Source organism: Bubalus kerabau, chromosome 2 (assembly GCF_029407905.1).
Source record: "Bubalus kerabau isolate K-KA32 ecotype Philippines breed swamp buffalo chromosome 2, PCC_UOA_SB_1v2, whole genome shotgun sequence".
Taxonomy (NCBI): domain Eukaryota; kingdom Metazoa; phylum Chordata; class Mammalia; order Artiodactyla; family Bovidae; genus Bubalus; species Bubalus kerabau.
Window position 1 is genome coordinate 49,852,735 of NC_073625.1, and position 288,358 is coordinate 50,141,092.

Here is a 288,358-nt window from a genome sequence, read left to right on the forward strand (position 1 = left end):
TCCAGGAGTTGGTGATGGACGGGGAGGCCTGGCGTGCTGCAGTCCATGGGGTCACAAAGAGTCGGACATGACTGAGCGACTGAACTGAACTGATGGAAGGAGGTAGAAATGAAAGGGCAGTGTGATTTTTTTAAGAGAAATGTCTGATTACACCCCTTTCTTTGTCTTTTCCTTCTTGCTAGACAACTTTAGGGAATAGAAGCTCCTTCAATGGGGAGAGAGGAGGGGTGGGAGAGAAGGAGAAAAAGGAAATATGGGGAGAAAAGATGAGCAGGAGATATAGGAATCAGGAAGAACATCTCTTGCACCTCCTCAAACCTGAGTCCTTTGGCTACCAGGCATCATTTTTAAAAATACAAATGTTCCCAAGAGTCATCAGCCTTTCAGAGTACAGTGTGGATCCATCTTGGATTTTAATCCAAGATTAAAATCTTCATCTCATGCCGAGCTGATGAGTATTCAGGAATGGAGCCATGTGAGTGAAAGAGAGGGAAGAAAGTGTGAATTTTAAATAGACCCAGTAGGGAAAATTCAGGCTTAGAGGCGTGATCATTGTTAGGAGTGAGCCAAAGGGCAGTGTGGAAGACCTAAGCACGTTGGGAAGGAGGGAAAAGAGATAAGCTTTTTTTTTTAAAGCTCAGAAAAAGGAACCCACAGGCTTCACAGTGTGCCAAGTGTCCACCCAGCTGTAAGTGTCTCAGGCTCACTCTTCTTGGTTCCCCCAACCCCATGAGGGTCATTAGAGAATGGGCTTCATGTTCAGCACGCCCGTAGGTACCCACTTCTACAGATGACGAGGGTGATGCCCGACCAGCTCTGGCCCATAGAGCAATGTAACGTACAGGCTCAGCCCAGCCCCACCCTTGAGGGCCTGAGGGCGGATTATTGGAGGTGCTGGAGTCCCAGGCCTCGGTGGGTCTTGGTGGCTTCCCTGTGGCCACCTTAGCTTCCTGAGGACCTGCACCCTGCGCAGCCAGCCTACCCACTGCCGTCATGCCCTGGTCAGCCGGCCCAGGCCAGGCTGGCTGCACCTCCTGTGTCCTCATCCTCCGGCTGGATCTGCACGCACCTGCCTTACTGTGGATGGCTTGTTTGCCTTCCAGTCTTGGTTCAGCCCATCACTTCGGAGCTCCATTTGGTCCAGGGAGAAACTGCTGCTGCTGCTGCTCCTGGAGTATATAAGTTCTGCTGTGTGTGTCAAGCATCGTAGTAAGCACACACAGTGTTATCACGTGACCTCACACCCACCATACGTACCATTTATTAGCATTCTTATTTTACAGATGAGACACTGAGGCACAGAGAGGTTAAGAGACTTGGCCAAAGACACACAGCAGTCACGTGGTGATACCCACAGCCAGCCTCTTAACCATTATGTTCGGCTGAGTTGGCCAATGAGGAGGCTGGATCCAGCCACAAAAAAAACACCCCCAAGAGGGGAAGTGAGCACTTCCAGAAAGAACTGTTAGGGGCTCCCAAAGGTGGAGCTGGCGTGTTCCTTCCGCTCTGGCTACTGCTGCTCTGGCAGGAGCCCTGCCTCTCCACACCAGCCTGGGGCCCCAGCCCCCAGCGGGGAAGAAGGCAGGCAACAGGCTCAGCCCCGGGGCCGGCAGGCTGCATGCTGGGCTGTGAAAACTGCTGCCCAGGAGGGTTCTGCTGAGGTGAGGCCCCACCAAGACTACAGCCCGAAGGCCCCTGCAGAGGGCAGAGGGGGCCAGCCCAGCTACAGCCGCAAGCCGGGGATCTCGTCATTTCCTCCTCGTGCACCATCACCTCTTCTGCTTCCTTTATATTATCTGACCGTGCCTCTCACTAGAATGCTAGTTCCGTGGGTCCACAGGCCTCATGGTGAGGCTTTTCCATCGGCTGGATCCTGAGCACCTAGAACAGTGCTGCAGGCATCGTAGCGGCTCAGTAGACGTGTACTCAAGAAATGTGAACAAACGCAACACAGTACACACACACTTTCAAATAGGCTCAGATCTTCAGGTCACTCTCCAAGTCCACCTGGGCGCTTTTCTGGCCGGCTCTGTAGCGGGAGGCGGGCTCCCCGCCAACACCACCCAGGCCCCGGCAGGTGGCTGCTGTCACTGCAGCAGGAAAGCAAACCCCAGGAACGCAGAGGGTGGGGGCCAGTTGTTCTCCTCCCCGTGACCAGGCAACACACTTCCTGCCCTCCCTCCAGGCTCGGAGAGGGAACTGTGTCCTCTCTCATCAGCATCTGGGAACCACACCCCCCCCATCCTGCCCCACTCCCATCCTCGGTCCTTCCCTCATCCCTCCATGACTCAGGAAGCTGAACCTTCATGACAGTCTCTCCATCTACACCATTTGGGATGAAGTGTTGCTGGAATCCCGACTGATAAACCAGGCAACTCTCCTATTCAATGTGTTTGTTGCTGTTTAGTTGCTAAGTCGTGTCGGACTCCTTCGCGACCCCATGGACTGTAGCCTGCCAGGCTCCTCTGTCCATGATCTCCCAGGCAAGAATACTAGAGTGGGGTTGCCATTTCAATGTGTTGGACTGGCCAAAACGTTTGTTTGGATTTTCCATAACATCTTACAGAAAAGCACAAAGTTTTTGGCTAACTCATATACGCGTTAGGGTATCTTTTTTATATATGCAGTGTGAGCATGAATTTTCTTTCTCTTTCTCTTTAAACATTTTTTAAAATTTTGCGACTCTAGTTTTGAATCATGCTCTGTTAATGTCATACAAACTAAAAGTGCCTTGTTTCTACATTGTGGTTGCATGTGTGTGTGTTTGCCATCCAGGGAAAACTTTTATTATAATTGTGTAAAATTTAGAGCTATCTAAAAACCAATGTCTTCAACAAGACAGAAAAGCTTTAAAAAATGACAAAATAAGAAAAAAATTGTTGCAAAATGCTAACTCTTCAAAATTAACCTATGAATTTAGGACTAACCTAATAGAAATATGTTAAGCTTGAATTGAGTGTCATGTAGGGTTTTTTCCCCAATTGTTTTTAAAAAAATTAATCAAAATGTCTTCAGATAAATGTTACTTGTACAGACTTCTAATAATATTCATGGCATACAAAACCATCTTTATTGTTTTAAGCATATCTGTGTTAAACTTCAGTGATGATCAGAATAATAATGGGCCTTTTTATTTAAATCAAAATTCTATGGTAACAATAACCCTGTGTACGAGACAGCAAAAGAGACACTGATGTATAGAACAGTCTTATGGACTCTGTGGGAGAGGGAGAGGGTGGGAAGATTTGGGAGAATGGCATTGAAACATGTAAATATCATGTATGAAATGAGTTGCCAGTCCAGGTTCGATGCACGATACTGGATGCTTGGGGCTGGTGCACTGGGACGACCCAGAGGGATGGAATGGGGAGGGAGGAGGGAGGAGGGTTCAGGATGGGGAACACATGTAAACCTGTGGCGGATTCATTTTGATATTTGGCAAATCTAATACAGTTATGTAAAGTTTAAAAATAAAATAAAATTAAAAAAAAAAAAAAAAAAAAATTCTATGGCAATACGTATTCTAATGCGTGTGTCTGTGCTAAGTCACTTCAGTTGTGTCCGACTCTGTGTGACCCTATGGACTGCAGCTGGCCAGGCTCCTCTGTCCAGGGGATTCTCCAGGCAAGAAGACTGGAGTGGGTTGCCATGCCCTCCTCCAGGGGGTCTTCCTGACCCAGGGATCCAACCTGCATCTCCTGCACTGCAGGTGGCTTCTCTACCGCTGAGCCACCAGGGAAGCTCAATATAATCATAAGAATTATGTTAAGAATATATGAAGAAACGGAATAAATAAGAATTATATTACATAAATCTTTATTTTAAAATACTAGAATATCTCCTTGAATAAGAGCCATTGTGGCATCAGTTAAATATTAGTCACTAAACTAAAAAGAGAGACATCAAAATTAAAGAGAAAGCATATGCAGACGCTGAGCTGCGGTTATGAGGATTCAGCACCTGGCTTCTGGGGAAGCTGAACCAAACCTGCAGGTGACCTCAGACCCCGGAACCCTCACCGCGTGACCCTCCTGCTCCCTGGGGAGCCTGGTGACCTGGGGGAGGGTGCCCTGACCCTTTGGGGCCTCTGTGGGCTGCGGGTGGAGCAGCAGCAGGAGCACGCGGGCCCCTTGGGAAAGGCTGGAACTTGCAGTGGAGCTTGGCCAGCATCTGCCTCGCGTGGTTGCTTTCTCTCCTTAGCTCCCTGAGCCTCCTCTCGGTAGACACAGCTGCCATCCCCAGTGCTTGAGCCCGTTTCTCATGGACACAGATCTGCTTTTGATGGTAGCAGTTGGTTCTCTCCAGTTCTTTGCCCAGCTCCTCCGCCATCCTCTTATAGAGGTGACGATCCTCGCTCAAGGATTTCACAGTTTTACACACCCTGGCAAGCTTCTTCTCCCTGTCTACGCAGTGCAGTTCCCCCTCAAGATATTTTTTCTGAAGTTGTGCTACGTAATCTTCAAACGTTTGGAGCAGAACTTGAAGCTGCAGCCTTAGCTGCCGAATCTCTCTTTCCAGCTGTTAATTCTCATCCCACAGAGATGCTTCTTCGGCTTCAAGACTTGATATCTGTCCTGAAAGCTCTTCATTCCTTTGCCTTTCTTCCCACAGTGGTTGGGCTATTTCTTTAGGACTCCAAAGGGACCCACTGAAGTCAGCTCCACTGATAACACCTTTCAGATCAGCTTCTGATCGATGGCTGGGTGGAGGACCATATTCTGCTTCCTTCTTTCGTGGGACCTTGGGGTTCCCAACCTCCACGTGATGTCTGAGGGGGTCAAGCAAGGGACTAATCAGCACGTGCTCAGCCATTGGTGTCAGTAGGCTGAGCTTACCATTCAGGACCTGTTTCATCTGTGACTTGCACTGCTCCAACCTTTTATTCTTCTTCATTTTCTGGACTCTCATCTTCCATCTAGCAATGTCTTGGGTGAGCAGAACTGAACCTTCTGGAAAATGAGTGATCTTCTTCGAATCAACCATTTTCTTCTGAGATTCTTCTCCACCCTTCTTTGATGCTTTTGAGATGAGTTTTCTATCAGTCACTTGGGAAAACTGAGGAGGCTGACTCTCTTGTGCCTTTTTCAGAAAGTCAACATTGCCCCGAAATGAAGACTTGCTCTGCATTGCATTCATGCCCAACCAACACAGGGTTTGTAAGCTGGGAGGACTGGCCTCCACCCCAGGGGACCTGAGGACTTCATCAGCTTGTGCTGTTGGTCTAGCATTCTCATCCTCACTACATAGTCCACAGACTTCATTGTGGGCAGAACCCTCTTGGCCCAGCAATTTCGCACTTTTTAAAGTGTATCGCCTCTTCACTATCAAATCTATCATCACAGTACGTACCATGGTATTCCAGAGAAAGATAGGGTGATTCAGGACATTGGTCAAGTTTTTCGAAACCACCAGAAGAACACCCTGCAGATGCTCCAGGATCAGCTGGAAAGTGGATCCAGAGGCAGGCAGCAGGCTTTCCATGGCTTCACAGCTCCGCGTCTGAGAGCCAGTGGTCATGTGAGCCACAACTGACCGCTCAGAAGCCTGCGGAGTGTCCTGTCTCCAAGGTGAGCAATTGCTCTGTAACCAGGGTAGATGAGTTGGGTGGGGGAGGGGGAGGCACCAGCCAGGTTCTACGAAACAGTTCTCCCTAAGTGCTCTGAAACAGGAAGAGATCTCTTTAATGCAGGTCCTGGGGGAGGTGGCAGGGTCTGATCGGATCCTGGAGGTGGGCCACTCTAAGCCCCACCTGGACCTACAGCAAGCCCAGGGGGTCCAAGCAGGGCCAGGCTGTGTCTTTTTCCATATACAAGAGCACACTGGCGCAGGTGGGTGGAGCTCTGTCCCCAAGTAAAGTCTATTCTCCTCATTTAAAGTTTCTTATGCAGAGAAGCCTGGTCCTGCCCCCTAAAGGTCCCAGGGATCTCTCTTTTCTGTGGCTCCCTCTCTCTTTTGTCTGTGGTCACTGTGGATGGACAGGCAGGGCCACCAGATCAAAAGGTATTAATGAAAATTCCAATCCTAACAGCTCAGGAGGAATCAGTTGCAACTGGCAAGGTCTTTGTTTTTTGTTTTTGTTTTTTAATTAGAGGCTAATTACTTTACAATATTGTGGTGGTTTTTGCCATACATTGACATGAATCCGCCATGGGTGTACAAGTGTTCCCCATCCTGAGCCCCCTCCCACCTCCCTCCCCATTCCATCCCTCAGGGTCATCCCAGTGCACCAGCCCTGAGCACCCTGTCTCATGCATCATTTGCAACTGGCAGGGTCTTATGAGGTCAAAGATTTCCTTTGGCATCAGTTTTGTGCAATCCAAGTGTTCCTGGGAGGGGTGGATAGGGGGAAATGACTCAACTCCAGGAGTGAGACAGGGACTGGAAGTCTTCATTTTCTTCTTTAATCAAAGTGGCCCCAAGGAGTCTCCAATCCACTGAGTCCTCTTCAGAAGTGGGCCTCTGGGGAGGGAGGAGCCCTCCCTCTGGCTGAATTGCCCCCTTTTCTTTCATTAAACCACATCTCACTCACCTAACATCTCTCTGGAAGACCAGAGAGGGGCCTCAGATTCCCCTTGTGTATCCTTGGGACTCTGTCATGAGCCTCTTGTCCCCCGTCCCTCTGTCCAAGACGGACACAACGGAACTGTCAGCAGAGGCCAGTCTGGGGGTCCTGAGGGGTGTCATAGGGTGTTCAGTTCTCAGGGGCTCCATGGATGGAGAGAGGTGAGGCTCTGATCAGGCTTGGTGATAGGAGGAGGAGAGGGCCAAGTGCTCACAGTGAGTGCTGTTTCAGTTTTATTTATTTATTTATTTTCTGTAATTTATTTTTTTTAATTTTATTTTATTTTTAAACTTTACATAATTGTATTAGTTTTGCCAAATATCAAAATGAATCCGCCACAGGTATACATGTGTTCCCCATCCTGAACCCTCCTCCCTCCTCCCTCCCCATTCCATCCCTCTGGGTCGTCCCAGTGCACCAGCCCCAAGCATCCAGTATCGTGCATCGAACCTGGACTGGCAACTCGTTTCATACATGATATTTTACATGTTTCAATGCCATTCTCCCAAATCTTCCCACCCTCTCCCTCTCTCACAGAGTCCATAAGACTGTTCTATACATCAGTGTCTCTTTTGCTGTCTCGTACACAGGGTTATTGTTACCATCTTTCTAAATTCCATATATATGCATTAGTATACTGTATTGGTGTTTTTCTTTCTGGCTTACTTCACTCTGTATAATAGGCTCCAGTTTCATCCACCTCATTAGAACTGATTCAAATGTATTCTTTTTAATGGCTGAGTGATACTCCATTGTGTATATGTACCATAGCTTTCTTATCCATTCATCTGCTGATGGACATCTAGGTTGCTTCCATGTCCTGGCTATTATAAATAGTGCTGCGATGAACATTGGGGTACTCGTGTCTCTTTCCCTTCTGGTTTCCTCAGTGTGTATGCCCAGCAGTGGGATTGCTGGATCATAAGGCAGTTCTATTTCCAGTTTTTTAAGGAATCTCCACACTGTTCTCCATAGTGGCTGTACTAGTTTGCATTCCCACCAACAGTGTAAGAGGGTTCCCTTTTCTCCACACCCTCTCCAGCATTTATTACTTGTTGACTTTTGGATCACAGCCATTCTGACTGCTGTGAAATGGTACCTCATAGTGGTTTTGATTTGCATTTCTCTGATAATGAGTGATGTTGAGCATCTTTTCATGTGTTTGTTAGCCATCTGTATGTCTTCTTTGGAGAAATGTCTATTTAGTTCTTTGGCCCATTTTTTGATTGGGTCATTTATTTTTCTGGAGTTGAGCTGTAGGAGTTGCTTGTATATTCTGGAGATTAGTTGTTTGTCAGTTGCTTCATTTGCTATTATCTTCTCCCATTCTGAAGGCTGTCTTTTCACCTTGCTAATAGTTTCCTTTGATGTGCAGAAGCTTTTAAGGTTAATTAGGTCCCATTTGTTTATTTTTGCTTTTATTTCCAATATTCTGGGAGGTGGGTCATAGAGGATCCTGCTGTGATGTATTTCAGAGAGTGTTTTGCCTATGTTCTCCTCTAGGAGTTTTATAGTTTCTGGTCTTACGTTGAGATCTTTAATCCATTTTGAGTTTATTTTTGTGTATAGTGTTAGAGAGTGTTCTAGTTTCATTCTTTTACAAGTGGTTGACCAGATTTCCCAGCACCACTTGTTAAAGAGATTGTCTTTAATCCATTGTATATTCTTGCCTCCTTTGTCAAAGATAAGGTGTCCATATGTGCTTGGATTTATCTCTGGGCTTTCTATTTTGTTCCATTGATCTATATTTCTGTCTTTGTGCCAGTACCATACTGTCTTGATAACTGTGGCTTTGTAGTAGAGCCTGAAGTCAGGTAGGTTGATTCCTCCAGTTCCATTCTTCTTTCTCAAGATCGCTTTGGCTATTCGAGGTTTTTAGTATTTCCATACAAATTGTGAAATTATTTGTTCTAGCTCTGTGAAGAATGCTGTTGGTAGCTTGGTAGGGATTGCATTGAATCTATAGATTGCTTTGGGTAGTATACTCATTTTCACTATATTGATTCTTCCAATCCATGAACATGGTATATTTCTCCATCTGTTAGTGTCCTCTTTGATTTCTTTCACCAGTGTTTTATAGTTTTCTATATATAGGTCTTTAGTTTCTTTAGGTAGATATATTCCTAAGTATTTTATTCTTTCCGTTGCAATGGTGAATGGAATTGTTTCCTTAATTTCTCTTTCTGTTTTCTCATTATTAGTGTATAGGAATGCAAGGGATTTCTGTGTGTTGATTTTATATCCTGCAACTTTACTATAGTCATTGATTAGTTCGAGTAATTTTCTGGTGGAGTCTTCAGGGTTTTCTATGTAGAGGATCATGTCATCTGCAAACAGTGAGAGCTTTACTTCTTCTTTTCCAATTTGGATTCCTTTTATTTCTTTTTCTGCTCTGATTGCTGTGGCCAAAACTTCCAAAACTATGTTGAATAGTAATGGTGAAAGTGGGCACCCTTGTCTTGTTCCTGACTTTAGAGGAAATGCTTTCAATTTTTCACCATTGAGGATAATGTTTGCTGTGGGTTTGTCATATATAGCTTTTATTATGTTGAGGTATGTTCCTTCTATTCCTGCTTTCTGGAGAGTTTTGATCATAAATGGATGTTGAATTTTGTCAAAGGCTTTCTCTGCATCTATTGAGATAATCATATGGTTTTTATTTTTCAATTTGTTAATGTGGTGTATTACATTGATTGATTTGCGGATATTGAAGAATCCTTGCATCCCTGGGATAAAGCCCACTTGGTCATGGTGTATGATCTTTTTAATGTGTTGTTGGATTCTGATTGCTAGAATTTTGTTAAGGACTTTTGCATCTATGTTCATCAGTGATATTGGCCTGTAGTTTTCTTTTTCTGTGGGATCTTTGTCAGGTTTTGGTATTAGGGTGATGGTGGCCTCATAGAATGAGTTTGGAAGTTTACCATCCTCTGCAATTTTCTGGAAGAGTTTGAGCAGGATAGGTGTTAGCTCTTCTCTAAATTTTTGGTAGAATTCAGCTGTGAAGCCATCTGGACCTGGGCTTTTGTTTGCTGGAAGATTTTTGATTACAGTTTCAATTTCCGTGCTTGTGATGGGTCTGTTAAGATTTTCTATTTCTTCCTGGTCCAGTTTTGGAAAGTTGTACTTTTCTAAGAATTTGTCCATTTCTTCCACGTTGTCCATTTTATTGGTATATAATTGTTGATAGTACTCTTTTATGATCCTTTGTATTTCTGTGTTGTCTGTTGTGATCTCTCCATTTTCATTTCAGTTTTAAAATTTTAATTTTAAACTGTTTTTAAAGAGCAGATTGAAGATCAAAGAAAAATTGAGCAGAAAGTACATAGATTTTACATATATGCCTTTGTCTCCCTGCAAAATGCCCCCTACTGTTAATATCTTCTGTTGGTGTGGTACATTTGTGCAACTGTGAACCAAGCTGATTTATTATTATTGACTACAGCCCATTATTTACATCAGGGTTCACTCCTTGTCCTGTACAGTCCTGTAAGTGTTGGCAAACGGGTAATGCCTTGTATCCACCAATACAGCATCATCTACAGTAGCATCACAGCCCTAAAAGCCCACTGTCCCCACTTAGTCATCCCTCTCTCTCCTCTGGAGCTGGTAGAAACCACTGATTACTTCCTTGCTCTCAAGTTTGCTTTGTCTGATATTTTTATAGCTACTCTTGGCTTTCTTTTAATTAATGTGAACACGGTATATCTTCCTTCATACTTTTAGTCGTTGTGTAGTTGCTAAGTCATGTCCGACTCTACAGTCCCATGGACTGTAGCCCACCAGGCTCCACTATCCATGGAATTTCCCAGGCAAGAACACTGGAGTGGGTGGCCATTTCCTTTTCCCTTCTTCAGGGGATCTTCCTGACCTAGGGATCAAACCCACATCTCTTGCATTGGCAGGTGAATTCTTAACCACTGAGCCACCAGGAAACCCCTTTACTTTTCATCTAATGCCTTAAAAAAAAAAGATTTATTGATTTGGCTGTGCCAGGTCTTAGTTTCGGCTTGCAGAATATTTGGTTGCAGCACGTGCACTCTTAGTTGTGACCCATGGGATCTAGTTCTCTGACCTGGGATTGAACCCTCGCTCCCTGCATTGCGAGTGCAGAGTCTTAGCCACTGGGCCACCAGGGAAGTCCCTCTAGTTATGTCTTTAGAGTAGGTTTAATGTAGACCATGTATAGTTGGGTGTTGTTTTTTGATTCACACGGATGATGTCTGTCATTTAATTCATGTATTTGGACCTTAGATTTTAAAATGATTATTGTTATATTTAGACAAATGTATTTATTGCTATTTTCTGTTCATTGTCTTTTACTACATTCTTGGTCTTTCATTCTTTTTTGCTTTCTCTAAGGTTTTCACTGAGCATTTTACAGGATCCCGTTTTGTCTCCTCTCTTAGCCTATCAATTCTACTTCTTTTTAAAAGGTATTCAGCAGTTGCCCTTGAGTCGCAATATACATTTATAGCTAATCTAGGTCCAACTTCAAATAACATTACACCACTTTATGTGTAGTGCGAACACCCTAGTAACAGAGCATTCCCAATTCCTCTTTTCCACCTCCTATAAGACTGCTGTCACTCATATCACTTACCCATAAGTTATAATCATATGATACACTGTTGCTATTATCATTTTGAACAAACCCAGGTCTTCCTCATTTCAGGCAGATTCTTTACCAGCTGAGTCACAAGGGAAGCCCAAGAATACTGGAGTGGGTGGTAACCTATCCCTTCTCCAGCGGATCTTCCCAACCAAGGAATCAAATAGGGGTCTCCTGCATCACAGGCAGATTCTTTACCCATTGAACTATCAGGGAAGCCCATTAAATCGATCAAGAATTTAAAAATAAAGTATTTTATTTTACTTTCATTTATTCCTTCTTAACGCTCTTCCTCTCTTGTATGGATCTGGGTTTCTAACCTATATCATTTTCCTTCCCTCTGAAGAAATTCTTACAACAATTCTTACGAGGCAGGTAAGTGTGCAGTAAGTGGCAGCTGTCATTGAACACGCCAGGCCAAGTGTGGGCAAGACGGCCCGACACGCAGCCGACCAGACACCAAGTGTATCTTACAGTCTTCAAAGCAAGCGTCTGAGCACGACACGCATAGCTGGTGGCTTCTTTGTGTGGCCCGGTTGTGCATTTATTAATAAAGCAGGTGTAAACCCCTTTGGCCAGAGGATGAATCAACTCTTAGCAACCACAATAGACTGCTCACATTTCAAGGCAGAAGCAACTCAACTCTTTTTCAATGTCTGTTCTTGACACGAGGCACTGAACTCTACTGTGACTTTATCTGAAGGCAGCCCAAACTTGGCTTTCTCATAAAAAGCAAAGCCAAAAACATTAAATCAAGAGTTTCTGTGACCACAAAGAGCAGAATATATTCTGTGGGTGGTAATAAGAGGATAAAAGACGGTCAGGGGGACCCAGTCCTGGGATATGATGTGGCAGACTCTGCTGGCTGAATCATTGGTACTCTTTCCAGTTACTTGTTTGCTGGGGGAAAAAAAAATGTTTTCCAGGGTGAGTGGCTGGGAGCAGGGGCATGTAGGAACACTCCCCCTACAGGGTGAGTAACAACTGGCTCAGCCTGTCTGGCAATCACCTCCCCCTTGACCAGTGATTGGTCTAAGAGTGAGCATGTGACCAGCAGGGCCGGCCAATGAGACATAAGGAAGGATCTACTGAGGACTTGGGGAAAAGTTAGTTCAGTTCAGTTCAGTCTCACAGTTGTGTCCGACTCTTTGCGACCCGTGGACTGCAGCATACCAGGCTTCCCTGTCCATCACCAACTCCTGGAGCTTGCTCAAATTCATGTTCATCGAGTTGATGATGCCATCCAACCATTTCGTCCTCTGTTGGGAAAGTTATTTACTTCCTGATCAAAAGTGAGGCAGGGAGAGCTCCTCTTCTACCTTGAGGCATTCACCTTCTCTCTTCTGTCAGTCATTTGTGGGACATTTCCAGTCCCATGTGCCAAGCTTCAGGAGAACAGCGGTGATGTCTTAGTCATAGCTTTACCTCTCCAATTCCTGATTCAGTTGAGATGAATAAATCATGAGGTGTCACAGACCTGTGCAACACATTATCTGGGGTTTGAATAAAATTATTCTGAAGTTGAGGTCCTCGGTTGGGGCCGATTTTGCCCCACCCACACGCCCAGGAGATGTTTGGCAATGTCTGGAGATGTTTTTGGTCGCCATGACTGGTGGAGGGGACGGAACCTGCTGGCATCTGGTGAAGCGAGGCCAGGGATGCTGCCAAGTGCCCTGCAATGTACAAGACCAACCTCACAACAAAGAGTGATCCAACCAGAACATCAATAGTGCCCAGGCTGAGAAACTCTCCTCTGTAGACAAATCAACTAGCGAGGTTTCCTCTTGATTGTCAAGATGAGATAAATATTTGAAAGCAAATTTCTAAAGGGTGGAATCTTTTTTTTAATTGAAGCTCATAATATTGTGCTAGTGTCAAGTGTACAACAAAGTGATGTGTGTGTGTGTGTGTGTGTGTGTGTGTGTGTGTATGGAATCTAAAAAATGATACAAATGAACTTATTTATAAAACAGAACGAGTCACAGATGTAGAAGACAAGCTTGCTCTCTCTCTCTTTATATATATATCTGTGGCTTCCTGGGTGGCTCAGTGGGTAAAGAATCTGCCTGCAATGCAGCAGACACAGAAGATGCAGGTTTGATCCCTGGGTTGGAAAGATCCCCTGGGAGAGGGCATGACAACCCACTCCAGTATTCTTGCCTAGACAGAGGAGTCTGGCAGGCTACAGTCCATGGGTCACAAAGAGTCAGACCCAACTGAAGCAACTGAGCACACACACACATATAGTCTATAGCATATAGATTATATATATATATATATATATATATATATATATATATATATAGTATAATGTGTATCTGTTAATCCTATACTTTTGCTTTTTCCCTCCCCCCCCCCACCTCCCCCTTTGGTAACCATAAATTTGTTTCTATGTCTGTGAGTCTGTTTTGGTTTTGTAAGTTCATTTGTACTGTTTTTTGATTCCACATATAATTGATATCATACTATACTTGTCTTTGTCTGAGTTACTTCACTTAATACGATAAAAATCTCTAGGTTCATCCATGATGCTGCAAATGGCAATAAATCATTCTTTCTTATGGCTGAGTCATATTCCTGAAGGGAGGGATCTTAAGGTACTAGACCCCAGACCGTCGTCACTGATTAACGTACAAGCCCGCATCAAGAGTTCTTTGTCCGTAGGGAGACCCCGTTCTCTTCACAATTAGTCTATAGCTTCTCAACAGACTGGCAGCCTCAAACAGCCAGAGGGCTAAGGTTTTTCTTTTTTCTTTTTAATTCTTATTGGCGTATAACTGATTTACAGCATTGTGTTAGTTTCAGGTGTATGGTGAAGTGAGCCAGTTATACACATACATGTATCCTTTCTATTTTAGGTTCTTTTTCCACATAGGCCATTACAGAGTACTGAGTAGAGTGCAGTGTTCTATACAATAGGTCCTTATTAGTTATTTACTTTATATATATTCGGAGAAGGCAATGGCACCCCACTCCAGTACTCTTGCTTGGAAAATCCCATGGACGGAGGAGCCTGTTAGGCTGCAATCCATGGGGTCACTAAGAGTCGGACACGACTGAGCGACTTCACTTTCACTTTTCACTTTCATGCATTGGAGAGGGAAGTGGCAACCCACTCCAGTGTTCTTGCCTGGAGAATCCCAGGGACGGGGGAGCCTGGTGGGTTGCCATCTATGGGGTCGCAGAGTCAGACATGACTGAAGTGACTTAGCATTTATATATAGTGTTGTATATATGTCAACACCAATCTCCCAATTTATCTCTCCCTCTCTTCCCTTCTGGTAACTATAAGCTTGTTTTCTATATCTGTGGCTCTATTTCTGTTTTATAAATAGGTTCATTTGTACCATTTCTTTAGATTCCACATATGAATGATATCATATAATATTGTCTTTCTCTGTCTTACTTCATTCAATATGACAATCTCTATATGTGTGGAATATTACTCAGCCATAAAAAAGAATGAAATAATGCCATTTCCAAGCTTGTTCTTTGATCAAGGGGCCAGTGTGACTGGGATCTCTTCACCTTGAGGTCAAGTTCTGTAGCATCCAGGTGAGGTGAGTAGTGCTGGCCAAGTCTGTGGGGTGGAATAGCCACGGAGGTGGATGGTGGTAACTCAGATCCTTTTCTTCATTTCTCAGGGAAAAGATCTCCCAACTGGAAAAGTAGAGCCTGGAAGAAGCTCCCTTCATGTGGCTTTTAAGGCAAAGAGGGTCCAGAGAACAAGTTGGAGTGACTGTCCCAAGCTTGTGGGGCCTCCAGTCTGGTAGGACAGCAAGTTGGGGGCTGGTTGCAGTAGATCAGAAGGTGATGTGGCTGCTTCATGCTAAGCAGGACCCAAGGCCCAGCCTCAGGCAGCAGAGAGAATCCTTGAGGGGCCTGAGGATGCAGATCTTGTGAGGTCTTCCCACCATCCTTGCCTCTTCCATCCACATCCCACCTTGTATGGTGGCTTGTTTTTGCTTGTTTGTTTCATTTCCAGGAAAACTTTCCTTTGCTGTCTCTTTCCCCTGATTTCACAGTGTAGGCTGATTGTCGAGCCGCCACACTGGCCCTTCCAGAACTTGCAACTCCGGCCTGTGTGATACAAACAGAATTTCTCCTGGAAGCCCCTTTCTATCTGTGGCTTCTCTCCCTTCCCACTGGCCGGCCTGCAGTGGTTTCGCTCATAAGTGGGGTGCAGGGGGGCTATGTCTTCCAAGGTATGTAGCCCATATGTCCTTCTCCTCTAGGAGAAGAAGGGGCCTGGGAAGGAGAGGGTGCAGGAGTTCCCACTCTGCTCCACTCAGAGGTGGAAAAGCAAAGGGAATTCATATTCTTTCTAGAGAAGATCCCCAGGAGGAATTCACGCCTGGGCCCTCTGCAGAGTTCATGCTTTGTTTAGAATTCCAGGAACCACTGCTGGGGTTAGACGAAAGTCCAGAACACTGGAGAATCCCCAAGGACCCTTCATCCTTCCTGTCTCCTCCCCCAGACTGGCCCCTGGCTTGCCTGCTGCAAAACCGGCTCCTGGGAGACAGGTTCCTGATGAACTCATTCCTAGGGTGACATTCATGACATCATGCTACCTTCTTAGGGATTTACAAGGCTTCTAAGAGGAAAATTCTAGACTCAGCTGTCAGAGTGGAGATTCTGTGTTTTAGGTTCTGGGAAACATTCCTTAACTTTTCCTCTCACTGAGTTCTCAGTTCATCCAACCAGCAGCTGCCTCTTCATACAACTCGAGTTCCCCCACCACCAGATTGAGAACCCCAGTGATCATATAAGTTCCAATAAGTGAAGGCCTTGCTTTTACACTTTAGGAGAAAGGAAAGCAAGGCTTCGGCTGCACTTGGCACTGAGCTCTGGAAGGACCCCTTGGTAAGACATTTGTGGCTGTTATCCAGGGACTGTGGACCGAGGATACACACATGCACACACAGACGCACACACACACACACACACACACGCACACACACACCCCACAAAGCTGGAACTACAGGCCATAGAGCAGGGTGGGAAGAAACGAGTCATCTGAGTTAATGATTTGGAAGAATTTCATGGCATGTCTTAGCCTTCTCTCCTCCCAGGGACAGCTCTGGACAGGCCAGGCAAGGGATGCTCAGGGGAAAGTTCTCTGTAGCTACAAGAGGTTTGGTTTTGCAGCTATTTTGTCTACGAGGTGAAGGGACAGAGGGAAGGCACATGGAGGTCTGGGTTTGCAAACCCTTACCCAGGGCATGATCCTCTGGAATGTGCCTTGACAGATGGACCGGCCTGATGTTTCTCGTTTGCCTCTGCCCTTCCCCACTCTTCTCTTCCCACTGCAAGGCTGGCCTGCATGTACTATGTCACCAGTCTCCCCCCAGCTGGTGTCGGCCAGTGGGAGGCAGCACTGGAGTTAGGTGGAAGGATGGAGCATGGGCCTCGGATGTTTATTCTCCAGGGTCCCTTTCCACTGCGGGGCTCCAGTTTGGCTCTATTGGTCATCGCTGTTTCTCAGTCGTGTCTGACTCTTTGCGATCCCATGGACCATAGCCCACAAGGCTCCTCTGTTCATTGGATTCTCCAGGCAAGAATACTGGAGTGGGTTGCCATTTCCTCTTCCAGGGGACCTTCCTGACTCAGGATTGAACCCGTGTGTCTTGTGTCTCCTGCATTGGCAGGTGATTCTTTACTATTGTGTCACCTATGGCTCTGTCCATCTAGCAAATGTCACTGCCCCGTCGAGAGTTCCCGCCGCTCCACTGTCTCTTCACCTGGAGGTGACCACGCCCTGCCCCTCCCTATAGGCACTGAAGGCAACGGCTTCCCACTGATGCTGCCTCCCAGGGTTCCTTCTCTAAATCAGCCCACACCTTGTAGGCTGTCCTTTCAGTAAACATCCCTCAGTGACCCAGCTTGAGAATGCTTGTTTCCTACCAGGATCCTGATGCCGCAGATAGAGAGGAAATGAGCCACTGGCATTCAGACTGAGTCCATGGAGTCTGGTGTGAACCATCTCTGATTAAAATGATGCAGTGTTTTCACCCTTCTAGCTTATCACCTGATGCTGACTTGGACAGCAAAGCCCCCTGTCCATCGTAATTCTTTCTTCTCCTCCAAACTGACCATCCATACTCATTTAAGAAACAGGCAGGGTGTATACTCTCTGTCATGGGTGAAGATAGAATTCCAACTTCTCAAATCTCAAGCATGTCTGCTTTGAGAGGCAAAAGGTTGTAGAAAAAGGGAAAAGATTTTTACAGAGAGGAAAAAACAGTCCATAGAAAATTCTATTTCACTTCTGGGGAGGATATCTTCCCCACAGGTCTGTGCCTGCAGTCCTTATGGTCTCAGCTTGAAGCAGGATTTTGGTTCCTGGCCAGAGATTGAAGTCAGGCTGAAGAGATGAGTGCGCTGAATCCTAGCTGCTAGACCAGTGGCCAGTGACAAGGCTCTGGCCTGTCAGCTGCGCAGAAATGAATTTCTACATAGAGCCTGGAAGTAGTAAGACAAGTGAAGTGGAGGAAAAAGGGTATGTGTGGCTAGACACACAGGCAGGCTCAGAGAAAGAGAATTGCATACACCCTGGTGGTAGTTTAAATCACTTATATGGGGCATTTCTTCGGTTTCCTTTGGCTAATCATGTTCTGCCTGATTCTGAGTCTGTATTTGCCTATCTAAGGGTTCTTCCCTTATGCACATGTATCTCATAGCCAAGATGGATCCTAGCGAAGTAGCCTATGAGTAAGTTGACATCACCTATGATGGGGTGCTGCCCCCTCCCTTTTTGACCTTCGAGAAGCCTTTCTGAGCATGTATGGTCAGGAAGATCTCCTTGACCTTGAGAATGAGAAATATGTGGTCTCTTATCTGGGCCAGGCTCAGCTTCTTCTCCTCTTCATCTTGGAGTATCTGTCTATGGGGACAAACTCTCATTGTTCAGCCTATGTGCCAGTTGCTCAGTCTGCAAAAAAGAAAATTCATATGGGTGAAATTGAACTTGACATTTCACTTGAATGGCTGAACTTGACATTTCACTTGAATGATTTTGCTTCTCTTTAATTCATATCTGTGTTTGCTTGTGAGAGATAAAAGCACCTGAACTCAAATGAAGCCTAGGGAGTACTGATTTGGGACACGAAATGAGATATACCTAAAAATGAGCTGGTCCTGACTCAGAGAGGGCACGGAGACCCTGCCTTTCATGGGTGATGACTGAATGGAAGCTCCAAGGGGCTTGCTTTTCTGTTTGGACCAAATCATGAACTAATTCTTCACTAAATAACAGATAAAAGATGCTAATCTGAGTCTGCTTTTCTAATTCACCCTGTGACATAGGAAAGGCTTAACTGGATTCATGTATGCTGCTGCTGCTGCTGCTAAGTCACTTCAGTTGTGTCCGACTCTGTGCGACCCCACAGACGGCAGCCCACCAGGCTCCTCTGTCCCTGGGATTCTCCAGGCAAGAGTACTGGAGTGGGGTGCCATTGTCTTCTCTGGATTCATGTGTGAAATCCTTGGAACTCCATGAAGGTAAGTGCTCTTCGGTCATTTCTACTTCTTCATTGGTAACTGGAGATCTGGGCCCAGTGGGCACCAGTGCAGGGCCAGCAGGCGGAAGGGAAGGGGATGATGGAGGAGGTGAGATGCAGTTAGTCACAAGGGAAAAATTAAGCTTCCATCCTTTTTCCTCCTGCAATTGCTGGTCTTTGCTTGTGAAGCTGTGAAGGCTGGGAGCTGTGTACAGAGAGTCTTCACCTCTGCACCAAGAGCCAAGTTCAGAGGGCACAGTCCCCACCCTGAGGTTTGATAACTCATTAGGAGAACTCACAGAACACACTGAATTTTTATGCTCATGGTTACAGTTTATTACAGTGAAAGGATACAGATTAAAATCAGGCAAGGGAAGAGAAGCATAGGGTGGAGACCAAGAAAGATGCAAAGGCAGGGACTTCCCTGGTGGTACAGTGGATAAGAATCTGCCTGCCAACGTAAGGGATATGGGTTCAGTCCCTGGTTCAGGATGATTCCACATGACTCAGAGCAACAAAGCCCATGAGCCACAACTACTGAAGCTTCTTAAGAGCCTGTGCTCTGCAACAAGACAAGCCACTGCAACGAGAAGCCTGTGCACCTCACTGAAGAATAACCCTTGCTTGCCACAACTAGAGAAAGCCTGCGTCCAGCAACAAAGACCCAGCGCAGCCAAAAATAAATAAAATTTTAAAGAAAGGGGAAGAGCCAGATGCAAAGTTCCAGCTGTTATCTCCCAGCAGAGTCAGGCCAGCACCACTCTCCCAGCACAGATGTGTGACAATCCACAGTACTGCCCACCAAGAAAGCTCACCAAGCCTCGGAATCCATAGCCTTTACGGGGGCTCCATCATTTAAACCTGGTCGGCCCCCCACAGAATAGACTTGTCTCCAGCTCCTCCAGAGGTTAGCTGATAACCGTGCCATGCAAAGCCCCCGCCCTAAATCACATTGTTGGTGTGACTCAAAGCCTCCAGGCAAACCAAGGAAGCTCCCATCAAGCATGACATCCCAAGGGCTTAGAAGTCTCCCCCAAGAAGCTTAGGGAAATGGCCAGACTCGCTCTGGGCAAGGCTGAATTCTTTACGCGCATCCTGCCACTCATTCCAGCCGTCTCTCTTCACTGGGCCCCATCAGTCTGTGTGTATGTGTGTTCGTCTGGCAGTCGTGTCCAACTCTTTGTGACCCCATGGACTATAGCCCGCCAGGCTCCTCTGTCCATGGAATTCTCCAGGCTAGAATACTGGAATGGGTTGCCATTTCCTACTCCAGGGGATCTTCCTGACCCAAGGATCGAACCTGGGTCTCCTGCATTGCAGGCAGTTTCCTTACCGTTTGAGCCACCAGGGAAGCCCATCAATCTGGACAGACTCAATTCCTCAGCCCATTGGTCTTTTCCAGATCAGATGCCACTTCCAAACCCTAATCTAGATAAGCCCTGAGTCCTTGGAGTCCACAAGTGATGTTGGTTGGGGTTAGCAAAAATAGGGTTAGTGTACCTCTCTGAAATCTTCCACGTAGGTGATGTCTAGATGCCTTAAGTACAAGACAAATCTGATTCACTGTTTCTTTTCAGATAATCATGAGATTTTATCATCTAAAATGCAGGTCACGAGCAGATATAACATGAATCTGTCCTATTATTTGAGGATGTTCAAAGTGAGAGTGAGACCATAAAGAAAGCTGAGCGCCGAAGAATGGATGCTTTGAACTGTGGTGCTGGAGAAGATTCTTGAGAGTCCCTTGGGCTGCAGGGAGATCCAACCAGTCCATCCTAAAGGAAGTCAACTCTGAATACTCATTGAACACCCAGACCTGATGCTGAAGCAGAAGCTCCAATACTCTGGCCACCTGATGTGAAGAGCCGACTCATTTGAAAAGACTCTGATGCTGGGAAAGGTTGAGGGCAGGAGAAGAAGGGGATGACAGAGGATGAGATGGTTAGAGAGCATCACTGACTCAGTGGACATGAAGCAAATTCCAGGAGATAGTGGAGGAGAGAGGTGTGCTGCAGTCCGCGGGGTCACCAAAAGAGTTGGAGGTGACTCAGCAACTAAACAACTTCTCCTTATTATTCTCCAAAATTCTAAGATGGTTCCAAGAGAGAGTTAAGGAAAGAGACGTGGGCCAGATGCTCTGAGAAAAATAAAAATGACAAAAAAACATAAGATGTTCAACCTCAGTAGGAACTCCAGAAACAGAAATTAAAAACAACAATACAGTTTCCTAGGAGGGTTTTGAACAACTCAGGGAGGTGGTCTCCACTCATTTCAAGCGAGGAAATCTTTTCACTTGTAACTCCCAGGGTTTACCTCAAAATGGACATGATTCTGATTTTTTTTTAATGATAGCAAAATAATACCATTATACCAACAAAAGTGGCAGGTATTGGGGGATTTAATAAAAGTGTGGTACCCAGGGTTTATTGAAATCATAACTCATGGCAGTCTTAAGAAATGACAGTCACTTTTTCTTTGCCATTGGTCACATGGAGATTTCATTTGGAAAAATCAGAGCCAACAACCAGCACTGAGTTTTGCAAGAGGAAATTATTGCATCTCCATGTCACCCAGACCCTTACCTCTCTTCCTTCCTTGGGTTCCCCTCCCCTCTGCCCACAGCCAGATCTGCCTGTTCACATAACTACTGAAGTTGGGCAATAGAACTTAAAAGCTGTTGAAACCTGGGTACCTATTTATTAGCAGACCTTCCCACCTTCCCTGCCCAGAGAAAGCTCAGATTTGGAGGTTCAGTGAAGAACTTCATGGCTGGGTTGCCCTCTGAAACGAAGCTGAAACCCTAGCACCACCTATGAACACACGTAGACAAGATGGAATGTCCTAGCATCTTCACCTTTTATCTGTTGAAGGACAGGTTTTTATTCCATACACCAAAGGCCATTTCCTAACCTCCTTCCTTTCTCAGTGTCCTCCTATTCCCCCAGGAAAGAGGAAAGTTCAGAACTGAGCTTGAAACTTCCAGCATTGCAGAAACACCATAATGCATTTCGTTCCCTTGTGAATTGGTCTATCCAGAGCTTACCTCCCAAAGTCACAGCTCTGTAAAATGTCAGGGATGCAGGGTGAGCGAGGGCCACTGTCTGCCGGAAATCCAGACCCCTTGGAAGGTTCTGCAATCATTCTGAATGAGATGAAGAGGTGGAAATGCTTGCATTGGTATCCTTGAGACTTCTGGACCCATTTCCCAGAATTAATGCAAGATTTGATAACATTTCCTTGGCCAACACCGTTGTTGTTGTTCTGTCACTAAGTCGTGTCCAGCTCTTTGCAACCCCATAGACTGCAGAGCGCCAAACTTCCCTGTCCTTCACCATCTCCAGAGTTCATGAAAATTTATGTCCACTGAGTCAGTGATGTGATCCAACCATCTCATCCTCTGCCACCCCTTTCTCCATTTGCCTTCAATCTTTCCCAGCATCGGGGTCTTTTCCAATGTGTTATCTCTTTGCATCAGGTGGCCAAAGTATTGGAGCTTCAGCGTCAGTCCTTCCAATAAGTATTCAGGGTTGATTTCTTTTAGGATTGACTGGTTTGATCTCCTTACTGTCTAAAGGGACTTTCAAGAGTCTTCTCCAGCACCACAGTTTGAAAGCATCAATTCTTCGGTTCTCAGCCTTCCTTATGCTCCAACTCTCACATCTATATGTAACTACCGGAAAAACCATACCTTTGACTGTATGACCAACACTGTCTTGACCATCAGAGAAGTTCACCAAAACATTTTAATCAAACAGCAAGTTGATGTGAAACAGAAATGCTGGCAAAACCTCCTATGTGGAGCTTCTTTTATAAATGGGTCTAACTCACTACAATGGTATGTTTTGCCCCAAGCCTTTGAAACTAACAAGCTGGGTTGTGGCTGGCAGGGAGGACCACTGACACAGGCTTTGCCGTGAATTCCTGTCCGTGTCCTCCTGGGAGCTGTTTGACCCCACATGGATGGGGACAGGCTGGGCGCCACCGCCGTGTGCCTGTTCCAGGACAGATGAGGATGTCTGAGATGCTGCCTTTCATCCACAGTTTCCCTGCCCTTTGCCAACGTGAGGTCCTCTGGGGACCTCCACACCCATCACACTGAAAGGAGCAATGCCTGGGATCCTCCTGACATTCACACTCCTGGCTCAGACTCGCTGAGGCTGCTGTCAGCTGCCAAAGAGAGAGGTCAGGCTGGGGGAAATGCACAGGGAACCCTGGAAAATCTCACCCCCTCAGCCACAATGCCAGGTGCATTTGTGGCTGCCAAGGCAAGGGGCCCCCATCACCCATGCAAGCACAGAGGCAGGAGGAGGCTGCCTTCCAGGTTTGTGTGTCTTGCAAATGTATTTGGTGATCAGTCTTCATGGAGGATGTTATAGATGCCTCAAATCTATGCTGAAGCCCTAGTCCCAATGTGACTGTGTTTGGAGATGGGCCCCCAGAAGGTAATTAAGGTTAAATGAGGTCATAAGGGGGCTTCCCAGGTGGCTCAGTGGTAAAGAATCCGCCTGCCAAACAGTAGAAGCGTGTTCTATCCCTGGGTCAGGAAGATCCCTGGAGAAGGAAATGGCAAATCATTCCAGTATTCTTGCCTGGAGAATTCCATGAACAGAGGAGGCTGGTGGGCTAACAAGTCTATGGGGTCGAAAAGAGTCAGATATAACTTAGTGGTTAAACAACAAGAGCAAAGTGAGCTTTGGTTATGGACACCTTGTTTTCAGACTTCTGGCTTCCAGAACTGTAGGAGAGTAACTTTTTGCTGTTCTGAGCCACTCTGTTTGTGGTCTTTTGTTGTGGAAGCTACAGGAAGCTAAGCCAGGAGGAATGTGTAATTACGGGGCAGAGATGTAAGGGCCAAGCGGTTAGGGCTGTTTCATCCAGTGGGAACAACAAGGGCAAGGTCCTGAGGTCTAAGTGCCCTGTATTTAATGTATGGGCCAAACACAGTTGCTACGAGAGTAGCTCTTCCTCTGCAATCAGTCATTGCTGGCTTGACCCTCACTCAGACCAAAGCAAAGCTCCAGCTTCTGTCTTCCCTTTTGAGCCTCAAGACCACATGTTAGAGGCTTCCTATGGACCTGCTATTGCAATATTTCCAAGTCTGGTGGCTTATTGCACCAATAAGCTGAAAAAGAGCCATCACACACCAAGTCACATTTTCCCACTCAGCGGTCCCACTCCTGGTCATCAGGCTCAAGGAGTCACTGAGGACACAGGAGACCCGGTGACCTGCTGGCCTCACAGCCTGGCCAGTCCACTCATGGCAGGGAAACCACAGCCCCTCAAAGGAGTAGGAAACTGCCAAAGAAAATAGTATTTATGGAGAGGTTTTAGTGACAGGGCCAAATGCTTTTGTTATGTATCTGTATTTTGTTAAGTAAACAAAGCTGGTGGCCACAAAAGATTGCATATGCAATTAAAAAGAAAAATAAAATTTAAAAACTCATATATCTTGCTAATTGTGCTATGGTTATAGAAGATGTTATCAGTGGGTACAGCCATTAGGATGGCTATTATCAAAAAGACGGAATATAGAGAGTGCTGGCGAGGACGTGGAGAAATTAGAACCTTGTGTTCTGCTGCTGGGAGTATAAAATGGTGCAGCCAGTGTGGCAAACAGCATGGCAGGGTGTCAAAGAACTAAACACAGAATGACTGTGTGATCCAGCGATTCCACTTCTGGGTGTATACCCAAAAGAAGTGACAGCTGGATCTGAAGAGGTATTTATACACCCACGTTTATAACAGCATCATTCACAATAGCCAAGAGGTAAAGCAACTCAAGCGTCCGTCAACAAATGATTAAAGAAAATGTGGTGTAGCCATACAATGGCTACTACACATTCCGCCTCAGAAAGAAAGGGAATTCTGACACACATGAACCTTGAAGCCATTATGATACGTGAAATAAGCCAGTCTCAGAAGGATAAATACTGTATGCTTCCACTTATATGAGATCCTTAGCAGAGCTGATGCAGAGACAGAAAGTAGAATGACTATGAGCAAGGGCTTGGAGGAAGGAAGATGGGCGTTCTGATTTAATGAGTCTGGTGTTTTAGTTTTGCAAGATGAAAGAATTTCCAAAGATGGACAGCAGGGATGGTTGCACAACAGTGCGAATGTACGTAACAACACTGAGTGGGACACTTGAGATGATGCAAAATTTATATTGTATGTATTTTACATTACTTTTTAAAAATAAGGGAATTCTCTTGGCTAGGTAGTCCAGTGGTTAGGACTCGGCGCTTTCACTGCCTTGGCCAGGATTCAATCCCTGGTCAAGGAACTAAGATCCTGCAAGCTTTGCAGTGTGGCCAAAAAGTAAAAATAAATAAAAAGATATCGTCATGGGAAAACTGAGGGAAGGTACATGAGAACTCTCCATACTAGTTTGGCAACTTGCATGAGCCTAAAATTATTTCCAGAGAAAAAGTTTAAAAATAATAGTAAAATGAGCAAACCCTGTGAAGGGTAAAAATGTGTTTATAAGTGCATAGGAAAGAATTACAAATGTTTTTAGGCATGGGATCTGGGGAAAACATTTTTTCCTTTTTTTTTCTAATCTTCTAGACTTGCTTAAATGCAACTGTATTATTATAATTAGGGGGGGAAACCCTCAGTTTTAAAAAGCCTTCTGCTACTTTTCCAGTCAAATATAGAAATGTGAGTCTCTTTTGATATTTAAGGGCCAAAGCAGAGCCTTATTGTTAGATCTCTAGCAACTCACTTCTTAATAAACAAATATGTATAGATTTATGTCTATAAACACAAATAAATTTGTATTGAAGGAATTATTAACATAATCACCATCCCTCTAATCAGTGGTGAGATGAAAACCAGAGCAATGGCTGAAAAGAAAACAAAGGCATCAGTCCCAGCCCAGGCTAAGGACAGGATGGTCTATTCTGAACTGTTCTATCAATGTCACGGGCGGACTGATGGCCTTGTCATTGATAATCAGGAAGCTTTTCTATGAAGTTCAGTCACAACACGGGAGCTATGGTGCCTTTCATCAGACTCCTCTGTCCCTTTCTACCCATAGCAACCCACCCCACAAAATGTAGAGAACGTTCTTCTCCAGAAGAAATGTCATTTTGAGCAAAAATTCTCATTTCCAGGTGACTGGCTGTTGTAGGTTAAATTTGACCCCTCTCCCCCTAAAAGATAATGCGTCACCCCCAAGACTTCAGAATGTGACTTAATTTGGAGATTATGATAGAGTTCCTACAGAGATAATTAAGTTAAGATGGGGTTGTTAGGATGGGCCTTAATCCAAAACAATTGGTGTTCTTAAAAGAGGGAATTTGGGTACAAGGACAAATTCATGCACAGAGGGGAGGTGATGTGAAGATGGAGGGTGACAGCCGACTGCAAGCCAAGGAGAGCCTGAGGCCGCCAGAAGCTGGGAAAGAGGCCTGGGGGGCGGTTATCCGCCAGAGCCTCCAGAGAAAGCTAAACCTGCCCTGAGTTCAGACTTGTGGCCTCCGGAACTGTAAGACAGTACATGCCTGTTGTTTAAGCCTCCCAGCCCGGGGGATACACAAGAGTCCGTGAAAACTCACACGCTGGCCTTCGTTGCATTTTCCAAGCCAGCTGCTTTCCTGACAAGCCCACATCAGGCCCCCAAGGGTAGGCTCTCCATTTGGATCAGCCGTTGTGAAACTCTCCTTTCCAGACCCAAATCTAAAATGGCTGTTTACAAGTCTGTCATTTGTGTCCCTCTAGCCCTTTTGCCTTATTATTTTCCAGTCTGGTGAACTGCTCATGAAAAAACTGACTTATAACACTAATACCTACCCAGAAGGCCCCTCCCCAAATTCTATCTTGCTGCAGCCCAGAATAAGGACCACAGGGCCCGATGACCTTCAGGATCTGAGATGCCAGCCGCACTGTGAGGCTAAAGGCAGGACATGCGACCTCGTGGTAACCTTGATAAACCATAGTCATACAGCTTTGCATCTCTTAGGTCAGTGGGGTCACAGGCACGGCCCTGGATCAGGGCTCCAGGTTACCACTGTGGGAGAGCTGGATGGTGGCTTCAAACCCACAGCTGTGGCTTGGCCCAGAATCAGGGGAATTCACAGCCCATACACCACAATGGGGAGGGTGGTTGGTGGGTCCAAATCAGATCACAAGCTCCAACTCTGTGTGGTTTGGCAACATGCAAAACTGGCAATACTAATACCTCCAAACCTCATACCTCCCCTGTGTAGGGAGGAAGGACCTTCGGAGAGCTGAAGGGCTGCCTGGACACCCCCAACCTCTAGCTCTTTGAAAGTGGTGCCTGTTGCTTCTCTGGGCTTGGGGGGGATGGGTACAGGAGAGGGAAACAACTTGCTGAGCCCTTTCCTCTCTGAACTACTAAATTCTTGGGCAATCTCAATATATGTCAAGTCCAGCCAAAGGTCTGATCTTAAAATCAGGGTGAGATCTCCATTCATTTCATTATTCAACAAATGTTTGCTGAGCGCCTATTATGCTCCAGGCACAGTTGGTATGGGCAATACAAGGCGAGAAAGATAAGATTATGAAGCTCAAAGAACAGCTGGGGTGGGAAGGGCAAGATGCATGCAGAAGTAGACACCTACAAGCTACCATAAGTTAAGTGATGAGGATATGCATCAACAGCTACAGGAGAATCAGAGCAGGGCGTTATGGTTGAATATGGATGTGAGAGTTGGACTGTGAAGAAAGCTGAGCACCAAAGAATTGATGCTTTTGAACTGTGATGTTGGAGAAGACTCTTGAAAGTCCCTTGGACTGCAAGGAGATCCAACCAGTACATTCTAAAGGAGATCAGTCCTGGGTGTTCTTTGGAAGGAATGATGCTAAACCTGAAACTCCAGTACTTTGGCCACCTCATGCAAAGAGTTGATTCACTGGAAAAGACTCTGATGCTGGGAGGGATTGGGGGCAGAGGAAAAGGGGACGACAGAGGATGAGATGGCTGGATGGCATCACCGACTCGATGGACATGAGTCTGAGTGAACTCCGGGAGTTGGTGATGGACAGGGAGGCCTGGCGTGCTGCGATTCATGGTGTCTCAAAGAGTTGGACACGACTGAGCGACTGAACTGAACTGAATGCCCCTCCCAAAGATATCCACATCCTAACCCCCAGAACCTATCAATGTTACTCTGTAAGGCAAAAGAACTTTACAGATGTGTTTAAATTAAGTATGTAAGGATGTTATCAAGGGGAGAGTGTCCTGGATTATATAGATGGGCCCAGTCTAATCACAAAGGTTCTTCCAAATGGAATGGAAGCTTAGAGTGAGAAAAAGGTGGTGTGTGATGAAGGAAGCAGAGATGGGAGTCGTGTACTTTGAAGTGGCTGCAAGCCAAGGAATCCAGGCAACCACCAAAAGCTGAAAAGGCAGGCAAACAGCGCCTCCAGAATTTCATTCAGTCCCGACAACACCTTGATTTTAGGGGTTGCTCCTGGCCACAGGGCACATGGTCCTTCTAAGGAGAGTGTATGAGTCAGGTTTCTTCACAGAAGAGCATCAGTAGAATGTTTATACCTATGTGAGCTAAGTTGCTTCAGTCGTGTCTGACTATTTGCGACCCTATGGACTGTAGCCTGCCAGGCTCCTCTGTCCATGGGATTCTCCAGGCAAGAATACTGGAGTGGGTTGCCATTTCCTCCTCCAGGGAATCTTCCCAACTCAAAGATCAAACCCATGTCTCCTATGTCTCCTACTTTGGCAGGCAGGTTCTTTACCTCTAGAGCCACCTGGGAAGCCCCCATATACCTATGGGGTTGCAGACAGTCAGACACGACTAAGCAACTAACACACACACACACACACACACACACACACACACCCCTATATATAGAGAGAAATTGAGGGAGAGAGATTTATCATAAGGAATTGGGGACTGAGAAATTCCACAGTTTGCCCTCTGCAAGCTGGAAACCCAGGAAAGCTACTAATATAATTTAGTCTAAGTCCAAAGACAGGAGAACCAGGGACCATCTGGTATATAAACCCCAATTCAAAGGCCAGAGAAAATGAGATGGGATGTCCCAGCTCTGGCACAGAGGCAGAGATGAAAGGGGAGACTCTCACCTTCCTCTACCTGTTGTTCTATTTGGGATTGGATAATGCCCACCCATTTTGGGGAGGACCATCAGCTTCACTGAGTCCACTTCCATTTCAATGGGAATCTCATCTGGAACCACCCTCACAGACATACTCCAAATAAAAGTGAATCTGGGCATCCCATGGCCAGACAGGTTGACAGGTGAAATTAATCATCATAGACAAGACAGGCATTTTTAACTCTTTGCACTGTGAATATCTGTCCATCCACTGTGGTGGATTTCTTTGTGTCCAAAGGAGTGGCCCATGAGACTTGCGGAAGTCAGAAACTGATTTTTAAAGGGATTTGCCATAACCTGCCTGTGCCTGGCACCAGCAGGATTTCCCACACCATGCAGGCAGGTCTGTGCCAGGGGGCTGCAGAGGACGTGCATGTCTCTTCAAGCCTGAGTAAAAGTGAGGGCAGTTTTTAAAAGCAGAGTCTCCAACTTCCTATAAAATAGAACAATGGGCGAGTTAGACATCTGACATTAAAAAAAAAAAAGCGTTTGGAGAAAAAGCCAAGAACAGATGGCAAAGAAGAGAGTTCTTGATTGTCATGAAAGGCTTAAGAAAGGAAGGAGGTTGTTCAGCGATGGAGAATGGGGAGTTGCCTTGTCCTTCAAAAGAGCAATGGAAATGTTGAAAGATCTGCACGCCGGACAATTAATTGTGAGCATGATGGCTGAAGTGTTACAGTCAGATGGAAGTGGACTTGAATGCCAGGGAAATTTCTGTGAAAACTTGCCAAGAATTTTGATTGATGAACTTAAAGCTAAAAAGCTTTGGCATTTGCTCAGATTGTTCAAGGGGGGTTTGAAGAAATGAAAGAGCACACATGTTTTTGAGAAAAATAGTAACTGATCATGGAACATGGTGTTTCTATTATGATCCAGAAGCTAAGTGTCAATATTCATGGTGGCAAACTTCAACATCCCCAAGACTTAGGAAAAATGCCCCGCTTCAGAAGCAAAAGGGAAGTGTTCATTTCTTTCTTTCACGTATGTGACATTGTTCACGCTCCGTGCAGCCCACAAAAGGTGAGAGCTGATCATATTTTTTAATGCACAAACACAAAACTCATTGCTGCTGCTGCTAAGTCGCTTCAGTCGTGTCCGACTCTGTGCGACCCCATAGACGGAAGCCCACCAGGCTCCCCCGTCCCTGGGATTCTCCAGGCAAGAACACTGGAGTGGGTTGCCATTACCTTCTCCAATGCATGAAAGTGAAAAATGAAAGGGAAGTTGCTCAGTCATGTCCGACTCTTAGCAACCCCATGGACTGCAGCCTACCAGGCTCCGCCGTCCATGGGATTATCCAGGCAAGAGTACTGGAGTGGGGTGCCATTGCCTAGTCATTGGGAAATGTCAAATACTTTTTTAATAAGACTGACTGTGATTTGCTTCTCAACTATGCCATTGCTTTGGTTCAGCCCTTACTTTCTTCTGTCTCATAGTTTTGGATGAAAGAGGTTATTTAACTCACTTGATTACCAATCTGTGTCACCAGATAAAATACTGAGTGATGTTTGGTTATTAAAATACTTTTTCAGCATTTATTATTTTAGTTTTTGGCTGTGCTGGGTCTTTGTTGCTGCACATGGGCTTTCTCTTGTGGAGCACAGGCTCTAAGGGCTCAGGCTTCAGTAGTTGCTTCGTGGCATGTGGAATCTTCCTGGACCAGGGATTGAACCCCTGTCCCCTGCACTGGAAGGTGGATTCTTAATCACTGGACCACCAGGAAAGTCCTAAAGTATTTTTTAAACTGCTCACAAAGGAATTGGACTTGGCACTGTTGGTGACATTCAAAAGAATGTAATGAATCACGGTTCCTTGGAAACATGACTGATTCTAGGACTAAAGCAGGAAAAACATAAGATGAGTCTGGAGCATAGAATGCCAGAAAGTAAGGGAGTGCTCAAAAAACAAAAGGGAGGAAGCGTGTCAGTGGAACACAGAGCCAACATGAAAAGGTTCTCAATGGCCAAATCTGGAACGATTTGGGCAACAAAAATAAATCATGTATATTGACTTATAACCTAAAGTATAAACTTATAAGCCATAAGTCCATGCTGATATCAATAAGTGGTTGAATAAACAAACAAATGGGGGAAAAGAGATATATCTTCCCCAAAGGAGAAATACTCCCTCTTCTGGGAGAGGGAGCTTGGTTCCCCTCTTCTTACTTAGTCACTAGCTTCCAAAGACTAGAGTAGAAAAAGGGGAAAACAGTAACTCAACACCAAAGAAGCCTGACAACTCTACCTTAAGCAAATGATCGAGGTTCGTATCATCATGCTGCCGTGTGGCTCCCAGGTACACCCTGATACAATGTGATGAGAAAACCAATAGAAAAATCCTTATTAGGAGACGTTCTACAGGACACCTGGCCAGTACTCCTTGAGACCCTCAAACAAAAGATTGAGGAACTGCCACTGACCAGAGGAGACTGGGAAGACGTGATAATGAAATGCAATGTGCTATCCTAGACTAGATCCTGGGACAGAAAATGTCCAGTTAATGGGAAAACTGATGAGTTTTCCATAACATCTGGAGATGAGTTAATAGTAATACACCCATGTCAGTTTCTTAATGTGACAAAAATACTCTGATAATGTAAGATGTATAACAATGGGAGGAATGGGGTGAAGATTATACAGGTAAGGAGAATTGGCTGTAGTGTCTTTGTGATTTTTCTGTAAATCTAAAATTTTTCCAAAATAAAAGGTCAATTAAGGACTGGTGGCTCAGATGGTAAAGCATCTGTCTACATTGCAGGAGACCCAGGTTTGATCCCTGGGTCAGGAAAATTCCCCTGGAGAAGGAAATAGCACCCCACTCCAGTACTCTTGCCTGGAAAATCCCAGGGACGAAGGAGCCTGGTAGGCTATAGTCCATGGGGTCGCAAAGAGTCGGACACGACTGAGCGACTTCCCTTCACTTAAGGACTTCTGTGGTGGTCCAGTGGTTGGACTCTATCTGCCAACGCAGGGGACCTGAGCTCGCTCCCTGGACTGGGAAGATCCCACATGCCCCAGGCCACTGAGTCTGTGCACACAACCACCGAAGCCTGTGGTCTAGAGCCCATGCTCCACGACAAGAAAAGCCACGCAGCGAGAAGCCTGAGCACCCAGAGAGTAGCCCCCACTCGCCACAGCTAGGGAAAAGCCTGCACACAGCCGCAAAGACCCAGCGCAGCCAAAAGAACACCAAATAAAATTCTTTTTAAAAAGTCAATTAAAAAAAGAATATTATGAATTCTAAGAGAGACACCAAAATGGAACTCCCCCAAAGCATTTTGAAAAATGGCAGCTATGCTAGAACACAAGTGTAATTTCCCAAGGGGCTGCAATCAGTGGGTTTCGTTTTATTTCAGTGAGGAGTCTCTTCCTAAAGAGTAGGGCAGCTCTTCACTGCAGACTGAGAATGAGGACCCAGGCCCTTGATTCTGGTGCTTTGCACAACAGCTTAGCACGGCTGTCACACGAGAGCTGACACGTCTCTAGCATTTGCTTGGTATCAGACTTTTCTAAGGGTCTTTCATATAGTCACTGTTTCATCCTCATTTACTTCCTACCTCAAATTTCTATTTATAGAGATGATTCTGGATTTTCTGCATCTTCCTCTACACCCTGCTAAGCAGCATGAATGGAGAGTGGGTTTCAAACCTCCATGTGGAGCTTGTACTAGCCTTCACTAGCCCTTCATCTTTGGCAGAGGGGAGCTAACAAGATTTGTGAATGGACTAGACATGGGATGTGAGGGGGAGAGTGTGGTCCAGGATGCGAATTGGACAAGGAGACATTGGTGATGCCCTTCACTACAAGAAGGAGCCCAGGAGAAGCTGGTCTGAAGAATGAGATCACTTGTTTTGGGAGACACTGAGTAGAATACGGTCTTTTTCTGGGGCTTGATAAATGTGCCTGAAGTTCAGAGCATATTCTTATTGAAGACAGAGTTTTAGGATGAACAGTATGTTGATCCACGGATTTTGTGGAGAATCAAGATTTCATAAATCCCTGGAAATCAGTCCTGAATAGTCATTGGAAAAACTGATGCTGAAGCCGAAACGCCCAAGACTTTGGCCACCTGATGCAAAGAACTGACTCATTGGAAAAGACCCTGATGCTGGGAAAGACTGAAGGCAGGAGGAGAAGGAGATGGTTGGATGGCATCACTGACTCAATGGACATGAGTTTGAGTGGACTCCAGGAGTTGGTGATGGAGGCCTGGTGTGCTGCAGTTCATGGGGTTGCAAAGAGTCAGACATGATTGAGCAACTAAACTGAACTGAACTGAACTGGACACAGTATTCTCACAATTCAGTATCCACCCCAGGTTGTCTCTCTCTCTCTATGTCTATGTCAGGGACTTCCCTGGTGGTCCAGCAGTTAAGAACCCACCCACCAATGCAGGGGAAGATCCCACTTCCCACGGGGCAACCAAGCCTGCGCGCCACAGCTACTGAAGCCCATGCACCCTAGAGCCCCCGCTCTGCAACGAGAAGCCACCACAGTGAAAGGCCCCGCACTGCAACTAGAGAGCAGCCTCCACTTGCTGCAACTAGAGAAAGCCCTCATACAGCAGCAAAGACCCAGAGAGCACAGTTAAAAAAAAAAAAATTTATGTCAGAAGGTAAAAAAGCATCAACCTGACCCCAGGGTCTGCCTTCCTTGGGGTGAACCTGCCACTCACTCCAGATGTGGTTTCCTTTCTTCCCCTCCCCCGCTCCCAAGTGTCCCAAAGTTTTCAATCAAAACGTCACTTCCTAATATCCTCAGTTCTAAACATCTTGAGACTTCACAGAGTGGGCTCCCCTCTGGTGCCCAAGACCCCGTGTTGGGTCCAGACTTGCCAGGTTATTAGCCCTGGTGATGGCAGAAGAGAGCCCTTAATGAGCCTGCTGCTGCTGCTGCTAAGTCGCTTCAGTCGTGTCCGACCCTGTGCAACCCCATAGACGGCAGCCCACCAGGCTCCCCCGTCCCTGGGATTCTCCAGGCAAGAACACTGGAGTGGGTTGCCATTTCCTTCTCCAATGCAAGAAAGTGAAAAGTGAAAGTGAAGTCACTCAGTCGTGTCTGACCCTCAGCGACCCCACGGACTTCAGCCTACCAGGCTCCTCCGTCCATAGGATTTTCCAGGCAAGAGTACTGGAGTGGGGTGCCATTGCCTTCTCCAGTGCATCAGATATTGTCTCCCTTGAAATTCACATCCACCTGGACCCCTAGAAATGTGACCTGATTTGGAAATAGGCATCTTGCAGATATGATTAAAGATGAGATCTTGCTGAGTTAGACACCAATCCAACGGCGGGTGTCTTTCTAAGAAGTCCATGTAAAGACACACAGGGAAGAATGGCAAGTGAAGATGGAGGCTGACTTTGGAGTCATGAGTCTACAGTCCAAGGATGCCAAGGATTGCCAAGAATCGCAGGAAGCTGAAAGAGGCAAGGAAGTGTACTCCCCAAGACCCTTCACGGCCTGGCCGTGATTTCAAACTCTCTTCTCGAGCACTGTGAGAGAACACATTTCTGTTGTTTTTAAGCCACCAAGCTTGTGGTCATTTTTTACAGCAGTCCTAGGAAACTAGCACAGCCAGGTAAATGGGATGAGAAGACCTATGCAATGCAGGATAGACACATGGAAAAATGGGACTCTGATTTTCAACCTCTGCAGTAACCAGCCTGTGAAACCAAACCATTCCCTCTGCAACAGTCAGTCCAATAGGTCAGGACTTGGTCAGCAACCACCAGTTTCCCTACTTTTACCTCTGCTTCCAACTGCAAAGCAACTACAAACAGCCAGCCATGCTCCCCACCCAATCACATAGGACGCCCTGCCTCTAGTTAACCTGCCTCCAGCTTCTCCATGGCAACAGCCTCCTGTCGGGGCACACCTGATGCCTTCCCTTGATTCCACCATGAAGCTTTCCCACTCGGCGGTAGAGATGATTCTGACTCCCTGGCTACAGTGAGCTCTGAGAAATAGCCTCTGCCTGTCCTCATGCAGGGGGTGGGGGGGGGGTCTTCATTGCTTCCACACCTGGAATCTGTGGGGGTATTAGCTTGCAAGAACTCCTATAGCAACAGGGAAGCTAAAGCAGCAGAAATTTATTTGCTCAGAGCTCTGGAGGCTGGAAGCCCACGATCAAGGGGCTGGCAGGCTGGCTCCTCCCGAGGCCTCTCTCCGTGGCCTGCAGACGGCTGCCTTCTCCCTGCGTCCTCACGCAGTCCCTCCTCTGTGTTCTTGTATCCCTGGCGTTTCTCTGCGTGATCAAATTTCCTCTCCTTATAAGGACACTAGTCACATTGGATAAAGGCCCACCCTAATGGCAGCCTAATTTTAACTTTTATCTCTCTAAAGAGACCCTATTTCCAGATATATTCAGAGTCTGAGATGCTGGAAATTAGGACTTTAATATATGGATGGTGGAAAGACATGATTCAGCCCATAGCAGAGGGGAAGGGACCAGGTCAACTGGGGTGAGATGGAGTTGGAAGAATGCCAACTTGACTAGACATTATATCTCCCTTGTAAGAATGCATTATCTGTTTGTAGCTTTTAGATGATTTGTGTGCAACAGAGCTGAAAAACTGGGGTGGCGAGACATGAAAATTAGTAAGAAAAAGCACTTCAGAGTCAGCATGAGAGTACACCGAAGAGTCTGGGCCTCAGTAAACTGGCATGAGGGTGGCGATGGTGAGCCAGGTACTGTCCCAGCTAATCTCATCAGCATCTCACCCTCATGCCAAGTCTCTACCCAGTCTCCAAAGGAAAACAGTCAAGTGGACATACGTGCATGGGGGAAATGGGGACAATGGCTTCACCACGCACCCAAGGCCCATGGCTGCTTGCTGCCAGGGCAGCACATGGGCCAATACTAGGGTGAGTTGGCACTCTGGCCATCTTCTGTGGAGGGTGTTGGTACCCCATCTGTGAGCCCTATTTGTCTCCCAGACCCTCCACTTGAATGTTTATATACAGGGGCTTATACTCTGGATTGGGAGTATTTTCCTTTCCCTTAAGTGCCCTTCAGCCATCCACTAATCAAAGTCATCTAAGTCCTCTTGACAGTCACTCTTAACACAGTAAATCGCCTACATACGAACCCTCGCGTGGTGACCTTTCAAAGATGCAAACGTGCGTTCACGTGTCTGATCACATAAGTTAGTTCACGTGTCTGGTGTGCGTTGCTGTGTGTGTGCCTCCTCTGCAAGCTTTTGTGTCCTTTGCTCTTCAGTACTGCAGAGAGTCTGGTAGTTCAGGACCTTTCTTTCAAGCTCTGTGCCATCAACTTTTTCAGGCAGGACTGAAATGGCAGCTTGCCCTCCTTGTTGACAATCCTTCAGCTCTGCCATCTCCCACCTCCTCTCCGTCCCCCAGTCAGTAACTCTTCTTGCCTGTTTCCACTATGCCAGCCCCTGTATGCCAGCTGTTGTACTGTACCACTGTGCTTTTCAAGGTACTGCACTATAAGATTAAAACTATTTCATTTTTTTATTTGTTTTTTATGTATTGTTTGTGTGAAAAGTAGTATAAACCTATTACATTACAGTACTATAACCAATTGTGTTAGTTGGGTACCTAGGCTAGCTTTGTTGGACTTACAATCAAATTGGACTTACTAACATGCTCTGGGAACAGAACTTGTTCATATGTAGGAGACCTACTCTATTGTTCATGCATCAGCTCACCCACCCACCCATCCATCCATCCACCATCCACCCACCCATCCATCCATCCACCATCCACTCACATCCACCAACCAATCCATCATCCACCCACCCAACCATCCACCATCCACCCATCCATCCATCCATCCACCATCCACCCATCCATCCACTCACATCCACCAACCAATCCATCATCCACCCACCCATCCATCCACCATCCCCTTACCCATCCATCTATCACCCCCTCATCCACCCCCCCATCCATTCATCTACCATCCACCCAACCATCCATTCATCTACCACCCACCCACGCATTCATCCATCCACCATCTACTCACCCATCCATCCATGTGTTGGTTGTACTCATGGAGAACCAGGAGTATGCAGAGAAGGGCATGTCAAATCATACTTGGGAAGGTGGAAAGAGCAGTTGAACATACCTTCTTCTTTCAAACACTCCTCACAAATCAATTTCCTTCTTTCTATTATGGTTGTCACCAGGTCCACCCTCTCTGTGGCCCAAAATTTGCAAAGGGGAAAAAACGGACTCCAGACGTCATGACAGCCCTAAGAATCCCCAGGCCCCCATTAATTTTGGTCTCTTCACCCAGCGTGGTGAGAAGAGAACTGACCATGGAGGCAGATGTTGCCAATGACAAGTTTATGTTCTTCATGCCTCATTTCTCTGGTCTGGACTCAAATGCATCGTCTGTAAATGAGGAAAGTTGACTCTGACTCTGCCTCCTAAATTAACCCCTGAAATGTCCAGAGCAAAGAGGACATTCAGGGGTGGATTCACAATATTCACACTAATTTTGCATCTGAATACATGACACATGTTAGTTTTAAGTCAAAAGGAAAATTTATTTTTGATTATCAGTGGACTATAAAAACTCTGCTCCAAGAAGCTGCTTCATGTTTATCCTGAGAACCCCTGTTTATCAGTGCTCTTTTTGGACTGCCCCAAACTCCTGAGGGGACTAAGCCCAGGAACTAGGTGACCCCAAGATCCTTGTGATTTTGTGACTTGAGCTCCAATGCTCTGAAAGTGAGTATGGCTCACGTCATTGAAGTGGCCATGGGTGGGAAGGACTCTGAATGGGCTCTTCAGGGCTCTCTGACTCAGAGGGCACGATTCATCTTTCAGTGGAGGGGACGCTGGTCCAGCCAGCGGTGACACCACGTCATCCAGGTGTGAGTAATGGCCATGATTCGTCTACGAGCCATTACGCAGCTCCACGTGGGCTCCAGATTTAGACTTGTTCCCTTAAAAGTTGACTAAGCTCTCTCTTTTTATGAGCAAGCAAGAGCCCATTTTAGAGAGGCCATTCACAAAGAGAATGGAAAACGGCTTGAATGGAATGTGATTTGAGCACTAGGGCCATGCTCTGCTCTGTAGGACGAATCCAAGAGTGGGACTAAGTGGCAGCAACAGACTGGTGACCAAGATGTTCCCCCGAAACATTTTTATGCCCTATGGATAGCAACCAGAGCTGGAAATCTACCAAAAGCAATACAGGAAGAAGCTCTCGCTTTCTCTTTTTTTAGTATATATTTTTATTACTCAACTACTTTGTTAATCATGGTATTTTTTTTTTAATACCACACAATGTGCCTGGTATTAGTTCCCTGACCAGGGATCAAACCTATGCCCCTTGCTTTGGAAGCGGAGTCTTAACCACTGGACCACCAGGGAATTCCCAGGAGCTCTCAGGTGACGGGACACATCTGAACATCTATGTGCTGGTCATGTGAACAGGGCAAGCTACCTGTGGTGGTGTGCATGCTCAGTCTGATTCTTTTCAACCCCATGGACTGTGGCCCATGAGGCTCCTCTGTTCTTGGGATTTTCCCAGCGAGAATACTGGAGTGGGTTGCCATTTCCTTCTCCAAAGCTACCTACACATACCTCTAAAATTAAGACAACTTGACCATTCCACAGGGTCCGTGTGAGGCTTAAAGACAGAGGCCTGAGGATCAAAGTCTGTGTGGCCTATGTTTTCCCACCAGAAAAAAAGTGGTTTCTACATTTAAAAAAATGGTATTAATGTTTGGCTGTGCTGGGTGTTGGTTGCTGCGTGGGCTTTTCGCTAGTCGTAGCAAGCAAGGGTTACTCTCTAGTTGCGGGGTGCGGGCTTCTCATTGGGGTGGTTTCCCTTGTTGCAGAGCTCTAGGACACGGGCTTCAATAGTTGCAGCATGTGGGCTCAGAAGCTGCGGCTTGCAGACTCGAGCACAGGCTGAGTAGTTGTGGCTCAGGGGCTTAGTTGCTCTGAGGCGTGTGGGATCTTCCCAGATCAGGGATCCAGTCCATGTCTCCTGGACTGGCAGGTGGATTCTTTACCACTGAGCCACCAGCAGAGCCCCGGTTTCCACATTATTCAAGGGTTGTTAAAAAGGAAAACACAAAGAAGAATATGCAACGACTGCATGATCGTCTAAGTGTTTGCTACCTGACCCTTTACAGAAAAAGTGTGTGGGTCTCTGGATTGAAGGAAGAAATACCCTTGAAAGTAACTGGCCTAGGGCCTAGCACACAGGGGATGCTTGGAAAAGGTGGAATTTCACTACCAAAAAAGGGACAACTTTCTGGGAGTAATGTAGTTGCAAGAAAAGGGTAAATGAGATTCAACATATGGGACAAAATCTGTAGGATTTGTAGAATACATAAATATTTCTATTTGGCCTTCCCCTTGTGTTAGTCTGCTGGGGCTGCCGTAACCAAATACCACAGACTGTGCAGCTTAAACAACAGACATTAATTCTCTCACAGCTCCGGAGGCCGGAGGTCCAAGACCCAGGTGTCTGCAGGCTGGGTTTCTCCCGAGGCCACTTTCTGTGGCAGGCAGGTGGCTGCCTTCTCACTGGGTCTTCATATGCTCTTTCCCCTGTCTGGTGTCCCTCTGTGTGTGTCCAAATTTTCTCTTCTTATAAGGACACCAGTCAGACTGAATTAGGGCCCACCCCAATGGAGAAGGAAATGGCAACCCACTCCAGTACCCTTGTCTGGAGAATTCCATGAACGGAGGAGCCTGGTAGGCTACAGTCTATGGGGTCGCATAGAGTCAGACATGACTAAGTGAATTCACTTTCCAATGGTGGCCTTATTTAAACTCAACTCTTTATTTCTTTATGTTTATTTATGTATGTATTTTGTTGGCTGTGCCTCATGGCATGTGAGATCTTAATTCCCTGACCGTGCCCCCTGAAGTGGAAGCATGGAGTTTTAACCACTAGACCACCAGGGAAGTCCCTAACTCACCTCTTTAAAGGCCCTGTATCCAACCACAGCCACATTCTGAGGTATCTGGGGTTAGGTCTTCAGTATATGAATTTTGGAGGGTATGTGCAATTCAGCCTATAACTGTCCTCTTAAATTAAGGGAAGTATTAATAATTAACAATGCTCATCCCTTTATTTAGGACAAATAATCCTATCCTTGCTGGAGAAGACTCTTGAGAGTCCCTTGGATTTCAAGATCAGTCAACCCTAAAGGAAATCAATCCTGAATATCCACTGGAAGGACTGATGTTGAAGCTGAAGCTCCAATATTTCAGCCACCTGCTGTGAAGAGCCAACTCAATGGAAAAGACTCTGATACTGGGAAAGACTGAAGGCAAAAGGAGAATGGAAGGGCAGCAGAGGATGAGATGCATCACCAATGGACATGAATTTGAGCAAACTCTGGGAGCCAGTGGAGGACAGAGAAGCCTGTAGCACTGCAGTCCATGGGGTTGCAAAGAGCTGGGCGTGACAGAGCAACTGAACAATGAACAATCCTTGTACATGAGGAGGATCCATAACCGTGTAACAATGGGAAAGTCCAGCCCAATGTTAAGGGACTGTTAAGAGAGGCATCTGTACTTCCCCTGTGGCAGAAACATTAAGTGCACCCAGAATATGCATATTGCTGTGAAAGTGCTACACTCAATATGCCAGCAAATTTGGAAAACTCCGCAGGGGCCACAGGACTGGAAAAGGTCAGTTTTCATCCTAATCCCAAAGAACGGCAATGCTGAAGAAAAGTTCAAACTACCGCACAATTGCATTCATTTCACATGCTGGCAAAGTAATGCTCAAAATTACCATATACCCCCTCACATTTCTCAGCATCTTGCTCACAGGAAGGCCCAGAGGACTAGTTCTGGCCTTTATGGAGCTCTCAAGGGCCAGTGGAAGCTCTCCAGCTTGCCCTTCTTTGGCTATTTTGTTGTTCAGTCGCTCAGTCGTGTCTGACTCTTCATGACCCCATGGACTGCAGCATGCCTGATTTCCCTGTTTCGGGAAGCTTCTTGGCTATGGCAGCCAGAGAAGCTTCATTCTGAAGGGACAGAACTGCAGGCTGGAAGCAACCTGGATCCCTGAGTTACCACATGGAGGAGAGCTGCTCTGGCATCAGCCAAACTGTATAAACATTGTGTAAGAAATAAAGCTTTATTGTGCAAATCACAGCTATCTGGGGCTCAGTCTATCACACCAAAACCTGATCTCTCGGACACACTGGTTGTCATAAGAGAGCTGAATGCTGGGGAAGGGTCACAAAAGACATGTCCGTCTCAGACCTGCTGCGAATTCACTACCTAATCTTGCACGGGAAGCCTTATTCCTAACAAATGCTTGCACTCTGCCCTTGGTTAGCTGGCTATGGTAACAAAGCCTAGAAAGAATACGGTTTGTTATTCCTGAGGCTTTATATATACAATAACAGCCAAAGACTTTTCTTTCACGATGCCTATTAGGCCAGGACTTCCCTCGAGGTCCAGTGGTCAAGAATCTGCCATCCAATGCAGGGGACCTGGGCTTGATCTCTGGTTGGGGAACCAAGATCGCACACTGTTGTTCAGTCGCTCAGTTGTGTCCATTGCTTTTGTGACTCCATGGACAGTAGCCCGCCAGGCTCCTCCATCCAAGGATATTCCAGGTAACAATACCAGAGTGGGTGGCCATTTCCTTTCTCCAGGGCATCTTTCTGCATCTCCTACACTGCAGGCGGATTCCTTACCCCTGAGCCACCGGGGAAGTCCGCATGCCGTGGGACAGCTAAGCCCATGTGTCACAACTACTGAGCCCCTGTGCTACAATTAGAGAGCCCACAGCAAAGATCCCACATGCAACCACTAAGACCCGATGCAGCCAAAAATAAATATTAGGGGAAAAAATAGCTTTGGGCCATCTCCCGAGCAAGGAATATGTTGTGTAACTAGCTCAGGCCCTTAAATCAGAGCCATTTATTTATTTCATCTGTAAATAATGCATCTCCCTGGCATTGTCCACTCTGTGCTGTGGTCATTGGTTAGTGCCTGAGCTTCCAGTACATCAGTCTGTTCCACACACTCAGAGCTGCCGCCCCCAAAGGCCTCCTTATGTGCACTCCAGTTCAGTTCAGCTCAGTCCCTCAGTTGTGTCCGACTCTTTGCGACACCATGAATCACAGCATGCCAGGCCTCCCTGTCCATCACCAACTCCCAGAGTTCACTCAGACTCACGTCCATCGAGTCAGTGATGCCATCCAGCCATCTCATCCTCTGTTGTCCCCTTCTCCTCCTGCCCCCAGTCCCTCCCAGCATCAGAGTCTTTTCCAATGAGTCAACTCTTCGCATGAGGTGGCCAAAGTACTGGAGTTTCAGGTTTAGCATCATTCCTTCCAAAGAAATCCCAGGGCTGATCTCCTTCAGAATGGACTGGTTGGATCTCCTTGCAGTCCAAGGGACTCTCAAGAGTCTTCTCCAACACCACAGTTCAAAAGCATCAATTCTTTGGCGCTCAGCCTTCTTCACAGTCCAACTCTCACATCCATACGTGACCACAGGAAAAACCATAGCCTTGACTAGACGGACCTTAGTTGGCAAAGTAATCTCTTTGCTTTTGAATATGCTATCTAGGTTGGTCATAACTTTTCTTCCAAGCTCAAAGGCTGATATACATGTGGAAGGAAATCGCAAAGGCTACAATGTTCCCCACTCTTTACCGCCCTGAGACCTTGGTGCCACAGACATCAGCTCTGAGAGATAGTGTCCTGAAAAGAGGTCTGCAGAAAAGAAGTACAAATATAGACCCACATTTGTCTTTGGAACCAGATGTCTGAAGTGCTCCCTTGACAGAAAAAAAAAAAAAAAAACTGCCACAAATAATACACTCATTTACTACTCAGGAAATATGCTCCTTTCACTGAAAAGTGATGACATGAAATTGAACCAGCTCCCAGTCCTGCTCTGAATTATTCTAACTGTGCCTGTAGCACAGAGAGGGTCTTGTAGAGAAAACAAATGCAATAATCGAGAGGCTTCCAGACGCCCCCTCCCCCTTAAAAATATCAGTCTTGCATTCTTTCTGAATTGGTCTCATTTTATGACATGGTTATATGGCCAGTATTTTATTGACTTAATCTAGTAAAACCCAGCAGCCTTTTAACAGCTAATGTAGATAAGGAGGTGATCCAGGGTGGCTGCTTACTTGGGAGATCTGTTGAGAAAGAGAGTCTTTGTCCCGGTTTAAGAGTTGATGGTAGATGGCGGAAAGGCCGTGATGCTCAGAATCTCAACAAGCCATATGATTTTGAGAATGACTTAACACTTTGAAGACCTGGTCCACACAGGCACCTCAAAGATGTGTGCTATAAGGACAGCTGAGTCTGCAGTTGACTTTCCCCTCTGTCCGTGGTGGCCAAGCCCTCTGATGTCTCTGTGTTCGTGGAGGTAGGGGCCATGTCCCCCCAAACCCCTCTGGGACCAGCTCACTCAGGACCCTGGAGTCCCTACACCATTTGGGCCCCCAGTTTTCTCTTCTTCAAAAAAGCTGGGTTTGCACCCCATGGAACTCTGCTCAATGTTATGTGGCAGCCTGGATGGGAGGGGAGTTTGGGAGTATATGTATAGCTGAGTCCCTTTTCTGTTCACCTGAAACTATCACAGCACTGTCAGTCGGCTATATCCCAATACAAAAGAAAAAGCTCAAAAGCAAAAAGAATTAAAAAAAAAAAAAAAAAAAAAAAGCTGGCTTGCACCAGATAATCCCAAGTCCCTTTTTGTTCTAAAATGCTCTGATTCCTGAAACAAAGAAGTATTTATCACTCAGTCGTGTCCAGTGCTTTGCAACCCCATGGACTGGAGCCCTCCAAGCTCCTCTGTCCATGGGATTCTCCAGACAAGAATACTGGAGTGGGTTGCTATCATCATCAATACTAGCTACAGCTTCTGGTTCCCCCACCCCCACCCCATCAAACTTCAGAGAGCTTCATGAAGCGGAAACCACGGGCCTCTCGATTTCTACCATGCTATACTGCACAGGGCGGCCACAGAGCTCAGGGGACACAGGGCTTAAGCAAGTCCATAAATATGAAAAACGTTTTGTGAACAGTTATAAAGGAAGTCAGAACTGGGCCAATCCAAACAGCCCATCTGGACTCCCCCTTCATTCTACTCATCACTTCAATTCCCCCTCACCCTCACCAAGTCCTGAAACAAGGACCAGATCTAGAGGGGACGTTCACTGATGTCATTCTTCATGTGTCATTTTCAGAGCCTTAAGCTAGTCTGGGTCTAGCTTAAGCAGACACTGAAATGGGCTTAAGCATGTGAAGATTTTATTAGGGCAGATGCCTGTGAGAAAATGGGGAGGAAGGCCAGGGAAATTCAGGAATTCCAGGGCTTCTTTGGTGGCTCGGACAGTAAAGAATCTGCCTGCAATGCAGGAGACCCGGGTTCAATCCCTGATTCGGGACGATCCCCTGGAGAAGGAAATGGCAACCCTCTCCAGTATTCTTGCCTGGAGAATCCCATACACAGAGGGGCCTGGTGGGCTACAATCTATGGGGTCACAAAGAGTTGGACATGACTGAGTGACTAACACTTTTACACTCTCACAAGGAGGAACCTGAACATTTCCCCTGCAAAAAAAAAAAAAAAATGGTGATTCACCTTGAATGGCCATTTGCAGTACATCAGGCAGACAGAAGTCTGCAGGCACCCCTGTAGCAATGAGGCAAAGCCAAAAATGCCTGAATACCCGCACCTCGATCCCCTCTTGTATTCTGTCTGTTGCTGGGCCAAGAACCTTGCTTAGAAGCTGACACCACTCTTTTGCAACATACTCTTAGTTTTCAGACGTATCAGTCAATAAACGAAGCAGTCATAGTGAGGGAAAAGTGTATTTCACAGTCGTTATAAAAGTACATATATTTCATAAAGGTGACATAAATACAGTCCTTACTTATGACCAAATCGTACAACCAAAGCCAACTTGACTTCCCGATATCACACGATGATAGTCGTCACTTTCGGCAGTAACTACACACAGGCTGACTGAGCTCACGGGTGCAGACTAACAAGAGACAGCCATGGGTCCAAGAGACAAAACACGCTTTGTACTTACCAAAGGGATACTCAAGGTCTCCATATAAATATAATAAAATAATAAAGAATTCAACATTTCTCCTCTCACTCGACTCCATAGATTTGTTGGGCGCTCACACACACAAAATACAGGTTCTCCCCTTCCTCACTGCCCCCTCACCTCTCACTGGGCTTGGAATAAACCTGAGTTCACAGTTCAAGTTGCCAGTGGTGACGCAGACGGTCGGCTGTTCTGGAAGCGTGCCAGGATCGGGGAACACGTCCCAGCAGGTGAACACAGCGACACAGAAACGCTCATGGTCTCGAGGCAAGTAAAGCACGAGAGAGACAGAAAGAGCTTAGACCAAGTTCGCGGGCACGCAGCCTGCAAGCCTGCAGAGCCACACTGGCAGCTGGAAACCATCTTCAAAGAGGCTTCTTCACTGATCAAAAACCCAACACTCCATGTCAAATGGAGAGAGGGACGTCTCAGCTGCTTCTTTTCTTCTCTCTGCTAAAAAAAAAAAAAAAGCTCTATTTTTCAGTGGAAAGTTCCAGAACCTGGTCTGGAGCCATCCAAAGGAGTGCCACCCATGTCAGGGAGTCTGACCTCCTCCTAACAAGCCCCAGGGCTGGGACGATCCCCAACAAGGCGAGGGGGAGCAGCCGCCCAGGGTCTCGTCAAGATCAGCCAGGAATGGGCACAGCCAGGTGTCCACCCTCTCTTTGCTCAGTCAGGGACATCTGGGCCAGAAGGAGGTCACCAGTGTGGAATGAGAAGAAAGGAAGACCCACCCCCAGCACTCCCTGGCACAGGCTGGCTGCCAGTGGAAGCGAAGGCGGGCTTTGCAGGGCTCCAGGGTCATGGCCTTCTTTCACATCAGTGGGCTGGGAGGACTAGCCCTGGGGTGCCCCCAGCAGCAGTTTCTGGTCACACCCGCAGCAGCCAGCAGTTGAAGACTCCAAGCCACAGTGGAACCTGTCTCCGAGCTGACCTGCATCCAACCTGTGCCGATTCTACTTCTGCCAATTCTGTTCATGGCCGAGTGGTCCCCACCAAGGGCCAGGGCCCCAGCCCCAGTGGAGACAGCTCCCGGCAGGCTCCTAACTAGACACACACAACACTGGGATCCATAAAACACAACACAGGGACGGCATGGACACAGACCCAGAGGTGCATCTTTGGTTCCATCCTTGGCAAAAGGTGTGAAAACCGACCACGGATTCAAAGCCTTGTTTGAGGAACCCTGCTTTCCTCAAAGAAGATACAGTACTGTATTTTGAACGTGAGCCCCTGCACACGAGTCTCTCACTGCTCACGGCAAGCTGGCTGAGCTCTAAACCACACTTGTCGCCTTGGCAGCTTGAAAACTGCATTGCACAGAGCTAACGGTGCCTTCCGGGCGCGTCCATATTCAACCTTACCTGTCTTCTCTTTCTAAATAACCGACTGTAACTATGCTCTGCACCTTCCAGAAGGATCCGGGCTCTGGTGATCCAATGGGAAGGACAGGCAGCCGTTGAGGATCACGTCCCCCCCTGCAGGCCACCACGGGCCAGCGCCACTGAAAACGTCACCTGGGCAAGCCTTGATGCCCTCCATGCTCATCCTCTCGTGTGAACAGGAGTTTGGTGAAATCACTTCCCCTCTCACCACCCAGGTTTCTAAAAATCATGTTGACTCAATTTAATGACATCACATAAAGAACAATCACCTTTGGAGAAGATACTAATAATTCAACTGTTAGCAAGTTTCAACCAAGTGAAAAAAAAAATTCCATCAAGACCCTGCTTGGCAAATGAGTGTCCCACATTGGTCTTTTCCATTCACTGGGGACCCCGCTGTGGGGATCAGTCTTGGATCCAATCAGAGAGGGTGGTGCTGGTTTCTAAGCTTCCTGCCCATCTTCTCCAGGGGCTCCTGAAGCTGGGTTCTCTGGGTGACCAGCTCTTGCCACCCTGCAGGGAGTTCTCTCGATTAAAGGAGGGGAAACTGTGGCCTGGGTGAACCACGTTGTGCTTCCCCTGCCACGTGACTGCTGAAATGAGACCAACCCACTGAGAGGCGCACAGAGAGCACAGCGTGGAGAGACGGCTCAGAAGGGTGTATCGTCTGAGAAGGCCGAGGCCAGCGCGGGGTTCTCCCTGCCAGCCCGGCTGAGGGAGGTGGGTGGAGGGCCAGTGAGTAGGTGGGAGGAAGGAGGCCATGGCTGATGGAGTTGGCCACACAGACAGCCAACCTTCCTGGGAGTCTCAGCATCTCCAGTGGGGACCCTACATGAGAATGGGGAGTACAGGCTCTGGGTCTGTGGTTTCAGCTGTAGGGACAGCGACTGTCAGGAGGAGGTGAGGCTGTGAAGGGTACTCCAGGAGAGGTGTTAGAGTCTTTGCACCCTGACTGATACAGGGAGCTGCTCCACTGCTTTCCTTAGAAACGCCCAGATCCCCTTCTCTGCCCCAGGTTAGCACTGGCCTTTAACCCCATCAGCCAAGTCGAAGGAGAGGCTTGTGGGGGCCAGGGGCTGCAGCGGGGGCATGCTGGCCTCCAGGGGCCTGTCTGCAGAAGGCTGCAGGCTCTGATGCCGCTTCCTCAGCATCTGTCCGATGCCCATCATGGGGAACCTGCCTCGGCTCTTGACACAGTTGGGGCTTCCCAGGGGTTGCGCAGGGCCATTACCGGGCCCCGGGGCTGGGGAGGATGTGCCCTCCTCTTTGGGGGGGCTGTTCTTCTCTTCGTGAGCAAAGGAGACCAGAGTGGGGTGCAAAGGAGTTTGGAGAGGCAACGGGCTTCCAGGCAGCAGGACAGGCGAGAGTGTCCGCTCACAGCGAGCCAGACCCCCAGGGGAGTTCAGAATCCTATAGTGATGGGAAGGGGAGAGTAGTTCTGTCTGGTCGTCACGATCCACGGACTCGAAGGAGCGCACCATATCCAGCATCAGGGGGTCTTCCTTGACGGGGAGGCTGGTGCTCCCAGGCCCCTGCTGAGGGGGCTCCGGTTTCTTCACAATCCTGGGGGTTCTGGGGGGTGGCACCGGGATGAACTCCATGGAGGAGGAGGCCACACAATTGGAGTCCGAGGTTTTGCGAAAAATATTGCGGCAGCCGAAGGAATCTGCACATCAAGAAAGAAAAGGAAATGAGAAGACGCCACACAGTCAGTGCCCACGGCCCTGTTCCCACGTACTCGGACCTCCAGTTGCACTGAGACGGGGCGGGAGGTGCCCAGGGAGGTCAGACGGGACCAAGGAGCACGTGGCTTCCCACTCTCCCCACAGGGAATCAGACGGACTTCCTGGAGTGGAGCAGACAGAAGGCCGGGGACAGGAGGCCTCCTGGGTTCTGACTTGCCTCACGGCACCAGCTTAACTTCTGCTCTCCTTTCTGTTGCTTAAAATTCTGGACCCCGCCCAAGAGCCTCTGAATGAAAAGGTCTGTGGCTCAACAGAATGACCACAAAACTGCCGGAAGCATGTGGATCCCAACTCACTGAGGACTTGCAAGTTTAGTCCTCAGATAATCAAAACCGGAAGGAAAGTTTCTTCGTAACTTTAAAAAAAATATTATGGTAAAAATTACATAACATAAATTTTAAACTGCTTATTTATTTATTACTTAACCTCTTTTAAGTGTACAGGGCAGTTAAGTACATTCACATGCTTGTGAAACAGAACTCTTCACTTGCAGATCTGCTAGTGGTTGCCTGGGGCAACTGGTCTATATATCTGACTACTCTAGCTCCCTCATGTAGGTGGAATCTACAGCATTTGTCCTTTCGTAACTGGCTTGTTTCACTGAGTACAGTGTTCTCCAGGTTCCCCTGCGCTGGAGCATGTGTCAGAATTTCCTTCCTTTTTAAAATTTTTATTTATTCATTACTTTTGGCTGTGCCGAGCCTTCATTGCTGGGCTGGGGCTACTCCCTAGCTGTGGTGTGCAGGCTTCTCATTTTGGCAGCCTCCCTTGCTGCAGAGCATGGGCTCCAGTGTGTGTGGGCTTCAGCACTTGCAGCACATGGGCTTCAGCAGTTGCAGCTCAAGGGCTCTAGAGCACAGGTTCAACAGTTGTGGCACACGGACTAACTTGCTCCTCAGCATGTGGGATCGTCCCAGATCAGGGATCAAACCTGTGGCTCCCGCATTGGCAGGCGGATTCTCTACCACTGAGCCACCAGGGAAGCCCCAGAATTTCCTCCCTTTTAAAGACTCTCTCATGACTTCTGGTCTCCCTGGAGCCTCACCCAATCCTGAACAGGGGTGAAACACTCTTCATCTATATATCTCAGGCAACCAGCCAACTCCCGTGGCTTCCATCTCAAGCTGGCACAGGCTTTGGCAGAGAAGAAAGGGAAAACCCCCGGTGTTTGGCGCTGAGGGAAGTGAAGCCAGGTTCCCATGGATCAGGCCCTGTCTTGGTTGGTTCTCCCACCATTACACCTGACAGCCCTGTTGGAGCCTGGAGGCAGGAACGAGTTGTTGCCACCGGGAGCTACTTCGGCGACAGCCAAGGGCACTGGGAATCCTCTTTCCTTTACATAAATATACACACAGATCCCCAAATAAATCTCCTCCTGGGGCCAGCACAGATGCCTGAGATTCACGGGCAGAGAGACGGGAAATTTCCTTGATGGCTAACGTCTCCAGTGTTCCAGCTGGCACGCAAGCCCCCTGCCTCTCCCTCAGATGGCTGTGCGCCCCAATCTTGCAGCCCAGCTTCTCCCTCCACCCTTTTCTGCTTCCTCTGTTTGCCTAGAGGTGTAAATACTGGCAGGATACCTCCCACAGGCACCCTATTTATTCCCACCCCAGAGTCAGCCCCGGGGCAGAGACTCAGACCCTGCATGGTCCCCAGCAAGAAGGGCAGTCACCCTGCCAGAGCGATAGGCATGTCGGCTGGCTCTTCCTTACCCCATCCTTCCCGGGAGGGAGTCAGCTACCCTGGTCAGCAGAGAAAGCTCTAGAGCTAGGCTGCTGGGCTGGAAATCTGGATTCCATCACTTACCAGCTCCCTGACTTTGGAGAACTCTCTGTGCTATTTCCTCATCTCTAGAAATGGGAGTGAGAATGATCTCATGGGCTGAGGTAAGAGCTGAAGCAGTGCCCGCCACCCCATGAGTGGTCAGTGTGAACAGTTAACACAGGATCCTCAGCGCTTCTCGGCACAGACTCCCAAATCCCAGGACAAAGGCAAAATGCAAAGGAACAGATGACAGCTGGCCCAGGAAAGAACCAAGGAACAGACTCTTATGTAGCCTCTGGGGCTACGTAAGTGAGTGAAGTTGCTCAGTCATGTCCGACTCTTTGCGACCCCATGGACTGTAGCTCCCCCAAGCTCCTCCATTCATGGAATTTTCCAAGCAAGAATACTAGAGTGGGTTGCCATTTGCTTCTCCAAAGGGATCTTCCTGACCTAGGGATCAAACCTGGGTCTCCCGTCTTGTAGGCAGACGCTTTACCATCTGAGCCACCAGGGAGGCCTGCTACAAAGTTAACCCCAAATATGCAGCTACTACCTAGACCTTCCTTCGGGGAACCCACAGGATGCCATTGTTGAGGGCCCGGATTCACTGCTGGTTCCAAAGCCAGGAAGGAAGGTCTCCCAAGGAGGGACAAGCCCAGTCTCTCCAGTGGGGCCCCTGCCTTCCTGACGCCTGCAGAATGAAATGGAACCAAGTAGATTTGCTCTTCCCTGGGTGACAGCTGGTCCCTCCTAGAGTCAGAAAGACCCATGCTACTGTTTTGAACGTCCCCAGTACTTTGCCAACAAAGGTCTGTCTAGTCAAAGCTATGGTTTTTCCAGTAGTCACGTATGGATGTGTGAGTTGGACTATAAAGAAAGCTGAGCAACGAAGAATTGATGCTTTTGAACTGTGATGCTGGAGAAGACTCTTGACAATCCCTTGGACTACAGGGAGATCAAATCAGTCAATCCTAAAGGAAGTCAACCCTAAATATTCATTGGAAGGATGCTGAAGCTGAAGCTCCAATACTCTGGCCACCTGATGCGACAAACTGAGTCACTGGAAAGACCCTGCTGCTGGGCAAGATTGAAGGCAGGAGGAGAAGGGGGCGACAGAGGATGAGATGGCTGGACCGCAGCATCAACTCAATGGACATGAGTTTGAGTAAACTCCGGGAGATGGTGAAGGACAGGGAAGTCTGGCGTGCTGCAGTCCATGGGGTCTCAAAGCAAAGAGTCAGAGATGATATTGTGACTGAAAAAACAACAGTATACTTTCCTGCTGGTTAACGTCAGACAGCCAGAGCCCTCCTGGAACCTTAGTTTCTTCACATTTAAAACAAAGGGATCTAAGGCTGGACTCCACCACCTCTCCCATCCCCCCTCTGTAAGGGGAACGCTCCTCTACTCCACAGTTGGACACTCACTCCCTGGCTCTCTGTGCCCCCTCCAGGCTCTCAGGGTGTGTTAAGTCTCCTTTCCGCATCCCTGGATGCCTGCTCCAGAGGAGGGAGACCCATATCCATCAGTTACCTCACGTGCTGGATGATGAATGAGGAGGAGAAGCCCACACGTGTTTCTCATTGAAGTGAAAAGTGAAAGTGTAAATCACTCAGTTGCGTCCAACTCTTTGCGACCCCATGGACTGTACCCCGCCAGGCTCTTCTGTCCATGGAATTCTCTAGGCAAGAATACTGGAGTGGGTCCTCCTCCAGGGGATCTTCCTGATGTAGGGATCTTTACCATCTGAACCATCAAGGGAGCCCTTATCTCACTGGATCCACCCAATAGCTCTGACAGGTAGGTTTCTTTTCACCAGGAAGGGAATCAGTAAAGATCCTCAGAGGGTGAGGAACGTGGGGCATCAGCAGCCTCAGAGCTGGGTTTGAGCACCCTACCTCCACCCAGAGCCCAGACTCTGTGGACCACATGTCACTGCCTCTCAGGGTGTACTTTTCGGGGAAGGCTCCCACGAGAGCATGCCCCATCCCTGCTCCTGAACCTCAATCTCTGCCCCCTAAAACTGAACACTGATGCCTGGCTCCATGATACTATGCACCCCAATCTCTGCTACCTCAATAAAATACCAAGCACCCCAGTTTCTACTCCCACAATGCCATGCACCCTGGTATCTGCTCTCCCACAAAACCATGCACCCCAGTCTCTGCTCCCATAGTACCACTCACCTTGACGTCTGCTTCTGCAAAAGCATCCCTCCCAATCTCTGCTCCTGCACCCCATCTCTATTCCTGTACCCCATCTCTGCTCCTGCTCTCCAATCTCTACTCCTGCACCCCAATCTCTGCTCCTGCACCCCATCTCTATTCCTGTACCCCATCTCTGCTCCTGCTCTCCAATCTCTACTCCTGCACTCCATCTCTACTCCTGCACCCCAATCTCTGCTCCTGCACCCCAGTCTCTACTCTTGTAATACTTTACACCCTGATTTCTGCACCCACAAGCCTATGAACCCCAGTCTCTACTCCTGCAATACTTTACACCCTGATTTCTGCACCCACCCCGTCTCTGGTTTCTCAAATCCCACCCACACAGGTGGACCACACCAAGCAGTCAGGACAAGGTCTTGTTCTCACGTTGCCTCTCAAGCATTAATTCTGCTTTCCCATGGGCACAGGAGTAGTGTCTGTCCCAGGGGCCCACACAGAAACCAGCATGGGATATACAACAGCCACGCAGTTGAACATGAGAGGCCTAGACAGTCCCCCACGCTGACCCACCTTTGTCTGGGAAGCCAGGCTTGGAGGCCTTGCGGTCCTTGAGCAGGGCCCTGGTGCTCTGAATCTGCGTGATGAGTGAGGCCGACGGCTGTTTGTGCGACGGCAGGTTCTTGTCCAGCTTCTTGGAAAATGGTCGATGAAGAAAATCCCCTCTTTTTTCTTGTTCTTTGGGCTTTTTATCCTTCCAATCAGAAGCAAACATAGGTACTCAGACGCACACAAGAATGCAGAACAGGATCCCTCTTTGAATAGTTATCAAAGTAGAGTTAAGAAACCTCAGTTTTCTAAAACACCAGGCTCTCAGCTGCGTCAAAGGAAGCGCCCAGACCCAGAGGACACTCCAGGGAAGCCACGGTCCTCTCTCTGGGCCACAGTGGGCTTCGGTGTTCCCCAGCTCCCTGCACTGTGCTGTTCTGACATGTTCCAACAAGGGCAAGGATATCCCTGGGTGGTCCATTTTCCTAGAACAAGCTGAACAAACCGAGGTAAAGCCTATGAGGACTCCTGGTAACCTCCTGTCTTAGCTACAGCAGAGTCCTAAGATTCTCCCCAAGTAGCGGATTTGCAGAGGCAAAAAGCGCTCCATCATAACCTCAGTGTTTATGTGTTCAGTGAAGCCGAGGAGGTGGACGACCGACCCATGGAGCCCTGAGCCTGCCTGGGTTAATTTCTGACCCCTGTCTTGCTCTGCTCACGTGGGCTCCTGTTGTTTAGTCACTAAGTCATGTCTCTGCTGTGTGCTCACTCAGTTGTGTCTGACTCTTTGCGACCCTATGGATTGTAGTCTGACAGGCTCCTCTGTCCGTGGAATTTTCCAGGCAGGAATACTGAAGAGGGTTGCCATTTCCTCTTCCAGGGGATCTTCCTGACGCAGGGATTGAGCCCGTGTCTCCTGCACTGCAGGCAGATTCTTTACCACTGAGCCACCAGGGGAGCTCACGTGGGCGCTTACTCGTGAACTTCAATTGGCACAATTCAGCCATTTGTGCTGTCAAGTCTTGCCCTGATTGAACTCAATTATAATCCCTCTGATGGGAGTGAATTTGACTGTTTTATACATCTTCAACCCCACAGCCTCTGGCATGAAGCCAGGCATGGAGAGAAAGCTTATCAAATAGTTATTGAAACATTAAAAACAAAAACAAAAAAGCCAGTGGAAACAGAACTGAATTAAAATTAATTGGGTTCAAGCTTCTGGGAAGGGTGATGCCACAAGGAAGAAGCTTTCTTCTGGCCTAAAGACTGTTTGATGTTTACTGTCAAACAGAGGCAACCGAATCCCTGACCTCACCAGGAGTGGGGGTGTGGGGGGGAAGAGACCAGTTTTCACATTTTTTGCCTTAAACCTTAAGAACATTTGCAATTCAAGAAAGCTCATCTATTTTTCATGGATGCTGTTGAAAAGCTTCTCAAGGAAACATCCCCTTGCACTTGGGTAGCCCTTTCTAACAAGGATTTTCAAAGCCTTTCTGGATTGGGGTTCATTGTGTCCAGGTTTTGAGTGGGAAAGATGGCAGAAGAGAAATTGGATGTGGGGGCACGCACCCCAGCCTCGAGTGCCACCTCAGGGCAGCAGCTGCTGGGAGCCCAGCCCTCGGCTGAGGTGGCTCGCGCCCCCCATGGGCGGGTGGGCAGGACGAAGGCAGAGGTGAAGCTCCTGCAAACACCTTCACCAGCGTCTTATCAGCCACCACCAGCTTCACTGAGGATGCTTGGAACGTCAGACACTACGCTAAGAGCATGGCCCCTGATGAGGCAAATCCTGTTATCCGCTCTTCCAGAGGTGCCTGCAGTAGCTAGATACACCCAGACAATTCAAAAAGATGCACCACTGTGTTCACAGCAGCACTATTCACAACAGCCCAGGCCTGCAAACACCCTAAACGTCTGTCGACAGATGAGTGGATACAGAAGATGTGGCTACATACACTCGACGGACACTACACAGCTGTGAAAAGAGAAGGCCACTTGCAGCAACACGGATGCAACTAGAGACTCTCATCCTCAGTGAAGCGAGCCAGAAAGAGAAAGACAGGTACCACAGGATGTCACTTATATGTGGAACCCAGAACAGGGCACAAGTGAACCTATGTACAAAACAGAAAGAGACTCATAGAGATACACCTGTGGTTACCAAGGGGAGGGCGGGGCGGAGGGATGGAGTGGCACTTGGGGGTTGGAAGATGCAAACTGCTACATGCAGGATGGATGAACAAGGGCCTACCGTTGAGCACTGGGAACTATATTCAACATCCTGTGATAAACCATAGTGGAAAAGAATAGTCAAAAATAGGGATGCATACACATGTATAACAGAGTCACTTGGCTGTACGGCAGACATGGGCACAACACTGTAAATCAACTATACTTCATTTAAAAAAAAAAAAAAAAAAGAATTCACCCAGGAGCCTGACAGCAACTCAGATTTTCGCAGCCCTCCCTGAAAGTCGATGTGTTCTTAACCCTTGACTCCACACTGCCCTCTGGAAGATGGAGCAGGGCCAGGCTTGTTCTGGTGGCAGAGAGAAAGGCTAGGCACAGCGACTGGCTGGGGCAGGGACCACACTGTAGTCCAGGGCATCCAGGATGCTACAGATGAGACCATAAGCAGGATGCTATGAAGGGCAGAGCGGAGGGCGGGGCATCCGCTCCAGGTCAAGGCCAAGAGCAATTCTCCACCGCCTCCCTCTCCCTCTTTCTATCAAACACCAACAGGCCCTCTGCTCTACAGCAAAGAAGAATGAACTTTCACCATCCCCAGCCTCTCCCCAAGCAACAAACGGCCTGTCCCAAAAAGTCTGGCAGAATTCCATCCCAAAGTCTGGCTCCATTCTATGTTTTTACGAGCAAACTCATCAGTTCTACCTGATAACACCTTAAACAAGAAAATAGAAATAAAATGCACTTTTGTGATACATTGTAAAACAATATTTGGAAGAAAAAATAAAACTGGAGTTCCCCCGCCCCCCACCACTCACAACCCCCACATTGCCCCCCTTTTTTTAGGACAGTGAGTACATCTTCCTTTGGGCTACCCTGCATTTCCTACTCTCAGAGGGCTCCTGCCGGCAGCCTCCTGGGTTCATCTCAGCTCCTTTCTAACTCTCTGTGGCTTCTCAAAGATAAAGGATCAAGATGCAAACTTTCAGGGGGGCCAGTATCACCACCCAGACAGAGCTCATGAACCAAGGGTATCCAAGATGTGAGAGTTCTCCGTAGGACGAGATCAAGGTTGGCTCTAGAAATCTCTCCTGAAACCCACAAAGGGATCTTTGGCAATGAGCAGAGCTGACTCATTGGACAAGCCCCTGATGCTGGGAAAGATGGATGGCAGGAGAAGTGGGCAACAGAGGATGAGATGGTTGGATGGCACCATCAACTCAATGGACATGAGTCTGAGCAAACTCTGGGAGATAGTGAACAAGGAACTGTGCCGCAGTTCATGGGGTCACAAAGAATCAGACACGACCGAGCTACTGAACAACAACAACAAGAAAGCCCACGATGGGGACAGAAGAGAGGGGACGTGGATTTAGGACCAGAGTCTGGGGAACCTTACTCACATTGCCCTGTCGATCCTGCACCTTGGTGTTGTTCAGTCGCTCAGTTGTGTCCAACTCTTTGCGACTCCATGGACTGCAGCATGCCAGGCTTCGTGTCCTTCAACATGTCCTTCAAACTCATGTCCATTGAGTCGGTGATGCCATCGAACCATATCATCCCTTGTCGTCCCCTTCTCCTCCTGCCCTCAATCTTTCGCAGCGTGGTACTTCCTCCAAACTACCCCCATCCTCTCCCCCACCCCCAGAGCATTCTTCTCAGCCTGAAAGAACAGATGACTTCATAGTGACGGGTTTCTAGGGAGATGCCAAGAGTTTACTGCCCATCTGCTCCTTGGGGGTGGGGAACAATGCCCTGGATCTGTCCTGGTGACCCCTCAGGAAACTGACTTGTTTACAAGCAGCCATCTTCATGTCTTCCAAGCAGAGGTTCATAAATGCGACCGATTTTCCAATTCTACCATTTTCATTTGCATGGCCTATTTTCTCCAAAAGAGATTTCCCAGGGAGAAGGATGCTAAATTGCCTTATGTAACAGAAACAGATCTTCAGAAGGACTAATTATGTTCCCCCTTCGACATGCCTGCACCCACTCCTGCACACCCCACCTAGCAACACTGGCTGCCTGCAGGCCTCTTCGGTCTCCCTCTGATTCTCATGGGTGGGCATTGTGCTCTTCATCCGCATGTGCCTAAGGGCGGGTGGTGGAGCTGAAGCTTCAGGGGTCTTCTCTGCCCCCTCATGCTCAGTCCATACCCTCCAAGGCGGATCCAGGAGGAAACCAGAGGCCCCCGATGCAAGCAAACCCCACACAAAACAGCCTCTTCTCTTTAAACCATTTTCCAACCACCACACATATGCATGGATGTTTTTCAAAAAAACTGGATGCCTTGAATATGCAGACCCAGACTTCCCTGGTGGTTCAGTGGTAAAGAATCCACCTGCCAATGCAGGAGATGTAGGAGATGTGGGTTCAATCCCTGGGTTAGGAAGATCCTAACCTGGATGAGATGGTTGGATGGCATCACCGACTTGATGGACGTGGGTTTGGGTAAACTCCGGGAATTGGTGATGGACAGGGAGGCCTGGCGTGCTGCAGTCCATGGGGTCGCAAAGAGTCGGACACGACTGAGCGACTGAACTGAACTGAACCTGGAGGAGGACGTGGCAACCCACTCCAGTATTCTTGCCTGGAGAATCCGCACAGACAAAGGGGCCTGGCAGGCTATAGTCCATGGGGTTGCAAAGAGTTAGACACGATGTAGCGACTGAGCACAGGCCCAAGCCCCTTACATAAGGGAAGCCACAGAGGCCTGATTCTGCCATAGGAAATAAACAAATGAGTTCAGAATACAAAGGGCTTGGTCCATAAATTAGGCCACTGAACTGGGAAGCCGTGGACTGTTCTAAACCCCACTTCTTTACAGGTAGAAACACAAATGTACAGCCAAGTTTGTTGTTATAGCAAGATGAATTTAAAAAAAGTCAACTACACAGGTGGCTTAGTGGTAAAGAACATGAAGAACATGCCTGCCAATGCAGGAGACATGCATGGGCTTGATCCCTGGGTTGAGAAGATTCCCTGGAAGAGGGCATGGCAACCACTCCAGTACCTGGAGAATCCCATGGACAGAGAAGCCTGGTGGGGTACAGTTCATAGGGTCAAAGAGTCCGACATGACTGAGTGACTTAGCACACACACAGAGAAAGCTGATCTGATCTGAGGGGATTCTGACAAATCCACTTATAATAGGATTCTGCATGTCTGAATTGAGGACAGGATGAGGGGTGTGCAGACTCTGGAGCTCTGGGCAGCGATTCACTAATCTTCAGGGTCATATGCAATGGTGACTTTCATGTGTCAAGTTGGCTAGGCCAGGGCACCCAGTGTCTGGTCAAACACCAGTCTACAGTTTGTGGTGAAGGTTTGTGCTAGATAAGAATGACATTTAAATTGCTAGGCTTTTGAGTAAAGCAGCTTGTCCTCCACAATCCGGGTGGGTCTTGGGCAATCAGTTGAAGGGCTTAAGAGAAGATGTTTGGCGGGAACCTACACAATAGTGTAAAGCAAATATCCTTTGATTAAAAATAAATTTAATTTAAAAAAAACAAGAGAGAGAAGACTGAAGTGTCCTGGGATAGAAGGAATTCTGCCTTCAGAAGACTTGGGACTGGAGCTGAAACATAAACTCTTCCCTGGGTGTCCATGCATCACACACACACACACACACACACACACACACACACACACACTATTGATTCCATTTTTCTGGAGGACTCTGTCTAATCCATCAGAACCTCCCCCCCAATTTCTTACCTGCACAGCATGAAATTCAAGGTCTCTTGTCCAGGTGTCCAGGGAGGCCTGCAAAAAACCCAGCATTTTTCAACAATTCAAGAAGCTACACTTGTTGTTTATTCCCTAAACTCACCCCTCCCCACCTGCAGCTCTGGTTGAGGGTTACCCATCTCAGTGTTTGCAGACAAGAAACCAAACTGCCCCAGAAGCAGGCGGCAGATGCCCTAATTCCTGCCCTGGAGAGATCTTCTAGGTAAGGTTTATATTGAAGTCTAGGACACATGACGGAGGGGTGCTTTGATGACGAGTAAGGCGTTGACTCGGTTTTCTCAGTCAACAAGAGCACGCGTGAAAACGGCACCCAGATCAAGAAACAAAACCCAGCCAACACCCAGAAGTCCCTCGTTCCCACATTCTCTTCCTGTCCCCAAAGGCAACCACAGTTCTGATTTACCACAGCAGAGACTTAATTCTAAACTTGATTGTTAAAATTCGTGCAGGACTTCCCTGGTGGTCCAGTGGATAAGAATCTGCCTGCCAGTGCAGGAGACACGGGTTCAATCCCTGATCTGGAAAGATTCCACATGGCTTGGAGCAACTGAGCCCATGGGCCACAACTACTGAAACCCGCGAGATCTCAGGCCCATGAACCGTAACAACTAAAGCCTGTGCTCAACAGCGAGAGAAACCACTGCAGTGAGAAGCCCACACACCACAGTGAAGGGTAGCCCCTGGTCATCGCAACTAGAGAAAGCCTGGGCACGACAACCAAAACCCGCTGTAGCCAAAAGTAACATAAATTTTAAAAAAGTTTTCTTTCAATGTGACCAGATTTTGAAATGACACAAAGAAAATACTGTAATATTTTACCTTTAAACTTGTAGTTCCCATTATGCATTTAATTACGATGGCGGTGGTGGCTTAGTTGCTCAGTTGTGTCCAACTCTTTGTGACCCCATGGACTGCAGCCTGCCAGGCTCCTCTGTCCATGGAATTTCCCAGGCAAGAACACTGGAGTAGGTTGCCATTTCCTTCTCCATGGGATCTTCCCAACCCAGGGATCGAACCCACATCTCCTGCATCTCCTGCTGGGCAAGTGGGTTCTTTACCACTGAGTCACCTGGGAAGCCCACATTTCTTCACATTCCCCCAAATTCAGATGTTAGAGTCCTAACCCCTAGACCTCAGAATGCAGCTTTACTTGAAGACACGGTCAGGACAGGCCCATCCCATCCCCTCTGAAGCCTGGCAGGAGGTACAGGGGGGAGTGTGAAAGCTCGCTCTCCTTGGCCTTTGAGATGGAACCTCTTCCTGGTGTTACCTTTTCAGAGGTGATCAAGTCAAGATCATCAGAGTGGGTTCTAGTGCAGTGTGACCGAATCCTTACAGAAAGGGGGTAACTGGTCATGGACGCACACACAGAGAATGCCACGTGAAGGTGAAGGCAGTGATCAGGGGGATGCTCCTACAAGCCCGTGAATACTGAAGACTGCTGGCATCCACCAGGAGCTAGGAGGCATGAAAGATTCTCCCTCACCATCCTCAGAGGGAATCAGTCCTGCAGATACCACGACCTTGACCTTCTGGACTCCCAAACCAAGAGATGACACATTTCTTTTGTCTAACCCAGCAGTCCCCAGGGGCACTGGGAGATGGTTCCATGGAAGACCATTTTTCCAGAGACTGGAGTGGGAGATAGTTTGGGGATGATTCAAGCGCATCACTTCTACTGCTCACTTCATTTCTATTATGATTACATCAGCCCCACCTCAGATCATCAGGCATTAGATTCCGGAGATGGGGGACCCCTGGTTTAAGCCACTTGGTTTGTGGGACTTTGTGATGGGAGCCCTCGCAGACTCCTACAGTCCCTCTGCCACTGTCTGGATGACTTAACTTCCAAAACTGCAGTGTTACTTGGATACCGCAGAAAAGCCCTCGTATTTCTAAGTGACATTTTGCTACATATCAGCATTATTTTTCAAGACTTGAACCACACTGGCTTCCGGCTCTCTATGGTTTTACTGAGCCAGTTTACTAGTGATGAGTGCCCTGCCATGCCCCTCCATGGCGCCCCCCGACCCCCACCTCTCTGGACCTCTCTTTTAGGAAAAGGAGTCTCTGGGGCATTAGCCCAAGGTGGGACAAGGGTTTCCCTTTTCCCCAAGGTTAGACAAGGGTCTCCCTTTTCCAGACGTGATCTCTGCCTGCTACAGTAAGAAGACGGGGAGAAAGTGGCAAGGTCATACCATGATTGCACTAGAATCCTGAGAGGGAAGTGTTTTCTGCTTAAGTCAGCTCCTCTGTTTCCTAGGAGAAAAAGAACTGGGATCCAGAAGAAGAAAGAGGCCAACACTTGCCCTCAATGCCCAGACACGGCCCCAGAGCCACCCCCTAGCCCACTCGTGTACAACCTTGAACTTCACTCCGCTGTTCCTGTTCACACCACCCATCCCCTCTGCTTCTCCTCCTGGACCAGCTGGGCTAAAGCCCACAGAGGCCGAGAGTGGGCTCTCCCTGGAGAATCTGGCCTCTTTCAGCCTTTCTCACCACTTTTTCTAGCTGGCCCCATTCCACTTTGCTAGGTTCCAACGGAGAGGAGCTGGGTCATCTAGCCAGAGCCTGTAATTTAATTAGCTCAAGTATCTCTGCGGTTTGGAGAAAACAAATGGAAACTAGAAAATTGAAATGCTGTTTCCCCATTAGCGTTTCTATTGCAACTCTAACCATTAAATATTGCAAAAAATGTTTTAAAACGCTTACCATGTGTTTTCAGGCCAAATGCAATAAGCAGCTAGAAAAATAATCTAGATGAAAAAAAAAAAAGAGGCCCCTTTCACATCGTGGCTCTGATACTTTCGAGCACAAAAGCAGTGTCGGGTACCAGGGCAACCAAGGACATGGACACCAGCCGAGTGGCTTAGAGGCCGCCTAGGATACACACTTAGGGGATGTGGCACATATAAGTTTGCATTATTACCTGAGGCCCTAAAGAGTCAAACAAGAGGCAGGGGAGCCTAATGGCGACTTCTGTATCCCCTGAACCCCAGCCGAGGTGACCACCGCCAGTGCAAGTGACTGTAAGAGGTCCCTCCCATAAGGGCATGGCCATCAAGGGATGGTAATTCGATTTGAATGCTGTCATGCAGGTGGTCCCCCTACTTTAACCAAGCTAGGTGTCCCACTGGAATGTTCGACCTTCCCAAGACGCTGACCCAATTCCATTTTCTGAGACTCAGGCCAAGGTCCACTTGATTATTTCATTTCTTCAAATATTTATTAAGCCTCTATTGTGAGCCAGCCATCATGCAGGTTCTGGAGACATTGTGAGGAACAAAAGGGATGCTGTCCCAGGGACCCTCCTGATGGTCCAGTGGTTAAGAGCCCAATGCAGGGAACTCGGGTCTGATCCCTGGTTGGGGAACTAAGATGCCACGTGCTGCAGGGCAACTAACGCTAAAACTAAGACCTAGAGCTGTCAAAGAAATAAATAACAGGGACGCCTTCCCTCCTCTTAAGGAATTCATAGACCAGAGTAGGAGAGAGATGAGAATCAAATCATCCCAGAAGAAACAGAACCTCATCCAGGGGATCAGCCCCAGGAGGCAGGAGGTGTGTGACAGCCTGCACTGGAGAGATGCAACCCAAAGGCAGAGGTCAGAGAATAGCAGGGGTCCATGAGGAAAGTGAAAGAGGAGAGTGAAAAAGTTGGCTTAAAGCTCAACATTCAGAAAACTAAGATCATGGCATCTGGTCCCATAACTTCATGGCAGATAGGCGGGGGAAACAGTGGAAACAGTGTCAGACTTTATTTTTGGGGTTCCAAAATCATTGCAGATGGTGATTGCAGCCATGAAATTAAAAGATGCTTACTCCTTGGAAGGAAAGTTATGACCAACCTAGATAGCATATTCAAAAGCAGAGATATTACTCTACCAACAAAGGTCCATCTAGTCAAGGCTATGGTTTTTCCAGTGGTCATGTATGGATGTGAGAGTTGGACTGTGAAGAAAGCTGAGTGCAGAAGAATTGATGCTTTTGAACTGTGGTGTTGGAGAAGACTGTTGAGAGTCCCTTGGACTGTGAGGAGATCCAACCAGTCCATTCTAAAGGAGATCAGTCCTGGGTATTCATTGGAAGGACTGACGCTGAAGCTGAAACTCCAGTACTTTGGCCACCTCATGCGAAGAGTTGACTCACTGGAAAAGACCCTGATGCTGGGGGAGATTGGGGGCAGGAGGAGAAGGGGAAGACAGAGGATGAGATGGCTGGATGGCATCTCCGACCCGATGGGCGTGAGTTTGAGTGAACTCTGGGAGTTGGTGATGGACAGGGAGGCCTGGCGTGCTGTGATTCATGGGGTCTCAAAGAGTCAGACACGACTGAGTGACTGAACCGAACTGATGAGGACATGACCCTGCCGTCGCATCTGAAGACAGAGATTAACTCAGCAGAGAGAGATCGGGAGAACATTCTGGAAGAGAACAGGGTGTGTACAGCCCTGGAAACCAAGAGAGCACAGAAGTCTGAAGGCCCATGGGACTGAGCATGAAGCAAGAAGCAGGGGGATGTCCCTGGTGGTCCAGTGGTTAAGACTCTGCACTTCCAATGCAGGGGCCACGGGTTCCATCTCTGGTTGGGGAACTAAGATCCCACGTGCCTCAGGGAGTGACCAAATGAAAATTAAAAATAATAATAATAATAATAAGGGCAAGAAGCAGGGTGGTGGGGGTGGGGGTAGGGGTAGCTAAAAGATAAGGTTGGACTTGCCGGCAGAAGCCAGTCCGATCTGGGACACGGTGGCCACGTCACAGTTCGTCTTCCATGGGGAAGAAGCCTTTGAAGGCTTCGAGCAGGGAAGCAATACGGTCTCATCTGAGTGTGAATAGCTCACTCTGCCCTGTGTGCGGACCGCGTGTAGTCATGACTGCATTCATGCTGACGAAGAGGGGATAGTTAGGAGGCTGTGGCTGAGGTCCACGCAAGAGGTGTTGGAGGCTGGACCAGGGCGGGAGGATGGGGCTGGGCAGCTCCAGGAGTCAAGCTGGCAGAACGTGGTGACAGACTGGCTCTTAGGGGTGAACTTGCCATGTGCATGCTCAGTCACTCGGTCACGTCCAACTCTTTGCGACCCCATGAACTGTGGCCCACCAGGCTCTTCTGTCCATGGGATTTTTTTTTTTTTTAGGCAAGAATATTGGACTGGGTTGCCATTTCCTTCTCCAGGGGATTTTTCTCGACACAGGGATCGAACCTGCGTCTCCCGCATTTCAGGCAGATTTTTCATCCCTGAGCCACCTGGGAAGCTCTTGGGGGTGAGGGAAAGGAATAAAAAGTCCTCTGCCCAGGATTGAGGGCAAGGCCGCCATTTGGAGACAGAGAACAGGGGCAGGGCAGGAGGGCTGCTGTGGGGTTGGTTCCTGTGTGCTGCGTTGGAGACCTACATTCCTGAAAGAGGAGATTTGGCAATTGGCCGGTGGGGTCTGGAGCTCGGGGGTGTCTAGCCCTTCACCGTCTCTGATCTTCCTCTCACAACCCAAAAGCTGTGCATGTGCTTCCTGCCCAGAACCAACCCACACAACCCACCCCACCAAAGGCTCATCTCCACCCTCACCATGCTGGAGCCTCACAGTCTCAGAGGAAGGGGGCCTTCAGCCCAGGGTCAGGGCTAGACCCCACCTGGGTTGCTCCGAATGCCTGTCCGTCCCCACCCTCCACTGTGCTTCCTTCCTCTGCCCCCGACCCTGACTCCTTCCCAACCCCGTGCATCCTTCAAGCAGAGGTGGTCATGTCCCCCCCTCGCCATTCATCACCAGCATCATCCAGAGAGAGATCTATGCTTACCGTCTTCACTCCCCCAAAATCCAGGCAATCTCTTCTCTGCCCTTCCACTTCCTCCACGACAAGCAGCTGCTCAGCTGTCACCACGGGCCATTTTATACTTGACCTTTCCCATGTCCTCCCCAACATCCTTCCCTTCTGGGTCTCCGGCTGCCTGAGGACCTTCACTCGTTCCTGTCATCAGCATCTCCTCTTCTCTGCCTGCTTGAATCATGCCATCCCCCAGGCTCTGTCTAGAGTGATCAGCCTCCCCTTCCCAACCCAGCTGCTTACCCCAGCCCCGCCTTGATGCTCAGGGCGGCTTCATTCACACACGGCAGCTCAGCAACCCTGTCACCTGTATCACTGCATGGTCTGGGCCACGTCCCACTTGCTTTCTCCTGCCACGATGAAGCACAGCCCAGCGGGCTCCACATTCTATGGGAAATCCCTGAGCAGGCAAGGGAGCCCCCACTGGACAGAACAGTGAATGAGGGGTCCTGGGGTGGGGGACCCTCACCCTGTGCTCCAGGCCCTGGATCTGGAGATGCTAGCACCATCTCTTAACAAACACGGATTTGGGGTCCGAATTTGGGATAATACGATACTAGTCTTTACTCTGAAACCAAAGAATCTCGGTATTTTCTCTCAGGTACGTCCTAGGTAGCATCAGGTCGCCAGGGACAGCAGACTGGAAAGGTTCACTCCTGATCCTTTTTCCCAATCCTCACCTTCCTTACTTTCTTCTCCTGATGCCAAGTGTTACATACACATGTCTTTCAGCATCTCATTTTTATCTTTTGGCGATCTGACAGTAGATTCCAACTGTGACTCCATTGGGAATCCTCCAGTGAGCTTTAAAAAATACTGGTCCCCGGATTTGGGACTTCCCTGGCAGTCCAGTGGTTAGGACTCCGTGCTTCCACTGCAAGAAGCATGGGTTCAATTCTTGGTCGGGGAACTAAGATCCCTCACATGCTACATGGTGCAGCAAAAAAAAAAAAACAAACAGAAAACATCGACCCCCGCCCCACTCCTGCCCCCTGAGTTCCGATGGAATGGGTCTGAGGTGTGGCCCAGGCATTCACAAGTTGAAATGCCCCCTGGGGATTCTACCATATGACCACAGCTGAGAACCACAGTCTGGAGACTGAACAACAGCGGCCCCTCTGTAAGCCGTTTCTTACAAAGTGAAAGTGTGAGTCGCTTCAGTTGTGTCCATCTCTTTTCAACCCTAGGGACTGTAGCCTGCCAGGCTCCCCTGTCCGTGGTATTCTCTAGGCATGAATACTGGAGTGGGTAGCCATTCCCTTCTCCGGGGGATCTTCCCCATCCAGGGACTGAACCCAGGTTTCCAGCATTGCAGGCAGATTCTTTACCATCTGAGCCATCAAGGTAAGCCATTTCTTAAGGGCTCAGGAAAGCGAGTAAGTATTTGTCTCTGGCTACTTCCATGTCCCACAACAACTGGCTTCCTTTCCAGTCCTCTTCCCATAAGGGAAATCCACTCTTCCTAAGAGGTCCTGGGTTTTGCTCTGGGGAGCCACTCACCTCATAGGGCTCCTTGGTGGGCCTGCACCTGTCTATCTGGTAGAGCTGGGTCTTGTAGCAGATGCTGTCCTGGAAGTCAGATTTCTACCGGAGAAGAAAAGAAAAAAAGCCTGGCTTAACTCTTGGAAAATAGGAATGTCTATCAAGCAATCATTAATTTTTAAGCCAGCGCTTGGCTGAGAAACAACAGAATGCGTTTGGCAGGGCACTGAAGAGCAGTGCAGAGACTCCTCCGAGGACAGCCCGCAGGAGCATGGGGAGAGGCAGGACCCAGCTTCCTGGCTCTGCCAGAAAAGGGCTTGGTGGCCCTGGGCACGCCACTGCCCCTGCCGCACCTCCGCTCTTTCATCTGTGCGACGAAGGCCACGCTAAGACGTGAGCTCAGAGACCGAGTATGTGAGCTGGGGAGGACAGCTCACTTTATGGAACTACTGAACGGGATGCAGGTCTTGCTTATATAAAAACAGGCCTAAGAACTTCCCTAGTGGCGCAGTGGATACGAATCCACCCGCCAATACAGGGGACATGGGTTCAATCCCTGGTCCAGGAAGATCCCACAAGCTATGGGGCAACTAAACCCTTGCAACCACAACTACTAAAGCTGTGCTCTAGAGCCCGTCCTCTGCAACAAGAGAAGCACCACAATGAGAAGCCCGTGTACCGCAGGTAGAGAAAAGCTTACGTGAAGTGACACGGACCCAGTGCAACCAAAAATAAATTAATTAACCTAAAAAATAAAAACAGGTCTAAAATGGATAAATAACAAGGACCTACTATATAGCACAGGGAACTAACTATATTTGATGTCTTATAAAAACTTACAATGGAAAATAATCTGAAAAAGAATATATATATATATATAGGTATAATTGGATCACTTTGCTGTGGACATGAAACTAACACAACACTCTATCAACTGGACTTCAAGTATAAAAAAACAGCCTTAGTTCCTGCTCCCCACCCCAATAAAAATCACAGCAATTCATAATATAGCTTAAAGAAGAAGATATATAACCACACCTAAGATGGCCTAGGGGTACAATTTAGGTGCAGTCCTCTCTGGCGACAGCTGAAATTAAATGACTGATTAATGAATCAGTCAACAAATATTCCCAGAAGGCCTTTACAGGCTCTCCAAATTAAAATCTATGCATCTAGGTTTTAGAAAGAGGAAGCAAGAATCAAGGGAGAAGGGAGAAATGGCAATTAAAGTATAATATTTTACTTTTTAGTTCACTGGTTGCCCTTTCAAAATTATATATGGTTGTTAGTAATTGGTTAATGATATTAATAACTGGGACAGTGCCTTGGGTACAATTAAATTAGCCTTGCATGGAAATTACTGAGTGGACTAGCTATAGTTATTTGTGGGCAATCAGTTCAGTTCAGTTCAGTTCAGTTGCTCAGTCGTGTCTGACTCTTTGCGACCCCATGAATCACAGCACGCCAGGCCTCCCTGTCCATCACCAACTCCCGGAGTTCACTCAGATTCACATCCATCGAGTCGGTGATGCCATCTAGCCATCTCATCTTCTGTCGTCCCCTTCTCCTCCTGCCCCCAATCCCTCCCAGCATCAAAGTCTTTTCCAATGAGTCAACTCTTCCCATGAGGTGGCCAAAGTACTGGAGTGTCAGCTTCAGCATCATTCCTTCCAAAGAAATCCCAGGGCTGATCTCCTTTAGAATGGACTGGTTGGATCTCCTTGCAGTCCAAGGGAATCTCAAGAGTCTTCTCCAACACCACAGGTCAAAAGCATCAATTCTTCGGCACTCAGCTTTCTTCACAGTCCAACTCTCACATCCATACATGACTACTGGAAAAACCATAGCCTTGACTAGACGGACCTTTGTTGGCAAAGTGATGTCTCTGCTTTTGAATATGCTATCTAGGTTGGTCATAACTTTCCTTCCAAGGAGTAAGCGTCTTTTAATTTCATGGCTGCAATCACCATCTGCAGTGATTTTGGAGCCCCAAAAAATAAAGTCTGACACTGTTTCCACTGTTTCCCCATCGATTTCCCATGAAGTGATGGGACCATTGTGGGGAATAATTCACTCTTAAAAGCAGTCACCCACCTAGACACTGGTTCTCAGACCATCTATGTCCTGTGATTTAAGGGTTAAGTGTGAAACAGACAATAAAATAAGAACCATCCCCTGTTAGAACTATGTTAGCTTCTACCAGGAACTTCTCAGCAGTGTGTGTGGGGGTGTGTGTGTGTGTGCACGCACGTGCTCAGTCACTTAGTCATGTCCACTCTTTGCGCCTCAATAGACTGTAGCCCTCCAGGCTCCTCTGTCCATGGGATTTCCCAAGCAAGAATACCGCGGTGGGTTGCCATTTCCTACTCCAGCTTCTCAGTAGACAAAACCACAAAGCTTTGCCACCCTGCAACATTTGCAGCTCTGATGCTGAGTGATCACAGAAGATGGCAAGACACCTGGAGAAGGCAGGACACAGCCCAAGAGCTTCACACAAATGTCTCTTACTTGGGATGAGCCCCGTGATTGTTTAAGAGTGTGAGTAACTGGGTCTCTACAGAGGTAGATGCAAGAAACTATTTTTTAACACAAAAGCCCCTCTATCTTACCGATCAGTATTCGGAGCACTGATTCTGCTGAGAGAAGGAATATGCTTAGGAAAGTACAGTGTCACCCTTTAAACATGTGGAATCATGAACGTTATAGGCAGTTTCCTGCAAACACTTTTTAAAACTCATATTTGAGTGGCATTCATTATTTCAAAAAGAAAATCAGTGTGTGACCCTCCTCTGTCCCTTTTACTTGAGAACTGCTTGTCTCTAGCATGGTGGTCTCTAAATGGTGTGACCTGGAGCCCATATGAGTGAAAAAGTTGTATCGACAATATGTGCATATTTATTTTATAAATTATAAGCATGTACTGTACTAATATATCATTATAAAATATACATTATAAAATAATGTACATTATAAAATATGCAATAAAATGGGGATTTAAAAAGGATAAGGAATATATGGGACATGTGGTTTTTTCACAAAACCACTAGGGCTTCCGTGGTGGTCCAGTGGTTAAGAATCCCCTTTGCAACACGGAAACACAGGTTCAATCCTGGTCCGGGAGGATCCCACACACCACAGGGCAACTAAGTCCATGTACCACAAGTACCCAGCCCACGCGCTGCGGCTCCCGAAGCCTGTGCGCCTAGAGCCCGAGCTCCACAAGAAGAGAAGCCGCCGCAAGGAGAAGACCAGGCGTCGAAACTAGAAAGCAGCCCGTGCACAGCAACGCAGACTCAGAGCAGCCAAAAATGAACAAATAACAACTTCGTTTAAAGAAATAAAAGAGAAATGAGAAATGGCTTCAAGTCTAACATGTCTTTGGAGTCCATCACCATAGGTGAACAGAGGACCTCTGTTCTCTGGGATAAGAGAATTTCTTAATCCCTCCTATCACATAGTAAAATGATATAAATAAAACATTATGGGTCAGGGGTCCAGTCTTTTTGACCTCCACTTCTCTCCTGTGGCGGCTTTCCTGTGACCATGGTATTGTTTCTGAAATCCAGCTGTATTTCTGCTCCCTTCCAAAGTTTCATTCCATCCCTGCTTCTAGAGCATGTTTTTTTTTTTTTTCTCCCTCATAAAACACTGCTTTCATTTTTAACAGCCATTTACTATAATGTTTCTTCTCATCAAAGGAAAGTACCTCTTTCCTTTGAAAGTGAAAGTGTTAGTCACTCAGTCGTGTCTGATTCTTTGCAACCCCATGGACTGTAGCCCTCCAAGTTCCTTTGTCCATGGAATTCTCTAAGTAAGAACACTGGAGTGGGTAGCCACTCCCTTCTCCAGGGGATCTTCCCAACCCAGGGATCAAACCTGGGTGTCCTGCACTGCAGGCGGGTTCTTTACATCTAAGCCACCACGGAAGCCCTATATCTTTCCTTTGGTGCCTCACACAAAATAAAAAGTTCTTCTGTGGATAATTTCACATCGAAGCCAAATCTAGGAAATACCCTAAGCTGAATCAGCTTAGAAACATCTATCCTTCCATTGCATTGTTTAACAAACCTCCCATTGCATTGTTTAACAAACCTCCCATCAAGCTTCTTGATCTATTCAGCAATGTTGTCTAGACGTCTTCCAAATCTATTTGCTAACAAGAGACACAGTCTAACCATCTTGTCTTCTAGGCATCATTTTGGTCATTTCTACCTCACCAGGAGAATACCATTTCCCCAACTGTCAGTGAATTTTCATCTTTAGCTCTAATTGGGCTATCACATAACTTTATGTATTTTTTAAATTTTTTATTGGAATACAGTTACTTTTCAATGTTGTTAGTTTCTGCTATGTAGCAAAGTGACTCAGCCATGTGTATACACATATCCCCTCTGTTTTTGGATTTCCATCCCATTCAGGTCACCACAGGGCACTGAGTAGAGTTCCCTGTGCTATATCCCATTAGTCATCTATTTTATACGCAGTATGTGTGCTCAGTCACTCAGTCGTGTCTGACTCTGCGACCCCGTGCACTGCAGCCCTCCAGGCTCCTCTGTCCATGGGATTCTCCAGATAAGAATACTGGAGTGGGCTGCACTTTCCTTCTTCCAGGGGATCTTCCTGACACAGGGATCAAACCCAGGTCTCCTGAAGGCAGATTCTTTACCATCTGAGCCACCAGGGAAAATAGTGAATATATGTCAATCCCAATCTCCCATATCACACGACTTTAAGTAGCACTGCAAAATTCCAGAATTTCATCTTCATGTTTTGGATTCTGAATGTCTTCCTAACAGTGATGACCTCACACAGATCTCAAGGCACACACACACACAGGGTGAAGACCATGCTTCAAGACAGTGGGTGTGCAATCACACTTCAGATGGGCTTCCCAACAACTGCACATTTCTCTGCATGACTTCTTGTTAGATCTGGTCAGCCCTCACCATTCTGAGTAGGAGAAACAGCAGGAAAGATATGCAGAATCCCCACTGCCTCTGATCTAGCTTTCTTTGCAGATTTCTTTTTCAGCCATTGTTCATTTGGAAAGAGTTGATTTATGAAGGGCTTCCCACTTGGTGCTAGTGGTAAAGAAGCCGCCTGCCAATGCAGGAGACCTAAGAGACTTGGGTTTGATCCCTGAGTTGGGAAGATTTCCTCGAGTAGGAAATGGCAATCCACTCCAGCATTCTTGCCTGGAAAACTCCATGGACGGAGGAACCTGGCAGGCTATACAGTCCATGGCGTCGCAAAGAACCTGTCACGACTGAAGCAACTTAGCACGCACAGCACGATTTAGTCAAAACCCTTGTAGCTCAGTCCATAAAGAGTCTGCCTGCAATGCAGGAGACGGGTTTGATTCCTGGGTCGGGAAGATCCTCTGGAGCAGGAAATGGCAACCCACTCCAGTATCCTTGACCGGAGAATCCCGTGGACAGAGAGAGCCTGGCGGGCTACAGTCTATGGGGTCGCAAGAGTCGGGCACGACTGAGCAACTAAGCACACACACACACAGATATGGAAGCATGTAAACTCCCTCACCCAGGCACTTATAAACTGCATGTGCAGAAGGATACATGTGACCAAAGCATGAGGGTACCACGGTCCAGCACAGACCCCCAGCTGCACCTCCCTCACCTGTGACACGGGACGCCTGGTGCCCAGACTAACTGAAGAAGCCGTGGTCAATTTCACTCTTGTTTTCTAGAGAAGTCAATGTGAAGAGTGGCTTTTTCATCTATCCTGCTTTAGAGGTGAATGTTTGAGGGGCTCTGCTCCCCAGTTTTTATGACCACACAAGCCCCAGTACCCCTAAGTGGGGACCCCAAGGAGCCAAGAGAAACAGGAACAAAAAAGGCAACAAGAAGCTGAAGGGAAAAAAAGCTTGAGTCTCTTGCGAGTTGGCCCAGAACTTAGCTCTGTGGGAGAATATTTTAAAAACACCTCAGATAAAAAGCACTCCCCGAGAAGCAGGTTTTGCTCCTCTTTTCTGCCACATTCAGGAAACTCAACCTCACATGAGTTTCAATTAACAGCTCAGATCAAGTGTCGGCCACTGGGAAACACTTCGGGTGTCAGAGCTCTCTGGTTTTTTTTTGTTCATAGAGAGCAGAGAGAACCAACACAGGGCCCCACTCACCCCTGACAAGTAGCGCTCAAGCTTCTTGTTTAGGAGGAAGTAGATGGCGAGGATGTGGCAGGCGCGGTTGGAGAGCACGGTGTTGATCACATCACTGTTCTTGTAGCCCAGCTTCTCGGTCATGTGCAGCACCACGCTGGGGCTCAGGTCTTCCAGGGAAATCCTGCTCGACGGAGGCACAGAGAACCAGTCACTGAGAGGCTCTGGGGTCCCCTTAATGATGCTCACAAGCATGGCAGCACAGAAACCCCCTCCCACCCTCAAACACTCAAGGGCTCCCTCGTGGACAGTTAGTCCACTCATTCATTCACTTGACCTCTTATTATGAACCATTAACATACACAACAAAAGAAAGGGAATAGTCTAATTACCCTATATATGCATGCTAAGTCACTTCAGTCGTGGCTGACTGTGTGAGCCTACGGACTGTAGCCTGCCAGGCTCCTCTGTCCATGGGATTCTCCAAGGAAAGAATACCAGAGTGGGGTGCCATGCCCTCCTCCAGGGGATCTTCCCGACCCAGGAATTGAACCTGTGTCTCTTGCGTCTCCTGCATTGCCAGGCGGTTCTTTACCATTAGTGCCATCTGGGTATCACCCTATGTGTGTAGCCAATAAGACATTACTTTGTCAACAAAGGTCCGTCTAGTCAAGGCTATGGTTTTTCCAGTAGTGATGTATAGATGTGAGAGTTGGACTATAAAGAAAGCTGAGTGCAGAAGAATTGATGCTTTTGAACTGTGGTGTTGGAGAAGGCTCTTAAAAGTCCCTTGGATTGCAAAGAGATCCAACCAGTCCATCCTAAAGGAGATCAGTCCTGGGTGTTCATTGGAAGGAGTGGCGTGGAAGCTGAAACTCCAATACTTTGGCTACCTGATGCGAAGAATTGACTCATTGGAAAAGACCCTGATGCTGAGAAAGACTGAGGGCAGGAGGAGAAGGGGACAACAGAGGATGAGATGGTTGGATGGCATCACCAACTCAATGGACATGGGTGTGGGTGACCTCTGGGAGTTGGTGATGGACAGGGAGGCCTGGCATGCTGCGGTTCGTGGGGTTGCAAAGAGTCGGACATGACTGAGCGACTGAACTGAATTGAACTGAGTACCTGGTTGAACTAACTGTTAGCACTTTGCCTTTCTTTCTTTCTTTCTTTCTCCCTTTCTTTTTTCCTTTTCTTTCTCCTGTCCTTCCTTCTTCCCTTCACTTCCCTCTTTCTTCCTTTACTAAAGTATTTCAAATCACAAACTTTTTTTTCCTAAACACCTCAGGATGCATCTTTAAAAACCAATGACATCTCCTGCAGGATCATAATACCTTCAAAACATCCCCAAAATTTTAGAAATCTCTTAATATTCTCTGATATCTAGACTATATTCCAATTTCCCTATTCATCCCAAATTTCTTTACAATCTGACTTTTTTTTTCCCTTAAAATGTATTTATTGAACTGGGTAGAGCCCACGTAGTTTGGGTGGATGTTGGGTTGGGAAAGAAGGGTATTCAGGAGCCCGCCCAGACCATGTTTAAAGGAACAATGTGAGCTCTCATTGTGAACAATGTGAGTTCACAAAGAGGGGATTTGGGACTCAGCTGTGAAGTTGGATGCTCTCAGAGGACAGGTTAAAGCTTCTACACAGGAGTGATATGAAGATAAACTCCCTTGGGATAAAATGCCCCAAAATGAATGCCAGGTGTGTATATATCTACTTATTTGCTCATTCAAGTCCCTGCTTCATGGAGTTTACATGGCAATGGGGAAGAGAGAAAATAAATCCATTTATTCTTCACAACAGTCTTACGAAGGGCACCAGAGCTTCCCTGGTGGCTCAGTGGTAAAGAAACTACCTGCCAATGCAGGAGACATGGGTTCAGTCCTTGGGTTGGGGAGATCTCCTGGAGAAGGAAATGACAACCCACTCCAGTATCCTTGCCTGGAAAATCCCATGGACAGAGGAGCCTGGCGGGCTACAGTCCATGGGGTCACAAAAGAGTTGGTCATGACTTAGCAACTAAACAACAACAAACCATTATTATCCCCATTTAACAGATAAAGAAACCGAGGCCCACAGCAGGAAAGTAACTTGTCCAGGCACACACTGGCAAGAAGTAGCAGCCATGTAGAACATGAAAGCAGGAGAAGGGCATAGGGAATACATGTGTTGGTAGTGGATGTGTGTCACAGATACAACGTTCTACATTCCAGAAGAGAGAGGCAAGGACAATACTCTGTGAGCAGAAAGCAAGCGCATCTGGCTAGAAAGCTCTGTAGCCCCGCCAAAGAGTCTGGAGACATTTTTGGTGGGACCTCAGAACCATAACTGGAGAAGGCAATGGCACCCCGCTCCAGTACTCTTGCCTGGAAAATCCCATGGACGGAGGAGCCTGGTAGGCTGCAGTCCATGGGGTCGCGAAGAGTCGGACACGACTGAGTGACTTCACTTTCACTTTTCACTTTCATGCATTGGAGAAGGAAATGGCAACCCACTCCAGTGTTCTTGCCTGGAGAATCCCAGGGACGGGGGAGCCTAGTGGGCTGCCGTCTTTGGGGTCGCACAGAGTTGGACACGACTGAAGCAACTTAGCAGCAGCAGAACCATAACACTAGGAAAAACCACAGGGTACAACCCCATAGTGGTGCAGAAGAAGAGACCAACTTGCCAAGCTCACAAGGGCAGCAAGGGCAGACCTGGGTCTGTTGGCTATTGTAACTAGGTCAGCTCTCCCTCTCGCAGGTCTGGCTAAGTGCCACCCAAAGAAAAGGTGCCCGATAAACTACAAAATCTGCCTTCCTCACTCCTGTTGGCTACAAAAATCGCGAATTCTAGAAACAGTTTGGAGTAGGCTTGCTATGATTAATGGTTAAAAATAATAACATCTGTTTTAAAAGGATACGATTACTTGAAGGTTGCCAAAGCACTTAACATACAGAACACAACTGAAACCACCTGGTAACATCCATGTGCCCCTGGCCGTGCTCTTAATCAGTGAAACCACGCCTACTTGACCCCACTCCTGGCCAATGAGATCACTGCCCTTTTATGTTGGCCAATCAGACCACAGCCTCATGGCCACTCCTTCAGCCAATCAGATCATGATTTTTGTGACTCCACCCCAGCCAATCATCCATGGCTGCCGTTTGGATAGCTCCACCCTCTACCTGGAGCAGGTCCTGGAAGGGAGTGTGCTCTGGGTGTGAGATGCCACCAGGGTGGGGCTGGAGGCAGAGGTGAGAGGAGAAAAGTGAGCAGTCTCTGCCCTTCCTACCCACTGTCTTCAAAAACAGGTGAGCTCTGCCAAACGTAGACTGGCTCTTGACTAACAGCAATATTTTGAACGTTTTCAATATGCAATGTATATATTGAGTGCCTGAAGAATCCCATGGACAGAGGAGCCTGGCAGGCTATATAGTCCATAGGGTTGCAAACAGTCGGACACGACTTAACAACTAAACCACCACCAACCATACTTGTATCAGTTGTTGAATTTGTATTACCTCTCCAAGTTTCAATGATATAAACAATATTTAAAAAGTGTTCTAGAATATGAGGTACAATTTTGAGTCAATATGTATTAAAGTCAATTTCATTCCAGTGTGGTCTAATTCTGTCCTTTGTTACCAATGACCTGCTTTCCCTCCCACCCATCTCCAGGTGGAGAGACAGTCCCAGGCAGGGTGATGGAGGAGGCAGCCAAGGTCTGCTCTAGAAAAAAATGTCTGCTGCCCGAACAGAGAGGTGAGCCTGGTATACAGCAGACATCTGTAACTGACTGGCGTGAACTTATTATAAAAAGTTTCCCTTTAAAGATATTTTCTTCTTGCCTCTTGCAGGTCAACTCAGAGGCTTGAAGGAATTAACAGAAGGCTTTACAGAACAGTGATAGAAAACATGAGATCTTTATTTTCTCTCTTTCCCAACAGTAAAACACTGACAACATCTAAAATAATTAAATCTGGGGCTACATATGTTGAGAAGCTATAAAATAGACTTCAAAGAGAAAATATTCCTTTCTCTGGTTGCGTGTTCTTATTTTGTTTATCTGTGTCCTGGTAAAATCAGAAAAATAATTATCAAGGGCACTTTTTTTTTTTTTTTTTGCATTCTATCTTTTTCAAAATAAAGACTAAGGAAGACGTGTCTTTTCTAACAGTTTAGATTTCTGGTTTCATTACTTTAAAAATTGGACATTGATTTGCCTCATTAAATGAGTAATGAGCCTTACCTAAAGAGAAGGCATTGAGCTGCCGCTTTCCTTCAAATGCAAGTTCTCAATCATTTTTACAATCTACCCAACTAGATCTTAAACAGCCTTTATGCCTCTGACCAAGTCCAAATGCAAAAAGGACCAAACTGGCAGAGCTAGTACAGGTACCTAGAATTTACGATTTAATCTACAAAAGGCTGTTTATAACCCGTGGAGAAGCGACAAAATGAGCAGGGCATGAATCTCTGAATGAAGATGCAACCGGCAAGGAGGGAGGGCTGTATCTCTAATAGCTGCTTCACGCCCTTCAACACCTGCTGCACTGAGGGGGTTGAGTCTGCTCATTTAGATGGTGATTACATTAGGTTAATGACTCATTTGGCCGCCACCGGTGCCTGCTCCCTTATAGAGAGCAGAGCTGTGTACTGCTAGGCAGCGTGAGCCTGGTAATGAGGCTCGGCCCCTTGGCTTCGCTTTCCATCTCACGTCGGGCTAATATTTCTGGTGTCTATTTCAGGTACTAGCCCACATCGAGCCAGCACTGGAAACCAGCAGTCTGTTTCCAGGTTCCCTTGGTAACCCAAGTCCCCTAGACTTTGTTTAAATTACCTCTCATGAGTCAAAGGCTAGAATTCTAGATGGCAGCTCTCTCTGGCCAAGGCAAGTGTCAGTGGGGCCCAGGAGCCAGGTTGCAGGTCCCAGCAATGTCCACCCACGCCCTCGGAAGCCCCTCAGAGCCTCCTCCCCAGGATGGAGCTCTGCCTGCCCCTCTTGTTTGGAGAAGCTGCTGCTGCAGCTTTCATAGGGCTCAGGGCCTGTTTCCAGACTGTCCTGGGTGGATGTCACCCCCTTCCCTGCCCTGTCACTGCTCTACGCGTCCCCCTTCTTCAGTGGCTCCCGCATTGTCACCTGGGCTTCAGATCTAGAATGTGCAGGCCCCTCTAGGTCTGAAGGAAGAAGGACTCTAGGTGAGTCTCAGTCCTGGAAGGTATTTGGCCCCGGGGTCTTCACATTTGCTCTAAAGTCACCAAAGGGTGGGGGGGCTTCCCTGGTGGTCCAGTGGTTGGGGCTACGCCTTCCAAGGCAGGGGATGCAGGTTCTGTCCCTGGTCAAGGAGCTGGGATCCCACATGCCTCAGCCAAAAAAAAAACCCCCAAAACACAGCACAGAAGCAGTATTGTAGCAAATTCATTGAAGACTTTAAAAAATAATGGTCCACATTAAAAAAAAAAAAAAAACTTAAAAAAATTTTTTTACAAAATAAAGTCACCAAAGGGAGGGTCCTTATCCCCCTAACTCAGACTAGTGAGCAGTATGTCAAACAAGTAGGGGAAAAGTGCAAGGAAGTATTTTCCTGTGTGACTCTTTGCCACCCCATGTCGCCCTCCAGGCTCCTCTGTCCATGGGGTTCTCCAGGAAAGAATTCTGGAGTGGGTAGCCATTCCCTTCTCCAGGGGATCTTCTCGACCCAGGGATCAAATCCGGGTCTCTGGCCTTGCAGACGGATTCTTGACTGTCTGAGCCACCAGGGAAGCCCAGGATTTTCCTGTGCTTGTTTACAAGTCTGTAGCCGATACCCCCACTCGGGGACACGTGGGCCATCACAAGGTGTCCCTCCGTGTTTCCATACTGTGGGCTCCTGCCTGGAAGCTTCCTCATGGACTCCTTCTCGAGCAAACGGCACAGGGAAACACGGGCTGAAGCCTTTCCCGCCTTTCTTCCTGCCCCCAACATTTCAGAGCAGGGACTCGGGGCTGAAACAAACATCAGAGCAAAGAGGAGGCAAAAGAGGAGCCTGTGGGTCATTTTGAAGGGACGGGGGCAATTCCCCTGGATTCCAACAAATGCTGGCAGGACAGCTCTTGAGTGGAACACACACACACACTCATACACACACTCAGATACACTCACAGACACTCCAGCAGACACACATACACACTCCCATACCCTCACACACTCAACACAGATTCACACACTGAAACATATACAGACACAGACATCCACAACCCACAACCAGGCATACTCAGACACACACACACTCAAACAGATACACAAACAGACACTCCAACAGACACACATACACACTCACATACCCTCACACACTCAACACAGATTCACATACTGAAACACATACACTCACACACACAGGCATACTCAGACACACACACACACTCACTTGCTCATTCAGGCCTTAGCTTGTCTAAACAGTCCCTCTGTGTGAATTAGAAAGAGGTGCCGCTCAAGAGAGACAGAGGCCTTCAGCAGCAGGTTTGAGGAGGGGAGAGTAGCCTGGACTTCAGCCCCCATGTACCCTTTGGCAGGTGCCCCCTGAAGGGTGCACTCTGCACAACCACGTGGGATGGCCCCGCCTACACTTCCCCTGGTGCACAGAGGGGAACCCCACGTGCGGACCTGTGGGTGCAGAGAGGGGCAGGGCAGCCAAGAGAAGATGTGGCCTTCCCTTGAGTCACATAGAGCATCCTGTCCACAACTATTCACGGCTTGTAAGACAGGCCCCATCTCGCCTGAGGAGGGTCCCTCTGCATGCACTGAGTACCTGTTGGGATAGGTGATGTTACACGGCACTTTGCCCACGTAATTCTCATTCAGCCAGCGATTCGCCAGCGCCTGCTGAATGTTGGGCCTCTTCACAGGATCTGGTTCCAGGAGAGAACGCAGGAAGTTCACGGCTCCTGTGAAGACATTGGGCAAACGTCACATCTGTTACAGGCTGAAGGCAGACCAAGGTAGGTGACCCACCACACCTCCCGGGCCACTGCTCATCTATTTTCTGGATCCTGGGGGGCCACCCATCCAGAGTATAAGATATCTGTCCAAGGAGGTATCTGGAACATGGTAAAGCAGGAACTGGTGTGGGTCTCCCCACATACCATACTTCCCCAAACCCCTTGTGGTTTCTCTTGTGGTTCACCACTAAAGGTGAGCCAAAGAGGAATGGACAAATGTAAAAAGACAATGCTGGATCTCAAGGTAGGTTTTAAGGAATTTATACATAGGCCTTTCAGGTGGCACTAGTGGTAAAGAACCCACCTGCCAATGCAGGAGATGTGAGAGATGCAGGTTCGATCCCTGGGTTGGGAAGATCCCCTGGAGGAGGGCATGGCAACCCATTCCAGTACTCCTGCCTGGAGAATCCCATGGACCAAGGAGCCCAGTGGGTTATACTCCATGGGGTCACAAAGAGTTGGACATGACTTAGCGTCTAAACCACTATATATATATATATATATATATATATATATATATATTTGTATATATATGGAATTCCCTGGCAGTCCAGCAACTAAGACTCTGTGCTCCCAATGCAGAGGGCCTGGGTTCGATCCCTTGCAAGGGAACTAGATCCCACGTCAGGGAACTAGATCCTACATGCCACAACTAAAAGATCACGCATGCCACAACCAAGACTCAGATTCTTTTTCAGATTCATTTCCCTTATAGATGACTGTAAAATACTGAGGAGAGTTCCCTGTGCTATACGTGCATCCTTTAAGATTATAACAATGCAGACAAAAATACAACACTAAAGAAAATGTTTATAATGCACATAAAGGTCACAGGCTCCAAAACTGTTGAGCATGAGAATATGCAGATCCTCATATGGACAAAGGCTGCCAGGGATTCCCTGAAAATGAAGATGCTCTGTCTTGCTTGAGTTTGGGGACCAGGATGTTTTCTTATTTATACTCATTTTATAAAGCACTGTGATAGTATCCTTGCAAGAAAAAATATTCTTTTATGTAACTTTGTACATGATATCCCATTTCCAATATACCAAATAAAACTTTGAGGAAACTAATCTTAATTTGCTTGGTCACCAAACTTTTAAAGTCTTTTCCCCTAAAGCTATTTTTTAGTTTCCTAAGATAATCCATATAGTTAAGGCTGTTGTCTTTCCAGTAGTCATGTACAAATATGAAAGATGGACCATAAAGAATGCAGGACGCCAAAGAATTGATGTTTTCAAACTGTGGTGTTGGAGAAGACTCTTGAGAGTTCCTTGCAAAGCAAGGAGATCAAACCAATCAATCTTACAGGAAATCAACCCTGAATACTCATTGGAAGGACCGATGCTGAAGCTGAAGCTCCAATACTTAGGCCACCTGATGCGAAGAGCCAACTCATTGAAAAAGACCCTGATGCTGGCAAAGATTGAGGGCAGAAGAAGGGTGTGATGGAGGATGAGATGATTGGATGGCATCACTGATTCAATGAACATGAATTTGAGCTAGCTCCGAGAGATAGTTAAGGACAGAGGAGCCTGGCATGCTGCAGTCCAAGGGGTTGCAACAAAGTTGGACATGACTTGGCAACTAGACAATAGCAACAAGATAATCTAACCTTTCAATGAAAAGTCATATAAATTGTCACTTTCTCACAGGCTTCAGTTGTCATTTTTAAAACTGTCCTTTGAAGAATGATGGGTATTATGGTCAACCGTCTTTGCAGGGTAAAAATGAAGCTGTCAAGAGGGGCTAACTCTGATGCCAGAACCAACCCCAAAGGAAAAACTTTTGCTAGGTCAGGCCACCAGGTAACCCCTCCACATAGGTTTCCAAGCAGTGGATGAGGCCACTGGAAGGCCATTTCCTTTTGAGAATGCAGTAAAAATATATGTGTAGATGACAAAGCAGACATGAGAGGTATTTAATATTCTAAGTTTTATAGCTGGGTCTCCAAATACAACTTTTCTACAATGTTCTTCAGTGCTCTGAAGAGCAAATGGGGCTCTAAAAGAGGGGTCTCTCTTGTTGGAACCTCCACCTCCCTTCTCTCCACTTCCCTATATTGTAAGGTCATTTGGATGCATAATCAGGGCATCTATTGGTCAAAGAAAAAAAGACTGTGAGCATAATGAGTTGAAACCAGGAGACTCTTCAGTTAATGATGTTTCTGAGACATCTCTGCTGTTGTCATTGTTCAGTCACTCAGTTGTGTCCGACTCTTTGTGTCCCCATAGACTGCAGCACGCCGGGCCTCCCTGTCCATCACCAACTCCTGGAGCCTACCCAAACTCATGTCCATCAAGTCAGTGTTGCCATCCAACCATCTTGTCCTCTGTGTCATCTTCTTGTCTCTTCTTGTCATCTTGTCATCAACCTCTTGTCATCTTCTCCTCCTGCCTTCAATCTTTCCCACATCAGGGTCTTTTCCAATGAGTCAGTTCTTCGCATCAGGTGGCCAAAGTATTGGAGCTTCAGCATCAACCCTTACAATGAATATTCAGGACTGATTTCCTTTAGGATTGACAGACTGGATCTCCTTGCAGTCCAAGGGACTCTAAAGAGTCTTCTCCAACATCACAGCTCAAAAGCATCAATTCTTTGGTGCTCAGCCTTCTTTATGGTCCAACTCTTACATCCATACATGACTAGTAGATAAACCATAGCTTTGACTAGATGGACCTTTGTCGGCAAAGTAATGTCTCTGCTTTTTAATATGCTGTCTAGGTTGGTCATAACTTTTCTTCCAAGGAGCAAGCGTCTTTTAATTTCATAGCTGCAGTCACCATCTGCAGTGATTTTGGAGACCCCCAAAATAAAGTCTCTCGCTGTTTCCATTGTTTCTCCATCTATTTGCCATGAAGAGATGGGACCAGATGCCATGATCTTAGTTTTTTGAATGCTGAGTTTTAAGCCAACTTTTTCACTCTCCTCTTTCACTTTCATCAAGAGGCTCTTTAGTTCTTCTTTGCTTTCTGCCATGAGGGTGGTGTCATCTGCATATCTGAGGTTACTGACGTTTCTCCCAGCAATCTTGATTCCAGCTTGTGCTTCCTCCAGCCCAGCGTTTCTCATTATGTACTCTGCATATAAGTTAAATAAGCAGGGTGACAATATACAGACATATTCCTTTCCCAATTTGGAACCAGTCTGTTGTTCTGTGTCCAGTTCTAACTGTTGCTTCTTGACCTGCATACAGTTTCTCAGGAGGCAGGTAAGGTGATCTGGTATTCCCATTTCATGAAGAATTTTCCACAAGTACTCTTCTGCTATCTTCTTGATTAATATTGTCACCAACAGGAGAATGTTGGATCCCGCCAAAAAAAGATGTCCCATATCCAAGGGCAAAGGAGAAGCTCCAACGAGACAGTAGGAGGGGTGAAACAGTGTTTAGAATTAAATCCCATACCCACCAGAGATACTCAGAGGGCTCAAACAAAACCTTGTGTGCACCGGGACCCAGAGACTCCACAAGAGACTGAGCCAGACCTGCCTTTGAGTGTTTGCGTGTCTCCTGTGCAGGCATGGGTCAGCAGTGGCCTGCCGCAGGGACAGGGGCTCTGGCTGCAGCAGGCCTTGGAGGCACAGCATGGCTCCAGTCCTCTTGGAGGAGGTCGCCATCAGCCCCACCATAGAGCCACCAAACAGAAGACCCACAAACCGGAGAACAGTTATCCCAAAAAAGTTCTCTCACTGCTGCAAAAGTTCCAGGGCCCACAACAGACTTCCCAACCTGGGGGTCTGGCAAAGGGGCTGAGAACCCCCAGGGAATTTGACTTGACGGCCAGTGGGACTTGATTACAGAACTTCCACAGGACTAGGGAAACAGACTCTTAGAAAGCACAAACAAAACCCTGTGCACACCAGGACCCAGGAGAAAGGAGCACTGACCCCACAAGACACTGAGCCAGAGTTACCTGTGAGTGTCCAAGAGTCTGCAGTCGAGGCATGGGAAGACATGCCGCGGGTCAGGGGCACTGAATACAACAGTTCCAGGAGCCATGGTGTGCTGGCCTACATCCTTTTGAAGGAGGTTGCCATTACCACTACCGTAGTTTGGCCTCACAGGGAGGGAACACAGCTCCATCCATCAACAGAAAACTGGACATCTCTGTTGCTTACCCTCAAAGGACCTAAACAGCAACCCAGGCTTTTTCAGAGTGTGATTACCCAGAAGAGCTAAGAACAGACTGGATGTGAGTTTTTGTTCTATTTTCAGAACCAAGCACTCTGCACCATCACAAATTGCTGATGAGCACAAGTAATTTTAGTTCAGATCTCTACCAGTGAATTTTCTTTCTTTGGACATCACAAATATTGCATTAGTATCCAAAAAGGACTTTGAAAACATCCTTGGAGCTCTTTGAAGTCTGTGTGAGGGTCTTGAATATCCCTATGACTCATGAGCAAAAGGCATAAAAATATTTTCCACTGTTCTGGAAAGCTGTGGGAGCCATGGCCACACATCCCACCCAGCACTTCTAAGCCAGCGCTTGGTCTTCGGAGCCAGGCATAGGGATGACCCACCCAGGGTGTGGTCCCTCTCTGAGCCCTGTGTCACAGGAGGTACACACTCCTCCAGTACAAAACCTGTTTCCTCCAAGCATCAGCTTTCTGGAGCCTGGGCTGCCTTGTGTGAGCTCCATGAGCCCGTGCCTTGGGAAAGAGCCCCAGGAGGCAGGCGAAGCCATCAGATTCTTTGTTCTATTGCAGCCCATGGGATGCTGAGAGAGATCTCACCCGTACCAGAGGCTCCTTCACCATCAGCTCCCAGGAGAAAGCAGCAACAGCAATTATTTGACGATTGAGGCTTCTCGGAAATCCTTTTTACCCTATCTATATATATATTCTTTTTTAGATTCTCATCATTATAGTTTATTACAAGATAATGACTATAGTTCCCTGTGCTATACAGTAGGACCTTGTTTATATATAGTTGTGCATATCTGTTAATCCCAAACTCCTAATTATCCCTCCTTCCTTGCCCTTTGGTAACTATAAGTTTGTTTTCCATGTCTGCGAATCTGTTTCTGTTCTATAAATAAATTCATTTAAATCATTCTTTTAAGATTTCACATATAAGTGATATCATATGATATTTGTCTCTAGCTGTCTGACTTTGTATGATAATCTCTAGGCCTACCCAAGTTGCTACAATGGCATTATTTCCTTCCTTTTTATGGCTGAGTAGCATTCCAGGGTGTGTGTGTGTGTGTGTGTGTGTGTACCACAATTTCTTTAGTCATCTGTCAATGAACATTTAGGTTGCATCCTTGTCTTGGTTATTGTAAATAGTACTGCTACAAACATGTATCTTTTCAAATTAGAGTGTTCTCCAGATACAGGCCCAGGAGTGGGATTGATGGATCACATGGTAATTCTGGCTTCCCCAGTGGCTCAGGGGTGAAGAAACCACCTATGATGCAGGCAACCCAGGAGATGTAGGTTCGATCCCTGGGTCGAGAAGATCTCCTGAAGGAGGGCATGGCATCCCATTCCAGTATTCTTGCCTGGAGAATCCCATGGACATGGCAGCCTGGTGGGCTACAGTCCAGAGAGTCGCAAAGAGTCAAACACGACCGAAGTGCCAGCACACACGCACGCATGGTGATAACTCTATTTTTAGTTTTTAGGGAACCTCTATACTGTTCTCCATAGTGGCTGCACCAATTCACATTCCTACCAACAGTGTAGGATGGTTCCTTTTTTCCCCACACCCTCTCCAGCATTTATTATTTGTAGACTCTTTGATGATGACCATTCTGACCAGTGTGAGGGGACACCTCATTGTCGCTTTGACTTGCATCTTTCTAATGAGTGATGCTGAGCATCTTTTCACGTAAAATCAACTGGCACTGACACGTCCCTCACGGATGCTGACATCCACCTTCAGTATCACCTCAGTGACTTCATGGTGCAAAACCCGCTTGATCTAAAGTGAGTATCTGGAATGCGTTCAAAATGCCTTCCTTGAGGTATAGTGACAAAAAAGGAAAACATGGAAGCTGTGAAAGGCATTCACAACTCTGTGATGTACAAGCACCAACAAGCACAAAGAGAAACTGTCTAGAAGCCAGAATTGGAAAGATCCCAACAGCTTAAGCTTTCGAACTACATGGTGGGGAAGAGAGACGATTCTTGGAAAGCATGCAGAGCAGACTCAAAGGGCAATAACACTGTGCTCTTTTTCAGCTCAAATTTGGCAAAAATTCTTCCAACTTCACCTAAAAAAAAGTGTTGTTATACAGTAGATGTGGAGAGATCATTACAAGTATGAGTGATATAAATTAATAAAGATGTGTTAATGAGACACTTAATAAAATGGCACATTCTCAATTTGGATATTTCGGTTTCGATATTACTCAAAACATGAGGACAACAGATAACACTGCCAAATCTGCAGTGGGGAGGGGAGGGGGGCATCTTACACAAAATAAAGTAAGGAAAAATAGAGAAGCAACATTTCATACATAGCTCAGTTGGTAAAGAATCTGCCTGCAAGGCAGGAGACCCCCCGGTTCGATTCCTGGGTCAGGAAGATCTTCTGGAGAAGGGATAGGTTACCCACTCCAGTATTCTTGGGCTTCCCTCGTGGCTCAGCTGTTAAAGAATCTGCCAAAATGTGGGAGACCTGGGTTCCCCCTGGGTTGGGAAGATCTCCTGGAGAAGGGAAAGGCTACCCACTTCAGTATTCTGGCCTGGAGAATCCCATGGACTGGGGTTGCAAAGAGTCAAACACAGCTGAGTGACTTTCACTTTCACTTTCAAAGAAGCAACCTAGTACAGGAGGGAAGTTCAGATTTGGGGGTCAAGGAGAAGTAAATAAAAAACTGGAGAAGCTATATAATCTTGCTGGGACTCAGTTTCCTCGATAACTTGGGAATAATAGAGCTTAACTTACAGAGTTGTTATGAGAACAGAAGACACTATGAAAAGCACTTACCCACGGCCATTCAATAAATGGCAGCCACTCCTGCTGCTGGAAGCTAGTATTCTGGGACGTAAAGAAACTGATGTCACACGGTACCACAGATGAGGGTGGGCCAGCATGGTGGAAGGAAAAGTGGTCAACTTGGGGTGCAAATAACAAAGAGTTGGAGAAGCAGGGGGCTGACGGAAAGCAGAGGCTGATCCCCAGAACTGATGTCCTTCACTCTATAAACCAGAGAAGATGACCTGAGCCTCCTCAGCATCGAAGGTGCAGTTCTGGGCCCTACTGGACCGGGCCAGATCTCACAGCTGAGCAGCCAAATGAATCTGTGGGCTGGCTTCCCAGACCACACACTTTAACACAAGGGCCAGGGACTCAGATTACCTGAACAACTACTATGTGCCCACACTATGCTTGATAGCACAAACCTGGCACAAAACGTTAAAGCCTGAGGTGGGTAGATACTTACATATCTTGCTATTGGAGAGCAGTCCTGAATATCCATTGGAAGGACTGATGCTGAAGCTGAAACTCCAATCCTTTGGCCACCTGATGTGAAAAACTAACTCATTTGAAAAGACCCTGATGCTGGGAAAGATTGAAGGCAGGAGGAGAAGGGGATGACAGAGGATGAGATGGTGGGATGGCATCACCGACTCAATGGACATGGATTTGGGTGGACTCTGAGAGCTGGTGATGGACATGGAGGCCTGGCGTGCTGCAGTCCATGGGGTCGCAAAGAGCTAGACACGACTCAGTGACTGAACTGAACTGAACTGAAACATTTACTCATCTTAGGCTTTAACCCTCTGTGTTGGAATAGTAAGAGAATAAAAGGGGGGAGTGAAAGTGTTAGTAGCTCAGTCATGTCTAACTCTTTGCAATCCCATGGACTGTAGCCCACCAGGCTCCTCTGTCCATGGGATTCTCCAAGCAAGAATACTGGAGTGGGTTGCCATGCCCTTCTCCAGGGGATCTTCCCAAACCAGGGATCGAATCCATGTCTCTTGCACTGCAGGCAGATTCTTTCCCACTGAGCCATCAGGGAAGTCAAAAGGGGAGGAGGGCGATGTCCACATTCCTATATCATAAAATCAGATATATAAATGCATAAAATCAGATATAAAAATGCATTTCATGCTTGTTCATGCTTGACCAATCAAGACTATAAGGTCCTGTACAGATATGAAGATCTCTAAAAAGCACACACAGAGTTTAAGTTCAGTTCAGAGTTTAAGGCTAAAGTCAAAACTGTCTGTTCCAAGCAAGAGCTATGTGAGACTGGATATCAACTCCAATCATACCGAAATTGCTTGGAACATTTCTAATATTTCTTTTGCTCCCTCCGACTTAAAAAAAAAAAAAAGATATTTTCAGGGTGCAACTTTTACTTCTTTGAAGGTAATTTAATTGTCACAATAAGAAGGCACCTAGAGCCTAGTCTGCTAATGCTGAGTAATAGTACTGGGCTAAAAACAAGGTTGGTTCAGAAGCAACGAAACTGATTTCCTTGTGCTTTTAGTCCGCCTGTCCTTGCCCTGCCCGACACACCCCAGTGCCGATGGCAGGGACCCCTCCTCCCACAGCCTGTGGCTCACACGAGTAATGCTGCTTAATCAGATATTTCTGTCTTTTCACCTTCCAGACACATGGTAGGATTGCATTTCCTCAGCTCCTTTAGCTGGATGAAGCCATGTGAAATGTTTTAGAAAGTTACAAGTTATGAGTGGAATGTTGGTGGGAGATTTCACTGCTGGAAAGAAACCTTCTAGATTTCTGGTTCCCTCTGCACGGATCAGACACATTGGAAATAGTGGCTGCCCCACTGGTCTGGGAGCCTGATTGACAAGAATGAGCAGAACCCTTCAACCTTTGATCCAACTCTCCACAGATATGTAGCATGAATGAGACATGAATCTTGATTGAATTCCCTAGTTGTTCAGTGGTTAGGACTCCGAGCTTCCAAGGCAGGGGGTATGGGTTCAATCCCTGCTTGGAGAGCTAAGATTCTGCATGCTACATGGCACAACCAACAAGAAAAAAAGAATCTTTGTTGTCTTATGCCACTGAGATCAGGGGGCTATTTGTTACTGCAGCATAACCTAGGCTATCCTGACTAGTACAATGAGAAGCAGCTCTAGCTCTTCAGGGTCTCACTGGAATTCAAAGTGAACACTGTCTGCTTTTTCCTGGCATGAAGTTAGAAACAACCTCCTATTGTTCTTTGTATTGGGACACTTTAGACAAAACAGGCTTGAACAATCAGAGGAACTTCAAAATCACTCTGAAACATGGCAGTCCTATGATTATATAACTCTTAAAGACACTACCTTGAAAGACTGCATTTATTTCTACGTGTTAAATCTTATTTATATCCCTATCAGAATGGCTAAAATTAAAAAGTGAGAGTACCAAATGCTGGCAAGGATGCAGAGAAACTGGATCACTCATGCCTTGCTAGAAAGAACCCAAAGTGGTACAGCCACTCAGAACAGAAATGTCACAGTGGCTTACAAAACCAATTATACGCTTATTATACTACCCAGCTATTTCACTCAGGCAAGTGAAAACATGTTCTCACAAAACCTGTATACAAATATGGACAGCAGATTTCTTCATAGTATCTGGAAACAACTCAATATACTTCTGTGGGTAAAAATATACACTATGGTAAATCTATACCATGGACTACTACTCAGCAAGAAAAAGAAACAAAGGATTGGTGTGTGAAACGACTTGGATGGATCCCAAAGGAATTGTGCTCAGTGAAAAAAAAGAGATACAAATATATTGGATTTTTGAAAAGACAAAATTACAGAATTGGAGAACTGGTTAGTGGTGGCCAGGGGTTAGGCAAGGTGGGAGGCAGGGAGCTGGCTGAGGCTATAGAGGGTAAGATAAGGAACTCTGGTCAGGGAGTTGTTCCATATCTTGACTTAATTATCACATGAGTCTACACATGTGGTGATGACAGTGCAGGGAGTGCAATACACACCAACACAAGGGCATGTCCGTCCGAATAAGGCCAGTGGCTTCTAGCCGCGTCCTAGTGGCAGCCCTCAACTGCAGTTATTTGAGAGCCCATCAATGGGGGGAACTGGGTGAAGCATAAACACATCTCTGCATGATTTCTCACAACTGCGTATGAGTCCACACTCATACCACGACAAAAAGTTGTTTATAAACCTCAAAGACAGCCTTCAGAATGGGAGAAGATAATAGCAAATGAAGCAACTGACAAACAACTAATCTCCAGAATATACAAGCAACTCCTACAGCTCAACTCCAGAAAAATAAATGACCCAATCAAAAAATGGGCCAAAGAACTAAATAGACATTTCTCCAAAGAAGACATACAGATGGCTAACAAACACATGAAAAGATGCTCAACATCACTCATTATCAGAGAAATGCAAATCAAAACCACTATGAGGTACCATTTCACGCCAGTCAGAATGGCTGCAATCCAAAAGTCTACAAGTAATAAATGCTGGAGAGGGTGTGGAGAAAAGGGAACCCTCTTACACTGTTGGTGGGAATGCAAACTAGTACAGCCACTATGGAGAACAGTGTGGAGATTCCTTAAAAAACTGGAAATAGACATGCCTTATGATCCAGCAATCCCACTGCTGGGCATACACACTGAGAAAACCAGAAGGGAAAGAGACACGAGTACCCCAATGTTCAAAGCAGCACTGTTTATAATAGCCAGGACATGGAAGCAACCTAGATGTCCATCAGCAGACGAATGGATAAGAAAGCTGTGGTACATATACACAATGGAGTATTACTCAGCCATTAAAAAGAATACATTTGAATCAGTTCTAATGAGGTGGATGAAACTGGAGCCTATTATACAGAGTGAAGTAAGCCAGAAAGAAAAACACCAATACAGTATACTAACGCATATATATGGAATTTAGAAAGATGGTAACAATAACCCTGTGTACGAGACAGCAAAAGAGACACTGATGTATAGAACAGTCTTATGGACTCTGTGGGAGAGGGAGAGGGTGGGAAGATTTGGGAGAATGGCATTGAAACATGTAAAATATCATGTATGAAATGAGTTGCCAGTCCAGGTTCGATGCACGATACTGGATGCTTGGGGCTGGTGCACTGGGACGACCCAGAGGGATGGAATGGGGAGGGAGGAGGGAGGAGGGTTCAGGATGGGGAACATATGTAAACCTGTGGCGGATTCATTTTGATATTTGGCAAATCTAATACAGTTATGTAAAGTTTAAAAATAAAATAAAATTAAAAAAAAAAAAAAAAAAAAAAAACCTCAAGTGGCTAAAAAACAAACAAACAAAAACCCAACTGTATCTTTACTCTCTGTCCCCTTATCCTGGTTTATCCTCTTTATTTTTGGCTGTTCTGGGTCTTCATCGCTGCACAGGCTTTTCTCTGGTTGCAGTGCACAAGCCTGTCTTTCTTGTGGAGCAGAGGTTCTACGGTGTGTGGGCTTCAGGAGCTGCAGTTCATGGACTCAGGAGCTGCGGTTTCCAGCTCTAGAGCACAGGCTCAGTAGTTGTGGTGTAGGGGCTTAGCTGCTTTGAGGCAGGTGGGATCATCCCGGACCAGGGATTGAACCCGTGTCTCCTGTGTTGGCAGGTGGATTCTTTAACACGGAGTCACCAGGGAAGCCCCTTTCTAATTTTCTTTAGAACACTGAAACTACTAAACATCATGAGTGTTTATCTGTTATTTTTTGCCTCCTCTGCTGATATGTAAGCTCTACATGGATAGATACTGTTTTGTCTTCCTGGAGCCTAGAACATCTCTAGCAGCAAGTTGATGCCCAGGATCGATTTGTGGAATAAGTGAATAAATGTGAAATATGAATGAATGAATGTGCTTCCATTGCAGCACTTTCAACATTTTGGGAAGCTCTAAACCCTAAACAAAACAATTTGATCAACATTTTGCACACTTTCTAACTCCACGAGTTACAGGTCTCAGTGCAGAACTATTCCTTTTATAACAACAGAAACGTAACTCATCTTCCCAAGTACATAATGCCTGCTTTGCTTTCAGCCTCCAGAGATTCAACACGCCTCGGCCGAGGTGAAAGAATGAACCGAATTAGATAATTATAGAAGAATGCATTTCAGCCTGGGTGTCATTTGGCAAGCATAAATTCTAGGTCAGCTTCATGGATGCTTTATAAACTCAAGCAAAAAAAAAAACAAAAACCAAAAGCCTAATAGTAGTCAAACAAAAATGCCATATTTGAACCATGTATCATAAGTTGAAATCAAATAATTATTCCTTTTTTTCTTTTTTGGCCACATGCCTTATCTCAGTGAAGCTGAGTTTATTCTAAGGAGCCAATTAAATGACCATCAAGGCCAAGCCGAGGCCAGGAACTTGAAGTGAATTGCAAACCAAACAAAAGAACAAATTGCAGTCATTTCCTGGATCTGAATCCAAACCTTAACATGAACCGTTTACTGAAATGTGAACCAGCTAAAGTTTGAGAGTAATTTCCAAACACACCTGAGGATTTAGTCTAATCAAGTAACCGAACCCATATATATTTAAAAGCTTTTGAACAGACTTGGAAACTCACATTGCTAAACAAATCCCAGAACAAACTCAAATGAAACTAATAGTTCTTTACAGTGAGCTGACTAAGGAACACACAATAGAAATGTGATGATCGACCTTCTTTTTTCCGAGTCAACATTATAATGAGGTGAGTTTTAACACAATTCAGTCTGCAATTATTTTTCCAAGAGAGACTACAGGATCCTTTTGATAGGCGTGTACTGTGTGCAGGAGGAGGAAGGAGGAAGTTAGGGGGTCGGGTTTATAATGGACAAGGAAAGGACTCAGAGCAGATGAAGGGAAGTGTGTCCTTAGAGATGGGAAACCCAACCATTTCTGGAGACTTCGTTTTCATACTAGGAAGAGACAGGGCAGTGACAGGGTCGTCCAGACCCCAAAGCTGCAGGAGACACAGTGCTTCCGGAGGCCGGAGAGCGGCCCTGGACCCTGGAGCGGCAGGTGCGTTACCTGTGGAGAGCTGGGCGGGGAGCGGGTTCATCTCCTTGTCCACCATCTTCTGGTACAAGGCCCTCAGGCTGAAAGGCTCCACCGTGAAAGGCAGGGTCCCGGTCAGCATGGCATACATGTTCACACCTCTGGAAGGAGAGACACACCAGACGTGAGACCGGAAGACGAGCCAGGAAGAAGACAGAGCGGCCAGGGGCGTGGGGAAGCTGGGTCCTGCCGCCTCGTGTCCACCCCGGCGCTGCTCGGCCATTCCTCGAGCGCTCAGCTCTGCGCTGAGACACGAAGTGTGAAAGGCACGAGCGAAAGCGCAGCTGCGGCGAGTCGGACCGTGGTGACAACAGGGTTTAAAGAGCGTCAAAATGACACAAATGACCTTATTATAAACAGGGACAGACTCAGAAAAGAAACGTGGGGTTACCAGAGGGGAGAGGCAGGGGGATGACTTAGGAGTTTGGGATTAACATACACACACTCCTATAACAAGGGCCAACTCTATAGCACAGGGAACGCCACTCAATATTCTGTAATAACCTATATGGGAAAAAATCTGAAAAAGAATGAATCCATGTATCTGAATAACTGAAGCACTTTGCTGCACACCTGAAACTATCACAATATTGTAAATCAACTATCTTCCAATATAAAATAAAAATTAAAAAGGAATAAATTCAGGGACTTTCCTGGAGGTCCAGTAGTTAAGACTCCACGCTTCCACTACAGGGGACATGGGTTCGATCCCTGGTCGGGGAACTAAGATCCCACAGGCCGTGGGGCACAGCCAAAAAATTAATTATTCAACTTTTAATAAGTAAATAAAGAGCTTCAGAAGCTGCCCCCATAAGGAGGGGAAACTATGTCCTTTTCTTCTGGAAGGAAGTCCAGACCAAATGATGTGAAAAAATGCCTGGGGAATCTCGTGTAAGTAGGAACCTCGAATAAAAGTACTTCGCCATAATGCGGTTTTCAAGTATAGTTTACAAGGTGGAGCCTGGAGAAGGCCAGATCAAAAAAATACACAGCAAGACCCTCCACGGGAGGGCAAGTCACAGTCTGGCCAGCCTGCTTGGCTACTACTCAGCCCTTGGAGACAGAAGTCTCACACCCCAAACTGGTGTTTCGCTCTTCTCTTGAATTCCATTTTGGCCTGCACCTAGAGAAATTCCTTTGGAGGTGGGGAGGAAGGGAGATCTATTTCCCACTCTTATTTTTTATATCAGTTTTTATTGGGAGATTCTGCCATCCAGCTCACATGTGGTCAAAATGCCTTCCGAATGGGCTTCACCACCTATATCCAAAACCAAACTAGAGAACAGTATAGCTCTTGGAGGATTTTTCTTTTCCTGATATGCAAAACCTAATATCATTTTGATGAGATTTCCTGATGGGGTGAAATGCCTGGCCTGCCAAGAGATCTCGAGTGCTCAAAAGCACCCAGGGGAGTGTTTTAAAAAGAGGCAACAAGATCTCCAGTCAAAACAAATCCAATGAGACTGATTGAAATGAAGACCCATGGGGCCTGTTCCACTGAGGTGCCTCTGAATTACAGCACTCTGGAGAGGGACAGGTCCAGAATCCACGGGCTCCGGCTAGAAGTCATTCTCGAATTGCAGACGTATGCTAAGACCCAGTTCTTGCTTTGTAACTCGAAGTGGAGTTAAGCAGACGGATACAGCATCATTCACTTCTCAATGCTTGCAGGCTGGCTCTCAGTCTCATGCAGCGGTATTGATGGCTGGCCCCCGGAGGGGATACCAGACAAGGAGCTGCCATCTCAGACTTAGAACTGGATGAAGGCAGACAACCAGCAAATCAACAAATAAATAAGTTCAAGTGTTTCAAGTAGTGAGTGCAGAGGGGATAAGAAAATGCTGAACTCTGCGGCTCTGGACCCCAGAGGAGTTCAATTAAGGGAGAGAGACGACTATAATAAGTACTTGAAGATGGGAGCCCTCTCGGGATAAGTATACGTGTGTGAGTTTATCTGTCTCGGCCAACTGGTTACGAGGATAAATTATGTGGACCAAGCACTGGAGACAAAAGGGCTTCCCTGGTGGTCCAGTGGTGAAGAATCTGCCTTGCAATGCAAAGCACACCAATTCGATCCCTGATCCAGGAAGATTCCACGTGCTGCAGGGTAACCAAGTCAATGTGCCACAACTATGGAACCCACTCGCTGCAACCACGAAAGCTCGAGTGCCCTGGGGTCTGCTTTCTGCAATGAGAAGCCTGTGCACCGCAACTAGAGAGTAGCCCCCACCCACAGCAATGAAAGAAAGCCCTTGCTCGGCAACAACAACCCAGCACAGCCAAAACAAATAACTAAATAAATATTTAAATTTTTAAAAAGGAAATGCAGGTAAGAATGAACAAAGCATATGCAGCACTGTTTAAAGCAGCAATTCCCTGTGTGTGCTTAGTGGAACACCATCCTCAAGACAAGACTAGATGTTGGGTGAATAAACTTTCTGTGGCCAAATAATTTGCAGGGCAGTCATCTGGCATGAAGTGGGTGGAAGGGGCTCAGAATGGGGACCAGCAGACTGAGGCACGTTGTTCGTTAAGTTCTGAATGGGAGGGACAGCATATGGTAGAAAGAGAGAAGAGGAAAATTAGCAACAGGGACGTTTGAAGGGGAGACGCCAAGACGCAGCGTGGAAAGCCGGACGATGGTGGCGATATAACAGAAGCCAGGAAGCCGGGAGGAGAGGTAGTCTGGCAGCAGAGGAAAAGGGGATTAGAGGAACTAACCTGTTTGAGAACCTTCAATGTACTGCTGCAGTGTGGATACGTTTGAGGCAGAGCCAACCATCCTTGCTTGGAGGATTCTTGGAGACTGATAAAGCAGGAAAGCTAAGAGGGCCTTCCAAATTGTACCATTTGTGCATTTAAAGGGGTCTTGGACACATGGCTCTTGGGGACAGAAACCCCATGGGACACTCCACAAGGTTGTTGTTGGGGACCCCGGTAAAGCTTCAGAGTCAAGCTCTTCCAACCCCCTAAGGCAGCTCAGGCCATTCAGGGCAATGCTATGCATGGGCAAGGGCTTCAAATACTGAGCCAGAGTCTATAACTCCTACCCATCAGCTGTGGGACCAGTCAGTCCTGTCCCCACTCACCTCGGTATGCATTAATTCTTGCTCTGACACTCATATCTAAGGCTGAAGAGTCTGGTACTTAAACAAAATTATTTTTCCTGTAGGTGGTTTTTTTGATACTCAATCCATGTAGTAGGCTTCCCTAGTAGCTCAAACGGTAAAGATCCTGCCTGCCATGCAGGAGACTCAGGTTTGATCCCTGGGTCAGGATGATCCTCTGCAGAAGGGAATGGCAACCCACTCCAGTATTCTTGCCTGGAGAATGCCATGGACAGAGGAGCCTGGAGGGCTACAGTCCAAGGGGCCACAAAGAGTCGACACGACTCAGCAACTAAACAACAACGACAAACTGCTTCTTTGACCAAATTCACCCCAGATTTCACTTCTCTCAGGGAAGTTTATCATCAACAAAAACCGTCATAAATCTGTAAAGAAGACCCAGCTCTCTATCCAGCATCTCTTACCTATAAAATATGGATAATAATAGACCCGACCTCTCAGGTCGTATCAGGGTCAAATGAACTAAGCCACAGAAAGTACTGAATGCCATGCCTGACATAATCTTAGTACTTGATAAATGCGACCTATTGTTTCATCACAAAACTTTTTAAAAACAAGAGATAAAAAGCTACAATTATATTTGTACCCTATTGCCAAATAATAACAGAAATCTACATTAATAGTCCTATGGCCACAGTACATTTGAAAAGGGAAACCAGACTGAGCATCTTAATCCCCCTCCCCTAGAGTTTTCATACATGTTTAATATCTGGATAAGGAAAATCTAGCCCCTTTGACATTTCAGAAGGATGTGAGAATACCAAGGGAGAAATGTGGAATGCGGTGTATAAACCTCCATAATCCCACAGAATTAGTAGAAGTTTCAAAACACGTTCAGAATTTCCTGATGTGTCTTTTGAAACATGGCCCAGGGGCTTTCTCGCTTCTCCCTGGCAGACATGGGGCCCCCAAGAACCACAAAGAGTTTGAAAGAAAGTAACGAGATGTTGGGATGAAGGTGGGCGACCTGCGTGCGTGCTCAGTCGCTCAGTCATGTCCGACTCTGCATTCCCATGGACCATAGCCCACCAGGCTCCTCTGTCCATGGATATGGGTTGCCATTTCTTCCTCCAGGGGATTTTCCAGACCCGTGGATCGAACCCACATCTCCTGCACTGCAGGCAGATTCTTTACCACTGGGTCACCAGGGAAGCCCAAAGGAGGCCAACAAGAAATAAAATTCAAGGCTTCCAAACAAAGAGAAATAAGGGTGAGTCACCAACGGATGCAAGCAAATCCAGAGACACTGACTAGGTGGAATACTCTGATGTCAAAAGAGAAAGAAAAAGTGCACCGGAAGGGTAGCTGGAAGAAGAGAGCAAGGGGTCCTGGGAAATGTAGACGTGGAATCTTTGGGATTAAATCAGGGGCCAGAGGACATCCCTGATGGTCTGGTGGTTAAGAACTCGCCATGCGATGCAGGGGACTCGGGTTCAGTCCCTGGTCAGGGAACTAAGATCCCACATGCCAAAGGGCAACTAAGCCCGTGGCCACAGCTAGAGACCTCATGTGCTGGAGCTACTGCAGCCGGTGCTCTACAGCCCTTGCGACACAGCCAGGACCCAACGCAGCAAAATAAATAAATGAAAATAATTAAAAAAAAAATTAGGAGCCAAGTAGTGGTCCTGATATTTAGTCTAATACACAAAAATACTCCCTGGAGGGAAAGCTAGGGTATCACTTGGCATCTCCGAAAGGAAAGACCGAGGGACTCAGCTCCCTGGAGAAGTCAACCAGCAACTTTAACAAGACACAAGAGACAAAGTAATTGGCAGAGCTATGATGTCAGGGAGGGTGTGAATACTGGTTCTCAACAGGGCTGGTGGGCAGCTCAGCTTATACCAGAGGGAAGCTGAGAGAACCTTCAGCTGACATGCCTTGCTTCCGTGTGATTCTTCGAGAAAGAAACTGCCTTGTAAAAATTAAAAATAATTCTCTGCCTAAAAGCAATAGCCTTCCACATTTCAGTATCAGCTTTCAGTACAACCTCCAATTTAAGGTCTTAAAAATAGAGTGGGAACAGGTCCATCCATTGGAAAATCACGAAGTTCACTACCACTCCATTATATGGTCTGCGTTCAGCAAAAGATTATTTTCTTGTGGATTTAAGACTCCCCCCCTCCTTTTCCTTTCTTCCCTCTTCTCTTCTAAGTGAGCGTGCTAGCTCCAAAAACAAAAAGTCTTGGATTTTTTAACTGAAAAATCTCTGAAGCTAAAGAAAGTTTCTCTTCTAAAAGTCAATGTGCATGTAACCTGAGGAACCCCTCCTCCCTCGCCTAGCTTTTAAAAATGCTTTGCCAAAACCCTTTGGGGAGCTCAAGGCTCTTTAGGGCATAAGCCACCTCATCTCTTTGCATGGCCTTGCAATGAACCTTTCTCTGATCCAAAAAAAAAAAAAGGCAAAAAGTCTAAACTACCCAAAAGAAGTCATCAGGCTGTTCTTGCTGCCTTTTTCTCCTGCCATCTTTCATTTGAAGGGAGCCTGAATGGAGACAAAATGCTATCCTTCTAGATTTGAGTCCTGGAAGTAGCTGGTGGTGTCTGGTGTACTTTTACAAAACAGTTCTGGGGACCGAAACGAATTCTCCAGCTCTTCCTCCTGAAAGCCTAGGTCTACGCGGGGATAGAACTGGAAACAAGACGGCACCCCTCAGCCAACTTGTCTACCCAAAAGGACAGCGCTGGGACAGATTTTTCCCACTCAGTGTGCCTGGGAAGATGGCCTGGATATTTGTGCAGGGCGCTCAACTAAGCTCCAGGTCTTCACACAAATGCTTCTCCCACTCCAGATGGCCCCGTGAGAGCCAAGAGCAGCTTTGGTGAAAAAATGTTGTATTCTCAATCTCTGGGGGAACTCTCCATTCCCCTTTTCCCTACCCTTAGAGACTCTCCAAAGCTCTCCAGAGAGCACTGTAATATTTTGAAAATTAAGTTAGTTTTGATTCTTTTCATTTAAAAAGTATATCTGCATTCAAGTTTTTTCTTTTTTAATTAGCATATATGCCACTTTGAGAAAAAGCCAGTCAACTATAAAACAAAAGGTTCACTGCAACAGAATGAACATTTAGTTTTTGTCTCTGAAATTTCAAAATTCATTGGAAATAAAGATATAGATATTTCATTCATATGGATTAAAGGGAAGAAGTGAATTATTTTAGAGATATGCATATATGGTCCAAATACAAAAACACTGACTGTTGAAAATAATAAGAATTCCCCAAGATGTTGCTGTTGTTCAGTCACTAAGTTGTATTCTGACTCTTTGTGACCCCATGGACTGCAGCATGTGAGGCTCCTCTGTCCTCCACTATCTCTCAGAGTTTGCTCAAATTTATGTCCATTAAGTCAGTGATGCTATCTAACCATCTCATCCTCTGTCACCCCCTTCTCCTCCTGCCCTCAGTCTTTCCCAGCATCAGGGTCTCTTTCAGTGAGTCAGTTCTTCGCATCAGGTGGCCAAAGAACTGGAGCTTCAGCTTCAGCATCAGTCTTTCCAATGAATATTCAGGGTTGATTTCCTTTAGGATTGATTGGTTTGATCTCCTTGTTGTTCAAGGACTGTCAAGAGTCTTCTCCAGCACCACAATTTCAAAGCATCAGTTCATCAGCACTCATAATTAAGACCCTATAAATACTGCTTATTGCTGAGCCAGCTTGTATATTATATGTAATAAGATGTTAAAAATGGGACACCCCCCCCTTTTTTTTTCTCTCTCAATTTAGGCTGAATCTCCAGGATGATAAATGCTGTTGATTCTTATAACCCAAAGTGAGACCTGAGGCTTCCTGAGCAGGAATTGCAATGGAGAATCTTCTTTATGGTCAAAGTCTAACATCTGTACATGACTACTGGGAAAATCCTAACATGGACTAAATGGACCTTTGTTGGAAAAGGGAAGTCTCTGCTTTTTAATATGCTTTGTAGGATGGTCATAGCTTTCCTTCCAAGGAACAAGCATCTTTTAATTCATGGCTGCAGTCACCGTCCACATGCTCACCATTTTCCATTTCCATTGTTAATTCCTGGTTCACTAGAGGAGGAGTCTCCTAGGGGCCCCTTTGGTGGGGAAGAGTTTTCTTTCCCACGGTTTCCTTGAATGACAAGCTGGTTTTCTTCCTGAACCAGTGTCAGAAGTCTTAAAGAAAGGCCCCATCTACCTGTCAAGGTCACACAAAAAAACACGTCTGGAGATGGGAGCTTGCTTTTGGTTTTGGAAGTGGACTCTTCCTTCTGTTGTTTCAGAGCTATAAAGAGGGGTGCTTTGTAATAACAGTGTCTGACCGGGGAGAAAACTGGCCCCACTTTCACTTTTTTTAAACAGCCTTTCAAATTAAGTTCTCTCTGGGCTTTCCATTTCCAGTGCTGCCATCCAAGTTGTGGGCACCAAATAGAAACCTACCCACATCTCAGACACAACGCCCCAAAGTGCTGGGAAATTAATCTCTTGAAGAAGGCTCTGAAGCTGTGTTTTCTCCAAGATTAAGAGCACAAGGAATCAGGCTTTTCATACCTTCCTGCCTTTGCTCAACTGTTCCCTCTGCCTGGAAAGTTTCTCCTCCTCTTCTCTACCTGACAAACTACTTCATCCCTCAGAAGCAGATTAAACTCTCCTTCGATGCCTCTCTTTAAAAAAAAAAAAATTTATGTGGGCCATTTTTTAAGTCTTTATTGAATTTTTTGTTACAATACTGCTTCTGTTTTATGTTTTGGTTTCTTGGCTATGAGCCCTGTGGGATCTTACCTCCCCAGCCAGGGGCTGAACCTGGACCCCGTGTATTGAATGGCAAAATCTCAACCACTGAACTGCCAGGGAAGTCCCTGATGCCTTCTTGAATTTAACCCACCTGAGCAGCCACATTTGATCTCTGCACAGTGTCTCCTGACATGCTCTATTGGTTTAAAGGTGAGACTTCTAGGTCACCTATAAGCAAGTGTCTTAGCTTGACTACCATAATCCCAAGGGGTGGTTTAACCACCAGAAGTTAATTTTCTCACAATTCTGGAGGCTGGAAGTCTGGATCAGGGTGCCAGCGTGGTCAAGTTCCACTGAGGTTTCTTTTCCTGGCTTGTAGACAGCCACCTTGGAGAAGGAAATGGCAACCCACTCCAGTTTTGTTGCCTAGAGAATCCCGTGGACAGAGGAGGTTGGTGGCCTGCTGTCCGTAGGGTCGCACAGAGTCAGACACAGCTAAAGCGCCTTAGCATGCATGCATGCATTGGAGAAGGAAATGGCAACCCACTCCAGTGTTCTTGCCTGGAGAATCCCAGGGACAGAGGAGCCTGGTGGGATGCCATCTGTGGGGTCGCACAGAGTTGGACACGACTGAAGCGACTTAGCAGCAGCAGCAGCAGCAGCCTTCTCTCTGTGTCCTCCCATGTGAGAGACTAAGCAAGCTCTTCTCAAAAGAACACCAATGCCATCATGAAGTCTCCACCCTTAAGACCTCCCAAAGGCTCCATCTCTGAATACCATCACATTGGGAGTGATTGGTTTAACATATGCATTTGGGGGAGACACCATTCAATCTGCAGCAGAACATGTTTTTGCGCACGTGCTCAGTCGTGTCCGATTCTTTGTGACCCCATGGCCTGTAGCTCGCCAGGTTCCTCTTGTCTATCTACAGAATTTTCCAGGCAAGAATACTGGAGTGGGTTGCCATTTCCTACTCCAGAGGATCTTCCTGATCCAGGGATCAAACTGGCATCGCCCGAGTCTCCTGCATTACAGGCAGATTGTAGATAGCAGTAGATAAATGTGTTCCATTTTTAAAAATAACCACAAATTCCATGTTACTCTTTCCATCAAGGGGTAGAAAATATCTCTTCTCCTGACCCTGGCTTGGCCATTGGGCCATCTGTTTTGCCCAAACAGACACAAGCAAATGTGACTCAGAGAACTCTTAAAAAAAGTATTTCTGCAGCAAGGCTAACCCTCTCTTACTCCAGGGACTTTTCCACAATCATGTGAACAAAGTTCTACATACTGGGGGATTTCTTTGCTTCCTGGTTTTCACATAGCCAATAATGCATTGCCTATAGGGCACAGCAAGGACTGAGACTTCTGTTTTATGATTTGACCATCTGATGACCTCTCTTAGTGGGGCTGATGGAGGCTTACAGTCCACTGGGGGGCGGGGATGAGGGGTGACCGAGACTTCAGCTCATCCAGTTCATCTCCCAGGTAGTACACTTGACTTAATAAAGGAAATATTTCACACTTGGGAGGAGATTGGCTCTTGGGATCTGGACCCGTCAGTTTTCACTCACCTTTGACCTTTCCTGAGAGGGCAGAGTTTAAATAACAGAAATTTATCATCTCACAATTTTGGAGGCTCGGAGTCTGAGCTGAAGGTGTAGGCAGGGTTGGTGTTCCCTGCGGGCAGTGAGGGAGGGTCTGTTTCCCGCGGCCCCCTGGGCCTCTGCTGGTTTGCTGGCCATCTGGGGTTCCTTGACACAGATGGGTCACCGGGGTCCCTGCCCTCATCGTCACATGGCCTTCTCCCTGTGTCTCCCTGGATCTAAATCTCTGCTTTATATGAGGACACAGTCCTATTGGAACAGAGCCCATCCTAATGACCTCATTCAACTCATTCAAGACCCCATCTCTAAGTAAGGTCATATTCTGAGGTCCTGGAGGTTAGGACTCTCATATATGTCTTTCTCTGGAGAGACACAATCAATCCATAACATTTTGTTTTGCATCTGTTTACAACTGTCCCATAGCTTCTCCCTTCCTTTAGGGCAAAATTCACACCCCTTCCCACTCCTTCCCACGCTACGGCCTTCACACATCCTGTTCTGTCCTGCCTGGAGCCTCTGCCCACATCTTCTTCCTCTCATAGCTGATTCTTCTCATCCTCAGATTTGGCTTTGAGGTCTTCTCAAGAGGCCACCCCCATCCTTGTTCCCTGCAGCCCTCCCACTTCCTCCAGAGAGGCTACTGCAGTGAATTTACAGCTTTTAAAAAACTGCCTGCCTGCCCCACTAGAATCCTACAAGAGGAAGAGCTACATGGAAGAAGCAGCAGAGGGTGACAATTAAAGGCAGAACTCTAGAGGCAAACCACCTTGGCCCATGCTGGCCCCATCACCCATCAGCTGTGTTATCTGGGCAAGTGTCTACAGCTCTTCACGCCTCAGTGTCCTCATCTGCAAAGTGGGACCACACAGCATTCTCCCGAAGACTTCTGAGGCAGACGAGATGAGATGAGCTAAAACACGCAAAGCCCTTGAACACTGCCCGACACTCAGAGGGAGGTACGCAAGGGTTAACCACGATCATTACAGGAGTCGGACAGACTGTCGTGCACTCGGAATTCGGCCCAGTGCCTGGCTCCACAAATATGTGCCGAATGAACAAATCTCTCATAAGCCAGCATGTGGCTCACGTGGCTTCCTATTGTTTTTTTAAGCTTTATCAACAGCTTCTAAAAAGGGCCTAGTTTATAGCATCCCTGTGAATGAGGTGTGGATCATGGGGGTCTCATCCCCGTAGGGAATGTTTCAGGGAGTCAGCTAACACAGAGTTGCTCTGGGAAAACCTGGTTTCTAGAAAGAGCAAAACATGGTCCTTGGTGGCTGAGCAAGGGTGAGAATTTATTCCACCTTGACTCCCCATGTTGGGGACCAAAACAAAGGACTCAGGGGGCTGGGGTTTCTGATCTACCTGGACATCCCCCATGGGCCTCCAGAGCATTGCCAGGATCAACTGAAGCCCAGAGTCTGTCAAGTACATAATCACTTATCAAAGACTTTCGTGTACATTGCTTGACAGCATCATGACCAAGAATGAGGCCTGATGAGAGCTTTCAAGAGACCTTCAGTTACACATCATCATCTTGAAAAAAAAGAAAAATGCAATTAAGTGGAAGTTAGCAGAGAAGTGCCCCACTGCCCCAGACACAGTCCTGCCAGCAGCAAGGGTGGAAGAGGGAGGCGAGGGTCCAGGCATCCTAGTCTCGGGTCATCTCTGTTTCTTCTACAGTTTCTTCTGAAGCTTCACCTCCGCCTGGATGGAGCCACTGGACGGATGTGGACACAGCAGGTGGCAATGGCCCAAGTCCCTTTATTTTAATCCTGGGGCCCCAAAACTAAGAAGGGGAGCATCTAAAATGGTCACTAAATGTGGTTTCCTTTCCAGGGTCCAGGGACTCAGAAGAAGGGGCAGGAACAAAGTCTGAGCTTAATACTGACCCTAGGATCCTTTTGCAGCCTGTGCTTTTCATTTTCGTTTTTAAAAGTTAATTTTTATTTGACTATAGTTGCTTTACAACATTGCGTCAGTTTCTACTGTACAGCAAAATGAATTAGCTATATGTACACATATATCCCCTTGTTTCTGGATCTCCTTCCCATTCAGGTCACCACAGTGCATTAAGCAGGGTTCCCTGTGCTATACTCTAGGTTCCCATCAGTCATCTATTTTATACATGGCATCGCGTGGCACTAGTAGTAAAGAATCCCCCTCCCAACACAGGAGACGCAGCATACCCAGGTTCGATCCCAGGGTGGGTAAGATTCTCTGAAGAAGGGCATGGCAGCCCACTCCAGTATTCTTGCCTGGAGAATCCCATGGACAGAGGAGCCTGGCCGGCTACAGTCTATGGGGGTTGCAAAAAGTCGGACGTGACTGAGCAACTGACACACGCACCCATCAATCGTGTAAGTGTCAATCCTGATTTCCCAATCCATCCCACTCCCCCTTTCTCCCTTAGTGTCCATATACTTCATTTTCCTTTGTATTTCTCCACACAAGATAAATAATCAGTCTCCATTTTAGTGTTCCCAGGAGAGGACAAGAGGCCCCAGGCAGTTATAAGGCCAGGTGGTCTCCTACAGCTCTGACAGCCACAGGCTCCTTCCTTCCTTCCTTCCTTCTTTCCTCCCACCAGCAGTTCTAGACTTTGCGGAGATGCCTGTTTTGTTAGTCATGGGCCAGAAAGGGTCCCGTTTACACAGGCCAATCTTTGTCACCATGATGACCAGTGATGACGCTGTACTGTCAAGCTCCTTCGAGAGCAGGACCCCAGGAGCAAACTGTCACCTCCTCTCCAAGCTCTTTCCCTTTGATCACTGTCACCCGGCCCAGTCCCTATCACCACAGTTCTGTGACACCCCTGAACCCCTGGTCTTTCAGACTACCCATTGTCCATGTGGTTTGTTTTGGGTATTTTTTTGGAGGGAGGGGGTTTGTTATTTCATTTTGTTTTTTGTTTCATAAACTATTCCTCTCAAAGCTTTCCATTTAGCATAAATAATTCCCTAAATGCTGAGGAAAGAGAGTGATTATAGACTCAGACTTTGATATTCACCCATTCATACATGTGTACATGCATGCTCAGTCACTTAGTCATGTCCGACTCTTTGCAACCCCACACAAACTGTAGACTGTCAGGCTCCTCTGTCCATGGGATTCTCCAGGCAAGAATAGTGGAGTGGGTTGCTGTTTCTTTCTTCCTCCAGGGATCTTTCTGACCGAGGGATCGAACCCGTATCTCCTGTGGCTCCTGCACTGGCAGACGGGTTCTTTACCGCTGAGCCACCTGGGAAGCCCCCCTTCATACATAAATAACTATTAAGGGCAGATGACATGCCAGATACTTAGGAGGGCATGAATGGATTTCACCTATGTATTGACTCTCATCCACTGAGGCTGGCTGCCTGGAGGACTGTGTTGAGAAGGATTCTGAGGCCCGTCTGGGCACAGTATAAAATCTGTGAGTAGCAATGCCGGTAACATTACCCAGGGTGCCTCAAAGAGGAAGCACCCTTTGCCTCTGCTTCCTACTACCACTCCCCTGCCCCAGGGGTCCCCCGTGAATCAGCTGTACAAAGCACCCTCTGCACACGGCATCCTCTGCCCACAGGTACCCTCTGCCCACAGGCACCCTCTGCACACGGCATCCTCTGCACACGGCATCTTCTGCACACAGGCACCCTCTGCACACGGCACCCTCTGCATACAGGCACCCTCTGCATACAGGCACCCTCTGCACACAGCACCCTCTGCACATGGCACCCTCTGCACACAGGCACCCTCTGCACACGGTATCCTCTGCACACGGCATCCTCTGCACACAGGCACCCTCTGCACACGGCACCTTTGTACATGGCACCTGCTGCACACAGGAGCCTTCTCACATCCTCTGGAGAACTAGGAGGAACCCGGAGGTCAGCCTGAGGCTTGAAGGGCCCTGAGGGCTGAGCACAGCTCTCCAGCCTACAGGCTGAGTGGACCTGGGCCACACTAACCACCAAGCCACCCTCCTGTCTATGTGAAAAAGGGTAATAGCCAGCCTCACAGGTAGTCCTGAGGATCAAAGGAAACAGCGGACTCAGAGCCTCAGCAATGGAGGCTGACCCCCACTAACGTCTCACCCCCCGGCTGAATGAGCTGAGCTGCGCTTCCAAGGAGAGTCGACCCTTTCTTGGAATGTTCAGGGGATTCTGGTGCCCTCAGATTCTCATTTCGTCTCTGGTTCCTCTGACTAATCTCCAACCAGACCTTCTGCAATCTCCTCACTCACTCACATTCCTCTGTTTGCTTCCTCTGCTGGCTTTAGTGCTGACCCTCTGGCTTCTAGGGCTTCCCTGGTGGCTCAGACGCTAAAGAGTCTGCCTGCAATGTGGGAGACCTGGGTTCGATCCCTGGGTAGAGAAGATCCCTGAAGGAGGAAATGGCAACCCACTCCAGTGTTCTTGCCTGGAGAATCCCATAGACAGAGGAGCCTGGCAGGCTATAGTTCATAAGCGCGTGCTAAGTCACTCAGTCACATCTGATTTTTTGTGGCCCCTAGTAGCCCGCCAGGCTCCTCTGTCCATGGGATTCTCCAGGCAAGAACACTGGAGTGGGTTGCCATTTCCTCCTCCAGGGGATCTTCCCCGCTACTAACACTTTCATTCTCTCCAGCCTCTGTTCATGTGGTTGAAATGCCTGTCCTGCCCTCCATCCCTCCCTTCTCTCCTTCTCCTTCCTCCCTCCTTCTATCCTTCCTTCCGTCCTTCCTTCATTCTCCCTCTCCAGCCCAGGCTCTGTGCCATGTGCTAGGCATCCCCAGAACAAGAGACGGACTCCACAGTGGTGAGACTGATCAATACTGGGACGTGGAGCTGGACGGGCCATTCGAAGAGCTGGGAAACAGCATTCCAGGGGAAAGCACCACTGAGTTGCTGGCCGGGGCCAGGAGTGGGGTGGGAGGTGGACCACAATAGATGAAGGGGATCCAAAGGTACAAACTTCCGGTTAGAAAATAAGTAAGTCACGGAGGTGTAACGTATAGCATAGGGAATACAGTCGGTAACACGGCAGTAACTCCGTATGGTGACAGATGGTTCCTAGACTTCCTGTGCTGGTCAATTCGTAATATATATAAATGTTGGATCACCGTGTTGTCCACCTGAAACTAACACGATATTGTACGCCACCTACACTTCAATGAAAGACACAGCGACTGCAAAGCCCAGCAGTGGGGAAGACAAAACAGAAGACAACTTGTGTGAAGAACCGTGAGCAACTGGGGAGGGGTGGGGGGAGTGGGTGAAGAGGCAGGAGAGGTGGGCAGACCCTCAGTGAGTGCGGGGCCAGGGCTGAGGCTGGGATTTACGCTGATGCTGATGGAAAGCAGGGAAGGACACGGGTGACTTGTGAAACCAAAAATCATCTTGGCAAGTGCTCGGTTGTTTTCTTCTCCCCCCTGCACCTTGTTGAATTTAAATTTAGGGCCTCTTGAGGCAGCTGGTGGAAAAACGACAGAAAGAACAGCGGTGGAAAGTGGGACCCCAAAGAATCACTGAGTATATATCCCAGAGCTGATAATGCATGCTCATTAAACACTCAAAGGTTATCTCATCAGAAAGGGACCGTGCAGACAGGAGGGAGACAGGTTATAAGAGAGCTGTTTTAGAAGCTCAGTAACTCACATGGACCAGACATCGATTTTGGGGCCGTATTTCTTCCTGGCAAGGAGTTCGGGAGCGGCGTATGCAGGACTGCCACACTGCGTGCTGAATGGGTCGGAATGGCCCAGGATCCCTGCACAGTTGCTCAAACCAAAGTCTGCAAAGAGGAGGACAAAACCGGCTCAGATATAGAAAACCATGGACGTGAACAAGGAGGGAGGCTGGGGGGAGGCAGCGGGAAAGGAAACATTCTCTGGGGCTAACACATCATTTCGCATCCACCAGGAAACCCAGCAGCTGTGAACCGTAACCCCTGGATATGGGTCTCAAGACAGAAGAATGTCAGGCGGTGGTTCCCCGGCCGAACTGGAAATATTTTCTAGCAGGGCCTCACAATCAAATCCAGTGAGAGCTAAAAAGTATGCTGAACCAAAACATATTTTCATCAACTTTTGGGTTATGAGTCATCCAGGAAAACAAGACAGGCTTGCTTGCTTTCGAGGACTAAGGCAGGAGGAGGAAACGAGCCAACAGTCCCTGGAGTCAGCCTGCTGGCTTCCAAGTGGCCAAGGGGGTAAGAGCCGAAGGAAGATTGATATTCTCTGGCGGGTGTCGGTGTCACCCCAGATGACACGCGATCCCACCCGATAGAGTTGACTTTTTTCAGCTGAATGTTTTCATTGCATGCAAGTCTCTTAAAAAAGAATGTTCCCAGTGCATGAGGCAACATATGGTGATTTGAAGGGGGGGGAGGGAATACACCCAGTGATTTAGACAATGCTGAGTGTTGGCTGGGAAAAAAAAAAAGGCCAGAAAAATAGCAATGAGAAGTAGACTAAATGACCTCTAGCAATGATCCACTGCTTGGATCCTGGGTGATTAAGGCAGGGGGCAGAAGAAAGAAGCACTCAGAGACCATCTAAAGCCACGCTGGGCCCATTATGCCCTCTGTGCTCTGTTTACTTTTGATGTTATAGATAGGGCAGCTGACAGGTCATTAGAGAGCAGTTAGTGTCTGGTCCTCATCTGATATCATTCCTCAAACTTTGTTGAGTGCAGATTTAAGATCATGCCTCCTCTTTTGAACTTCAACGTAAATATTTACGGTTCTGGTCCCCAAAGAGAAGACTTGGCCCATGGGGCTCAGACAGAAAGGGGCTGTGGTCTGAGACAGGCTCCACATCGAGGGGAAAAAAAAAAACCTTGCACTTTCTCAACTGGCAGGACATACATCTAACTTCTTGTTTTCCTTCACGCTAACATGTCTCCACCTGCAAAGCCGTGGCTCTTGTGAAAGCTGTAGGGAAGCTCATGAAAGAAAAAACCCGCTGGGGGCCGGGAAGGCAGAGTTGTGAGTCCATGAAGTTACTCACACACCACGGGTCAAGATACACCACAAACATTCCCCCCTGTGATCGTTGGGTTAAGCTGTACAATGAAAGAGCATTTCTAAATTGAACCTCATCCAGGCAGAAAACACATCAAGGCTCTGAAGGTCACCCAAACTCTTCAGCTGAAGCTTGGAATGAAAAATCAGAACCAAAATCAGGATGGGCAAACCTACCAGGAGCGCTGCCTGTTCACACACTTGACTCTTCTTTTGTTTGGGAGAGTTTTGTTTTCTCTCTCTTAACCTCTCTCCTCCTGTCTTCCTCTGCTCCCTTACTCGTCCACTCCCGCCTTCACAAACAGGAGAACAAAAGGCCCCTATTTGCTTTCCCTTCAGCCCAGCTTGCACCAGGAGGCCCTTTTGGGGGCCCCACGGCTCTCTTGGATTCGTGTTTTAGGAGGAGATCTCTGTTCTAGAGACTATGAGGGCCCCTGCTCTCAGGCCCTATTCTGTAGTATCACTGAAGTGGGAGAACTGGGAGGTGGGTCAGAAGTAGAAAAATGATTCTGAGCTTTCAGTTGAATGGCCATTTAAAATTCGCCGGTGGCCCAGTGGTTGAGACTTCACCTTCCAGTACAGGGGGTGCGGGCTCAATTCCAGGTCAGGGATCTACAATCCCACATGCCTTGTGGCCAAAACTCCAAAGCATAAAACAGAAAGCATCACTGTCCATCGGATCGCAAGAGTCGCACATGTATTAGCAACGAAACCACCACCACCACCACCGACAGGGTAACAAATTCAATACAGACTTTAAAAAATGGTCCACCTCAAAAAAAAAAAAAAATCTCTAAAAAGAAAAAAAATTTCCCAAAGGGAATTTAAGGAGACAATCAATGCATACAGAGCACCCACTATAGTAAGATGGAGAGACAGCACCATGGAATAAACATATTTACTGGGCCAACATTTTTAGAGTAATTTTATAAATAGTCATGTTAGAGGCCCAGTCTCCTGAGAACCCATAAACTAAAAGTCTCACTTCCTGATCTCTGAGGGTTCCATTAACTCCTTCAGTTTACTCCCTCAGCTCTTGATTTGAGGCTACAACTAAGTGCTTGATTTTTAAAAAGGGCAGGGATGGGGAGGGGGGAAATAAGAGACCAGATTCCTCACTTGCTCCCAGGCAAGCTTGTGAACACTGGTGTCTTGCCTTGTCTTAAGCACACTTTCGAAAAGATAAATGAGCCGAGGTCTGTGGGACAGAGAAGATAAAATCTACATTTTAAGTGACTTATGTAGACCTGGCCAAAAGGGTTTAATGTAAAATATATTGTGGAGAAATAACTAGTGTGTTTCCCATGCACAACTGTAATTATTAAAATTTCACACATATGCCTATAATTAGAATTGTGAAACTAGGGGGAAGTTCACCTCCCAGTACTGTCACACGGGTCTGCCTCAATTAGATTTGGTATACACATAAGCCAATTATCACTCAGTTTTCTGAGAGTTAGGAAATGAATCTCAAAAAACACCCAAACAAACGCTGTCTTGGAAAACTGACATGCAAAATCGTTTTAAATTGTGGCTGTTACCCTTTAAGATTATACTAAACTAAAAACATCAGACTGCTTTCTTTTTTTAAAAGGGGGGAAAGGATCCTAATTAAATAAAATCTTATTCCAGTTAATTCTAGTTAACTTGAACCATGGCTTACATGGCTTAAGTAAATTTATTTATATCAGCTTATTTCAAAGAAAGAGAAACTGTTAAGAGAAAATGGTAATAGCTTTAATCAACCTTTGAATAAACAACTAGGTAATTCCTTTGAAGGAAAGGTTCAAAGGGCTTTCAAGTTGCAAGAGGGCAGCTGTAGAGATGTTTGATCCAAATTGCCTAACTCAGAAGCAAGAAAACACCTAAGACACTGGGCTTTCTTTGCCTCAAACATCTCCCTTCTTCTCCCACCTACTCTGTATGAAAAAAAAATGATGAAATGCAGATTCTGCTAAACAAAATGCTGTTTCCAGTTGCCCTCTGGGATGGCATAATGTCTCTTTCCATTCACACATTCATTAGGGCTCTTTGGTTTAGTGGGTCAGGAGAGAATGGGTGCCAAGCGAGAAGTTCTAACAAAGGGACACCCAGTTATCAAAGCCTCCTTTGCAGCTGTTTCGGGAATTCTGGTTCCTGACCCCTGGTTTCTGACATGGCCCACTGTGTCCAGATGAGCTATGATGCCTGCCTGGGTACCAGTTCAGAAGCTGCCAAGCTGAGAGGCAATGACTCTGCCTAAAATGGCTTCTGGTATCTAAAGGGTCCCCCCACCCATCTCAGGGGATCTGTGGGCTCTAATGTAGGTCTGCCATGTCTTCATCTTATTTGTACAGGTCTCCTCTAAGAGGGTTTATTATGTGGCCAGTGTGTGTGTGTGTGTGTGTGCTCATGCGCCCAACTGTGTGCTGCCCCACGGGCTCCTCTGTCAGGGGATTTTCCAGGCAAGAACACTGGAGTGGGTTGCCATTTCCTCCTCCAGGGGATATTCCCAACCCAGGGATCGAACCTGCATCTCCTACATTGCGGTCAGATTCTTTACCTCTGAGCTACTGGGGAAGCCCGGCCAAGGTGTGAGCTACTTGCAAATGCACCCACTATTTACAGAGACTGGTTCTTCCAGAATCTTCTCACCAGTGGAAAAGTCTGTGCTTTTCAACACTCTCCACTCTCACCGTTGATTGTCTAGGGCTATCACTTGAAGAGAAAGAAGCGAAAACACACACAGGGGCAGAGAGAGAGGCAAAGTGAAGGGCAGAAACAGCATGGGGGTGCTGGGCGGGTAAGGGGACCGCCTGGCGGTGGCCTACACTGTGCTGGGGTTGCCGGCCTCGGCACAGACAGCACGCAGGGGAGTGGGGTGTGCTCATTCATACCACAATGGACACCCAGCCTTCACACTGTCTGCTCTCTTACACACTCTGCAGCTTTAGGGCAACCCTGTGACTGTTCCCCGCACGTTTTCCAAAGACAAGTGCCAGGTCACCCTGCCAGGGAACCCACAAAGAAATCTCCTTTCCTCCATTCCTCACCCCCCACCCCCACCAGGACGTGCCTTTGTTTAATGCTGCAGACCTCGGAAACCAGGAGCAAAAAGACATCCTGCAGACATTTCAGAGTCTGCCTTGTTTAAGGCTGCTGCACCTGGCTCTCAGGACAACTCAAGTGCAATAGTAAAACAATCTGATTTAAGGAGGAAAAAAAATTATTTGATCATCCAAGAATCTTCTAAGAATACATCCTAACACATCTGAGTCAGTTCTAACGAAGTGGATGAACCTAGCGGCTATTATACAGAGTGAAGTAAGTCAGAAAGAGAAGGATACATACTGATATTAATGCATATTATGTGGAATCTAGAAAGATGGTACCAACAATCCTACGTGCAGGCAGCAAAGGAGACACAGATGGAAAGAACAGACTTTTGGACTCAGTGGGAGAAGGAGAGGGTGGGCCGAGAGAACAGCACTGAAACATATACATTACCAGACGTAAAATAGATAACCAGTGCAAGTTTGATGTGTGATGCGGGGCATCCAAAGCCAGTGCTCTGTGACAAGTTGGAGGGATTGGGTGGGGGTGAGGGGGTTCAAGATGCAGGGGACACCTGTATACCTATGGCCAATTCCTCTTGATCTGTGGCAAGAACCACAGTATTATAATTATCATCCAATTAAAATAAATAAAACCCGAATACATCCTAAAAATCCCTCGGGTCGGGGTGGGGGGATTGGTTTCCTCTTAATTATTAATGTCCTAATAATGGGTGTATTTATCAACACCTGTCAATGATGCTTAATCACCCAGGCCTGGAGTGCCTGGCAGCCTCTTGCCTGTTATTGGGTTGGAAGCCATCTGGGATCCCAAGGAATATAACTGGTCATTTGAATGATGTGTTTTAGAGAGTCTGGAGATGGTTTTTAGTATTTGCCAAACAAAATTTCCTTCTTGGGTACAAAAGCTAAAATTCACAAAGTTCTGTTAATCCTTCTCTTTTCTTCTAACAGAAAGTCTTTTCAAGCCCTCGAGAGAGAAGAAATTACTTGCACTTGGGGTGGGAAAAGAAAGAAAGGAGTAAAAGATGGGGCTAACATCTGGGTGGAAACATGATGCCCTGTGATTTTGCCAAGAGCAGCCATACAGGTAAACAAAAGTAGAATATATCTGGAGAAGAAGCCATGGGGTGAATTTGCTTATGGACCCTTAGTGGTAAATCAGTTATGATTCACTCCACCCTGGAATTTCCTCCTGATTGGCACAGACCTCTAAAGCAGCCCTCTGTTTCACTCTGTACCATCATCCGGTACTACGGGGGTAAAGCGAAGACATGAAAAAGAGGAGGTAAGCTGCATTTCCTCTTCTTTCAGTGCCCCTACATTCACTGAAAAGTGGAATAAAGCATGGCCAAGCTAAGAGCAGCATTTTTGAACCAAACTATGTTCCCCTTTTCTTAAGAAGCTTTCAGGTGAATTCAAGTAAAAAGAACCCCTCCACAAGTTCAGCTCCATCTGAATTAACAGAGAAGCAAAAGTTAGAATAATCCTAAGAACATGTTTTATGTTTAAATTCTTCAAAACCATGCTTAGATGTTGCAGGTAAAAGGAGATGAACTAGAAGTATTGTCTGGGAATTAGAAATAGACCATGGTAATTTTCAAAGTCAGAAATAAATAACTGAGAATTGACAACATAGCACTTAAAGGATAATCTTGCTTTAAAAAAAAAAGTCATACCTATCAGCTTGATATTATTGTCTTCATCTAGCAGCAAGTTTTCTATCTTCAAGTCTCTGAAATAAACAAAACCATACAACATTTCAGATAAGCACTTGAAACAGTGGAATAACATTTTGCTTCCGAAGGGAAACGAACTGTTGAGAGCCACTTTGAACCAACCCATAAGGCTTGCTGCCAAAACTCACACAATCAATAAGTAAATATTTATGAAACGTGATATACGTAATTGCTGCAGAGTCAAAAAGCTAAAGGATTTCAGAGAAGACAGAGAGCAAGGAGGGCAGAACCAATCCGTTTCCAAAAGAAGTGGGGCCAGAGCTGAAACTTAGAAGTTAAGAAAACCAGTAGAAGACATCATTCAAGACAGGCACTGCCAGAACAGTTGAGAAAATACAAATGGGACCACGTTTTCGTGAGATGGTGAGCAAAACCAGCCACAGTAAGGAATATTCAGGCAAACAGTTTCTTTTTTTTTTTCTCTCTTAATTGAAAATATGATTATCAGTCCTACAACCATCATACTTGGAGCCCAAGTGAAGTGAAAGTCGCTCAGTCATGTCCACCTCTGCAACCCCCTGGACTATACAGTCCATGGAATTCTCCAGGCCAGAGTACTGGAGTGTGTAGCCTTTCCCTTCTCCAAGGGGTCTTCCCAACCCAGAGATCGAACCCCCAGGCCTCCCACATTGCAGGCGGATTCTTTACCAGCTGAGCCACCAGGGAAGCCCAAGAGTCATCCACAAATCAGCAAGGGATAATAAACTATTTTGCAAGCAGCTATTACGGTGGACAGAAAAATAGACCCCCAAAATGTCAGGGTTCTAATCCTTGGATATGTAAACATTACATAACCAAAGAGAACTAAGTTTGCAGATGGAATGAAGATTGCTAATCAGATGATGAGTGGCTTTTGATCATGGACACTGAGATAACTCGGGAGGTGGGAGGGAGACACATGCTCCAGGTCATGCCGAGTGTGAGGGGTTGGTGGTACCTGTACAAGCTGACTGTCAGCCCCTTGAAGGTATGAAACATTCTGCCTTGCTTACCACTGTGCCGCAGTACCTTTGCACATTCCGTAACCCAGTAAATACCAATGAATCTACATTATTAAAGAGATCACTTGGGATTCCAGAAGAAAAAAACGTGGGTGAAGGTATAAGCCATCTATGTCAATGATCAGGAGCACCTTAAGTTGCAACCTGTCAGCTCAGACACACCATGAACATTAAATGTGTGAGCATATAGTTAGTTCCCTTCTATATGTACACAAAATGCTTTTTCCCTTTTATTTTGAAACACAGCATTCTTGGTCCAGCTTTTATGTTCACACTTCTGAATACAGACATAGCCAACAGAGTTATTTTTGTCCTCTTATCTCTATTGTTAGGACTAGAAGAGTATGGTCATGATAAACAAAAATGGTGACTGATAGCGAGCGGTTCTTGGAAGTGCAGAGATGAGGGGAACAGCACTTGCTAGAACTCTGGAGGCCCAGGGAGCCAAATGCCCCCTCCGTGTCCCACCTCCTGGGGACAGGGGTTTACAACTTGGTCCCAGCACGGCCGCCTCATCCCGTCTTCCAAGAGTGGCCAGAAATCTGGATTCAATCCCAGTTTTTCAACGTTGGCAACAAATCACAGTAACAACCACAGAGCGTGGGCCAACCTTACAGGCAAGGTCCAGCCTACAGACTACCGATTTTCAACCTCCATATGGGAGGAAGCTGAGCCTTCAAAGGACATGAGACGCCCAGGGAGAGGGCGGAAAATGAGGCGCCAACATGCTGGCAGGAACAAGGACATTCAGAGCCAGCTAAGAAGGAACAGTCAGGCAAGTACTGGCACAAGAATGACAAAAGGGCAGCACTTCAAGATGAGAAGAGTTAAGGAGTGGAGTGCAGGAAAAGGTGAGCTCGAAACAGTCACCTCTGGATTTCAAAACTGGAATCCTTGACCCTTGACTCGTAGCCTTAAGGCTGAATACCTGAATAAGAAGGGAGATCGTGTTGAACTGAGCATCTGGGGAAGGTAGATGGATGGTCCCCAGTCTAGGTGTGGGCTTCCCAGGTGGCTCACTGGTAAAGAATCCGCCTGCAGTGCACGAGACTCGAGTTCGATCCCTGGGTCGGGAAGATCCCTTGGAGAAGGAAATGGCAAACTACTCCAGCATTCTTGCCTGGGGAATCCCATGGACAGAAGAACCTGGCGGGCTACAGTCCATGGGGTCTCAGAAGAGTCGGACACGACTTAGCAATTCAACAACAACAAATCCATACGTGTTCACCAATGGGAAGAACTGTACACATGCCCTTCGATTTAAATAAAACCATACACTCAAAAAACTGTACCAGTCTTTAAAAGATGTCACCTATGTCCCAATGCAGGGTAAACCACACCCCCCCCACTACCACCATATAAGGTGATCCTCCTCACTTTTCCAACGGGAAGACTCTGCCCCTCAGAAGGTTTTTTGGAAAACACAAATATATAATTTTTAGAAATGCAATGAAATGATCAAATGACTATTTACACTATTTATCTATGAAGCTGCACCATCTTATTTCAGAGCATATACTATCATCTTAACATAATTACTTTAGAAATATTGTTCCTACACCCTCACATCTTATTGAAAGAATTTCATTCAAACTTGTGACAGGCAAGAGCAGGAGTCTCCAGTGTAACGCGACCTTTCAATTGACTGGATGTTTGAGATAAAGCACCATTAGAATCTGTATGTGATGTGCTTGTTGGAAATATTATCCCAAGCCATTTAAATAATAAGAGCCCATTTAAAATCTCTATAAATTATCCACTGAGTCAATTGATTTTAGAGTGGTCTCACAAACTCTCACACTGTGAGTCATATCCCTTTAGCAGCTGTTATTAAAGCCACGCAAAATGCCATCACCTCCCTTTCCATTGGTTCCCTTAGACTTCTAGAGTTTCCAAGGCCATCGGTGAGTCAGGTCAAGGTTAACTAGTATTTTGCTGTTGAAAATAATGGAGATTGTGCCCTGATCCTATGAGAGACTTTGCAAGCATTCTGTAAGGCACTTCTTCCTTCCTGAAAATGATAGACTATGTCTTACCCTTATATTCAAGCATATATGGTAATTCCCGGCCACTTGCAGGGACTCACAAAACAATGTGCCAACAACAGTCCAAACTGTGCATTCTGTGAAAACTGATTATAAAGCAGCAGCACTATTTAATCTAAAAGAGGGCCACAGTTTATTTCCAGCAAAATTAAACCTCTTTCCCTGGGAAGCATGGAAGCCACACGAAGGCATTCAAGGAGAAATTTGGTTCAGAACAAATATTATGAAGAAAAACAGCTTAAAGAGGTGAGGTCAAAGAATGCAACTGCCAAGAACAATAAAACTAAGCTGGATAACTCTGGGGCCACAAAAGACCAAGGAACAACCAACCACAGTGATTAGAAGACCGATATAAATGAAAGGCTAAAAATAAGAGACGATATAGAAGAGAAAAAAAGGCCCACTTTTAAAATAGGGGAAATGTCATGAAACCACGGTAGAAAGTATAAAAATGTAATTATTACGCTCAGTCATGTCCAACTCTTTGAGACCTCATGGTCTGTAGCCCACCAGGCTCCTCTGTCCATGGAATTCTGCAGGCAAGAATACTGGAGTGGGTTGCCATTTCCTTCTCCAGGGGATCTTCCTAACCCAAGGGGTGAATCTGGGTCTCCTGAATTGCAGGCAGATTCTTTACTGTCTGAGCCACAAGGGAAGCCCCCCAAAATAAGAGGAGATGTAGAAGAGAAAAAAAAACCCACTTTTAAAATAGGGAAATGTCATAAAACCAGGATGAAAAGTATAAAAATGTAATTATTAGGCAAAAGGAGGAAAATGAAATCAGTTTTTCTTTTCACCTGTTGCATCCCCTAGACACCCACCCCAACCCCTAGGAAAAATGCTCACAGCAAAGCTGGTTAATGGGCATTTACCCATACCTTTTCATCAAAGTTTCTAAAATATTCCAGTGACAACCAATCGAACTGCCTAAAAGTTTCATGACTAGTTAATGGAAAGTTAGGTATATCAGTCTCCACCTAGATCAATATATTTAATCTACCCAAATGAAGGGAACATTCAACTTCTTTTTGCTTTATTTCACCTCCTGATTTGTCTTTGGAGGTTTATCTACAAAGGAGAAGACTTTCCTTCTGACTCTAGGGGAAAAAGGCTCAAAAATCATATTTTAAAATGTCATTTTACCCTAGGATATGAATGTTTACAGCAGCTTTATTCCTAACTGTCAAAACTTGGAAGCAACCAAGATGTCCTTCAGCAGGAGAATGGATATACAAACTGGGGGACATCCCAGACAATGGAATAGTCTTCAGTCATATGAAGAGACAAGTTATCAGGACTTCCCTGGTGGCCCAATGATTAAGATTCCAACTTCCAACACAGGGGATGTAGATTTAATTCCTGGTCAGGGAACTGAGACCCCATGTGCCTTGTGGCCAAAAAAAAAAAAAAAAAAAAAAAACAAAAAACCATGAAACAGAAGCAATATTGTAACCAATTCAATAAAGACTTTAAAAAATGGTCCACATAAAAAAAAAAGTTTTTTAAAGAAGAAATGAGTTACCAAGTCATGAAAGTCATCGAAGAACCTTGCATGAATGCTCAGTTGCTAAGTCATGTACAACTCTTTGCAACCCCAAGGACTATAGCCCAGCAGACTTCTTTGTCCACAGGATTTACCAAGCAAGAATACTAGAGTGGGCTGCCATTTCCTTCTCCAGGGGGTCTTCCCGACCCAGAGATTGAATCCAAGTCCCCTGCACTAACAGGCAGATTCTTTACCACTGAGCCACCAGGGAAGCCTAGGAGAACCTTGGTGGTGGTTTAGTTGTGTCCAACTCTTGTGATCCCATGGATTGTAGCCTGTCAGGCTCCTCTGTCCATGGGATTCTCCAGGCAAGAATACAGGAGTGGGTAGCCATTTCCTTCTCTAGAGGATCCTCCCAAACCAGGAATTGAACATGGAACCGTAAATGCATGTTTTTAAGTGAAAGAAGGTTGTCTGAATAAACTATGATTCCAACTCTATGACCTTCTGAAAAACACTGTAGACTTAAAAAATGTTCATAACTTAAAAGTTGAGAGTTATGTTTTAATCGGCAGGAATTTTTAGGACTTCAAACCCAGGAGGAAACATATCAAATAACCCTGAAAGAACTGCTCCAAGGAGGTGAGGAGGAGAGCTAGGTTATGTAGAAGTATGTAGACTACCTACAAAGGCAGGTAGTCTGAACATCAAAAGATTATTATAAATTAAAGAAAACCAGCTGTCCCAAGGTAAGGAATTTAGCACCTTGCGGTGTATGGGAAGAGCAAGAGTCTGGCCTCACTGAACTCACTCCTTTGATATGCACTTCCAGTCTCGGGGGCCAGGATCCTGTATTTTCACATCTTGAGGGTCCTCAGGGCTCACTGTGGGGAATGGCTGTGGTCTGATGGCTACTAGATGGCAGGTATTCTTTCCCTCCTGAGCTCCCTCAGAACTCACTAGCTCACCATTTATGATGGCTGCAATTACCGATGTCTGTGACATCCTTTGTTTAGTGATATGGCAGGAAATATTCCATTTCTCAAGAGAAAACTACAGACAAGGAGAAGATCACCAGTTGCCTGAGGTTGCAGAAGGAGGGCTAGAATGTACAGGTAGAACACATTATTTTAGGGCAGCAAATTTATCCTATATGGACTTCCCTGCCTGCGAATGCAGGAGACTCGGGTTTGCTCCCTCGGTCAGGAAGATCTCCTAGAGAAGGAAATGGCAACCCACTCCAGTATTCTTGCTGGATAATCCAAAGGACAGAGGAGCCTGGTAGGCTACAGCCCACAGAGTCACAAAGAGCCAGACATGACTTAGTGACTAAACAACAAACTATTCTGCACACTACGGTGGTGGCCAGATGGCACCACGTATCTGCAAAATTCATAGAGTGCACAGCACGAAGAACATCCTAACGGACTATGCACCCCGAAGAACCTGAACGTAAACTGTGTACATTAGTTAACAATAATGTATCAATACTGATTCAGCAATTGTAGCCACTGTCCTATACTATCACAAGATAGTAATAATAGGGAAAACACAGGGAAGGGAAATGGGAACTCTAGTTTTGCATGCATGATTTTTCTGTAAACCTAAAACTTCTTTAAAAAATTAAGTCTATTAACCTTTTAAGTAACACTTGGATATTTTCCCCTTTCTAAGAGATCAGTACTAGGAATGCTATGCGCCCCTGCCAAGCCTCACTCAGGATGTTCCCTGTGGAGCATCCTTACCACCTGAAGTTAATTATGAGTCCATTCAGCACAGCGGGCCACTCAGAGCCTCTGCCCAGCTACTCAACAATGACTCTAAAGACCATGAACGATCCCATGAGGCCAAAAATTGAAAGATAACTTCTTGAATAAAAGGACGAGGGGATTTCCTGATGGTCCAGTGGTTAGAACTCTGCACTTCGACAACAGGAGGTAAGGGTTCAATCCCTGATTGGTGTACTAAGATCCTGTAAGCCATGTGGTACAGCCAAAAAAAAAAAAATTAAAAATTAGAAGGGTGAATTTATCCACAAAGTTTTAGTGTTAGTAGATTACAATGCACCGTGTGTGTGTGTGTGTGTGTGTGTGTGAGCCACTCAGTCATGTCCGACTCTTTGCAACCCCACGGACTGTAGCCCACCAGGCTCCTCTGTCCAAGGAATTCTCCAGGCAAGATCATTGTAGTGGGTTGCCATTCCCTTCTCCAGAGGATCTTCCCAACCCAAGGATCAAACTGGGGTTTCCCACACTGCAGGCAGATTCATATATATATATATACACATATACTGGCAGGCCTCTGTAACCCAGAAAACCTCCCCGTGGTGCTCCATCCCGAGAGCGAAACATCTGTCTGTATTCGGTGTTAGGTCTGTGAGATGAGAGGGAAGGCTCTGACAGCTGACCAGTTTGCACCTGACGATAAGGCGATGCTCAGTTTCACATTTAACAGCCCGTGATGGGATCAACCACCTTGCGGAGAAGAGAGAGACGTGGAGGGCTCGTCCTCCCGACCCGCAGTGGGACAAGTTCCTCTCTGCGGCCAGCTGACTGCAGGCAGTGTGAATGAGTTACTGAAAACGCCGGGGAAGGAAAGAAAGTGGTCCCTGAATGGACAGGAACTGGCTTTCCCTTAACCAGTAGGGCTTCCAAGAGGACTCGGGACAAGTAAGAAACGGGACAGGGCATGTGTGGCGGAACCGGCGATCAGGACAGTGCTGGGGGGCTGGGGTGGGAACGCTGTGTCCTAGGAGCGAAGGAAAGCAGTCAGTGGAGGCCTTTTGCCCCAGCAAGAGGGAACACAACCCAGAGGCTTCTCGGCCCTTCTCTGATGACTGGGCCAGGAGAAATGTCCGGTGGGGCTCCTCATGGCATTCATCCCACAACCCCCACAACTGCAGACCCAGCACTGGGTCCGGTTGGGGTGTGGGGTGGTGAGTAGGCATTTTTCCAGAGATTGAGAGGAAGGCCCAAGGGGAGAGCCCTAATCACCAGCCCTTTGTTCTGGGTTATTTCAAAAGCACAAGCGCTAACAGGCCTGACTAACAATTAAAGGTTCACCCACAGGCTAGCAAGCATCCCTCCCCCTCCACAACCCACCCACCCAAAGGCTCCTTTAAAGGTATCCCTTTCAAGATAGTAATCTCTAAGGTTTGGAGACAGGCCATGAGGAACGCTGCCCTCCCACACCCAGGGGGTGGAGGGGAGGACCCTGTTGCCATAACAAACAAGGGGGTCCTGGGGTGTCCTGGGGGAGGGGAGGTGCAGCTGCTGGGGAGACAGAGCAAGGGAGTGTGTGTGCACGCAGTCTTGCAAGGGGAACACACGCTCGTGTATGAGACTGCGCGTGTGTGCAAGCACACGTCTGTGTGTGTACATGTGCCTGTGTGCACATGCACAAACATGCTTCCCAAATACCAGGATGACGGGGCCTCACCTCACCAGGTGGTTAAGGTCAGGCCTCTAACGAACCCCAGGCCTAAACTGGGGGGCAGGAATTCAAGAGAGCTCACCCACAGGGGCCACTCAGGGCTGAGACCCAAGATGAAAGGGAGGAACTGCTGCTGCTGCTGCTGCTGCTGCTAAGTCGCTTCAGTCATGTCCAACTCTGTGCAACCCCATAGATGGCAGCCCACCAGGCTCCCCCGTCCCTGGGATTCTCCAAGCAAGAACACCAGAGTGGGTTGCCATTGCCTTCTCCAATGCATGAAAGTGAAAATTGAAAGTGAAGTCGCTCAGTCGTGTCCAACTCTTAGCGACCCCATGGACTGCAGCCCACCAGGCTCCTCCGTCCATGGGATTTTCCAGGCAAGAGTACTGGAGTGGGGTGCCATTGCCTTCTCTGAAAGGGGAGGAACAGAGGGGCATAAAGTGGAGGCTGCCAGGGAGGGGAGAGGAGGTGAGAGGGCTGTAGGGGGAGGACAGGGGAGAGCTGCTGAAGGCCTAGTGTGGAGGAGGGGGGCAAACCTGGGCCAGGACGGCAGCCTGAGAGTAGGGCAGACAGGCTCCAGAGGTCAGGGCTTGCGAACAGACCTGCTGAGCCGCCCTGGAAGAGTCACTTACATGCTCTGAGCTCCTGATTCTTTCTTTGGAAAATGGTATCCTAAGAGGGTCCACCTGGAAGGGCCGATTGACAGGTAAGGATGACAAAAACGGGCCCCTCCCAGCTGCACGAGCACTGACAGACACGAGGTGAGACGCTGGTGTGGCCAGGGGAGACGGTGAAGCTAAAGGTTCTAAGACACAGTGAAGGGGAGACTCGAAAACAGATTTCAGATAAGCGATTCCCTCGGTGATAAGCACACAGTTGTTGCTGTTCAGCCGCTCAGTCCCATCCGACTCTTTTCGACCCCACGGACTGCAGCACACCAGCCCTTCCTGTCCTTTGCTGTCTTCCGGAGTTTGCTCAAACTCATGTCCATCGAGTTGGTGATGCCCTCCAACCATCTCATCCTCTGTTGCCCAACCCCCTTCTCCTCCAGCCTTCAATCTTTCCCAGCTTGGGAGGCAAATGAAAGGTCAGACAGAAGGGGCCCGAGACAGGAGATGGGGAGCCTGGACCAGACTCAGAGAGGACTAGATCTGGGGGAGAAAGTTGTGCCTGCGGATATGGCCACAAGATGGATTTTAGTAATGAGCTAAGAATAAAGCATTCAAGAAAAGCATATAACTCCCCAGGCATTTTGCAGTGAACAAGAGTTTTTTTGTTTGTTTTTTTGTATATTTTTTTAGTTAGGTTTAATCATCAAAAGCACTGTATTAAAACCAAATGTGGGAAGCAGGAAGGCGGTTCAAGAGGGAGGGGACATATGTATACCTATGGCTGATTCATGTTGCTGTGTGGCGGAAACCAACACAATATTGTAAAGCAATTACCCTCCAATTAAAAATAAATAATTTTTTAAAAACCAGATGATTTTTTAATCTTTGATTTATTTATAAGATGAGCAATTTGGTTAAATGCAAGAATAATGTGTTAAGCATATAACCTGATTTATTTATTCAAAATGAAACCTTTATTGAATTCCTACAATGCTCCAGAAACAAATTCTGCTCATAAAATGGAAGAGCTATTCATTCACTAAAAAGATGCCACCCGACAAAATGTGGCCTGAAAACTAAATAAAATGGTATGAAGTCAATGAAGAAACACCCTTAAAATTCCAGAGAATATGGAATCTTCCAGAAAGAACATGAATTGGTGACCAGAAAGCTTCCATCCCAGTGCTAACTCTGACGCTAGTTGTATTCATTCAATTTCCCTTCACTCATCCAACAGAGTCTTACTGTGTCTGAACTGGGTTGGGCGCTGGGCTAGATGGTGGTCTGTGCAAAAGCCAGAGAGGAAACAAGCCAGTTATCTTGTGAAGCTGAAGCTGAAGCTCCTCCAATACTCTGGCCACCTGATGCGAAGAGCCGACTCATTGGAAAAGACCCTGGAGCTGGGAAAGACTGAGGGCAGGAAGAGAAGGGGGTGGCAGAGGATGAGATGGTTGGATGACATCACCGTCTCAAAGGACATGAGTTTGAGCAAGCTCTTGGCGTTAGTGAAGGAGTTAGTTGTGTCCGACTCTTTGAGAGTCGGACACAACTTAGCGACTGAACAACAGCAATCTTGTGAAAAGTGTTTGGAAAACAAAATAGAAGGTGCTAGGGAGTCTATGACCAGAGAAGGGACTCCTGGAGGAGGTGAGCTTCTGAGCTGGGACCTGAAGGATGAAGACAATTCAGCCAAAGATTTCAAGAGCCTGGTGGCTCACCTGATAAAGAGTCAGCCTGCAGTGCAGGAGACCTGGGTTCAGTCCCTGGGTTGGGAAGATACCCTGGAGATGTGAAAAATACTCCAGTATTTTTGCCTGGAGAATTCCATGGACTGTATAGTCCATGGTGTCGCAAAGAGTCGGACACGACCAAGCAACAAACACAAGCAGAGAACAGCTCTGGGGCCTTGAACACACAGAACTCGGCCTCCACAGATAAAACGAATGAGGTGGGCTCAGTGGTAGTTATAGCATACATATCCTCAGTACTTCCTGAGGGTCTCGAGCTAAGCACTTTACAGGAATTGAGTCATTTAATCCTCACAACAACCACATGAAGTGGATAATCCCTTACCCCTATTGTGTAGTTCCGGAAAGTGAGGCACAAAGGCCTGAGAGATTTGCCCAGTGCAGCTTTTAAGAGGTAGACCCGGAACATGGATACAGGCAGTCTGGCTTAGAATCCACACGCTGACCACGGTGCAACCCAATCCACAAACTTGTCAGGCTAGAGCTTTGTGAAATCCCATGTTTCTTATCATGTTTTCTCAGTCCCCAACAAAAGAAACTTTGATCTATATAACCAATGTCTCCAAATATGCGTTCTCGCCCTGGGATCTGCAACAGTCCCCTCCCCCCAAGTAAAGCAGAAGTCACCCCTCTCTCATCCGCCTTCCCCTCTCTCCCCTCTCCAAAGGAAACCAAAAAGGTAAAAGAACTTCGTAAAACCCCATCAGCACAGGTGGGATCTGCTTCTTGTCAGGCTCACGAGAACAAAGAAGGGTCCCCTCTCTTGCCCGGCATTCCTCGGAGTGCAGAAGGCCCCTTCCCAGCCCTGATGAGTGACTGGGGTCACGGCTCTGGGAGCAGCCGTGTTGACACACAGGCGCCTGGTCCCTTTGATCACGCATGTCTCTCTCCCAGTCCTGCTTGTCTCTTCCTGCTTAGGGATGGCCGTATTGTATTACCCGGGTGTGTTTTGTCTGTACGGCTTGATTGGACTTTGTTATTTTGAAAGAACAATTGAATCTCAAATGAGCCTCGCAGCAGAATCAGCATTCCTGATGATGGATGTTAAGGTCGACGCTTTTTGTATGATAGAAAAATCATCAGATGTTGGTGTGAGCCCAGTTGAGGAAAAGAAAAATGGGAAAAAAGAAACCCTTGTTAGAATTTAAACCCAAAGTTATCTCAGGCAGTCCTCAGAGGGTGTAATGAAGATGTGAGGTCCACATTCGAACTTTGCGTAAAGTGAACAACCCCACTGTTGCAGCAGATGACATGAAAGGTACATGGCAGGTCTTTTTTTTTTTTTTAATAACTTTACTTATTTTTGGCTGTGCTGGGCCTTTGTTATTGTGAGAGCTTTTCTCTGGTTGTGGTGAGAGGAGACTACTCTCTAGCTGTGACACGCGGACTTCTCACTGAAGGGGCTTCTCTGGTTGGGGAGCACAGCCTCCAGGGTACCTGGGCTTCAGTAACTGGAGCACGGACTCAGTAGCTGTGGCTCATGGGCTCTAGAGCACAGGCTCAATGGTTGCGTTTCGAGGGTTTAGTTGCTCTGCAGCATGTGGGATCTTCCCAGATCAGGGCTCAAACTGATGTCTCCTGCATTGGCAGGCAGATTCTTTACTACCAAGCCACCAGGGAAGCCCAGGTTCAGTTTTAAATGAAGTCCTCTGCCAGCTAAGGAAATCTGCTTTACAGACGTTTGGTTTCCTTTTTTCCCTTCTACTTGTAATAGTTACATGATTTTTAAAGAGTCACTTCCTTTAAAAGATATTTAAATAGCTCTGGATCGATAATTAAATATTTAGATTTAATTTCACAGGAAATGAGGGCTCTGCCAGGCATTAAGCTGACGATGATATGACGGTACAGTATCAGACTCATCAGGAACTATGCTTTTTAAAGCAGCCTCTAACACACATCACCTAAAGCCCTTTAAATCATATAACATAGCCACCAAAATTCATCCTAAATCCTTTTGGATGATCCAATCGGTTTGCTCAGAAATCTTCCCGCTAGGGACACCAGGAAATCTCTGAAATGCTATCTAAACTCTCTTCCTCATTTGAAAACTCTAACCTTGAAATATGCGTGTATGTTAGTCCCTCAGTCGTGTTTGACTCTTTGCTACTCCATGGACTGTAACCCACCAGGCTCCTCTCTGTCCATGGGATTCTCCAGGCAAGAATACTGAAGTGGGTTGCCAAGGGGATCTTCTGAACCCAGGGATCAAACCCAGGTCTCCTACACTGCAGCCAGATTCTTTACCATCTGAGCCACCAGGGAAGCCCAACCTTGAAATAATTTATGAATTCTTTCCACCTCTGCAGCATAAAGGAGACAATTCTCCACCATTAAAAAAGGCTACAGTGTATTACCAGATTATGGCTGCTAGAAATGAGACACTCAAAACCTTTGAAAATTCAAGACATTCCAGATATAGCCATCCAGGAATATATTGGAAACAGTTTCCTGTGATGTCTCCACCACCTAATCACCTGTGCCCACATGCGCTGACACTCATTAACGAGATTTCTAGAGGAGAAAATGAAGAACTCCTCCAAAACGACACCTGTATTTCCAACCTTCCCTAACTTCAAAAGATCTGAGCCTTTGCCACTACTGGCTGATTTCCGAAGAGGTGGGGAACGAAGCGGAATGCCGGAGATCAGAGAGAGAGAAAGCGCACCCTCGTTGCTATCAAAACATTATTAAATGCATTCCTTTGACGTTCTGACAGTAATTGCGCTGAGAAGGACTGGATTTTGTTAAAATTACTTTAAAAGGGTTGTTGAGAATTTCCTGCGGGAGAGACCAGCAAGCAATGCACAGCCTTCGCTGGCTTTCCCTTTGTTGTCCCGGAAGCTCCGAGCCGGGGCGCATCTGATTTTTGACAGCATGAAACCCGTGTAATAACACCCTGAGTCCCTCGGAAAGCTCCACCCCCAGTTCTCTTTTCCTCCATGACCAGCGGAGCCGGTAACCCAAGCTGATTCATTTGCGAGGTTTCTGCCTTTGTCGTCTTCATCACCAAACCAGGCATCCTACGATCATCATGTCCCCCATCGTGGCAGAGCTCTGACACCGCAGGTTACACAAGGGAGTTGTTAACAGCCAAAAATAGGGTTATTCACTTACAATTTCTGAATGTTCCCTTCCTTGCTGATCGAAACTCAGAAGAGTTCTGATGAATCGTGATTTGTTAACAGTGTGTCTGACTAAAAATACGTACATGGAGAGATTTTCTTACCTTAGCGAGGAAATGATCTGCCTGAATGGGGCCTGGCCAAGGCTGGCTCCTCCCCCCAGTGCCCCCTCCCCCAGCCGGGGACCTCCCCCCTCCCCCAAGTTCCCCCCCAAGCCTGGGACCTCCCCCTCCTCCCAGTCCCCCCCGAATCCCGGGACTTCCCCCTCCCAGTTCTCCCCTCCCTCCAGGTCCCCCCCAAGCCCAGGACCACCCCCAGTGCCCCCCTCCCCCAGCCCGGGACCTCCCCCCGCCCCAGTTCTTCCTCAAGCCTGGGACCTGCCCCTCCCCCCAGTCCACCCCCAAGCCCGGGACCTCCCCCAATGCCCCCCTCCCCCAGCCCGGGACCTCCCCCCTCCCCCCAGTTCCCCTCCAAGGCCGGGACCTCCCCCTTCCCCCAGTTCCCCCCAAGCCCGGGCCTCCTGCCCCATCTATGTCCCCCCACCCCCAGCCTGGGGCCTCCCTTCAGTGTCCCCCCTGTACCAGAGACTTCCCCACAGTGAGTCCCAATCCAAGACTGGGACTTCCCCTCAGTGTCTCCCTGCCCCCTCCACCAAGACCTCCCTACCGTGTCCCAGATTCAGGCACAAGGGGCAGAGCATCCCCGGTGCCAAGCCCATTGGTAAAGTGAACTGGAAGGAAGCCACTCATAAAAGACCATGTATTGTTTCCATTTATATGCAAGATCCAGAATAGGCAGATCCATAGATACAGAAAGAAGACTAGTAGTGGTTATGACCAGGGCCTGGTAGGAGGGGTGGGAATGGAGAGTGACTGCCAGTGGGTACCCGGCTTCTTTTTAGGGGTAATGGCAATATTCTAGAATTAAGGCAGTGAGTATAGTTGCACAACTCTGAATATACTGAAAATGACTGAATTGCACCCTTTAAAATGATAACTAATGGGATGTGAGCTGTATCTCAATACAAAATTTTTAAACATATGTGTGTGCATATCTATATAATTCCTTGATCTTGGTTTTTTAAATGAGAATCGATTAAACATGAGCCCTAATTTTTCTCAACAACCCAGAGTAATTATGAATTATAACTCCATGAAGAAGAAGTATGCATTTATCGATGAAGTCAACACTTTTTCAGGAGGAAAAGAGGACACTTTCATTTTTTTTAATTTTACTATATTCTACTGACCTTATTTTCAGAGAAGGCAATGGCAACCCACTCCAGTACTCTTGCCTGGAAAATCCCATGGACAGAGGAGCCTGGTAGGCTGCAGTCCACGTGGTCGCTAAGAGTCGGACACAACTAAGCGACTTCACTTTCACTTTTCACTTTCATGCATTGGAGAAGGCAATGGCAACCCACTCCAGTGTTCTTGCCTGGAGAATCCCAGGGACGGGGGAGCCTGGTGGGCTGCTGTCTATGGGGTCGAACAGAGTCGGACACGACTGAGGCGACTTAGCAGCAGCACTGATCTTATTTTAGTCTAGCACTACAAGTCGGCCCCCACCACCAACAGCAACACTGCCAAAAATTCTGTCTCCATTCAGTTTGCTTGCAAAGCGCCTCCTCAGGAGGGAACAGGCTATTCCAAAAAAAAAAAAAAAGTTTGCTTTTCATAATTATTTGCAAGGTTAGTTTGGGAACAAGGTTAGTTAGTTATGGGGAACAAGCCTCACTTTCAAAGGCAAGTTCACAATTCATGTAGTGATTCAATTCCATTGAATAAAATGGCTATTAAGCAACTACCATATGCAAAGCAAATACAGTGAAAGCACCATCAAGCATTGCTAAAAAACAGTCTCATGCCATCTTAACATTGCTGCTTCTTTCGGGCACCTGAGCAAGAGTTTTTATTGTTTTGGAAATAATAATAACAAGAGCAGCCAACACTTAAAATGCCCCTATTACATACCAAATGCAGTTCCAAGTTCTTTCCGTATAACAACTCATTTCCCTTTATACCAACTATGAGATGAGTATCATGATTATTCCCATTTTACAGAAGAAGAGACTGAGGTTCAGAGTGGTTAAGTAACCAGGCTAGGGTCACATAACTATTTAAAGGACAGAGCCAGGATGGATTCAGCCTTGCTTGACTTGCACTGGAGCAGTGCGTCCGGCCCAGAGTTGGTGGCCAGCATCACGGCGCAGCCCTTACCTGTGGACCACCCCGGCCCGGTGCAGGTGCTCCACCGCAGAGATGAGCTGCCGGATGTATCTACGGGCTTCCGCCTCCTCCAGCCGCTTCTTCTCGTAGATTTTGTGCATCAGGTTGCCCCCGGGGCACAGCTCCATGACCAGGTAGTAGCTGTTCTCCGTCTCTAAGATATCGAGGAGCTGGGTGATGTTGGGATGGCGGATCATCTGCTGGATCTGTCCCTCTCGCCGAAGGTTTTTGGTGACGTAGGTGTCTTTCTTGGCTCGCTTCTTGTCAATGACCTTGATGGCCACCTAAGGAGACACCAGGAATGCGGCTGTTACCAGACACTGCAGGCGAAGTTTACCCCCTTGACTAGCCACAAAACCCTAGGAAGACACATTGCTCCTTCTCCACACCAGGAGCAAAGCCTGATCTGAAATAGCATCCAGGGAGAAAAGAAAAATGTTACATCAGCAAAGGTCGGAAGAGTCAACCACGAAGGAAGAGAATATCATTCACTCAGGCCAGCTTGAAGAAGTCTGGAAGGCTCAGTGAAGAGTCAGTGTCAAACCTGGTGTTTTATCCTGTGGAGAAAACACCAAGGTCACCTCCAGCCAAGACCCCTCCCCACCCCCACCCCACCTCGCTCAGACCTTGTAATTGCTCCTGGTTGGGTCCCCCCAGGCCTTCATTTCTGAAACAGCCAAATCTGCCTCCATCTTCAGTTCTGGGGCGTGTTTAGGGAGCTGAGGGGTGCAATGCCCAGGGATTTGGTAGCCCTGCCCTTCCTCCCCACCCTTCTCTGCTCTACACCAGGCCCTCAGGTCCGGCTGCCCCTGGCTTCCAGTGGTCACCTCTTTCCCTCTGAATCACGACGCAGGTACTCTTGGCCCCAAGTCAGGCCCAACCTGTTGCTGCTCCAAAGTGACACCTCCGCTGCCACCTGGACGCCCCTCCTGGGTCACTTCCCCTACAATCAACAAGTCACAGGTATAGACCCTCCAGCTTTGCAGAAAGGGAAGGAAGGAAGGAGGAAGGGAGGGAAAGGAGAATGGAATAAGGATGGAGGGATGAAGGGGGAGAGAAGACTTCTGCCCAAGTCTCCACCTTCCTGCCCTTCCTTCGTTGGCTATTGGCAATTCACTTACCCAGCCTTAAAACACAACACTGTTTTGCCCTCTTCTTTTCTTCCTTACGTCTTCTCTCCTCTCTAAGGCGACCAGCCATTGACACCTCATCGTCTGCTTGTGCTCACTGCCTCTCTCACTTTTCCTTCCTCTCTGTCCCCAAGCCAGGCTGCATTCATCTGGGACCTTGCCTCCCAGCGTTCAGATGCCCTGAGTCTGTGTGAGACTCGAGCAACCCAAGGGGCATTCTTCTATGAGGCTATCAAGCCACTGGGCTGCAGGACAGAAACACTGGACCTTTCATTTCTATTTATTTCTTTTTTTTGTAATTATATTTTGTAACTGCTTCATAATGCATTCAGTGTACAGAAGTGTGATATCGATTAATTAGTAAACGATTAATAGATGATAGATAGACAGATGCTGGGCAAAGACTGAAGATAGGAGAAGAGGGAACCGAGGATGAGATGGTTGGATGGCATCACCAATTCAACGGACATGAAGTTGGGTGAACTCCAGGAGATGGTTAAGGACAGGGAAGCCTGGCGTGCTGCAGTCCATGGGGTCCAAAGAGTCGGACACAACTGAGCGACTGAACAACAGGCAGGCAGATACAGGCAGATACGTGTTTGTACAAAGGGGCTCAAATGTTCTTTTCTTTTCTTTTTTTTAACACTAATCCTCTATCCTAAGTCCTCCCAGGTCCTGGCAACCACCACTCAAATTGTAACTTTTTAATAGGAGGATAATTGCTTCACACTGTTGTGTCGGTTTCAAATTTTATTTTCTTGACAGATTTGTGATAAAAATACAAGTCTGGCCACCTCTGCTCTGGACTATGACATTAATGTCCTGCCTCTTTTCCTTGATACTCACCCTGGCCCCTTGAATTCACACTCTGCCCTGCCCTGATGTCTAGAACTCTGATTTCTTGCTTGAAGCTCTTTGGGGGCTCCCTGCTGCCCATCGGGCAAGGTCCACAGCGCCTCAGCCCAGCACTGAAGCTTCTTCTCCATCAACCCCGCCACTGTTCAGCCCAGACTCCGAGCCCCCCAGAGCAGGTCTCCTCACTCCCCCGACCACACGTTCAGCTACTCTCCACTCTCTTTACACCTTCAAATCCTTAGACACTAACTCCAGTCCCACCTTTCTCCCAGAAAGTCTCTTTAACACTCCTATTGTATGCTCCCATCATACCTACCACCTGCGATACCATTTAAAGCACCAATCCCTCCCCTTAACACAGGGACCACTCCCCACTTTGCTGCACTACAGTACTTTATAAACGATGAGTGACCAACAGGTTACTAACAAGCAAATCAGTGAACCTTTTTTTTTAAATCATTGAAGCAAAACTAGCTGAAAACAGCTTAATCCAGCTGTAAACAGTTTATCGTTTCTTCTAGAACAGTCTTTTTTAAAAAGAACTTGAGATGCAATTGACATACAACATTGTATTAGTTTTAGGTATGCAACATAAGGATTGGGTGTGTGTCTCTATTGGGAAGTGTTTACCATAATAAATCAGGTTAACATCCATCACTATAGTTATAAACTTGCGTGTGTATGAGAATTTTTATGATCTTCAATATTAGTAACTTTCCAAACATACAATATGGTATTGCTTACTACTGGAGGAGGAAATGGCAGTCCACTCCAGTCTTCTTGCCTGGAGAATCCCATGAACTGAGGGGGCTGGCGGGCTACAGTCCACAGGGTCACAAGACTCAGACACGACTGAGCGACTAACACTTCTTTTCACTTTCATTGCTAACTACAGTCACCATGCTGCCTGTTACATCCTTCGGATTTATCTTACAACCAGAAGTTTGTACCTTTTGACCACCTTCGCCCATTTTAATGGAGATTATCAGGCCCTTAAACCACAGGTATGACCAAGAGGGGACAATCAGCGACTGGACCAGATAAATCAGAACCTGCAACATCCCAGGGCGACGTGAGGCTGATGCTATCTGCCCACAGAAGTGGGCTGCACTTTGGTCTACCAGTTCAGTATATACAAAGCCAAGAGCTTTAAAAACTGTACTCATTTGTGACAAAATATATGTATATATGCATAACACATGCACATATATATACACACAAATATATATCCTTCATCTTGTGGGGGCAGAAAGAGGAATGCTGAAAAGTACAATTAGATTCTGTCTGCTCAACTCTATGTTGCAACGTTTTAAAAATTACACCCTTTGGCAGTGAAATTCTTAAAAGTACTGTGAATAAACAACAGTCTGAAAGCCCGGCAGTAATACGATCTGCCTTTCTTAACAGAGCACACAATTATTAGGAGGATAATTTATTTAGCTCTTTCATTGCCTGGAGTAGGTTATATAATGGCTACCCAAAGACATTAAGCCCCCACGCCTAGACCGTGTGAATGTGACCTTATTTGGAAAAAGTGAAGGATGCTGAAATGAGATTAACCTACATTATCTGGGTGGCGCTAAGGGTCACCACAAGTGTCCCCATAAAATAGAGGCAGTGGGAGATTTCACACAAATACACAGAGAAGTCCAAGTGGTGAAGCAGGCAGAGATGGCAGGGATGGGATAATACGGCCACCAGGCACTGGGAGAGGCAAAGAACGGATCCACCTAGAGCCATCGGAGGGAGCACAGCCTTGTTAACACCTTGACTTTGGTCCAGTGAAATTGACTTTGGACTTCTGGCCTCCACAACTGTGAGAGAATAAACTTCTGTTGTTTTAAGTTACCAAGTTTGCAGTAACACATTACAGCATGTGTGTGCGCGTGCTAAGTCGTTTCAGTCATGTCCGACTCTTCGTGACCCTATGGACTGCAGTCCACCAGGCTCCCCTGTCCATGGGATTCTCCAGGCCAGAATACTGGAGTGGGCTGCCATGCCTTCCTCCAGGGGATCTTCCCGACCCAGGGATGGAACCCACTTCTACTAGAGCCACTTGGGAAGCCCATGCATTACAGCAGCCACAGGAAACTAACACACCAGGGGTCCACTCCACCATCATCTGAGATCTTGGTTCCCAAGTCCTACTGATTCTTAAAGTCCCTTTGTGAAAACCCTGAACCCTAAGGCAGCCCCGCCTAGAGAAGCTATCCTATAAAGGCCCCTCTCTATTTTTAAACACCTTCACTTGTAAGCGTCGCTAAACTTGTAAACTCTGTATTGATAATACTGAAGATGGAATGACGTTCTTGATTACACAAAACCGTTTAATCAACTTCGTCTGTAACAACTGAAATGGGGGGGGGGGGAATGAATGGGAAATTAAGGAATTGGCAGTGATCAATGATCAGCAAAGGGAGGCATCTAATTTAATTTGACAGTAATCAGAGATTTACAGGCACTAATTCTACCAGGGGAAGCCCAGTGTGATGATGGGTCTCTAGCTGAAAAGATAAACTGATTCAGTCAGGAGAGTTTTAAAGAGTAAAATTAAATCTGCACAGACGGACTGAGGACCCAAGTTGATGGACCAGACTAGAACTCCCAACATGGTCTTTGAGTTTGTGAATGGGGTGTGGGGCAGGGGGTGGGAGGTGTTGTCAGGGGAGTTTGTGAGTTTCATCCTGAGCATATGGGGAAAGAAGTTTTGCTGTGAACGGTCAATAAAACAAAGTCTCCAACTTTCTGATGGCTTCAAGTTGCATAGCCTCCTGAAATTTTACAGAGGAATCTGCTTTCAAGGATTGCCCCCACATTTCCAAGTAAGTAGCAAAGTCTGAGAAATTACTAGAGAGAGGGGAACACAGCAACAGTGGACCACAGGTGAAACTGATCATTCTTCAGCTTCTCATTAATTAAGACACCACACTTATCGCAGTATGGCAACTCCCACCCCATCATCACTCCCAGGCTCCTGCAAAATAAATAAATAAATAAATACCTCTCAGTGTATAAAATCAGCAAACTTTTAAATAGCTAAGCTCACACAAAAGAAAAGGAAATATCCCAAGGCAAAAAAAAAAAAATTGAATAGATCCAAGATGAGGCGGCAGCAGCTACGGTGTAGAGAAATAGAAGATACAGGGAAGAAGGGGTGATGGCAAGGAAGGAGATCCTCAGAAAGCAAAGGAAGAAGATCCTCAGAAAGCAAAGGAAGAGGTTGGTCTGTGGGGATAGGAAGCCTGCTCCCTCCCACACGAGGAAGGAGGAGAAGGAGAAACACGCCTATCCTAATTCCTCCGGAGAGGGGCTAGCTGCAGAAAGGCATTCACGCCTAATGACCCCTGTGACGTCTTAGGAGAAAAATTCCAATGTAGAATTTTACTTAGAATGAGGGACGCACAAAGCGTGTGGCCCCAGTCTCGGCACACACTTCCACAGACCCATGGGTGTGCAAAGATGATGTTCACAAAGCACTCTGAAAATGTCTGGCACTTAGTAAGAGCTCCTTAAAAAGATGTTCTTATAATCATTATTGCTTTGCTTTCACTGAGGCCACCTGTAGAGGGTGAAGAGCATTCAAAACTTAGTTCAGCCAAGAAAAAAAAAAGCATCGCCTTGACCTGTCACCTTAGCATATTAAAAAAAAAAAAAAAGAAGAAGCAGCAGCAGCAGCAGCAGCGGCTTGAATCACATTTGAGTGTTTCGAACTCTCTGGAACAGAGCTGCTTTTAAATCCCAAGGCGGTGGTTTAATATTAGTCTACTCTCTCATCTCCTTTAAATATTGACTTCATTGAGATTGCCTACATAGGATCAGACTTAACAGGATTTAAAATAATTCATCCCTTCATCCTGGATCACCCTTCACTGCCTTTAAAATTCATTCCTCTGAAATACATCAAGGATGGGTCACGCATCCAATCTCCAAAATGAAAAGGCAGATGTAAAATGGATCTTCATATGATGGAGAGGAAGGAAATCACTGATCAAAGACACTACTCTTTAATATCACAGAAATATGCATATATGCTTCAGCCATTATACAATGTCCAATGTGTTTCTGTACGTTCAGCCTTCCCTTAATCAAAGCACTTTTATTCGTGATGTTTTAAATAATCAGAATGCATGGAGAATAGGAGGCTCCGATCCGAATGAATTTTCTTTTTACGTAAAAATGAGCCAAGAACAGCTTTCTTTCCAGGACATGTTGGTTTCTTAATAAATACACTAGGTTAAACTCGAGTGAATCATTTCTTCTTTAGCAAACTCTTATTAAGGCACCTAAAATATAGTTGACACTGTTATACACGCCAAGCGTACACTCTGAAAGAGACATGGATCTTCAGGCCTACTTGTGGCCATAATTCAGATTTTTTATAGTGATTTAGGATGACCATCTGCACAGGCTGAATCGTCTCCACCCTCCCCACACCACAACCCCAAATTCACAGTTGAAGCCCTAACCCCTAATATGACTCTATTTGGAGAGAGCTGTATGCAGTCAAAAGGTTAAACGGGCCCCAAAAGGTGGGGTTATTGTTGCTGTTCAGTCACAAAGTCACTCACGTTCGACTCTTTGTGACTCCATGGATTACAGCATGCCAGGCTTCCCTGTCCTTCACTGTCTCCCACAGTTTGCTCAAACTCGTGTCCCATTGAGTCGGTGATACCATCCAACCGTCTCATCCTCTGTTGCCCCCTTCTCCTCCTTCCCTCAATCTTTCCCAGCATCAGAATCTTTTCCAATGAGTCAGCTCTCCACATCAGGTGGCCAAAGTATTGGAGCTTCAGCTAAGGGTGGGGACCTGATCTAATTGGACTGGTGTCCATATAAGAAAAGGAAGAGATGAGAGAGACCTCTCTCTCTCTCCACATTTGCACGGAAGAAAGGCCATAAGAGGCCACAGCAAGAAGCTGGCCACCTACAAACCAAGGAGGGACGCCTCATGAGAAAGCACCCCTACCAGCACCTTGATCTGGGACTCCCAGCCTCAATAAATGTGAGAAGATAAATGTCTGTCACTTAATCCACCCGGTCTGTGATCTTCTGCTGTGGCTACCCGAGCAGACTCATGGACCACCTGAGCATCACACAATCCTACGAGATACCCTTACCCTGCAGAAGAGCATGACTGTAAGAACCAAGGGCAAGCGTCCATCCTCCAAGGGCTGGGGTCAGGTCTGAGAGTTCCTTTCCTGCTTTTTTCCACACGCTGGCAACTCAGAGGGTGGCAGACTATAGCAGCCAGACACGCAGATTCCCAGGCTGGGCGCCTGGACTTCAAAGCCGGCCCCTCCCACCTGGTGCCTTGGACCGCACTAAGTTACTTCAGCTTCCTCATTGTTACAAAAAATGGAGGGGCGATCAAAGTGCCTACCTTATGCGGTGGTGAGCCCTGGGAACATTCCTGGAAGCCCTCAATAAGTGTTAGGGTCTGTGTATTTTGTGTACGAAGAGTGTGTAGAACCAGAAGCCAGGAAGCCCCCCACCTGGCTCCCACCCCCGCCACTCCCTGAGGTCCTCACCAGGGTCCCCAGGGCGTCCTGACCACCCAGTCTGTGAGGCCACTCTCCCTCCTAGCCTCCTGCTTTTCCTCCTAGCCTGATCTTGCCAAATTGCTGCCGCAGGCCGCCTCCCTCCTCACATTAGCAATGTACCGTCCACTTCCCAGATGCCTACAAGCATCCATTTAATGACCAGTCCACCTACATCCTGCTTACACCTCTTTCCCAAACTTTCACTTTAAATTGGAGGATAATTACTTTACAATATTTTGCTGCTTTTTGCCATACATCAACATGAACCGGCCATAGGCACACCTCTGTGTCCCCATCCCCCCTGCCTGATCCTGAACCCCCCTCCCATCTCCCTCCCCACCCCATCCTCCCGGTTGTCATAAAGTACTGCCTGGGACATCTCCATGTGAATGGTCCTCTGGCTCCCCAAGGACTTCCCAGGTGGCACAGAGGTAAAGCCTGCAAGTACAGGATACTCCAGGTTCAATCCCTGGGTGGGGAAGATCCCCTGGAGGAGGCAATGGCAACCCACTCCAGTATTCTTGCCTGGAAAATCCAAAGGACAGAGGAGCCCGGCGGGGTACAGTCCATGGGGTTGCAGAGTCAGACACAACTGAGTGACTGACACACACACTGGCTCCCCAAACCCATCGCTTCCCCCTACTGCCCCGAAGCAGTTCTCTCCACAGGTGTCCCTGAAGCCCAGCCATGCATCTTCCTCCATCCATCACACCCCTAGTCCCACACATAATTATTCACCAGGGCCTCCACCTCTCAAAGTCTCTGCACACCCTCTCCTCCTCCACCCCCCTGGCTGCACCACCATCCCGTCTGGAGGTCTCCCACCCCTGCCTGGAATTCCCTCCCACACAGGGCTCTCGGTCAGAGCAACTCCCAACTCCCAACTCCTCTCTCTGACCTCAGATTACAGTTTTTTTCTCCGGCCCAGACTGGCTCAAGCCACCCTGCAATTCCCCAGCTGTCACACCATCACAGACACTCTTAACGGTGGGGGACACCCTCCACTCTCATTTCCAGGAAGGCAGCTGTCTGGCCTTCCAGCACTGCGCTTGGTTCATCCAGGGCGAGGACAGGAGGGGAAGAAATAAAAGAAAAAGGTCCCAGCCGCCTGCCACAGTGGCTCATCTCTATGCCCGCCATGGGTAAGCTGGCCACCTGACCAACACCTCCCCTCCACTTTCTCAGCTTCAACACAGGCTGACCAAAGCCTTCCCTTCGACCATGAAAATTACAAAATGTGCCGCCACCTGTGCACGTGGTTTCAGCTCGTGTGTGACTGTGATGCAGAAACACTCTTTCCCACTCTCACCCCCTCTCCAAAAGTCTCCAGGTCAGAGACTTCCCTAACCAGCCTAATTAGAGCTGCACCACACCCTCCACCCTCTACCATCCATGACAGCAATCCACAACCCCCTTACTCCATTCTGGTTTTCCATTGGTTCCATTAGGGCTTTCCTCCTTCATGGCACAAAGTGCTCCCTGATTTGGGGATTGGTCCTGCTGAACCCTTCTCACCGCTTTTCAAGCCTCCTCCTTTTTGTAGAATAGCTCAAATGGTAAAGAATCTGCCTGCAATGCAGAAGACCCGGGTTCGATCCCTGGGTTGGGAAGATCCCCTGGAGAAGGAAATGGCAACCCACTCCAGGATTCTTGCCTGGAGAATCCCCTGGATGGAGGAGCCTTGCAGGCTACAGTCCATGGAGTCGCAAAGAGTCAGACACGACTGAGTAACTTCATTTTCTTCTAGAGCCCAATCCCCACCGTCACTTCAAACAGAGCTCACTCTTCCACGCCCCGTGCCTGGCAGTGTCGGGAACACAGAAGAGGCTCAGGCAACATGTACAGGGCCACTGACACCGCCAAGGCTTGTGCAAGGTAAGGAGAGGAGAAGGGAGTGAGGGAGGGAAAGGGAGAAAGGATGGACAGATGGATGCTCCATGCCTCCCCAGTTAACGCGTGAGCCTCGTGGGTTCCTGGACAGAAGGCAGACAGCGGACACGAGACGCTCACGCTAGAACAGAGATCAGATGACGCGGAACAAACAGCAGCCGTGGTGGGCCCTCTCAGGGTGAGACAGAGCACAGAGAGAAGTTCAGGATCGCTGCCAGCCTATGGGGGTGGACTGCGATCCCCTGCTCCACTGGAGGTGCCCAGCCCTCCTGCTGAAGAAAGCACTCTCTCCCTTCCTGAGACCCTGGCTGGGAGAAGTCACCAAGGAGAAGGAGAGCTGGAAGGACAGCCATGACCAGCAGTGAAGTGTGCCATCTGGGCACCTGGCATCCATCACAGAAGGAGCCTCCTGCTTCCCCCCTGTGTCCCCTAAGTCCCTCCCTCCCAGCGTCTGGGCTGTGCCCCTGCCAGGCACCCTTCCCCGCTCCTCACCTTGTCTGAGCCATCTGCATCTTTTCCAGAATAGCTACTCCAGAAGGACAGGGTGTGAGTGTGTGTGTGCCAAGTTGCCTCTTTGCGACCCTGTGGACCGTAGACCACCAGGCTCCTCTGTCCATGGGATTCTCCAGGCAAGAATAGTGATAGAGTGGGTTGCCATTCCCAACCCAGGGATTGAACCCATGTCTCTGACATCTCCTGCACTGGCAGGTAGGCAGATTCTTTACCACTAGCTCCATCTGGGAAGAAAGCCCCCCTAAAGCAAAGACCAACCAGACACACCCAGAATCCCCGTTTCTCCCAGAGAGTCACAGTCCTGAAGGTGCCTGGAGAACGCATCACGCACCTGCCTCCTTCTCTGACCACATCTCCCTGCTGCCCCCTCTCAGCCCCTCTGCTCACCCACGGGCCTCCCTGTAGGTCCTCTGATGAGACAGGGGTATTTCCGCCCTGGCCACAGACTCTCACCCTCACCTACAAGTCTTGCTGAGGTGGCACCACTCACACAGGCTCCCCTGACCCACCTATCAACAGCCAAACCCTCACTCCGGTCCCCAATATCTAGATGGGGAGAAAGGGGAAGCAGTGACAAATAGATGGGGAGAAAGGGGAAGCAGTGGCAGATTTTATTTTCTTGGGATCCAGAATCACTGCAGATGGTGACTGCAGCCATGGACTTAAGACACTTGCTCCATTGAAGAAAAGCTATGACAAACCTAGACATCGTTTTAAAAACCAGAGACATCACTTTATCAACAAAGGTTTGCCTAGTCAAAGCTATGGTTTTTTCAGTAGTGATGTATGGATGTGTGAGTTGGACCATAAAAAAGGCTGAGTGCTGAGGAATTGATGCTTTCCAATTGTGCTGCTGGAGAAGACTCTTGAGAGTCCCTTAGACCACTAGGAGATACAACCAGTCCATTCTAAAGGAAATCAACCCTGAATATTCATTGGAAGGAGTAATGCTGAAGCTGAAGCTCGAATACTTTGGCCACCTGATGCAAAGAGCCCACATGCTGGAAAAGACCCTAATGCTGGGAAAGATTGAGGGCAGGAGGAGAAGGGGACGGCAGAGGATGCGATGGTTGGGTGGCATGTCAATGGACATGAGTTTGAGCAAATTCCAGGAAGTAGTGAAGGACAGGGAGCCTGGCGTGCTGCAGTCTGTGGAGTCACAGAGTCAGGCACGACTGAGCGACTGAGCAACAACAAAGCCTCACTCCAGTCTATTCCTCCCCATGGTGCACAGCACCTCTTAAACCCCACAGAACTCATCAACTGAGTGTGGAGTCTGCCTGGCCCGTGGTGCTGCAGAAACAGTGCTCTGCCTCCTTTGCTGTCATGCTTTCTGCAACCAGAATATTCTCTGGTTCAAAGACAACACCCAACAAACATTCTTGGATGAATAAATGAATGATTGAATGAATGAATGAAAGTACAGCTGGAAGGAAAAGATTCTATTTTAACCAGATCAGAACCTGTTATGGACTGAATCGTGTCTCCCTCAAATGCTTATGTTAAAGACTTAACCCCAATGAGACTACTAGGAGATGAGTTAAAGGTTAAATGAGGACATAAGGGTGGGGCCCTAATCCAACAGGACTGGTGTCCTTGTAAGAAGAGGAAGAGACACCAGTCATACAGGGGACAAGCCATGCAAGGACATGGCAAGAAGACGGCCATCTGCAAGTCGAGGAGACAGGCCTCAGGAGAAATCTAACCTGCTGACACCTTGACCTTGGGCTTCTAGCCTCCAGAACTATGAGACGATAAACTTGTCATTTCAACCACCTGGCTGTGCTACTTTGTTACGGCAGCCTGAGTGGACCAATATAGAACTTTCATGCAAGTTATTAGTGATAGGCTGGCTCGCCGTGTAGATCTCATCTACATCAATGAAATCTAGATGTATAGACATCTAGACAATGCTGGATGAAGTAAACTGAGCAGGTGTGAGCTGGAGGGGATGCCCCAAAATTCAGGAAGAATCGGCATGGGGCTGAGGTCTCTGAGGCTCCAGCCCAAGCCTGAATTCAGTGTAAAAGGGCTGAAAACTATGGTGATTGGCACAACCCAGTAGGAAGTTTTGAAAATAAATTGGTTTCACGCCTTCAACGCATCGGAGTAGAGCGTGAGCCTGTGTGGAGGATACTCATTTAACAGAAAGCAGAAAATATCTTCTGCTGGCTGTATAATTAATTTCAGCATCGCTCTAATTCAAGGAGAAACGACGCTGGACAGCAAACACAGATCACGGTCTTTTATGGGGGCCCATTAATTGCTGTAATTTATGTCACAGAGCAACACAGCTCTGACCCCTGGCTCCCTGCCAGCCACCCTCCTGGGACTCTACACTAAAATCTGTCTTTGTGGAAATGAGGGGGGAAAGCTTCCTTCCCCAGTTTAAACAACGGAGCTCATTAGGGCTGATCTTGGTGATGAGAGCAGAACCCAGGGTTGGGAGACCCTCCCACCCCCACTAGGGAAGTTCTGAAGCCACCATCACCAGGCTCTCCGAGCCCTGACTCCAGCTCCAACGCAGAAAGCAAGTCACATCCCGACACCCTAGAGATATCCTGCAGGTAGGAATCCAGAAACTGCTTCCTGCAAGGAGGAAAAGTGCAAAACAGAGGAGTCTGAGAGAGCTGGGCAGACGGGCCAGGCTGCCCACGCAGGGCAGCAGCACTGCCGTTGTTGCGATTCCTATAAATCCGCCTCCCGTCCACTTAGCTACCGTATGCATGCTTCCTTTGTCGTTGAAATGTACTTATGATCCACAAGGATAAAAGGAAGCCCAAATTCCCTGCCCAATTGGAATTCACCAAAACTCAGAAATCCTAAGGGAAGATGGGGTCCAAATCTAAAAAGATGAGGTACAAATTAAAACAGGTAATGCTAGAATCAGTTCTCTGGCTTTGGAAACGCATCAAAAAGCTCCAGCTCAGCAACAGACGACAAGTTTTTTGAGAGCATGTGTGATTCATCTTTGTATTCCCCACAGCGTCTGGCTCTGAAAGCACCAAATATACTACATCAATAAATTCACTGATTAAAAGATTCAATGTCCATTTGTCTCAACTACCCTTTAACTCTGATCCCCCAGCAGCCCCTTCCTGCTCCAATTCTCTTCCAACTAGGCCCAACTTTTTCAATTTATTTATTTTTAATTGAAGCACAATTGCTTTACAATATTGTGTTGCTGTCTGCAATACATCAACATGAATCAGCCAAAGGTATGTATATAATGGGGGCTTCCCAGGTGGCGCTAGTGCTAAAAAAACCCCCCTGCCACTGCAGGAGACGTAACAGAGGCGGGTTCGATCCCTGGGTCAGGAAGATCCCCTGGAGGAGGGCATGGCAACCCACTCCAGTATCCTTGCCTGGAGAATCCCATGGACAGAGGAGCTTGAAGGGCTACAGTCCGTGGAGTCACAGAGTCCAACATGACTGAAGCGACTTAGCAAGTGAGCAAGCATACATATAATGAATCAGAATGTAACTCGGGGCCAATACAGAGGAAGGCTCAAATTACATCACCTAGAAGCAAATCGATCCGTGGAATCCAGAAGATAATGGGATGGTTGGGCTTGACTACCCTTTGTCAGCCATCCCTGTCAACGGGCTGAGAACAGCAATTCCCCGCTGCCCACGGGATACTCTACTCAGACAGCCTGCATCCAACCCTCCCATTACAGCTGCTCCAAGACCATACCCGCCACACTCCTCTTCTGAGATAATTGCTCCCCTCCTTATTGAGCCCATCATTATCACTACCTACCTGAATATTCACTGGAAGGACTGATACTGAAGCTGAAACGCCAATACTTTGGCCACCTGATGTGAAGAACTGACTCATTGGAAAAGACCCTGATGCTGGGAAAGATTGAAGGGAGGAGAAGGGGACAACAGAGGATGAGATGGTTGGATGGCATCACTGACTCAATGGACATGAGTTTGAGTAAACTCCGGGGGTTGGTGATGGACAGGGAGGCCTGGCGTCCTGCAGTCCATGGGGTCACAAAGAGTCAGACACGTCTGAGCAACTGAACTGAACTGAACTGGCTGAGCACTTGACTCCCTTCCTCCCCCCAAAACCCATCCCCATGTCAACCAGTCACCCAATCTCATCTGGAAATTTCCTTCCTCCCTACCTCCACTACCCCTGACCCAGTCTCCTAAGGATTCCCTGGGGTTCCCTCAAGTCTCCACCTTCCTCCTTCTCTACCCACTGAGGCATCCCGACTTTTTCCCCCTCAAGTCTTTATTGAATTTGTTACAGTATTGCTTCTGTTTTATGTTTTGGTTTCTCGGCTCTGAGGCAAGGAGGATCTTGGCTCTCTGACCAGGGATCGAACCTGCACCCCCTGTATCACAAGGTGAATCTTAACCACTGGACCACCAGGGAAGTCCCTGGGTTTTCTTTCTAAGGACAGTTATGACCATCTTCTGTGCTCAGAGCGTTTAAAAGAAACTCAACTCCTTGAGGAGAAATTAAAATTTGTTCATGATCTGACATGATCATGCTCCCTTTACCTACTTTTTCTTTTTTTGAAACAAAATTTTGACCAGCTTGGATTCCATCAACTTTCATTTGGCCCGAACGCTGTCAGTCAAATGAAGTCTTCATGCTTTAAATGTTTTCATATAATAGTCGTAGTGAGACACATAGTCCCGAAGATTTTGTTTGTTCTTCATTTATTTTTATTTGGATAAAAGACATCTCATATGAAATCAAGCGTTATCAAGTACACCATCCAGTGGTATCAAGTGCATTCACATTGTCATGCAACCATTGCTGCTGCTAAGACGCTTCAGTCGTGTCCGACTCTGTGCGAACCCATAGACGGCAGCCCACCAGGCTCCCCCGTCCCCGGGATTCTCCAGGCAAGAACACTGGAGTGGGTTGCCATTTCCTTCTCCGATGCGTGAAAGTGAAAAGCGAAAGTGAAGTCGCTCAGTCGTGTCCAACTCTTCGCGAGCCCATGGACTGCAGCCCACCAGGCTCCTCCGTCCATGGGATTTTCCAGGCAAGAGTACCACCACCCATCTCCAGAACTCTTTCCATCTTGCAGAACCGAAGCTCCTTACTCTTTAAGCAATAGCTCCCCATGACTTCCTCCTCTGGTAATCACCTTTCTTTGATTTGTCTTTTTTTTTTTTTTTTTTTGAGATTCCATATGAGTGAGATCAGGCAATATCTGTGTTTCTGTGTCTGGCTTATTTTACTTAGCATCATGTCCCCCAAGTTCATCCACGCTGTCACAAATGTCAGGGTTTCCTTCCTTCTCATGCTCAATAATACTCCATCACATATGTGTGCTGCATTTTTTTAATCCATCTGTCCACAGATATTTTTTTCCACGTTGTGAATGATCCTTAACAAACTGTTTTACATTCTTTTCTTCATACTAAGTCTCTGAAGGCTGATGTGGATTTTAGACTCACAGCACATCTCAGTTCACAGCAGGCACATTTCCAGGGTTCAACAGGCAGATGTAGCGGGTGGCCAGGGTTGGACAGGCAGTCCTGGTTCCACAGCTTTGACTGAGTCACTTACTCTCTGAGCCCTGGACCCAGCATAGTCTACCTGAGACAGAGCACTCACAAAAAGGTCTGGTGAACGAAGAAAGGAATGAAGAGATGCTTGTGGTCTTCAGCTGCACAGTGTGGAGGAGAATGCCAATCACACAGATTCAGAGTGAGAATAAAATCACCCCTTTTGGAGCCAAACCAAGGTTGAGGTCTAGAACTGAGAAACCCCATGCAAGAAACTTAACTTCAATAAACCTCGAATTGTTAATCCGTCAACTGGGGGGTGATAGTGGCCAGGATACACCGCATACAGGGCTTGGCATATAATGACCGTTCCCTAGTTGCAGTTAAAACTGAGCAAACAATAGTGACACCACAGTGGGGAAAGGACATGAGCGCAGTAATCAATCACACCATGATTACACGCCAGGGAAGCCTGGTGTGCGGCAGTCCGTGGGTTCGCAGAAACACAACAGCAACAATCGCACCACGCTTATAGGGAGGGGAAGAAAGGAAAAAAGGAAGACAGGACCACAGTAAAGAGGCAGGGAGTAAAGTAGGAAGCAAGGGAGAGAGGAAGGGATGAAAGGAAAGAAGGAAGGACTGCAAGGGGAGAGGTGGGTGTCTCATGGAAACCTTCAAGAAGAGAGACGACCTGCTCAAGGTGGAAAAGTTCACCAGCCCCAGAAAATTGGAGGGGGAGCAGGGGCAGGGGAAGATGTGGTGGTTCCAGAAAAAGGAACACAATAATAGTTGTGCAGCCACCAAGCCAAGGAATCCTTCCCAGCCCTCCCGCCTCCAGCCCCGTGGACGGCTGCTGCCCCTTCCCACGAGGGCCTCAGTCCGCGTCTGCTGACCGGTTCCCAGCGCCACCCGCACACAAGGCTGCCTTCCTCTCTGCATAAATCACGTGTTAAATATCAGGGCTGGCCCCCACGCCCATGCTCCTTGGAAAGAGAAAAACTAGGTCTTCCTTCCCCGCTCGTGCTCTGATTTATACGCCTCCATTTATGGTGTCAGTCGGCGTGAAAGCAGAATTTGTGTTCCTGCAATGACACCATAAATCCTCCCAGCTTCCCCTCCACTTGCTGGGAATCCTGAAAGCTCGGCTTCCGCTGACAGCAGATAAAGGCTCTTAGGGCCAGCCAGAAATTCACAAGCAGGTAACAAAAGGGCTGGATGGGCGGTGTGCACATGTTCGCAGGCACTTGGGTGCAGGGCACGGGCTGCAAGAAGAGCACCTGGGTGAGACCAGAATGCTCCAGGACTTCTTTTTAATACAGGCTGTTCTTTCCATCATCTGAATTAACGTCTCCCAGTGTATTCGTTTGCAAGGGCTGCCATAACAAACAACGTGAGATGGGGCGGCTTCAACAACAGAAATTTATTTTCATCCACAGAGGACTGGATAAAGAAGATATGCTACATATATACAATGGAATATTACTCAGCCATAAAAAGGAAGGGACTGGTGTCATTTGCAGCAACATAGATGGACCTAGAGATTATCTAAGTGAAGTAAATCAGAAAGATCTTAAAAATGATGCAAATGAACAAACTCACAGATTCAGAACACAAACAAGCTTACTAAAGGGGGAAGGTGGGAGAGAGGGATAAATTAAGAACTCTCTTGCCTTTTTTTTGTTTTAGCTGCCTTTAGTGATACACATAGTTTAGGAAACACCAGATACCTACACTCTCTACTCCATACCATTTGTCCCTTTAAAGTTTAGCAAAAAATAAAGAGACAGAAAAAGGATGCGAGGATGGATTCCTAACGATTTCCTGAAACGAATCCTGGTTGAAAATTCCCAGGATTTCAATATGTACAAATAAAAATCCAATCCTCTGTGGTGAATAGTCACAATCATGCTAGACAGAGAGCTGTGATTAATTGCTCAGCCTGGGTGGGGAGCAGGGGTGCAGGGGGGCGGGGGCAGGGTACAGGTAGAGATGGTTCTAGGAAGGAACTGAATTGGGTTTTGGCTCCATCCTCCTTAAAGAGGTCTTTAAAACTCTGTGCTGTGCGAAGTCACTTCAGCCGTGTCCGACTCTTTGCGACCCTATGGACTGTAGCTTGCCAACCTCCTCTATTCATAGAATTCTCCAGGCAAGAATACTGGAGTGGGTTGTCGTGGTCTTCTCCAGGGCATCTTCCTGACCCAGGAACCGAACCCACTTCTCCTGTGTTGCCTGCATCTCCTGCATTGGCAGGTAGGTTCTTTATCACTAGTGCCACCTGGGAAGCCCTAAAACTCTTTCAATAACTATCAGATGAGAAATTCATACCTATCCCCAAAGAGGTTATTTTTCCATTGATATCATTTTGTTTTCTTAAATGGTATCAAGGTCCAAAGAGTAACATCATCTAAATCAGCTATCCAAAAAAAGAAGAAATCATTTTAAATCAATATTATGTAGAGAAGGCAGTGGCAACCCACTGCAGTACTCTTGCCTGGAAAATCCCACGGACAGAGGAGTCCCATAGGCTGCAGTCCGTGGGGTCTCTGTGAGTCGGACATGACTGAGCGCCTTCGCTTTCACTTTTTACTTTCACTTTTCACTTTCATGCACTAGAGAAGGAAATGGCAACCCACTCCAGTGTTCTTGCCTGGAGAATCCCAGGGACAGCGGAGCCTGGTGGGCTGCCGTCTATGGGGTCGCACAGAGTCGGACACGACTAAAGCGACTCAGCAGCAGCAGCAGCAGCATTCATCCCATTAGATACAATCTGATAATTTTAGAAAGACTTAACTGCAAATGTTTCTTTTTTCTCTAAAATCTTGCTCATCTTGTCAAAGTATTAATACATTTTTCAAAGCACAAACCCTCCTAAAATGTAACCACTTAAGAAGGGAGTGGGAGTTTAGTTCTGTTTCTACTGATGACAGGAGGTAAATTTTATTTAAAAGGAGTTTGGGGATTTACCGAGGGTGACATGGACAATGTGGCAATGTCAGACCGGAATGAAATTATCCCAATTCTATCCAGGACACCATTGTTCACAATTCTTTTAAAATTTGGACTTTTTATTCATCATTTACTCAATGGCCTGCAGCAAAGGTGAATTTTTTGGGCAAGAGTGAACTAATGTGGGGACGTCCCTGGTGGTCCAGTGGTTAAGAATCCGCTTTCCACTGCAAGGGACATGGGTTCAATCCCTGCTTGGGGAATTAAGATCCCACAGCCTCAGGCAACTAAGCCCAGAAGCCGCAGCTAGCGAGCCCTCTCACTGCAAGGAGAAAAAAGTCCGAGTGCCGCAACCAAGACCCAGTGCAGCCAGAATCATAATAATAAACTAATCTGTTTGGCCAAGAGTTAAAATTATTTTTCAACTTAAACAATTATTTTTCAACGAGGTATTATCTGTACCTAGTAAACATTTTTTGTTATTCCAATGGCAAAACAGTAACTAATGAAACAACGCGAAATATGCATACACAGCAACATAAATATTTATATAGTCAAGTTCAATAAAAAGAACCATTTCAAGAGAATAGACTATCACCGACTTCAAAAGGATGTTTCTCACTTAAAAAGAAAGTGATCACTAAGGAAACACATTTTAAATTCTGAGATTTTTTTTTGTGGGGGTGGAGGTGTGCCTGTGATGGGAGTTATTACTCAGTTTGATTTCCTCTGGTACTGGGTCTTGTACTGTGAATTTGGGTCAAGTACTAGTTATCTCTTTCTTCCATTAAAATTAATGGCACTTTGTTATGTCAAAATCAGAAAGATTTTAATAGCGTTTTTCATAGAAGACAAGATTCCTGGTTGCAACCTCACCCCTCCCTCTCCACCAAAAGAAAAAAATAGATACTTTGATCATTATCATACTTTTTAAAATGGATCAGTAGTGATAATACCATTATATTGAATGTATTTTTTATCATTACATAAAGAAAAGATTCATAGTATGAACAGTATTAAAAATTCATGTTGTAATTAGGATTGGGTCTCCATGGTCCAGATAAATCGATCAATCAATGTAGGCAGCTGTCTCAATAACTGAAGCTACATAAATATTTGAACTAGCTGGGGAGCCATTCGATGATGTAAATTGTCCAGTTTAGTTGTCCATAAGCATAAGATTAATGAGCTATAGGGCAATCGCCATTTCTTCATTAACTGCATAGTGTGGAAACAAATTAAAAGACCACAGCCACCAAACCATGGAAAGTTCAAACTGGGGCTAGTCCTACGTGTTAGGCACTTGCCAAGCAAGAAGCTGCAAGACGTTTCACATGCATTGTCTCATGCAACCCCCACAGATTCTACTATTTTCCCTTTTTTTGGTTTTTTTTTGGCCTTGCCACAGCATGTGGGATCTTAGTTTCCTGATCAGGGATCAAACCTGGGCCCCCTGCAGTGGAAGCACAGGTCTTAGGCACGGGACTGCCAGGGAAGTCTCTATTTTCCCTTTTTACCAGAGTGGAAACTTGGTCTATACACAGTCCCACCGGCAGCCCAGCTGGGACAAGGCGCAGCCTGAATTTGACTCTCAACCCACAGCTAAGCTGCTTCTTGCCATGTGGAGGGGCCACTGGACCTGGGTTGAAGCCCAAGCTGTCTTACCCAGTGGGTTATTAGATCATTATAAAACAGCTAAATCAGGTAACTTGATGCAACCAAGAAAAATGAAAACAAGTTATCTTAAAGCCTAAATCCTAAATCTCTACATTATGCCACCGCCTAATGAAACAATCCTATGCCATCTGTCCTAACAAACAGGAAGGGGTTCGACCACACGCGTGATCGGAACCTGGTGAACAGCGGAAGCAGTGGTACAGGTGGGACAGTGTAAACAGAAAAGTACAAGTCATAAGTGTAAACATTAGCTGAACACGGACGTGACTGATGCTAGAATCTTAATGCTGATATCTCTGAAGCTCCCTCAGACAGGGCCTTCCCATTCCTGCTGACCTCTGCCTGGATCCGCAGGCCTGGTGGGTCCCTCTGGCCACGAGCCTGAGCCCACCCCCACACCCCCATGGGAGAACTGCTTGCAATGCACCCACAGCCGGGTGTATAGGCCAGAGTCATCTCCCAGGGACTAGAGGGAAGCAGGGGCTTCCCAGGTGGCGGTAGTGGTAAAGAACCTGCCTGTCAATACAGGAGCTGTAAGACACACAGGTTCAACCCCAAGGTCAGGAAGATCCCCTGGAGGAGGAAATGGCAATCCACTCTAGTATCCTTGCTTTAAAAACTCCATGGACAGAGGAGCCTCGCGGGCTACAGTCCATAGGATCGCACAGAGGTGGACATGACTGAAGCAACTTAGCACATAGAGGTGAGCAGAGTGGATGGGAATGGTCAGCCCCTTCTCCTCACCTCCTTCATCTCTCAGGGTGCCTCCCTCCGAATTCATTGCTTTACCCAAGCCAACCTAGCAGACACACTTCAGGCTCTACAGGCTGTTATGGGTTGAAATGTGCCCCCAAAACATTTATGTAAACGCCAGCCCCTCAGTGGGCTTCCCTGGTGGCTCAGACAGTAAAGAATCTGCCTGTGATGTGAGAGACCTGGGTTCGATTCCTGGGTTGGGGAGATCCCCTGGAGGAGGAAATGGCAACCCACTCCAGTATTCTTGCCTGGAGATTCCCCGTGGGCAGTGGAGCCTGGCGGGCTATGGTCCATGGGGTCACAAAGAGTTGGACATGACTAAGCTACTAAGCAGCTTACCCCTCAGTATCCTATAATGTAACCGTCTTTGAAATAAAGTCTCAGCAGATGTAATTAAAGATGAGATCACTGCTCATGTGCTAAGTCGCTTCAGTCCTATTCGACTCTTTGTGACCCCCATGGACTGTAGCCTGCCAGGCTCTGTCCATGGGATTCTCCAGGCAAGAATACTGGAGTAGGTTGCCATTCCCTTCTCCAGGGGATCTTCCTGACCCAGGGATTGAACCCGTATCTCTTAAGTCTCCTGAATTAGCAGGTGGGTTCTTTACCACTAGCACCACCTGGAAAGCCCACGATGAGGTCAGCGCTGGCGCTGCTAAGTCATTTCAGTCGTGTCTGAATCCTTCCCAACCACTCCACATCCGGCCCAACAGGAAGTTAAAAATAAACCACTGAACTGGTGGCCAACTCTGGATAAAGGCTTACTTCCAGAGTACTGATTAACTGAGGTCTCACACAGGGCTCGGCAGAGTCCTACTGTCTGAAGGAAACCTCTGGACGGTCACAAAGCCTCAGAAGGGCAGCCAGAGTCCCCACAGGAAGACCTGGAGTCTCCCGAGCTGCCAAGTCCTGCCATGCATGAAACATCAGGAGAGGCACAGAGGAGTCTTTATGTCCACTCACTAAAACCTGGTTCTGGTCTTCAGAACCCAGACGGGTTCTGGGGTCAGACGGAAAAGAATCTGCTTACAAGATTCTTTCTTGCAAGGAGACCTGGGTTTGATCCCTGGGTCAGGAAGACTTCCTGGAGAAGGAAATGGAAACCCACTCCACTATTCTTGCCTGGGAAATCCCATGGACAGAGGAGCCTGTTGGGCTACAGTCCACAGGGTCGCAAAGAGTCAGAAAGGACTGAAGCAACTTAGCATCCATGCACGGTGGTCCAGTAGATATAAATCCGCCTGCCAATGCAGGGGACACAGGTTCAATGCCTGATCCAGGAAGATCCTGCATTCCTCAGAGCAGCTAACCCCATGAACCTCAACCACTGAGTCCGAGCTCTAGAGTCCATGCTTTGCAATGAGAGAAGCCACTGGATGCAACTTCAGAGTAGCCGCCACAACTAGAGAAATCCAGCGTGCACCAATGAGGACACAGCGCAGTCAAAACATAAAATAAAAGAAATTATTTTAAATGTATTTTTAAAAAAGATAAGTTGAAATCTTACCCTGAACCTCATAGTGGGGCCTTGCTCAGAAACAGGGTCATTGCGGGTGTAATTAGTTAAGACAAGATGAGGTCCTACAGGAATAGGCAGGGTCCCTCATCCACTGTGGCTCATGTCCTTATAGGAAGAGAAGGGACACAGGGAGAACACTGGGAAAACAGAGAGAGAGATGGGATGATGTGGCTACAAGCCAAGAAATACCAGAGACTGCTGCCAATCCACCAGAAGCTGGAAGAAACTGCTAGTCACTCAGTTGTGTCCAACCCTTTGCAAATCCGACCCATCGACTGCAGCTCGCCAGGCTCCTCTGTCCATGGGATTCTCCGGGCAAAAATACTGGAATGGGTAGCCATTCCCTTCTCCAGGGGATCTTTCCAACCCAAGGATTGAACCCGGGTCTTCTACATTGCAGGCAAATCCTTTACCATCTGAGCCACCGGGGAAGCCCAGTGAAGTTGGGAGAGGGGCAAAGAAAAGCTCCCCTCCGGGTTTCACAGGGAGATAGGCCCTGCCGACAATTGATTTCAGAATCTTTAAGTCTCCAGAACCGTTGGACAACACAATTCCTGTTGTTTGAGGCCACCCTGTTTGTGGCGCGGGCCCAGGAAACAAATACAAATGTGGAAACCGAAGATGTGAGTAGGGTTAGTTCATCAGGAAATCTCAGCTAGCCCTAAAGTCACTTCCTCTGTAGCGGTAAGTACGGAATCAGCGATCTCCTGGGATAGGCCTATCACAACAGGGGAAGAGGGTGATAACTGACAATCACTGAAACTGCTTCCACTACAACGCACATCGGTGTCTGTAACATTGCACCATAAACGAGAGGAGGTTCACCAACGGCGTAGGTGAAGGCTCCTACCAAACTACTGAAGCACACTGGCGGCATGCTCTGAGGCTATCAAAGGCTTAGCTTTCAAAGTCAGTCTCTTTGAGTATCCACAGAAAGTGCCTTCCCGCCAAACTTTGTGAACCCATTACTTGGCACATTGGTCTGACTTTAATCACCCTCCACCCCACGCCCTGCCCTGCCCCACTCCAACCCACAGCAAAGTTCGATGCTGGGCCTCTCCCAGGGGTGACCCAGAGACAGAGGGGTGGCCAACAGAGGCTGGAAGAAGAGAGAACTTGCAAAATGCATATTCCTTACACTTACTTTTGCCTGGTGTGCATGTGTGTGCTGAGGTGCCCAGTTGTGTCTGACTTTTTGTGACTCCATGGACTGCAGCTCACCGGGCTCGTCCGTCCATGGGATTGTTCAGGCAAGAATACTGGAGTGGGTTGCCATTTCCTCCTCCAGGGGATCTTCCCAACCCAGGGATCAAACCCAAGTCTCATGCATTGCAGGCGGATTCTTTACCATCTGAGCCACCAGGGGAGCCCTGATAAAACCATGAAATACAAAGTCTGTCATGATAGTAATGACAAACCATAAAATGGTTCTGCCAGCTGGGGATTCATCAAGGGTCACGTGCGTGAACGTCAAGGCTAAGAAATATAGGACCCAGATTCGAGCTGGGGGCCCTCAGGTGGACAGGCTTCTGTGGGAAGGCAGAGGGACAAGCTAACACAGGGCACTTCTCATCCCCTAGTCTTATGAAGACACCTGTCCTGCTGATCAGGGCCCACCCACGAGACCTCACTCTATTGTAATTACCTCTTTAAAGTCCTTACCTCCAAAAACAGCTCCATTCTGTGGTCTGAGGGGTTAGGACTCCAACACTGGATTTGGGAAGGTGGATAGGAGTGAGGGTGGACACAATTCATCCCAGAACAAAAGCCCCAAGAGATGCAAGGCTTGTGCCTCTAAGTAAGGATGCTCGGGATGATAGCAGCTTACAACCACTTCGAACACCAAACACCGGCCTACAAGCCATTTCTGGGGCAGAGCACACTGAGCAACTCTACTGAAAAGGTCGCTGATGCCCAGGCACCAATGAGGCATGGCCCACCCAGCTGTTTGTAATAAATCACGTTACTTTCCTAATGTTGAAATTTTCCTCTGTCACCCTGAGATGGATGAACCTCTCAGATTACACACGGAGAAATCCAACACCATCATGTTCCTTTCCCAGAAAAAAACAACAACGAAAACCAACTCTGTTCTAAGGTCTTGCTTTTCATTCTCTCCACTCACATATAATTGTCACTGACCCTTCATTAAATGGTCACACTATTTACCCATCCAAGGTAAGTACTGTGCCGAAAGAGCCGAGGTCCAATCAGCACTTTGGGGGAATATTTCTGCTTGAACTCCTGCAGCAGGGTCTATAGGATCCCAGTTGAACAGCTGCTGCAGTTCTTTAAGCACAGGAAGTCTGAGCCCTGGGCCTCTCCATCGCCTTGAATGATGACTCAGGAGACAGCGGGGTCATAGGTCTTGAGGCTCCACTGAAGGGCATTTCCCCCAAGATCTTAATGTTACATATGCCAGAGCATGTCTTCTGTCTCCCAGACAGTGAGTAACACAAACACAACTGAATTTATTTCTCACCCAGATGCTTCATCTTGCTTGTCTTTCTTTTATGGAGCAAAGTAACACAGTGGATGTTTCCATAGAGGAACCAGGACTGATTCTGCAGAATTTTAACTGTGGTTCCTTAAAACCCTATAATGCTTCATCGGTCACTCACTGAGGAAATTTTCTTTTTTTAATTTTATTGATATATAGTTGATTTATAAGTTGTGTTAATTTCCGCTGCATAGCAAACTGATTCAGTTTACGTATATTCTTTTATATATATTCTTTTCCATGGGACTTCCCTGTTAGCTCAGACGGTAAAGAATCCGCCTGCAAGGCAGGAGACCCGGGTTCCATCCCTGGGTTGGGAAGATCCCCTGGAGAAGGGAAAGGCAACCCATGCCAATATTTTTGCTTGGAGAATCCCATGGAGAGAGAGGAGCCTGGCAGGCTACAGTCCATGGGGTCCCAAAGAGTCAGACAGGACTGAGCAACTAAGCATAAGCACAATTCTTGTTCATATTCTTCTCTATTATGTTTATCACAGGATGCTGAACATACTTCCCTGTGCTATACAGTAAAGTCTGTGGAAACACTTTCACTATAATACCGTAAGTTCTATATTTGTGGTTCACGGTTCAGTTCTGATCCTAGAACCCAGTTTTCCTGAGGGCAGATCTGGTTCTGGGGTCTACTCACAGTGTATTTGGTGCCTTAGACACACACACACACACACACACACATACACACACAAAGACATTCACTGGAGGAGCCATTCGGGACAGACACCACTTGGCTTGCCCACCCATGTGCCCTCAAGGCACCAGGTGCCATGGAGCTGCAGCCACTCAAAGGGGGCGCCTTTTTCCAACTGGTCTACCAGAGGAGACTCCTTTTTCTAAACAGTCTGCCCAGGGCAACACCTTTTTCTAACCAGTCTGTCTAGACATTCATGGTTTTTCTAATTTGTACAAAAGCCCATACAAGCTGCCAGCGGCTCTGCATAATGAAAGAAATCAATAAATGTTTGAATGAAAAAAAATACGTGATCATCTGCAACAGCCAAGTCAAGGTAATGCTTTCTTTAGAAACTCACTCACAACTGGGAAATTTCTCCAGCCATGAGCGTTCTGACCTCACAGTACACCTAGCAAATGGCTTTAGATGAAGAGATAAATCTTTAACAAGGACATTATGAAAATGGAAAGAGTTTTCCATTGAGTGTAGAGGGAATGACTCAGAAGAGGGAGAAGAAGCCATCAGCTGTTTTCTCTTTTTTCCCTTCTCTATCTTCCTTTCCCTTCCCCTCGGCCTTGAATAACCTTCCTTCTAACAAAGAGATCTTAGAGTATCTTCAAAAGTTGACATTTAGTACTTTAAACTCCAAAATTAGCTTTAATTCAAGAAACATTCCTGTCCCACAGGCAACAGGAAACAATCAATATTCTATTCTCACATCATAGAATGACTGGGAGCCAAATGTAGCTGAAAAAGTAGATGAATAAAGTTGCCTTTGAAGAACGGGGGATAAGTCTGGGGGGCACTATAGGAACTGGAAAGACAGATATTTTGACAATAATAATCCAGTAAAAAATTCTCAGTGCAATCCTGGACTCGCAAGAGATCTTAGATTACAATGGAAATAATGGGAACTCCTAGCAAAGGGACCAGAGAAGGCAATGGCACCCCACTCCAGTACTCTTGCCTGGAAAATCCCATGCACGGAGGAGCCTGGTGGGCTGCAGTCCATGGGGTCGCTAAGAGTTGGACACGACTGAGCGACTTCCCTTTCACTTTTCACTTTCATGCATTGGAGAAGGAAATGGCAACCCACTCCAGTGTTCTTGCCAGGAGAATCCCAGGGACAGGGGAGCCTGGTGGGCTGCCGTCTATGGGGTCGCACAGAGTTGGACACGACTGAAGCGACTTAGCAGCAGCAGCAAAGGGACAGTTAACAAATATAGGATTTCCCAGGCAAGAATACTGGAGTGGGTTGCCATTTCCTCCTCCAGGAGATCTACCCGACCTGGGGACTGAACCTGCGTCTCACTGAACTTGTGTCTCCTGCACTGCAGGCAGATTCTTTACAGCTGAGTCACCAGGGAACCCCACCACATATACATAAAATACACATGTATGTATATATTATGTAATTGATATGCATTTTATATATACACATATATTTAGTCAAATTTCCCTTGAATTCTAATGAGATATTATCACCAGTTTACAAACACAAAAATTGGAATTTAGAGTATTTAAATACCTTGCACAAGATCACACAGATACTAGGTAGCACCAGAAAAGCCATAGGAACCCAAGGCTTTCAGTCTGTAAGCCTAAGCCTGAGCTTTAATACATGACCCCATTGTCATGCAACAGGTTAGAAAATTCAGTCAAAAATCCCTATCCAACACAAAGATTTTTCTGCAGACAACAATGAAACACTGGCAAGCTTCACTGATAATTTATAAGGTAAAACCAACAACAAACCCTCTCGTTTACTTTAGCATAAAAAATAAGAGAAAGACTGAAGAAAAAAGACTAATTGGCTTTACTAGACAAAATATAAAATTTTTCTGTACTCCTCTCCCCAAAAAAGGAGTCAGAAAGTGAATCAAAAGCCAAATGCCAATTGGGAGAAAACATGTGCAGCATAACAGATTAAAAAAAAGCTATTATCTTTAATATGTAAAAAGTTTGTGCAAATCAATAAGACAAACAGGAGGAACCTGGGGATAAATCATTAACAATAGTTAATAAAAGAGGAAACACACTTTCAATCAAATACACAAATTATGATAAACCTTACTAATTATCAAAACACACTTTTTAATGTATACATATACACACATATGCATGTGTATATATGTATACATCTGTATCACATGTAACCAGCCCAAACACCTAAACCCAGTGATTATCACTGGGTAGTATGATTACAGATGACTTTTACTTTCTTCTTTGTGTTTCTGTTTATTTTCCAAAAGGGACTGGGGGTGGGGATCATATTTAAATAATCAGATTTAAAAATGATAATTTTTAAGGTATCTAAAACAGAGGTAGAGTATATAATGAAACATGTTTAGTCAAATGTGGTAGCAAATAGTAATATAAGTGGCAATTCAAGAATAAAATATCAATCCATGGCAGTTAACAAATATTAGCCTTGGATTTATTTTGATTAACTAGAAACCTCAAATAGTCTAGAATGTACCTGTGACTAGACTAGCTTAAAGAATTCTAAAACATGAGCTACTTAATCCAAAGTACTTTAAAAAATTATTTTAGAGATATTTATAGTTAATCGTAGGAAAACAGACTTATATTCGATGATTTAGATATATTTTTTAAATAAATATACCCTGTTGGAATCTGTAGGACATTATTCTAAGTCTGATTATTGGAAAGAAACTATCTGTTACGCTACAAGCTCTCAGGCACTTTAATTTAATGGCTTCTATGATAAAAAGCTCATTCTTGATCTGGGAAAAGGCATCTCAGGGTAACGAATTGGGTGGGAGTGCCGTAGCCACAAAGCACCTTCCCTCCAAAGGGAAATTCAAGTTTCATTATGTCAAATTGGCCTTGAAATTACAACTGCCGCTCACAAATGTTAGTTTTTAATAGAATAAAATGTCATCCTGTGGGACTGACACTTTACAAACCTGAAGAAGTGTTTTCAAGTTTTTTATTGGTATTGTAAGTGTAAACGTTCAACTGAGAACTGAGTCATCGACTAGTTTCTCTAATTAAATTTTTAACCGGGAATAAAGAATGCACTTAAAAAGCTCGACTGCTACTTCAGAGCTGCGGTAATTCCAATGAAAGACCAGATTACGTAAGTGGTAACACTCATCTGTAGCCATTTGGTTTCACTAAAGTAGGGCTCAGATAACGTGCTAGAATATTTGGATCCCAGACTTTACAGCCACTTTCCCTAAACCTGCATTTTCACTCGGCACTTCCTCCTTCCATTTGCCTCCAGCGTCCCTTCTCAGTCCAGATGAGGACAGACCAAGGGCTTAGAAAAGTTAGTCTAGCTCTGCCCATCTGCATAATAAGCAAGGCAAAGGTACAGGGTATTTTCTTTGTTTTCAATAAATAATCTGTGTTCATTCTTGAAGGGGGGTGGTCTACCAAGGAGGCTATTAGCGAATGTTCAGTGAGCCACATAAGACATGCACCTGCAGCTTCACCATTTAATTCAAAATCCTCATACACAATTTTCTGCCTCCAGTGCAAAGGAAAGGTACTAAAACTAAGACTGAACAGTAACCAGAGCTACTCAAAGTGGGTACCAGTCCTCATCACTTCCTTCACTAAGAAAGTCTGCTACCCAAAAGTTATGTGTGTTGATATTTAGTTTAGTATTATGATTTTTACTTAATAGTACACACACACCAGGCTCAAGCTCTTCATCTCACAGTGAACTTGTAAAAGATGGCAGACCAGGACCTCTGCCCACACTCAGGAGACCTGGAGTGCCCTGTGAACCTAGCATATTGGAGCTCTCAGTTCAGTTCAGTTGTTCAGTTGAGTCCGACTCTTTGCGACCGCGTGGACTGCAGCACACCAGGCTTCCCTGTCCATCACCAACTCCTGGAGCTTGCTCAAACTCACATCCATCGAGTCAGTGATGCCATCCAACCAGCTCATCCTCTGTTGTCCCCTTCCTAGGGGTGGAAAAAGCCCTCTCAGTACCCAGGACCACACATGGAGGTCTTCACCCACAAGCAGCCCAGTTAACTCCAGGGCTTTAGGCTTTGGTTCATTCATGGCTGGTTCATGACCTGATTCACTGCTCTTTAATACTTTTATTTGAGGGAACTTCCCTGATGGTCCAGTGGTTAAGAATTCACCTTCCAGTGCAGGGCACATGAATTCAATCCCTGGTCAGGGAACTAACATCCCACATGTGGCAGAGCAACCAAGCCCATGTGCCACAACTAGAGAGCCCACGTGCCGATACTACTGAGCCCCAAGCTCTGGAGCCTGCATGCCACAACTACAGAGAAGCTGCAGTGAACATCCCTTATGCCACGACTAAGACCCAATGCATGTATACCTGTGGCGGATTCATTTTGATATTTGGCAAAACTAATACAGTTATGTAAAGTTTAAAAATAAAATAAAATTAAAAAAAAAAAAAGACCCAATGCAGCCAAGTAAGTAAATACATATTTTTTAAATACTTTTATTTGAAAACCCTTAGCAGGATTACCAACACTGATGAGATTTCCTCGTTTTGCCATTTCCTGAGGAGTTTCTCAAAATGCAAGACTTTGGAAGCCCTTGGGCACCCCGGGCAGCTGGTCAATCTAAGGCTGCACAATTGGGACAACAGTACCTACTACAGAAGGCCATTGTAAGGGATAAATTCTATTCCGCAGCAAAGCATCTAGGGCGTGGCCTAGCAGACAGTATGTGATCCATAAATGTTAATGATTACTATCGTTATCAGTATTACATCCTTGTGGTCAAAGCAGAGAGCAAGCACTCAGTCCTTTCCTGTAGACTTTTGATGATTCAGAAGGTCACAAAATCCTGCTTTGCTCCAGGTAGATAAAGAATCACTGGGATTCTGAACTTTACCCCATCATCTGGAACAGAGGTAGCAAGCCTCCTCGTGGGTAGCTGCATCTTCCACCTCCTCTGACCCTGAGCACCATGCTCCACGCCCGGAGAGCATCCGTCACTGCTGTTCACCCTCGCCATGCGCTTACACAGAGCTCTGGCAAAGAGTAGGTCATGACGAAGAGAGGAGCTTCCTGGAAGAAGAGTATCTGAGCCGGACACCTTGCCAGAAAGCCGAGAGACCGGATGTAAGACAACAGAAACTCAGTAGGAAATTAAAATGGCAGAGCTACAACATGGCCAGTTATTAGAGAAATGCAAATCAGAACCACAATGAGGTGTCACCTCACACCGGAGTGGCCATCATTAAAAAGTCTGCAAATAACAAACGGTGGAGAGAGTGTGGAGAAAGGGGAACCCTCCGACACTGTTGGTGGGAATGTGAACTGGGGCAGCCACTATGGAGAACCATACGGAGGTTCCTTAAAAAACTAAACACAGAGCTACCACATGATCCAGCAATCCCACTCCTGGGCATATAGACAAAACCATAACTCAAAAAGATGCATGCACCCTCTTGTTCACAGAAGCGCTGTTCACAATAGCCAAGATGTGGCAACAACCTAAATGTGCATCAACAGATGAAAGAATAAACACGTGGCACAGGGACTTCCCTGGTGGCCCAGGGGTTAGGACTTGGGCCCCTTCACTGCCAGAGCCCCAGGCTCAATCCCTGGTCAAGGAACTAAGATCTCACAAGCCACAAGGTACAACACCCCCAAAAAAAATATATATATGAGATGTGATATATGTACAGTGGAATACTACTCAGCCATATGAAATAATGCCATCTGCAGCAACATTGAAACAAATAGATTATCATACCACCATGTGATATCATTCATGTATATGGGGAATATTTATATATGATATGTGATATGCCAAATCTAAACTACAGTACAAATGAACCAATCCATGAAACAGACACCAAATCACAGACACAGAGAGCAGACTAGTGGCTGCCAAGGGGGAGGAGGTTAGGGGAGGGATGGAGTGGGAGGTCAGGGTCAGCAGATGTAAGAAGGGATATATATAGAATGGATATATTTTTATATATATAGAATGGATAAACAAGGTCCTACTGTACAGCACAAGGAACTATCTTCAATACCCTATGATAAACCATAATTTAAAAGAAGATAAAAAGGAACACATATATATATATGAAAAGTATATATATATGAAAGTAAAAAGTTAAAGTGAAGTCGCTCAGTCATATCCAACTCTTTGGGACCCCATGGACTATAGCCTGTCAGGTTCCTCCGTCCATGGGATTCTCCAGGCAAGAATACTGGAGTGGGTTGCCATTTCCTTCGCCAGGTGATCTTCCCAACCCAGGGATCGAACATGGGTCTCCAGCACTGCAGGCAGACTCTTTACCGTCTGCGCTACCAGGGAATCATATATATAAATATATATGCCAAACATTCTGTTGTACAGCAAAAATTAACACAACATTGTAAATCAACTATACTTCATTTAAAAAAAAATGACAGAAAAACTCAAGGAAAGGGATGAGAACAAATCAAACGGCTCAGAGAACAGGCAAGAGAAGTAAGCAGGTTTGCTAAATGTTTTGGCAGCAAGCTGGCCAAGAGACTGATAAACTTATAAAAAAAAAAAAAATGTGTAGTCAAAGAGACAGAATCCAAAGCTCCATATATCTCCATGGGAGACATCCAAAGAAATGTATGTTTGCAAATAGCAGCATCGTCCATCTGTTGTGGTGTCGGTACATTTTCTCAGCAAAGAGCTGAGGGTCCTTTAACATTCCTATGACATTGCAGAATATTTTTCTGCCTCTGGTAGGTCCCTCTAATGCCTAGGTGGCTTCCTTAATGAGTCCCCGAAGAAGGCACAGCTGTTCTGGGTCTGGAATGTTTCCCAAAGAGCTCTAGCTGAACCACCTGTCCCATCTACCCACCGCTCACATAGGCACAACCAGGAAAGGCAAGCGAGTGAGACAGACAGGGCTTTCAAACCATTCCCGGCCAACTAGAACATCACTGTCATCCAGAAGGTCATCCGCATGTCCTGGGGAGATCAAAGCATTCTTCAATCCATTCAGAAAACATTCACTGAGCATCCTTTCTCTACCAGGTACTATTCTAGCCACCAGGCATACAGCAGTGCTCCCTTCCTCTTGGGGCTTCCAGGCTAGTGGGGAGACAAATAATAAACACATGAGCCCGTAAATATATACCACGGGATCAGGTGATGTTATGAGTTGGAAGGAGTCTGCCCCCAGTTCATCAGTGTAAGTCCTGTCTTAGTCTGTCCAGGCTGCTACAACACGTACCAGAGGCTAGATGGCTTATAAATAGCAGAAATTTATTTCTCCCAATTCTGAAGGCTGGGAAGTCCAAGATCCAGGCTTAGATTTGGTATCTGGTCAGAGTTCTCTCCCTGGTTCATCGACTGACATCTACTCACTGTGTCTTCATGTGGCAGAAAGGGCAAAAGAGCTTTCTAGGGTCTCTCTTTTTTCTTTTTAAGTGTATGTTCGGAGTTAATTGGCTTACAGCATTCTGTTAGTTTCTGCTGTACAACGAGGCAAACCAGCTATCTGTATACATATATCCCTTCCCTCCTGGGCCTCCCATCTCACCCATCTAGGTCATCACAGGGCACTGAGCTGAGTTCCCCGTGCTATTGGGGTCTCCTCTTTAAGACCACGAATCCCGCTCATAAGGGCTCTGCTTTCATGCCTAATCACCTCCCAAAGCCCCCACCTCCTAATACCATCACCTCAGGGATGAGGTTTTAACCTATGAACTCTGAGGGGACACATTCAGACTAACCCCCAGGACCTGAGAACGTGACCTTATTTGGCAACGATGATCTTGCCAGAGGTCATCACGTGAGGTTATCAGGACGGACCGTGATCCAACATGACTGACATCCTCGTAGAAAGGGGAAATGCAGATGACACACACAGAGGGCAACGACATGAAGGGACACAGCGGGAAGACAGCTGTCCACAGACCAAGGAGAGGGGCCTGGAGCAGACCCAGCCCTGACCTGGGCTCTGGCCTCCAGAACCGTGCGGCAATAAGTGTGCTATTTAACCGCCTAGTGTGCAGTACTGAGTCACAGGGGCTCCAGCAAACTAACACAGGTGATGGGACGCACTTTGAGGAAAGACAGAGCAAGGTGAGGGGGCAGAGAGCAACAGGGGATGGGGACAACACAGAGGGTCATCAGAGAGAGCCCATGCTGACCCCCAGGGTCCCAAACAGGCCTGGTTGTTCACTCCACCAGGACCAGCCCTCAAGGGGCTTCTTGGGTGGACAAAACAGCCCCAAAAGGCCCCAGGCGTACACCTGTGCTTACACCTGGCTCAGTGCATTTTATGCCCAAGTTAAACAGCAGCTTTTGTTCCTCAAAAGGATTTCACTTCTCCCAATGTCCCTCTTTTTCTTTCTTCTCATCCGCCCACCACACACTCTATCCATCCTCCTTCCCAGGAAGAAATAACAGGACACAATTCAGAGTTGTCCGAGCAAGAGTCAAGCTCTCCCAAAGATCCGTCTACACTCCATCACATCCTTTCCCTGGGACCCAGGCCTGGCAGGGGCAGGAAGGAAGAAATCAGGCATGTCAAGCCAAGGTCATAGTCTCAACTGTACATCTGCCTCATCTGAGTGTAATCTGCAACTCAAACTCAATTAGCACAGGTGCTAACACACCACAGTGACCCAAATCCTCATCCCAACACACAAACCTCCATTCAGACAGGACTGCTGACAGGGAGAAGCAACAAAGCAGTAGCTCTTAACATTTTGGGGGTAAATAATTCCTTTTAGAAGCTGATGAAGTTATGGATCCTTGTCCCAGAAATATAATTATACATATACAATTTACAGGGATCCACAGAACTTCAAAGATTGAAAGTGGGAGGAGAAGGGGATGACAGAGGATGAGGTGCTTGGATGGCATCACCGACTCAATGAGTTTGAGTAAGCTCCAGGAGTTAGCGATGGACAGGGAGGCCTGGTGTGCTGCAGTCCATGGGGTCGCAAAGACTGAGCGACTGAACTGAACTGAACAGAACCTCAAAGCTCAGCTATGGTCCCTTGCTAGTTAATGGAATCCAGGGAACCAATCGCTGCGAGAACTACCCAGAAACAAAGACAAAGAAGAAACAGGGAGCAAGCAAGATGGGTCAGGCTTCAAAATACATCAAAAAGAGGATTCAAAATACATGAAAGAGGACTGATTGCCTTAATACACAGAAATGCTTATAAATCAGGAAGAGAAAGACCAACAACCCAAGGGAAAATGGTGAATGGTCACAAATAATGAACAGAAATGAAATGCAAATTGTTGTTGGACATTTGAAATACGTTAAACTCACAAATATGATAAACTACACATAACACAGGATATTAAGTTTAACCAACTAGATTGGCAAAGATCAAAAAGTCTGACAGTATCTTATACTGATAAAAATCTGGAAATTTGATGAGAGTATAAACTAGGACAACTTCCTTGGCAGGCAGTTTGGCGAGACTCATCAACAGTTTCGGAGAAGGCAATGGCACCCACTCCAGTACTCTTGCCTGGAAAATCCCATGCACGGAGGAGCCTGGTGGGCTGCAGTCCATGGGGTCGCTAAGAGTCGGACACGACTGAGCGACTTCACTTTCACTTTTCACTTTCATGCATTGCAGAATGAAATGGCAACCCACTCCAGTGTTCTTGCCTGGAGAATCCCAGGGACGCGGGAGCCTGGTGGGCTGCTGTCTATGGGGTCGCACAGAGTCGGACACGACTGAAGTGACTTAGCAGCAGCATTAACAGTTCAAACAGTCATATCCTTGGGAATTCCCCGGCAGTCCAGTGGTTAGGACTCAGTCGGCACTGTCATTACCAGGGCCAGGGTTTGATCCCTGGCCAGGGAACTAAAATCCCGAAAGCCACACAGTGCAGCCAAAAAAAAAGAAAATCAGACATACCCTTTCACCTAGAACTAGGAATTTAAACCTCAGATATACTTGAACATTTACAAGATGATACATAGGCACGGATATGTACTACAGCACAATTGGGATACAGCAAGTCCCCTACATATGAACCTTCAAGCTGTGAACTTTCAAAGATGCAACTGGGCAATCACATGTCCAATCACGCAAGAAAGTTCACGTGTCTGGTGTACGTTGTCACGTGCGTGCATCCTCTACAAATGGTCGTGCTTTTGTGTACTTCACTGTACAGCACTGTATAGAGTCCAGTCGCTCAGTGTCTTTATTTCAAGCTCAGAGCCTCTGCCATCAACAGGAGTCACATTGCAGCTTGCCCTTCGTCTCCTATTGCTAATGATCCTTCCGCTCTACCATCTCCCACCTCTAGTCAATAACGCTTCTTGCCCGTTCACTCGACGCCAACCCCTGCATGTCAGCTGTGGTACTGTGCTATACTTTTCAAGGTACTGTAAGACTAAAAAGGTTTTCTTTACTTTTGTGTTTGTTTTTATGTATTATTTGTGTGAAAAGTATTATAACCTATTACAGCACAGTACTCTATAACTGATTGTACTAGTTGGGTACCTAGGCTAACTTTGTTGGATTTCCGAACAAACTGGACTTACTCTCAGAATGTGCTCTCAGAACAGAACTCAATTCGTATGTAGGGGATTTACTGTAACAAAAAAATCGTATGCAACCTAAATGCCCATTCTTTAATTGTGCTTAATTCTTTAAATAATGTCCATTGACGTCCTCATCAAGGAATGGCTAAATAAATATGGTACCTCCATGTACTGAATGGGCTTCCATGGTGGCATAGTGGTAAAGAATCCTTCTGCCAATGCAGGAGATGCAGTTTTGATCCCTGGTCTGGGAAGATCCCCTGGGGAAGGAAATGGCTACCCACTCCAGTATTCTTGCCTGGAAAAACCCATGGACAGAAGAGCCAGGCGGGCTATTGTCCATGGGGTTGAAAAAAATCGGACACAGCTTAGCAACTGAACAACAGCATGTACTAAATACCACGCAGTAATTAAAAAGAGTAAGATAATTCTTTAGTAAATTTGGGGAAAGGATGTTCGAGACATACTGCTAAGTGAAAAAAGCAACACACTGAACAGCATGTATGGTGTAAAAATATCTCTTCCTATATCTATCCATTTACAAATGTATGTGTATAGAATATCAAACGTATGCACACTTGGATGAAGATGGAGTATGTGTGGAAGGAGACACAGGAAGCCAGAAGTGGGGTGCCTCTGGGGAGAGGAATCCAACCAATACCCAGGCACCCAGGTGGAGGCAGAATTACCTCTCGCTGCACCCGCTCTGGAAACCTTTCCATTTAAGACCACGTGTCTGTATCACCCATTCCAGACTTTAACCAAATGACTCTTAAAACATAAACACACAGAAGTGATTAAAAACCAAAAAGGATTCCGTAAGTAGAAACCGCATAGCTAGGGAGGGCAGAGAAGGCAATGGCACCCCACTCCAGTACTCTTGCCTGGAAAATCCCATGCACGGAGGAGCCTGGTGGGCTGCAGTCCATGGGGTCGCTAAGAGTCGGACACGACTGAGCGACTTCACTTTCACTTTTCACTTTCCTGCACTGGAGAAGGAAATGGCAACCCACTCCAGTGTTCTTGCCTGGAGAATCCCAGGAACGGGGGAGCCTGGTGGGCTGCCATCTATGGGGTCGCACAGAGTCAGACACAACTGAAGCGACTTAGCAGCAGCAGCAGCAGCAGCTAGGGAGGGCAGAGCCAGTTCAGTGGAAGTGGTAACAGGATGTTAGGAGATGGCACTCACCTAGCAGCCCTTCTGTCACCCAAATGTCCCAAACCAGGACTCAGAGAACTATCCAGTTTCCCACAACTCAGGAGTGATCGAAAGGGAGGGTCTCTCCCACTGTCTCTTGATTAGACCCACTGGTGGACAAGTTAGCCCAACTCTCTGGCCATGACATCCTCAAGAGAAAATACATAGAATGTATAACTGTATCTCAAAAGCGCCCACAAACCCAACAGAGAGCCCTGGGCATCCTAGTGAAAAGAAACATGATGCCAGAATATTCCCACAATGATGCTCGGTGCTGGGAACTGGCCTCTGTGGGCTGTTCCCTCATTCCAGAGGAGGCGAGCACCACACTAGGTGTGCAAGGTGACGCAGGGAGCCCCCCACTCCGTTTATGGAACCGGCCTGGATTCAGATCAAGACCCTGAACTCTGGCCCGTCTCCCGCAGGAAACCGTGGACACCTGGCCCCGCTGCCCCGCTTCCCCTTCTGGGCCAAAGACTTCCTCCGCAGCTGCTGAACTCTGCTGCGAGCTCGCCCCAGAAACTGCCCTTGGCGAGTGTCCAAGGCCACACCCCTCCCCAGGGCCGCTCCCAGCCAATGATCGTCCAGGGCCCTTCCCCCCAACCCAGACCCACCCCCCCCCCACCCCCAGATATAAAGATATAAAGACCTAAAGCCTCCAGCTTGGACATCTCAGCTCCTGGAGAACTGCATGGCGTGGGTGGAGGACTTCAGCTGGGACTGCATCAGGGTCCAAGGCTGCCTGACTTCTCCCCCAGCCTCCCCTCACCTCTCCTCCTCTCACGGTGCTGATATACACCGAGCATACACCCCAAGACCACACTCCTTCCTTCCCAAGGTCTGCTTCCCAGGAAGTCACCTACAATCCAGTCCTCATCATCTAAGAAGCTGTTGCAGGTTGAACTGTGCCCCGCAGAGAGATGCATAGGTCCCATCCTTGGCACCTGTGAATATGGCCTTATGAGAAATGGGATCTTTGCAGATGTTATCAAGGCGAGCTCCTACTAGTTTACAGTCGACCCTAAATCCAACTGGGCTGGCTTCCCTTGTGGCTCAGACAGTAAAGAATCTGCTTGCAATGTAGTCCATGGGGTCGCAAAGAGTTGGATACAACTGAGTGACTGAACTGAACTGCAATGCCGAAGACCTGGGTTCAACCCCTAGGTCCAGAAGATGACCTGGAGAAGGAAATGGCTACCCACTCCAGTATTTTTGCCTGGAGAATCCCATGGACAGAGGAGCCTGGCAGGGGCTTGCAAAGAGTCAGACGCAACTGAGCAACTGACACTTTCACTACTTTTCTAAATCCCATGGCTGGTGTCCTTATAAGGAGAGGGAGATTTGGAGACAGAGAAGACTCACAGGGGATAGAAGGACCTGTGAGGACAGAGGCAGACACTGGGGTGCTGCAGCCCCAAGCCCAGACACGCCAGGGATGGTTGGCAAGTACCAGAACCTCGCCTAAAGCTTTCAAAGACCCATTCACCCACACCTTGATTTTGGACTCTGGGCTTCCAGAAGTCTAAGAAAATAAAATTTTGTTGTTTTAAGTCCCCCAGTTTGTGGTCATTTTTAAAGAAACTTATTTTGTATTGCAAAAGGAGACAGGGATGGCAGAGGAAGAGATGGTTGGACGGAATCACTGACTCAATGGACATGAGTTTGAGCAAACTCCAGGAGATAGTGAAAGACAGAGGAGCCTAGCATGCTACGGTCCATGTCCAAAGAGTTGGATGTGACTTAGCAACTGAGCAACAGTAGCCAGTTAACAACGTTGTGATAGCTTCAGGTGCACGGCAGAGCCACTCAGCCATATATACACATCTATCCATTCTCCCCCAAACTCCCCTCCCCTTTCGGTCATTTGTTAGGGCATCCAATGCGGAAAACGCAGGAGACGTGGGTTAGATCCTTGGATCGGGAAGATCCCCTGGTGGAGGGCATGGCAACCCACCCCAGTATTCATGCCTGGAGAATCCCACGGACAGAGCAGTCTGGTAGGCTACAGTCCACAGTGTTGCAACAAGTTGGGACACAACTCAAACGACTTAGCATGCGCACACCCTGACAATAGAGAAGAGAAGGTCAGAGGAAAAAATCCATCCAGGCCAACTTCCTCGTGGTCAACGCAGGTAAGGATACCAGAGAGGTGGTTCTTATTTGCTCAGGGTCACTTCAAGCATCTAATGAGAAAACGCATGGAAGACCCTGGATACGCCACAAAGTGCTCTACCGCTGAGCTGGCATTCAGGAGAAAGGAGGGGCGACAGCTCTCTGCTTTTGTAGAAGCTCCGCCTCCTTGGGTACCATTCAGGCCCCGTGGTTCACCCCTCTCCTGCCGGTCATCCTACCAGCCAGCAGCACTGCATCAGAGAACGTGAAATTCAATTCACATCAGCACTTGAAAGCGGCCAGGGCCCAGGCTGAGTGGGGGAAGCGGTTTCGCCAGTTTGCTAAAAATAAGGCTCAGGGATTATCTATAGGTTTCAATTAGCCAAGAGAGCAAGCAGGTTGCTCGGTTACCATGAATAATCGAGATGGGGTGTATAGCCCGAGATAAATGATACCTCGTGCCCAGCCCACTTTTTCACAGAGGACACCCAGCCTGCCCCTTCTCAGGGCAGACGATGGGGGCCAGTCCCCACACCTCCCAGGAGGAGAACCCTGGGCATGGATGACCGCCACGTGGCCCTGGAACAGCCTCCAGCGTGCACACCACTGTAGTTGAGCCCAGCCGGCAGCAATGACTCCACACACCCACAGAGAAAATTTCAGGTTGTGCTCCTCTTCACGGGCATGGTTCAGCACTGTTGTGCTGACTCAAAGCGCCCTTTGAAGTCCTTGGGACTTGAGGATCAATGAACACTGAGAAGCGAGCCCTACGTGCCAATTTCCATCATTCACAAGGACTTCAAAAAGATGAGGCAGGGCAGGAAGTTCAAAAAAGACTGTGCCTTCGAACTGCAGCATGCAATCTCCGAAATTATAGGCACAGCCTTACACACGCGACTCTTAGAGCAGGTGCTTTTTGCCCGATGCCTCTCACTTGCCAAGAAATCCCTGCTGAGGGTTAATAGGAATATCCAGTTCCCTAAGCATTTCTTGTGCCTCAGAGCTATTACCGCTAAATTTCTAGCACTTAAAAAAAAAAAATTACAGGATTTAGCACCTGTTTGTCTCCGAAATACTTGCTAAAAAGGGATCTGCCAAAAGGCCACCTCTAAAATTAGTCATATTTCCTGCTCTGAAAAACATAGTAAATTCTATTTTTAGTAACTCCTTCACTCCAGGTACCTGGAGCTATTATGCTCGGGCATAATTATTGGCAACTTCCTAAGCAGGCAACCCTTATTTTTAGCCCCAAAATAGCTCCAATGAAAATGATTAACAGGCTTTAAAAAAAAAACTAAGGGTTAGAACAAGGTATTTAAGCATCTTAACCAATCATTTTACGTACCTAACTTCACAGAGACTTAATCACCGAAAAAAAGTAATTGCGGCAATAACTATTTTCCCTTCCTGCAGTTTTGCCTGTCGGTGAAAACAGCTCTATACCTGAAGGCAGCTACGCTCATCCCTGTCAGCCTCTCCAACTATACTTTCTTCATGTTTTAAATGTGATAACCTTGGGCCTTCCCGGTGGCCCAGCGATTAAGGATCCACCTGCCAATGCAGGGGACCCGGGTTCGATCCCTGGTCCCGGGAGATCCTGCAAGTCGCTAGGCAACTGAGCCAGTGAGGCACAACTGCTGAGCCCCTGCTCTAGACCCACGTCACCACTACCGCCCTCATGTGCTGTGACGACTGGAGTCTGTGCATCCTCGACCCCGTGCTCCGCAACGAGAGAAGCCACTGCAATGAGAAGTCCATGCACCACAACGAAGAGCAGCCCGCGCAGCAACAAAGACCCAGTGCAGCCATAGAGAGAGAAACAAATACTTTTGAAAAATTAAGTACCATAACCTATCAAGTGCCAGAGACTCTGCATTGCCCAGGTATTGGGGACCAGCATCAAAGGCTGTGAGCACTCCTCCCCCCTGGGTCTTTACAAGTTATCACTTCATACTCCTGCACGGCAACTTCATTCTTTGTCTCAAAGCCACCGAGAATCCTTTTCAAAGTCTGATCCTGTCATCATTTTTTTTCCTCGTCTAATCATCAACTTAGTCAAAGACAAGACTGAGAATGTGCTGGTTAAGAGTTTCACATGATCTAGTGAATGATTTATTTTTAAAGCCACGTTAAGGCAGGCTGTACCACCTGAAAGCTCCTAGAGGACGAAGTGAGGCCCTGCCCAAAGCCGTTGGGTTTTTTCAAGCAGTAAAAGGGCCAACCGGATTCAAATGACTCTCAAACAACTTTGGAAAGAGGTATGCAAAAGAAAAGCCAGGGCCGGGGGAGGTGGAGGGGGGGGGGGGATTCTTTCCTGCAGGCAGTGATGAGAAAAGGTGCCTCTTGATAAGATAGGATTGGATGAAAGTCAGGGAAAAGTGTCTCATTTTTCAACCTGATTCAGACAGTAATTCCCAGCGTGCCGTGGAGGATGGCACCCATAGCTTTTTGGAAACGTGCACAAATCAAAATGCAACACACACCAAGTGCCCTAAACCAGTGATACTCTGGATTTTGGCATAAATCACCCAAAACAACATGCCCAGTTTGAGACCACAACTGCGGGCGTGGGGCGCCTCCTCTTCTTGCTTTTCTCCATTCCCCTCTGCAGATTTTTCCTGAACTGATTCCTCAGGACAGGTTGCCCTGGATCCTCACACTCTGGGGATGGTGTGGGGGGCAGGGGCGGGGGAGAATACATCGATTCCTCCACACACACATCTTAGTACATCATTCATGACTTCATGTGTGGTCTGTGGTCTGTGTCCTCTCAAAAAGAAAGGAAAAGAGAAAAGTGAAGAGCTTTCTCCAAAAAGTATGCACCTCCCCCAAGGGGAAATTATTGAGAGGAGAGGGCCTCCTGGGACACTCACATCACCCACTCTGGGGACATTTCATTTCCCTTCCTCCAGGTCCTGTCACCTCCAGTTGTTCCCTAGCTTGGCTCTCAGGAGTAACTACTCTCTGGGTGAAATCTCTATTAATAGGTCACCTTTTAAAGAGACCTGGAAGGCTGCAAATTGTGTGAGGTTGATTTCACCTTTGTTTTGTTCTTAGTAAGACAGGATCCAGCACATGAGTGGGGCTGGGGACTCATCAACTCAGCAGTCCTTCCTAGGTAGAGTCATCTCACACACACACACACACACAAGGTAGAGTCATGTACACACACACACACACACACACACATTTTAATCTCTACAATCTGCCAAAACCCCAAATCTATTAGTTAAGCATTAAGGCATTATTCGGAGAAGGCAATGGCACCCTACTCCAGTACTCTTGCCTGGAAAATCCCATGGACGGAGGGGCCTGGTAGGCTGCAGTTCATGGGGTCCAGAAGAGTTGGACACGACTGAGCGACTTCACTTTCACTTTTCACTTTCATGCATTGGAGAAGGAAATGGCAACCCACTCCAGTGTTCTTGCCTGGAGAATCCCTGGGACAGGGGAGCCTGGTGGGCTGCCGTCTACGGGGTGGCACATAGTTTCACACGACTGAAACGACTTAGCAGCAGCAGCAGCAAGGCGTTATTGGATCTGTGAGATAAAAGCTATGAATGACACCCATCGTTTCTTTAAAGCTGGCCATTATGTGAACTAAAATCCAGACTTCTCAGGAGGCTTGCAGTCCCGGAGCCCCTGATTGTCCCTGCTGAAGTAGGGCACACATCAGAAATATCTCCCACTCTGCTCCACCACTCTAAGATCCACCTTCCTTAACTAGATTCAATCAATTAGTCCAGCGCAATAATTTTACGTCCAATTAATTGGTCCTCCCCTTGCGGAGAGGAAGTGAAATGCAGCGTTTGAAAAAGACAAGATGAGATAAACGGGCGTGAGCCCCTAAGGGGTGCGGGGGGTGGGGCGGAATCCTCACTGGACCCCATCCGGGCAGGAATTCCTCGCATTCCAGAGTGCCTGGGGGCCCAGCCCTGAGCTCCAGAACCGCAGCACCCGGCTAGGGACTGAGTTCGGAGTGCAACCCCGGGCCGTTCAGCCAAAGCACACAGCCTGATGTTAGGGAGGGAAAGGGCAGTGGCGAGGAGCCGAGCCACAGGAGAGAATAAGGCAGCCCGAACAAGCTAAGCGGCCGGGCAGGGGGAGCGCGCGCGCGCCTAAACGTTGCCCATTATGCTGTGAGCAGAGCACCTCGTCTCTTTCTGCTAAGTTTCAAAGAGGAAACGGACGTAACCAGACTGACTCCTCTACATTTCGAGTGAAAAGTAAGTTCTATCACCAGTGCCAGGCACGCGGAAGTGAGCTCTCTGTAATTAGCGAGCCGGATCCGCGGGCATCCCCGCCTTCGCCCAGACGCGATGGGTTAAGTTCCCAGCCCACTGCGAACCCAGGAGTAAGCGGCGCTGCCGCTCACTTTGGACTTAGAAGGAGGTTTGGAGGGGTTTTCTTCTTCTTCTTGAAAGAGCCCCTCCATTCAGTGAGTTCCTCTCCCAAACACTCCCCCTTGTGCATGGAAATTGAAGCCAGAGGCACTTTGAAAACTACTCACTGCTAACCCCACTTGCTAACCCCACTTACCCGAAACAAAGGGGCACACCACCTCGAGAGACTGTAGGAAGGGAACAAGTGACAAGGGTGATGAAGACCTGCAGTCACATGCCAGGGGCTCCAGCACACAGGAGGGAACTGGCAAGAGAGATTAAAGCCAGGAGAAGCTGGGGGTCAGAGGCCAGGGCAGTTCGCTCTGGGGTCAGAGGGCCCACAGCAGTGCGAGGGCCCACAGCAGTGCGTCCGGGACCCCCAGGCTGGCAGAGGATCCCAGGGCAGAGAGTGGCTGGGCAGGTGGGAAGCCCGGAGCCTCCCTGCCTTTCCCAAACTGCTGGCGTCTCTCTGTCTGAATGGGCCACCAAAGGGTGTTGCTACCCACCCGACCTGGGCTGAGCAAGCCCCAGCCTGGGGTGGGGGTGGGGGGAGCCTTGAGTCTGAGATGACCATGAAGCTCCAGCCTGAAGTGGCTCCAAACTTAGAGTAACTCCCGGGCTAGCTTGCGCAGCATCTCAAAAGTAAGTCATCCTGTATTGAGTTTCTTCTCAGATCTAAGTGAACAGCTGAGGTCTAGCAGGGCCTTGCCTGACAAGGGCTCACACCCTGCTAACTTTCCAAGGGGCTGGAGGGGCTGCTCCAAGGTGTCTGGGGGGCTTGGGGGCGGGAGGAGGTCTTCCTTTGCTTTCCTCGCTTCTAGGAGATAAGGTCTCTCCCAACATCTGAAGTCTGGGGGTATCAGTGCCAGTGGCCCCCACCCCAGCGGCGGGAGTGAGGAGGGAAGGAGGGGGTGGGATGTCTGGGGGTGCGGTGGGGGTGATCCAGGACGTAGGGGCGGGAAGGGTGGTTGGTGGGAGGGGCGGCGTGTGAAAACCCTCCTGTGACCAGGTAAAACGTCCCCTAACTCCGCACCCCACAGGTGGGAATGTCCCTGGGGTCTCGGCCTTTCCCTACCTCCTCCCCAGAGCCCGCGAGGGGGATCAGCCTCTAAATTGGCCCCCAAGGGCTGGCTAATCGGCTCTCCCACCTTCAACATCAGGGCCCACGCACTCCAGTCCTGGGCCCAGCTTCTCCACTGATCTTGCCGCCCCTATCGGCTCGAGAGCAGAGTCCCCCCCTCCCCGCACTGCACCCCAACCCCGCGCTGGTGTCCGCCAGGCGGCGCCTTTCGAGATGCAAAAAGGCTGCGGGCGGCTGGCTTCGCGGCGAAACCAGTCGCCCCCCACTCCCCCACCCCACCAGGGAAAGTGACTCCAGATCGCTCCTCTGGGAAATGCCAGAATCCTGGTCTGCGAGAGCTAGCGCACGCGTTTGGCTCGACCCCGCGTTCAACCCGAGAGGAAAAGCAGGCGGAGCGGGGAGGTGCTGGGCCGGGGCTCCGCAGCCAGACTCGCAGCGCAGGGCTGGCTCCCCGTAGGGTCCCCGCCGCCCCTCCCGCCCCGATCTCCCATCCCGGGGCTGAGAGGCGGGGAGATCCAGGGGCCAGCGCCCCGGGCGGCTCACCTTCTCTCCGGTCAGCACGTGCAGCCCCTCGCGCACCTTGGCGAAGGAGCCCTCGCCCAGCTTTCTGCTGCCGATGAGGTAGTTGCCCACGCGCTTGTGGTGCTGGAAGTCGCGGAGCCGCTCTCGGGGCACGCCGCTCACCCAGGCCGGCAGGAAACTTCCTTCGCAGGCGGCCGCCGGCCTGGCAGCGTCCTCGGCGCCGCCGCCGCCGCCGCCGCCGCCGCCCCCGGGCGCCGCCGGCTCGCCCAGGAGCCCGTCCCCCGCCGCCGCCGGCATCGCGCCGCTCCGGTTCGGCTCCCGAGCTCGCGGCTCCTCCTCCTCTTCGGCCGGCTCCCCGGGCTCCTCCCGCCGCCGCCGCCGCCGCCGCAGCTGCCTTGGGCCCGGCCCCGCCCGGCCCGCCGCTCCCGCGCCCCTGGCCGCCGCCGAGCGCGGCGCGCAGACAATAGCGGCCGCCGGGGCCACGGGGTACCGGGGACCCGCCCCCCACCCCCAAGAAGTTCTTTTACTGAGGCTCCTTGCGGAGACCCTGCCCCGAGTCCCGTCCAGGCGGCTAGTGACCGTCTCCTGGCTCGGGTGCGCGGGGAGCGCGCCGGCCGTGGAGGGGCGTTGGGGCGGCGGGGGGCGCGATCCTGTGCCGGGTCCCGGAGCCGAGATGTCTGGTCCCGGAGCCTGGGGCGCCTCGGCCGCCTCCGCCCTCGCCGCCACCGGCTGGCCCGCACGGACGCGGGTCCGGCTTGCTAGTTCCTAGCTGCGCGCCGGGCGGCCGCTCCCGCCCGAGAGCCGGCGCGCGCGGCGGGCTGCAAGCGCCCTCTGGAAGGCAGCAGAAGAAAGCCCCATTCAGTTTGAATTTGCAGAAATTTAATCCGGTCGCGGGCGGCGGGAACAGATGCGAGCTCCACTCCGCAGCGTGTGCACTTTCAAATCCCTCGTAGCCCCTCCTTCCCCGCGCGCAACAGCCAAACTCGACCCTCGCCGGAGAGGGGAGGGCCCTAGGAGGAGGGCGGCGGGGCCACCTGAGCTCCAGACAGGGGGGGACCCCGCGCGGCCTCTGAGACGCGCGCTCCCGGGCCGCCCAAATCGGGCCGCCTCCGCTTGTGCCTCTCGCCCGGCTTCTGGGCTTGGGCTTTCTGGACCTTTCGGCTTAGAAATCCGCCACCAGCAGCCGCACCCACCCGGGGCAGGAGGAAAGGAAGGAGGCGCTCTCGAAGCCGGTGGACTGTGGTTTAAGTGCCCGGTATCCAGCCCCGGGCCCCGCACACAGTAGGACCCTCTGGACCCCGGATGAATGGATAGAGGGATGGGTGGATGGATGGAAGGATGGAGTGGCGAAAGCCTGGGCTTACACCAGGCGGGCACGCGGTGTTGGAGGAGGAGCAGCCGCAACAATAATAGTAGCAGCAGCAACGTAGGAATCAGGGCGTTTGCTCCCTCTGCTTGTACATTTACACCTTCGCTGCTTTCCATTGAAACGATGCCGGCGATTGCAGGACGCGGTGGACCAGCGCTCCCTGCTCCTGGAGGCTTTTGTTGTGAGGCGCCCGGACCCTGCTCATCTCTGGTAAACAAGTGCAACCGCCCTGACCACTCTGATCCTCTCCGGGATCCCCAAAGTCTTCTCAAAGCAAAAAATGAGGGCAGGGAGGTGGGGGTGGCGAGTGGAGGGCTGGTAGGGGGAGATACCCCCCTTTTGTATTGCAAAATGCTACCTGTTGAGCAGCCAGATAAAAGGCGCCAGCGTTTAATGCGTACTTAACCCCCCGTCAGAGTTACAGCATCGGAGCTGAAAGGCAGGATTTGGTCCTAACCAAGTTCCTTTCACTACTAATTCCTTGGTAAACAATTATGGCACGATCCACGTCAGTGCTCTGAGATTGGGGCGGGGCAGGATGAGAAAGGGATGCTCGGCAGTCATTAATCCAGTGTCTCCGGGGCTTTCTGACCCAGAGAAACGCCTATTTTAAGTAGATCTCGTTTCAAAAATGCTATAATCAGCTACTCACGGGTTATGACTGAGGTTGTTTTCCATCAGCCTTCTCGTCGTTCCCTTTTCCCAATATTAAAAATACACTTTAAAAATGTTTTTCTTGTTGTGCCTAAGGGGCTTCTTTACCACCACTCCACTCCCATAATTTCTGCAAGGCCAATGTAATCACAAGAATGTCTCAGATTCAGCAATCAAATGTTAGGACAATGGAAGGCAGGGGAGAGAAAGGCTGTATGACCAGCACCGTGCCTGAAGAGTGAATGTTTAACAAACATCTCATGGATGACAAATATGGAGCTCACTTTGAGAGCGAAACCATTCTGCCTCTTCTTTCAGAGAAAGGTTTTAGAGTTTTCCCAATTAATAGCATGTGTATTAGTAGAGTATTGCTGTTCAGTCACCAAGTCCTGCCTGACTGTTTGCCACTCCAAGAACTGCAGCATACGAGGGTCCCCTGTCCTTCACTATCTCCCGGAGTTTGCTCAGACTCATGTCCATTGAGTTGGTGATGCCATCCAACCATCTCATCTTCTGCTGCCCTCTTCTCCTGCCTTCAATCTTTCCCAGCATTAGGGTCTTTTCCAATGAGTTGGCTCTTTGCATCAGGTGGCCAAAGTATTGGAGCTTCAGCTTCAGCATCAGTCCTTCCAATGAATATTTAGGGTTGATTTTCTTTAGGATTGACTGGTTTGCTCTCCTTGCTGTCCAAGGGACTCTTAACTTTCTTTAAATTTTTGGATAATTAGCTCTGTATGAAAATGTAGAAATTACTTTCTTATAATGTAAGGCAAATGTCAGAGACAGTTCATCAAAGTGTCTTTATGGAATTAAAAAAAAAGCTAGCTAATTCTTCCATACATGGTGGAAGACATTTACAATGAAATAGAGATTTTCTTTCCTTTTAATTATCCTCTTGGGGTGGAGGTCAGGAAAGGGGTGAAGAAGAGAGAAAATCCAAGCCCGTTAAATCTTTTTCAAGCCTGATGCCTGGGTTTGATTCAAGCTCACTGCTAACTCCATCAGCTGGGATGGATGCCAAAGAGAAGTCCAGATCCTACCCTTCCTGGGCTTCGTAACTGGTGTTTGAACTACAGGTCCTGTTCTCTGAAATGGCCTTGTTTAATAAGGAATAACCCCAGAAATCTCTTTATGTAGGACAGATGAGTACCCAAAACAATGGACTGCCCTCATATGAGACAGAAATGCAGAAAACACCTAGCTGAAAGCACAGTCCAGCACTGAAGACTCTCTACTGATTATCTCGAACTCTATTTCTTATCTGCCTGTGGGACCTCCCTGAGCACTACATTTCAGCTGCCTTCACCTCTGCACCTTTGCCTCTGCCATGAACTTGCCCAGTCAGCTGCCCCAACCCCATTTCTAACCCACACAGACTTTCCCTGCCTCATGAAGCCCTCCACCATCACTGAGCTGCAAGAGGCTAATCGCTCCTCCTTCTTTCTTATTCCATATCCCTCGTTCTTCTTAAGTCCTATATTGTTGTTTTTTAGTCACTAAGTCATGTCTGACTCTTTTGTGACCCCATGGACTGTAGCCCACCAGGCTCCTCTGTCCGTGGGATTCTCCAGGCAAGAATACTGGAGTGGGGTGCCATTTCCTTCTCCAGAGGATCTTTCCCACCCAGGGATCGAACCTGCGTCTCCTGCATTGGAAGTTGTATTTTTTACCACTAAGCCACTGGGGAAGCCCCCCAAAGTCCTATGTTACTTCCTACTGAATGTCTTGCTTCTCTTTTAGACTCTTTGCAAATGGGAGCTCCCTTATTTTATATTGATATTTGCCCTGGAGCACCTAGCACAGTGCCTGAGACATGGCCATTTCTCAGTATATATTTATTGCATAAGTGAAAGCAATTGTTCATGGATTCTCAAATGAGTGGAGTTTAGTTGCTCCAGACAGGAAGATCCCCCTCTGTCCTGGGGAAAGACATTTCTAACAGTTTTCTAAAGAGTTGGTTGCCTATGGGTGGTCAACAAATATAATTGTTTGTCTTGTCAGAGTCGGACAATTCTCTAACTTAGATGCATTAACCCTTTAAAAAAAAATTTACCAACGACAGTGGGCTGGAAAGCCGTGAAAAGCTTTCTCAGTTGACTTGTACCAGCTGCTTCCTTCCTCCCTGTCTCCTTCTCCATCTCCTCCCACCATATGGCTGGGAGACGATCTGTGTGCTCCCACAGAACGCCAGCTAGGAGACCCAGCTGGAAGCAGTCAAAGACAATTAGAAGTAATCAGGCTGGCATGGCCAGGAAATGAAAGTTGGCTGGAGGGAGTTAGGCTGGCAGAGCCGGCTGGTGACTGGAGAAGGAAAGCGAAGACAGCAGGCACGAAGAAACTTTGCCTGGAAGACAATTCTCTGAGCACTACCCCTTGATTCTCCCCAAAGAAAGCTGTCGGTTAATCAGAGGCAGGACTCGAACTCATGGTCCCCAGAGTTCATGTCCACCGTGATCTTGTCAGAGCACAGAGGCTGAGGAAGGCGGAGTCCCCTCCGGCACGGGCTGGGGTGGGGAGGCAACTTCGCCTGGCTCTGAAGAGCGGACCGCATGCGGTACCTAGCAGTGAACTCCTTGTCTGAAAGTGAGTCGTGACTCACCATCTCCCTGTGCCCCCGTCTCCTCCATCTATAAAACTGGGGTATTGAGGAAGCGTGAGGATTCAGCGAGATGATGCACACAGAGCATTCAGCCCAGAGCCTGGCACTGAGAAGCACCTGGTAAATTTTAGCTCTCACCCCTTCAGTCAATACTGGCATCATCACCACACTTGGAAAAGTCACTCCAGAATGCCACACACACAACTGCCCTTATCACAGAGGAAGCCAAAGCATTTCCTCCAGTTTGGACCACTTCCCTAAGTCAGAGTCCTGTGACCAACCGCCTTCTTCTCCACCAGGCTGTCTGAAAGGATCTCGGACTTACACTGGGCTCAGCGCACGCACACACACACACCGCCCTACTCCTATCCTAGGGCTTCACCCAAATTTGCCCCAAAATTTAAGAGTCATCCTCTGCTTTCTCTCCTTCCTGGGTCTCATATCCAGTCCCTCAGCAAATGTCAGTTCTGTTCAGTTCAGTCGCTCAGTCGCCTCTGACTCTTTGTGACCCCATGGACTACAGCACGCAAGGCCACCCACGTTTGACCAGAGCTCATCACCTTCACCTCTGTCACCCTCTTCAAGCCAGCCACCAGGCTCTCTCTCATCCTAATCCATGTCCTAAAGGAAATCAGCCCTGAGTATTCATTGGAAGGACTGATGCTGAAGCTGAAGTTCTAATACTTTGGCCACCAGATGCGAAGAGCCGACTCATTGGAAAAGACCCTGATGCTGGGAAAGACCGAGGGCAAAAGGAGAAGGGGACTGCAGACCATGAGATGGTTAGATAGCATCACCGACTCCACGGACATGAGTTTGAGCAAACCCAGGAGATAGTGAAGGACAGGGGATCCTGGCGTGCTACAGTCCATGGGGTCACAAAGAATCGGACACAACTTAGCAACTGAACAATAACAACAATTTAAGGTTTGGTCCCTTCCTCCAAATTCCAGAGGGAGGCTATTGAGAAGAAATGAAAGTTAAAGTGTTTTCTAGAAAGAGGCCCTCACACCTTCCCCTCCACCGACCATTTCTCCTTGCTTGCATTTCTCATTGTCGGTCAACACCAACAACATCCTCACCAGCAACATCCCTGTGGACCACGAGGCGCTTCCCCCTCTGTGACCCCTCCCATTACTTCTCCCACCTCACCTCCCCTTTTCACTCCAGTGAAGCCACACCAGGCTGCCTGTTGCTCCCACGAGTACCAGGCTTACTCCTGCAGTGGGCCCTTTAACTTATGCATTCCCTAAAAAAACTTCCTCCCAAATACCTGTTTCTTCGGGTCTTGGTTCAAATGTCACCCCCTCTGTGAGCCTGGGTCTGACCCCTTCGTTTACAATGCAGACCTCCCCCAGACTCTCACCTCCCCAACCCCCTCTTCCCCTTCTCTGCTTGATTTTCCTTCCTGGCACTTAACACCACCGACAAATCATGCATTTTCCTTATTTACTTTGTTTACCTTCTGTCTCCTTTCCTAGAATGGAGGCTCCATGAGGGCTGGGACTTCAGTTCAGGGCTCTCTGCCTGGAGCCAGGCGTACAGGAAGTACTCAATACACATCTGTCCTGATTGAATGAATTTGTGATTCACAGGTTCTCCCACAGCCAAAGAGGGGACCATGATACACGAGAAAGCAGAAAAAAAGAAACACAGCGAAACTGAGTTCTGCTAGAGAAAGCATACATCATCAAGACAGATTTGAAAGAAAAAAAAAAAAGAATCAATAACCATGCCACAAAGATAAACCTCCAAGCAAGCTCATTTGTAGTGTGGCAGGAAGGGAAAGGCTATTATTAGCACTAAGATTGGAAATTGATGACCCCCATTATGGGTGCTAACCCTTGTCTGGTTCTGGCTGGGGACTGGGCGGCACCCGGCAGCATCCTGGGGTCTGCAGTGACCCCTGAGTGAGCACACAGTGGAGCAGCTCTAGAATGTGAGTGCTGGGCGGGGGGTCAGAGAGGAAGGACACCGGGGAACTGAGTCCACTCATCTGTTGCAGGTCGGGCACACAGGCAGGCTGACTGCACAAGCCTGCCCTGGGCGGTCCAGTGGCCGGACTCAGACAAACGAGAGTCAGGCGCCGCCTGCTGGCGACTGGGCTCTGATTTCCCTCCACTCAACTGCCCAAGGAGCCACAGACAGAATACCAGTCTGGAAACCAGAATCGACACTCACCAGCCCGTTCGGTGACCCTGAGTAGGGCATTTACTATCTCTGACCTCACTTCTCTCCGTCTCTAAAGGGAATAACTCCTTCCTGTCACTCCTAGTCCCCAGGACTGCCGCCTGGATAAAATGAAGCAAATTGGCGTGAATGTGCCTCTCTTAAATGGAAGCTACTTTGGTCGCTGGTGTCTTAAGCCAAAACGCAAAGTGTCTGGGGCATACATTCTCGTGGTTGTTCAGTCTCCAAGTCAGGTCTGACTCTCTGGCGATCCTGTGAAATGTAGCCCACCAGGTTCCTCTGTCCATAGGATTCTCCAGGCAAGAATACTGGAGTGGTTTGCCATTCCCTTCTCTAGGGAAACTTCCAGACCCAGGGATCAAATCCAAGTCTCCTGAATTGGCAGGCAGATTCTTTACCACTAAGCCACCAGGGAAGCCCTGGTTATACATTGTATGTATTAGCCACTCAGTCGTGTCCAATACTTTGTGACTCCATGGACTATAGCCCACCAGGCTCCTCTGTCCATGGAATTCTCCAGGTAAGAATACTAGAGGGGGTTGCCATTCCCTTCTCAAGGGGATCTTCCCAGCCCAGGGATTGAACCCGGGTCTCCTGCATTGCAGGCAGATTCTTTATCATCTGAGCCACCAGGGCTATCCTTCGAAAACAATAAATTTAAAATAAAATGGAAAGTGAATCGTTGAAAAGATGTGGTTATTCAGAGCCTCTTCCTTTCAAGGCAGAGGCTTTCTGGGGAGTACTGACATGGGTAGAGACATCTTCATTTGTGCCTACGGTCATAGGTCCATCCACATACCCCACCTCAGACCTCCTTGAACAATGACCTTCCAATGTTTCTCCTTCCAGTAATGTTAGTCGCTCAGTGTCCGACTCTTTGTGACCCCATGAGCTGTAGCCTGACAGGTTCCTCTGTCCATGGGATTCTCCAGCCAAGAATACTGGAGTGGATTGCCGTTCCCTTCTCCAGAGACCCCTTATCAGCTGACAAGCCATCTGTTACTGCTGATGAGTCTATGTGTAGAGATAGGAGATAGATGGTTGACATATGTTTTCCATCTAGACCAGCAGATAACCAAATACACCACTGAAGCTCCACCCATTAGAAGGAAGGCCAATCCTGGGGACAGTCAAAGCAAATCACTGTGTGTTTTTGGCTTGTAACCATACACACAAACCAACACCCAAGCTCGTCCTTTTTCCTCCTCCATCAGGGAGCCACCAGATCCCCCTTCCAAATGTGGCCACAGACGTGAGCTGACGGAAGGTTGCAGATTTCACAATGGTATAGTTACGGAGATGTGAGCTGCCCGCTTGTACAGCTTGCATGGTCCTCAGGCCATGGTTATGCTCCATCCCAGAAGACTTCACTGGGGATGGATGGTCCAAGTCCAAGAGCCATGGATGGGAAGTTCATTCTGGCTGTTGACAAGAGGCCCCAGTGCCTTGCCCTATAGACTTCTCCAAATAGTTTGACTATCCTCATGACAAGGCTTCCTCTCAGTGCAGTAACCTGTAAGAGAATGCAAAGCGGAAGCCTCAATAACTTTGCTTTCAAGAATTTTATTGAGTTTTAATAGACACTGAGAACTTTTGTATACTTAAGTAATACAACTGGATAGTTTGATATGTGTATACATTGCAAAATATTCACCATAATCAAGTCAATAAATACATCCATCCCCTCACATTCAGTTCAGTTCAGTTGCTCTGTCATGTCCAACTCTTTGTGACCCCATGGACTGCAGCATGCCAGGCCTCCCTGTCCATCACCCACTCCCAGAATTTACTCAAACTCATGTCCATTGAGTTGGTGATGCCACCCAACCATCTCGTCCTCTGTAGTCCCCTTCTCCTCCTGCCTTCAATCTTTCCCAGCATCAGGGTCTTTTCCAAAGAGTCCGCTCTTCACATCAGGTGGCCAAATATTGGAGTTTCAGTTTCAGCATCAGTCCTTCCAATGAATAGTCAGGCCTCATTTCCTTTAGGATGGACTGGTTGGATCTTGGATCTCCTTGCTGTCCAAAGGACTCTCAAGAGTTTTCTCCAACACCACAGTTCAAAAACATCAATTTTTCAGTGCTCAGCTTTCTTTATAGTCCAACTCTCACATCCATACATGACTATTGGAAAAACCATAGCTTTGACTAGATGGACCTTTGTTGACAAAGTAACATTGTTACTTTTTAATATGCTGTCTAGGTTGGTCATAATTTTCCTTCCAAGGAGTAAGTGTCTTTTAATTTCATGGCTGCAGTCACCATCTGCAATGATTTTGGAGCTCCAAAAAATAAACTCTGACACTGTTTCCCCATCCATTTCCCATGAAGTGATGGGACCAGATGCCATGATCTTAGTTTTCTGAATGTTGAGCTTTAAGCCAACTTTTTCACTCTCTACTCTCACTTTTATCAAGAGGCTCTTTAGTTCTTCTTCACTTTCTGCCATAAGGGTGGTGTCATCTGCATGTCTGAGGTTATTGATACTTCTCCGAGCAATCTTGATTCCAGCTTATGCTTCTTCCACCCCAGCGTTTCTCATGATGTACTCTGCATATGAGTTAAATAAGCAGGGTGACAGTATACAGCCTTGACATACTCCTTTCCCAATTTGGAACCAGTCTGTTGTTCCATGCCCAGTTCTAACTGCTGCTTCTTCACCTGCATACAGAAATCTCAGGAGGCAGGTCAGATGGTCTGGTATTCCCATCTCTTAAAGAATTTTCCACAGTTTGTAGTGATCCACACAGTCAAAGGCTTTGACACAGTCAATAAAACAGAAGTAGATGTTTTTCTAGAACTCTTTTGCTTTTTCGATGATCCAACGGATTTTGGCAATCTGATCTCTGGTTCCTCTGCCTTTTCTAAATCCAGCTTGAACATCTGGAAGTTCACAGTTCATGTACTGTTGAAGCCTGGCTTGGAGAATTTTGAGCATTACTTTGCTAACGTGTGAGATGAGTGCAATTGTGCAGTAGTTTGAGCATTCTTTGGCATTGCCTTTCTTTGGGATTGGAATGAAAACTGACCTTTTCAAGTCCTGTGGCCACTGCTGAGTTTTCCAAGTTTGCTGATATATTGAGTGCAACACTTTCACAGCATCATCTTTTAGGATTTGATATAGGTCAACTGGAATTCCATCACCTCCACTAGCTTTGTTCGTAGTGATGCTTCCTAAGGCCCACTTGACTTTGCATTCCAGGATGTCTGGCTCTAGGTAAGTGATCACACCATCGTGATTATCTGGGTCATGAAGATCTTTTTTGTACAGTTCTTCTGGGTATTCTTGCCACCTCTTCTTAATATCTTCTGCTTCTGTTAGGTCCATACCATTTCTGTCCTTTATTGTGCCCATCTTTGCCTGAAATGTTCCCTTGATATCTCTAATTATCTTTAAGAGATCTCTAGTCTTGCCCATTCTGTTGTTTTCCTCTATTTCTTTGCATTGATCGCTGAGGAAGGCATTCTTATCTCTCCTTGCTATTCTTTGGAACTCTGCATTCAAATGGGTGTATCTTTCCTTTTCTCCTTTGCCTTTCACTTCTCTTCTTTTCATAGCTGTTTGTAAGGCCTCCTCAGACAACCATTTTGCCTTTTTGCCTTTCTTTTTCTTGGGGATGGTCTTGATCACTGCTTCCTGTACAACGTCATAAACCTCTGTCCATAGTTCTTCAGGCACTCTGTCTATCAGATCTAATCCCTTGAATCTATTTCTCACTTCTAGTGTATAACATAAGGGATTTGATTTAGGTTATACCTGAATGGTATAGTGGTTTTCCCCACTTTCTTCAGTTTAAGTCTGAATTTGATAATAAGGAGTTCATGACCTGAGCCACAGTCAGCTCCCAGTCTTGTTTTTGCTGACTGTATAGAGCTTCTCCATCTTTGACTGCAAAGAATATAATCAATCTGATTTCGGTGTTGACCATCTGGTGATGTCCATGTGTAGAGTCTTCTCTTGTGTTGTTGGAAAAGGGTGTTTGTTATGTCACCTCATATAGTTATCTTTTTTTGTATGTGTGGTTTGAGAAGACTTAATGTTTACCATTTTAGTAAGTTTTCAAGCATACAATATAATATTATTAAGTATAGTCACTTTGTTGTATTACATTAGCTCTCCAGAGCTTATCTTGTGTAACTGAAACTTTGTAGCCCTTGACCAACATCTCCTCATATCCCCTGCTCCCAGCCCCATCCAGTTGTCCACTTCTTTCATGTTTTTTATTTGTTTGTTTCTGGCCATACTGTGTGGCATACAGGTTAGTTCCTGACCAGGGGTTGAACTCCCACCCCGTGTGGGGGAAGACAGTCTTAAACACTGGACCGCCAGGGAAGTCCCATCTTCCCTCCATTTCTATGAGTTTGATCACTTTCGATTCTACAGATTAATAAGAGTAGGCGATATTTGTCTTTCTGTGTCTGCCTTATTGTACTTAGTATTATGTCTTTCAGATTCATCTGTGTTGTTATAAATGCCTGTATTTCCTTCTTATTCGTGGCTGAATAATATTCCACTGTATTTATATGCCACATTTTCTTTATTATTCATCCACGGACCAAGATTTAAGTTGTTTCCGTATTTTGGTTATTGTGAATACCGCTGCAGTGAACATAGGAGCACAGCTAACTCTTCAGGATAAGGATTCATCTCTCTTAGATACGCCTTCATAAGTGAAATTGCTGATCATATGGTAATTCTATTTCAATTTTTTCAGGGCCCTCTATACTGTTTTCCATGTTGTTGCTGTTCAGTCGCTAAATCATGTCCAGTTCTTTGCAGCCCCATGGACTGTACTATGTCAGGCTTCCCTGTCATTCACTATCTCCTGGAGTTTTCACAGATTTGTGTCTATTGAGTTGGTGATGCCATCTAACCATCTTATCTTCTGCTGCCCTCTTCTTTTGCCTTCAATCTTTCCCAGCATCAGGGTCTTTTCCAGTGTTTCCACTGTTTTCCATAGTGTCTATGCTAATTTACATTCCTACCAACAGTACACAGATGTTTCCTTTCCCCGCATCCTCACCAACATTTGTTATCTTTCGTCTTTATGATAATAGCCATTCACACACGTGTGAGGTGATCTCTCATTGTAGTTTTGATTTGCACTTACCTGATGATTAGTTATGACCAACCTAGATAGCATATTCAAAAGCAGAGACATTACTTTGCCAACAAAGGTCCATCTAGTAAAGGCTATGGTTTTTCCTGTGGTCATGTATGGATGTGAGAGTTGGACTGTGAAGAAGGCTGAGCGCTGAAGAATTGATGCTTTTGAACTGTGGTGTTGGAGAAGACTCTTGAGAGTCCCTTGGACTGCAAGGAGATCCAACCAGTCCATTCTGAAGGAGATCAGCCCTGGGATTTCTTTGGAAGGAATGATGCTAAAGCTGAAACTCCAGTACTTCGGCCACCTCATGTGAGGAGTTGACTCATTGGAAAAGACTCTGATGCTGGGAGGGATTGGGGGCAGGAGGAGAAGGGGACGACAGAGGATGAGATGGCTGGATAGCATCACTGACTCGATGGACGTGAGTCTCAGTGAACTCTGGGAGTTGGTGATGGACAGGGAGGCCTGGCGTGTTGAGATTCATGGGGTCGCAAAGAGTCGGACACGACTGAGCAACTGATCTGATCTGATCTGATCTGATGATTAGTGAAGCTTAGCACATTTTCATGTATCCGTTGGCCATCTGTATATCTTCTTTTGAGAAATGTCTATTCAAATCCTTTGTTGTTCAGTCACTCATTCACTTCCAACTCTTGTGACCTCATGGATTGCAGCATGCCAGGCTTCCCTGTCCTTCTCTATCTCTCAGAGTTTGCGCAAACTCATGTCCTTTGAGTTGGTGATGCCATCCAACCATCTCATCCTCTGTCATCCCCGACTTCTCCTGCCTTCAGTCTTTACCAGCATCAGGGTTTTTTCAATGAGTTGGCTCTTTACATCAGGTGGCCAGAGTATTGGCGTTTCAGTTTCAGCATCAGTCCTTTCAATGAATATTCAGGGTTGATTTCTTTTAGGATTGACTGGTTTGATCTCCTTGCAGTCCAAGGGACTCTCAAGAGTCTTCTCTAGCACCATAGTTCAAAGGCATCAATTCTTCGGCCCTCAGCTTTTTTCTTGTCCAGCTCTCACACCCATACATGACTACTGGAAAAACCATAGCCTTGACTATATGGACCTTTACCCATTCAGATTCAGATCCTTTACCCATTTTTCAATAAGCTTATCTGCTTTTTTTTATTGAGTTGCATGAGTTCCTTGTATATTTTGGATATTAATTAACCCCTTATCAGATATGTGATTTGCAAATATTTTCTCCTTACCTATAGTTACCTTTTCATTTTGTTGATTGTATCCCAGGAGAGTACTCCCAAATTGATAAGCTCTCCTTTATCTGACTTCATGTTCCACATCCCTTCATCCAACATCTGAGAATTCACTTCCTTCTGTTCTTCTGCTTATGCCAGCATGCTTTGGCTAGGTCCTACAACATATGGTTGCATTGCTCCCTTATTCAGACTAGCACTTCTACCAAATATGTTATGTTGTGACTTAATCCTAGCTACTGATCTCTTGGCTGGGAGGGGAGGTTGGACCAAGGCTTCTGCACCATGCCCAAACAAGAGGAAAGTGTTAGCCCTTAACAGGGGGATGAGACCACAACAGTAAAGAAAAGTGAATCCTCCACTGTCAAGATGGATGTGAAAAGTAAAGGAAATGCAATATATGTGGAGAAAACCATATTTTCAAAAAGATACATGCACTCCAATGTTAATTGCAGCACGATTTACAATGGCCAAGATGTGGAAGCAACCTAAATGTCCATCAAAGGAGAGATGCATTTTAGATTCCACATATAAATGAGAGCCATATTACTCAGCCATAAACAAGAATGAAATAATGCCATTTACAACCACATAAATGGACTTAGAGATTATCATCTTAAGTGGAGTAAGAAAGAGAAAGGCAAATATCATATGATATAACTTATATGTGGAATCGAATATATGACATAAATGAACATATCTATAAAACAGAAACAAACTCACAGACCTAGAGGACAGACTTGTCATTGCCATGAGGTGAGGGTGGATGGATTAGGAATGTGGGATTAGCAGATGCAAACTATCAAATATGAAACAGACACACATAGTTCAGTTCAGTCGCTCAGTCGTGTCCGACTCCTTGCGACCCCATGAACCACAGCACGCCAGGCCTCCCTGTCCATCACCAATTCCCAGAGTTGACTCAAACTCATATCCATTGAGTCAGTGATGCCATCCAGCCATCTCATCCTCTGTTGTCCCCTTCTCCTCCTGCCCCCAATCCCTCCCAGCATCAGGGTCTTTTCCAATGAGTCAACTCTTCACATGACGTGGCCAAAGTACTGGAGTTTCAGCTTCAACATCAGTCCTTCCGATGAACACCCAGGACTGATCTCCTTCAGAATGGACTGGTTGGATGTCCTTGCAGCCCAAGGGACTCTCAAGAGTCTTCTCCAACACCACAGTTCAAAAGCATCAATTCTTTGGCGCTCAGCTTTCTTCACCACCCAACTCTCACATCCATACATGACCACTGGAAAAAACATAGCCTTGACTAGACGGACTTTTGTTGGCAAAGTAATGTCTCTGCTTTTGAATATGCTATCTAGGTTGATCACAACTTTTCTTCCAAGGAGTAAGCGTCTTTTAATTTCATGGCTGCAATCACCATCTGCAGTGATTTTGGAGCCCAAAAAAATAAAGTCTGACACTGTTTCTACTGTTTCCCCATCTATTTCCCATGAAGTGATGGGACCAGATGCCATGATCTTAGTTTTTTGAATGTTGAGCTTTAAGCCAATTCACTCTCCTCTTTCATTTTCATCAAGAGGCTTTTTAGTTCCTCTTCACTTTCTGCCATAAGGGTGGTGTCATCTGCATATCTGAGGTTATTGATATTTCTCCTGGTAATATCCTACTAGATAGCACAGGGAACTATATTTAATACCCCATGATAAACCATAGTGGAAAAGAATATGAAATCCAATATATACATATAACTGTATCACTTTGCTGTACAGCCAAAATTAACACATTATAAATCAACTATACTTCAATAAAATTATTTTTTTTAAATAAAAGAAATGTGAAAACTAAATGCTATTTTTAGACCAAAAGCATAAAACATAAAATACAAACCAATCTCAAAAGAGAATCAATAAAGCATATTCACATTAAAGCTTATACAAAGAAATCTAAATGCATAATAGCAAATTCTGAGTCCAGCCTTGTACCAAAAATGTAATAAAAGATTTTAATGCATTCTACCTTAATTAAAGTCAAAATTATAGCCTCTTTGGTAATACAGTACAGTGTACAAAAGAAAACAGGCATAAAAATAAAGCTTTGGTGGCTAATCTATGGTGTGCCTTCATGAATTTCAAGAGAGTGCTGAAGACTGGCAAGGAAGAAAAGTCCAGGCACCAAGGTAAAAACAACTCAATGGAAATATTCTGAGAAAAACCACTGGGCTTTTTTTTCCCATTTAGCACACAGAAGAAAAGAAATGTGACATGTCATTGATGAGCTGGGATAGGAATGTATTTCTATTTCCATTTACTTACGCTATCGATGAGTTTCTAGACTTCCTGGGGTTTCTTTCCTTCCAGTTTCATCGATATATAGCGCTGTATAAGTTTAAGGTGTACAACATAGTACAGTCAGAGATCATGATTATGACAATAAATTTAATGAACATCCATCGTTTCACATTCACGTAAAATTAAACATTAAAAATTTCTCATCTCTTGTGATGAGAGCTCAGCACTTACTCCCTTAACAACTTGCATACATAACATATGTGTGTGTGTGTGTGCTCAGTCGCTTCAGTCGTGTCTGACTCTTTGCAACCCCATGGACTGTTGCCCACCGTGTTCCTCTATCCATGGGGATTCTCCAGGCAAGAATACTGCAGTGGTTCGCCATGCCCTCCTCCAGGGACCTTCCCAACCCAGGAAGTGAACCGCAGTCTCCTGCACTGCAGGCGGATAACTTACTGTCTGAACCACCAGGGGAGGTGAAGGTGGTTAAAAAGTATACAACTCCAGTTATCAGATAAGTAAGTTCTGAGGATGTAATGTAGAGCATCCTGACGGTCATCAACAATACTATGTTGTACATTTGAAAAGGGCTAAAAGAGTAACTCATAGTAAGATTCAAAATTGTAGCTATATGACATAATGGATATTAACCAAACTTACTGCGGTAATCACTTAGTAATATAAACAAGCATCAAATCATTATGATGTACAGTATAAACTAGTAAAACCTTAAATGTTAAATGTTGATTATATTTCAAAGTAGGGGGAGAAAACTACTATATATCATTTTATTTTTTATCTAAAAATTGGAAGCCTTTTAGTATTTTATTCCACCAGTGATGTTTGCTGTAAGAGACATGAGCAGATATGGATTTTACAGGTTATCTCCCTGATACAGTTGAAGTAGGTGGCCATCACACTGGCTCACTTCAATATAAGATACCGTGAAGCCAAATGATTCAGAGAATGTGCACCTTTTAAGCATGTAGAATGTACAGTACAAGCTTAAGGAGAGCTTGATTATACACAGATGATCAATTGTAGATGCAGCTACAACAGCATCATGTGTGTGACAGCCGGTATCCTTATTCTGCAACTCTAGTGAGACTGTAAAAGTTAGATTATGCATCAGGATAACACCCATCATTAATATAACTAGAGGTGTGCCACCATGAAAGAGACAAGATGGTCCCCAACCAGATTAAAACTCATAGAACACAATTGTGTTCCAAGAGATGAAATGTCATATCACTATCATAAAACTGAAAACTTGAATCACCTCTCTGTGTGCATCTAGGCTCCGGGTTTTTGTTCAAGCAAGTTTGCAAGTCATGCAGCACAAGTAATTTGCTCTGTGACGCCTCTCACCCTGCAATTTTCTCTGCTACACAGAACCAAGATGAATTGGTTTGCAGGGGGATTCAATTACTAGGGACGCATTTCATTTTCAAATCTGAACATTTTTGCAAACTTGGCTATTTTTAGAAAGCCTCCTGAGATTTCTTTTCAGAAGCACTCCTGATTTTACGGAAATAAAAAAAAAAGCAAAAGTCATTAAGATCAACATTTAGAAGAGATTAAAAAATACATGAATGCTTTATTGTTTTAAAGACAAGAAATGTCATTTAAAACTTGCAAGTGCATGAACCTAGAGTCTGTCATACAGAGTGAAGTTGGAAGGAGAAAAACAAATATCATTTATTACTGCATATATATGGAATCTAGAGAAATGGTACAGATGAACCTATTTGCAGGGCAGCAATAGAGACGCAGACATAGGGAACGGACTTACGGACACAGTGGGGAAAGGAGAGGGTGGGACGAATGGAGACAGCGGCACTGACATATACGCGTTACCAGGGGTAGAGTGCATGGCTAGTGGGAAGCTGCTACATAGCATGGGGAGCTCAGCTTGGTCTCTGTGGTGACCTAGAGGGATGGGACGGGAGAGGGTTGGGGGGAGGCCTGAGAAAGAGGGGAACAATGTACATGTATCGCTGATTCATGCTGTTGTACCATAGAAACTAGCACAACATTGTAAAGCAATTCTACTCCAATTAGAGTAAAACCAAGCAAGGATGCTTTTGTTAACTCTTCAGTTGTGGTTCCTCAAAAAAAAAAAAAAAAGGAAAATCATAATGTAGAAATATCTGTGAAAGATCTTGAAAACGTGCTTACCTTCTGACCCACAGTGTTGCTTCCAGGAATTTTTTCTGAAAAGAAATCTCAGAAGAAATATAAAGACATGCACACAAATATGTTTATTGCAGAATTTGCTTATAGCAAAATATTGGGAAACATCCAATTGTCCAGCATTAAGGATCAAATGCATAAAATATGGTACCTCTGAAAATGCCATATTGCATGCATGCGTGTTAAGTCGCTTCAGTCTTTTTGAGACTCTATGGACTGTAGCCCACCAGGCTCCTCTGTCCATGGGATTCTCCAGGCAAGAATACTAGAGTGGGTTGCCATGCCCTCCGCCAGGGGGTCTTCCTAACCCCGGGATCTCTTACATCTCCTGCATTAGCAGGGAGGTTCTTTACCACTAGCACCACCTGGGAAGTATGGGAGTATATTTATGGACACAGAAAAGGTTTAATATTAAGCAGAAAATATTATAAGGCTAGTGGCATTTATAGAAGTAATGGTTCAGTAAAAAGAACATATGTGTATATAGTCCATGCATTGAAAAAAATAGCAGAAGCATATGTTAATAGTGATTATCTCCAGGTAGTAGAATAAGGGTGATATTTTTTTCACATGGCTTGAGCTTTTCTGATTGTGCAATCAACAAACATTTGTTGTTTATTTTCTATGTCCTGGGAACTGTGTTAGCTGCTGAGTGTATATGAGATGGTTTGAAAACGTCATCTTAATTTTTTCTTCAGCTTTATTGAGATATATCTGACTTTCAACTTTGTGTAAATTTAAGGTATCCAACATGATGATTTGATATGTGTATATATGGTGAAATTATTACCACAATATGGTGAGTTAGTACATCTATCAGTTCTTGTGTGTGTGTGTTTGGTGAGAACATTTAAGGTGTATCTTCCTAGCAACTTTCAAGTATACAACTTCTAACTATAGTCACCATGCTGTACATTAAAAGCTCAGAACTCACTTATCTTTTATTAATTTTATTTTTTATTTATTTTGGCTGCACCCAGCCTTAGTTACAGCATGTGAGCTCTTTAGTTGCAGCGTCTGGGAGTCTAGCCCCCTGACGAGCAATGGAACCTGTGTGCCCTGCGTTGGGAGAGCAGAGTCTTAGCCACTGGGGAAGCCCAGAACTTACTCATCTTACAGTTGGAAGTTTGTCGGCTTTTACCAGCTTCACACATCTTCTTGCCCCTCCCCTGTAACCACCAAGTTAAGCAAGTATCTTCCCCCAAAGCACTCATAATGGTCATCACCCAAACACTCCTCATGGATGCTCCCACCCTGAACCCAGTTACTATGCCGTGAGATACCCTAGTCAGCCGAGACATGTGGAGGCGCTGGGCTCTACAGTCCCAGTGGACCCCAGCTCTCAGCAAGCCTGGCTCAGGCCCCAGGCAGGTCAGGGAAGGAGCCAACCAGATGTGCTTCCTGCAGCCTTTGCTCTTTCCGCTCCAGCCTGGAGTCCTGCCTGCTGACACCAAGCCATCACGCGCAGAGAAGACTCATCCGCACAGTGCCCTTTCCAAATACCTCACCCACGGAATGTGTGAGCACGATAAAGTGATTGCTGCTAAATGCCACCCAGGAGCTTCGGCTCAGTTCTGAAGAATATGCCTGCCAATGCAGGAGACATGGGTTTGAGTCCATGATCAGGGAAGATTCCACACGCTGCTGAGCAACTGAGCTTGTACTCTGCAACTACGGAACCTGTGCTCTAGAGCCCGGGAGCCGCCACTACTGAAGCCCAAGTTCGGTAGAGTCCTCTCTCCATATCAAGAGAAGCCCCTGCAGTGAGCATCTCATGCACCACAACTCACTCTAGTATTCTTGCCAAAGACCCAGCCCAGCCAAAAATAAAGAAAGAAAATTAGTTTTCAAAATGCCACCAGGTTTGGGGTGCTTTTTTACACAGCACAGATAACCGGAACAGTGTATCCCAGTGACGAATACACTGGTAGACCAGGCAGACAGCAGAAAACTGCTCCAGCAAGCTGCCTGCCTTCTCTCCCAATGGGTCTTTGTTGCTGCGTGGGTTTTCTCTAGTTGGGGCAGGTGGCGGCTCCTCTCTAGTTGCAGTGATCCAACTGCTCATTGCAGAGCCTTCTCCTACTGCACAGCACGGGCTCTGGGGTGCTCAGGCTTCAGTAGTTGTGACACGTGGGCTCTAGGTTTCTTCCCAGTGGGAGGCAGATGGCCCACTTGGAAGGGAAACAGGAGCTGATTCAATGAAGGGAATTGTTGGTATCCAACTCTGCAACCCCATGGACTGTAGCACTCCAGGCTTCCCTGTCCTTCACTATCTCCCAGAGTTCGCTCAAACTCATGCCCATTGAGTCGGTGATGCCATCCAACCATCTCATCCTCTGCTGCCCTCTTCTACTACCCTCAATCTTTCCCAGCATCAGGGTTTTTTCCCTGAGTTGGCTCTTCCATCAGGTGGCCAAAGTATTGGAGCTTCAGCATCAGTCCTTCAAATGAACACCCAGGACTGATCTCCTTTAGGATGAACTGGTTGGATCTCCTTGCAGTCCAAGGGACTCTCAAGAGTCTTCTCCAGCACCACAGTTTGAAAGCATCAGTTCCTCAGCGCTCAATGTTCTTTATGGTCCAGCTCTCACATGACTACTGGAAAAACCAGCAAAGGATAAGCCATAAAAGCGTGGGCTGCTCTGGGGGGAACCAAGAGAGAAGAGAAGCCCTCTGAGACTTAGGAAAGCAGAAGCATCTCTCAGCCTCGGACCAGGAGAAGTGAGAGGAGGCAGGAATGTCAAGCTGTGAACAGCAGCCCTTCCTGTCCACGCTCCCCTCCGCTGGGGCCTCCTGATGCCCAAACCCAGTAGGAAGCCAGAGGGCAAGGAGCTAAGCTGATGTCATTTGGGAAATTGCTTTTATGATGCCAGGAGGGTAGAGGGGCTGAGGGCAGTCCTGGGGGAGAACTGGGGAGACACCTCCCCTTGCCTCACAGAGTAGCGGCAGATCCTTGAGTTTAAGATTTTTCTGGAATAAGTCAAACACCAGCCAACAGGATCCCCCCTCCACAGCCGTGGGACACAAAGAACAAGCAGTCTGGGTGGGCCCACGGGATCACCTTTCTCTAAACTTAGAAAGAAGGGCAAGCATCCCTTCCTCCCTTTTAGGTTGGAGAGACTCCAAATTCATCACCCACTCTCTCTAAGGAAAATCCTCTTCTAGCTTCATGGAAAAAGTAACAGATTTTATTTCTTGTTCTCAAAAATCACTGCAGATGGTAATGGTAGCCATGAAATTAAAAGACACTTGCTCCTTGGAAGAAAATCTATGACCAACCTAGACAGCATATTAAAAAGCAGAGACATCACTTTGCTGATAAAGGTCCACATAGTCAAAGCTATGGTTTTTCCAGTAGTCATGTATGGATGTGAGAGTTGTATCATAAAGAAAGCTGAGCACCAAAGAATTGATGCTTTTGAACTGTGGTGTTGGAGAAGATTCTTGAGAGTCCCTTGGACTGCAAGGAGATCAAATCAGTCAATCCCAAAGGAAATCAATCCTGAGTATTCTTTGGAAGAACTGTTGCTGAAGCTGAGGCTCCAATACTTTGGCCACCTGATACAAAGAGCCGACTCACTTGAAAAGACCCTGATGCTGAGAAAGATTACAGGCAGGAGGAGAAGGGGATGACAGAGGATGAGATGGTTGGATGGCATCATCGACTCAATGGATATGCATTTGAACAAGCTCTAGGAGATGGTGAAGGACAAGGAAGCCTGGCGTGCTGCAGTCCACGGGGTTGCAGAGTCGGACATGACTGAGCGCCTGAACAGCAACAAGCTTCACTCTTAGTCCTTTTGTGCACTCTGTATGTCTGAGAAAACAGGGTCCTAACACCTTTCTACCAACCTTGCCTGGTGCTCCCACATGGAAAGTGGGATGTGGAATCTCTTTAGAATCCAGGTTAAAACTAGACAAGACAGCTCCGTTATCACTTCCTGTCAGCCATGTAGAGGTGGCAATTTAATGTTTGACACAAAGGGTATTTAAATAAGAAAAAAAACAGCCATTCAGTAAATAAGGATACGATACCCGATTATCAACGAAGGGCAAGACTTAAATCTCCACTTCACACCATTCATACAAATAAACCGCATCAGGATTACAGCTCCATTTTAAAGTATTAGCTGGAAATAGAGGATAATAATAGAAGGTTCATCCTCAACCTTCTTAAGAGACAAAAATAAACACATGCACACGTGCGCACGCACACACACACACACATACGCACACGCACAAAAGGCCCCATCCACTGGGCTCTGACATCCACCACTGTGTGGCACTGAGGCCCCCATTTTCCCATGAGCTACTCCCAGGCATTGATGAGCGCAGTGGGGATACTGAGGCAGCCCACTCCTGGGAGCAGGGAGGGCTTCATGAGCACAAGTCCCAAGCTGCCACTCAGAGCCTTCCTCTCATAAGCGCCCTGTGCTTGCTTTAAAAACCTCTGCTGTTACTAATTTGTTAACAAGGGAATCCTGCATGTTCATTTCACCCCCAGCCCTGCATATGATATAACTTGGTCCTGCCTGAGAGACAGGTGACCCCCTAGGTGGGCTCGAGGACTGCCTGGCATCCTCACACAGAATCTTCCTTAAACTGCATGTCAGTCTGGGTTGCACCAGACCCTCCCTCCCTTCTTCCCTCAAAGTCTACTGAGAATGCAAGTCGTTCAGTCATGCCCTACTCTTTGTGACCCCCATGGACTGTAGCCTACCAGGCTCCTCTGTCCATGGGATTTCCCAGGCAAGAATACTGGAGTGGGTTGCCATTTCCTTCTCCAGGGGATCTTCCCCACCCAGGGATCAAATCCACGTCTCCTGCTTGGCAGGCAGAGTGTTTACCATGGAGCCACCTGGGAAGCCCATGCCATCTGTGTTGGTAGGTCACAAAGTAGCAGCTCAGTTGCTAAAGCTTTCATTGGTGGTGGCCTGGAAAAGTGTCCTGGTGGGAGGGGCATGTGAAAAACCTGGGGGGAAAGCCTACAGAGACGGCAGCATGGGCTGAGTTATACTAAGTCTCACTGATGCCCTGCAGAAGGAGAAGAAGAGACAGCAAATGACAGAGAGTGAGGACTCCCAGAGTATCCCAGGGGGAGTTCACAAGGAGGCCCAGAGTCTGCAAAGGAAGGATGCACACGGGCCAGCTGCAGGCTAAAACATGGTTCAGCTGCTGCTGCTGCTAAGTCACTTCAGTCGTGTCCGACTCTGTGCGACCCCATAGACAGCAGCCCACCAGGCTTCCCCGTCCCTGGGATTCTCCAGGCAAGAACACTGGAGTGGGTTGCCACGTCCTTCTCCAATGCATGAGAGTGAAAAGTGAAAGTGAAGTCGCTCAGTCGTGTCTGACTCTTCACAACCCCATGGACTATAGCCTACCAGGCTCCTCCGTCAATGGGATTTTCCAGGCAAGAGTACTGGAGTGGGGTGCCATCGCCTTCTCCGAAAACATGGTTCAGCTGACGCTAACTCCAGAGATGTTTGAATGCTCAGCCAAGGGAGGTATAGGATGCAAAAGTCATGGCCCTGGTGAGGACAACCTTGATGGATACAACCCAGCCTGCAGAATAAATCCAAACAGAAACAAGGAGCGACAAGAGACAGAGAGGACACAATATGGCATGAGACTCTGGATCCAGCCATCACTCACTCAATTCAGTCTTGTCCAATTCTTTGCAACCCTATGGACTATAGTATGCCAGGCTCCTCTGTCCATGGGATTCTCCAGGCAAGAATACTGGAGTGGGTTGCCATGCCCTCTTCCAGGAGATCTTCCCGACCCAAGGATCAAACCTGCATCTCCTGCGTCTCTTGCATTGCAGGTAGATTCTTTACCACAGAGCCATGGGGGCAACCTAGATCCAGCCACATGTAAAACCAAATCCACCTCTGGGCTTTGCAGCTTTGAGAGCCAGTATTATTTCCTTTCACTAAAAGTTCAGTTCAGTCGCTCAGTCGTGTCCAACTCTTTGTGACCCCATGAACCGCAGCATGCCAGGCCTCCCTGTCCATCACCAACTCCTGGAGTCCACCCAAACCCATGTCCATTGTGTCGTTGATGCCATCCAACCACCTCATCCTCTGCCGTCCCCTTCTCCTCCTGCCTTCAGTCTTTCCCAGCATCAGGGTCTTTTCCAATGAGTCAGCTCTTCGCATCACGTGGCCAAAGTATTGGGGTTTCAGCTTCAACATCCGTCCCTCCAATGTGTGAATCAAGTAATTTTTGCCACTTGCACTGCAAAGTAGTCATGGCTTCCCTTTATGTATCTTCTTGCATAGATAAGCATCTTTAAGTATTCCAGCAAGAATATCTGTATTTTTTCCTTCATATTTTTGCAGAAAGGGGGAAACCATAGATTCATACAGAGCATGATATGATTCTCTTAATTCAGAGACTTACAGAATTCTGTAAGTCTATAAGTTGGTCTCATTTCAATCAAGAAAGTTGTCATGGTAGTCTGGAATCCATTTCATTCCTTCATTCTCAACAACCCCTTTTGAGGCTTCCTCTTGGTGGACAATTAGTTTTACATAGGATGGTTCCAGATTATTTTTTAAGCCCTGTTTTATACAATCTAGCTCCGGAACTAAGCTCCTCAACTCCATGGGATTTACATTCTAGCTTTCTGATGATGTGAATTTCTTCTAAATCCTTAGAAGTGGTAGGCCTTTTTACCTTCTAATATTTTAGAATGCATTTTGAAAAGACACAATCAATGTGGGGTTAAAGGAATGGATGTTGTGATTTCTTTACCCAGTAATGGAGGGAAGTTTTTACTTAGTTGTGGTAATAAAAACCTTGAGATTATCCTAATCTCATTTCCACTTAACTCATAATTTGAAAAAGCACACAATCATGGACTTCTATTCAGAGAGAATGGCTTAAAGGGTTGGAATTTGAGAATGCATTGGGACAAGATTATTTATTATATAGAGTTGTTTAATTGACAAATATTTACTGAATACTACGGCATTTTGCATGATTATTCTCAAATATTTGCCGCCCCTCGCTATGGAAAGAGAATATTTCCCTGTGCCTGTGACATCTGGCAAAGCCATATGACTTGTTTTAGCCACTGAAATGTCCAAAGCAATGACACGTCATTTTCAAGCATAAGCTGTAAGAGGCGATGTAAGTTTCACCATGTTCTGCTTTGACCCCTGCCATGGGGCAGCGATGTTTTAGTTCACGGCTGCTCTGTCAGCTTGAGTCCCAAAGTAGCATGATATGTAAACAGAGCCATGAAAGATGAGCAAAGGACATGCAATACAAGCAAGAAATAAAGCTTTTGTGTTGTAAGCCATTGAGATTAAGAGGTTGTTTGTTACAGCATCTTAATATAACCTACCCTGAATAATACACAGTACCCACTTGTGCCTATCATTGTGTTGGATGAAAAATCAACTTATACATAAAACTATAAAAGCCCCTGGCACCCAAATATCATTGCTTAATAGGAACTTCTTTTAAATAAGAGCGCTATGTCACAGAGATAAGAGCACTACGTGAGGAGATAGCCCTCGTCCAAGGTAAGGAGCAATGGCTGTGCTTTGCTGCAGCAGCCGTGAAGAGATACCCCACGCCCAAGGTAAGAGAAACCCAAGTAAGATGGTAGGTGTTGCAAGAGGGCATCAGAGGGCAGACACACTGAAACCATACTCACAGAAAACTAGTCAATCTAATCACACTAGGACCACAGCCTTGTCTAACTCAATGAAACTAAGCCATGTCTGTGGGGCAACCCAAGACAGGCGGGTCATGGTGGAGAGATCTGACAGAATGTGGTCCACTGGAGAAGGGAATGGCAAACCACTTCAGTATTCTTGCCTTGAGAACCACATGAACAGTATGAAAAGGCAAAATGATAGGATACTGAAAGAGGAACTCCCCAGGTCAGTAGGTGCCCAATATGCTACAGAGATCAGTGGAGAAATAACTCCAGAAAGAATGAAGGGATGGAGCCAAAGCAAAAAGAATACCCAGCTGTGGGTGTGACTGGTGATGGAAGCAAGGTCTGATGCTGTAAAGAGCAATATTGCATAGGAACCTGGAATGTCAGGTCAATGAATCAAGGCAAATTGGAAATCGTCAAACAAGAGATGGCAAGAGTGAACGTCGACATTCTAGGAATCAGCAAACTGAAATGGACTGGAATGGGTGAATTTAACTCAGATGACCATTATATCTACTACTGTGGGCAGGAATCCCTCAGAAGAAATGGAGTGACCATCATGGTCAACAAGAGAGTCCGAAATGCAGTACTTGGATGCAATCTGAAAAATGACAGAATGATCTCTGTTCATTTCCAAGGCAAACCATTCAGTATCACAGTAATCCAAGTCTATGCCCCAACCAGTAATGCTGAAGAAGCTGAAGTTGAACGGTTCTATGAAGACCTATAAGACCTTGTAGAACTAACACCCAAAAAAGATGTCCTTTTCATTATAGGGGCCTGGAATGCAAAAGTAGGAAGTCAAGAAACACCTGGAGTAACAGGCAAATTTGGCCTTGGAATACAGAATGAAGCAGGGCAAAGACTGATAGAGTTTTGCCAACAAAATGCACTGGTCATAACAAACACCCTCTTCCAACAACACAAGAGAAGACTCTATACATGGACATCACCAGATGGTCAACACCGAAATCAGATTGATTATATTCTTTGCAGCCAAAGATGGAGAAGCTCTATACAGTCAGCAAAAACAAGACCAGGAGCTGACTGTGGCTCAGACCATGAACTCCTTATTGCCAAATTCAGACTTAAATTGAAGAAAGTAGGGGAAACCACTAGACCATTCAGGTATGACCTAAATCAAATCCCTTATGATTATACAGTGGAAGTGAGAAATAGATTTAAGGGCCTAGATCTGATAGATAAAGTGCCTGATGAACTATGGAATGAGATTCGTGACATTGTACAGGAGACAGGGATCAAGACCATCCCCATGGAAAAGAAATGCAAAAAAGCAAAATGGCTGTCTGGGGAGGCCTTACAAATAGCTGTGAAAAGAACAGAAGCAAAAAGCAAAGCGGAAAAGGAAAGATATAAACATCTGAATGCAGAGTTCCAAAGAATAGCAAGAAGAGATAAGAAAGCCTTCTTCAGCGATCAATGCAAAGAAATAGAGGAAAACAACAGAATGGGAAAGACTAGAGATCTCTTCAAGAAAATCAGAGATACCAAAGGAATATTTCATGCAAAGACGGGCTCAATGACAGAAATGGTATGGACCTAACAGAAGCAGAAGATATTAAGAAGAGATGGCAAGAATACACAGAAGAATGTACAAAAAAGATCTTCACAACCAAGATAATCATGATGGTGTGATCACTGACCTAGAGCCAGACATCCTAGAATGTGAAGTCAGGTGGGCCTTAGAAAGCATCACTACAAACAAAGCTAGTGGAGGTGATAGAATTCCAGTTGAGCTATTCCAAATCCTGAAGGATGATGCTGTGAAAGTGCTGCACTCAATATGCCAGCAAATTTGGAAAACTCAGCAGTGGCCACAGGACTGGAAAAGGTCAGTTTTCATTCCAATCCCAAAGAAAGGCAATGCCAAAGAATGCTCAAACTACCACACAATTGCACTCATCTCACACGCTAGTAAAGTAATGCTCAAAATTCTCCAAGCCAGGCTTCAGCAATATGTGAACTGTGATCTTCCAGTTGTTCAAGCTGGTTTTAGAAAAGGCAGAGGAACCAGAGATCAAATTGCCAACATCTGCTGGATCATGGAAAAAGCAAGAGAGTTCCAGAAAAACATCTATTTCTGCTTTATGGACTATGCCAAAGCCTTTGACTGTGTGGATCACAATAAACTGTGGAAAATTCTGAAAGAGATGGGAATACCAGACCACCTGACCTGCCTCTTGAGAAATTTGTATGCAAGTCAGGAAGCAACAGTTAGAACTGGACATGGAACAACAGACTGGTTCCAAATACAAAAAGGAGTACGTGAAGGCTGTATATTGTCACCCTGTTTATTTAATTTATATGCATAGTACATTATGAGAAACGCTGGACTGGAAGAAGCACAAGCTGGACTCAAGATTGCCAGGAGAAATATCAATAACCTCAGATATGCAGATGACACCACCCTTATGGAAGAAAGTGAAGAGGAACTCAAAAGCCTCTTGATGAAAGTGAAAGTGGAGAGTGAAAAAGTTGGCTTAAAGCTCAACATTCAGAAAACGAAGATCATGGCATCCAGTCTCATCACTTCGTGCGAAATAGATGGGGAAACAGTGGAAACAGTGTCAGACTTTATTTTTCTGGGCTCCAAAATCACTACAGATGGTGACTGCAGCCATGAAATTAAAAGACGCTTACTCCTTGGAAGGAAAGTTATGACCAACCTAGATAGCATATTCAAAAGCAGAGACATTACTTTGCCAACAAAGGTCCATCTAGTCAAGGCTATGGTTTTTCCTGTGGTCATGTATGGATGTGAGAGTTGGACTGTGAAGAAGGCTGAGCACCGAAGAATTGATGCTTTTGAAGTGTGGTGTTGGAGAAGACTCTTGAGAGTCCCTTGGACTGCAAGGAGATCCAACCAGTCCATTCTGAAGGAGATCAGCCCTGGGATTTCTTTGGAAGGAATGATGCTAAAGCTGAAACTCCAGTACTTTGGCCACCTCATGTGAAGAGTTGACTCATTGGAAAAGACTCTGATGCTGGGAGGGATGGGGGCAAGAGGGGAAGGGGACGACAGAGGATGAGATGGCTGGATGGCATCACTGACTCAATGGACGTGAGTCTGAGTGAACTCCGGGAGTTAGTGATGGACAGGGAGGCCTGGCGTGCTGTGATTCATGGGGTCGCAAACAGTCGGACACAACTAAGCAACTGATCTGATGTCACAGAAGATTTCAAACATTTTCTAAGCAGCGGAACCCCCTTACGCAGAACACCAACTATTAAACTGATACCAGCAGAATTGCGCTGGTTGAAAGAGTGGGGGCCAGGAAGTTGGCAGATCTATCTCCCCAAAGACCATACTCAAGCCAGTGCCAGACATCTGGCCAGCACTCTGTGAATATTTGCTGAATAAATAAACAGATAGATTATTTCCTGCAGAATTCTTTGAAGACACTCTGGGGAACTCTATATAGGTCCATAGAGCAGAGTTTAAGTTTTCCATAGTAACAGTATGATGCTATAGGAGGTTTCAGATTTAGTTGTCAAATTTCTATATGTAGACTAAGATAATAAGCAGAGATGGTAAAAAAAAAATTCAGATTTTATTTCAGCCAATTGTTCCTACATCTTTCCAATCACAGTTCTATCAGAGACGCCAATGACAGTTATTAAAATATTGAGCTGACAAAAGCATTTGTTTGGGTTTTTCCATAACATCTGGTGGCTCAGACAGTAAAGAATGTGCCTGCAATGCGGGAGACCTAGGTTCGATCCCTGGGTTGGGAAGATCCCCTGGAGAAGGGAATGGCTACTCATTCCAGTATTCTTGTCTGGAGAATTTCATGGATAGAGGAGCCTGGCGAGCTACAGTCCCTAGGGCCACAAAGAGTTGAACACGACTGAGTGACTAACACTTTCACTTACAGAAAAACTTGAGCCAACTCTTTGGCCAACCCAATAGTTTTGTTAAGAGTTGACATCTTTTCCATGATCCAGAGGGGAAGAAAACAAAAAAGATCTAATAATTCACTCATTGGGTAATTAGTCCTAAAACAATAATTCAAGCCCCTGTGCTCAGACTGCATGTTAGGAAGATGCTAAAAAACTGGTAAGCTGAGAGATATGGCTCAGCATTATACATTCAATGTAACAAAGATTCCTTTCCTTACTAAATCTCTCTTCTCATGAGTGTAGCCTGCTTGACGTAGGAGCCTAATGCTCATTTTATTCCAGTAACAGCGTGTGTATGTGTTCAGTTGGTCAGTTCTGCCCGACCTCTGGCAACCCTGTGGACTGTAATCCACCAGGTTCCTCTATCCATGGGATTTTTAAAGGTAAGAATACTTGAGTGGGTTGCCATTTCCTCCTCCGGGGATCTTCCCAACCCAAGGATCAAACCTGAGTCTCCTGCATTGGCAGGCAGATTCTTTATCACTGAGCCAACCTGGGAAGCTTGCCAGTAACAGTGATCTCCTAGTCAAAGACTTTTTAAAAATAATCATGTGGTGAGAATGGGGGGTAAAATCTACCGGCAAGATGATAGGCTAAGATAAGATAAACCACCCTCAACAAACTCTTAGACCTGCTGCCTAAAATATAGTTTTTAAAAATCCTTTTAAATGTTTACCTGCGCTCACAAGAAAGAAAGAAGAAATCCCAGGGCCATGTAGAACTGAAAAAATTATGTGCGTTGACACTGTAGATATGAGGTTGCCAAGGGGTGGGGTCGAGGGGCAGGTCTCCTCCAAATGACCAAAGGACTTGAGTTTCAATGTTTATGTGGGGATAGGAACTGAGGCCGGGGTGAGATGAAGAAGGAAGAGTCAAAAACCACACATGGAGTTTACGTGTCAAATAGCGACAACCTCAGCAAAAGAGCAGACCAGGAACATTCATCCTCCAGCACAGGCAATAGTAGGGAAGAAAGTCATCTGTTTTCTGCTCAGACTCTGGATAAAAAAATAAAAAGAAATCAAAACTTTAAGTCATTGCCTCATGTATCTGAGATTCTAATTTATACTAGTAGAGTCCAGAAAGCACCAGACTGGAAATTAATATAAAAAGTGGTCCTGGACCAGGGGGGAAAAGAGCAGGCAAAAAGAAAATACAAGATGATTTCTCAGATTCTCTGCAAAGAAAGTCACACTAGACTGCCATAAAATAGAACCTTGCTAAAGGTGAACTTGCATATGTATTACATTATATAGTATATATGGAGAAGGCAATGGCACCCCACTCCAGTACTCTTGCCTGGAAAATCCCATGGACAGAGGAGCCTGGAAGGCTGCAGTCCATGGGGTCGCTGAGGGTCAGACATGACTGAACGACTTCACTTTCACTTTTCACTTTCCTGCATTGGAGAAAGAAATGGCAACCCACTTCAGTGTTCTTGCCTGGAGGATCCCAGGGACAGGGGAGCCTGGTGAGCTGCTGTCTATGGGGTCGCACAGAGTCGGACACGACTGAAGTGACTTAGCAGCGTATAGTATATATACATGTATTCATATGGGGCTTTATTTAAATATCAATATATGTAAGTATTTACACAATATATGTAAACCATGATGCTGTACACCTTCAGTTCAGTTCAGTCGCTCAGTCATGTCCAACTCTTTGTGACCCCATGGACTGCAGCACGCCAGGCCTCCCTGTCCATCACCAACTCCCAGAGCTTGCTCAAATTCATGTCCATAGAGCCAGTGATGCCATCCAACTATCTCATCCTCTGTCATCCCTTTCTCCTCCTGCCTTCAATCTTTCCCAGCATCAGGGACTTTTCCAATGAGTCAGTTCTTCACATCAGGTGGCCAAAGTATTGGAGTTTCAGTTTCAGCATCAGTCCTTCCAATGAACACCCAGGACTGATTTCCTTTAAGATGGACTGATTGGATCTCCTTGCAGTCCAAGGGACTCTCAAGAATCTTCTGGGACACCAAAAGTATCAATTCATTGGTGCTCAGCTTTCTTTATAGTCCAACTCTCACATCCATATATGACTACTGGAAAAACTATAGCTTTGTCTAGACAGACCTTTTTTGGCAAAGTAATGTATCTACTTTTTAATATGCTGTCTAGGTTGGTCATAGCTTTTCTTCCAAGGAGCAAGTGTCTTTTAACTTCATGGCTGCAGACACCATCTGCAGCGATTTTGGAGCCCCCTGAAATAATCTCCCACTGTTTCCATTCTTTCCCCGTCTATTTGCCATGAAGTGATGGGACCAGATGCCATGATCTTCGTTTTCTGAATCTTGAGCTTTAAGCCAACTTTTTTGCTCTCCTCTTTCACTTTCATCAGGAGGCTGTTTGGTTCTTCTTTGCTTCCTGCCATAAGAGTGGTGTCATCTGCATATCTGAGGTTATTGATATTTCTCTCAGCAATCTTGATTCCAGCTTGTGCTTCCTCCAGCCCAGCGTTTCTCATGATGTACTCTGTGTATAAGTTAAATAAGCAGGGGGACAATATACAGCCTTGATGTACTCCTTTCCCGATTTGGAACCAGTCTGTTCTTCCATGTCCAGTTCTAACTGTTGCTTCCTGACCTGCATACAGATTTCTCAGGAGGAAGGTCAGGTGGTCTGCTATTCCCATTTCTTGAAGAATTTTCCACAGCTTGTTGTGATTCACACAAAGTACACCTTAAACTTACACAGTAATGTGTATCAATTATGTCTCACTGAAACTGGAGAAAGAAGTGAAAGAAAGAGCAGCAGATGGAAGAGTGGTTAAGAGAGTTTTAGGATAAAGTCAGAATATCTAATACAGTTCCTCAGAATTTCATGGAAAAGAGGAAATATTAGAATATAAAATAGATGAGAATTTCATATTTAAGGTGTGTCTTAAATATGACACTAAAAGCACAAGCAACTCGAGAAAAAAATAGATAAAATGGACTTCATCAAAAGTAAAAGCTTTTATGCCTCAAAGAACACCATCAAGAAAGTGAAAAGACAGGGGCTTCCCTGATGGTTCAGCAGTAAAGACTCCACCTGCCAATGCAAGAGATGTGGGTTTGAGCCCTGGTCAGGAAGATCCCACATGCACAGGGCAGCTGAGCCCGTGTGCTACCACTGCTGAGTCTGAACTCTAGAGTGCGTGCTCCACAGCAGCAGACCCGCACGGGAGCCCATGCAGCACAGCTAGAGTAGCCCTGCTTGCTGCGACCGGAGAAAAGCCTGTGCGGCAAGGAAGACCCAGCACAGCCCAAAATACAAATAAACAAAAATTGTTTTAAAAGAATGTGAGCCTATTATACAGAGTGAAGTAAGCCAGAAAGAAAAACACCAATACAGTATACTAACGCATATATATGGAATTTAGAAAGATGGTAACAATAACCCTGTGTACGAGACAGCAAAAGAGACACTGATGTATAGAACAGTCTTATGGACTCTGTGGGAGAGGGAGAGGGTGGGAAGATTTGGGAGAATGGCATTGAAACATGTAAAATATCATGTATGAAACGAGTTGCCAGTCCAGGTTCGATGCACGATACTGGATGCTTGGGGCTGGTGCACTGGGACGACCCAGAGGGATGGAATGGGGAGGGAGGAGGGAGGAGGGTTCAGGATGGGGAACACATGTATACCTGTGGCGGATTCATTTTGATATTTGGCAAATCTAATACAGTTATGTTAAGTTTAAAAATAAAATAAAATTAAAAAAAAATAAATAAATAAAAGAATGTGAAAAGACAATCCACAGAATGGGAGAAAAGTTTTGCAATTCATATATCTGATAAGGGATTTGCACCTACAATATAAGAAACTTACAACTCAGCAATTAAAAAAAAAACAATTTAATTAAAATATGGGCAAATGATTTGAGTAGGTATTTCTCCAAAGAAAACATCAAAATGGACAATAACTACATAAAATGATGTTCAACAATATTAGTTATTGTGAAGTTGCTTCAGTTGTGTCTGACTCTTTGAGATGCCATGGACTGTAATCCAATACGCTCTTCTGTCCATGGGACTTTTTCAGGCAAGAATACTGGAATGAGTTGCCATGCCCTCATTCAGGGGATCTTCCCAACCCAGGGGTCAAACTCACATCTGTTACATTTCCTGCACTGGCAAACAGGTACTTTATTTATATATAAATAAAAAAAATATTTATATATATATAAATAATATATATATATATAATTTTTCTTTTTTTTGCTGCATTGTGCAGTTTGTGGGATCTTAGTTCCACTACCAGGGATTGAATCCAGGCCCTTGGCAGTGAAAGCACTAAGATTTAACCACTGGAAATGCAAATCAAAGTCACAAGCTGCACCCACCAGGATGACTACAATCAAAAAGACAGACAATAACAAGTGCTGGTGAGGATGTGGAGAATGGAATCCTCTTACATTGCTGGTGGGCACATACAATGGTACTGCTACTTTGGAGAGCAGTTTGAGAATTCCTCAAAATAAGCACAGAATTACCATATGATCTACTAATTCCTTTTCTTGGTATTCATCCAAAAAAACTGAAAACAGATGTTTCAAAAAAAAAAACCTTGTTCATGAATATTCACAGCACTATTATTCATAATAATCAAAAAACTGAAATAACCAAAATGCTCATCCACTAATGAACAGATAAACAAAATGTAACATATTCATACAATGGAATGCATTTTTGTCCATAAAAAGAAATACTAATACGTGCTACAACCTGGATGAATGTTGAAAGTATTATTCTATATGAAAGAAGCCAGTCACAAAAGACTACATAATCCATAATTTCATTTATATGAAATATCCAAAATAGGCAAATCCATAGAGAGAAAGTAAAGCAGTGGTTGTCAGCGACATAGAGAAGGGAGGAATAGGGAGTGAGTGCTTAATGGATGTGGGATTTCTTGGAATCACCAAAATGTTCTGAAATTAGACAGTGGAAATGATTGCACAATTTTAAAAAATGTTTTAATTTTATAAAAAGTGACCTAAAGTCATTGAATTGTACACTTTAAAAGGGTGAATTTCAGGAAATGCTAATTATATCTAAATTTTTTTACAGGTTAACTACTACAAACACGGAAATAGACAACCCTAAATACAATAATGCTTTGACTGAAAAATGTTTGCCAAGAAAAGAAAGAGGTTATGAGTTAATTTTAATGTTTAAATGCACACCACAACTGCAGAGCTTCCAGTTCTCAACTGACACCGATCCTGGTTTTCGAGGAGTGATGATCAGGACTGCCGCTCTTTGGCGGTACTAAACTGGAAAGAAATTTTTCTTTTATTTTTGGCTGTGCTGAGTCTTTGCCGCTGCACACAAAGTTTCTCTAGCTGTGGCCAGTGGGGGCTCCTCTCTAGTTGCGGGGTGAGAATTTCTCATTGTGGTGGCTTCTCTTGTAATTATAGCTTTAGTAACTGCAGCTGGCGGCGGGCTCAGAAGTCTAGGCACGTGGGCTTAGTTGCCCGGAGGCATGTGGAACCTTCGCGGACCAGGGATCAAACTCGTGTCCCCTGCATTGCCGGGCAGATTCTTAACCACTGGACCACCAGCAAAGTCCTGGAAAGAAATTACTCATTTCTAGGAGCTGAGGCAATGGGAAAGGGAAAGAGCCAGCCCAAAGTGCCTGACAGGGAGGGAAAAAGATGAAAAAAGACCCCAGGATCACCCTTCTTCTGCCTGCTGGCCTCCTGCAGGGCGTTCCGGTGGTCAAACACAAATGGAATCCAGAGGTCAAGGAAGTCCACTGATGGACTCTGTACGGATCAGCTTTCTAAGACATTGAGCAGTGTGGATGGCTGGAGGAGGTGAACTGGAGCGACCAGTGAAGAGCGCACAGTGCCCATTCTTACTCCATTTAGCATAAAATTCAAGTTAGAGGGGAATCCAAGTTGCCCGGTTTGGACCTGGTTCTCACCTCTTGGGTAGGGAAGGGCAGACCATCTTGATTTGCTATGACCTTAAGACTTAAAGCAAATCAAGTTACTTTTAGAGAAATAAGGCAACATAGTGACCAGACAGTGATATCTACCATGAAATCATTTGAAACGTAAAAAAAAAAAAATAGATTTTAGTACTTTTGTAACCCCAAACAACTGGCTACAACACAAAAATGAAAATGAAACAGATTGTAAAACTAACTGGCACTTGATCACTGGGTCTTCCATATTTGTGAGAGGTTAAAAATTCAGTGAAAGGTTAAAAATGAATCTCTGCAAACAATGATAAGGGAATTGCTTCCCTCATTGGCACAGCTCTGTGATAGCATCTGCAGGGGAGGAGCAGTGTCTGACAGCTCAAGTCTGGGTCACAGAGTTGTATTTCTTCATGCCATCCGAGGAACAGACTCCCAGGTTCCCTCTATCAAGCATTGGCTAAGAAACTACGGCACATTGTGGCCAAAGTGAGACAGGCCTGGGACCTGGGACACTTCGCAGCAGTACCGCAATGCTTGCACCTGGACACAGCTCTCCTTGAGCAACAAAACACACAGAAACTATATGGGACGAAAAATAACTGTGTGCGTGCACCGTTGGGGCAAATTCTAGACCAAAAAGACAAAAAAGGAAAAAAAATCCAACTGCCATTTCTGAGGAGCCAGGAGCAAAAATGGAGTGTTGGAAGCAAATGTAGGGTACTGTGCATGCCCCCCTGCACGCAACACCACAAAGAGAGCGGTGAGCAGACCGCTTAAGCCATCCCTCAGCCCAACCCCTGGACACACTCCTACCCTGCCCCATATCCGATACAAGCTTGCCCGCACTCAGGGAGTCAGCAAGTAAAGGAACGTGTTATTTATTCTCACTCCCCCCTGCTGCACAGGGGCCCCAATAAGTCTTGCCTGGATTTCCCTGTTTGGCCTCTAGTTAATTTCCATCAATCGGGGAAGGCAAGAACCCTGGTCAGTATCAAAGATAAGTTGTCCAAGATGACTCAGCTGGTATGTGGTTGATCCAAAATCAATTCTCCACCATGCCGGACTACCTAGAGATAATCTCGTCAACAATAAGCTCTAATGGCTAATGAGGCACCCAGGGACGAGAGAGAGGAGAGTTGCCAAATGTCACATAGCTAGTTACTGAGAAAGCCAGAATAAGCTGGTCTTCGGATTCCTCAACCAATGTATTTTCCATTACACAAGGGAGAATGGAGAGAATTTCATTATTTCACGATTGCCTGTTCTTCCCATCATGAAATGGAAGCAAAAGGGATGAGTGAATAAGACCCAGAAGAAAATGTAACTGAGCTCTGTATTTTATCTAAGTCCCTTTACTTTTTTTGGGGAGGCATGAGCAGAACTGACATGAACAGCTTTCCACGTGCTTCGAGTACTGGAGGGCACCATATAGAGCAGCAAGTGTATGCGCTGTCAGAAGCTGTATGCAAATTTGGGTGTGGGGAAAACTCATTTGATTCTCCATCTGTCTCCCTGTTTAATTACTTAGCCATAAATTAACATTTTTTACTAGCTACATTCAGTGACTGTGGATCAATTCATTGATTTTAATGTCAAATATGGAATATTTTTGACTTTCAAGTATTTAGCCTTTTCATTTACTTTCACATTTGGAAATCTAAACGAACTATCAAAATCTCCCCAAATACAATATTGGGATTTTTTTTTCCTATTTGTCTTCTTATTAAGTTATTTCCTTGTTTGAATCGTAGATGAGATGTTTTCTTGGAAATACTGCTTGTTTCCCCTAAAGGGTAAGAAAAGAAAGTGTTTTTAACATTTAAAGGATATAATTAGGAAGCCTATCATGGATAGTGTGAACTCGGGGCCTTAAAGACACAGAGCCCGTAACTCCGCTTGAATTTGTTTACAGCCTGACAAGGTGAGCACACACTGCCTTCCCTACCTTATCAGACTTTCATCAACAGAAAAGGAACAGCACCGTCCAGCCCCCTCTTGTGCATGTTCTCTTAAAGAGGGCAACCTTCCAGCTTGTCTGTCGGTGAGATCACCCCTTATTTACTGTTCAATCACAATGTATCAAGCCATTATGTAAGCCCAACAGAGAAATAAAGAGGAAGAGATGATTTCTGGTATTAGAGCATCAGGATGAGAACAAGCCCACATGAGTCAAAAAATGGTAAGGAAACATAATAAAATAACTACAAATATGTATAGTCATGTACTGGGCTTCCCTGGTGGCTGTCAGTAAAGAATCCATCTGCAATGCAGGAGACGTGGCCTCAATCAGTGGGTAGGGAAGATCCCCTTGAGGAGGTTATGGCTCCCACTCCAGCATTCTTGCCTGGGAAATCCTGTGGACACAGCTTCCTGGTAGGCTACAGTCCATGGGGTCACAAGAGTTGGACATGACTTAGTGACTAAACCACCGCCACCGTTTGCATGTACCAGTATACCCTGTATTGATATCCTACTCCTTCTTATTCCTTGCCCACAGGATCCGAGTTCTGTTTCAGAAGATAATGTACCTGGCTCTGAGAAATGGATCAGGATTGGTTGAAACCAGTCATGACAACCCTGCTCCCTAAATTTCCAGATCTCTTGCAGCTACAGAGAGCCAGGGGATGCAGGTCTAGCTGACAAAACAGAATAGGAAGACTTCTGTGGGCTTCTAGAAAAGCTTCTGTCTCCTTGATATAAGCTCTGAGCTGCCTCTCCCACCCTTTCCTGTTATGAATGTAGATGTGATATTTGGAGTGATGAAGCCATCTTGAGATTGCAAGTGAAAGGCAGAAAGAACTGCCAAGATGCCAGCCCTGAAATCTTTGAATGCCTGAACTAATGCCAGGAACCACCTACCTTAAGACTTCTCATCATAAAAGAAAAATAAACCTTTTGTTACATGCAACTGAATGCACTCCTAACCATATGTACATACATTGCAAAATATAAGTACAAAAGTACTAAAATACATTCATAAAAGGGGAAGAGTTACTGGAGAGCCAAGAGTTTATTCAAAGTCTGCTTTCCAATTAGCCTCAGAACACCCAGCTGGTCCAATTTCAGTTCCTCAATTGGGTGCTGATTCATCAACCCACTAAGACAGTGGGTTCTTAAGTATGGTCTCCGGGTTGGAACAAATGCAAGAGAGAGACATGTTGGTGTTTTGAGTGATGCACTCAGACAGTCACTGAATGTTCTGACTGGCTTCACTGTTCCAAACTCACCATCTCACCATGGTCAGAGTGCTGAGAAGTTGCTGAACCTTCTGGCTAAGAAGTTCCAAGGTTAAACCCTCTGGAATCCGGTGAGAAGCTTCTCAGTAGTCCTAATAGTCCCAGAAAAAAGCCAGGGCTGGACCCAAAGTGATCTACAAATTCAACACAATCCCTATCAAAATTCCAACCATCTTTCTTTTCAAAAAGAAAAGGATGATTCTCACATTTCTATGGAATTGCTAGGGGTGTGGAATTGGGCTCTAAATAGTAAAAGCAATCTTGAAAAAGAACCAAGTCAGAGGACTCAACACTTCTCAGTTTCAAAAATTACTACAAAGAGAAAGTAATCTAGTATTGACAGAAGAATAGACATAGAAACCAGTGGAATAGAATTAAGAGTCCAGAAATAAACCCATACATATATGAACCGATTAACTATAGACAAGGATTCCAAGACCATTCAATGGGAAAACAACAACCTCTTTAAACGATGATGCTGAGATACCTGGATTTTCATATGCAAAAGAAGAAAGCTGGGCACAAATCTCATACTATATACTAAAGTTAACTCAAAACAAATGACCCAAATTAAATAGTTAAAACCACAGAAGTCTTAAAACACAGAGGTAAATCTTCATGACCTTCAATTTGGCAATTCTCAGATATAACACCATACCAAAGGCCACAAAAGGTTTTCATAGATTAAACTGAACTTGATTAAAATAAAAAAAAAAATTTCCATCCAAAGACAAAAGGACAACCTACAGAATGAGAGAAAAGATTTATCAATCATATATTTGATAGAAATTTAATATCCAGAATATATAAAGAACTCCTACAACTCAACAACAAAAAAAGACAACACAATTTTACAATGAGCAAAAGACTTGAATAGACATCTCTCTAAAGAAGACATATGAATGGCCAATAAACACATGAAAAGATGCTCAACATCATTGATCATGAGGGAAATGTAAATGAAAACCACACTGAGATACCACTTCACACTTAATAGGATGACTATAAAACAAAAACAAAAATTAACAAGTGTTAGTAAGAACCTGGAGAAATTGGAAGCCCCACACATCAATGCTGAAAACACAAACTGGCATGGCTACTGCAGAAAAAGTTTAGTATTTCCTCCAAAACTAAGCCTAGAATTACCACATAACCCAGCAACTTCGCTCTTGTACCCCTTAAAAATGAAAACAGGGATTCAAACAGATTCTTGTACACCCATCTTCACTACAGCGGTATTCACAATAGCCAAAAGCTGGAAATGACCCAAGTGTCCATCAACAGATGAATAAATAAACAGATGTGATTGATCCATGCAATGAAATAGTATTGAGCCATAAAAAAAAGTGAAGTTCTGACACATGCTACAACCCAGTTGAGTCTTGAAAACTTATGCTTAGTAAAATAAGCCAGACACAAAAGGACAAATATTGTATATGATTCTACTTTCATGATGTGCCTGACACTCAGAGACAGAAGGTTGATTAGAGGTGAATGAGGGCTGTGGGGGACAGAATGGGCAGTTATTGCTTAAGGTACTGGTTCAAAACCTCAGGGGTCTCCCAGGTAAAAGCGGCCTCTGTACACACAGGACTGGGTGAGACCAAGGAAGAGGCAGACTGCTTGAGATCGGTAAGGGGCAGTTTTGATAAGTGAGGTTTTTCTTGGGCATCTACAAGATAAATAGATCTCTGCACCTGTCCACCAGACTCTTAAAAGTTTATACAGAGGCATCATGGGGTGCAGTCACACATAAACCATCCAGATGGTCTCAACAACACATTGCTCTTCTAAGTCTGTGTCCTTCAAAATCGTTCCCATGCTGGGAGCAGTGAACAGAATGTGCATTCCAAGGACAGGGCAGAAGGCATGGAGCCTCTAACTGCCGAGGTCCAGCTCACGGGGCAACAGGCAGGCACATCCTCTCAATGACCTCCTCTAACAAATGGGTACTAAGTGTCTGTTTCAGGTGATGAAAATGTTTTGGAACCACAGAGTACTTATTGTTGCACAACACTGTGTATGTACTTAATGCCCACCTTAAAGTGGTTCAGTTCAGTTCAGTCGCTCAGTCGTGTCTGACTCTCTGCGACCCCATGGACTGCAGCACGCCAGGCCTCCCTATCCATGACCAACTCCCGGAGTTTACCCAAACTCATGTCCATCAAGTCGGTGATGCCATCCAACCATCTCATCCTCTGTCATCCCCTTCTCCTCCCACCTTCAATCTTTCCCAGCATCAGAGTCTTTTCAAATGAGTTAGCTCCTTGCATCAGATGGCCAAAGTATCATAAAATGGCAAATTTTATCTTATCTATATTTTTCCACAATTTTTAAAGATTGAGTCGAAAAAGCCAAAGCTGGGCCTCAGAGCCCTGGTGAAAGGAGTCATAGTCATCTTGCTCTTGGTTTTGGAGAACCTAGACGCCTGGCCAAAAGCCCCAGAATACCTGCTCAGTCAACAAGAATTGAATGTTTCAAGGTCACCTGAAGTTGGTTTTTTCCTCCCCCTTTTAATTACTGGTCACAGTGAGTTGTAACAGAGATATTTTTGCCATGGCTTTTCTTTGGGAGACAATCTACTGACCACAGTCTCAGAAGCACATACAGCACCATCCTTTGACCTGAACATAGATTCCTGTTTCCTTCCTTACAGCTCTCCTGTAATTCAAGTGACTGCTAACTAAATCGGCCCTGTCCACAGAGCAGCAAGGTTGGTCCTTCCTCTACTTAAAGGTCACCTTCCCTTCCGTCAGCCCTTCCAATACGGAGCCCATGTGCTCTAGTGGCCACTCAATCCAGCCCAGGGCCGGGGTGAGGGACAAGAGTAAATTATTAGGACTCTTGTGTTGATGTCTCATCACTTCCCTTTAAAAAAAAAAGATCATTTGGCTGCCTCGAGTCTCAGTTGTGATACTCCGAATCTTCTGTCTTAGTTGCAGCATGCAAACTCCTAGTTGTAGCATGTAGGACCTAGCTGCCTGACTAGGGATCAAATCCAGGGCCCTGCATTGAGACGGTAGAGTCTTAGCCACTAGTCAGTCAGTTCAGTCACTCAGTCGTGTCCGACTCTTTGCGACCTTGTGCACTACAGCATGCCAGGCCTCCCTGTCCATCACCAACTCCCAGAGTTTACTCAAACTCATGTCCACTGAGTCTGTGATGCCATCCAACCATCTCATCCTCTGTCATCCCCTTCTCCTCCTGCCTTCAATCTTTCCCTGCATCAGGATCTTTTCCAATGAATCAGTTCTTCACATCAGGGGGCCAAAGTATTTGAGTTTCAGCATCAGTATCAGTCCTTCCAATGAACATTCAGGATTGATTTCCTTTAGGATGGACTGGTTGGATGTCCTTGCAGTCCAAGGGACTCTCAAGAGTCTTCTCCAACACCACAGTTCAAAAGCATCAATGCTTCGGTGCTCAGCTTTCTTTATAATCCAACTCTCCCATCCATACACGAGTACTGGAAAAACCATAGCATTGACTAGACGGACTTTTGTTGGCAAAGTAATGTATCTAATTTTAATATGCTGTCTAGGTTGGTTATAATTTTTCTTCCAAGGAGCAAGCATCTTTTAATTTCATGGCTGCAGTCACCATTTGCAGTGATTTTGGAGCCCCCCAAACACAGTCTCTCACTGTTTCCATTCTTTCCCCATCTATTTGCCATGAAGTGTTGGGACCAGATGCCATGATCTTAGTTTTCTGAATGTTGAGTTTTAAGCTAACTTTTTCACTCTCCTCTTTCACTTTCATCAAGAAGCTCTTTAGTTCTTCTTCACTTTCTGCCGTAAGTACGGATTCATCTGCATATCTGAGGTTATTGATATTTCTCCCAGCAATCTTGATTCCAGCTTGTGCTTCATCCAGCCCAACATTTCTCATGATGTACTCTGCATGTAAGTAAAATAAGTGCAGTGACAATATACAGCCTTGATGTACTCCTTTCCCAATTTGGAACCAGTCTGCTGTTCCAGGTCCAGTTTTAACTGTTGCTTCTAGCCACCGGACCACCAGGGAAACCCTGATCTCTTTCTTTTTTAGCCTTGATTTGTGTTTTGATATGTGTTTTGTAATATTGATAATATATTAGTATGGTAACACACATCTATTATTGACAAAAATAGATATACATATATATCAGAGGGGTGTACTTACCATCTTTCTTTATTGATAAACATATTTGCTCAAAAAAAGGTAGGACACCAGGGCTTTAGGACCTTTGGGGGGAAGATTTGTTGCTCATCCCTTCCAAGCTGTAATTTGCTATGGACAGGTATTTTGTGATTCCATTCATATGAGGAATCTAGAATAGGCAACTTCACAAGACAGAAAGTGAATTTTGTGCAGATTCCAGCCTCCTAACTCTCGGTCCCCTTTCCATTCTGGTCCTTGGGCTGGGTTTCTTCTTTATTCACAAATGACTAATGGCACAAGACGAGTTTGCAAAACAGAACTTCTGAGGGTTTGAGGGCAATAGAAGGGTATTAATACCCATAATCGTAAGCAACTTAAAATTAAATATTTGACATTAATCTTCTGGAATGTTCTTTGTTTATTCTCACCACTGGGAACTTTGCTCCACCCATCTGGCCCTAGCCTCTTATCAAGTTGCTGGGCCCATCCTCCCAGGAGAGAAGCCTTTTCCATCTTTCTGGAACCTCCTCCCTTACAGGCTTCCAACAATTTCCAGACCTCTGATACTTGATTACACCTAACAATGCAGCTCCATCACTGTTCACATCTCCTCTTCCAGACTCTATGCAAAGACTTTACCAAGGACATCCTCACTCTGCCTACGAGAGCAGTTGTTTTCTTAGGCAGACTCTGCAGTCTTCCCAAATGGGGATTCCCAAAGCGTGAGCTGCAAGCATCTGAATCACATAAGCAGTTATTTAAAATGCTGATTCCCAGTCAAGAGGCCAATGCTACTGAATCCAGTGGTTGGTGGGGGTGGCCTGGGAAGCTGCTCCCCCGTAATTCTGGTGCACAATGAGTTTTGAGAACCACTGGCCTCTCAAGTAGACGATTCAACCTGTAGATACCTGAACAACATGGGGGCTGGGGGACCCACCTTCCATTTATAACCAGACCTCCATATATGTGAAGAGAAACGAAAGAACCCGTTGATGAAAGTGAAAGAGAAGAGTGAAAAACTCAACATTCAAAAAAAGAAGATCATGGTATCTGATTCTGTTATTTCAAGGCAAATCGATGGGGAAACAATGGAAATAGCGACAGACTTTATTTTCTTGGGCTCCAAAATCAGTGCAGATGGTGACTGCAGCCATGAAATCAAAAGACACTTGCTCCTTGAAAGAAAAGCTGTGACCAACCTGGACAGCATATTAAAAAGCAGAGACGTTACTTTGCCAACAAAAGTCTGTATAGTCAAAGCTATAGTTTTTCCAGTAGTCACGTATGGATGTGAGAGTTGGACTATAAAGAAAGCTGAGTGCCAAAGAATTGGTGCTTTTGAACTGTGGTGCTGGAGAATATTCCTGAGAGTCCCTTGGGCTGCAAGGAGGTCAGACAAATCCATCCTAAGGGAAATAAGTCCTGAATATTCATTGGAAGGACTGATGCTGAAGCTGAAGCTCCAATACTTTGGCCACCTGATGCAAAGAACTGACTCATTGGCAAAGACCCTGATGCTGGGAAAGAATCAAGGCAGGAGGAGAAGGAGATGACAGAGGATGAGATGGTTAGATGGCATCACCAGCTTTATGGACATGAGTTTGAGCAAGCTCCAGGAGTTGGTGATAGACAGGGAAGCCTGGCATGCTGCAGTCCATGAGGTCACAATGAGTCGGACATAACTGAGTAACTGTACTGAATTGAACTCCATATATGTGGGCTTCCCTAGTAGCTCAGATAGTAAAGAATCTGCCTGCCATGCAGGAGATCCGGGTTCAATCCCTAGGTCAGGAAGATCCCCTAGAGAAGGGCATGGCAACACACTCCAGTTTTCTTGCCTGGAGAATTCCATGGAAAGAGGAGTTACAGTTCCTGGTGAGCTATACAGTCCATGGGGTCAAGAAGAATCGGACACGACAGGGACCAACATCTTCATTTTCACTCCATATACATGGTTCTTTTTATCCATGGTTCAACCAACCAGTGGATCGTGTTGTACTACTGGAAAATAAAAGCCCTGTTTAAGTGGACCTGCTCAGTTCAAACTCCTGTTGTTCAAGGGTCAACTGTATTTGTTTTTCTTTCTGTTAGAGCCGACTTACTACTGAATGTATTAAGACAAAGTTATCTTTTGCCCTGTAACCCATCCCACACCTGTGTTCAGACTACTTCTCCAAACTGTACCTGGGATAAGGAGATGGCACCCCACTCCGTACGCTTGCCTGGAAAATCCCATGGATGGAGGAGCCTGGTAGGCTGCAGTCCATGGGGTCGCTAAGAGTCGGACACGACTGAGCAACTTCACTTTCACTTTTCACTTTCATGCATTGGAGAAGGAAATGGCAACCCACTCCAGTGTTCTTGCCTGGAGAATCCCAGGGATGGGGGAGCCTGGTGGGCTGCTGTCTGTGGGGTCACACAGAGTCGGGCTCGGCTGAAATGATTTAGCAGCAGCAGCAGCAGCTCCAGGTATATGAACCCAGCAGGTACACAGTTTACATGGGGCCCTGAAAAGATTAGGAAACAGCATCACTCGCTCTGAGAATACAGCCCCACACAAGGGTGAGACACTTGCCAAGGAGATGTAGGCTGGGTTTCAGCTGGGAACTCTTTTTTTTTTTTAAAGAGTATAACTGCTTTATATTGTTGTGTTAATTTTGCTGTACTACAATGTGAATCAGCTATATGTGTACATATACCCCCTGCCCCTTGAGTCTCCCTCCCACCCACCCCCAACCCAGCCCTCTAGGTCTTCACAGAGCACTGAGCTGAGCTCCGTGTTCAGCTGGGAACTCATAGCAGGAAGCAATTTACACACCCCTGCTTTGGTAAAAACCCACCAACATAATAATTATCTTAGCTCTGCCTCTCAGATTTGGGCTCCCCAGAGTAAAGTGGGCAGGAGCTAGTGCCTAAGCTTCCTGGGACCCGCACAGCAAACAGCTGAAGCATCTGCAAGCAAGCTGTTATGAAAGGCTTGTCTTCTTGATGACTGTTAAAGAGTAAATTGTTCTGACACTTGTTAAAATGGTAAGGAAGACTTTATTTGGGGTTATTGCAATGGGTGTCAGGACTGTCTCAACAAGGAAGAGAGACTGGGCTCACCTCTGAATGCAAAGATGGGTTGGAACTTACAGGCAAGGTGCAGGGTGAGGGGGCCAGTGGATGCAGAATTACTAAAGGAGACATCAAGAGGATATCTTGGGACTTCCTTGGTGGTCCAGTGGCTAAAACTCCTCACTGTCAATGCAGGGGACCTGGATTCGATCCCGGATCAGGGAACTAGATCCCCCATGCCACAACTAAAAGTTTGCATGCCACAGCTAAGACCCAGCACAGCCAAAATAATTTTTAAAATAAAACCAGTTGCCTAAAAAAAAAAGAGTAGGGGATTTTTGAAGGCAGCCAAGGTGATCAGGTATCAAGTGCTGGGATGAAGAATCTGATCACAGATAGAGGGGGGACCAGATATTGAGAATGGAGGGGTTCTCTTAAAATTAACGTAGCAGGATTCTTGCTACAGCTAGGCTATGCAGACCTGGAAAAGGAGAGAGGCCAAGGTGGAGGCCCAGTTGAGAAAGCTCAGAGAACCCCAACTAAAGTTTGGTCAAAGCGAGAATCTTTGTCATTACACAACAGAATCATCGTTTGTCTCCCTGATTACTCCACAGTGTCATTCTGGTCTGAAACACAGCCAGGGGCTTCTATGTTATGCTGGGAGGGATGGTCCTTCACGAGAGGGCCCCAGGAGATGGCTTCCCAAGATCTTTAGTCTACCTCTAATATTGTGGTTGTCACTATTCTTCTTATTCTATTAGCTATTATTTTTGCGCTTGTCATCACACTTGCCTTGCTAACTTGCTGCTTCCTTCCAGTCTGCTGTAAACTAGAGAGCCGGCCTGCCAGCTTTGTGTGAAATGTTTCTAATTACAATGGTGAGAACAGAATGCTAGAATTCCGGTTGCTTGTTCTGAGAGACCTCTGGTCAAAATCCCCTTTTGAAGCCTGGCATTACTCATCTTCACCATTTATGATTTTTCTCCCTCCTTCTGGGAGAAAAAAGATTAATATACTTAAGTGTTGTATTGGAGATATAAAAGTTGGGTGCATCTCCTTCGGAGTTGTAAATTTCACAGCACTGCAACAAATTAAACACATCAGATCAGATCAGATCAGATCAGTCGCTCAGTCGTGTCCGACTCTTTGCGACCCCATGAATCGCAGCATGCCAGGCCTCCCTGTCCATCACCAGCTCCCGGAGTTCACTCAGACTCATGTCCATCGAGTCAGTGATGCCATCCAGCCATCTCATCCTCTGTCATCCCCTTCTCCTCTTGCCCCCAATCCCTCCCAGCATCAGAGTCTTTTCCAATGAGTCAGCTCTTCACATCAGGTGGCCAAAGTACTGGAGTTTCAGCTTTAGCACCATTCCTTCCAAAGAAATCCCAGGGCTGATCTCCTTTAGAATGGACTGGTTGGATCTCCTTGCAGTCCAAGGGACTCTCAAGAGTCTTCTCCAACACCACAGTTTAAAAGCATCAATTCTTCGGCGCTCAGCCTTCTTCACAGTCCAACTCTCACATCCATACATGACCACAGGAAAAACCATAGCCTTGACTAGACGAACCTTTGTTGGCAAAGTAATGTTTCTGCTTTTGAATATGCAACTGGATGATCTCAAATCTTTTGCAAAAAATCTATTCCAAAGAATGGACAGAGGCAGCCCCATTAGGCCTGCCCAACTCAGGCAATGGAAATGTGATTGGATGCTGTTGCTGTCAGTCACATTTGCCCCAAGAAATGCTACAAAAGGTCCCACACTTTCCCCTTCCAAGCAGACCCCAGTTTCAGGATGCTCTGCTAACAGGGAGATCCTGGTCTGCTCACACCCCTGGAAACATAAATCCTCTCATCAACAAAACAGAAGTCTGCTTGATTATCTCTAAAAGATATGTTATATTATTTAGTAGAAAATAAGGGGGTGGGAGTTCCCTTGTGGTCTAGTGGTTAGGTTTCCAAGTTTTCACTGCTGTAGGCCTGGGTTCAATCCCTGGTGGAGGAAGAGATTCAGCAAGCCACGTGGAGCAACTAAAAAAATTAAGTGTTTTAAAAAAAATTTTCAGGAGAAAGCAAAATGACTCTTTGAGGATTCTAGAATGTCCTGAAGCATTGATTGACCTCATCACCAAGAATAAGGCTCAAATCAAAAGAGAGAATTTACTCTTGATTTTGGCTAACAAATGCAGTGCTTTTCTAATGTTTTAAAGTAATACTTTTTTTCCCAACTATTAGGGCCAAAAATAAGAAGGGAGAGATGGAATGAGGACCAGAGGAGCTTTCCTGTGAACACAGTTGGTAAACTTTCGGGGATGGATTTTGTGAGACTGAGGCTTACTGACTTGTGAAATGTGTCCAGCTTCCTGCCAGGCTTCTGGGTTGATTACAAATGGTTGAGCTCACCAGGTACTGAGTTGATTTTCAGTTGCTAAGTCAGATATGACTCTTCACAACCCCATGGACTGTAGCCCGCCAGGCTCCTCTGTCCATGGGATTTTCCAGGCAAGAATACTGGAGTGGGTTTCCATTTCCTTCTCTGGGGATCTTCCTGACACAGGGATCGAACGCCTGTTTCCTGCAGCTACTGTATTAGCAGGTGGATTCTTTACCAGTGAGCCACCTGGGAAGCTCAGTTGCTCCCTTGAGGGGGAAAAAAAAATCAGTATAAATAATTTGCCCTTAAAGACTGCTGCATTGTTCTAACACACATTCTTTGCCATGGTAAAATTCTAGGTAAGAGTAGATTTTCCACTGCCAAGCCAGGGGCTTCTCTTTGCTGCTGGTAGGGACCCAGGCAGCCTTTGCTGGCTCAGGTAGTGGTTTTGCCCCGTTGTCAGTGCCCTCACCTGGATGGCCACAGATGGTCTCCATAGCTGACTCCCTGACTATGGAAATGAAGCCTCACTCTAACTCAGCGTTCTTCAATAATTTCAGGCTGTAAATCCATATTCAGAGCGTAATTGTGTAAGTGTGTGATGAAATTAAAATCCCACAAAATAATACTTAATCCGTTTGCTATTTTTGGTAGGACTGCCATAACAAAATTCCACAAACTGGATGATGTAAACAACAGTTTATTTTCTCACAGTTCTGGAGCCTGGAAGTTAAGATCAAGATGTGGACAGGTTGGTTTCTTCTGAGGCCTCTCTCCTGGCTTGCACGTGACTGCCTTCTAGCTGGTTCCTCACGTGGTCTTCCCTCTGTACGTCTGCGTCCTAACTTATAGGCACACCTGCATATTGGATTAGTACACAATCTAATGGTCTCATGTTAACTTAATTACCACTTTAAAGACTCTATCTCCAGGACTTCCCTAGTGATTAAGGCTCTGAACCTCCACTGCTGGGGCACAGGTTCGATCTTTGGTCTAGAAGCTAAGATCCCACATGCTGCACAGCTGGAAAAAGAAAAGACTTTATTTTTTCAGTGATCATGTACAGATGTGAGAGTTGGACCATAAAGAAGGTTGAGCATGAAGAATTGATGCTTTTGAACTGTGGTGTTGGAGAAGACTCTTGAGAGTCCCTTGGACTACAAGGAGATCCAACCAGTCCATCCTAAAGGAAATCAACCCTGAATATTCATGGGTCATCAGAATGACTGATGCTGAAGCTGAAGCTCCAATACTTGGCCACCTGATGCCAAGAGCCACCTCACTGGGAAAGACCCTGATGCTGGGAAAGATTGAAGGCAAAAGGAGAAGGGGATGACAGAAGATGAGATGGTTGGATGGCATCACCAACTCAACGGACATGAATTTGAGCAAACTCTGGAAGATAGAGAAGGACAGTGAAGCCTGGCGTGCTGCAATCCATGGGGGTCACAAAGAGCTGGACACGGCTTAGGGACTGCACGACAACAATAACAACCTCTGAATATAGTCACTTTCTGAGGTATTGGGGTTTAGAACTTCAACACACGAACTTTGAAGGGACACAGTTTCCTCATAACACTCTCTGCATGGATCCAGTGCCATCGGTTATTTTCTATTCTGTTCTGTGTTCCAAAAATACATAATGAGAGGCTCTAAAATTTGACTTCACGACCCACTGAGACACAAGCCAGAATTTGAAAAACACCATTTAACACGTTGGCATGACTCTATGGTCTGATGACTGGCAAATAAAACCTTGAAAAGGAATCAGAAAGCATAAACCCTCAGATCCTAATGGAGATCCTTGCCTGTCCTCAGGGAGCAGTGAAAAGAGCAAATGCTTTGGGTAAGTCAGCCCCAAATAGAAATCCCAGGTTTATCACTCACCGGGCAGACTTCTCCAACCAGAGAGACCACTGAAACGTTCAGTCTTCCTTTCTTCCTGATTTCATGAGTCCAAGATGGTGAACTCTGAGATCCTGATTCCAGAATTAAATGTTGGTCCTGCTATATCCTTTGATCTCCCCGGAAACAATCACACAGCTTATCAGCAGAATGGGGCAGTACTTCATCAAGGGAAATTGTATTCCTCATCCACAAAAATTCTCCCATAAATCAGAAACTTTGTTTTCTTCAGGTCTCCTTTATAGCTATTCCTCTGCCCCATGCCTCAGAGAACTTGGTTTCCTGTTATATAAAGGAGTTCCTATAATTAGTCTTTCTAATTTGAATTATTTTTTAAAAGGATTATTAACATCTTTACCTTTTTTTGATTTAATTCCCAGTGAATTAATTCTAAGTGAATTTCTTTTGTGCATAATTAGGTTTTATTTCTTTTGGAAAAAAAAGTCTTTAGGTATTAAAAAAAAGATGAGCTGGTTATTAAATATGAATTTAAATTCTTGCCACCTACATCTCAATCTTCAGTGAAGTTTCTTGGGCCCTCCCCTACATCAAATAATCCTGCTCACCAAGAAAGGCAGACAGGTGCGACGCGTTAAGATGAAGCTGTGAGATATTCCTGGGAGAAGTTAGGTGCACAGGACAGACCTGAACTGGAAACCTGCAGGTTAAGAGAAAAGGGCAATTCAGAGACAAGCACCCAGAAAAAGCAACGTACACAAGAGAACCTCAAGGAAGCTCTAATGTGGACAGAAAAGAAATACAGACCCCGTGGTGCCCTGAGCTGCTAGGACAGAAGATGCTTTCACCAAAGCCCACGGTGGAGCATTTTCCACTTTCTGGCTGAGGAAGGGAGGTGATGGGTGCATTTGAGGAGAAGGTGATGCCAGCACCATTTTTAAGAACAGAAAGGCTACCTGTGGTAGCTAAGATAGAAAGCATTTCTTAGCCACCTTTTTATTGTATGTACCTTCCTCCTTCTCCATCTTCACCCACTTCTTTTCTCTACAGTTCCACTCCATTCTCTCATTCCTCTACCCCATTTCTAAAATTTTCTTTTCTTTCTCTCTTAAGTTTTCCATTTCCTTCTCCTTTTTAAAGGCATCTTTAAGCATTGCTGCTGCTGCTGCTACTGCTGCTAAGTCGCTTCAGTCGTGTCCAACTCTGTGTGACCCCATAGATGGCAGCCCACCAGGCTCCCCCGTCCCTGGGATTCTCCAGGCAAGAACACCAGAGTGGGTTGCCATTTCCTTCTCCAATGCATGGAAGTGAAAGTGAAGTCGCTCAGTCGTGTCCGACTCTTAGCGGCCCCATGGACTGCAGCCTACCAGGCTCCTCTGTCCCTGGGATTTTCCAGGCAAGAGTACTGGAGTGGGGTGCCATTGCCTGCTACACTCCACCTAAGCCCTTAACCCTCATTCACACAGTTCGGCCCCGTGATGTGGAATTTAAGGCATCAGAGGCGCTTGACTTGGATTCCAGATTTTGTGGTACACATACTGCTGTGCTATGCTACACATTGGTCCCTACTGTCTGAGAGCTTACGTCTATAGTAGGCAATATGTAGTGGTCAGCTTTTGCTGAGTAACAAACAATCCCCCAAACTTCAGCGGCTTCTAGCATCAAACCTTGATTTCTCACTCCTGTTGTAGGAGGGCTGCAGGTCAGCAGTGCCCTTACCTCGGATGGCAGGATGGCTTCAAGTCAGCTTCACGTGCCATCTCACTCTGGGACCCAGAAAGGAGGAACAGCCCCATGCCTCATGCAGTTCTCTTGCAGAGGGCAGGAGCGCAAACTGCCAAGCCAAACCACATAACTGCACCTAAAGCTTGGCCTCAATCATGTCCACTCACATTCCATTAGCTATAACAAGCTGTACGGCTGAGTCTATCAGTATGTTCCACCTCCAGGGAGGGAACAAATAGTTGTCACCAAAACTAAAGCTACAAGTGTGTGGACATATGAACAAGCAGAAGATTGGTACCATGCAAGAGCAGACATCCAGTAGCTGATGATTAATGAATCAGTATCTTCACCAGTCTGGGTAATTGTCTTCAAAATTAAGGTATTATGTTCTGGGTAAAAAAAAAAAAGATTAATTGTGGTTATTGTAAAAAGTTTGGAAAGTATGGAAGTAAAAGAATAAACAGTACAGAAAAACTATAATTACCCAGACACAATTTTAGTGCATCTCCTTCAGGAATTTTATCTAGAAGTGGGTATGAGGGAGAGAGGACAGTTACTGCTGCTGCTGCTAAGTCGCTTCAGTCGTGTCCGACTCTGTGCGACCCCAGAGACGGCAGCCCAGTTAAACTGTGATTAGAGTGGGCTTCCCTTGTGGCTCAGCTGGTAAATGATCTGCAATGCGGGAGACCTGGGTTCCATCCCTGGGTTGGGAAGACCCCCTGGAGAAGGGAAAGGCTACCCACTCCAGTATTCTGGCCTGGAGAAGTCCATGGACTGTATCGTCCATGGGGTCGCAAAGAGTCAGACACAACTGAGCAACTTTAGAGTATATCTCACTTTTCTTTATTAATACCATGTGCTTTTCCTCATGTCAGTAAAAATCTATCATAAATCTCATACTAAATAAATGTGCTACTTTTATAATGTAGAAACAGTTTGGGCTTCCCAGATGGCACCAGTGGTAAAGAACTCACCTGACAATGCAGGAGTTATAAGAGGCTCAGGCTTGATCCCTGGGTCAGGAAGATCCCCTGGAGGACAGCATGGCAACCCACTCCAGTACGCTTGCCTGGAGAATCCCATGGGCAGAGGAGCCTGGTGGGCCGTAGTCCAAAGAGCCGCAAAGAGTGAGACACGCCTGAGCACACATGCAATGACTAACTATATGGAGTATTTTTTCCAAGTGTTTATTTTCCATCCATTGATCTTTTGGGTGACGTATCTGTTCACATTTTTTTGCCCACCCAAAAATAGTTTACTTTCTTATTAATGAATCTTGAGCTTTCTTTATATATTCTGTATACAAGTTCTTTATCAGAAATAGGATTTGAAAATGTTGTCTCCCCAGTTGTGAGTTGTTTTTTCATTCTCTTACACCGACTTCTGAAGAACAAAAAATTAGTAATTTTTTAAAAATTGAGAGACTTCCCTGATGGTCCAGTGGTTAAGACTCCATGTCTCCACTGCAGGGGGCACAGATTTGATCCCTGGTCAGGGAACTAATATCCTACACGTGTGAAGCAAGTGTGAGGTGAGTCCTCCTGTGGTTTTGATTTGCCCTCCCTGATGATTAGTAACATTGAGGTTTTTTTTTCATCCACCTGTTGCACATTTGTTTGTCTTCTTTGGAAAAATGTCTATTCAAACCCTTAGCCTATTGTTTCATCAGGTTATTAATTTTTTCAGTATTGAGTTATACAAATTCCTTATACATTTTGGAGATTATCCACATGGAAGATATGTGCTTTGCAAATATTTTCTCCAACTCCATGTGTTGCCTTTCTACTTTGTTGATTGCTCCTTTTGCTGTGAAGAGACTTTTTAGCTTAACGTAGTCTTGTTGGGTTTTGGTTTTATTGTCTGTGCTTTTGATATCGTTTTCATAAAATCATTGTCAAGATTCATGTTATAATGCTTATTCCTTATGTTTTCTTCTAGGAGTTTCAAAGCTTTTGATCTTAACGGTTAAGTGTTACACCCTAGTTGATTTTCTTACATTACGTATGAGTACGTTTTCTTTCATTTGCATGTGGATATCCAGTTATTCCAATGATGTTGAAAAAACTAAAACATTCTTAATTTTGATGAAGTCTGACTTAACAATTTTTCTTTCGTGGATCATACTTTAGGTGTTTTGTTCTTTTTTACTCTGTATTATATAATACTTTCTTATTCTGTGAACTTTTATTCACTTTATTTTGTTTTATCATTACTTTGATAATGTAAATTACTTTGTTAGTGTTCAGTATGCAGTGTTAAATCAGCCTTGCATTCCTTACAAACCTCATTTAGTCACAATATATTATTCATGTATTGTTGAATTCAATTAGCTAAAACTTTTTACTATTTTCTTCTTTTTTTATTGACATACAGCCACTTTACAATATTATATTAGTTTCAAAGTATACAATATAGTGACTCAAAAATTTGATATAGGTTATATTCCTTTTAGAGTCATTATAAAGCATTGGCTATATTCCCTGTGTTGTACAACACATCCTTGTAGCTTATTTATTTTATGATAGTACTTTGTACTTCTTAAACCCCTCCCCCTATCTTGCCCCTCCCACTTCCGTCTCCCCATTGGCGACTACTAGCTGGTTCTTTATATCTGTGAATCTGCTTCTTTTTTCTTACATTCACCAATTTGCTTTCTTTTTTACATTCCACATAGGAGTGATATCATACAGTGCTTGTCTTCCTCTCTCTGACATTTCACTTATGGCAACCCACTCCAGTGTTCTTGCCTGGAGAATCCCAGGGACGGGGGAGCCTGGTGGGCTGCCGTCTATGGGGTCGCACAGAGTCGGACACGACTGAAGTGACTTAGCAGCAGTAGCAGCAGCAGCACCCTCCAGGTCCATCCCTGTAGCTGCAAACAGCATTATTTCATTCTTTTTATGGCTGAGTAATATCCCATTGTATATCTGTACCACATCCTCTTTAACCATTCATCTGTTGATGAACGCTTTGGTTGCTACCTTATCTTGGCAATTGTAATAATGCTTCTGTGGACGTTGGGATGGATGTATCTTTACAAATGAGTGTTTTCAAAGTTTTTGTTTTTGTTTTTAGATATATGTCCAGGAGTGGAATTACTGGGTCATATGGTAGTTCTTTTTTTAGTTTTTTGAGAAACTTTCATATTGTTTTCCACAGTGGCTATACCAATTTAATTCCCATGAACAGTGTATGAGAGTTCCCTGCAGGAAAGTTTTAAACTGGATATTAAATTTCATTAATAGACATAGTGCTATTTACATTACCTACTTCTTCCTGGATGAACTTCAGTATTCATCAATGGTGTCCTTTTCATCAAAGTTATCAAATATATTGGCATAAAATTATTCATAATATATCCTTTAAATATCTGTAGCATCTGTAGTTATTTAGACCTGTTTCATTCTTAATATTAATATCTCTTCTTTAAAATAAACTTTTAATTTTAGAATACTTTTAGATATACAGAAAATTTGTGAAGATAGTACAGAGACTTCCTATATGCCCCACCTCCTGTCTCCTATTATTAACAACTTCCATTAGTATAATAAACTTGTCAATTAATGAACACATGTTGATACATCATTATTAGCTGAAGTCCATACTTTACTCTGTATATTGTCACCCTGCTTATTTACCTTCTATGCAGAGTACATCATGCAAAATGACAGGCTGGATGAAGCACAAGCTGGAATCAAGATTGCAGGGAGAAATACCAATAAATATCAATAACCTCAGATATGCAGAAAGCAAAGAAGAACTAAAGAGCCTCTTGATGAAAGTGAAAGAGGAGAGTGAAAAAGATGGCTAAAACTCAACATGCAGAAAACTAAGATCATGGCATCTGGTCCCATCACTTCATGGCAAACAGATGGGGAAACAGTGGAAACAGTGAGAGACTATTTGGGAGGGACGGGGGCTCCAACATTACTGCAGATGGTGACTGCAGCCATGAAATTAAAAGACGCTTACTCCTTGGAAGGAAAGTTATGACCAACCTAGATAGCATATTCAAAAGCAGAGACATTACTTTGCCAACAAAGGTCCATCTAGTCAAGGCTATGGTTTTTCCAGTGGTAATGTATGGATGTGAGAGTTCGACTGTGAAGAAAGCTGAGCACCGAAGAATTGATGCTTTTGAACTGTGATGTTGGAGAAGACTCCTAAGAGTCCCCTGGACTGCAAGGAGATCCAACCAGTCCATCTGAAAGGAAATCAAGCCTGAATATTCATTGGAAGGACTGATGCTGAAGCTGAAACTCCAATACTTTGGCCACCTAATGCGAAGAACTGACTCACTGGAAAGGACCCTGATGCTGGGAAAGATTGAGGGCAGGAGGAAAAGGTGATGACAGAGGATGAGATGGTTGGATGGCATTATCAACTGGATATGAGTTTGAGTAAGCTCCGGGAGTTGGTGATGGACAGGGAAGCCTGGAGTACTGCAGTCCATGGAGTCACCAAGAATCAGACACGACTGAGCAACTGAACTGAACTGAACTGATACTTTATTCAGTATAATAATTTTTTTTAAGCTCATCGTTTTTCTGTTCCAAATTCCAACCAGGACACCACATTACATTTTGTCATCATTGTTTCTTAGGCTCCTCTTGCTGTGGCAGTTTCTCAGATTTTCCTTGCTTTTGATGACTTTGATACTTCTGCAGAGTACTCACTAGGAAATTTTTAGAATATACCTCAGTTTGAATTTGCAGTTTGTCTGAAGTTTGTCTCTGATTAGACAGGAGTTATGGATTTGGGGAAGAAAAGCCAGAGATACAAAGTACTGTTCTCATCACATTATATCGGATACACACCTTCAATGTGACATCACTATTGATGCTGACCTTGACCACTGGCTAAGGTCACATGTGTCGGGACTCTCCACTGACAAGTTAGCCTCATCTCCTCTGTTTCCACAGCTTACTTTTCAGAAGAAAGTCTCTGCACATTGCAAACTTAAGGAGTAGGTTGTTTCGCTCCACCTCTTTGAGGATACAGTAGCTACATAAATTATTTGGAATTTTTCTGCACAGGAGATCTTTTTTCCCTCATTTATTTATTCCAACACATATTATATTAGCATGTACTCATGGATATTTATTTTGTACTTTGGGTTATAATCCAATGTACTTTCATTATCTTGTGCTCAGGTTGTCCGGCTTTGGCCATTGGGAGCTCTTGCAGCAGTGTTTTTTCCACAAATCTCCATCATTGATGGGGTGGCAGTTGGAACAGGGATTTTTGGTAAGAGGAGACTGAAAAAGTTGGCTAAAACTCAACATTCAGAAAACTAAGATCATGGCATCTGGTCCAATCACTTCATGGGAAATAGATGGGGAAACAGTAGAAACAGTGTCAGACTTTATTTTTCTGGGCTCCAAAATCACTGCAGATGGTGACTGCAGCCATGAAATTAAAAGATGCTTACTCCTTGGAAGGAAAGTTATGACCAATCTAGATAGCATATTCAAAAGCAGAGATATGACTTTGCCAACAAAGGTCCGTCTAGTCAAGGCTATGGTTTTTCCTGTGGTCATGTATGGATATGAGAGTTGAACTGTGAAGAAGGCTGAGTGCCAAAGAATTGATGCTTTTGAACTGTGGTGTTGGAGAAGACTCTTGAGAGTCCCTTGGACTGCAAGGCGGTCCAACCAGTCCACCCTAAAGGAGATCAGTCCTGGGTGTTCTTTGGAAGGACTGATGCTAAAGCTGAAACTCCAGTACTTTGGCCACCTCATGAGAAGAATTGACTCATTGGAAAAGACTCTGATGCTGGGAGGGATTGGGGGCAGGAGGAGAAGGGGACAACAGAGGATAAGAGGGCTGGATGGCATCACCGACTCTATGGACATGAGTTTGAGTGAACTCCAGGAGTTGGTGATGGACAGGGAGGCCTGGCGTGCTGCAGTCCATGGGGTCGCAAAGAGTCAGACACGACTGAGCGACTGAACAACAGATGTGTTGGGTTGGGGAGGGGTTATAGAGTCTTTACTGGGTGCCTTGAAAATCTAGAGTGTTACAAAAAGCACTCTTTCATCCTTTCTTTCCCTTTCTTACATTGTCTTTGTCATTTTAACAACTGCCCTCCTCCACCCCTCCAAATTCTTTTATGACTTTTCTTGCTTGAGGTCTTTTTTCTTCAAGTTTCTAAATTACCAGCCTCCCTCTGGGCACCAAACAGAATGGAAAGAAAGCATCTGTAAAAGGCCCTCGGGAGCACAATGAAGGAGTTCAGGTCTCTGCCCTCTGTCCTGGAATATTTCTGATCACTTGACAAAGGTACAATGAGAGTCAACAAAGGAGAAATTTCTTTATTCCAAACCAATAGTCATGAAGCACGTGGGCTTAATGTGGGCTCAAGGAAAGTAGGAAGTGGGTAGGAGGGTAAAAAACAGAAACGATGACTCTGTCTTCAAGATTTACGACACATAAAAAAGTTAGAGAACAAAGCCATGTTTCCACTGGTGCCCAACACAACACATTACACTCCAGGTAAGTTCACCTCTCCTTCCTGTTTTCTCCTCATTGTGCTTATTATAGCAGTTAGCATGTGGTCAGCTAGAGGCAATGAAAACCTAGGGGTTACTTTTTTCATATATTGAGAAACCCAGAGGGAAAGTCTTGCTGCCCTTCAGTTCAGTTCAGTTCAGTCGCTTAGTCGTGTCCGACTCTTTGCGACCCCATGAATCGCAGCACGCCAGGCCTTGGAGTTCACCCAGACTCACGTCCATCGAGTCAGTGATGCCATCCAGCCATCTCATCCTCTGTCATCCCCTTCTCCTCCTGCCCCCAATCCCTCCCAGCATCAGAGTCTTTTCCAATGAGTTAACTCTTCACATGAGGTGGCCAAAGTACTGGAGTTTCAGCTTTAGCATCAGTCCTTCCAAAGAAATCCTTCAGAATGGACTGGTTGGATCTCCTTGCAGTCCAAGGGACTCTCAAGAGTCTTCTCCAACACCAGGGTTCAAAAGCATCAATTCTTCGGCACTCAGCCTTCTTAGTTCAGCTCATTAAGAACAAGTTCTTTCTACTCTGCCGCTCCCCATTGGTTGGCTTTTTGTGTCTGTTGCTTCATGGTCATAAGACAGCTGCCACAGCACCTGCACTCATGGCTGCTTTCAAAGTCAGGATGCAGTGAGGCAGCCAGATAGAGGGCTGATCTTCCTGCCGTCCATCAAGGGACTCAAAATACTTTTCACAAGCTTTTTCAACAGACTTGCCCTTTATCTGACTAACCAACTTGGTCACAGGACCCTTTACTGGCTGTAGCAAAAATGAGTCCCTAGCAAACAGTTTTAACTTAACCATGATTGCTTTAAAACCAATCACAATTTATTCGTAAGAGCTGCGCACATTGCTACCCTCAACAACAACAACAACAAAAGCAGAGAAATGGCAGGTAACCATGTCTGCCAAGCCCATCCACGCATGTGCCTTGCATCCTGTTCACCTCATCTGTAGAGGCTTCACTGACCTCCTCCTCTTACTTAGGATCAGTTCATACTTCAAGACCCCAGCTGACTGTCCTCCCTTTAGGGCACACCAGGCACCTACAGCCCCACCCCAAGAGGAGGGCTCAAGCTGAGCCAGGCCTCTGGCCCAGAGTTGTCGTTCTGACTTCCCTGTCCTTCACTATCTCCCAGAGTACTCATGTCCATTGAGTCGATGATGCCATCCAACCATCTCATCCTCTCTTGCCCCCTTCTCTTCCTGCCCTCAATCTTTCCCAGCATCAGAGTCTTTTCCAATGAATCGACTCTTCAACATCAGGTGACCAAAGTATTAGAGGTTCAGCTTCAGCATCAGTCCTTCCAATAAACATTCAGGGTTGATCTCCTTTAGGATGGACTGGTTGGATCTCCTTGCAGTCCAAGGGACTCTCAAGAGTCTTCTCCAGCACCACAGTTCAGTGGAAGAGTCTGATTTCCTGGGTTTGAATTCTTAGCCAAGCCTCTTTCTAGTTTTGGCCTTTAGAAATTGTTTTGACCCTCCAGGATTGAGGACATTTCAGTTTCCGTATGTGTCCAAAGAACATGCGTAGAGGGACTGGCCCAAAGCTAGCTGTCTTCAGTTTTTAAAAACGAATTGGGTGGATGGCTGGATCATATCTACCCTCATAGAATCACTGAGAAGATTAAACGAGAGGACATATATGAAAAGACTGAATGACTCCTGGCACATAGTAAATGTTTATTAGACACAGGCAAAAACCAATCCTATCGCTCAGTTCAGTTCAGTCAGTCAGTCATGTCCGACTCTTTGTGACCCCATGGACTGCAGCACGCCAGGCCTCCCTGTCCATCACCAACTTACCCAAACTCATGTCCATCAAGTCAGTGATGCCATCCAACCATCTCATCCTCTGTCATCCCCTTCTCCTGCCTTCAATCTTTCCCAGCATCAGGGTCTTTTCCAATGAGTCAGTTCTTCACATCAGGTGGCCAAAATATTGGAGTTTCAGCTTCAACATCAGTCCTTCCAATGGACACTCAGGACTGATCTCCTTTAGGAGGGACTGGTTGGATCTCCTTGCAGTCCAGGGGACTCTTAGGAGTCTTCTCCAACACCACAGTTCAAAAGCATCAATTCTTCGGTGTTCAGCTTTCTTTATAGTCCAACTCTCACTCCATACATGACCACTGGAAAAACCATAGCCCTGGGGAGACAGACCTTTGTTGGCAAAGTAATGTCTCCGCTTTTTAATATCCTATCACTATCTTGCTTCAAAATTTTCAGTTGCTTCAGTCACCCTTATGGAAAGGGATCAAGTCCAACCTGCTTATGCAATCTGGCCTCTGCTACCTTGGGACTCAGCTGTTTCCTGCTTGTGGCTCCACCGGCCCTGTCACTCACCAGCACACCTGCTTCTCCCACCCATTCATCCCTGCCCTGGTCCAGGACTGTCTTCCTCCCGGGACATCCTCTCTGCTCCTCTTACAAGCCAGGCCAGGTAAGTTTCCCAGAGCGACAGAAAGTTGGAACATCTGAGAACTCGCTCAAGGAAGACTTTTCAGAGCTGGCCAGCATGAAAGCATCCTCTCAGATCTGCACCGCCAAGACCACCTTACTTAGTATTTGACTAGTATGTGAGTGTTTGTGGGAATTCCCTGGTAGCTCAGTTGGTAAAGAATCTGCTTGCAGCGCCAGAGACCTGGCTTCAATCCCTGGGTTGGGAAGATCCCCTGGACAAGGAAATGGCAACCCACTTTGGTATTCTTGCCTGGAAAATCCCATGGACAGAGGAGCCTGGTGGGCTAAGTCCATGGGGTGGCAAGAGTCAGACACGACTTAGCAACTAAACCACAAAACCCCAGGCTATACTCCAGAGAAGTTCTGTGTCTGGGAAGGAGTGGGAAGCAGGGCTGCAACTCAGATCATGATACCCTGCACAGTGTGGAACTGTTTATACAGAGGAGTGTGTTCCTCAAGGAACCAAGCCCTTAGAACTTGGAAAGACCTCACAATTACCCAGAATCTACAACATGCCAAGAATTACAGGTGCAATCTCCCGAGATTCCTCTTTAGTAATGAAGTATTTTCTTATATTCCTATGTATATATGCAGGGCTTCCCTGATAGCTCAGTTGGTAAAGAATCCGCCTGCAATGTAGGAGACCTGGGTTCAATCCCTGGGTTGGGAAGATCCCCTGGAGAAGGGAAAGGCTACCCACTCCAGTATTCTTGGGATTCCCTTGTGGCTCAGCTGGCAAAGAATCCGCCTGCAATATGGGAGGCCTGGGTTCAATCCCTGGGTTGGGAAGACCCCCTGGAGAAGGGAAAGGCTGCCCACTCCAGTATTCTGGCCTGGAGAATTCCATGGACTGTATAGTCCATGGGGTCGCAAAGAGTCCGACACGACAGAGCGACTTTCACTTTCACTATGTATATATGCAAGGTTAAACCTGTTCACCTTTTCTTTCTTCCAGCTCCTTCTTGCCCACTCTCTATCTCTGCCCACACCTGTGCCACCGCCCATCCTCCCAGGCATCTTTTCTCCTCCCCGAGTTTCTGTGGGATGGTGGTCTTACACCCATCACACCACACCGCCCCTCCACCGCCCCTCCACCGCCCCTCCACCGCCCCTCCACCGCCCCTCCACCGCCCCACTGCGCATGCTCAGATCCTGTTCCCACTCCTCCAGGCTCTGTACCTCGAACCCGCCCCCACCCCTCCATTCATTCCTGCCTGCAGAGCCCAGACCCCTTCGTAACCCACCGCTTTCACACTCTCAGTAGCCTGCTCAGCCACCTTCACTGGCTCCCCAGCGTCTTCCTTCGGTGCAGAAGTCTGACCTGAACCTCTGGATCCTGAAGCCAGTGCCCAGGTGCCTTTCAGTCCATCTCTCATGTGGCCTCCACCTCCCCCCTTTTCCTTTATTTAGAAACATGTCATACATTCCGGAGTGCTCCTAAGAGATGTCCGAATTGATCTTACAGAGATCTCATCTGTGTAACCACCATTCACGGTAAGACTCGAGGGGTACTTAGCGGCCGCTGGATGGCCACTCACCTCTCTGCTCCCCACTCCCCGCCCCTAATCACCCATTCGTCTCCTGACTCCAAGAGTTGACCCTCTCCTGACAGAGGATGAGATGGCTGGATGGCATCACTGACTCGATGGACGTGAGTCTGAGTGAACTCCGGGAGTTGGTGATAGACAGGGAAGCCTGGCTGCTGGGATTCATGGGGTCGCAGAGTCCGACACGACTCAGCGACTGAACTGGACTGAACTGAACTGACATCTGCAGAAGCATTCCCTTGAATTCTTTACAAGTTTGCCACCTATTCCTAAATGCCGTATTTATTGTGCTGTGACTTTTGAATGGTCTTTTTCTAAGATACAATTCATATACCATGCAGTTCATCCATTTAAAGTGTGAAATTCAATGGTTTTAGTATATTTAAGTTTAGTATATTTAGTATATTTAAGTTAACCATCATCTCAATCTAATTTTAGAAAACTTTATCATCCCAAAGAGAAGCCCTGCCCCCCAACCCTCGACTGCCCATAATCAACTTTCTATCTCTATAGACTTGCCTATTTTAGGCTATTTCATATGAAAGGAATTATGCCCATTTGCCCCCGCCCTCCTTTTTTTTGGCATGTGGGATCCTAGGTCCCCACCCAGGGATGGAACCCACACCCCTGCAGTGGATGGGCGGAGTCTTAGCCTCGGCAGCCAGGGAGGCCCCTCACTTGGCCTTTTCCACACTCTGTGCTCTCAGAGAACTGGGCCCCTTTGCTCCCCTCTTGGGTAGAAGGAGTGCTTCCTCGTTCTGTCTGGAGAGCCTCCCTGCCCATTGCTACCCAGCCAGGAGTGTCAGTTTCTGCAGGACCCAACCCCAGGCCTCTCTTCCATGAAGCCATTCTTTTCCACCCCACCCTGGGTGGTGCTTCCCTCATCAAATTCTCAAAATACTCTGCAAGTCCGTTTGTCTAGGAGGGCAGGGAGTCTACTGTCTCCCCATCAGCCTGTCGGCCCTGGGAAGGCTGAGGGCCTTGCTGGCTCAGCTCTCTGTTGGTCCCCAGAGCCAGCTCCAAGCCTAGCATGTGGCAGGTGTCCAGTGGGTGTGTTTGCGGAGAGAGTGAGGCACATGCGTGTCAGTCTCAGATCATCGTCCTGTGTGTGTGTGTGTGTGTGTGCGCGCGCACACACACTCAGCTGTGTCCAACGCTGCATCCCCCATGGACTGCAGCCCGCCAGCCTCCTCCATCCATGGGATTCTCCAGGCAAGAATACCGGAGTGGGTTGCCATGGCCTCCTCCAGGGGATCTTCCTGACCAAGGGATCGAACCTGCGTCTCTTGCATCTCCTACATTGGCAGTCGGGTTGTTTATCACCAGGGAAGCCCAGATCATCATCATGCATGTGTATAACCAGTTCTCCAGAGAGACATTCACGAGATAAATCAGGAGTGATGTTTTCTTTCCCTGACCTGCTCTGTGGTTGGCTCTGCTCTATGTTGACTCATCTCCTGATGCCAGATGAAATCTCAGGTAGTCCTAATGCTTCCTGCTCACTCTCCGAAGATGAATTCCCAATGTCCACTGCATTCAGGAGTCCAATCTCCATTTCAAAGTTAAAACTCCTGCCTGGTTCAGTTGAGGTCTCCTCTGGCCGGCACATGGAAGCAAATGGTTGGTTTCTTCACTCCTTCCCTCACCTTCCTGGCCGCATCTTAACCTCTCCAAGGTCAGAATCAAGAGGAGGCAGAGGTAAACAGCCGCTGGCCACGCCCTGTGTGACACCTGCTCTGTCTCTGAGCCTCTCTCCTGGCACCCACCCCCCAGACTGGGGATATTTCCTGCCTGTCACGCCCTCACCTCAGGCAAAAGCATCTCATCTCGTTCTTTACCCAAGAGCTTTGGTCTCTGGAAACCTAGCAGTACCTCTCGATTCCCCTGCTGCTCTTAGAATTCTCCAGTACAGGCCCACAGGGGTCTCTCTCACGTGGTTCACCCCTGCTCTGCAGTGAACTTGCATCTTTGTCTCATGGTCATTGGAAATGCCAGAGAAGGCAATGGCACCCCACTCCAGTACTCTTGCCTGGAAAATCCCATGGGCGGAAGAGCCTGGAAGGCTGCAGTCCATGGGGTCGCTGAGGGTCGGACACGACTGAGTGACTTCATTTTCACTTTTCACTTTCATGCATTGGAGAAGGAAATGGCAACCCACTCCAGTGTTCTTGCCAGGAGAATCCCAGGGACAGCGGAGCCTTGTGGGCTGCCGTCTATGGGGTCGAATAGAGTTGGACACGACTGATGCGACTTAGCAGTAGCAGCAGCAGCATTGGAAATGCGGGCACACAGCTGTCTTCTCTGTGGCTTCAGCCAGCCCCTTACCTGTGAGAATCCATATGCCCGAATCTGACTCTCGTCCCTGAGTTACCTGAGTTCCCTGGGCAGTGAGCAACCTTTCCAAAGGGTATCAATGAAGCTACCCTTATAGACCGAGGAAAGAAGATAGCATCCCACCGTCCTTCCGTGGAGAGATAAAGCTTATTGCACAAGACCTATTTCTCGTCTAAGAAACCCTCTCTGTAATCTCCAGCCCCTCTCTCCGCCTTGCTGATGTTTTGTATAGGCTTCAGCTTGACTATAAACAAAGGTCCATATAGTCAAAGCTATGGTTTTTCCAGTAGTCATATATGGATGTGAGAGATGGACAATAAAAAAAGTTGAGTGCCAAAGAATAGATAACTTTGAACTGTGGTGCTGAAGAAGACTCTTGAGAGCCAGGAGATCAAACCAGTCAATCCTAAAGAAAATCAGTCCTGAATATTCATTGGAAGAACTGATGATACTGAAGATACTTTGGCCACCTGATGCAAAGAGCTGACTCATTTGAAAAGACCCTGATGCTGGGAAAGATTGAAGGCAGGAGGAGAAGGGGATGACAGAGGATGAGGTGGTTGAATGATATCACCAAATCGATGCACATGAATTTGAGCAAAGTCCAGGAAATAGTGCAGGACAGGGAAGCCTGGTGTGCTGTAGTCCATAGGATCACAGAGTTGGACATGACTGAGCCACTGAATAACGATAATAGGTATCAGCTGAAAGGTTCAAAGCTTGTTTCCAACAACCTCCTTTGCAATCCTGCCCAGAAACCACACACCTCACTTTGGAATGTGATTGTTCTCGCCGCATACTAACTTGGGACCTTGGTCAAAAATGAGACTCCTCCTTTTGGGGGGTGGCTGTGTAGGGTCTTAGTTGTCACATGTAGGATCTTTTGTTATGGCACTCAGCACTCAGGTTTAGTTGCCCCGTGGCAGGTGGGATCTTAGTTCCCCAACCAAGGGTTGAACCCAAGTCCCCTGAATTGGAAGGTGGGTTCTTAACCACTGGACCACCAGGGAACTCCCCAAGGGTCCCCTTGGGTTGTCCCAAGACATCCCATACTTGTGTTATCCTCGAATGAGACTGTTCACTCCTGGAAGCAGGCACTCTGCTCATCTCATCTGTTGCCATCTCCATTCCCTACCCCCTTACCTGGTGCTTGGTAGTGCCACACTCAAGGTGCTGGGAGGTGTTTTAGAGAAGACTCACCGAGGTGATGAGCCAGTAGCATGGTGGAGCATGGAAGAAGAAGAGCCAGAAGAGGCCAGTGCTGGGGTGAGGACTCAAAGGGAAGGCTTTAGAAGTTTTGTTTTAGAAGTTACTCAGGCTTGGAATCTATTTTTCAATGAAATCAGAGGTCTCGCCGGCCCAGCTGCCTCTGGCACTGAGTCAAAAGCAAGTCTGTAGTGTAATAATGTCATACAGCGTGGCCTGGCGATGCTGAGCATGCACAAAATGGGAATGCTGAGCTTTAAGAGGGAACAAAGGCGCACTCTCACTGGATCTAGTTCCCTCCAGTGATTTTTCTAGATAATCTTGTTCCTGGACATCAGATCTATCACCCAGGGTTTCTTTGGGATATTAGGAAACATATGAGTCCATTTGTTTGGCCCTAGAAAAGGTATGTGCTCAATCTTGGGCACATAAAAAGGCAGAATTTATAAGCAGGAGAAAGAGTTCTGGGATAAGACACAAAAAGTGTCCAACTCTTAGCCTCATCCTGGGCAGTAGGCTGAGAACTGGGTCTCATTACTCTGCAATCAGCATCTCTCTTAACAGGCTAAACTTAAGGGGATCACAGTCATTTGTTTTGGGGGTATTTGTTGACACTGGGTTTGGAGAAACCTGTCCTTTCCACTAAATTCCCTGCCTGCATGTCAGCTGTCAGCCCTTTCTCTAAAGGTCCACTGTAGAAATGTCCCAGAATTATGACTCACCTCTCCCCCCCTCATTGGAATCTACCATCCAAATACCTTCCAAATCTACCACCACCTCTCTATCCCCACCATGGCCCCCAATCAGGTCTTCACCATCATCCACTGAGTGGACTTGTACAAAAGAGCTTTACCAGGCTTCCCTGGAGGCACAGTGGATCAGAATCCGCCTGCCACTGCAGGGGACCAGGTTCTATCCCTGGTCCAGGAAGAGTCCACATGCCACAGAGCAACTGAAGCCTGCGCTCCGTGACTACTGAAGCTGGCGCTCTATAATGCAAGCTCCACAACAGGAGGACACTGCAACCAGATGCCTGCACACCGCAGCTGGGGAGTAGAGCCCCCCACCACAGCTGGAGAGAAGGGCCCCCCACCACAGCTGGAGAGTACAGCCCCCACCACAGCTGGGAAGTATAGCCCCCACCACAGCTGGAGAGTACAGCCCCCACCACAGCTGGGAAGTAGAGCCCCCCAACACAGCTGGGGAGTAGAGCCCCCCACCACAGCTGGGCAGAGCCCACGACAGGCAACGAAGAGCCCCTTGTGCTGCAATAAAGACCCAGGGCGGCCAAAAGTAAATGAGAAAGAAAAGAAGAAGCGATAATGGAGTGCTTCTCTCTCTATCTCACCCTCCCTACCTCTTTCTTTCCCTCTGTTTCCCTCCCCACCCCTTCCTCTCCCTCCTCCCCTTACCCCTATCCTGCCATGTATGGACAGGACAAGAAAGCAGCCATCTACCGATCAGGAAAAGAACTCTCACCAGCAACCAAATTGACCAGCATCCTGCCTCCAGAACAGTGAAAAAAAAAGTTCATATCTGGTGTTTAAACCGTCTAGTGTATAGTGTTCTGGCATGGCAGCCCAAGCTGACAAAAACACCTGGGTGGCTGAATGTTGCAGAGGCGACCTCCCACTGTTTTAACCAAGGACTCCTCCGCAGACCTGGGAGTGGTTTCCTTATGCAACCGCTGTCTGACACCCCGTCTCGGGCGATCCCCATCTATCTCGTGTTCCTGACACTGATGAGCTCTCTTGGGTCCTGAGAGCTTTTCCAGGTGTATAGTATTGTCTGAGCTGTAGCACCTTTCGAACCACTTTCTCCCTTAGGGGCTTCATAATTGCATCTGACTTACTCAAAAGTATGCCTTTTATTTTTTCCACCCTGGAAATTCCTTGGGCCTCTCTTTTGCCAGGAGCCTGTTTGTGTAAATCAACCTTCCCAGTCCCCTCCCTCCCTTGTCCAAGGTCTTTGCCAGTATCACCGGATTATAGTCAGACTATTCTGTCCTAGGGCTTCTCAGATGGTGCTAGTGGTAAAGAACCCACCTGCCAATGCGGGAGACGTAAGAGATGCGGGTTCCATCCCTGGGTCAGAAAGATCCCCAGGAAGAGGGCATGGCAACCCACTCCAGTATTCTTGCCTGGAGAATCCCACGGACAGAGGCGCCTGACAGCGGGGTTGGAGTTGGGGCGGAACGGGCTACAGTCCACGAGGTCACAAAGAGTTGGAAACAATTGAAGCAACTCAGCATGCAGCATGCATGCATGCAGAGAGATGGTACCTCACACAAAACTTAAACCCAGCCTGACTGCCTTCCTCCATGCAAACCCAGGGCTCTCCACATTCTTCTCTAGTTATGTAATTGTAATTTCCACAAGCTTTTTCCTAAAATGTTTGTAATACTGTACCTTCAAGCACAGATAACTCTTAATAACTTACATTTGTCTAAACATACATGAAACCGGAATAGAAATATAACCCACCTGGGATTCAGGCACTTCATTTCGGGGCTGGCCATCACCTCCCCCTACACATAAGCAGATAAACCTGTTGTGTCAACAGAGAAAACGCTTGGCAAAGAACTGAAATTTTCTCACCAGTATCACTGACATTTCAGTAAGCCTTTCCCAACCCACCTTCCCACTCGCCTCACAAAGGAGTCTGAGAGCTTGGGAGAAACTGCAGGACAGTGAACTGAGTCTGTGCTTCCTTTCTCTGGGGTCAAGGAGCCTAGAGAAGGGTGATGGAGTGAGCCTGGATCACCTAAGGGGGAAGAAATTCAACTGAATTGAGGTTCGGAGGTGTAGCGGGGAGGAGAACACGGGTTCCACAACTGTGGCTTCAGCACTAGAGCCACTAGCCATGCCACTGTTTAAACTGACGTTAATTAAAGTGAGCTAAAAGAGAAAATGCCACCCTTTTAGCCCCACTAAGCACATTTGAGTGCTAAACGATCACCTATGCTGCTGCTAAGTCGCTTCAGTCATGTCTGACTCTGTGCGACCCCACAGATGGCAGCCCACCAGGCTCCCCCGTCCCTGGGATTCTCCAGGCAAGAACACTGGAGTGGGTTGCCATTTCCTTCTCCAATGCATGAAAGTGAAAAGGGAAAGTGAAGTCATTCAGTCGTGTTCGACTCTTAGTGACCCCATGGACTGCAGCCTACCAGGCTCCTCCACCCATGGGATTTTCCAGGCAAGAGTACTGGAGTGGGGTGCCATTGCCTTCTCCAAACGATCACCTATAGTGGCTACCATATTGGACAGGGCAGGTATAGAATATTTCCAACATTGTGGCAAGTGCTATTGGGCAGCCCGAGCATACAATGTAAGTAATGCCTATAAGGAAAACCAAATGCAAAGTTCCTATTGCTGAAATGAGTGTTGGGACACTTTCCTGGTAGCTCAGACTCTGTGCTCCCACTGCAGAGGGCACCAGGTTGATCCCAGGTCCAGGAACTAAGATCCCCATAGGCCTCACAGGGCAGTCAAAAAAAAAAAAAAATGTGTTGGAAAAACATGGACTTGGGTGACTGCGTCAAGAGTAAAATATAATTTTTTTAATAAGGCATTCTTAGGTTTTCTGTCCACAATGGTGAAAGATATAACTGTAAATAGAATGGAGCCTTTAAAAAGTGCATAAAATATTAAAAGTTTTTTTAAAACAAAAAATGTTAGGGTTTAAACAAAAAATGGTGGCTCAATGGTTAAAAAAAAAAATCCACATCCCAATGCAAGAGACACAGATTCAACCCCTGATCTGGGATGATCCCAAATGCCACAGACCAACTAAGCCCATACACCACGTCTACTGAGCCCAAGCACGCTGGAGCCCATGCTCCGCAACAAGAGAAGCCACTAAAATGAGAAGCTCCCGCGCTCCGCAACTAGGAAGTAGCCCTCACTCGCTGCAACTAGAGAAAAGTCCATGCAGCAAAGAAGACCCAGCACAGGCAATATTAAATTTATTATTTTTTTAAAGAAGTTTTTATTTTTTTATTTTTTTTAATGATGAAAGTAAGAGATGAAGGGCAGGGAGAAGAAAGGAAGATAGTCAGATGGTTATGAACACTAAGGTGTCTCACTGCAGATCAAGAGAACCCATTATCCCCGTAGCACAGGAAACCCAGTGTCCAGGGGCCAATTTGTCTGAAGCCTCATCTGGAAGTGACAGGCACTTCCCCATCTGAAGACATGGTTTCAAAGGTGTGACCGTGCAGGCATGGTCATAGGCCATTCGAGTGTTTGATGTGGCTTTTGAAAACCCTAGTATGAGGGATTGGACTATAAAGAAAGCTGAGCACCGAAGAATTGATGCTTTTGAACTGTGGTGTTAGAGAAGACTCTTGAGAGTCCCTTGAACTGCAAGGAGATCCAACCAGTCCATCCTAAAGGAGATCAGTCCTGGGTGTTCATTGGAAGGACTGATACTGAAGCTGAAACTCCAATACTTTGGCCACCTGATGTGACGAGCTGACTCATTGGAAAAGACCAATGCTGGGAAAGATTGAGGGCAGGAGGAGAAGGGGACGACAGAGGATGAGATGGCTGGATGGCATCACCGACTCGATGGACATGGGTTTGGGTGGACTCCGGGAGTTGGTGATAGACTGGGAGGCCTGGTGTGCTGCGGTTCATGGGGTCGCAGAGTCGGACACAACTGAGCGACTGAACTGAACTGAACTGAGTATGATGGAGGAAGATAATGTCATCTTTAAATAGTTCCCAAACCCTGCTTACACATCACTTCCTTTTCTTAAGGCCATATTAGATGCCTCGCCAGTTGTGCAATAACCTATGTGGGTGCCACCGCTGGGGAAAAAGAAACACCCACAGGCAAAGGAACTCACTGCACTTGTTTAAGATGCCAGGAAAAAACTTCAAGAATCTGTAATCCCAAGGAGTCTTGGTGGTCAGATTTGGGCTCATGACAGTGAGCGGCCCCTGTGTTCCAGGCTCCTTTAACCTCCCAGCTCATCTATCTGGGTTTTTCAGCCTTTGTTCTGTTTAGCAAAGCTCCATCCCCTTCACTGTCAAGCAGCTAGTGTCCATTCTACCGCCATATTGACTTTTCGAGACTCCTTAACAGCAATCCTCCAAGAGTCCCCTTGACTTCAGGGCTCTGTAAAGTCTAAAGAAAATCAGCTTTGCTGACTCGTAACTCTGTTCGCCCTCTCTGGTGGTCCGGCCAAGAATGGAATTATCTGACAAGCTCTGGAACTGGGCAGGCAGGACCACTCACATGTGCTTTTTTATTCATGAAATCCTCGCCAAGTGTGGGGCCTCAAAGAGCAATTCCTACTCTACTGCTTAGCAACAATGGCTGGGTGAACTGCTTCTAGGAGTTCCACAGATTGGCAGGATGTCTTAAGACCAGTTATTGTTAGTGGTGAAACCCGGCTCTAATCCCATCTGCCTCTCACTCTGACCAGGAGAGAGGCACTGACGAGAGGCAAGCCCAGGCCTGGAAACCAGCCCCGCTCCCAGCCTGAGCTCTGCACCTGCATACACCCTCCTTCCCTCCCTTCCCCCAGCATCTCAGCAAAGCAAGGAGCAGGGGCACGTGTCTGCACATTCAGGAGCTGGCAAGCTTGTTCACCCCCCGAGGTCCAAAGTATAACCATCATCTCTCAGGGATCTTTCAAGAAGGCATGCACACATACCACACTCATATTTGCACCCATTCCCCAAAGACACCTGTACATACATACGTGATCATATACACATGTACACACACATATGTATATAAACACATTCTACACCCACACACATAGACAGAGCAAACTTGCACACATATATATACACATGCATATGTGCATACATGCAACATACACCCTTACACACATGAAAACAACATATACCCTCACACATACGTACACACAACACATGCACACAACTACATACATACATGCTTTTGAGAGTTCAGCCATTGCCAGCACTATTTTGCTTGGCTAACCAAGCTTTAGGCTGCCCAGGAATAGGAAGCAGGCTCAGGAAGTGGGACCCCAGCTCACCCTTTCCCTTTAGAAGCAGCTCTGGAAAAGGCGGGGGGAGCTGTACCTTTCCCACTTCTGTCCCATCCCAGAGGCATTAGGAACCAGCCTGGACTCAGGGCAGAGCGTGGGCTGTCATGCAGGGATTTCGGCTGTGCTGTGGCATCAACTCCATCTCTCATTACAGGACCTGCATTATCTACTGATAGAGTGTCGTATGGCCTATGATATTACATGTATATAACAATATATAAGAAAGATTAAAGGATGTCTATGAACAGGTCAACCAGAGGAGAGGCAGGGAGGAGAAATTCTCTCTCCAACAGGAAGTAGACAGCCCACTTAGAAACTGACCCCGCAGTAAGTCAGACACAGAGAGACAAATCATATGTGACATCATGTGATGTCACTTACATGGAATCTTAAAAAAAAAAAAGGTACAAATGAACTTATCTATAAAACAGAAGTAGAGTCACAGATGTAGAAGACAAACTTATGTTTACCAGAGGATAAGGGAGGGAGGGATAAATTGGGAGATTGGATTGACATATACACACTACTATATACATAAAATAGATAGCTAATAAGGACTTACTGTATAGCACAGGGAATCCTACTCAATACTTTGTTGTGGCCTATATGGGAGAAGAATCTTCAAAAAAGAGTGGATATGTGGGTGTGTATAACTGATTCACTTTGCTGCACACCTGAAACTAACAAAACCCTGTAAATCAATCGTGTTTGTGCACGTGTGTCTGTCTGTTAGTCACTAGTCGTGTCCAACTCTCTGCAACCTCATGGACTGGGCTGGATGAAGCACAAGCTGGAATCGAGATTGCCGGGAAAAATATCAATAACCTCAGATACGCAGATGACACCACCCTTATGGCAGAAAGTGAAGAAGAACTAAACAGCCTTTTGATGAAAGTGAAAGTGGAGAGAGAAAAAGTTGGCTTAAAGCTCAACATTCAGAAAACAAACATCATGGCAACAGGTCCTATCACTTCATGATAAATAGATGGGGAAACAATGGAAACAGTGACAGACTTTATTTTCTTGGGCTCCAAAATCACTAAAGATGATGACTGCAGCCATGAAATTAAAAGAAGCTTGCTCCTTGGAGGAAAAGCTATGACCAAACTAGACAGCATATTAAAAAGCAGAGATGTTACTTTGTCAACAAAGGTCTGTCTAGTCAAGGCTATGGTTTTTCCAGTAGTCATGTATGGATGTGAGAGTTGGACTATAAAGAAAGCTGAGCACTGAAGAATTGATGCTTTTGAACTGTGGTATTGGAGAAGACTCTTGAGAGTCCCTTGGACTGCAAGGAGATCAAGCCAGTCCACCCTAAAGGAGACCAGTCCTGAATATTCATTGGAAGGACTGATGCTGAAGCTGAAACTCCAACACTTTGGCCACCTGATGCGAAGAGCTGACTCATTTGAAAAGACTCTGATGCTGGGAAAGATTGAGGGCAGGAGGAGAAGGGGACGACAGAGGATGAGATGGTTGGATGATGTCACCAACTCGATAAACATGAGTTTGTGCAAGCTCTGGGAGTTTGTGATGGGCAGGGAATCCTGGCATGCTGCAGTCCATGGGGTCACAAAGAGTCAGACACAACTGAGTGACTGAACTGAACTGAACTGTAGCCCTCCAGGCTCCTCTGTCCATGGGATTCTCCAGGCAAGAACACTGGAGTGGGTTGCCATTCCCTTCTCCAGAGATCTTCCCAACCCAGGGAATGAACCTGGGTCTCCTGCATTGCAGGCAGATTCTTTTACTGTCTGAGCCACCAGGGAAGCCCTAAATCAATCATACTCCAATTAAAAAAAAAGTTTTAATGTAATAATAAAAAAAGAAAAGAAATTGGCCTGTTGCCCGCCAGTGATGCCAGCTGGGCCCTGGGCTGTTTTTATGTAATCCCTTTCACACACAGGTCAGGCTTTGTAGCCTCTTCTATTCCACTGAGTGTCTCAAGCTAAAATCTGCAGGAATCCAGCGATTTCAAAGGGATGGAGAAAAAAATGGGATGAAAGGGCAGAAATGTGAATTTTGAAAGGTGGCACTCACTGGCTAATGATACCTGGGTTTTGGGCTCTGCTGTGTGCACTCTGAGGTTTCTGCAAACATGAGCTAATCAGCCTGTTCTCGGAGGTGGGTGCGCATGTGAATTGTTACCATTCAAGCTTGCAGAACCACTTAGCTCTGTCACACTTCTTGTAGCAACATGCCAAGTAAAAACACCTGGGGTTTAAAATACCTGGATCTGAGCTGATAGAGCTGGGGAATCTGTGAAGGCACTTGTGAATTTGAATTAGAATTTTCCCTCTTCTCTCCTAGCTCTTGGCCACTGTACATCCTTCCAGACTGTGATGTCCATTCAGTTGTCTCCCTCCTCCCCAAAGGGGGCTTCCCCAACTAGGCTTGCTTGAAAATCAAGCCTTCTCCATAATGACCAACTGTCCTGGTTTGCACAGGACTATCTCAGTTTTAACACTGCAAATCCCATGTCCCAGGAAACTCATTAGTCCTGGGCAAACTGGGATGGCTGGTCACCCTGAGACTCTCACTACCCTGCAGGATGGGTAACAGGTGATTTTGCTATTAATTATGCTGCGTGCTGTCCAACTGGGGCTTCCCTGGTGGCTCAGTGGTAAAGAATCCGCCTGTCAATGCAGGAGACGCGTGTTCGATCCCTGGGTGGGGAAGATGCCCTGGAGAAGGAAATGGCAATCTACTCCAGTATTCTTGCCTGGAGAACTCCATGGGTAGAGGAGCCTGGCGGGCTACAGTCCCTGGGGTCATAAAAGAGTCAAACACTACTTAGTTACTATACAACAACCACAGCAACAACACTGTCTAGTAATACAACCTACTGATTCACAAGCTGAGTTTGTCCCAGGTGCTCAAATAAAGTGTCTTTTCTTTCTTTCTTTTTTAAATATTTATTTAAATATTCTTTTTTAAATAAATATTTCTTTGGCTGCGTTGGGTCTTGGTTGTGGCATGTAGACTCTTCGTTACATCACATGGAATCTTACATCACAGCACATGGACTCTCTCTCTAGCTGTGGCATATGGGCTCAGGCACTCACAGGCTCAGTAGTTGTGGCGAGTGGGGTTAGTTGCTGGGCAGGATCACTTAGTTCGCTGGCCAGGGATCGAACCATTGCACGGCAGATCCTTTACCACTGGACCACCAGGGAAGCCCTATCCTTTCCTAATCTCCCTGGTATACCTAATTTGGGCACCAAGAATGTGCATCTTGATTTCATTTCTTTAAATAACAAGTCTCTATACTATGACATACTACAAAATAAGACTCCCCAAAGGTTTAACCTCTAATGACAACATGGAGCCTCCCCACCAAGAAGTGTCTTGAGCTATGAGCCTCAAGATTGAAGGTCCAGACCAAGAAGATTCCAGACCTAAGGATTTTGTCCTGATTTGTAGAAGAGCCCTGAAAGGTCAACCCTCTCGGTTGGTTCCAACTATGGTTTAAAGGCAGGTTCCTATAGTCCATCCTCAGAACTTCTGGTTCAAAATTGGGAAAGGAGTACGTCAAGATTATATATTGTCACACTGCTTATTTAACTTCTGTGCAGAGTACATCTTGGGAAATGCCAGGCTGGATAAATCACAAGCTGGAATCAAGATTGCCAGGAGAAATGTTAACAACCTCAGATACGCAGATGACACCAACCTAATGGCAGAAAGCAAAGAGGAACTAAACAGCCTCTTGATGAAAGTGAAAGAGGAGAGTGAAAAAGCTGGCTTTAAAACTTGAAGAACTAAGTTTATGGCATCCAGTCCCACCACTTTATGGCAAATAGATGAGGAAAAAATGGAAATAGTGAGACTTCATTTTCTTGGGCTCCAAAATCACTGAGGACAGTGACTGTGGTCACAAAATTAAAAGATGCTTGCTCCCTGGAAGAAAAGCTATGACAAACCTAGACAGCGTATAAAAAGAAGAGATATCACTTTGTCAACAAAGGTCCATGTCGTCAAAGCTATGGTTTTTCCAGCTGTCATGTACGGATGTGAGAGTTGGACCGTAAAGAAGGCTGAGCACTAAAGAATTGATGCTTTTGAACTATGGTGCTGAAGAAGACTCTTGAGAGTCCCTTGGACTGCAAGGAATTGAACCAGTCCATCCTAAAGGAAATCAATCCTGAATATTCATTGGGAGGACTGATGCTGAAGCTAAAGTTCCAGTACTTTGGCCACCTGATGTGAGGAGCCGACTCACTAGAAAAGACCCTGATGCTGGGAAAGATTGAGAGCAGGAGGAGAAGTGGGCAACAGAGGATGAGATGGTTGGATAGCATCACCGACTCAATGGACATGAGTTTGAGCAAGCTCTGGGAGAAGTGAAGCACAGGGAAGCCTGGCATGTTGCAACCCCTGGGGTCACAAAGAGTCAGACTCAACTGGGCAATGGGACAACAACAATAGCTGATTAACAATGTTTTGATAGTTTCAGGTATAAACCAAAGTGATTCAGTTTTACATACACATTTATCTAATCTTTTCCAAATTCTTTTCCCATTTAGGTTATTACAGAATATTGAGCAGGTTTCTCTGTGCTGTACTGTAGTTCCTTGTTGTTTATCTATTTTCAGATATTGCAGTGTGTACATGTCAATCCCAAACCCCCAGTCTATCCCTCACCCCACACATTCCCTTCCTCCCGTAACCATAAGTTCATGCTCTAAGTCTATGAGTAAAACAGGACTTTTAGACTCTGACAACTTGAGTAAAAATAGAGATTATATTTGGTCTGGAAGAAGGTTCACAAGCTCTTATTACTGTGTTTCTAAGTTTCCACTACAGTTCTTCCCTTTTAGGCGGAAACCTCTCTTGTTTTGCGTTTTGTTGTTGTTGGGTTTTGGGTTATTGTTTTAATTTTTTGGCTGCACTGCATGGCATGTGGGATCTTAGTACTCTGACCAGGGATTGAACTGGAAGCCGGGAATGTTAACCACTGGATCACCAGGGAAGTCCCCTCATTTGATGTTTTTGCACTCGTTTACACTCTTTCCCTCCATTATCTGACAGCCTGGCTTGACTGCTGCAGGTTTCGCTACAGAGAAGTGGTTAGCTATGCTCCCGCTCCCAGATCCAGAGCCTCAGCACCTGTCCCCCTGCCTCTGCAGAGCCCTCGACATGGACACTGTGCTTCCTCGGTGCTTATACATTCCCAGGGCCCTAAAGGTAGCCTCAGACTTTCTGCTGGGACTAGAGGTGTTTGAGGGACACCATCTAATATCAAGCGGCACTAGTGGTAAAGAATCGCCTATCAATGCAAGAGACACAAGAGATGCGGCTTCAATCCCTGAGTCAGGACGATCCCCTGGAGGAGGAAACGGCAGCCAGCTCCAGTATCCTTGCCTGGAGAATTCCATGGACAGAGGAGCCTGGCAAGCTACAGCCCACGGGGTTTCAAAGAGTCAGCTACGACTGAGTGCGCACACACACACATCTAATAATACCGCATCAAACATACAGGTCATGACACCTGACCAGGAACCCCAGGGCATCTCAGGCAATCTCAAGCCATTTTCCCCATCTTTTGGAAACAGCCAGATAACTACTGATCACAGCCAAGGTGAGTTGGCTTTGCCTCCCTGATTTGAGCCAAATTTCTCGAGCAGGTAGTTTTGAAGCTCTACTGTAAATCTCTGGGATCTCTTTACTATTTCTCTAAGGATATTTGGAATCTCACACAAATAGGATTTCTGATTACCTCTGGTATCCCAGTATTTCCAGGTAGACAGACAGGTTAGGCCTACATGATGACCCTCACATGCCATGAGGCAAGCTGGGCAGTCAGTTGTGAGGCAAACTGTTTTGGTTGGCCGTGGACAGTACCAGTTTTAGCACTGACAGTCTTACACCCTAGAAAAGTCCTCAGGCCTGGGAAAACTAGGACAACTGGTCACCCAAGCAATCAGTCAAAGTGAAAAAAAAAAAAAAAAGACTGTCTACAAGTTGAGATCAACTGCAAATTAAGGTACAATGATTCAGTGCTCTTCGTGTTGGCACAAGTAGGGGTTTTTCTCCCCCTCTGTGTCTACACATAGTGCATTTTCTTAGATCTGCCAAAATGCTGAAGTAATTAAGTCCCCTCTTTGTCACAGCTTTCCTATGAAAATATTCATAGAAGTCCTGGAGCCAGCTTTCTTCAAGCCAGTTGATTGCTTAGTGAAGCATTCCCTGCTTAGCTGCTTCAATCTTCTCTCTTCTCATCATTTTAGCTGATCTCTTCTGAACTGCTGCCAATCTGTCTGCATCTTCTTGGTGCCATGGTACTCGGGATTGAACACCAGGTATATGTATATAGACTCTCACCTCCTCATCTCATTAGATGCCTTCGGCAACAAATACACCACAACCAGGTAAGCATCTTATCCAATTGTTGTAATTGCTTTTAGGACACGTACACACAGATGGATATTCTGTTAGTCAAGAGAATTAAGCACCTCTGAAGGTCAAAAACCACATCTCTCTTGGTGAGAAAAGGCAGAGCAATAGTCTTGGAACATTGATGAGCATAACAATAGGAAAGGAAAGGGATGGAGCTCTGAGAAGCTTGTTAAAGGTCCAGTTCTGCTGGGGAACCAGCTGGGAAACCCTGGAGAAGTCACCTCAGCAGCCTGGCTTTCCATTTCCTCATGAATGAAAATGAAGTGTTTAGAGAGGACACCACAAAAGTCCTGAAGTGCTGTTTGGGAAAAGACAGATACTGCTTCAAGATAACATTTCATCCACTGGATCTCAATGAGGGCAGAGCTGAATCAGTTTTGCTAAATATACCTGCTTCTCCAACCCACTGCCTGCCTGCCCTCCAAGGCATGTCAACATTTGGAGAAAGGGGAAAGAGGCATTTCCGCTTTACAAAAGCTTACCTAGAGGTGATGCGGGGGACTGTGGTAGGCTAAATAATGTCCCCCTCTTAATCCCTGGAACCCATGAATATGTTAGGTTAGGTGGCAAGAAGGAATTGAGATTCCTGAGTCTCAAGAATTGAATTAAGACTAAGAATTAAGATTAAGAATTAAGAAGGATAGAATTAAGTTTGTAATCCACTGAGTTTTTTTTATATAAAATATAAATTTGGGGGAATATAGTTGGTTTTGGGGGGAATATAATTGCTTTTCAAGCAATTTCTGCTGTACAGTGAAGTGGCTCAGCTGTGCGCATGCCCGTGTCCCCGCCCCGTTGGATCCCGGCCCCTGGCCCCGCCCCTCCGTGGTCACAGCGGGCTCCCACTGGCTCTGCCTCACTCGTGGCAGTGTGTAGATGTCAGTGCTGCCCTCAGCTCGTCCCAGCTCTCCTCCCCTGCTGTGTCCACGTGCCGGCTCTATGTCTTCAGCTGACCTTAAGGTAAATTATCCTGGATAATCCAAGTGGACCTGATGGAATCACAAGGATCCTTAAAAGTGGAAGAGGGGTGGAAGAACAGGTCAGAGTATTTGACGTGAGAAGGCCCCCGCCTGCCATTGCTGGCTTTGGAGATGGAAGAAGGGTCGCAGACCAAGAAACAGGGGCGGCCTCTGGAGACTGGAAAAGGCAAGGGGTGGAGTCCCCCTCCTAGAGTCTCCCGAAGGAACACCTTGATTTTAGGTCATTTGAGAACTCACTTTGGAGCGCTGACCTTCAGAAATAGAAGAGAATACGTTTGTGTTGTTTCAAGCCACTGCATGCAACTCATCTTGTTACACCCACAAGGCACAACAATTACAGGGACCTCTAGGGCCAAGTGCAGACACATACACTCACTCTCACATAGAAACACACACTCTCACACACATTCACACACACACACGTGGTCACACTCACATACGTATTCCCACCAACCCACACTCTCTCTCATACACACACTCATGTACACTCTCTCACACACTCACACACGCTGACACACACTCACGTTCCACACACCCCCATGCACTATTCAGTCACTCACACACTCATGCACATATACCCTAACTCCTTACAAACACACTCCCTCACACATGCTGCCTCACAAACACACACTCATTCACACACACACTCACACACTTGTCCTGAAGAATGAATTCATTCAACTGCCCTGGACTCTCTGGAATAACACCTGTGGACTTTTCAGTGTCCCCAGGAGAACATTTTAATCTCTCTTAACCATCATGCTCATTTGCTTGTGCTCCATCAGTTAACCATGTCTGACTCTTTTCAACCCCATGGACCAAAGCCTGCCAGGCTCCTCTGTCCATGGGATTTCCAAGGTAAGAATACTGGAGTGGGTTGCCGTTTCCTTCTCCAAGGAATCTTGCTGACCCAGGGATCGAACCTGAAACTCCTGCATTTTTTTAACCATGCAATGTGTTAGTCACTCTAGTCATGTCCCATTATTTGCAATCCCATGGACTGTAGCCCAACAGGCTCTTCTGTTCATGGAATTCTCCAGGCAAGAATGCTGGAGTGGGTTGCCATTCCCTTCTCCAGGGGATCTTCCTGACCCAGGGATCGAACCCATGTCTCCTGCTTTGCAGGCAGATTCTTTACTGCCTGAGCCACCAGGGAAGCCCTTTTAACCATACAAGAAACAACTTGCAGTGAAACAAGCTGTGGGACTTGAGGGGTTCTGGAAACCCTTACTTCCACCAGCCTCACTCTTGGTGACTATACACAGCCCCACCCACACTCTCCCAGGGGGGAAACTCTCTTTCCTCCGACTTCCACTCTAGCCCCACTCCCAACTTCACCACCTCCCAGCCCTGCCTTACCAATCTCCCTCTCTGGGCCTGAAATCAGTTCCCTACTTTCTGTACCACTGAGCACAGCAAACTGTTAGATTATGAGGATAACCAGCCATAAAACTGGTGTATAGCACTCTCCCTGCTCCTCTCCTCCCTGACTCCTCCCTCCTCCCAGATGCACTTGACATGCTCTTCCTTAAACACCAGGATCTGATTTTTTTTTTAATTTGCTTAAACTCCCCAGGCATTTAGTGCACAACTTAGTACTGCAGCTGGGGGCCCTTTGTTGGTGTCGGTGGAGGGCAGATCTGATGGGGAAAGTACTGGGCATGGAGTCAAGGGGCTACAGGCTAGTCCCGGCTCACACCATTATTCTGTGGTCTCCTAATTACAAAATATGTCACTCTCCACTATATAAATTAGGCTGCTGGTCTCTAAACCCCACATGAAATGTGTCATTATGGGTGTGTTTACATTCAGTGGGAATGTTCTGAGTCCCCCAGAAATTAAAAGTTCCTTCGGGGCATTATTTGAGCTATTTATTTTTAATTCAGCCCCACAGCTAGTAAAATGTGCCACACCCTGTGAGAGTCCAGTAAATGTGGGTTGATTGACTGCTGGCCTCAAAGGAAGAAAGTATGACTCAATTCAAATACTGCAAATCCTGAACCTTTTAGGAAAGGAAACTGCTCTGTGAGCGTGCATTTGGATCTTCTTCACATTACCAGTGACATTTTGGGAATCTATGTCTAAATGTGTAAAACAACTTTTAGCATGCTATAAAATAATTATTAGCATCATTGTAGCTTCGGGCTATAATTACATTTTTATAGCAGAAAGTATTTCATGTGTGAAAATTAGACCTTATTTTATTTAGAAGGCAAGGGTTATGGGCTAAATTGTGACCCCTTCTTCATGGATCACCGGAGAAGGCAATGGCACCCCACTCCAGTACTCTTGCCTGGAAAATCCCATGGATGGAGGAGCCTGGTGGGCTGCAGTCCATGGGGTTGCTAAGAGTCGGACACGGCTGAGCAACTTCATTTTTACTTTTCACTTTCATGCATTGGAGAAGGAAACGGCAACCCACTCCAGTGTTCTTGCCTAGAGAATCCCAGGGATGGGGGAGCCTGGTGGGCTGCCATCTATGGGGTCGCAGAGTCGGACACAACTGAAGCAGCTTAGCTTAGCTTCATGGATCACAGCATTGTCATGGCAAAGGGGCTTGTGTAACTCAGCAAAGCTGAGCCATACTATGCAGGGCCACACACGATGGACGTGTCATAGTGGAGAGTTCTGACAAAACGTGGTCCACTGGAGGAGGAAATGGAAAACCACTCCAATATTCTTACCACAGAAACCCCACGGACAGTATGACTTGGAAGGACTGATGCTGAAGCTGAAGCTCCAGTACTTTGGCCACCTGATGCGAAGAACTGACTCATTGGAAAAGACCCTGGTCCTGGGAAAGATTGAAGGCAAAAACAGAGAGGGACCACAAAGGATGGGATCATTAGTAGCACTGACTCAATGGATGTGGAACTGAAAAAGCTCTGGGAACAGCAGAGGACAGCGGGGCGTCGCGTGCTGCAGTCCATGCGGTCACAAGAGTCAAATGTGACTTAGTGACTGAACAAATTCGTGTGCTGAAGCCCTGATCCCCAGGACCTCAAAGTGTGACCGTACCTAGATATAAGGTCTTTAAAGAGGTAATTAAGTTGAAATCAGATCACTAGAGTGGCCCTAACTCAGTATGAGCGGTGTCTTCACAGGAAGATGAGATCAGGACACAGACACATACGGAGGCAGGACCACGTGAAGACACAGGGAGAAGACAGGCTTCTATAAGCCGAGGAGAAAAGACTCAGAAAAAACCAACCTTGCTGGTACCTTGATCTCAGACTTCCAGCCTCCAGGACCGTGAGAAAATTAATGTCTATTAAGCTACAAGTCTGTGGTGCATTTTTATGGCAACCCTAGCAATCAAATATAGCAAGTATACAGACAAATTTTGTTTATTTTAGATGTTTGTGGAAAGTATATTCACTTTGAAATTACATACTTAATACCTGATTGTTGTAAAAAGTTTTGGAAACAGAAAAGAGAATGGGAATTTGATGAAACTTCAGTTTCATCCTCCCCTCACCACTGGTGCATATCCTTCCAAAGCTTCTTAAAAAAGAAAAATATACACATATAAATATATATAAAAGTTTTGAAGTGGATAATACACACTCTATAATCAACTTTTTCACAAAATATATGTCACTTTTGCTCTTCCATTTTAATAAATATAAATTTAACTTTAATGCTTATGTAGTTCTCCAATATACAAAGGTATCAGAACTCAAGCAGGCCTCTGTTGTTTAACAGCTAGACTTCTTTCCTGGTTTTTACTCTCATCTGATGAGAGTAAAAACCAGCTAGACTTTTTTCTTGGTTTAGAGTAAAAACCAGCTAGACTTTTTCCCTGGTTTTACTGAGATTAAAAACCAGGGAAAAAGTCTAGCTGCTAAACAACAAATGACTGTTTGAGTTATGATACCTTTGTATATCGGAGAACTATATAAGCATTAAAGTTAAATTTATATTTATTAAAATGGAAGAGCAAAAGTGACATATATTTCGTGAAAAAGTTAATTATAGACTGACAAAGAATGCTCAAACTACCGCACAATTGCACTCATCTCACATGCTAGTAAAGTAATGCTCAAAATTCTCCAAGCCAGGCTTCAGCAATATGTGAACCATGAACTTCCAGATGTTCAAGCTGGTTTTAGAAAAGGCAGAGGAACCAGAGATCAAATTGCCAACATCCGCTGGGTCATCGAAAAAGCAAGAGAGTTCCAGAAAAACGTTTACTTCTGCTTTATTGACTATGCCAAAGCCTTTGACTGTGTGCATCACACTAAACTGTGGAAAATTCTGAAAGAGATGGGAATACCAGAACACCTGACCTGCCTTTTGAGAAACCTGTATGCAGATCAGGAAGCAACAGTTAGAACTGGACATGGAACAACAGACTGGTTCCAAATAGGAAAAGGAGTACGTTGAGGCTGTATATTGTCCCCCTGCTTATTTAACTTGTATGCAGAGTACATCATGAGAAACACTGGGCTGGAGGAAGCACAAGCTGGAATCAAGATTGCCGGGAGTAATATCAATAACCTCAGATACGCAGATGACACCACCTTTATGGCAGAAAGTGAAGAAGAACTAAAGAGCCTCTTGATGAAAGTGAAAGAGGAGAGTGAAAAAGTTGGCTTAAAGTTCAATATTCAGAAAACTAAGATCATGGCATCTGGCACCATCACTTCATGGGTAATAGATGGGCAAACAGTGGAAAAAGTGTCAGACTTTATTTTTGGAGGCTCCAAAATCACTGCAGATGGTGATTGCAGCCATGAAATTAAAAGATGCTTACTCCTTGGAAGGAAAATTATGACCAACCTAGACAGCGTGTTGAAAAACAGAGACATTACTTTGCCAACAAAGGTCCGTCTAGTCAAGGCTATGGTTTTTCCAGTGGTCATGTATGGATGTGAGAGTTGGACTATGAAGAAAGCTGAGCACCAAAGAATTGATACCTTTGAACTGGTGTTGGAGAAGACTCTTGAGAGTCCCTTGAACTGTAAGAAGATCCAACCAGTCCATTCTAAAGGAGATCAGTCCTGGGTGTTCTTTGGAAGGACTAATGCTAAAGATGAAACTCCAATACTTTGGCCACCTCATGCAGAGTTGACTCATTGGGAAAGACCCTGATGCTGGGAGGGATTGGGGGCAGGAGGAGAAGGGGATGACAGAGGATGAGATGGCTGGATGGCATCACCAACTCGACGGACATGAGTTTGAGTGAACTCTGGGAGTTGGTGATGGACAGGGAGGCCTGGCGTGCTACAATTCATGGGGTTGCAGAGTCAAACACGACTGAATGACTGAACTGAACTGAACTGACTCTCATCTGATAAATAATGCATACCTGTTCAGCCATCTTTGCATTTTCCTATTGGTTCCCATAGGATAAATAGCTAGGAGATGTATCAAAAAGGAATGCCGTTTTCAGACTTTTTTTTTTTAGTTTTTGCCTGTTTTAGAATTTTTTAATATTTATTTGGCTGTGACAGGTCTTAGTTGTGACTTGGGGGATCTAGTTCCCTGACCAGGGATCTAACCTGTGCCCCCTGCATTGGGTGTTTGGAGCCTTCCCACTGGACCAACTGCAAAGTCCCATTTTCCAGACTTTTGATACTTTTTTTAAGGAATTCATTTTGTTCTCCACCTTATCCTCCATACCTCAAACAAGGCTCAGCACAAAATATAGGCAAATCAATATATGTTGAATTAATTAATTTTGCCAAACAAGGTAGATTCACTCTTGACATGCCATTTCTAAATCTCTTTTAAGATTCCAGACTGATTTATGTCTATGTCTGGCAAAAAGCACCACAATATTGTAAAGTAATTATCCTCCAATTAAAATAAATTAATTTTTAAAAATAAATAAATATATCTATTTTAAGATTCTATAAAATTAAAAGTTGTTTAAAGACCCAGAATTCATAGTTGGTCAGAGACTGGTAGAAATGAGGGTCCATTGGTGCCTTCAAACTCATCGGGGAATCTTACCTGGCATCTGAACCGGAGAAACATCTCTCCTAGGTGATGTTCTCAAAAATCTATTCTTTTGGCAAGGTATGGATTTGGAAAGAGTGGAAATGTATGGGCTCAAATCAGTTGTCACAATTAGAAAAAAAACCAATAAGCTACAAACACATACACACATGCATACACACCCCACCCAAGCTCAACTTACTACAAGGCCAGCACGTAATGCCTCGGCTTAGCCTGTTCAGGCTGCTATAACGAAACACCATAGACTGAGTGGCTTATACATGATAGAAATGTTCCCTTCAGGCTGCTATAACAAAACACCATAGACTGAGTGGCTTATACATGATAGAAATGTTCCCCACAGTTCTGGAGGGTGAAAAGTCCAAGACCAAAGTGCCAGCTGATGCAGTGTCTGGTGAACCTGCTTTCTAGACAGCTATCTTTCCACTGTAACCTCACAGGACTTGAAAAGTGAGAGAGCTCTGTGGGGTCCCTTTTCTAGAACACTAATACCATCATGGGGGCTCTACCCTTGTGACCTAAACACCTCCCAAAGGATCTGCTTTCTAATGCCATCATACAGGGATTAGGTTTTAACATACGAATTCTTGGGTGGCACATTTAACTCATTGCAACCCCCTCTTCAACAGAGGTAAGAAAAGCAACCCTTTGTCTATACCAGTAAGTTATCTTCATATTAAATATTCCATTCATCTATTTCACTGTCCTGAAATCCGCAGATAGCGTGGGCAACCCACATCTTCATAAATGCTCATGCTTGCCTACAATAGAAGACATCAGTAAATCTGATGTGAAGAAGCTTGCCTTCCATGTATTAAAACTCCAGGAACAGGACAGTTAATACTGCAGACTAAAATGGGTGTGTTGGGACTTCTCTGGCCATCCAGAGACGACTCAGTACCTCCACTGCAGGGCACACGGGTTCAATCCCTGGTCAGAGAACTAAGATCCTGCAGGCTTTGCTTTGCAGCCAAATAAATAAATAAATGAAATGGGTGTGTTGCACTGGCAACTTAAATCCCATGAGATTTGTCATCAGTGATGGGATTCTCAGAAATGGTGACAGTTGTTGGTAATGCTCTCACAAGAGAATGTGATGTTCTTTCAATTCACACGGTTACCCAAATAGGATTCATTGTATATTCAGTTCAGTTCAGTCGCTCAGTCATGTCAGACTCTTTGCGACCCCATGAACTGCAGCACACCAGGCCTCCCTGTCCATCACCAACTCCCAGAGTCCACCCAAATCCATGTCCCTCAAGTCGGTGATGCCATCCAACCATCTCATTCTCTGTTGTCCCCTTCTCCTGCCCTCAATGTTTCCCAGCATCAGGGACTTTTCAAATGAGTCAGCTCTTCACATCAGGTGGCCAAAGTGTTGGAGTTTCAGCTTCAGCATCAGTCCTTCCAATGAACACCCAGGACTGATCTCCTTTAGGATGGACTGGTTGGATCTCCTTGCAGTCCAAGGGACTCTTAAGAGTCTTCTCCAACACCACAGTTCAAAAGCATCAATTCTTCAGCACTCAGCTTTCTTTATAGTCCAACTCTCACATCCATATATGACCACTGGAAAAACCATAGCCTTGACTAGACGGACTTTTGTTGGCAAAGTAATGTCTCTGCTTTTCAATATGCTGTCTAGGTTGGTCATAACTTTCCTTCCAAGGAGTAAGCATCTTTTAATTTCATGGCTGCAATCACCATCTGCAGTGATTTTGGAGCCCCAAAAAAAAAATCTGACACTGTTTCCACTGTTTCCCCATCTATTTCCCATGAAGTGATGGGACCAGATGCCATGATCTTAGTTTTCTGAATGTTGAGCTTTAAGCCAACTTTTTCACTCTCCTCTTTCACTTTCATCAAGAGGCTCTTTAGTTCTTCTTCACTTTCTGCCATAAAGGTGGTGTCATCTGCATATCTGAGGTTATTGATATTTCTCCCAGAAATCTTGATTCCAGCTTGTGCTTCCTCCAGCCCAGCATTTCTCATGATGTACTCTGCATAGAAGTTAAATAAGCAGGGGACAATATACAGCCTCAACGTACTCCTTTTCCTATCTGGAACCAGTCTGTTGTTCCATGTCCAGTTCTAACTGTTGCTTCCTGACCTGCATACAGGTTTCTCAAGAGGCAGGTCAGGTGGTCTGGTATTCCCATCTCTTTCAGAATTTTCCACAGTTTAGTGTGATGCACACAGTCAAAGGCTTTGGCATAGTCAATAAAGCAGAAATAAATGTTTTTCCGGAACTCACTTGCTTTTTTAATGATCCAGTGGATGTTGGCAACTTGATCTCGGTTGCTCTGCCTTTTCTAAAACCAGCTTGAACATCTGGAGGTTCACGGTTCACGTATTGCTGAAGCCTGGGTTGGAAAATTTTAAGCATTACTTTACTAGCATGTGAGATGAGTGCAATTGTGTGGTAGTCTGAGCATTCTTTGGCATTGCCTTTCTTTGGGACTGGAATGAAAACTGACCTTTTCCAGTCCTGTGGCCACTGGTGAGTTTTCCAAATTTGCTGGCATGTTGAGTGCAGCACTTTTACAGCGTCATCTTTCAGGATTTGAAATGGCTCAACTGGAATTCCATCACCTCCACTCGCTTTGTTCATAGTGACACTTCCTAAGGCCCACTTGACTTCACATTCCAGGATGTCTGGCTCTAGGTGATCACACCATAGTGATTATCTGGTGGTGAAGATCTTTTTTATATATTAAAAGTGTGTAAAAAATAATTTTCATTGCTTATAATGTGGAATTCAGGTCTATGACTTGATCACTATCCACAGATTTTTCAACTGTGAATGATCAACAAGATATTCAAAAATAATGCAGGCTGGGGGCCAATTCTTCATTTTGAAGGAAACCTCACTCTTTGCAGGGTGGCTAGCAATCCAGGCATCTACCTACTAAGTGCCAGGTATGTCCTTAGTCATTGTGACTACAAATTCCCACAAAGATATGAAGAAATTGGAACCACTGTGCATTGCTAGTGAGAAAGCACCATGGCAGTTGCTGGGAAAACAAAACAAAACATAGAATTACCATATGCACCAGCAATTGTACTTCTGAATATATATCCAAAATAATTGAAAGTAGAATCTCAAACAGACACGTATACGGCCACATTCATAGCAGCATCATTCACAACAGTCAAAAAGTGGAAATAATCTAAGCGTCTACCTACCAAGGAACAGATAAACAACACGTGGTATATACCTGCAGTGAACGTGCATTTACCCTGCTTTTAAAAAGGAAAGAAATTCTGAGCCGTGCTACAGCATGGGTGAACCTTGAAAAAATCATGCTAAAGGCAACAAGCTATTCACAAAATGACAAGTACTATATGACTCCACGTCCATGAGGCATCTAAAGTAGGCAAAGGTGTAGAGACAAAAAGAGAATGGCGATTGTAAAGGGACTGTGGGAGCAGACCGAGGGGTTAAAGTTTAATGGACACAGACCTTCAGTTTGAGAAGATAAAAGTTCTGGAGATGATAGTGGTGATGGTTATACAACACTGAGAACTTAGTGCTGCTGAACTGTACACTTACAAGTACAGTTGCTTGGAAAACAAAACAAAACTTAGAATTACCATATGCGCCAGCAATTGTACTTCTGAATATATATCCAAAATAATTGCACAGCTCAACTGGAATTCCATCACCTCCACGAGCTTTGTCCATAAATTTTGTATAACGTGTGTTTTACCACACACATAAAAACAAAAGACAAAAGACAGTGATGACAGAAAAAAAATAAAATAACAGCAGAAAAAAAAAAAAGTCTTGCAGATTTCCAAAACACTGCAAGAGTAGAGCTGCCCTGTTAAGCATCACTGGACAAACATGCTTCTTAAAATAGAGGCCCAAACGCTGTACTTTGAACAGGGAGTGATAAAAGTGTGGAGAACATTTCAGGGATACCAAATTGGTTTTCTCTCAAGTGCCATTGATTGCTGGAAGTTGACTGAAGTGCTGTGTTGAGAAGGCACCCAGCCTGCCTCTGAACTCGGCAAGGAAGAGCACCTCAGTCTATGAGCTGTGCCTTCCGAGGGCAAGAGACGGGGACAAGGGTGGCCCCGTGTCACATGTGTGCAGGCTGAGAAATGTAAATGCTCTTGCTCTGGACTTCTTCTGCCTGCGACTAAAGACTAAATCGAAATAGCTTTTTGGCAGGAAAAAAGTGCAATTGACATATCAAATTCCATTTCCCCATATTTTGTAAAACATTTCAGAATCTAGAGCAAAGAGGGAAACATTGGGTTCAAATACAGTAAGTCTCCTCCAATGAAACCTCCAAGTCGCAAGCTTTCAAGGTGAGCTCGGGCCCCCGTGTAGTGTGCCAGTTGTGGTAGTGTTGTTATTTTAGCCCCTAAGGCGCGTCAGACTCTTTTCATGGACTGTAGCTCACCGGGCCCCTCTGTCCATGGGATTCTCCGGGCAAGAATCCTGGAGTGGATTTTCATTTCCTTCTCCAGGGGATCTTCCCAACCCAGGGATCGAATCTGAGTCTCCTGCACTGGCAGCCAGAGTCTTTGCCACTGAGCCGTCAGGGAAGCTCAATACTACTGTACATTTCAAAGTACTGGACTGTAAGATTAAAAGTGGCTTCTTGGGACTTCCCTAGTGGCCCAGTGGCTAAGACTCTGTGCTCCCAATGCAGGTCCCCTGGTTTCAAATCCTGGTCACGGAACTAGCTCCCACAGTCAGCAAGAGTTCACATGCTACAACTAAAGACCCAGTGCAGACAAATGAATAAATAAATATATTTTTAAAGGTTTCTTTATATTTTGCTTGTTTTTCACGTATTATTTGGGTGAAAAGGATTATAAACCTGTCATAGTACAGTCCTATATGCACGACTGTATTAGTTGAGTAGGTATGTAGGCTAACTTTGTTGGACTTGCGAAAAAATTGGCTTTACGAACGCACTCTCAAAATGGAACTCATTTGTATGTAGGGGACTTAACTGTATTCCAAGCCATATGTATTTAACTCAATGAGAGAAACTCACTGTGACAAAGAAATAAGGAAAAAAAAAAAAAAAAGAACTGCTTTAGCAGTCTATAAAGCGTGGTTTGGGGAGCTGTCTAGAGGCATTTATACTCAGGCAACTCCAAAATTTAAAAAATCTAGTAAAATTCTTCCCCGTATTAACTTTGATCACATTTTCCTTCCATAGTCTGCCCTCTGGTGATGTTATTAGGCAGCAAACTCATCTGAGATTGAACTGACTGAGGGAAAAGGGGAGGGTAAGGAGAAACTAATCAAATTCTGCTTGAGATCTTCTCACAACAGAGGGAAAATTCCACGGCTGCTCCTGCTGCCAGCGCTGGTGGCGATGCTGGTGGAGACAGTGATGGTGGTGATGGCATTAATACCTAATCTTTGCACGAGGTGAGGATTTAGTTGCTCAGTCCCATCCAACTCTTGTAGCCCCACAGACCGTAGGCTGCCAGGATCCTCTTATCCATGGGATTTCCCAAGCAAAAATATTGGAGTGGGTTGCCATTTCCTATTCCAGGGGATTTTCCTGACTCACAGATCAAACCCAGTCTCCTGAATTGTAGGCAGATTCTTTACTGACTGAGCCACCAGGACTTGCCCCCAAAGTGTGTCCAATTCTTTGGACTATAGCCCACCAGGCTCCTCTGTCTATGTAATTTCCCAGGCAAGAAAACTGGACCGGGTAGACATTCCCTTCTCCAGGGGATCTTCCTGACCCAGGGATCGAACCCAGGTCTCCTGCATTGCAGGCAGGTTCTTTACCCTCTGAGCCGCCTTCTGGAGGCCCTAATCTATGTATAGTATTTCTCTATGCCTGGTTCTATCGCAAATGCATTACATAACGTTCACTAGTTTCATCATTACAACAATCTTATGGGGCAGGTACTTTGTGTTACCTACTAACACGTGAGGAAACTGAAACACAGAGAGGTTATGTCACTTGCTGAAGCAACACAGCTAAAAAACAGAAAGAAGCTTAGAGGCTCCTAACGTGTACACGTGCCTAGTCACTCAGTGGTGTCCGACTCTTTGTGACCCCATGGGCTGCAGCCAGGCTCCTCCGTCCAGGGGATTCTCCAGGCAAAGATACTGGAGTGGGTTGCCATTTCCTTCTCCAGGAGATCTTCCCGACCCAGGGATCGAACCCAGGTCTCCTGCATCAGTAGGCGGGTTCTTTACCACTACAAAGACTACATATTGGCTAAAGTTGTCAATAGAAATTATTACCATGAACATTTCAACTGCCTAGTAATTGTAGCAGGCTCCCAAATAACAAATACACATATTTAGGAACAGGCTTAGAAATGTTTGTGTGAGTTTATGTATTCACCTACTATGTTCTTAATAAAAGGGAGAGGGGGTAGAGTTGGGAGGGTAGAGAATACTATAAAGTTGCCCTTGGGGGAGTTGATTTGTCATGATTCTCTCAGAATTTGGCATAGTGTAGATGTTCAGTGGAGGCGTGCCAAGTGGCACAGTAGTTAAAAATCCTCCTGCCAATGCAAGAGACTCGGGTTCAATTTCTGGGTCAGGAAGATCCCATAGAGTAAGAAGTGGCAACCCACTCCAGTATTCTTGCCTGGGAAATGCCATAGACAGAGGAGTCTGGCACACTACAGTCCATGGGGTCACAAAAGAGTCAGACACATCTTAGTGGCTAAACAACGAGTACATGAAATATCCCAGAGATACTTCTAAAGTAAGAATTCTGAAGGCTACAGGTGTTGCAAAGAGTCAGACATGACAGAGTGGCTGAGCATTACACATGTGCAATGAATGCTTTCTAACAATTAATTAAAGGAATGAACATATGAAGGGCTTCCCAGGTAAAGGATTTGCCTGCCAATGCAGGAGACCTGGATTCAATCCCTGGGTCAGGAAGATCTCCTGGAGAAGGAAATGGCAATCCACTCCAGTATGCTTGACTGGAAAATCCCATAGACAGAGGAGCCTGGTGGTCTATAGTCCATGGGGTCACAAAAGAATCAGACACAACTTAGTGGCTAAACAACAACAATGAACACATGAAATATACAAGGGATATTTCTAAAGTAAGAAGTCTGGTTATATGTTGGTGATGTCACTGTCAGCCTCTTCCAGTTTCCCTGGATAATACATTTATAGTCATATTTTGCATGGATTCCTCGCCTCATTCTGAAATCATTGCATCTCTGAGTGGATCAGCAATATGAAGGATTTGTGGATGACATTTCCATTGCGCAATCACATGTGACTATTGCTCTGATATGGTTAATGAAATTATATCAATGGGTGCGATTTGAAAGTAGATGCTTTATTAGGGGCACGGTGTGATTTGTAGGTAATACCAGCTGGTGATAAGTCATTCATAGAGAGTTCAGGCAGGGTGAAAAAGAATGCCTGGCTCACGGCTTCAGATTGGGAGATCCAAAGGGCTTCCTTGAGCAGATGCCATTTAAGTTGAGAATTGGGTGCATCATGGAGATGATGAAGATGGGGAGCCTACTTGTGCAGTATTTACAGGAAGAAGGTGTGGCCTGGAGTATGAGAAGGAATATATAAGAAGATGAGTCTGCAAAGGTAGGAGAGGCATCAGGTGGGAACTTCTAAGCCAGGGAAAGGATCTTGGCTTTTGTTTTAAGGGCTGTGGGAAAGTTTAGGTGGGTGATGGTGGATTAAGGGAGTGGCATGATGTGACGTTGCTTCCCTGGTGGTTCAGACAGTAAAGAGTCTGCCTGCAATGTGGGAGACTTGGGTTCAATCCCTGGGTCAGGAAGATCCCCTGGAGAAGGGACTGGCAATCCACTCCAGTATTCTTGCTTAGAGAATCCAGTGGACAGAGGGGCCTGGCAGGCTACAGCCCATGGGGTCACAAAGAGTCGGACACGACTGAGCAACATCACTTTCACTTTCACAATGAGACTGTTTTTAAACAACACTGGCTGTGTTTGAGGAATTGGTTGAGAAGGATGAGCTAGGGAGCAGGGGAACCACAAGGAAGGTTCCTGACAGAAGTCCAGGCCAGCAATCATGGCGGCTTCACTAGGTCAGAAGCAGAGAGGGTGAAAGAAGAAGGGCTTGGTGGGAATGTTCCCCAGGAAAGTGGGCAGGACCTTTTCTGGGATTAGAGGAAGAGGAAACAGAACAGACTCAAGGATTTGATTTTTGGCCTGATCAGCTCAGGGCAAATGATAATGGTGTCGTTCATGGAAATGGGAAGACCGGGGATGGAGTGATTGGTTATTTTTCTTTTGGAAGGGGAGAAGGATCAAGAGTTTATTTCAGCCCCATTAATTTTAAAATGCCTACTTGACATCGGGGAGGAATTCCAAGCAGGACTTTGGAGATTCAGGCCCGGACTTCTGGCTAGGAGTCAGGCCCAGAAAAGCAGTGGAGCATCCCGTGCATGTCAGTAACACACACACATCTGCACAACATCTTCCAGCTCTCAGAGCCCCTGTGTGTATTAGCTCATTAACCTCATAGCCATCTCATGGCAAGATTATTACTTCTGGAACTTTACTGATTAATAATAATACCTGGCCTGTATATCTCCCTTGAGAGTTTCCTAAACACTTCCCCATAGACTGTCCCTGTCACACTTTGCTCCTATTAATCACACTGGGAAATAGAAGGCCTGGGCAATGGTGGCTGTAAAGACAGGAATTACACCTGTCGGCACTTATACCTGCAGAGGCAACAGATGATGTCATAGGGTGTGCACACCTGTGTGTGGTTTCGTTCAGCGGCTAAATCCTGTCCGGCTCTTTGTGACCCCGTGAACTGCAGGCAGCTCGCCAGGCTTCCCTGTCCTTCACTATCTCCTGGAGTTTGCTCAAACTCATGTCCCTTGAGTCGATAATACCATCCAACCATCTCATCCTCTGCCGCCCCTGTCTCCTTTGGCCCTCAATCTTTCCCAGCATCAGGGTCTTTTCCAATGAATGGGCTCTTTGCATCAGGTGGTCAAAGTACTGGAGCTTCAGCTTCAGCATCAATTCTTTCAATGAATATTTAGTGTTGACTGGTTTGATCTCCTTGCTGTCCAAGAGACACCTATGCGTATCCTCTTTAAAAAAGCAGTTAGTTTTTTGTGATGGACATGAGAGCCCTCTGCTGTTCAGACTGGGCATATCCACTAAACTATGATTTTTTTTTTCAGCTGAACGGACTGGAAGTCCATTATTGAATCAGAGTTCTCTCTTATTTTTGTAATATGCTCTTGGGACAAAAACCCCACGTGATGACCATTAACAATGTTTAAAACAATTTAATTTGTCATAGCTAATAATATCCCTGTGGTATAAAACCCCATATTTTATTTTTCAAGAAAGCAATGTTGAGTGAGAGAAACAAAGAGCTTTATGTTTGAGACAAATTTTTTTCCACTGCCAGTTACGCAAATCCAGCTACTGTTGTAGAATAAAAGCAGCAATTTCATGGGTAAAAGGGGAATGAAAAGCACCAAAACCTTTAGAATCTGCTACACAGGACTGCCATGTGAAATCAGTAATTGCATACTTAAAAAAAAAAAAAAAAGAGAAACCTGGTGATATTTACCTGTATATTTTATCAATACAGGGGTAGAGTGGCATCTAAAGGATGTAGATGTATAGGGTTGGCCAAAACGTTCATTCGGGTTTTGCTATAAGATGGTACGGAAAACCTGAATGAATGTTTTGGCCAGCCCAATATAAAGGGAAGGGTATGAATTCACCTTGGTGAGGTTGGAGGTTGCAGAAACAAGTGGTGAACAGATGCTGGACAGAAGAAATACCCTGAAACCAACAGAATCTTAGACTCTTGGGCTGGGACATAAAACTGGACAAGAACCCCAGCTGGGCTGACTGAGGGTCTTCAGCATCACCTGGGTTTGACCTTCCCTGAGTTGACGGTTGTTGCTATTCAGTCGCTCAGTCATGTCCTACTCTTTGCGACCCCATGGACTGCAGCATGCCAGGCTTCCCTGTCCTTCACTGTTCCCAGGAATTGGCGGTAGGGACCCCAGAATGCTCATTAACTGGACAGTGACATTCATGATCAGGTTTGAGCTTTAACGGAGGTTTTGAAAGATGCATGTAAGGCATTCAGAGGCAGGAAAAGGCAGGATTAAAAACAGCCCTTTAGGCAGCTCTTGAAGCTATCAGGAACTTCCATGGTGGTCCAGTGGTTAAGACTCTGAGCTTTCACTGCTGGGGGCGCAAATTCCATCCTTGGTCCGGGAACTGAGATCCCTGTGTGCTGTGCTGTGAGCCAAGAGGAAAAAGAAAAAAATCCATCAAAGAAATCACAAGCTCCTTAGCCAGGGTAGTGATAATGGGAAAAAAGAGGCAGAATAAAATTGAGATGAAGGAAGGAAAAAAGAGGAAAGATGGTTGGGAGAATGGAAGAACATTGTATATACTATTACAAAGAAGACTTAAAAAATAATTTCCAGTTTAATCAACAACAACAAATATCATGTCCTTCTCAGGTCTACCTCTATACACTCCATCTTCTCACTGCTAGGGCTAACTGGCTTGTTTTCCCAGGCTCACAGCTGTCCCTAGTCCTAGGACCCCAAGACCTAGTCTAACCCAAGACCTAGTCTAACCCTTCACTGAGCCTATTGAAGTATCAACTGAGAGCATTACCACCCTGTCGGGGAACATTTGAAAATGCATGAGAACATTTTTAATTCATGAAATGACCTAGGGTGGTTACTGACATTTAGGAATAGGAGATGTTAAACATCCTGAAATATTCAAGGAAGGCCTGCGCAATACAGAGTTGACCCATGTGTAATCCAGTAGTCCTATCACTGAGAAACACTGCCACGCCACCCCCACTGCCAAATCTCAGTTTGATAAACAGGCATGTGCTATGTTCTCTGTAGCGTTTCTTAGAAGATGGGACGTATCCAGAGACCTCTGAACACAAAGCTTTAACCCCCAGTTCCTGTTAGAAACATTTGCTATTCTCCCAAGACCACTCTAGTCACTATCTTCTTGCTCTGTATTTTGGGAAGTTACCAAGTGCCTAGCACTGTGGTCACAGCCGGTGGCCTAGACAAGCAGAAAGACAACCCACAATCACCGCACTGGCTCAGCAGTAAAAATTTGCCTGCAATGAGGAGAGGCAGCTTCACCCCCTGGGTTGGGAAGATCCCCTGGAGAAGGAAATGGCAACCCACTTCAGTATTCTTACCTGGGAAATCCCATGGACAGAGGAGCCTGGCGGACTTCAGTCGATGGGATCGCAAAGAGTTAGACACGACTTACCGACTAAACAGTAACAAAAACAAGCCCAAAATGTAGTCCCTGCCCACAAGAATTTAATACTCCACTGAGGAATAAAAGGCTAGCCTACAAGAGAAATTCTTAAAGCAAACTGGCTTGGTATGTATCTGTATATAAATCAGAGCTAAGGTTCCTAATACAAACCAGGATTGTAGGGTTCAGAAAAGAAAGGACAAAATAAAAGCTGGAAAAGCAGAGGGATGATTAGATTAGTGCTCGTCTGTATTTCCCAAAGTCGGTTCCTTGGAGCACTGGTCCAGTGGAATAGCAAATATTATTACTGGGAGAAAAAAGGTTCTGGGGTTTTAAAAGTTTGGAAATTGCTAGGCTGAGCAAAGTTAATCAGCCAGGACCCCTTAGATTGTCTAATAACTGATAACTGCTGTAATTCCCTGAAAGTGGGCTTTCCTCTTCAAACTTTGCTCCATTTATTTGACCACGGCACACTCTCTCTCTTTTTTTTTAAAGCGAGGACTTCACGGTCCCGGGTCCATTGCATGTTCTCGGAAAAGATCAAAGCACCCGACACGTGAAGGCACGGGTGGGAAAGGGGCCACATATGAAACAGTGAGAAGATGGGCACAAGCAACAAGGAGGGGAAAGCTGGGGGTGGGGGTGAGGAGCTGGAGGTGGGGGTGTGGAATCAGCGACATTTAAAGTCTGACATCAGACTGTAAAGGTTCTAACCTCTGGCATCTCCTAGCCACCTGAACTTGAGCACGTTACTTCATCTCTCTGGGCCTCAGCTTCCTCACACAGAAACTGTGGTTGATCACAGCATTTGTCTTGTAGAGTTCTTGTCAGGATTAAACATAGTAAAACAATGGAAAGCACTTGGGATTCTCCCTACTTAAAGTGATGGTATTGTATGCTAATGTGATAAGGCTGGAGGGGTCAGACTGTGACTGGCCTTTAAATTGGACAGAGAAAAGTAGATGCTATGGAAATGATAGTCTCATCGAGGTAGTTTATCTGTATATTTTTCTATTACTATTAATAAATGTTTCATACAAAATAAAGAATACATATTATGTATATGTCGGGTGTGTGTGTGCACAGCAGATGCAAGATTTAAAGATTCAAACAACTTAAGAAATTGAACATCACCCATGTAGTGGAAACCGTCACCAACCTCTCCCCAGTCTCTCTTGTTCCCTCCCCATCGAAGGGAACCACCAATCTGATTTGGAAGTTTAATTACAGGCATGTTCCTCTCTATATATTGCTTAGTTTACTGATTAGTGAACATTATATCAATGTAACCAGGTTGTACTTCTTTTTCTGTGACATTCTTTTTTCATTCAACTTCATGTTTCGAAGATCCATCCATAATGATATATCAGCTCAAGTTCATGTATTTTTGCTGCTCTTTCCTGCCGTGGTCCATTGAATGAACATAGCCTGCAATTTTCCATCCATTCTCTTCTTAATGAACATTTGGGTTAATACCTATTTTTTTCCCTAACAAAAATGTTGACAAGGGCATTCTTATGCCTGTTTCCTGTCGGACCTGTGTGAGAGCATCTGGATGGCAATATGCCTCCAACTTTTCTAGATGATCCCAAATTGCTTTCTGAAATAATGAAATAGACTCCCTGCCCTGCCCCCCTGCCAGTTGAATATACAAATTCCTTTTCTTCACATCACTTATCCTGCAGATTTTGGGCATAGGTCTGACCACACAAAACTGTGTTTAGGAAATTTGTCTGGCAGTGACAAGAGGGGGTAGGGGGAGAAGCCCTTGGTACAATGAATACGAAAGCAGAGGATGTCAAAGATGCACCATGGACCTAGCAAGAAGCAGGCTTTCCAGGGGGCAGAATGCCTATAGTGTGTGTGTGTGTGTGTGTGTGTGTGTGTGTGTGTATGAGTTGGTATCCACCGAAAAGCTCATGACCCTTAAATGTGCCTAACTGTCTGCATGGCTTGTAGAAAAAGCAAAAAATTAAAAACGGGAAATTCTAATATATTTCCCTGGCTCTGGTGAAAAGCATCTGGCCCCAAGACTTCCCTGGTGGTACAATGGATGGGAGTTCACCTGCCAATGCAGGGGACACAGGTTCGATCCCTGGTCCAGGAAGAGTCCACATGCCACGGAGCAATGAAGCCCATGAGCCACAACTACTGAGCCCTCACGTCACAACTACTGTAGCCCGAGCACCTAGCACCTGTGCTTTGCAACAACAGAAGCCACGACCGTGAGAAGCCTGCACATCACAACAAAGCCCCCACTCGCCGCAACAACAGAAAGCCTATGCACAGCAACGAAGACTCGGTGCAGCCAAAAATAAATAAGTAAATAATTTTTTAAAAAAGCATCTGGGCCCAGGGAAGAGACTTTGCATCTTCAAATCTCATCCTCCTCATCTCTAAATCGGATGTCATTATCTGCCCTGGAGAATTGTCACAAGGCATAAGAACTAGTGAATGGCAAAGAGCTCTTGGCACCTATCAATCCAGATGTCAATGAGTTTAGTAGTAGAAACAGGTGATGCCGTGACATTGACATTCATTAGGTTAGAAGTGAGATTGAACATGATTGCTCCAAATAGTGCTTCCCAGCATGACTCTCACTAAATTGTAAACAAGTTAGGTTTGTCTCAACAGGACTTTCCCCAAACCATTAGTTTCCTTGGCCTCCTGCACAAGTAAATGGGATAGTCCCAAGAGGTAGGCAGGTTTCCTGAAAGGTCACATCTTCCTGGGTAGGTCAGGCCCACAACAGGAAAGCCAAGGTCTCATCTTCATCAGTCTTCTGCTACTGCTACTGCTAAGTCACTTCAGCCCTGTCTGACTCTGTGCAACCCCATAGATGGCAGCCCACCAGGCTCCCCCATCCCCAGGATTCTCTAGGCAAGAACACTGGAGTGGGTTGCCATTTCCTTCTCCGATGCATGAAAGTGAAAAGTGAAAGGGAAGTCGCTGAGTCGTGTCCGACTCTTCACGACCCCATGGACTGCAGCCCACTAGGCTCCTCCATCCATGGGATTTTCCAGGCAAGAGTACTGGAGTGGGATGCCATTGCCTTCTCCGCATCAGTCTCTAATCTTGCTTAACCCAAGACCCACAAGACCAAAATGTATCCCTCTGGCTGCCTTCTGCCTCCTGTATTGAAAAAAAGTCCTGACTCTCTGCCCTAGGTGACTGAAAGAATTGTAACAGTAACCCTCTTCTCATCAGAAAATAAAATGTGCTGCAAAGCCATTCTTATAAATCATGAGGGGTCCAGATGCAGAAAACTGAGGCAGGTAGGTGTTCTGACACAGCCAATTGCGTTGCTTTTGGAGCAGCAGTGAACCTTTCACTTGTGAACCACTGCAGAGCAAAAATGAGGACCAAGATTGTGACTGCATGCTCAAGGAAAGCTGGACCAGGAGGCTCACTGCAGTGGTGTTTGTATGTTCAAAACCACCAGGAACAATCTAAACATCAGTACAGAAACAGAAAAAAAAATATTTGGTATGTCCATAGGACAGAATTCTAGAAAGCAATAGACATTAGCTAGATCCTTCTCTCTCTCTCTCTCTCTCTCTCTCTCTCTGATTGGCTCTCAAAAATGTAGTACTGGGGCTTCCCTGGTGGTTCAGTGGTAAAGAATCCGCTTGCCAATGCAGGAGACACGGGTTCGATCCCTGATCCAGGAAGATCCCACATGCCGCAGAGCAACTGAACCGGAGAGCCACAACTACTGATTCTGTGCCCTAGAGCCTGGGAGCCACCACTACTGAGCCTATGTGCACCACTACTGAAGCTAGTGTGCCCTAGGGCCGGAGCTCCGAAACAGGAGAAGCCACCACAGTGAGAAGTCCACACACCAAACTAGAGAGTAGCCCCTGCTCGCCACAACTAGAGAGAGGCCCACGCGGCAACAAAGACCCAGCACAGCCAAAGTGAAAGTGAAAGTCATTCAGTCGTGTCCGACTCTTTGCAACCCCATGGACTATACAGTGCATGGAATTCTCCAGGCCAGAATATGCAGTGGGTAGCCTTTCCCTTCTCCAGGGGATCTTCCCAACCCAGACATCGAACCCAGGTCTCCTGCATTGCAGGCAGATTCCTTACGAGCTGAGCCACAAGGGAAGCCCAAGAATACTGGAGTGGGCAGCCTATCCCTTCTCCAGCGGATCTTCCCGACCCAGGAATCCAACCAGGGTCTTCTGCATTGCAGGCAGATTCTTTACCAACTGAGCTATCATATATAAATAAAATTATATAAAAAAATTTAGTATTGAGTGAAAGCACATTTCTAAATGAACATCCAATATAGTATATTGTGTTTTATAAACATATAAAATAATGTTATATTTTGTTCATGGAGAACATATATAAAAGTATACAATACATATTTTTAATGGACCAGAGGATACTTGGCAAATTTATACCACAGATTATCTTAGAAGGAGGAGAGGATGCAGGGACTGGGGAAGGATCAATGGGACTTCTATTCAGCCTGCAAAATTTTGTTTCTTTGATATATATGTGTGTGTGTGTGTGTGTGTGTGTGTGTGCGCGCGCGCTAAGTTGCTTTAGTCGTGTCTGACTCTTTGTGACCCTGTGGACTGTAGCCCACCAAGATCTTCTGTCCATAGGTTTCTCCAGGAAAGAATACCAGAGTGGGTTGTCATGTCCTCCTCCAGGGGATCTTCCAGACCCAGGGGTCGAACTCACAGTTCTGACGATTCCTGCATTGGCAGGTGGGTTCTTTACCACTAGCGCCACCAGGGAAGCCCCATGCATGCGTGCATGCATGCATCCTAAGTCACTTCAGTTGTGTGTCAAACTCTTTGCAACCCTATGGACTGTAGCCCTCCAGGCTCCTCTATCCATGGAAAGCACCATAGTCAAAGTGAAGTCACTCAGTCGTGTCCGACTGTCTGCGACCCCATGGACTGTAGCCTACCAGGCTCCTCCATCCATGGAATTTTCCAGGCAAGAGTACTGGAGTAGGTTGCCATTTTCAGAGGATCTTCCCAACTCAGGGATCAAACCCAGGTCTCCGGCATTGTAGGCAGAAGTTTTACCATCTGAGCCTCCAGAGAAGCCCTGGGAAGCACCATGCTATGCTAAGTCACTTCAGTCATTTCCGACTCTGTGCGACCCCATAGATGGCAGCCCACCAGGCTCCCCCATTCCTGGGATTCTCCAGGCAAGAACACTGGAGTGGGCTGCCATTTCCTTCTCCAATGCATGAAAGTGAAAAGTGAAAGTGAAGTCGCTCAGTCGTGTCCGACGCTTAGCGACCCCATGGATTGCAGCCTACCAGGCTCCTCCGTCCATGGGATTTTCCAAGCAAGAGGTACTGGAGTGGGGTGCCATTGCCTTCTCCGGGAAGCACCATATATACGTATATATATATAAAACCAGGCAAATAAGTTTTGGTTAACCATAGTTCATCCTGATGGTGAGAGAAGAGGGGCAGGCGAAGGAGAGACAGGAATAAGGAGTCAACCACTTTCGTTTGGCAAACAAACCACAAGGAGCCCCTTCCTACCCTCCCCGCTGCCCTGTGAAGGGAGAGGAACCTGCGCTCCCTACCCCACGGCCTCCCTGCCTCACACCCAGATGGGATGCTCGACGCAGCTTCCACTCCATTTCTGCACTGGCTGAAAAGCCTGGCTTCTACCATCTCCCTCCTCGAGGCCAAAGACGCCAGCCAGCCTTGGAGCAGGGACACCTGTGGTGCCAGCCGGGGGAGCGACGTCGCAGGACAGACAGACGTGGCCCGAAGGCCGGGGCCACGCCCCTTCCTGGGAGCGCGAGATAATAAAAGCTGACATTTTACCAATAGAAAAGAAAAGAGACAAACCTGGATTATCAGACCCAGGGCAAACTGTAGCCCTTGCGTCAGACGCGGGGGTCACATGTGTGGCTGCGTCCACTAACCCGGCGCGGAGGGAGATTCCCTCAGTTGAGCTCAACCTTGGTCACGAGATGGTGGTCTCTTCCCATTCAGCCCATCTCTTCTCATTAAAAGAGCCCGAGTCTCAAGTGTTTGTCCGACGTTGTTGGGACTGTGGGAGGCTAAAGAGGTGGGTCCTTTCTGCTCCCCACCACCCATGCTCTGGTCCAGGGACTCTGCTTTCCCCCACACCTTGCCCTAACATCCCTCAAGATCTTAAGCATCCAGCTCATTCTTTCACTGGGGTCAGCGGTATCCCTTTCTGCTTCTATGCATCCTGGGGGCAACCACAGCAGAGAGGAAGGAAAATACACAGAAAATTGTTTTCTCTGTTTTGATGGAGATCCTTGCTCCCTGCGCATTCGCTCAGTTGATCCTTCCACACTTCTGGGAGGTGGGTTTTGTAGGCGAGGAAACTGGACTTCGTCCCTATGATCCCTAAGGAAAAGTTCCATCTTTTCCCTTCCTTTTTCCTCCAAGACAAGTCTTTTGAGCTAGAGGATTGGGGAAGGGAGAAGGAATACAGGAGGTGTGCAGGGGAGGGACCAGGGGAGTATTTTAGGTGGGGTGTTCTTGAAAACTACACCTGTGTTGTATATCTGCAGTGAACAGGAGAGGAAAGGAGGATTTTGAGAGCTACGGTGATTATGGGTTTCCTGGAGTTCAAGAAATAGATGAAACAAAATTGACTTATGTTGATATGATTTTTGGTTACTTGGACTGTCTTACTACTTGGTGGCTTCCCTGGAGGCTCAGAGGGTAAAGCGTCTGCCTACAATGCGGGAGACCTGGGTTCGATCCCTGGGTTGGAAAGATCCCCTGGAGAAGGAAATGGCAACCTACTCCAGCACTCTTGCCTGGAAAATCCCATGGACGGAAGAACCTGGTAGGCTACAGTCCATGGGGTCACAGAGAGTCGAACACGACTGAGTGACTCCACTTGATTTCACTTCAAACTGTCTTATTTTGAAGACAACAACATACCGTAGATGATCTATAAGAGTCATACCTTTATAAGCTTTGTAGAAATTAAATGAGGGTCAGGATATGACCAGAGGCCTCTGGGCTCTGGACCATGTCCTTTCCACTGACACTGGGTGCCTGTCCCACTGTTCTCATGGCTCTGACTCAGACCTGGGACAGCTGGACTAAAAAGCCGATCAGTTAATGCTTCACCTCTGATATACTGAGGCCTCTGGTGACTTAGCCTTAGCTACAGCATCCTCTCTGCTGGACCCTGAACCTCTGCCTGCACCTGAATTGCTCTACTTCCTCCTTACAGCCACCACTTGACCAGGGAGGAGCCATGGAACCAGGATGGGGTAAGGAAATTTCTCACCAAGACTATGGGTAAGCAAAAAAAAAAAAAAAAACAGAGGAAAAAGTAGAACCCAGAAATACAAGGAAAAGGAACGAATTAAGGTCATTTAGAGAGATGTGGATGGACCTAGACTCTGTCATACAAAGTAAAGTAAATCAGAAAGAAAAAAACAAATCTCATATGTTAACGCATATATGAAGAATCAAGAAAAATGGTAAAGATGAACCTATTTCCAAGGCAAGAAGAGAGATGCAGATGTAGAGAATGGACATGTAGACTCGGGAGCGGGGGTGGGGAGCAGGTGAGGGAAGGGTGGGACGAACTGAGAGATTAGGATCGACATCTTAGTATATATACTACCATGCATAAAATAGCTAGCTAGTGAGAACCTACTGTAAAGCACAGGAAGCTCAGCTTGTGATGACCTAGATGGGTGAGATGGGGGGGCAGGTGTAGGAGGAGTTACAAAAGGGAGGGGATACAGGTATACATATAGCTGATTCCCTTTATTGTATAGCAGAAACGAATGCAACACTGTACAGCAATTATATTCCAATTAAAAAAAAAAGAAACACGTGGAAATAAGAGGCCAAAGATGACGGAGGGGAATCTGAGGAACCAGAAGTGGATCCCAAATCTTCAGTCAGTTCAGTTCAGTCGCTCAGTCATGTCCGACTCTGCAACCCCTGGACTGCAGCACATCAGGCCTCCCTGTCCATCACCAACTCCCGGAGCTTACTCATACTCGTGTCCATTGGGTCAGTGATGCCATCCAACCATCTCATCCTCTGTCATCCCCTTCTCCTCCAGCCCTCAATCTTTCCCAGCATCAGGGTCTTTTCAAATGAGTCAGTTCTTCGCATCAGGTGGCCAAAGTATTGGCGTTTCAGCTATAGCATCAGTCCTTCCACTGAATATTCGTGACTGATCTCCTTTAGGATGGGCTGGTTGGATCTTCTTGCAGTACAAGGGACTCTCTAGAGTCTTCTCCAACACCACAGTTCAAAATCATCAATTCTTCGGTGCTCAGCTTTCTTTATAGTCCAACTCTCACATCCATACATGACCACTGGAAAAACCACATCTTTGACTAGATGGACCTTCTGATAAGCCTAGCATCCTTTCCCCCATCCATCTCTTCATTCATTCATTTGCTCATTCATTCATTCACTCTACAAATATGTCAGGCACGAAACTACGTCCCGAGGGCACCACAGAGAAACTCACAAAGCTCCTGCTCCTTGAGATGCTCACAGGCCAGTGGGGGAGACAGACGTCAAACAGCCCCATTTATAGTACAAGGTCAAGTGGTGGTAAGCGCCACAAAGCAAAATAAATTTGAGCAGAGGGACAAAGAAAGCTGGGAGTGAGACTGGCTCTTTCAGTTTGGGTGGTCAGGAAATGTCTCTAAGAAGGTGACATGGCCACTTGGATAAGGGAGAGGGTGTTCCAGGCAGAGGAAACAGCATAAAGCAAAGCCCTGGGACAGCACCCTGCTAAAGAACCCTGAGAAACCAGCGTTGTTGGCCCACAGGGAGCACAGGAAAGACTGGCAGAAAACAAGACGAAGAAACATCAAAGCTTAGACCAGGGAGCCTTTGTCAGCCAGTATAAGGACGGATTCTTTTATATTTAAGTGAGATGGTAATCCATTGAAGAGTTTTACGCAGGGGAGTGTCATAATCTAATTTTTCTTTTAAAATATAGTCCTAACTTGGCCACACTCAAGTCAGCAGTGCTGTCTTTGAGTCCCAGAGCCAGAGATCTCTGGAACTAACCCATTTCTCAGCCCTCCTTCAAAATTCAAATCTTCTTTCCTCCTTGTCCAGCTATTTGCCCCATTTTTTCTTGTGAGGTGATTCACACGTCTTGCCCCCATAGCCTGCTAGCTCCAGTATGCGCTTCTACAACAGTTCTATCTATATATTTGTCAATTTCCGGCCAGGAGCCCCAGCAAGAATTGCGAGAAGCATATTTGCATCTCACCTGCATCAGTAGAGCAAAAAGGGGGCACAGCTGTAATAAAAAATAGTTGGAGGTAGGAAGTTCTAAAGCTACCAAAAAAAAAGGGTGGGGGGGGGGGGGAGGGGAGGAATGATCCCATTGTAACTAAATATAGATTCCACTGCAGACCATGTTGCTGAGATGCAAACTTTTACAGACAATGTGCAATTTTGCTTAAGACCCTTTGCAGTCACTCTTAAGCTGTACAGCAAGGTACCCTTAGGGAAAGAGCCCCACCCATTGATTGCCTTACAGATGGGGAGCTTGCAGTAGCTTCTGACCATCATCACAAGGCTGCTGAGTGTCAAGGCTCAGCTCCAGGCTGGGCTCGTGACAACCAACCAAGGCCTCTTTCAACAACTCTATGAAAGATTTATGAAAGGCTGGGCAACACTAAAATGAGCTTATGCAACACTTCCCCCAATGCAAATTAAGAAACTGATTTGAGGAACAGAAACTTGGTTAAGGCTTGCCTACCTGCAAACAGCACCGCAGAGAAAGTTGAATACTTAAAAGAGAAGAAAATGGTCTCTCAGGGGACTGGGAGTATTATTTCTGCTCTGAATAACTGAGAAGTTGCGTGTGAAAGAGCTTCTACCCAAATTGAGAAATTTCAAAATCTGATGTTAAGTTTCTCCAGTGTTGTTGTCATTGTTGTTTAGTCACTAAGTCATGTTCGACTCTTAGCGACCCATGGACTTTAGCCCTCTAATCTCCTCTGTCCTTGGGATTTCCTAGGCAGAAATACTGGAGTGGATTGCCATTTCTTTCTCTATGGGATCTTCCTGACCCAGGGATCGTGTCTTCTGCATTGGCAGGCAGGTTCTTTACTGCTGAGCCACCAGGGAAGCTCAAGTTTCTCCTGTAGACTACAAAATAAAGAATATTTGTAGAGCTTCAGTTCAGTTCAGTTCAGTCCCTTAAAACACGGTCATCCTAAACATCCCCTCATTTAGTCTTTGCGATAATCCTGCAAGGAGGTGAAAATCAATATTGTCGTTATCCCCATTCTAAAACTGAGGAGACTGAGGCTCAGAGAAATTAAATGACTTCATAAAACCAATCAGCTGTGCCTTGAACATCAGGCCACTGAATTCTTTTCATAAGCAGTAGAAGTCTCAGTTGAGTACATGCCTACCAAGTTGCTTCAGTCATGTCCGACCCTGCAACCCTATGGACTCATCTGTAAAACAGGGAGAATAATACCTACATGGTAGCTATTGTGAGGATTAAATGAATAACTGTATAAAAAGCACCAGCTCAGAGCCTGACACAATGCAGATCTTTGCTATTATTTACAGCTTCTTTCCATTAATCTCAATTTACAGCTTTTCTAGTCACTCTTTGGATAACACATGATTAAAGACACAAATTTGTTTCAGTTGGTCAGTCATGTCCAACTCTTTGCAACCCCATGGACTGCAGGTTGCCATGATTCCCTGGCCTTCACCATCTCCTGAAGATTGTTCAAACTCATGTCCATTGAGTCAATGATGCCATCCAGCCACCTCATCCTGTAATGCCCCCTTCTCCTCCTGCCTTCAATCTTTCTCAGCATCAGGGTCTTTTCCAGTAAGTCAGAAAGCTGAGAAAATAATTTAAGTCCTCAGTGATTCCCATCACTGCCACTCACATGCCACTGCTGAGAACTAATCACAAGACTGGACCAGGATGTAGCCCTTTACCGGGCAGTGACCTTCCACAATGAGGGGTAGGGGGGCATGTGGTCAACTGGTCACCTCTGTCACTACCAGAAAAAAAGCAAATATATCAGTTATTACAACATCCGCTGGATCATCGAAAAAACAAGACAGTTCCAGAAAAACATCTACTTCTGCTTTATTGACTATGCCAAAGCCTTTGACTGTGTGGATCACAATAAACTGTGGAAAATTCTGAAAGAGATGGGAATACCAGACCACCTGTCCTGCCTCTTGAGAAACCTGTATGCAGGTCAGGAAGAAACAGTTAGAACTGGACATGGAACAACAGACTGGTTCCAAAGAGGAAAAGGAGTACGTCGACGCTGTATATTGTCCCCCTGTTTATTTAACTTATATATAGAGTACATCATGAGAAACACTGGGCTGGAAGAAACACAAGCTGGAATCAAGATTGCCGGGAGAAATATCAATCACCTCAGATATGCAGATGACACCACCCTTATGGCAGAAAGTGAAGAGGAACTAAAACGCCTCTTGATGAAAGTGAAAGAGCAGAGTGTAAAAGTTGGCTTAAAGCTCAACATTCAGAAAACGAAGATCATGGCATCTGGTCCCATCACTTCATGGGAAATAGATGGAGAAACAGCGGAAACAGTGTCAGACTTTATTTTTTGGGGCTCCAAAATCACTGCAGATGGTGACTGTAGCCATGAAATTAAAAGACGCTTACTCCTTGGAAGGAAAGTTATGACCAACCTAGATAGCATATTCAAAAGCAGAGACATTACTTTGCCAACAAAGATTTGTCTAGTCAAGGCTATGGTTTTTCCAGTGGTCATGTATGGATGTGAGAGTTGGACTGTGAAGAAAGCTGAGCGCCAAAGAACTGATGTTTTTGAACTGTGGTGTTGGAGAAGACTCTTGAGAGTCCCTTGGACTGCAGGGAGATCCAACCAGTCCATTCTGAAGGAGATCAGCCCTGGGTTTTCTTTGGAAGGACTGATACTAAAGCTGAAACTCCAGTACTTTGGCCACCTCATGCGAAGAGTTGACTCATTGGAAAAGACTCTGATGCTGGGAGGGATTGGGGGCAGGAGGAGAAGGGGACAACAGAGGATGAGATGGCTGGATGGCATCACCGACTTGATGGACGTGAGTCTGAGTGAACTCCGGGAGTTGGTGATAGACAGGGAGGCCTGGCGTGCTGCAATTCATGGGGTCGCAAAGAGTTGGACACGACTGAGCAATTGAACTGAACTGAACTGAACTGATTACACCTAAGGAAAATGACCCAGGAAAGTCAAATATAAAGCTATGGGGAAAAAAGACAGAAAAGGCATGCCAGGTACACATTCATAATCATTTTGCACAGAAAGAAATTCAGAATGAAAATCACTAAAAGAAATGTATCATAGTTAGAAAAACACTACCTACCAAATATCTCATAAACCTTTCTGAACCTAAAAATCTTAGCCTGAAAATAGATAAAGTAAACCCTAATAGTAATGTAAGGAGACACTGACAAGTTCTTATAATGGGTGGCTTTAAACACATCTTCAGAAATTGGCTGGCCAATTATTACAAAAACAAATAAGGCTTGAGAAGTTCTAACTAATACAATTAACAATGATCCTTTAATAGATACCTGGAGAGGAATAGTTTTTTGCCCAACAGAGATTACACAGTTTTCAAAATCTCATGAGACATTCTCCAGGTACATCAGGCCACAAAAGAACTCATAACGAAACCCCAAAAGGAAAACTCTGACAGTCCCTATTCATGAACTATAAGGAAATAAATTAGAAAATAATAACAGAAAGGAAACCAACAAAAATTCATCCTACTGGATATTTCAAAATACTCTGCCAACTAAGTCCTGGAAAAAAAAATGGGAAATTCAGAATCACAAGAGCATACATACATACACACATACATATCAAAGCCCATGGCTTTGACAAGGCAGCATTCTGAGGGAAAATATGTAACCTTAAATACATATAATAGAAAACCAGAAAGGTTGAAAATGAATGAATCAATCAAGTTTTCAACTCAAGAAGCTGGGAGGAGAGGTGAGGAGAAGAGAGATAGAAAATAAATCTGAAGAAAGTTGAAAAAAACCGGGGAAGATAGAAGTAGACAGTAATAAATACAAAAAAACAAAAGACAATAGAATTAACTTGTTCTTTGAAAGAATTAATGGAAAGACAAACTTTTCACATACTTGTCAAAAGACAGAAAAAAACAAAGTATTAAGTCAAAAATTGTAAAAATGTTGCCCTCATGGCAAGCATTCTGAAAAATCTGTAGATGAAATGATTAAATTCCTATGGAAATAACATTATAAAAGTTCATCCAAAGAAAGGTAGGAAACTTGAATAGAACGTCAACCACAAAAGAAAGTGAAGAGCTATTCAGAGATCTACCTAAAATAGGCATCTATTCAGAGGGCTTTTCAGGTAGATACTACCAGACCTTTAGAGAAAATTCTATAAAAACTGTTTCCAGGGCCTAGGAAAAGATGAGGAGCTCTGTAATCATTTTATAACTTCAGTATAACACTGATACCTCTATTTCTCTCTCCACATGTATATATGGAATACAAATGGTATACACACACACAGATATATATATAACATATGTATATATATAAAACCTTTTTAAAAGATAAAAAATTCCACATCCAACAGTGTATTGAAGGAATAATAAAAAAAAAAAAGGATCATTCTAGGAATGAAAAGGTGTTTCAATATTAAGAATCTAAGGATTTCCCTGGTGGTCGAGTGGCTAAGACTGTGTGCTCCTAATGCAGGAGGCCCAGGACCATAAGACCTTCTCTGGTGGCTCAGATGGTAAAGAGCTTGCCTACAATGCAGGAGACTTGGGTTCGATCCCTGGGTCGGGAAGAAGATTCCCTGGAGAAGGAAATGGCAACCCACTCCAATATTCTTGCCTGGAAAATCCCATGGACAGAGGAGCCTGGCAGGCCACAGTCTATTGGGTCGCAAAGAGTCAGATACAACCGAACGACTTCACTTTCTTTCAGGATCCATCCTTGATCAGGAAGCTCAAGTCCATACACCACAACTAAAAATTCCTTATGCCGCAATGAAGATTGAAGATCCCCCAAGTAGCCACTATACCTGGTACAGCCAAATAAATAAATAAAAATAAATATTTTTTTAAAAAAGAACCTATCAAAGAGATTAAAGTAGAGAAACCAGATGATTGTATTAACAAATGTTTCAGAGGCCTTTGTTAAAATTCAGCACTCATTCTTGACAGCAAACCAGGAGAAGAAATGTCTTAATCCTGACAAAGTGTGTTAGTAACCTAAGTAAGTACTATTTTGTAGGTCAAATATCACAAATCCCGCCCATAAAAAGTCAGAGATAAGACAAGTTTCCTCTTCAGCGTTGTGCTGCAGGTGCTAAATAATACATCAAGACCAGGAAACATGAACACCATTCACGGACAAGTCTTTCCTTTGAGTCAATGGAAACAATCCTCAGTATCTGTTTGCATTTTACAGTTTATAAAAGAGTTGCATAGACGCTATCTCCTGTGACCCTGACAAAGTCCAGGTGAGATGAGGACAAGGATTATCATCCCAGCTTTGAGGATCATCCCAGGACAAGGATCCTGAGAGTCAGGGCATTTTGAGATTTCCCTAAAGATACGGGCCAGGTGGCACCAGTGGTAAAGAACCCGCTTGCCAATGCAGGAGACATGAGACTAGGGTTCGATCCTTGGATCGGGAAGATCCCCTGGAGAGAGGCATGGCAACCCACTCCAGTATTCTTACCTGGAGAATCCCATGGACAGAGGAGCCTGGCAGGCTACAGCCCATGGGGTCGCACAGAGTCAGACACGACTGAAGTGACAGCATGCAAAGATACAGGGGTAGCTCAGCTGGTAAAGAATCCGCCTGCAATGAGGAAGACCTGGGTTCAATCCCTGGGTTGGGAAGATCCCCTGGAGGAGGGCATGGCAACCCACTCCAGTGTTCTTGCCTGGAGAATCCCCATGGACAGAGGAGCCTGGCAGGCTGCAGTCTGTGGGGTCGGAAAGAATTGGACACGACTGAGTGACTCAGCACAGCACAGCACAAGCAGTGGTGAAGCAGTAGACCCCAAATTTTCTGATTCTTTATCAAGTTCTTCCTCAATGCCGGGGAGACTCAGTTAAAATATAACAGATCTCATTGGTATCAGTGACTGACACTGGCCAGGCCTCTGTCCTCTGAACAAGCTGGGAGCAAACTGGGGTGAAGACTGGGGGGACACTGCATGGCGACTAAGTTGGAAGGAAGAGAGCGGGTACTGAGGGCAAGCGTTCTTGGTCCCTGGTGTATAACCCTAGATGCTGTTTGACAGGTGATGCTGGCCAGTGCTTCCGAGTACCTGTCTGTGTCTATCATTTAATCCTCAGAACTCTCTTGAAGTTGGCATTATTAATATTACTCCCATTTTACAGATGACAATGCTGAGTCATCTGTGCTACTCACCTACTCACCCTAGCTCATAGATAGCTAGGGTAGTGCCAGGATTTGAACCCAGCCTGGCTCCAGTCTTTGCTCAAAATCACTACAGTAGTGTCTTTAAGCCAATACCTTGGTTTTGGAAGTAAGACCAGAAACCAACCTGCCATGCGCATGTGCTAGATATAAAAATAATATCATCAAAGTATCAATTTGCTCATTCCATTTTTCTGATATTTCTGAGGCCAGAAGGGAAAATGTTCTAACATACAATCTGCTTAGAAACATCTTATTTTATTAAGTGTCTGTTTTGTCACCTCCTCAAATTAGAGCTAGTCCAAAGAAAGGAAACCATATACCCCTCAGTTTGCTCCCTTCAGACTACAACTTGCACATGGAGTCTTACTCAATAAGAACCGTGAAAGAAAATCAGAAAAAAAAAAAAAAAGCATTTCCCTGTTCAGATCAGATCAGTCACTCAGTCGTGTCCAACTCTTTGCGACCCCATGAATCGCAGCACACCAGGCCTCCCTGTCCGTCACCAGCTCCCGGAGTTCACTGAGACTCACGTCCATCCAGTCGGTGATGCCATCCAGCCATCTCATCCTCTGTCGTCCCCTTCTCCTCCTGCCCCCAATCCCTCCCAGCATCAGAGTCTTTTCCAATAAGTCAACTCTTCACATGAGGTGGCCAAAGTACTGGAGTTTCAACTTTAGCATCAGTCCTTCCAAAGAAATCCCAGGGCTGATCTCCTTCAGAATGGACTGGTTGGATCTCCCTGCAGTCCAAGGGACTCTCAAGAGTCTTCTCCAACGCCACAGTTCAAAAGCATCAATTCTTTGGCGCTCAGCTTTCTTCACAGTCCAACTCTCACATCCATACATGACCACAGGAAAAACCATAGCCTTGGCTAGACGGACCTTTGTTGGCAAAGTAATGTCTCTGCTTTTCAATATGCTCTCTACGTTGGTCATAACTTTCCTTCCAAGGAGTAAGCATCTTTTAATTTCATGGCTGCAGTCACCATCTGTAGTGATTTTGGAGCCCAGAAAAATAAAGTCTGACACTGTTTCCACTGTTTCCCCATCTATTTCCCTGTTAGGACCCTATAAAGTGTTATTTTAAAGAATTACACCCCCCAATAAAAAAGAAAGAAAGAAGAAAAGAGTGGGTGTGGGGGATTGGGGGGGGAAGAATTACCTATGTAATTATAATTCATCGCTCTAAGTTTCTTTTGTTATTTTTTTTAAATTGAAGTACAATTGATTTACAATCGTGTTGGTTTCTAGTGTATAGCAAAGTGATTCAGTTATACATGCACATATATATGTATATATGTATATATACTTTTCAGATTCTTTTCCATTATAGGTTATTACAAGATATTGAATATAGTTCCCAACTCAAAACTTCTTTTATTTGCAGCTATACTCTCTTATGTCAAAGTTACTTGATGTCTTTCACATACCCCTAACCTGGGCTTCCCTAGTGGCTCAGCTGGTTAAGAATCCGCCCGCAATGCGGGAGACCTGGATTCGATCCCTGGGTTGGGAAGATCCCCTGGAGAAGGGAACAGCTACGCATTCCAGTATCCTGGCCTGGAGAACTCCATGGACTGTATAGTCCATGGGGTTGCAAAGAGTCAGACACGCCTGAATGACTTTCACGTCACTTCAAGCTGTTTCTAGACCTTGTTGCATCTCCTGGAGAAAGCCTGTTAGCACTTAGGTTTAGTCCAGTTTTTCCCTGAGCACATATATTTATGAGCATAGTTAGATAATCTCAACTCTATGTTCACATGGACCTGCTGGAAATTATCCAAGCAGAATTACTTTACTTTGCACAACCTGTTCACCCTGGAAGAACCTTCCCAACCAAGTGACATACTGTGCTTCCTTTAAAAACTTAGTTCACTTCTTCCAGGAAGTCCTCCCTGAAGACATTGTATGGGCTCCAGTAAAACTCACACAACCCACCACAATAGTAGCTCCCTTAGCACTTTCCACATTATAATACTTTTTGTTAACTTGTCAGACTCTCACCTGAAATTGTAAACCCTGTTTGCAAATTCACCGTTCAGATCTATGTCTATTCAGATCTGTGTCTCCACTGCCTTTGGATTAAGAAATAAATTAGTATTTCAGATTTATCAATTTGTCATGAAAATTGAAGATCATTGCTTTCAAAGATATTAAATATGTATTATAATTTAATAGATATTTATAATAAATAATTATTTTTAATAAATAGACTTTAATGTTTTAAATTTTTATATTTATTAAACTTTAGAGGTAACTTAGAAATAACTTATAATGTCTCCAATAAGGACATTATCAAGAATGTTTATAAGGAAATAATAAAACAATGGTCCCTTGTCATTAACAATGTATTTGGACACTTCCTTAGGAGTTTTGTATAAAAAGCCCATAATCTATCTCAATAAATGAGAATTCAGACAGAGATTGAGACAGCTACTGTCTTTTAGGTAATAATATTTCTTTACCAAAGTAATAAGCAAAGAAAAATGTCCAAAGATATATAGGATAAAAAGAAAACTTTTTGAATTTATACTTTGCATAGGGGTAGGGGAAAGAAAGAAAGACTTATGAATGATTTTGATAAATGGATGGAGGGAAGATAAGGTATTAAGTTTAACCAGACTGGGATGGAAATAATGTCACTTTGCAAAGAAATCGATGAAAATGTCATAGATATAAGTACAAAATCTGTCAATCTGAATAGTAACATACTTTAAAGATTTAGGAAGTGATGTCCTTGAATTATAGAATCTTGACAGGAGTTATGTCTAGGGGAGACAGATTCTTAGAGTGGCAGGTATTATAGGAGAACACCGGGAAATTTTCAGACGCTTTAAAGACAAATTGCCAAAACTGATCTGTGAAAAGCAATTCC

At 46.1% G+C, this 288,358-nt stretch overlaps 1 protein-coding gene and 2 long non-coding RNA genes across 7 annotated transcripts; 1 reads left to right on the forward strand and 2 right to left on the reverse strand.

Annotated features, from left to right (window-relative positions):
• Positions 1-44,554: 44,554 nt before the first annotated feature.
• On the reverse strand, positions 44,555-174,181 carry HUNK (hormonally up-regulated Neu-associated kinase). Its single transcript, XM_055567695.1, has 12 exons — positions 173,906-174,181; positions 128,598-128,890; positions 112,871-112,926; positions 106,773-106,908; positions 91,699-91,826; positions 78,560-78,695; positions 71,799-71,961; positions 65,678-65,761; positions 58,325-58,372; positions 52,448-52,628; positions 45,550-47,866; positions 44,555-45,268 (listed from the first exon to the last, which is right to left on the reverse strand). Exons 1-11 carry the CDS (start codon positions 174,179-174,181, stop codon positions 47,217-47,219), a joined length of 2,151 nt encoding a protein of 716 aa, XP_055423670.1. The 3' UTR covers positions 44,555-45,268; positions 45,550-47,216.
• On the forward strand, positions 74,926-83,814 carry LOC129643334 (uncharacterized). Of its 3 annotated transcripts, XR_008710239.1 has the most exons (5): positions 74,926-75,082; positions 75,450-75,533; positions 75,629-76,519; positions 78,657-78,749; positions 83,460-83,814. It is a non-coding gene; the product is annotated as an uncharacterized LOC129643334 (long non-coding RNA). The 3 variants fall into 3 exon arrangements; XR_008710237.1 differs by lacking the exon at positions 75,629-76,519; XR_008710238.1 differs by lacking the exons at positions 75,450-75,533; positions 75,629-76,519.
• Positions 174,182-222,296: 48,115 nt separating the features above from the next.
• Positions 222,297-226,757, reverse strand: LOC129644712 (uncharacterized). 3 transcript variants are annotated; one of them, XR_008710948.1, is made up of 5 exons: positions 225,872-226,021; positions 225,686-225,776; positions 224,213-224,362; positions 223,687-223,986; positions 222,297-222,657 (listed from the first exon to the last, which is right to left on the reverse strand). It is a non-coding gene; the product is annotated as an uncharacterized LOC129644712 (long non-coding RNA). The 3 variants fall into 3 exon arrangements; XR_008710947.1 differs by lacking the exons at positions 224,213-224,362; positions 225,872-226,021 and adding an exon at positions 226,362-226,757 and having other exon boundaries at positions 222,465-222,657; XR_008710946.1 differs by lacking the exon at positions 224,213-224,362 and having other exon boundaries at positions 222,465-222,657.
• Between the last annotated feature and the right edge of the window lie 61,601 nt (positions 226,758-288,358).

Excerpts from the sequence above, each read along its gene's own strand:
- HUNK (XM_055567695.1), bottom strand. The coding sequence starts at position 174,181 with ATGCCGGCGGCGGCGGGGGACGGGCTCCTGGGCGAGCCGGCGGCGCCC. Across the intron at positions 112,927-128,597 it reads CGGGCCGGGGTGGTCCACAG|AGACTTGAAGATAGAAAACT; the intron begins GTAAGGGCTGCG and ends TGTTTATTTCAG. Across the intron at positions 106,909-112,870 it reads CAATAATATCAAGCTGATAG|ACTTTGGTTTGAGCAACTGT; the intron begins GTATGACTTTTT and ends TCCTCTTTGCAG.